The following is a 266,257-nucleotide window of genomic DNA, read 5'->3' as shown; positions in this document are numbered from 1 at the left end:
ATATAAGAAACTCTCATATCTCAATAATTAGAAGACAAAAAACGCATTTGAAAAAATGAAGAAAATATTTGAAAAATATAATCTTACAAATAGTCACCAAAAGCAGATTCATTGTTCCCTGGGGAGGGTATGGATGGAGGGATGGGATATGAGAGTACATAAAGAAATTTTGGAAGATGATAGAAATATTTGTTATCTTGATTGTGGTGACGGATTCACAAATGTATATTTACATCAAAACTTGTCACACTTTCAATATGTACAGTTTACTGTAGCCATATATACCTCAATAAAGCTGTAAACACACACACACACACTAATAAACGATACCAAAAAAGATTCTATGCCCAAACCTCATCCCCAAGAAATTCTGATTTATTTGGTCTGGGGTAGGGCCAGTTGTTGATATTTTAAAAGCTCCCTAGGTGATTCTACTGTGCAGCCAGAGCTGGGAATTACTGGTAGAGAGAAATCAACTCATTATTACTAGTAAACTCAGACTTCCTAGGCGTTTCCAATAGAGGAGGCTATAGGCCAGATCTCATTCCTTCCTTCTTCTCTAAGAGTGGGAAAAAGTATCCCACGAGTTTTCATTTAGCGTTTGTGTTGTTGGGGTTGGATACATGTGTTGGTATCTATCTCTGAGCGCAACTTATATGAGACAATCTTTTTTATTATTTTATTTTATTTTTGGCTGCATTGGGTCTTCGTTGCTGCATGTGGGCTTTCTCTAGTTGTGGTGAGCGTGGGCTACTCTTCATTGAGGTGCACAGGCTTCTCACTGAGGTGACTTCTCTTGTTGTGGAGCATGGGCTCTAGGCGCACGGGCTTCAGTAGTTGTGGCACATGGGCTTCAGTAGTTGTGGCTCGCGGGCTCTAGAGCGCAGGCTCGGTAGTTGTGGCGCACGGGCTTAGTTACTCCGGGGCACGTGGGATCTTCCCCGGCCAGGGCTCGAACCCGTGTCCCCTGCCTTGGCAGGTGGATTCTTAACCACTGTGCTACCAGGAAGGCCAGTCTTATTTTTTCTTAAACAGCTCTTTTGAGGTGTAATTGACATACAAGCATTGTAAATGTTTAAGGTGTACAACTTAGTGGTTTGATACATATACATTGTGAAATGATCACTACAACAAGCTAATTAATATATCTATCACTTCCACATAGTTACCATTTGTGTGTGTGTGTGATGAAAAAACTTCATTTAAGATCTACCCTTTTAGCAAATTTCAAGTATTCAATACAGTGTTGTTAACTGTCATTACCATGCTGTATGTTAAATCTCAAGAATTTATTCATCCTGCATAATTGAAACTTTGTACCCTTTGACCAACTTCACCCCATTTCCCCCTTCCCCCAGTCCCTGGCAACCACCATTGTATTTTCTGCTTCTATGAGTTTGACTAATTGGATTCACATATAAGTGAATTCATGCAGCATTTGTCTTTCTGAGTCTGACTTATTTCACTTAATATAATATCCTCTAGGGCTTCCCTGGTGGCGCAGTGGTTGAGAATCTGCCTGCCAGTGCAGGGGACACGAGTTCGAGCCCTGGTCTGGGAAGATCCCACATGCCGCGGAGCAACTGGGCCTGTGAGCCACAATTACTGAGCCTGCGCGTCTGGAGCCTGTGCTCCGCAACAAGAGAAGCCGCGATAGTGAGAGGCCCGCACACGGCGATGAAGAGTGGCCCCCGCTTGCCACAACTAGAGAAAGCCCTCGCACAGAAACGAAGACCCAACACAGCTATAAATAAATAAATAAATAAATTTTAAAAATAAATAATGTCCTCTAGGTTCATCCATGTTTTTGCAAATGGCAGGATTTCCTTCCTTTTAAAGGCTAAATAATATTCCACTGTGTATCTATTTTATCTATCTATCTACCTATATATCTAAATGTGTATGTGTGTGTGTATCACATTTTAAAATCCATTCATTCATTGAAGGACATCTGAGTTACTTCCATGTCTTGGCTATTGTGAATAGTGCTGCAATGAACGTGGGAATGCAGGTATCTCTGCGAGATCCTGATTTCAATTCTTTTGGAAATATACCCAAAAGTGGGATTGCTGGTACATATAGTAGTCCTAATTTTAATTCTTTTTCAAGAATCTCCGTAGTGTTTTTCATAGTGGCTTCATCATTTTACATTCTCACTAACAGTGTGCAACTCTTCTAGTGTCTCCACACTTGTTATCTTTTGGGGTTTTTTGATAATGGCCATCCTAACAGATATAAAGTGATACATCAATGTGGTTTTATCTTGTATCTCCCTGATGATTAATGATGTTGAGCATCTTTTCATATACTTGTTGGCCATTTGTATGTCTTCTTTGGAGAAATGTCTGTTCAAGTCCTTTGCCCATTTTTAAATTAGCTTTTTAACGATATAGAGTTTTAGAAGTTCTTTATACGTTTTGGAGATTAACCCTTTATCAGATATATAGTTAGCAAATATTTTCTCCCATTCCATAGGTTGCTTTTCATCTTGTTGTTTGTTTCCTTTGCTGTGCAGAAATGTTTTAGTTTGATGTAGTCCCACTTGTTTGTTTTTGTTGCCTGTGCTTTTGGTGTCATTATGAAATCATTACCAAGCCTGAAGTCCTGAAGTTTTTCCCCTATTTTTTCTTCTAAGAGTTTTATAGTTTCAGGTCTTATGTTTAAGTCCTTAACCCATTTTGAGTTTATTTTTGTGCTTACAACTCTTTTGATAGCAATAATCAATGTTGCCACCTCAGCCTCAGTAATTATCCTGTCTGCAGATTAAAAAGCTGCTTAGTTTCCTGGTATTGTTTTTCTGTAGCAACTACGTGGCTTTGGTTAAACACTTTCCTCCTCTAATACCTGTTTCTGAGGTATTTATCCTTGAGCAGAACATGTGATTTGAATGCTTCCTGGGTCATAGGAGGTGACTAGGAGCAGAGACGCAAGCTGACAGCTGTGGTTTCATCACCAGATCTTCTGTTTACCTGTGCAACATATATACTGTTCTTGACGGAGCTGCCTCCCAGTTGGAATTTTGTCAGTAAGTGAAACATAGTAGACACTTCCTACTGAGAGGTGAATTTACATATTAACTTGAATCTCAGGACAGGCAGAAGAGAAATATGCAATGGACGGAAATACTCTGAGAAAAAATTCATGAAGCTCACAGTTGTGGGGGAGCAGGTGACCCAAGGTGACAGGACCAAAATGCAGGCTCTGGTCACCTTCTCTTGGGAAATCTTTGTAAGCTCTTAGCAAGGGAACTTCTTGAAGGCAAAGCAATGCAAAGTTTAATAATAATGTCTTATAAACTACTTTATTATCATTTTAAAGCTCCTATTTACTTCTGGGTTAGATGCTTTGTATACATTATCTAATTTAATTAATTTGAAGCAATTTTATGAGATAAATTATTGCTCCCATTTTGCAGATGAGGAAATTTAGATATCAAATTATGCATATGAACTCTCCCAGCAAGTTATAGAGCAGGAATTGAAACCCAATCAGAGAGGATTCTGGAAAGATAGCAGAGTAGGAAGCACCGGGAATCTGCCAGTTGGATTCCTATGTATATCATTGTAGGTGCTCAATAAATGTTTCCTAAATTAGTAAAATTTGTCAATAATTAAGAAGCATGTATTCTGGTTTTGAATATTTTTGGATTCAACTAAAGCATCATCTCAAGCTTAAAGAAATCTAGTCTTTTGAGGAATAGCCAGATCTAATTTTTCAAACAAAATCAGTTCTTTGAATTCTGATTTGCCTGGAAAATCTGAGTCTCCTCACTGACTGATAACAAGGAGGAAGAAACTTAAGTTGCATATTCAATATTAAGATGAATCATTTTGACAATTAAGACTTATTAAATCCCAGAAATTTTTTTAAAGTTTTGTAACTTTCTGAACAGTTTAAATTTACCAAGTGAGTCCCTAATAATAGCTTTGATTTTTTTCCTTCCAGGACATATTTCCACACTAAAAATGAAAAGATAACCTGATACATACATAAGATAATCTTAAAGATTGTAGAATACCCATATGTGTATATATACTTTTGTACATATTTGTATGAATGAATTTTTTAAAGTAAACTTTCTGAAAGTGATAACCTATTGTTTTGTAAACTAGAGTTATATTGTTTTTGCTGTTGAGGCATAACAAGAGGTGCTATTGTCTGTATAAATCAGTGTGAGGAGCAGTGGTTGATTTTAGATGTTTCTGGGAAAGACACAGCCTAGCTCGTTCTCAAGCTTCCCAGGCAGAGCAGATTGACTCACATGTTGCTAAAATCCCCCTCTGGCTCCAGATGAATGAATGAATCGACGCGGTATTCTTGCCTGGGCATTACAGTATTGTCTATTGACATGTTGAGACTACTCTGGGCTTTTTTTTTTTTTTTTTTTTTTTTTTTTTTTTTTTTGCGATACGCGGGCCTCTCACTGCTGTGGCCTCTCCCGTTGTGGAGCACAGGCTCCGGACGCGCAGGCTCAGCGGCCATGGCCCACGGGCCCAGCCGCTGCCGCGGCATGTGGGATCCTCCCGGACCGGGACACGAACCCATGTCCCCTGCATCGGCAGGCGGACTCCCAACCACTGCGCCACCAGGGAAGCCCTACTCTGGGCTTTTAAAACCAAAGAAGCTTATTTATCGGAGCCTCCAGATTAATAACTTATCACCCTCAGCAAGTAAATGCAACTAGATGCTCTTTGATACACAAGGATGCTTTCAAGCCTCTAAGGTGCCATACATTATACAACAGAGTACTTTCCACATGACTTTTCTGGCTCTATTTTGCTGTGATTCTATGAACTATTACCTGCTCAGAAGAAAACAGACTCAGGACTTTTTGACTAATAGTGCAATTCAACAACAAAACTGTATTCAACCTCTATTATGTGCAAGATGAATAAGGGATATTTTGGGTCATAAACCAGTACCCTCCCCACTGCCAGATAAAGGATGACACAAACTCACAAAAATAAATTAACATTTTAAGTCAATGTTTTATCAACTGTCTGATTTAGTAGGAAGATTATTACATTCATCCCAATGTGTAGGCTGACCTCCATGAGTTATTTGCTGAAAATGCAAAGTATATAATTATATTTTCTAATTAACAAGCCTTGACAGTATTGAGCTTTTCCCCCGCCTTTCCTTGTTTTTCATTAACCTACACCTGCCATTCTGTGTCAGGTGTACATGCCAGAGATCCCGATGATAGGGCCATGTAATATTGACAGCCCAGTCTAGGGATTAGTGTGCAACCCAGTCAGCAACTGCAGCTGGTCATTTCCAGCCACTTGGATCAGCTGAGATGAGAACATCAATTTAAATGAAAGTGTAATTAGGGTGGTGACCCACTGTCACGAGATACAGACTTAAGGCCAGGAGTTTAAAATTCAATAACAAAAGGGTGGAGCACAGGAAATAGGAAAGAATGAGAGAAGTATTTTACAACTTATGAAGATGAAAGAGCTCTCTATACCTTTAAATTAACTTTTTCTTCAAGTACAATACACAGACAGGAAAGCGCACATATTGTAAGGGTTCACCGCAGTTCTACACATCTGTGTATCCAGCACCTAATCAAGAAACTGAACATAACTAACTCCTGAGAAATCCCTGTTGTATTTCCTTCTAGCTAGTATTCGCTCCCAAGAGTAACGGCTTTCTGACTTCTTTATTTCCCCAGTGTTATTGAGATATAATTGACGGACATACAGCATTGTTTACCTTTAAGGTGTACAATATGACGGCTTGGTATTTCTGTATATTGTGAAATAATTACCACAATAAGTTTAATTAACACATACATTTCCTTACATAGTTACCTTGGGGTTTTTTGTTTGTTTGTTTGTTGTTTTGGTGGTGAGAACATTTAAGATCTTCTCTCTTAGCAACTTTCAAGTATACAATACAGTATTGTTAACTATACTTACTAGGCTGAATATTAAATCCCCAGAACGAATTCATTTTATGACTGGAAGTTTGAATCTTTTGACCAACATCTCCACGTTTCTGCCACCCTCCAGCCTCTGGCAACCATCAATCTACTGTTACTATGAGTTCAACTCTTTTAGATTCTACATATAAGTTAAATCATACAGTATTTGTCTTTCTCTGCCTGACTTATTTCACTTAACATAATGCCCTCAAAATTCATGTTATCACAAATGGCAGGATTTCCTTCTTTTTTTATGGTATTGTATCATATTCCATTGTATATATATGCCATATTTTCTTTATTCATTCATGTTTTTCTTTTTTTTTGGCTGCGTTGGGTCTTCACTGTGGCACGCAGGCTTATCTAGTTGTAGTGAGTGGGCTCCAGAGTGTGGGCTTAGTAATTGGGGGGCTCAGGCTCTCTAGCTCTGGCATGCGGGCTACAGAGCACACTGCTAGCGTGGGCTTAGTTGCCCCGAGGCACGTGGGATCTTAGTTCCCCGACCAGGGATTGAACCTGCATCCCCTGCATTGAAAGGCGGATTCTTAACCACTGGACCACCAGGGAAGTCCCTATTCATTCATCTGTTGATGGACACTTAGGTTGTTTCCATGTCTTGGCAATTGTGAATAGTGCTGCAATGGACATAGGAGTACAGATACCTCTTCAAGATCCTGATTTCATTTCCTTCAGATATATACCCGTAAGTGGGATTGCTAGGTCATATGGTAGTTCAATTTTTAATTTTTTGATGACCCTCCATACTATTTTCCATAATGGCTCTATGAATTTATATTCCCACCAGCAGTGCACAAGGGTTCCCTTTTTTCCACATCCTTGCCAACAGTTGTGATCTTTTGGGGTTTTTTGGTAATAACCATGCTAACAAGTGTGAGGTGATACTTCACTGTGGTTTTGATTTGCATTTCCCTGATGATTAGTGATGTTGTACACCTTTTCATGTACCTGTTGGAATTGCTTTCTGATTTCTATCACCCCATATTTAGTTTTGTCTCTTCTTAAACTTCAAATAATCGAAATCATACAATTTTTACTCTTTTGTGTTTTGCTTTTCTCTCAACATTGTGAAATTCATCCACATTGTTGCATATGGTTGTAGTTCAGTCATTTGCACTGCTATATAGTATTCCATTTTATAAATGTACTACAATTTTTTATCCATTCTTTGCTCATGAGTATTTGGGTAGTTCTCTACATTTGGTTAATACAAAAAGGAAAAACACATATCTTAAACAATGAAAAACTTGATTTTACAAGGTCCTGGTGACCTGGCCTGAACTCATTCCTCCAGCCTCAGGTCTTGTTATTTCCCTGGTCTCATTGAAAGTTCCAGTTATACTGAACTTTCTGTTGTAGAATCCATCTCTTGCTCATTTCCTGGCCTTTGAACATTCGGTTCTTTCTTCCTGGAATACGTGTTTCCCACCGCCTATGCCTTAACCTGGATAACACCCACTCCTCCGTTGGGTCTCAGTTTGGATGCCTTTTCCTCTAGAAAACAACCACCTCCCTCTAATCGACTAATTAGGTTATTCTCCTGCATTGCCAGTTTACTCGAATATGTCCCCAGGAGACTGCGGAGAGAGGCTGCCTTATTCTCTGTGTATTCTATCTCTGGTGCTTAGTGTAGAGTGGGCACAGGTTTGGCTGGATACATTTATTTTTTACAATCTAATAAGTAATTAATCCAGTGATACACACTCATCATTTTAAGACCTAGTAAACTTTCATAGAAACAGGACATGATCTGGTTATTTTGTAATTTCTCCTCAGTTTTGATGAATACAGAAATCGAATATGCACATTTTCAAAAGGAAAATATGTTTCTTTTCAAACATCATTCTTGAAACACAGCCTCCTACATATCCTGCTGTTTCAATGGTATTTTATACTTGTTGGTTAGAGAACTGGGACCATTGTGAAGCTAGATTCAAAACATGTCTGCAGTACTCTCAAGTCTCCATGTTCTCTGGAAAAAGAGGTGTGTTGAAGGGTTGTCAGGAGTTTTCTCACCGAGTCTCTGTATTTTTGTTTGGATGATAGGCTGGTTTCTCTGACCAAATTCTCTGACCAAAGGCTAGTTTTCAGCTTTGGAAGGAATAACCTGAGTTGGAAGGTGAATGTGGATTGGGCTACCTTGACGATAAGAAGCACGTAGGGTATTTGTTAAAAATATAAATTCCCAGGACTTCCTTGGTTGCGCAGTGGTTAAGAATCCGCCTGCCAATGCAAGGGACACGAGATCGAGTCCTGGTCCAGGAATATCCCACAAGCCGCAGAGAAACTAAGCCCGTGTGCCACAACTATGGACCCGCGTGCCTAGAGCCTGTGCTCTGCAACAAAGAGAAGCCGCTGCAAGGAGAAGGCCGCGCACCGCAATGAAGAGTAGCCCCCACTTGCCACAACTAGAGAAAGCCTGCGCACAACAACGAAGACCCAATGCAGCTTTCTCTTCATTGCAGTGTGTGGGCTTCTCATTGTGGTGGCTTCTCTTTGTTGCAGAGCATAGGCTCTAGACACGCAGGCTAATTTATTTATCTATCTATCTATTTATTTATTTATTTATGGTTGCATTTTATCTTCATTGCTGTGCAATGAAGCAATATATATATATATAAAACTCCCAATGTAAATTGGTGAAAGCACTATGGAGAACAGTATAGCGGTTCCTTAAAAAACTAAAAATAGAGCTACCATGATCCACTCCTGGGTATATAGCCAGAAAAAAATGAAAACACTTTTTTGAAAAGATACATGTACCCCAGTGTTCATAGCAGCACTGCTTAGAATAGCCAAGATATGGAAGCAACACAAGTGCCCATCAACAGACGGTTGGATTAAGATATACACATATCTGTCTATATATATATATATATATACACAATGGGATATTATACTTAGTGAAATAAGTCAGAGAAAGACAAATACTATATGATATCACTTACATGTGGAATCTAAAAATAAAATAGAAATGAATGTATATGCAAAGCATAAACAGACTCTTAGACATAGAAAACAAATGTGTGATTACCAAAGGGGAGAGGGAAGTGGAGGTGGGACAAATTAGGGGTATAGGATTAACAGATACAAACCACTACATATAAAATAGATAAATAACAAAGATATACAGTTACAGCACAGGAAATTATACCCATGATCTTTTAAAAACCTATAATGGAGTGTAATCTGCAAATATACTGAATATCTATGCTATACACCTGAAACTAACACAACTTTACCTCAATTAATAAAATCAAATTCTCAGTTCCCATCAGAGCCTCTTAATCAGAATCCCCAGGGGAGGGAATTAACTAGGTTTTAGCCTGTTTTAAGAGCCCCGGGTAATTCTTATCAAGAGCAAAGTATAGGAAATGCTGTTTGACAAATTCCAAGTGTTTTAGGAATTGGGGTATAGTTAATGGTGTGCTAGAGCTGGCTTGATTTGCAAGTTGATTGTGCATATCTCTTCCCAGATCCACGTTGGGTAAATTCTTGTTGGTAAACTGAAATTGTTCATAGTAGGAGTACTTACACCACAGAAACTGGCAAATGCTACAAATCAGGGCATTTCTCCCCCAAAGAGCCAGTTTTTAAACATTTATGTGCATACCACTGACTACAGAAGTGAACAAACCAAGGAAAATCCTTGCCCTCGTGGAACTCACATTCCATTCTAATTGGGCAGACGGACAAAATAAGTAAGTGAATTATGTTAGAAGTATGTTAGAAGGAGCTAAACACTAAAGAGACAGAGTTGCAGAAAGAGATAAGGAGTATGTGTGGTGATGGGCATTGCAATTCTAAATAAAGTGGTCAGGAAAGTTTTCACTGAGAACATAATATTTTAGCATTAATTTGAAGGAGAGGAGGGAGTAAGCCATGCATATAGCTAAGAGAACAGTGGTTGAGACAGAAAGAAGCATCAGTGGGAAGGCCCTGAAACAGGAATGCTGCAAGGGGCCCACTAGAGCTGGAGCTAAGTGAGGAAGGGGTAGAGTACTAGGAGCTGAGTTCCTACAGGTAATGGATGAAGAAGCAGGAGAGGGGTGGAAGGCCAGAATATGAAGAGTCTAGAAGGCCATTGTGAAGACTTGAGATAAATTGATAGGAGCAATTGCAGATTTTTACAGAGTTAAAATATATTATCAAATGTTAACTTGTTAGATTCCCTGCTGAATTCAAAGCTGACTTCCAAATTGCTTTCTTTCCGCTGGTTTAACCTCTAGACTTGCCTTGGTAGCATTAGTCACAGATGGCTGTTTAAATTTAAATTAATTTAAACATTAATTACTAATTTAAATCTATTAAGTTAAGTTAAATAAAATTAATTTAAATTATTAAAAATAAAATAAAACTAAGAATTTAGTTCCTTGCTTGCAGTGGCCACATTTCAACTGTTCAACAGCCACAGGTGGTTAATAGCTACCACGTAGGACAGCACAGATGTAGAACGTTCCCATCATTGCAGAAGGTTCAATTGGATGGGGCTGCTCTAGGCAGTAACCTTGGTGAGATTAACTATAGACTGGGCATGAAGAAGAACTACAACCTGTAGCCTATGGAACAAAAACCACATTCACAGAAAGATAGACAAGATGAAAAGGCAGAGGGCTATGTACCAGATGAAGAAACAAGATAAAACCCCAGAAAAACAACTAAATGAAGTGGAGATAGCCAACCTTCCAGGAAAAGAATTCAGAATAATGATAGTGAAGATGATCCAGGCCCTCAGAAAAAGAATGGAGGCAAAGATCGAGAAGATGCAAGAAATGTTTAACAAAGACCTAGAAGAATTAAAAAACAAACAAACAAGATGAACAATACAATAACTGAAATGAAAACTACACTAGAAGGAACCAATAGCAGAATAACTGAGGCAGAAGAACAGATAAGTGACCTGGAAGACAAAATGGTGGAATTCACTGCTGTGGAACAGAATAAAGAAAAAAGAATGAAAAGAAATGAAGACAGCCTAAGAGACCTCTGGGACAACATTAAACACAACAACATTCACATTATAGGGGTCCCAGAAGGAGAAGGGAGAGAGAAAGGACCAGAGAAACTATTTGAAGAGATTATAGTCCAAAACTTCCCTAACATGGGAAAGGAAATAGCCACCCAAGTCCAGGAAGTGCATAGAGTCCCATACAGGATAAACCCAAGGAGAAACACGCCAAGACACATAGCAATCAAATTGGCAAAAATTAAAGAAAAAGAAAAATTATTGAAAGCACCAAGGGAAAAATGACAAATAACATACAAGGGAACTCCCATAAGGTTAACAGCTGATTTCTCAGCAGACACTCTACAAGTCAGAGGGAGTGTCATGATATACTTAAAGTGATGAAAGAGAAGACCCTACAACCAAGATTACTCAACCTGGCAAGGATCTCATTCAGATTCGATGGAGAAATCAAAAGCTTTACAGACAAACAAAAGCTAAGAGAATTCAGCACCACCAAACCAGCTCTACAACAAATGCTAAAGGAACTTCTCTAAGTGGGAAACACAAGAGAAGAAAAGGACCTACAAAAACAAACCCAAAACAATTAAGAAAATGGTCATAGGAACATACATATTGATAATAACCTTAAATGTGAATGGATTAAATGCTCCAAACAAAAGACACAGGCTTGCTGAATGGATACAAAAACAAGACCCATCTATATGCTGTCTACAAGAGACACACTTCAGACCTAGGGACACATACAGACTGAAAGTGGGGGAATGGAAAAAGATATTCCATGCAAATTGAACTCAAAAGAAAGCTGGAGTAGCAATACCCATATCAGATAAAATAGACTTTAAAATAAAGAATGTTACAAGAGACAAGGAAGGACACTACATAATGATCAAGGGATCAATCCAAGAAGAAGATATAACAATTATAAATATATATGCACCCAACATAGGAGCACCTCAATACATAAGGCAACTGCTAACAGTTATAAAATAGGAAATCAACAGTAACACAATAATAGTGGGGGACTTTAACACCTCACTTACACCAATGGACAGATCATCCAAAATGAAAATAAATAAGGAAAGAGAAGCTTTAAATGATACAAGAGACCAGATAGATTTAATTGATATTTATAGGACATTCTATCCAAAAACAGCAGATTACATTTTCTTCTCAAGTGCACACAGAACATTCTTCAGGATAGATCACATCTTGAATCATAAATCAAGTCTCAGTAAATTTAAGAAAATTGAAATCATATCAAGAATCTATTCTGACCACAATGCTATGAGATTAGAAATGAATTACAGGGAAAAAAATGGAAAAAGCACAACCACATGGAGGCTAAACAATACATTACTAAATAACCAAGAGATCACTGAAGAAATCAAAGAGGAAATCAAAAAATACCTAGAGACAAATGACAATGAAAATACGTGAATCCAAAACCTATGGGATGCAGCAAAAGCAGTTCTAAGAGGGAAGTTTATAGCTATACAAGCCTACCTCAAGAAACGAGAAAAATCTCAAACAAAAAATGAAACCTTACACCTAAAGGAACTAGAGAAAGAAGAACAAACAAACCCCAAAGTTAGCAGAAGGAAAGAAATCATAAAGATCAGAGCAGAAATAAATGAAATAGAAACAAAGAAAACAATAGCAAAGCTCAATAAAATTCAAAGCTGGTTCTTTGAGAAAATAAACAAAATTGATAAACTGTTAGCCAGACTCATCAAGAAAAAGAGGGAGAGGACTCAAATCAATGAAATCAGAAATGAAAAAGAAGTTACAACAGACACCGCTGAAATACAAAGCATCCTAAGAGACTACTACAAGCAACAGTATGCCAATAAAATGGATAACCTGGAAGAAATGGACAAATTCTTAGAAAGGTATAACCTTTCAACACTGAACCAGGAAGAAACAGAAAATATGAACAGACCAATTACAAGTAATGAAATTGAAACTGTGATTTAAAATCTTCCAACAAACAAAAGTCCAGGACCAGATGGCTTCACAACTGAATTCCATCAAACATTTAGAGAAGAGCTAACACCCATCCTTCTCAAACTCTTTCAAAAAATTGCAAAGGAAGGAGCACTCCCAAACTCTTTCTATGAGGCCACCATCACCCTGATACCAAAACCAGTCAAAGATACTACAAGAAAAGAAAATTACTGGCCAATATCACTAATGAATACAGATGTAAAACTCCTCAACAAAATACTAGCAAACAGAATCCAACAACACATTAAACGGATCATACACCATGATCAAGTGGGATTTAACCCAGGGATGAAAGGATTCTTCAATATACGCAAATCAATCAATGTGATACACCATATTAACAAATAGAAGAATAAAAACCATATGATCATCTCAAAAGATGCAGAAAAAGATTTGGACAAAATTCAACACCCATTTATGACAAATACTCTCCTGAAAGTGGGCATAGAGGGAACCTACCTCAACATAATAAAGGCCATATATGACAAACCCACAGCCAACATCATACTCAATGTTGAAAAACTGAAAGCATTTCCTCTCAGATCAGGACCAAGACAAGGACGTCCACTCTCACCACTATTATTCAACATAGTTTTGGAAGTCATAGCCACGGCAATCAGAGAAGAAAAAGAAATAAAAGGAATACAAATTGGAAAAGAGGAATGAAAACTGTCACTGCAGATGACATACTATACATAGAGAATCCTAAAGATGCCACCAGAAAACTACTAGAGCCAATCAATGAGTTTGGTAACGTTGCAGGACACAAAATTAATGCACATCAATCTCTTGCATTCCTATACACTAATGATGAAAAATCTGAAAGAGAAATTAAGGAAACACTCCCATTTACCACTGCAACAAACAGAGTAAAATACCTAGGAATAAACCTACCTAGGGAGACAAAAGACCTGGATGCAGAAAACTATAAGACACTGATGAAAGAAGGTAAAGATGATACCAACAGATGCAGAGATATATCATGTTCTTGGATTGGAAGAATCAGTATTGTGAAAATGACTATACTACCCAAAGCAATGTAGAGATTCAATGCAATCCCTATCAAATTACCAATGACATTTTTTTTTTTTTTTTTTTTTTTTTTTTTTGCGGTACGCGGGCCTCTCACTGTTGTGGCCTCTCCCGTTGCGGAGCACAGGCTCTGGATGCGCAGGCTCAGTGGCCATGGCTCACTGGCCTAGCCACTCCGCGGCATGTGGGATCTTCCCGGACTGGGGCATGAACCCATGTCCCCTGCATCGGCAGGTGGACTCTCAACCACTGTGCCACCAGGGAAGCCCTACAATGGCATTTTTTATGGAACTAGAACAAAAAATCTTAAAATTTGAATGGAGACACAAAAGACCCCAAATAGCCAAAGCAGTCTTGAGGGAAAAAAACGGAGCTGGAGGAATCAGACTCCCTGACTTCACACTATACTACAAAGCTACAATAATGAAGACAATATGGTACTGGCACAAAAACAGAAACATAGATCAATGGAACAAGATAGAAAGCCCAGAGACAAACCCATGCACCTATGGTCAACTAATCTATGATAAAGGAGACAAGGATATACAATGGAGAAAAGACAGCCTCTTCAGTAAGTGGTGCTGGGAAAACTGGACAGCTATATGTAAAACAATGAAATCAGAACACTCCCTAATACCATACACAAAAATAAACACAAAATGGATTCGAGACCTAAATGTAAGACCAGACACTATAAAACTCTTAGAGGAAAACATAGGAAGAACACTCTTTGACATAAATCACAGCAAGATCTTTTTTGATCCACCCCCTAGAGTAAATAAAAACAAAAATAAACAAATGGGACCTCTTGAAACTTCAAAGCTTTTGCACAGCAAAGGAAACCATAAACAAGGCAAAAAGACAACCCTCAGAATGGCAGAAAATATTTGCAAACAAATCAACGGACAAAGGGTTAATTTCCAAAATATATAAACAGCTCATGCAGCTCAATATTAAAGAAACGAACAACCCAATCCAAAACTGGGCAGAAGACCTAAATAGACATTGCTCCAAAGAAGACATACAGATGGCCAAGAAGCACATGAAAAGCTGCTCAACATCACTAATTATTAGAGAAATGCAAATCAAAACTACAATGAGGTATCACCTCACACCAGTTAGAATGGCCATTATCAGAAAATCTACAAACAACAAATGCTGGAGAGGGTGTGGAGAAAAGGGAACCCTCTTGCACTGTTGGTGGTAATGTAAATTGATACAGCCACTATGGAGAACAGTATGGAGGTTCCTTAAAAAACTAAAAATAGAATTACCATATGATCCAGCAATCCCACTACTGGGCATATACCCAAAGAAAACCATAATTCAAAAAGACACATGCACCCCGATGTTCACTGCAGCACTATTTACAATAGCCAGGTCATGGAAGCAACCTAAATGCCCATTGACAGACAAATGGATAAAGAAGTTGTGGTACATATATACAATGGAATATTACTCAGTCCTAAAAAAGGGACAAAATTGAGTCATTTGTTGAGACGTGGATGGATCTAGAGACTGTCATACAGAGTGAAGTAAATCAGAAAGAGAAAAACAAATATCGTATATTAACGCATGTATGTGGAACCTAGAAAAATGGTACAGATGAACCGGTTTGCAGGGCAGAAGTTGAGACACAGATGTAGAGAAAAAACGTATGGACACCAAGGGGGGAAAGCCGCAGGGGGGTGGGGATGGTGGTGTGATGAATTGGGCGATTGGGATTGACATGTATATACTGATGTGTATAAAATTGATGACTAATAAGAATCTGCTGTATAAAAAAGTAAATAAAATTTAAAAAACCCCAAAACCCAAAAAAAAGCTATAGGCTGGGCATTTGTTCTTAGCCTTTTCATGGATGGTGCATTTTTTAAAAATTGAAATATAGTTGACATACAATGTTATATTAGTTTCAGGTGTACTACATAATGATTTGACATTTGTATACATTATTAAATGATTACCATGGTAAATCTAGTAACTATCTGTCCCTATACAAAATTATTACAATATTATTGATCATATTCCTTACGTTGTATATTACATCCCTGTGACTTACTTGTTATATAACTAGAGGTTTGTAGCTCTTAATCTCTTTCACCTATTTTGCCTACCCCTCACCCTTTCCTGCTGGCAATTGCCCATTTGTTTTCTGTATCTATAAATCTGTTTTTATTTTGTTTTGTTTGTTTGATAGCCTTTAGATCTAGCCATATTGTCATAAGTAACAAAATTTCTTCTTTTTTATGGCTAATGTTCCTCTGTGTGTGTGTGTGTGTGTGTGTGTGTGTATGTGTATATACATACCACAATTTCTTTGTCCATTCGTACATCAAAGGACACTTAGGTTGCTTTCATATCTTGGCTGTTGTAAATAATACTGCAGTGAACATTGGAAGGCACATATCTTTTTGAAATAGTGTTTCTGGGTAAATACCCAGAAGTGAAATTTCTGGATCATATGGCAGTTCTACTTTTAATTTTTTGAGGAACCTCCATACTGTTGTCCACAGAGGTTGCACCAATTTACAATCCCACTAACAGAGGGTTCCCTTTTCTCCACATTCTCACCAACACTTGTTATTCCTTGTCTTTTTGATGATAATCATTCTAACAGGTGTGAGGTGATATCTCATTGTGGTTTTGATTTGCATTTCCCTGATGATTAGTGGTGCTGAGCATTTTTCCTATGTCTGTTAGCCATCTCTATGTCTTCTTTGGAAAAATGTCTATTCATGTCCTCTGCCCTTTTTTTGTTGTTTTTTTTTTTTGTAAAAGAGAAAATTGGGTTGAACTTTTAATTTTTTTTAATTTTTTTTATTTTTGTCGTGTTGGGTCTTCATTTCTGCTCGAGGGCTTTCTCTAGTGTGGCAAGCGGGGGCCACTCTTCATCGTGGTGCGTGGGCCTCTGACTATCACAGCCTCTCTTGTTGCAGAGCACAGGCTCCAGATGCGCAGGCTCAGTAGTTGTGGCTCACAGGCCTAGTTGCTCCGCGGCATGTGGGATCCTCCCAGACCAGGGCTCGAATCCGTGTCCCCTGCATTAGCAGGCAGATTCTCAACCACTGCGCCACCAGGGAAGCCCCCTCTGCCCATTTTTAATTAATTTATTTTTTTGGCTGCACCGCGTGGCTTGTGAAATCTTAGTTTCCCAAGCAGGGATCAAACCCAGTCCCTTGGCAGTGAAAGTGTGGAGTCCTAACCACTGGACCACCAGGGAATTCCCTCCGCACATTTTTTAATTGAGTTGTTTGTTTTTTTGATGTTGAGTTGTATGAGTTCTTTGTATATTTTGGATATTAACTGCTCATCAGATATATCATTTGCAAATATCTTCTCCCATTCAGTAGGCTGCCTTTTCATTTTGTTGATGGTTTCCTTCATTGTGCAAGAGCTTTTTTAGTTTGATATTGTTCCATTTGTTTATTTTTAGTTTTGTTTCCCTTGACTGAGGTGACATATCCAAAAAAATATTGCTAAAACTGATGAACTGATTACTGTAGCTTTGTACTATAATTTGAAATCACGGTGCATGATACCTCCAGCTTTGTTCTTCTTTCTCAAGATTGTTTTGCCTATTCATGGTCTTTTGTGTTACAAATTTTAGAATTATTTGTTCTGTTTTGTGAAAAACGCCAACAGTATTTTGATAGGAATTGCAATGAAACTATAGATTGCCTTGGGTAGTATGGTTATTTTAAATATATTAATTCTTCTAATCCATGAGCATGGTATATCTTTCCATTTGTTGTATTGTCTTCAATTTCTGTCCTCAATGTTATAGTTTCCCAAGTACATGTCTTATCTTCTTGGTTAGGTTTACTCCCAGGTATTTTATTCTTTTTGGTGCAATTGTACATGGGATTGTTTTCTTAATTTCTCTTTCTGATAGTTTGTTGTTAGTGTATAGGTGTACAACAGATTTCTGTATATTAATTTTGCATCCTAAAACTTTACTGAATTCATTTATTATTTCTAATAGTTTTTTGGTTGCATCTTTAGGATTTTCTATATATAGTGTCATGTCATCTGCAAACAATGACAGTTTTACTTCTTCCTTTCCAATTTGGATTCCTTTTATTTCTTTTTATTGTCTGAATGCTGTGGCTAAGACTTCCAATACTATGTTAAATAAGGTGGCAAGAGTGGGCATCCTTGTCTTGTTCCTGATCTTAGAGGAAATGCTTTCAGCTTTTCACCACTGAGTATGATGTTGGCTGTGGACTTTTTTATGTTGAGGTATGTTGCATATATACTCACTTTGAATTTTTATCATAAATGGATGTTGAATTTTGTCAAAAGCGTTTTCTGCATCTATTGAGATAATCATGTGATTTTTATTCTTTGGTTTGTTAATATCATGTATCACATTAATTGATTTGCAAATACTGAGCCATCCTTAATTCCCTGGAATAGATCCCACTTGATCATGGTGTATGATCCTTTAATATACTGTTGAATTTGGTTTGCTAATATTTTATTGAGGATTTTTGCATCTGTGTTCATCAGTGGAATTGGCCTGTAAATTTTTTGTGGTGTCTTTGCCTAGTTTTGGTATCAGGGTGATGTTGGCCTCGTAGAATGAGTTCAGAACTGTTCCTTCCTCTTCAGGTTTTTGGAATAGTTTGAGAAGGATAGGTGTTAACTCTTCTTTAAATGTTTTATAGAATTCACATTCTAAGCTGTCTGGTCCTGAACTTTTTTTTGTTGGAAGTTTTTAAATTGCTTTGTTAATTTCATTGCTGGTAATCATTCTCTTTGTATTTTCTATTTCTTTCTGATTAAGTGTTGGGAGATTGTACATTTTAAGGAATTTATCCATTTCTTCTAGGCTGTCTATTTTATTGGCATGTAATTGTAGTAATCTCTTATAATCCTTTGTTATTTCTGTGGTGTAGATTGTAACTTCTCCTCTTTCATTTCTGATTTTATTGATTCAGGCCTCTTTCTTTTTTCCTTGATGAGTCTGGCTAAAAGCTTATCAATTTTGTTTATCTCTTCAAAGAACCACCTCGGAGTTTCATTGACCTTTTCTTTTTTTTTAGTCTTTTATTTATTTCTGCTCTGATATTTATTATGTCTTTCCTTCTACTAACTATGGGTTTTGTTTGTTCTTATTTTTCTAGTTCTTTTAGATGTGACATTAGATTTTTTATTTAAAGTTTTTTTGTGTCCTGAGATAGTCTTTTATTGCTATAAACTTCCCTCTTGGAACTGCTTTTGCTGCATCCCATAGATTTTGGATTGTTGTGTTTCTATTTTCGTTTTTCTGCAGGTATTTTTGATATACTCTGATTTCTCCAGTGACTTATGCATGGCGTAGTTGCCCTAGCAGAACTTTTGGCAAGGACAACTTGGTACAGGCATCCTGGAGCCATTTGATTTCTGCTCAGATTGTAAGTTTCTATTTCAGGACCTTATTTCTGAAAGCAGCTTTACATAAAACCTGTAATCTTCTCCAGAGACATCCTCCAGTTCATTTATATATTCATAAAAAGTGAGTGGTCACTGGATATTACCTGGGTGTATAACCTGTTGTTGTGAAAAGCAAGGATGAGGTAGATGCAAATTACTGGTCAAAAATGGCCCAAATTATAGCCTAGAGACTTTAATTTATTCATTTATTTATTTTGTGGTTGTTTTCAATACTAAGGATTCACATTAAATAGTGATTAAATCTAAGATGTATATTGCTCAGAGTCAAGAAATGCAAAACAACTCTTTAAAAGAAAGGATGTTTTGAAGGGTTAGCTCAGGGTTCTTCACCCCCTACTTCTCCAGTGCTTCCTGAATTGGGAATAGAACCATCAAAACTTAGTGGTCTGACCAGAGACTTTTCTCTAGCTGGTTCTGTATGATGAAGGGAACGCAGTCTCTAAACTTCATAAAAATGGCAGTTATCCTGTGAGTGTCTAAGCTGGCTTATTTGGAGCAAGGTGATTCATAAGCAGCTGGGAGCTCATCCTTTATATTCTGCTAGAAATGAGGTCTTTATATTCTGCTAGAGATGTGTCCCCTGGGGCTAGGTGAGCATGGACCCTTTGGGCCAATGAGGCTTGCCCAGCCCTTGTGGTTCCTTGTGGATATTTCTCTGAGTTAAGACTAAGTCTTATGGTCAAGGTCATCCTCAGACTTCTCCAGCTTCCCTCATGCAGTGTTCTTTCCCTTTTCCCTCAGCCAAATACAGTCCAGAATTCAACAGACTGGCTTTTCCTCTCCCTCCAATCTTGCCCTCTGGGAAGAATCTGAAAGGTTTATTCATGTTAAAATATAAATTACTGGACTTCCCTGGTGGGGCAGTAATTAAGAATCTGCCTGCCAACACAGGGGACACGGGTTCAAGCTGTGGTCTGGGAAGATCCCACATTCCATGGAGAAACTAAGCCCATGTGCCACAACTACTGAGCCTGCATGCCACAACTACTGAGGCCCGCACACCCTAGGGCCCGCACACCCTAGGGCCCGCACGCCGCAACCACTGAGCCCATGCATCGCAACTACTGAAGCCTGCAAGCTCTAGGGCCCACATGCTGCAACTACTGAGCACACGTGCTGCAAATACTGAAGCCCACGTGCCTAGAGCTCGTGCTCCTCAACAAGAGAAGCCACTGCAATGAGAAGCCCACACGCAGCAACGAAGACCAAAAACAACCAAAAAAAAAAGACAAAGAAATAAAGCTCTAATTGTGGAATTTCAGACATCAGCTGAGGATCTATCTACTTCCTCAGAAATAACATCATGGTTACAATTAGAGGAATTATATACATCTGATTTGCTTGGGACAGTCCTGATTTATACCTATTACTCTTGTATATTTATTAACCAGTGTTCCCTTTCACTTTCAAAATATCTGGATGATAAATTAGTTACCTTATTTATAACCCTTTCTCTGCCTAAAGCCTGAAGAATAGGTGCAAGGCAGAATCTTCTCAAAGTTACTTCCTTGAGTTGGCTGCCCCTAATAATCTCTAAGCCTTTCCCTCCTTTTTCAAATTTCATTCTCAAATTGGAAAGCACCAGGAAACAAATGACAGCATGTGGAGTATTACTTTTTTTCAGCAAGTGGTTAAATAACGTAATAAGTCTTGATCCTTGAATAAAATCCTAAAGGGGCACATCTTTTCAAGGCTACTCATCAATTTAGTAATCTTGATTTCAAATATTTTCCTTTCTGCTTGTCTACGAAAACATGATTCCTCTGAGAACTCCCTTTTTTGAATTATTTCCTCATATTAGCATTGTGATTGGATTGATTCCACTTTCTATTTTTAGAACTGCAGCGACTTTATTCACAGATTTTTGTCTGAAGTGTGCACAATTAGAATTTGTTATAATCTTGCCTTTGGGCCCCACATCTTATCTGAGATAAGATCCTGGAGTATCTGGCATTTTCAAAATTCATTACCAGCTAGACTAGCCTAGAGGCAAACTGGAACACTAGTCACTAGCATGAGTTACACCTGCATGCATATAAATGGCATTTTAAGAAGAAGAAAGCATAAAGCCACAAAGTCATAATGTTAATTTACAGCTGGACTGTAACTATAAAAATCACACCATGTAGGCACTTACATTTTTAGCTGTTCTGAGTTCTCCACTGGTTTTTATGAAAGTAAATGTGTATTCATTTGGATTTTTATATCAAGGAAATAGTCTGACAGTTCTCTTTGCTCGTGCAGCTATTTTCCTTAAAAATTTCATTATATATCTTACAACTTACCTTTATAAGCCAGGCCCAAAAGGATTTGTCTTGACACTTTCCTTAGCACTTTAGATTATAGAATTTCCAAATGCAAGCATGACCTAAGCATTTTCATAATTTTGCCCCTGTAACCCTTGGATTCCAATTAGTTAGAAATTAACCTATTTAATGTCCTTGGGAGCAAAGGGTTAAATCCTAGCATCAAAGTTAATTTAAAACAAAAGTTGGCCTCTTGTGCAAATAGTCTCTTCCACTTAAGGACACACTCCCCCCCTTTTTTTTTTCCATTCCAAATGCCAGTTTACGATTCAGTGAGCTACTTTTCTATTTATAGTCTCCTCACCTTAAATGTAGTCCCTCAAATAGTATCAGGAGTTATTTCTAAAACACAAGAAAGGGATATCTATCCTCATACCAAAAAGAAAATCTATGTTGGCCAGGAAAATTATCTGTGGTAGTAATAGCAGTGACAATATGAAAACTATTAGTGCAAATGAGAAGATATTAACAGTCTAACTCGTTCCATTAACCGAAGAACTTAGACAATGAAACAGTAACTGAGTAGAAATAAAAATGAACTTTCTATCTGAAGGAAAGGGAGGATGCATTCTAACTAGACAGAAAGGTGATATCCAACTTTAATAATTAGAATCTCCAAGCTTAAGGTTATAGTTAGAGAGATGTGCTGGTTGTGGACTAGGAAGGCGGAATACTCAGGGGAGCTGACTTTGATGTGGGTCTTTAGGCCTTGGCTCAGACTCAGCACAGGCCCTGAGACTCGTTTTTGTCAGGACATCTACAAGAAATCACAAGAAAGGGAATGAGCAAACAAGAATCTTCATTTTTAACTTTTAATAATTTGTATCAATATATGTATATATAGATAACTATGTCTGTGTATGTGCTTGCCTGCAGGTGCTAAATTTATTTGGATCTCAGGTGCAGAAGGTTCAGTTAATGACATTCTTCAATTACTGGCATGTTATCATCGGTACCACTGAGACCACTCTGTCCTATTTATATATCTATCTATCCATCCGTTCATTTTTTTGATCATCATACTCTCCTCCCGTTCCCCATCCCCATAGGTAATTTAATGTATTTAATGTGTATCTTTTTTTTTTTGCGGTACTTGGGCCTCTCACTGCTGTGGCCTCTCCTGTTGCGGAGCACAGGCTCCAGACGCGCAGGCTCAGCGGCCATGGCTCACGGGCCCAGCCGCTCTGCGGCATGTGGGATCCTCCCAGACCGGGGCACGAACTCGTGTCCCCTGCATCAGCAGGCAGACTCTCAACCACTGCGCCACCAGGGAAGCCCTAATGTGTATCTTTTTATTTGAATGTGTTATGCAAACTGTATATTATGTGCTTGTATTTTTAGTTTATATGAATAGTATTGCATTCTATATCTTTTGTCATTAAGTATTAAAGACCTATTCTTGTTGCTATATGGTACCTCTAATCCATTGCATTCAACCTGTTCACTCTCTCAGTGATGGCCACCCAGGTTACCTTCAACTCTCCAGAACCATAATCAAAGCTCTAATGAATGCCCTCCTGTGTGTTCCCTAAGAGACCAGTCTAATTGATGTAAACTTGATGTCTCATTGTCTTTGTGAAATTTTGTTTAAAATTTTTCTCCCAAATGGGGAGCCAGTTTTCCCAACATCTCCTAAACAACTTGTTCCTTTTACAGTGATTTGTGTGTCCACTTTTATTGCATAATAAGTTTCAATTTGGACATGGGTATGTCTCTGAGCTCTTCTCTCTGTCCAAGTGCAAGTGTTTATTTCCAGTGGGAACTCTGTACTCTCAGAGAAACAATAATGCCTGTAGACTCACCAGGGGAGCTCCCTCTCCCTTCCTGGTTTCTGCTTACTTGGCAGATCAAATGAAGAACCAGAAAATTTCCTGGTGAGCATGGAGTCAAGAGAAATCATTTTAAGGGATGTTTTTATGTGTACATCTAATCCAGCTGAACAATCTCTGCCCCATAGAAGAACAGTTCTCTGCTGAGCCGAATCTTTGTGAATTGTGCTTATATGGCTCTTCATCTCTAGGCTCCAAACAAATCCATTCCCTTTTTTTAGATAGCATACTCATTCTTCAGGCTGCCATGATAAAAGTAATCAAAGTTGAGCATGTTTAGAACAATGGCATTCCAGGTTTGCCTTCTAAGATGACTTTGGGTCACCTCAGCTACAGTTAATTCAACAGATGCAAAGTAGTATAGCTTTGGATACAGATGGGTTGAATCTTGGCTATACTATTTCTTAGCTATGGCATACATGTTTAATGCCTTTCCCCACTTCCATTCCCCACTTACCTCCATGTCTTCCTTGCTAGATTTTTTTTTTTAAGCTGGCAATGTGTCCAGTCTCAGGGGGAATGAATTGTGTTTCTAGCCACATACAGATGTGACACTTGGAGCAGAGATGGCCCTCTTGTGATCATGAGGAAATAGCCTAAGATAAAAAACTTATTTATGATGGCACATCAGATAGATGGAAAGAGTCTGTGTCCTGAAGGACACTGTAGAGCTGTTGAATAAATCCTGGAACTGCCTACCTCCAAACCTCTCACTAAGTAAACAATAAGTGTTTTTGTGGTTAAACACTTGCTATTCAGTGTATGGTCTCCAGACCAGCATTGGCATCACTTGGTTGCTTATTGAAAATGTAGAATCTCACCCCCAATTCCCAATCTACTAAACTAGAACCTGCAGTTTAACAAGATCCTAGGTGATTCTTAGTCACATTAAAATCTGAGAGGCACTGGTATTAGCCACTCCTCATAAGTTTTTATTTCTTGCAGCCAAATTCACCCTAATTGACACACTGTGACATTGACCAAGTTCCCTAAAGCATCTAAACCTCTGTTTCTTTATCTGTAAAATAGGAGGGATAGTAATAATAATAGCACCTACCTTGTAAAAATGCTGCAATGAGTAAAGGAGTATGTAAAATGTGCTGCCCAATATCTGGCATATAGTTCACACTCAGTGTTAGCTATCTCACTGGATTCTGCAAACATCCTTAGTGTAGATAATAAAGTTTGAGTGAAAATGCAATTCTCTGTCATTCTAGGATGGAAACTGGGTGTTTCCAGAACATCTGTAGGGCAAGGCTTTTATTGTCATTGTTGCTGCCAGGAGTATAGGACAGACTACTTCTAGTAGCTGCTTTCCTGAGAATTGACTGTTGGCAACTTGTACCTACATGTAGCAGGTTTGATTTTATTTTTTAATTTCCTTAAGCTCAATAATAAAAGTCATTGTTTAGAAATGACTTTGTCTATTTAGCTGGACAGTAAAAATATAGGCCAGCAAACGAAAGCAAGGCACATTAGAAAAGACTGTAGGACAAAAATGAGATTAAAGAAGAAAGGCACTTTAAATGCTTGGGTATTTGGTGACTGTGCAATAGGACGACTGGCTAGGACTTCAGTAAACTTGCATATTAAGTCATTAACTGTTAAGCTGAGGTCCCAATAGACTTGATTTAGTGCAATAAAATAATGTTCGCATGCCAGGCATGCCCTAAATGTAATGTAGTGTATCCATATCTCATAAAAATATAAGGCTCTAAAACCATTAACCTATTTGCTATACTCTAAAATTAAAGTATATTTATCACAATATAAAACATTCACTGAAATACTAAATGCCAATGGAAAAACAAAGGACCTGATGACATCTGAACTGTGCTAATCTCAGAACGTCCCTGTGAGGCTGCACTGCTTACTCTAGGCTGGAGAGGAATGTCAGGAGGATACTTTGCCCCAGACCCACCCATCCCAGGTGGTGAAAGGAAGGTGTGGGCCCAGCTGAATGTAAAGGCTCTGACAGCTCAGCAGGGCAAAGGTGCCTCAGTGAACTGCAGGAGAAATGGACATAGTTTAAGCAAATATTTGGTCTGCAGCTAGGTCATCAGGGCAGAGCGAGGTTTCCCAGCATAAGTTATGAAGGGGGTAGGCAAAACTCAAGACTACAAACAGACAGAAAGCCAACTTACCATGCTCACCATGGTTAATTAACATGTAATGGCCTCTGGATTAGGGGGCATAGCTCTGGTGCAGGACCCAGCAAAAGTGAAGCAAGGTCTCATTCTTAGGAACTCCTGGGATATTAAGCTAAAAAATCCAAAAGCAGGACTAAGCTTTATAAACAGTGTTGGAACCCAGCCTCAGGAAGCAGTGCCCATTACCAGAACAGGGCACCTCGTGGGCATAAAGAACTGCAACTCCTTAGTTCTCCACTGGCAGCACTGACCAAGTCCCATTCTAGATCTCAGTCAGGGAGGAAGTGGCGGAAAACACAGGAGCCAGGGGTCAGCACTGCAAGAGAACCTGCTTCTTTCAAGTACTTACAGATTGCGGGGGGATGACTGGTGTGTGCCAGGCTGCTTAAGTGCTTTTTATCCCAGCCCTGGATGGGTGAATATAAGGCTCTGAAGGTGATAAACAATCCAAAATCCCAATGCCTAACAGAATAATCATTTCTTATTAATCTCATAGTCCAATTTGATTGGTTGGGATGAAGTAAATGAAGTAAGTAGAAGTTTACTCCACACAGTCATTCAGGCACTCAAGCTCCAAGCACTTTTCATCTGGTGGCTCCAGCATCTTCTCAGGTATTGGTATCCTCCATTGGTTTCTCTGCATCCAACAGAAGGGACCAACGGATAGGGAGGATCTCAAGGAAGGTATTTTATGGGCTCAGCTTGAAGGAAGATACATCATTTCTGCTTACTTTCCATTGGTGAGAATTAGTCACAAAGTACTGCCTAGTTGCAAGGGGAATGATAAATGTTTTCCAGAAGTATGTTATGGAAGAGGACACAATTTTAATAAATAGGTAGCCAGTCTGCCATGAGAGAAGAAAGCAGCAGGAATGAGATGAGGCTTATAGGAAGTAGGTTAAAATGGTTCCCCTTTGAAAAAGTCAGTTTACTTATGGGGAAAGGCAAGAGATAGTCATTTATTCATTAATTGATTTATTCATTGCTCTATTCATCCAATCAATAAAAATTTATTAAAGATGGACTGTGCTGACCACATCAAGAAGAGTTTACTTAACAAATATTAGTAGAACACTTCTTATTGCCGAACAGAGTGTTTTAGGTGCTGGGAATAGAACTGCAGACAAAATCAGACAATGCCACTAACTTCTAGTTTTTCATAGGTTAATGGGGAATATAGACATGGATGTAAAAAAATATAATGGAAGACAGTTAATGTTATAATAGAGGCGCTATGGAAACCAAGAGGAAAATGCATCTGAATTGAGCTGGGGTGGTGGAGGCCTGGAAATAATAATACAGCTAGTATTTTTCCTATGTGGTAAACATTGCACTAAGCAATTTATACCCCTGATGTTATTTAATCTCACAAATATCCAATGAAGTTATTTTCCTCACTTTGTAGATAAGGAAACTAGAGCAGAGAAAGGTTTAATAACTTTTCTCACGTTGCCTAGCTTTGAAGAGATGGAACCACATTTGAACCTGAGCCTAGCAAATTCTGAAACCCATACTCTTTCCTCTGTATGTCATTCTGCATTTCATTAGGCACAAGATACTGGGGCTGGATCCTGAAATAAAGAGCTGGCTTGATGGTTGAGGTGCCAGGACCTTTCAGGTATTGTGAACAGCATGTGCAAAAGCATGAGGAGTGAAAGAACAGGTTGCATTTAAGGAAGTATTGTGAATTGGGACAGACTAAATTAAATTATTGTAAAAAACAACCCCCAAAGTTGCAGTGGTTTAAAACAACCAAAATTTATTTCTCTGACACACTGTTCCAGGCTGGTAGGCAGTGGGTTTTACTCCACATTGTCACTCAAGGACCCATGAGGCCACTCGAGTCAGAGTGGAAAGAAGGAAATCTAGAGAATCAAGCACTGGCTTTTTTCTGCCTTGACCTGGAAGTGACACACATCAGTTCCCCTCAAAGCCCATTGACCAGATCTAGTCACATGGCTCCAACTACTTATAAGCTGGGCAGAAGTGGGAGAAAGTATATGAGAGAAAATGAGTATTGTGTGAGTATTACTGTCTGCTGCATCTTGCATTTACTTAAAAAAATATATTTTAGGTAATTTTTAAAAAATAATTAAGGTAGAATGCATCAAAGTGAAAAATTCTCATCCCCGACTTAGACCTTGGTCTGATTTTAACTTGTTTTAGGTAAATTCTCATTGGAGGATTTCTGGAGGGACTAGTTCAATTCTAGGCCAAACCAAGGTTTTGAATCTCTTTGAGCTGGTAGAGAGGTCCAAATTTTCAGATCAAACCTTCCTTAGGTCCAGACCTGAACCACTATGCTCTGTGCAACACAGATTAACCTGGGCTGAAATAAACCTCTTAGCACTTGAACCAGATAAAAGTGTATTAAATTATAACTTCAGTGTATTTTATATAATTTCATTGAAAGCTTTTCTTAGAATATGACTGCATGATAAATCAGTTTTAAAATGAAAATAGCTGTATAAAAAAGAAAATAGAAATGATTTTTCAAATTTTAATGTTTATAAAATCTCTCAATAGGCTTTCTGTTTAACAGTAAACAATTGGAAAAAATGCAAGCAATCCCAAGATTATAGTTCCTTAATAATATGGAACATTAGTATATTTTGATAAAATATTTCATATTCCAAAACTGTGTATATAAACTTTTAGTATTAGAAGGGTGAAGGGGTTAGCGAGAGATTAAGGAGATTAATAAATTGATTATTTGTACTAAAATCTCCTGTTACCAGTCTTGTTTTTGTTTTTGTAAAAATATTTTTCTATTAATTTTTGCTGCATTGGGTCTTTGTTGCTGCGCGTGTGTTTTCTCTAGTTGTGGAGAGCGGGGGCTACTCTTCGTTGTGGTGCGCGGGCTTATTGCAGTGGCTTCTCTTGTTGTGGAGCATGGGCTCTAGGTGCACAGGCTTCAGCAGTTGTGGTGCATGAGCTTAGCAGTTGTGGCACGCAGGCTCTAGAGCGCAGGCTCAGTAGTTGTGGCGCAAGGGCTTAGTTGCTCCGCAGCATGTGGGATCTTCCCAGACCAGGGCTTGAACCCATGTCCCCCACATTGGCAGGCGGATCCTTAACCACTGCGCCACCAGGGAAGTCCCCTGTTAACAGTTTTGTGATTAATCCCTCAGGAGTTGTTAGATTGGTATACTTTATTCCAAATTTGTATCAAAACCTGGTTCTCAATCTTTTAACAACAAAGCACAAAACAGTTCCTAGGTATTCACCATTGGTCAGTGCTATTATGTTCTTATTTTACAGATGAAGAAGGTAATCACCTGAAAAGTTCAATAATCTGGCCAAGGCATAGCTGGAATTTGTATCCAGGCTAACTGATTTCAGAGCCTATAGCTTTTTCCATGTTTACTTGTTCAGTAGACAAGGTGAGAGCAAGCAACAGGATAATTGGCAAAAGGGTGAATGAAAAGTGCTCTTTATCCTATGGCCTATATTTAAACCTGGGCCATCAAGCAAATTTTCAAAAAAATGTTCTTTATTTTCCCAATCTGCTCATGCAAGAAATGTTCTTGCTGCATACCCTTGGGATCCTTTTTTAATTCCCTGAACCATTGTGGGTAGGCTGGACACATTAACAAGTCATAACATGAAATCATCCATGACAGGCCTTTATCTGTCCTGTCATCAGTTTCCCAAGTGTCAGAGAGGTGGCTCAATCTGAGCTTCAGTTTATGTTGTCACCAACTAGAGAAAAAAAAATGTACTGGGAATACTCTGTGCCAATCATTTCAAGGTAAAACTCTAGTAATTTCTTTTTAATAACATAATTATCCCATTAGAGAAAGTATTTATAAGTTCAATTCAGTAATGGTGAATAGAATTTTTAATGGACTTTATTTTTTAGAGCAATTTTATGTTCACAGCAAAATTGAGTGGAAAGTACAGAGAGTTCCCACACGCCCCATGCCTCCACACATGAATAGCCTTTCCTATTATCAACATCGCTCACCAGTGTCATACATTTGTTTTTTTTTTGTTTCGTTTTTTTTGGCCACATTTTGTGGCCTGTGGGATGACCAGGGATTGAACCCCGGGCCCATGGCAGTGAAAGCGTGGAGTCCAAACCACTAGACCACCAGGGAATTCTCACCAGAGTCATACATTTGTGACAACTGATGAAACTACACTGACACATCATTATCACCCAAAGAATAGAATTTTTTAAAATTAATTAATTAATTAATTAATTTTTGGCTGCATTGGGTCTTCGTTTCTGCGCGTGGGCTTTCTTTAGTTGCAGCGAGCGGGGGCTATTCTTTGTTGTGGTGCGCAGCCTTCTCATTGCGGTGGCTTCTCTTGTTGCAGAGCATGGGGTCTAGGTGCATGGGCTTCAGTAGTTGTGGCTCACGGGCTCTAGAGCGCAGGCTCAGTAGTTGTGGCGCACAGGCTTAGTTGCTCCGGGGCATGTGGGATCTTCCCAGACCAGGGCTCGAACCTGTGTCCCCTGCATTGGCAGACGGATTCTTAACCACTGTGCCACCAGGGAAGCCCCGAATTTTTTTACTTGAAAGATTTAGTCGTGTCATTTCAAATGACCCAACCACAGCTGATGAATTCATTGTGAATATTAAGACTAAGCATTATCAAATGTCACCTTTAGTTAGAAATACATATTTCCAGTATGATATTCAGAGATTTTCAGAAGAGTTTGATTTTTTTTTTTTGCAATGGCAATAGCTTTATAAATTTTTTGTTGCTGTTTTTCCTCCCTGGTTTTATTTTATTTTATTAAAAAAAATTTTTTTTGGGCCATGCAGCTTGTGGGATTTCAGTTCCCCTACCAGGAACTGAACCCAGGCCATGGCAGTGATAGCCCGGAATTCTAACCACTAGGCCACCAGGGAACTCCCCTCCTCACTGGTTTTAAGTCCCTAGGGGCAGGGAAGAATGGATTGACAGGACACCCAGAAAACAAGGTCTGTGTGCAGACTGACTCTAACCCTGACTAACCCTGAGCCATTCTCATTCTCATTATCATAAGGTAATCAGAGTGAGAGGAAGCACTGTCTTTTCTCCTCTAACACAAGTTGGAAAAACAGAAATTCAAAGTTTTGTTTGGAACCAGCAGAAAATGTTAGAAATAATAACATGAAAAGTTAATAGTATTTATTGATTAAATAGCATTTATACTATGTGCCAGACACTGTGCTTAGTCCTTTGCGTATGTTGTCTCATTTAATTCTCACAAGCATTCTGTAAGATAGGTATTATTATTATTTCCATCATAAAAATGGGTAAATAAAGGCTAAGTACCACACAGAAAGTCACACTAGACTGGTGGATTATAGTGCTGGATTTTAATCTCAAGTGTATTAGGGTAGGGTAACTGGTTTAGCAATCCCCAAATCATAGTAATGTGACACAATAAAATGTGTTTCTTGCTGGGGCAAAGTGCAGCGTGGATGGTCCTCATCAGGTGGCTCTCTTAGGCAGCTCACCTCTAAGCAGTGACTCATGTACACAGGCCCCTTCCATCTTACGGCTTAAGCATATTGTAGCTTCAAGATCTCCCCATCATCAGTCAGCCTGGAGTGATGGAAAGAGAGCATGGAAGACTGAATAGGATGTTTCAAGGTCAGACCTGGAAGTAGTGACATCACTTCTGCCCACATTCCATCAGCTAGAACTCAGTCTCATGGGAATCTAGGATGCAAGGGAACCTGTGAAATGTGGTTTAGCTCCATGTTCTGGAAGGTGAGGCAACCTGTATATTGGTGAGCCCAAGAAATCTCTCCACAGCAGGTTTGTCTGACTCAGGACCCTTAACCACTAGACTCTGCTGTAAATCTAATCTCCACCCCTACTCTTTGACCAGAGGGAAAGTATCAAGTCTCCCTGAGACTTAACACTACATGAAATAAATCCATTTGGGAGTTTAAACAGCAAGAAGAAATGGCATAGTGCAGCCATTACGAGCCTGGGAACTAATGCTAAATCTGATGACCTGTTTATTAACTAGGTGACCTTGGGCACGTTTCTGAATTTCTGCTTTTCCTTATCTATAAATTGAAAATAATATTTTCCTTTGCATGTCTTACAGATTGCTGTGAGAGTCAAAGGGAATAGTTTGTGTAAAAATACTTAGTAAAAGGTAAAATGATACACAAAACACAAATGTCAGAGGTTGTTGGTGTTATTATTGTTACTTCCTAAGTGTCAATATGATTGATACAGGTAATAATCACTCTGTAATATCGGAGAAGAAATCACTGTGAGTTGGGCTGGTCAGGGAATGCTTTACAGGAGAGTGGAATTTGAATCTGATCTAGAAAGATGAATAAGATTTACATAGTAGAGGAGTAAGGAAAAGGCATTCAAGGCAGGGAGTATTGGACCACCAAAGAAGTAGAAGCCAGAAAGAACACAGTGCTCCTGAAACACTGAAAAAACTGTTTGCTCTTGGAGGCTTCTGAGATTGGGTTGGGCAGGAGCAAGTGAACTTCAGGCTGCTGCCACCTCTGCTTCACTTCAGCCGTCTGTTGAGACATTTCTCCGTGGGTCACTCCCATTTCTGCAAGTCCTGTAAATGAGGCACCAACTGCACTTTGTTCCAGACTACCTTTTCAAGAATGTTTGATGGCAACAGGGTGTCCTTCTGGAGTAAAGGGTAGGCATATTTACTGCCCATTATAAAAGATTCAAGGGAGGTAGCAGCCATCTCCAACCCAGCATCATGACTGTTCTCAGACACCTTATGAAGCCCAAAGTGATCAAAGAAAAGACCAAGAAGTTCATCCGGCACCAGTCAGGCTGATATGTCAAAATTAAGTGTAGCTGGCAGAAACCCAGAGGCATCGATAACAGGGTACAGAGAAGATTCAAGTGCCAGATCTTGATGCCCAATATTGGTCATGGCAGCAACAAGAAAATGAAGCACATGCTGCCTAGTGGCTTCTAGAAGTTTCTGGTCTACAACATCAAAAAGCTGGAAGTGCTGCTGATGTGCAACAAATCTTGCTGAGATGGCTCTCATTTCCTCCAAGAACCTCAAAGGCATTGTGGAAAGAGCAGCCCAGCTGGCCGTGAGTCACTGATCGCAATGCCAGGCTGCACAGTGAAGAAAATGAACAGTTCATGTGCAAGTTTTATTTGTGTTAAATAAAACCATGAAAATTCTGCAAAGTAAAACAAAGATTTTGGCTCCCTAAGCTCAGAGTTCTTCATGTACAGGTGTTAACTGGCCCTATTCCCATTGCCCTATGGAAACTAGGTCTTGGGGAACTGACTTTAAAAAGGCAGATACTCTAGCTACTACTATTGCTATGAGTAATAAACCATTTTTAACTCTGACACAGGAGTCTCATGTCTTCTACCAGCATCCATGAAACTATGACAGGCTAACTTGTTAACTTGCAAGTAGGGTAAAACTTAGACTCTTTACAGTTCTTGACAGAATCTATCTCTAGGAGGGATTTCACTGAACAGTACTACATACCAGGCGGGGTACTAAGTGCTGGGGATACAGAACCAAAAGGCACAGTTCTTGCTTGCAAGGAGCCTCCAGTGTACAAATTAGGAGCTTACTGAGCTTGGTACTAATAGAGTTTCAGAGTAGTTAAATCGCTAAGCTAGTGAATACACACAGAAAAAGGTCAAACTCAGACTAATAAAATTCTAGCCATGATTGTGACTATATCCCAACAACAGGGTGGAGACCATATGGTTTTTCAGTCCTCTGAGAACAGGTGTATTCTCTATAGATGGCAGAAGCTGAGAAACACAGAGGTACATGGAGCCTTACAGAAGGCTTTAAAACAATACCCTTCAGTCCTCAGTGCCAAGAAAGAAGGTTGCTTTTAGATGGACTTGCCCTTTCTACAACTCTTCCCTAAATAAATTGCCCTGAAGGGTGACAGTAGAAGCATCACTTTCTGGCCCAGAGATCAAAGGGTATCTCTCGTGTGGATACCTGGTGGTATTGGTAAGGGAATTTCTAACTTTGGGATTGTATCTAGGATGGGAGAGAAGGCAGGTACTATGTTAAATGTGGGCACAACCAAGGAACAGAACTATACTATGAAGGGCGGAAAAGTTGCATATAGATGGAGAAGGATCTAGAGCCCTAAGGCTGTGGTCTCTGAAACAGAATTGGTTTCACATACAGGGCCAAAGAAACCCTGGATTTATGATAGGGGCTCCATCAGAAAAGTGGGATTAGGACTTAGGAAGGGAGTGAGGAAAACTGGCAGGCGAAGTACTTAGTTGACTGTGCATAACAGACAGTGCTAAAGGTGCTAAAACAATTTAATAAATAAACAGGGTATTCTAGGCTCATCTGACACATTAGATACAAAGATGCATTATATGGCATTTGGCAAAAATGAGTGCCTGACACTGACACCTAATATGTGACAGCACAAAACCAGGAGCTTTACACAATGTGGCAGGTGGGAGTTTGGTCCTTGGCACTGGAAGCAAGAATCCATTCATTCAACAAAGTGTATTGGCACTGTTCTAGGTGCTAGGGATAAAGCAGTGAACAAGATAGAGAAAAATCCATGCCCCTATTTTGTTCTAAATGAAGTTAAATCTGGCTCTGAGCCACCTAGGTCAAGGGAGATGAGAAATTCAGGATTTGTCATGTTTACTTTAGGGGGAAGACAATTTATTAGGGGTTTCTATACCATCCCAGGGTCCTACACATTCCATAATATTCTGAGATGGGCTCTCTGTTCTTCAGACCACATTAGCTACCACTGTTGGTTGTTCATGATCCAAGTCCTTATGGCCCCTTTTCCAGGCCACCCCAAATATTTACAGGGCCTAGGACAAGAATACAAATGGAGGTTCATATACTATATGTTAAATATCTTAAAATTATAAATCCAGCCGAAAAACTGTTAAATAGGTTCTATCATTCTATCTTGACACATACAATTTTGTAACAAGCTGGCCACCATCAGAGGCCCTGGATCCTGCTACTGTGTGGGAGTAGGGCACATGTCCCTGACTCTCTTGAAATCCATAAATGCAGCCCCTCTAAACATGGGGAGGTGTTTCCCAAATAGTTTACTGTCTAGTGTTGGTCCACTTCTTCTCCCAACCCTTAATGTCTCCTGCCATCTGCAACAATCTAGCTGGATCACCTTCAGGACTAGACCAAAGGTTATGCTCTGAGTGTCAGACAACTTTTAATTTTGGCCCTGCAACATTAAAGCCATTAACTACTCCTGGAGGCAGACATGGTTGCTTTCCTTGGATCGGGGACGCAGAAATACTTACAGCAGCCTGAACAAGATATAAATTAACATCTCAAACAGCTGCCCCACCAACTACATATTATCTCATTCATTTCTTTATAACAGTCTTATTAAGGAAATAAAACTGAAGCTCAGGAAGATTAAACAACTTGCTGAATGCCATAAAAGGAAAAGAACAAGAATTCAGTCCCAGAGTTGTCACCATCCACACTTCCATCTACCACACCTAAGAGCTTTGAAGAAATTCAGAAACAAATTTGTGAAACTGCCTGCCAAGGTGTACAAACTTGTATAACTGTTCCATTCACTAGAATAGATCCTGAGATTTGTTTTTGAGACTCCAGAGTACAGCAGTCCCCCTTATCTGTAGGGATATCTTCCAAGACCCACAGTGGATACCTGAAACCTCAGATAGTACCAAACCCTAGGTATGCTGTTTTTTCCTATACTAACCAGTGGGTAGTGTATACTCTATGGATATGCTGGACAAAGGGATGTTTGCATCCCAGGTGGATGGAGCAGGATGGCACAAGATTCATCACGCTACTCAGAATGGTGCCCAATTTAAAAGTTATGAATTGTTTATTTCTGGAATTTTCCATTTAATATTTTCCGACAGTGGTTAACCACAGGTAAAAGAAACCATTGATAAGGAAAGACTACTACGTTATAAGGGATGCAGTGAGAGAGAAATCAGAGCCTATTAGAGGATGCATTTCTGTTATGTGATCTTGCAGCATTTTATCAAAATGTCGATCAGCTCATTTTGCACTACAGTTTTAGTTCCAAAAGGCCACTAAGAAGCTCAGCAAAGAAGCCAGACATTGTCAAAAATAAAATTAGGTAAATATCACTTGTAAATAAAATAAAATCGATTGTGAAATGCTGTTTGGTCAGTTCTTATTGTTTGCTGTTCTTTTGTTCCCTGATTCCTATTATCCTGCTCAGGGCAGAATGTGTCCTCCTAAAGGGCAGGGCAGAAAGACTCTCCAGTCTTGGTTTTGTTGATGGTTTTATATTGCTCATTATGAGTTTCAAGAATATACACCCAGGGTGAAGAATAAACAAACGTTTAAATCTTGGAACACAAAAGTTTTTTTCCCATTATTTTTATGCAAAAACTCAGACACTATCAAATTCAGATCCTAACTGTCTCGAAGACGCCCTTTTTTAAGGGTGTAGAGGGAGTAGGATAGGGATGGGGTAAATGAAGCAAGCACGTTGCCGGTGCCGATTCATGAAGCCCTGGCCTTGGCCCGATCCTGTGAGGAGCTCTGGAGCATAAATTATACCTCAGGGTTTATCCAGCCTTGAGGCAAAGGTGGTGGGCTTTCTATTCAGGCACCAATCAATCAATGGCTATGGTTCCCCCAGGGCAATTCTGAATTTCTGCAAATACTGACAAAGCATCTTCTTTGGAAGCAAAGCAAACATAAGTTAGGATATAGACACCAGAAGTGATCAAAAGTGATCAGAGGGTCTGTGAGTGATACACCAACAGTGTCAGCTATGCTAGTGACCATCTATTCTGCAGTTTGTAATTCTTTCACTGTAGGTTTGACTCTTCTGATCAGCAAAGGGTCCATTAACTATCAGTAAGTGGTGGAGAAAGAAATTCTAAGTGATTTGAGTTGTTAGAGCAGCAAAGGATTTTTTTTTTTAAGTTCTCCAACAATTTATATATTGTATTTTTTTGGCCGTGCCACACTCTTGTGGGATCTTAGTTCCCCAACCAGGGATTGAATCCAGCCCTGGGCAGTGAGAGCACAGAGTCCTAACCACTGGACTTCCAGGGAATTCCCAAAGGAATTTTTTAAAATCCCCTACTCAGAATTCTAGGGGAGTCAGATTGGCAGGAATATGGTCATATATCCTTGTACAGTGTAAAAAAAAAAAAATCCCTTTAGGCAATTGATCACTAAGTATATACCACGTCACCAGCCCTGTAGGGAAGGCAAATTTATCTGACTCAGTCCTTATCTTGAGATGCTTACACTATAGTCGGGTAGATGAGGTTCACATGCATGAAACAAGTATAAGCAACATCAACACTGTATAATTAAAGACTGCTGGATTCTGAGAAAAGAGAAATAGAATTCCCTTGGCTACATTTTTTTTCAGATACTCACAGTAGGAGTGGTGAATAAGGTCAGATCAAGCCCATGCATGCATTGATTCCATCAATCTAAGTGACCTCTTTGTGCCAGATGATAAGCATGTTAGGCCTGGGGAGAGAGATGGTAAGATACTGTGATAAATACAATAATAAAGGGTGTACTTTGGGGGATTATTTGGGTGCTATTAGTATTTTTTAGTAGAAAGCTCAATTACTCTATTTCATTGAATTTAAGATGCCATGAATTTTAAGATTTGCCGTTATTTTATTTAGCATTAAGAAAGAAAAAACCCTGCTAGTTAAGCAGTGTAAGACATATCCCTATTGCAGAGGTGTTATAATGTGAAATAAATGTTCATTTTAGAATTGATGAACTGGGGCTACAAGAGACATGACTTGGCTTAATCCTCTTCTCTGACTATCCTTTGCTTTCAGAGGACAGACAGAAGAGTGCCTGCTTTTCCCTTTCTATAGTTCCTAGTGTTGTCAGTCTCTGCATTTCCTAAGGAAAGAGGGAAAATGATAACAGCAAGGCCTTTGATTTCTTTCTCTTATTTCTAATTAGAAATAGCTCGATAGTGTAATGGAAGCCAATAACAGTATTTGAAATAGTTGCTAATATTGATCAGGTGCTTAATATGGATCCAGGACTGGGCTAATTGCTTTTTACCCATTACTTAATTCTTACTTAATCCATTGGGAAAAGGTATTAATATCTCTATTTTACTGATAGGTAAAGTGAGATTAAAAGATGGTAAGCGGCGCCTTTCCGGCTCTGCACGCGGCGCCTGGGGAGAACCCTGGGGGCGCTGTGCTGCAGCCTCTTGGTCCCTGTTATATCTGTTCGAGCCCTGCACTCAGGGGTCCGTCCCTTGCCACCTTGGTACCCTTACGTCTCTCAGCCTCCAGCTTTTGCTCTGAGAGGCCCTGACCGGGCGCCGAGAGGGGGGCAGTGTTGTGTGCTACCGCCCCTCTCCCCCGAAGGCAGCGTCCTGTGCTTAAGAAAGGACTTGAGAGGAAGAACCACCGTAGGATGGTGAGCTGAAAGTGAGAACCTATAGGCAAAGTGCAAAGGGCAGCTTCCCAAGTTTATTGCTCCCTTGTATCTCCAGAGCAATTAAAACACTGGAGGTGAACTGGAAAGATCTGGAAAGACCTAGATCCCACCACCTCAGATCAGAAGAAATGTCAGCAGCAACCCCTGCTCACCAGAAGGAATCAAGAAAGGATAGCTCTCCTGCTCAAATATTTGTCCTGCTCTTTTTATCATCCCAGTCATCATTGCACAGAGTTTACGTTTAATACCAAATGCTTGTAGGGCTACCAGGTCCAATCTCTCTTTTTTTTTTTTTTTGCGGTATGCGGGCCTCTCACTGTTGTGGCCTCCCCCGTTGCGGAGCACAGGCTCCGGACGCGCAGGCTCAGCGGCCATGGCTCACGGGCCCAGCCGCTCCGCGGCATGTGGGATCTTCCCAGACCGGGGCACGAATCTGTGTTACTGCATCGGCAGGCGGACTCTCAACCACTGCGCCACCAGGGAAGCCCCTCCATCTCTTTTTTAATTGTAATCTATTTGTATCTTTAAAGTGCTTCTCTTATAGACAATACAGGTATGCACTGCTTTTTGAAAGTTTGCTTTACCTCCTTCACTTTGATGAAAGACCTACACTGGTACCTGTTGTCGCTAAATGAAAGAAATCTGAAGAGGATTTTCACTTTTACGAAAAAAGGTGAAAACCGAAAATAGCTTTCAGTGTTAGTTGTGCAGTGAGCTGCTTTAGAGGCGGTGCAAACCCTGAGCATCAAGAGCGGCACCTCCAAGCTCCTTCCCTGGGAACTACACTCAGCATCCCAGCATTAGGCCGCCATAGCTTTGAGCATCTGTGCTTTATCTTGATTTATTTTGTGCATCTATTAACAAGATGTGTCCTAAGTAATTGCTTTTTTGCTTTATGCCATTTTGGCTTACAAAAGTTTTCACAGGAATCCTCCACTTTTGGATAGTGGGGGAGACCTGTATATGGTTGAGTATTACTTTTTCATACAAATTAACAACCTGTGTCTTTTAACTGGAGTCCATTTACACTTAATGTAATTACTGATATGGTTGGATTTAAAGATGTCATCTTGGTATTTGTTTTCTAATTGTTCCATCTGATCTTTAGTTTCTCCTTCCTTTCCTGCCTTCTTTTGGGTGAATAGAATATTTTTAGCTATGCTTCTTTGTGTTATTTCACATAAAAGAACTACTTATCCATAAAAAAATTTTTTTAAGTAAAAAATAAAATAGAATAAAAGATGGTAAGCAATTTGCCTGAGGTCACACAGCTACTAAGTATCTGAGCTGAGATTGGAATGCAGGTTTGCCTACCAGACAAGTTTTTAACCACTATGCCTGTATGTGACTTGATAAGACCTGATTTCCTGCAAAGGAAAAGAATTAAGACAGTTTCAGTCAGCGTTTACCAGAAACATCTTTTCTCAAGGATCTTTTAGAAAGCAAAACATGGTTATACAGACTAAAAGAAGACTGAGTGACCTATCTTAAACTATGACTATATTTCTGATGTCACTATTTTATAACTAGTCTTTATACAGTCTTTGCGAATTATATGCTGGATAATGAATTTTAAATTGTATGTCTAAGTAGAATAAGAACTCTATAATTAGTGGGTTATATTTAAGTGACCACAAAATAGATAAGGTGCACAATTAAAGAGTACATTTCTTCCAACCCCCTAATTTGTGTTAGAATATTCAACTGCCATCCTCTATGTGCAGGCATGAATTTTGATCCAGTAGCAATAAAGTCAGGCCCAGAAGTTTGCAGATTCAGATTTATCAGCTAGTGGTATTACTTAACCCACATTTGACAAAACTGTTTATGTTCACAGACAATTTTGGGTTTTATCTGAATTTAGAAGAGTTTGGAGATTAGCCTGATTAACCTGAGGTAATGGGTAAAATTTTAGGTGAGAAATGTCATTTTGCTAGCATCTTAAGGGGTTTGTCTGATCACCCTATAAACTGGACCAGCAATTCTCAAAATTTTGGGTCTTGGGACAACTTTACACTCTTAACAATATTGAGAACACCAAAGTTTTTGTTAGTGTAGATTTTATCTATCACTATTTTCCATATTAGAAATTAGAGAAAATATTAAATACTTACTAATTCATTTAAAATTATAATAATAATCCTATTACATGTTAATGTAACAGGGAAGAGCCAAATCTTACTACATGTTGGATCTGTTTCTTTTATTTAACCTTTGCTTCTCGTTGCTTTTCTTCACTGAAAGAAGAAAAGCAACGGGAAGCTTGCTTATGTATTATGTGTCGGGGAACCCTGCCCCTCTGCCTGAATGTTAAGCCAAAGTGCCTTTGTTTAGGGAAACATCTGGACCCTGTCCACCTGTGGATGACTGTGAGAAAGAAGAAATTAACACATCCCCTCCCTGAGGCTGGCCATTCCAGGGGATATTTGCAAAACTTATGGCCTTTTTACTTTACTTCCTCATCTCCTCCCCCTCTCTGTGCTATAAAAGAAACTGGCATCCAAACCCCATAAGATGGTTTTTAGGAGACACTAGTCTGCCATCTTGCTGGCTTTCTGAATAAAGTTGTATTCCTTGCCTCAGCACCTCCTCTCTGATTCATTGGCCTGTCATGTGGCGAGCAGAGAGAGCTTGGACTTGGTAACATTAACATAAATAATATATTTTATGAAAATAACTATATTTTTGGAGACAAATTTGTCAGACAAAAATATGTCTGATTTAATAGAAGAGAGTAGAATTCTCCTTGCTGCTTCTGGATTCAGTTTTTTGTGATAACATATGTCATATGACCTTTGCAGGACTCCAATATTTACTCATGAGAGAATGAAGGTAAAAAAAACACAAATAACATCTTCGTATTGCTATGAAAATAATTTTGACTTTATGAGTTTCCTGTAAAGGTATTGGTGACCTCCAAGGGTCCCCAGATCACACTTTAAGAACCACTGAACTGGGAAAATGGGTTATTCAGAGTTCAGAACTACAAAATAAAGAGCTAAAGCAATATCGGATACTTTCTAATGACCCATATTCTTTAAAAATTTTTGTCAACATTTTTTCTTTTTTTATTGTGGTAAAATATATATTACATAAGGTTTATCATTCTAACCATTTCTAAGTATATAGTTCAGTGGTTTTACATACATTAACATTATTGTGAACCATCACCACCATCCATCTCCAGAATTTTCTCATCTTCCCAGACTGAAACTTTGTACTCATTAAACAAAAACGCCTCACTTTCCCTTTTCCCCAGACCCTGGCAACCATGGTTCTACTTTCTGTCTCTAAATTTGACTATTTCTAGGTACCTCTTTTAAGTGGAATCATACATTGTCTTTTTGTGACTAGCTTATTTCACTTTCACTTAGCACTGTGTTTTCAAGGTTGATCCATATTAAAGCATGTGTCAGAATTTCTTTTTTTTTTTTTTTTTTAGTATTTAATTATTTGGCTGCATCGGGTCTTAGCTGCAGCATGTGGAATTTTTAGTTGTGGCATACGGGATTTTTTAGTTATGGCATGTGAACTCTTAGTTGCGGCATGTGGGTTCTAGTTCCCTGACCCAGGGATTGCACCTGGGCCCCCTGCATTGGGAGTGCAGAGTCTTAGCCACTGGACCACCAGGGAAGTCCCAGAATTTCATTTCTTTTTAAAGCTGAATAATATTCCGTTGCATGTATATACCACATTTTAAAAAAATCCATTCATTTGTTGATAGACATTATGGGTTGCTTTCACCTTTTAGCCATTGTGGATAATGCTGTTGTTACAGGGAAGAACAAAATCTGGCTACATGTCAGATCTGTTTCTTTTACTTTAACCTTTGCTTCCCATTGCTTTTGTTCACTAAAAGGATACTGTCTATACATAATGGCCTGCCTCGGGGAACCCTGCCCCTCTGCCTGAATGTTAAATCAAAGTGCCTATATTCAGGGAAACATCTAAACCCTGTCCACCTGTGAATGGCTACAAGAAAGAAGAAATTAACACATCCCCTCCCTGAGGCTGGCCATTCCAGGAGATATTGGCAAGACTTATGGCCTTTTTACTTTACTTCCTCACCTCCTCCACCTCTCTGTTCTATGAAAGAAACTGGCATCCAGACCCCGATAAGATGGTCTTTTTTGTTGTTGTTATAAATTTATTTATTTGTTTTTATTTTTGGCTGTGTTGGGTCTTCATTGCTGCATGCGGGCTTTCTCTAGCTGCAGCAAGCGGGGGCTGCTCTTCGTTGTGGTACGCAGCCTTCTCATTGTGGTGGCTTCTCTTGTTGCAGAGCACGGTCTCTAGGTACGTGGGCTCAGTAGTTGTGGCTCATGGGCTTTAGAGTGCAGGCTCAGTAGTTGTGGTGCACAGGCTTAGTTGCTACGCGACATGTGGGATCTTCCCAGACCAGGGATTGAACCCGTGTGCCCTGCATTGGCAGGTGGATTCTTAACCACTGCTCCACCAGGGAAGCCCAAGATAGTCTTTTTGAGACACTAGTCTGCCATCTTCTCACAGTCTGACAGCTTTCCGAATAAAGTCATTATTCCTTGCCTCAACACCTCGTTTCCCGATTTATTGGCCTATCGTGCAGCAAGCAGAGTGAGATTGGACTCGGTAACACTGCTGTGAACACTGATGTACAAAGATCTGTTCGTGTCTCTGCTTTTAGTTCTGTTGGGTATATACCCAGAAGTGGAATTGCTGGATCGTATGGTTGTTCTATATTTAATTTTTTGAGGAACCACCATATAGTTTTCTCACATCAATATTTTTAACACTACTTATTTCTTGCTAAAACTTTTAAAATACATTATTTGTAGTACAGAAATATTTTTTATTTTCATTGGATTTTGTCCAATAACTAACATTCAATGGATTTTATATACATTGTAAAGAATGATGAATTCTCTGGAAGATAGCTTTCCCATAGCTCTAGCTTTCAAGGAACTCTCAAACTACATTTAGAACATGTAAATTAAATTCCACTAGTAAAAGAATAAATATAAGAGAAGAAATAATATTTATTGGGCACTGAGTATATTCCAAATACAGTTCTAAGTATTGGGGATATAAGCAGTGAACATGATGGAGTCCTTCCCTCAAAGGTGAGCTGTAGTTTATCACAAATGTTCTGGAACAGTGACCCTCAGACCACAAGTGATCAATGTACCTTCAGGTGGTCTGGGAGCTGTCAGAAAAATCAACAGTAAATCATCATGATAGTGTGTATCCTTCACCAGGGGTGCAACACTGGGCAACCTTGAGAAACAATCCCAGTAGCATAAATCCCTGTCCACCAAGAATTCAGGGTGAGATAACCATGAAATGCTAAATATCTATGCTTGCCAATACCCAGAACTCCAAGGGTCAGAGAAGTTTTTAGAAGCTTTTCTAGAAAATGCAGAGGAACAGGAGAGGATAAAGAAAAGAGAAAACTTGTCAGAGGGAAGGAGTGGGCAGTAGTTCTAGATGTGTTTGTGCTCCCTCTACCTTGAAGCTATAAGTCTGGTGGTCCTTAGGTGAGCCTAAGCTGTGACTTCTCTCCAAGATCTGGGCAGCTGGGGAATAGTGTGGGCTCAATTGACTGTCCACCTATCCTATCCTTCAAGGAGTTCGGCTACGGCTAAGTAGCAATGGCGTTCACAGCAGAAATGGTGTCTTTATCTGGTCATTGTGGTAAGAGGAGAAGGTGTTAAAAGTATCCACATATATCTTCCTCTTTCCACCCCATTTTTCTTCTCTTACTAGCTTTCTTGTCCCCTCAAATTATCAGTTGCTAATATGAAATTGCATATTTGAGTGCGATGACTTTTTGTGCATATATTCTGCTATAATTACTCATGTCAAAATATCCTAGTTCAAAAAAAAAAAAAAAATCCTAGTTCAGGACAGATTTGCCACAGAAGAACTTTAGAGTAAAAAATATGAATAAGATTGATTTATATTTGTTTGTTAAGTGCAAAGTCAACAGGATTATGTGAATTCCAGGAAGGTGGAGAAACAGTCAAGTATGAAAACTATGACTTCTGATTTGGTATCCTTCTGAAGAGGTGAGAAGCAGATCCCAGCACTCAATAGATTCTGTACTGTGAAAAGTTATCATTATAAAACAATGAAGCACTGCCTTAACTGTGACAGTTTATATACTCTGATGAAGTTCATTAAGTCTTGAACCTGAACACAAGGAATACATTGCAATGATACAAAAACCTCCCACACTACAAATACACATTAAAAAAATCCATAAAAGAAACCCTTGATTGCTTATTTTTTCTCCTGGAAAATACGCTAATGTTACACAGAATAAGAAGGAGGTACCATTGATAGTAATAAATGATGCAAATCACAAGGCAGGAAAAAAAAAGAGTACTGTATTTTAATACAATTAAGGTAAAGAACACCACAGAAAAAATTTTGAAATACATTCTATAAGATCAATAAGATTCATGGCTGACAATGTAGAATGTGAGCACTTCACAGGTTATTGTCAGAGACTGTGCATTTCATTTTTCTCCACATCTCCCTTAATACAGAGGCCGATGGTTCTAAGTTTCTGGTCTATTTTAGCTATTCATGGTCAGGCTATAACTGATGGCTATTCTGCTGGCCATAATGTCCACCACCATGATAGGAGAAGCGATTCTCAAAAAAAACAGTAGAAAATCAGTTCAAACAATTTAGCGTTAGAATAAATTGTGCCTTAACAAAACCCATGTGAGTTGGGTTATTGGTAGCAGTGAGCATTCATTCATTCATTCTTTCTTTCTTTCAACATTTATTGGGCGCCTGCTATGGGCCAAGCACTGTGGTAAGCACTGGGTATAGAGTGGTGAGCAAAATAAACCTTGACCCTGTCCTTAGATCTGTTTCTTGCTGTTCCAAATTTATTTATTAATTCTGTAATGATATTGTTTTGGCCCTTGTGCCAGTTTATAAATATCATCTCTCACCTCCATACCCACCCTTCATTTCTCCTGGTTTGTGATGCTGGAGCTGGGACCATGCAAACCACATTTCTCCTTTGTCAGTTTCCCTCTGTTAGGTGCTTCTAATAGGAAGTGTCAGAGAGAGACTTAAAAGCTGGAGGAGGGAGGAGGGATTTCCTCATTTCTTGTTTTCCTGCTCTTTTCAGTGGCACCTCAGCCTCACTTCTTCACTAGGACAGTGTTGCTTTGATCCAGGAGAAGCATAGTCAGTTACAAAGTCCAATTTACAGTCACTGTTTGTTTAACACTTGCAGAACCAGCCTCATTGCAGCCCCTCAAAGACCTCAGCACCAGCTGGTCAGCACCTCTTCCTTACAGGTCTGGGTCACAGTTCTACTGAGCTCCTCTTCTAAGAGACCCCAGAACCAGCTAAGCAACACTCCCTTCTCAGAAGCCTGGTACTCAGTTCATTGGGGCCCCTCCTCAAAGTTGCAATATATCTATATCTATATCTGTGTTTATCTATAATCTTATTGTTCCTTTTTTCCCTTTCAATTCTTTAGTACTTAGTTAACAATTCTTCAACTCCCTTGGTTAAAATAGCTAGTATGGTTTCTGGCTCCTGATTGGATCCTGACTAATACAGTCTTAATTTGTTTCCTAAATTTTATGTTCTCTCTTTTACAAATCTCATTTTGTTGTTTTATCATTTTATAAGTTCTTATTTTATCATAAACATGCCAGCAGAAAGAACTCTTACATTTTTTCTATACTTTGTGTTGTTTTCCAGACTGCATTTGGTGTGCCATGTTCCTTTCCTTGTTACTGGGTTGTTTTTTGTTTTGTTTTGTTTTATGAGTATATTTGCATAGTTGCTATGTGTTTTCTTTCATCTTGCCCATGCATAACATGGTCAACTCTTTTCTAGACATGTTTTGCTCTGATACAAGACAGGTAAATCTCTCTTGACAGCCTTTCTTCCTACCTGACAAGTGTTTGTCTTTTCCTATAGCTACGGTTTGAGAATTTGTATCAGGAAGAGATTAAGACCTATGAAATGAGAAATAAATATACCATATTTTCTTATTATAGAATCTCAGTAATTGTTACATAATGAAATCTCTCCCTGCTGGACTATGACCTTTTCTAATTTCAGAAGTCACTCTGCAAATATGAATCATGCTGAACAGAGTATGGTCATGTTTTTATTGTATTTTTAAAATGGACAATTAAGGGCAACTTGTATTAAGTGTATAACTAAGTAATGTTCATTAGGAAACTTTTAATTTTGGCTTTCAGGTTGCAAAAATAATGTAACCTCAAGATTAAAGAAATAAAAGCATATCATACAACCTTCCTATCCTTGCTGCTATTAACTGGACTAGGGCTGTGGACATTGGATCCTGGTCACAGATCTACAGTGTGGTCTTGTATAAGAGCTCTGCTGAAGAAAGACCCCCCCTCACACCCAATATCACATAGCAAATGTCAAAAACAAACAGATACTCTTTTTGAGGGCATTTGAACTTGAGACATAAGAGAAATAGTTTGGTAGTAGTAGGAATAGTAGAAGTAAAGTTAAAGAGTATCCAAATCTCCTTAAAAGCAGAGTACCAGAGTTGGGACTGAGAGGTTAACATTGTTTGATGATGACAATACAACTTAATGTCTTATACTTTAAGACTTTCCAGTTCTGGAACTGTGAAGTTCCTATGAGCCATGCTATTATCTTTCAATAAATCACCATTATTTAACATGGCTTGAAACATAAAAGAGTATAACTTATAATTTGTTTCTAGTTTTTCACTCTTCTATATAAACAGCTTCATGTATATACTTTTAATCTTCGGTTAAATTATTTCCATAATATAAACTCCCAGATGTGGTCTTAATGGTTTCAAGAAATAAAGATTATGGTTTTTGCTACCTATGTTGCCATATTACTTTCCAAAACTATTGTAGGAATTTATCAACAAGATTTGAATAAAGTCTTAGGTATTGATTTTGTATTTATGCTAATTTTATAGGTATACAATTGTACCTCAAAACTTTCTTAGTTTGTATTTCTTTGATTTATATCCAATATTGTTGAGAAAATTTTGATGAACTTTGTGCAGACCCCCTAGTCCACATGCCCTATGGACCAGCAGGCACAACTTCAAAGCTGCAAGTTGATGACATTTGAGTCAGCAATGTGTAGATCTTAGATTGAATTCTAGTATTTGTGCATTTGAAAACAAAGACTTGATTAAATATAGACCACAATGTGAGATCGACAGGCTTCTGCTTGGACTAGACATGATCTCATCATCAGCGCTTCAACAAAAGACCACTATTCATTGCATTAATTTTGATGTGAGGATTGGCTTTTATTCTCTTTCCTTTTGGTCTTAACTAACAGGAATAATCAAAATGAAATGACTGATCTCAAAAATTTGGGGGTCCCCAGATTGATTTTCCACTTGAACTCATGTATAATTGCCAAACCAATGCTTTCATATACTTCTACTATCATATAGCTGTCACTTTTAATAGGATGTCTTCAGATTTCATTGTGGTCCTGAAATTACCTGCTCTGAATAAAGAAAAACTCTTCTGATTTTGTTTTGATGGTTTTGATAACTAAGAACTTCCAGCATGGAAGGGCAAACAGACAGAAAGCACCAGTTAATACCTGCTTTTGGATCCACTCTCTGGTTTCTCAAGATAATCTGTACCAAAGTAAAAGAGGTAATGTGGAGGGATTCAGCCAAGATGGTGTACTGAGTAGAATCGTTTTACCCCATTCAACATACAGAAATGCTAGATTAAAAAATAATTTAAAAAAATTTATACCCAAGTTCAAAATTGGGAAAAAAAATTCTCCAGAAACCTATAGACATAGAGGGGAGAAGGAGTTGACACTTTGCTGCCTGTAGGAGGAACCAAACTGACCTATGCCTTTGGGTTGGACAAATCTAGGCATGGAAGCTGAGGCTGCTGGTCCTGCACCTGCAGGGAGCTGTAAAATTACTGCACTGTTCAAGAATGGGGACCAGGAAAGCCCAAGGCCCAGAGCTCTTGCAAATGTGAGCCAACTAGCCATGGATGAAAACAGGATGACATGCAAGTGATGGAGACCTCAGGGACTACTCAGAGTGAGAGTTACCCTAAATTTGGACTGCCCAAATCAAGAAACAAACATAAAAATATGTGAAAACCATAGTACTCAGGCATAAGTAACAGTGAAACCATCCCATAGGGAGGCTTCCATTACCCTGGTACTCATGGGACACCATGTAATTCTAGCTGAAGAGAAACTCTCAGGCAAAAAATAAAAGTTTGAAAAGAGCACATTGATGTTTGAGCTGGATTTAGAAAACAAATTAATACCCAGATATCTGTTATTGAACAGACTTTTTCATATATACAAATACTAAGAGAGTTTATTATCCATAGACAGCTGATGAAAGAACTACCAAAGAATGTACTTCAGCAAGGAGAACGAATACAGGAGGAGTGGACCTGGAGAAGCACTGAACTTGGGAAAAATCACAACTGAATTTTAAAAAGTGTGTAACTTTCGATTTTGCCTTGGGAAATACATTTCTATTCAATGTCAAATATAATGTTGAAAGAAAAATTCTTGCTTCTGCAAATTTTTCCAGTAGACACTGAAGTTATAGCTGTCATCAGATGGATCAAAAACATTTGGTTTCCTTAACATAATGCCCAGACTTCTACCACAAGTATCACAAACTCTTAAAAATGAAAATTATACATTCAACAGTCATAATTAAGTCTATAGCTAGGGGCTGAGAAAAAAAGAAGGGTCAGCTTTTAATTTGGACTTAACTGTTATAAATTCCAGTAAGTGTTAATGCCTAAAGTGAGATGGAATCCCCAGTATTAATCAAGAATAAATGACATCAATCTTTAAACATCCTAAACTTCGTCTGAGGTGAGTCTATCCTTTGACTTTTTGTAACCTTTCAACTTCTTTCTTGAATTAAAGGGTTTGAAGAAGACTACAATACTTATTACTGTAAACCTGTATTTCTGTGGTTGTAACGGGCATATTAGCAGTTCTGAGGCTAACCTCAACTTTTAAATACCTTTTCATTTGATATCTCATTTTGAACATGTTATTTTCTACTTGCTTCTGCCATTAGTATTTTTCTTTCTGGGAGGTCAGGTGAGTTACTCCAAGGTGAAAAGAGTTGCTCAAATGAATTTTAGCCATTTCATGTGAGGCATGGAGCATTTATTCAAATAGTTTAGTAAATTTTAGTTGACTTTAAGAAACATAGTGTCCTATTTGCCTGGTGCTGCAGTTTTTAATCATGACATTTCCCAGGATGTTGATGAGGAGGTATGAGTGTAAGACATGGTACCTATATATATGGAATATACAATCTGCTGGGGAGATGAGAAGTGGGAAACTGAATGAGGCCAGTTTACAGGTTTCTCTACTGACAGACTTGAGCAGTTGGATTTGATCTGATAGGGAATGGAGACCTGTTGACTTTCCAGAGTAAGCAAGTGATGTGCCAAAAATAATGTTTCAGAATGATATAAGTATAAATCCAAACATTATTTTATGATCTTCACAATTACTGCCAGTTTTTTACCATCCATATCAAGGTCATCTACCTATTGTGAGAATTAACTTCAGTAGATATTTAGACTAAAAACTGGAATCAGCCTGTCATTCAGCATGATTGTGGTCTGCCTTCCCCACCATCTGTTAACATGCCCTTTGGAATGCAAATTTTAACATTTGCCTTTCTAAAACATAATTTGATAGATAACATTGCTGTCAAATTAAAAAACCTAATATAAATTTCCACTATAGTCATCTTTTTTGGCTAAAATCTACATTTTTGGCATCATAAACACTCTCTCTTTATGGCTTCTTCATGACACAACACCATCCTGTTTTTCTTTTTTAATTATAAAAATAATACCAGGAAAATATCATTGTGATCTAGTTGTGGGGAAGGACTTTTTAAACAAGATACACCAAGTGCAATCCACGAGGCAAAAAATCAGGGCTATGTATGGCTGTATATATTATTCACTGCACAACTCCAGGGGGACCATGTACACAGATCTTCATGTGAATTCCCCTCCCAGAGTTGTATAATGTGGTAGTCAGGTGAAAAATGGATGGATTTCTTGAAAGAAACTATAAACAAACTTAAGATGGAGGACAGAGTGAGAGACAATATGTTCAATGTTTAAAACCAAGTAAGAGGGCTTCCCTGACGGCGCAGTGGTTGAGTCCGCCTACTGATGCAGGGGACACGCGTTCGTGCCCCGGTCCGGGAAGATCCCACATGCCACGGAGCGGCTGGGCCGTGAGCCATGGCAGCTGCCTGCGCGTCCGGAGCCTGTGCTCCGCAACGGGAGAGGCCACAACAGTGAGAGGCCCGCATACTGCAAAAAAAGAAAAAAAAAAAAAAACCATGTAACTGCCAGGGTCCCGGGATCCAGGGACAACTCCCCCGGGAGAACGCACGGCGCGCCTCAGGCTGGTGCAACGTCACGCTGGCCTCTGCCGCCGCAGGCTCGCCCCGCACTCCGTGACCCTCCCTACCCCCGGCCTGAGTGAGCCAGAGCCTCCGAATCAGTGGCTCCTTTAACCCCGTCCTGTCTGAGCAAAGAACAGACGCCCTCCAGCGACCTCCATGCACAGGCGGGGCCAAATCCAAAGCTGAGCCCCTGGGAGCTGTGAGAACAAAGAAGACAAAGGGAAATCTCTCCCAGCAGCCTCAGAAGCAGCGGATTAAAGCTCCACAATCAACTTGATGTACCCTGCATCTGTGGAATACATGAATAGACAACGAATCATCCCAAATTAAGGAGCAGTGTGGATGAAAGGCTCTTGGTGCTGCAGCCAGGAGTTAGTGCTGTGCCTCTGAGGTGGGAGAGCCAACTTTAGGACACTGGTCCACAAGAGGCCTCCCAGCTGCACATAATATCAAACGGCGAAAATCTCCCAGAGATCTCCATCTCAACGCCAGCACCCAGCTTCACTCAACGACCAGCAAGCTACAGTGCTGGACGTCCTATGCCAAACAACTAGCAAGACAGGAACACAACCCCACCCATTAGCAGAGAGGCTGCCTAAAATCATAATAAGTCTACAGACACCCCAAAACACACCACCAGACGTGGACCTGCCCACCAGAAAGACAAGATCCAGCCTCTTCCACCAGAACACAGACACTAGTACCCTCCACCAGAAAGCCTACACAACCCACTGAACCAACCTTAGCCACTGGGGACAGACTCTAAAAACAACAGGAACTATGAACCTTCAGCCTGCAAAAAGGAGACCCCAAACACAGTAAGATAAGCAAAATGAAAAGACAGAAAAACACACAGCAGATGAAGGAGCAAGATAAAAACCCACCAGACCTAACAAATGAAGAGGAAATAGGCAGTCTACCTGAAAAAGAATTCAGAATAACGATAGTAAAGATGATCCAAAATCTTGGAAATAGAATAGACAAAATGCAAGAAACAGTTAACAAGGACCTAGAAGAGCTAAAGATGAAACAAACAATGATGAACAACACAATAATGAAATGAAAAATACTCTAGATCGGATCAATAGCAGAATAACTGAGGCAGAAGAATGGATAAGTGACCTGGAAGATAAAATAGTGGAAATAACTAATGCAGAGCAGAATAAAGAAAAAAGAATGAAAAGAACTGAGGACAGTCTCAGACACCTCTGGGACAACATTAAACACACCAACATTCGAATTATAGGGGTTCCAGAAGAAGAAGAGAAAAAGAAAGGGACTGAGAAAATATTTGAAGAGATTATAGTTGAAAACTTCCCTAATATGGGAAAGGAAATAGTTAATCAAGTCCAGGAAGCACAGAGAGTCCCATACAGGAGAAATCCAAGGAGAAATCCAAGGAGAAATACGCCAAGACACATATTAATCAAACTGTCAAAAATTAAATACAAAGAAAGCATATTAAAAGCAGCAAGGGAAAAACAACAAATAACACACAAGGGAATCCCCATAAGGTTAACAGCTGATCTTTCAGCAGAAACTCTGCAAGCCAGAAGGGAGTGGCAGGACATATTGAAAGTGTTGAAGGAGAAAAACGTGCAACCAAGATTACTCTACCCAGCAAGGATCTCATTCAGATTTGATGGAGAAATTAAAACCTTTACAGACAGGCAAAAGCTGAGAGAGTTCAGCACCACCAAACCAGCTCTACAACAACTGCTAAAGGAACTTCTCTAGGCAAGAGACACAAAAGAAGGAAAAGACCTACAATAACGAACCCAAAACAATTAAGAAAATGGGAATGGGAACAAACATATCGATAATTACCTTAAATGTAAATGGACTAAATGCTCCCACCAAAAGACACACATTGGCTGAATGGATACAAAAAGAAGACACATATATTTGCTGTCTACAAGAGACCCACTTCAGACCTAGAGACACATACAGACTGAAAGTAAGGGGATGGAAAAAGGTATTTCGTGCAAATGGAAACCAAAAGAAAGCTGGAGTAGCAATTCTCATATCAGACAAAATAGACTTTAAAATAAAGACTATTAGAAGAGACAAAGAAGGACACTACATAATGATCAAGGGATCGATCCAAGAAGAAGATATAACAATTGTAAATATTTATGCACCCAACATAGGAGCACCTCAATACATAAGGCAAATACTAACAGCCATAAAAGGGGAAATCGACAGCAACACATTCATAGTAGGGGGCTTCAACACCCCACTGTCACCAATGGACAGATCATCCGAAATGAAAATAAATAAGGAAACACAAGCTTTAAATGATACATTAAACAAGATGGACTTAATTGATATTTATAGGACATTCCATCCAAAAACAACAGAATACACATTTTTCTCAAGTACTCATGGAACATTCTCCAGGATAGATCATATCTTGGGTCACAAATCAAGGCTTGGTAAATTTAAGAAACTTGAAATTGTATCAAGTATCTTTTCCAACAACAACGCTATGAGACTAGATATCAATTACAGGACAAGATCTGTAAAATATACAAACACATGGAGGCTAAATAGTACACTACTTAATAACGAAGTGATCACTGAAGAGATCAAAGAGGAAATCAAAAAATACCTAGAAACAAATGACAATGGAGACACGAGGACTCAAAATCTATGGGATGCAAGCAAAAGCAGTTCTAAGAGGGAAGTTTACAGCAATACAATCCTACCTTAAGAAACAGGAAACATCTTGAATAAACAACCTAACCTTGCACCTAAAGAAATTAGAGAAAGAAGAACAAAAAAACCCCAAAGTTAGCAGAAGGAAAGAAATCATAAAAATCAGATCAGAAATAAATGAAAAATGAAATGAAGGAAACGATAGCAAAGATCAATGAAACTAAAAGCTGGTTCTTTGAAAGGATAAACAAAATTGATAAACCATTAGCCAGACTCAACAAGAAAAAAAGGGAGAAGACTGAAATCAATAGAATTAGAAATGAAAAAGGAGAAGTAACAACTGACACTGCAGAAATACAAAAGATCATGAGAAATTACTACAAGCAACTCTATGCCAATAAAATGGACAACCTGGAAGAAATGGACAAATTCTTAGAAAGGCACAACCTGCCAAGACTGAATCAGGAAGAAATAGAAAATATGAACAGACCAATCACAAGCACTGAAATTGAAACTGTGATTAAAAATCTTCCAACAAGCAAAAGCCCAGGACCAGGTGGCTTCACAGGCGAATTCTATCAAACATTTAGAGAAGAGCTATCACCTATCCTTCTCAAACTCTTCCAAAATATAGCAGAGGGAGGAACAGTCCCCAACTCATTCTACAAGGCCACCATCACCCTGATACCAAAACCAGACAAGGATGTCACAAAGAAAGAAAACTACAGGCCAATATCACTGATGAACATAGATTCAGAAATCCTCAACAAAATGCTAGCAAACATAATCCAACAACACATTAAACGGATCATACACCATGATCAAGTGGGGTTTATTCCAGGAATGCAAGGATTCTTCAATATACGCAAATCAATCAACGTGATACACCATCTTAACAAATTGAAGGAGAAAAACCATATGATCATCTCAATAGATGCAGAGAAAGCTTTTGACTAAATTCAACACCCATTTATGATAAAAGCCCTGCAGAAAGTAGGCAGAGAGGGAACTTTCCTCCACACAGTAAAGGCCATATATGACAAACCCACAGCCAACATCATCCTCAATGGTGAAAAACTGAAAAAATTCCCACTAAGATCAGGAACAAGACAAGGTTGCCCACTCTCACCACTCTTATTCAACATAGTTTTGGAAGTTTTAGCCACAGCAATCAGAGAAGAAAAGGAAATAAAAGGAATCCAAATCGGAAAAGAAGAAGTAAAGCTGTCACTGTTTGCAGATGACATGATACTATACATAGAGAATCCTAAAGATGCTACCAGAAAACTACTAGAGCTAATCAATGAATTTGGTAAAGTAGCAGGATACAAAATTAATGCACAGAAATCTCTGGCATTCCTATGCACTAAGGATGAAAAATCTGAAAGTGAAATCAAGAAAACACTCCCATTTACCATTGCAACAAAAAGAATAAAATATCTAGGAATAAACCTACCTAAGGATACGAAAGACCTGTATGCAGAAAATTATACGACACTGATGAAAGAAATTAAAGATGATACAAATAGATGGAGAGATATACCATATTCTTGGATTGGAAGAATCAACATTGTGAAAATGACTCTACTACCCAAAGCAATCTACAGATTCAATGCAATCCCTATCAAACTACCACTGGCATTTTTCACAGAACTAGAACAAAAAATTTCACAATTTGTATGGAAACACAAAGACCCTGAACAGCCAAAGCAATCTTGAGAACGAAAAATGGAGCTGGAGGAATCAGGCTTCCTGACTTCAGACTACAAAGCTACAGTAATCAAGACAGTATGGTACTGGCACAAAAACAGAAATATAGATCAATGGAACAGGATAGAAAGCCCAGAGATAATCCCATGTACATATGGTCACCTTATCTTTGATAAAGGAGGCAGGAATGTACAGTGGAGAAAGGACAGCCTCTTCAATAAGTGGTGCTGGGAAAACTGGACAGCTACGTGTAAAAGTATGAGATTAGATCACTCCTTAACACCATACACAAGAATAAGCTGAAAATGGATTAAAGACCTAAATGTAAGGCCAGAAACTATCAAACTCTTAGAAGAAAACATAGGCAGGACACTCTATGACATAAATCACAGTAAGGTCCTTTTTGACCCACCTCCTAGAGAAATGGAAATAAATACAAAAATAAACAAATGGGACCTAATGAAACTTAAAAGCTTTTGCGCAGCAAAGGAAACCATAAACAAGACCAAAAGACAACCCTCAGAATGGGAGAAAATATTTGCAAATGAAGCAACTGACAAAGGATTAATCTCTAAAATTTATAAGCAGCTCATGCAGCTTAATAACAAAAAAACAAACAACCCCATCCAAAAATGGTCCTAAGACCTAAATAGACATTTCTCCAAAGAAGATATACAGACTGCCAACAAACACATGAAAGAATGCTCAACATCACTAATCATTAGAGAAATGCAAATCAAAACTACAATGAGATATCATCTCACACCAGTCAGAATGGCCATCATCAAAAAATCTAGAAACAATAAATGCTGGAGAGGGTGTGGAGAAAAGGGAACGCTCTTACACTGTTGGTGGGAATGTAAATTGGTTCAGCCACTGTGGAGAACAGTATGGAGGTTCCTTAAAAAACTACAAATAGAACTACCATATGACCCAGCAATCCCACTCCTGGGCATATACCCTGAGAAAACCATAATTCAAAAAGAGTCATGGAGGTCGGCGGGAAGATGGCGGAAGAGTAAGATGTGGAGATCGCCTTCCGCCTCACGGATACACCAGAAATACATCTACACGTGGAACAACTCCTACAGAACACCTACTGAAGGCTGGCAGAAGACCTCAGAGCTCCCAAAAGGCAAGAAACTCCCCACGTACCTGGGTAGGGCAAAAGAAAAAAGAAAAAACAGAGACAAAAGAATAAGGATGGCACCTGCACCAGTGGGAGGGAGCTGTGAAGGAGGAAAAGTTTCCACACACTAGGAAGCCCCTCCGCGGTCGGAGACTGCGGGAGGCGGAGGCGGGAGCTTCGGGACCGCGGAGTGGTGCACAGCGACGGGTGTGGAGGGCAAAGCGGGGAGATTCCTGCACAGACGATCGGTGCCGACCGGCACTCACCACCAACCCGAGAGGCTTGTCTGCTCACCCGCCGGGGCGGGCGGGGCTGCGAGCTGAGGCTCGGGTTTCGGTTTTGGACGGAGCGCAGGGAGAGGACTGGGGTTGGCGGCTTGAGCATAACCTGAAGGGGCTGGTGCGCCACGACTAGCCGGGAGGGAGTTCGGGGAAAAGCCGGCACCGGCCGAAGAGGCAAGAGACTTTTTCTTCCCTCTTTGTTTCCTGGTGCGCGAGGAGAGGCGTTTAAGAGCGCTCCTTAAAGGAACTCCAGAGACGGGCGCGAGCCGCGGCTAAAAGCGCGAACCCCAGAGACGGGCGCGAGCCGCGGCTGAGGGCGCGAGCCCCCGAGACGGGCGCGAGCCGCGGCGGGAAGCGCGAGCCCCAGAGACGGGCGCGAGCCGCGGCTGAAACCGCGGACCCCAGAGACGGGCGGGAGACGCTGGGGCTGCTGCTGCCGCCACCAGGGGGGCTGTGTGCGAGCACAGGTCACTCTCCGCGCCCCTCTTCCGCGGAGCCTGTGCAGGCCGCCACTGCCAGGTTCCCGGGATCCAGGGACAACTTCCCCGGGAGTACGCACGGCGGGTCTCAGGCTGGTGCAGCGTCACGCCGGCCTCTGGTACAGCGTCACGCCGCCTCTGCCGTCGCAGGCCCGCCCCGCACGCAGTGCCCCTCCTTCCCCCATCCCCCAACCCCCGGCCTGAGTGAGCCGGAGCTCCCGAATCAGCGGCTCCTTTAACCCCGTCCTGTCTGAGCAAAAAAACAGACGCCCTCCAGCGATCTGCGCGCAGGGGCAGGGCCGGGTACAAAGCTGAGCTCCTGTGAGCTGTGAGAGCAGGGAGGAGAGGGGGAGGTCTCTCCCGGCAGCCGCGGAGGCGGATTGAAGCTCCACGATCAACTTGATGTGCCCTGCATTGTGGAATACCTGAATAGACAGGGAGTGATCCCAAATTGAAGAGGGGGAATTTAGGAGCGAGATCTGTGATTTTTTTCCCTTTTCCTCTTTTTGTGAATGTGTGCGTGTATGCTTCTGTGTGAGATCTTGTCTGTATACTCTTGCTTCCACCATTTGTCCTAGGGCTCTATCCGTCCATGTTTTTTTTTTTTTAAAAAAAATTTTTTTTTTTAATAATTAATTTTAATTGTAATAACTTTATTGAACTTTACCTTCGTTCTTTCTTTCTTTCTTTCCTTCCCTCCTTCCCTCCTTTAGACAGCGAATCACCCCAGGTTGAGGGGGTGGTCTCTGGGAGCAGGATTTATGATTTTTCCCCCTTTGCCTCTCTTTGTGAACGTGTATGTGTATGCTTCTGTGTAAGATTTTCTCTGTATAGCTTTGCTCCCAACAGTTGTCCTAGGGCTCTATCCGTCCATGGTTTTTTTTAAAAAAAATTTTTTTTTTCTTAATAATTAATTTTAATTGTAATAACGTTATTGTACTTTACCTTCGTTCTTTCTTTCTTTCTTTCCTTCCTTCCTTCCCTCCTTTAGACAACAAATCACCCCAAATTGAGGAGGTGGTCTCTGGGAGCAGGATTTATGATTTTTCCCCCTTTGCCTCTCTTTGTGAACGTGTATGTGTATGCTTCTGTGTAAGATTTTCTCTGTATAGCTTTGTTTCCAACATTTGTCCTAGGGTTCTATCTGTTCTTTTTATTTTCTTTCTTTCTAAATATTTTTTAGTACAATAACTATATTATACTTTATTTTATTTTTACTGTATCTTCTTTCTTTCTGTCTTTTTTCCTTCTTTCCCTCCTTCCTTCCTCCCTTCCTCCCTCCCTCCCTCCCTCCTTTCTTTCCTTCTTTGCTTCTTTCTTCCTTCCTTCCTTTCCTCCTTTCCTCCTTTCCTTCTTTCTTTCCTCAAACTTCTACTAATTCTCTCTACATTTTCTCCTTCTTTCCCTCCTTCCTTCCTTCCTTCTCCCCTCCCTCCCTTTCTTTCCTTCTTTGCTTCTTTCTTCCTTCCTTCCTTTCCTCCTTTCCTTCTTTCTTTCCTCATACTTCTACTAATTCTCTCTACATTTTCTCCTTCTTTCCCTCCTACCTTCCTTCCTTCCTCCCTCCCTCCCTCCTTTCTTTCCTTCTTTGCTTCTTTCTTCCTTCCTTCCTTTCCTCCTTTCCTTCTCTCTTTCCTCAAACTTCTACTAATTCTCTCTACATTTTCTCCTTCTTTCCCTCCTTCTTTCCTTCCTTCCTCCCTCCCTCCCTCCCTCCCTCCTTTCTTTCCTTCTTTGCTTCTTTCTTCCTTCCTTCCTTTCCTCCTTTCCCTCTTTCTTTCCTCATACTTCTACTAATTCTCTCTACATTTTCTCCTTCTTTCCCTCCTTCCTTCCTTCCTTCCTCCCTCCCTCCCTCCTTTCTTTCCTTCTTTGCTTCTTTCTTCCTTCCTTCCTTTCCTCCTTTCCTTCTTTCTTTCCTCATACTTCTAATAATTCTCTCTACTTTTCCTCCCTTTTATTCTGAGCCGTGTGGATGAAAGGCTCTTGGTGCTCCAGCCCAGGAGGCAGGGCTCTGCCTCTGAGGTAGGAGAGCCAACTTCAGGACACTGATCAACAAGAGACCTCCCAGCTCCACATAATATTAAACGGTGGAAATCTCCCAGAGACCTCCATCTTAACACCAGCACCCAGCTTCACTGAACGACCAGCAAGCCACAGTGCTGGAAAACCTATGCGAAACAACTAGCAAAACAGGAACACAACCCCACCCATTAGCAGAGAGGCTGCCTAAAATCATAACAAGGCCACAGACACCCCAAAACACACCACCAGACGTGAACCTGCCCACTAGAGAGACAAGATCCAGCCTCATCCAGCAGAACACAGGCACTAGTCCCCTCCACCAGGAAGCCTACACAACCCGCTGAAACAACCTTAGCCACTGGAGACAAACATCAAAAACAACGGGAACTACGAACGTGCAGCCTGAAAAAGGAGACCCCAAACACAGTAAGATAAGCAAAATGAGAAGACAGAAAAACACACAGCAGATGAAGGAGCAAGATAAAAACCCACCAGACCTAACAAATGAAGAGGAAATAGGCAATCTACCTGAAAAAGAATTCAGAATAATGATAGTAAGGATGATCCGAAATCTTGGAAGTAGAATGGACAAAATGCAAGAAACAGTTAACAAGGACCTACAAGAACTAAAGATGAAACAAGCAACGATGAACAACGCAATAAATGAAATTAAAAGTACTCTAGATAGGATCAATAGCAGAATAACTGAGGCAGAAGAACGGATAAGTGACCTGGAAGATAAAGTAGTGGAAATAACTACTGCAGAGCAGAATAAAGAAAAAAGAATGAAAAGAACTGAGGACAGTCTCAGAGAGCTCTGGGACAACATTAAACGCACCAACATTCGAATTATAGGGGTTCCAGAAGAAGAAGAAAAAAAGAAAGGGACTGAGAAAATATTTGAAGAGATTATAGTTGAAAACTTCCCTAATATGGGAAAGGAAATAGTTAATCAAATCCAGGAAGCACAGAGAGTCCCATACAGGATAAATACAAGGAGAAATACGCCAAGACACATATTAATCAAACTATCAAAAATTAAATACAAAGAAAGCATATTAAAAGCAGCAAGGGAAAAACAACAAATAACACACAAGGGAATCCCCATAAGGTTAACAGCTGATCTCTCAGCAGAAACCCTACAAGCCAGAAGGGAGTGGCAGGACATACTGAAAGTGATGAAGGAGAAAAACCTGCAACCAAGACTACTCTACCCAGCAAGGATCTCATTCAGATTTGATGGAGAAATTAAAATCTTTACAGACAAGCAAAAGCTGAGAGAGTTCAGCACCACCAAACCAGCTTTACAACAAATGCTAAAGGAACTTCTATAGATAAGAAATGCAAAAGAAGGAAACGACCTATAATAACGAACCCAAAACAATGTAGAAAATGGGAATAGGAACATACATATCGATAATTACCTTAAATGTAAATGGACTAAATGCTCCCACCAAAAGACACAGATTGGCTGAATGGATACAAAAACAAGACCCTTATATATGCTGTCTACAAGAGACCCACTTCAGAACTAGAGACACATACAGACTGAAAGTAAGGGGATGGAAAAAGATATTCCATGCAAATGGAAACCAAAAGAAAGCTGGAGTAGCAATTCTCATATCAGACAAAATAGACTTTAAAATAAGGACTATTAAAAGGGACAAAGAAGGACACTACATAATGATCAAGGGATCGATCCAAGAAGAAGATATAACAATTGTAAATATTTATGCACCCAACATAGGAGCACCTCAATACATAAGGCAAATACTAACAACCATAAAAGGGGAGATCAACAGTAACACATTCATAGTAGGGGACTTTAACACCCCACTTTCACCAATGGACAGATCATCCAAAATGAAAATAAATAAGGAAACACAAGCTTTAAATGATACATTAAACAAGATGGACTTAATTGATATTTATAGGACACTCCATCCAAAAACAACAGAATACACATTTTTCTCAAGTGCTCATGGAACATTCTCCAGGATAGATCATATCTTGGGTCACAAATCAAGCCTTGGTAAATTTAAGAAAACTGAAATTGTATCAAGTATCTTTTCCGACCACAACGCCATGAGACTAGATATCAATTACAGGAAAAGATCTTTAAAAAATACAAACACATGGAGGCTAAACAATACACTACTTAATAATGAAGTGATCACTGAAGAAATCAAAGAGGAAATAAAAAAATACCTAGAAACAAATGACAATGGAGACACAACGACCCAAAACCTATGGGATGCAGCAAAAGCAGTTCTAAGGGGGAAGTTTATAGCAATACAAGGCCACCTTAAGAAGCAGGAAACATCTCGAATAAACAACCTAACCTTGCACCTCAAGCAATTAGAGAAAGAAGAACAAAAAAGCCCCAAAGCTAGCAGAAGGAAAGAAATCATAAAAATCAGATCAGAAATAAATGAAAAAGAAATGAAGGAAACAATAGCAAAGATCAATAAAACTAAAAGCTGGTTCTTTGAGAAGATAAACAAAATAGATAAACCACTAGCCAGACTCATCAAGAAAAAAAGGGAGAAGACTCAAATCAATAGAATTAGAAATGAAAAAGGAGAAGTAACAACTGACACTGCAGAAATAAAAAAAATCATGAGAGATTACTACAAGCAACTCCATGCCAATAAAATGGACAATCTGGAAGAAATGGACAAATGCTTAGAAATGAACAACCTGCCAAGACTGAATCAGGAAGAAATAGAAAATATGAACAGACCAATCACAAGCACTGAAATTGAAACTGTGATTAAAAACCTTCCAACAAACAAAAGCCCAGGACCAGATGGCTTCACAGGTGAATTCTATCAAACGTTTAGAGAAGAGCTAACACCTATCCTTCTCAAACTCTTCCAAAATATAGCAGAGGGAGGAACACTCCCAAATTCCTTCTACGAAGCCACCATCACCTTGATACCAAAACCAGACAAGGATGTCACAAAGAAAGAAAACTACAGGCCAATATCACTGATGAACATAGATGCAAAAATCCTCAACAAAATACTAGCAAACAGAATCCAACAGCACATTAAAAGGATCATACACCATGATCCAGTGGGGTTTATTCCAGGAATGCAAGGATTCTTCAATATACGCAAATCTATCAATGTGATAAACCATATTAACAAATTGAAGGAGAAAAACCATATGATCATCTCAATAGATGCAGAGAAAGCTTTCGACAAAATTCAACACCCATTTATGATAAAAACCCTCCAGAAAGTAGGCATAGAGGGAACTTTCCTAAACATAATAAAAGCCATATATGACAAGCCCACAGCAAACATCATCCTCAATGGTGAAAAACTGAAAGCATTTCCACTAAGATCAGGAACAAGACAAGGTTGCCCACTCTCACCACTCTTATTCAACATAGTTTTGGAAGTTTTAGCCACAGCAATCAGAGAAGAAAAGGAAATAAAAGGAATCCAAATCGGAAAAGAAGAAGTAAAGCTGTCACTGTTTGCAGATGACATGATACTATACATAGAGAATCCTAAAGATGCTACCAGAAAACTACTAGAGCTAATCAATGAATTTGGTAAAGTAGCAGGATACAAAATTAATGCACAGAAATCTCTGGCATTCCTATATACTAATGATGAAAAATCTGAAAGTGAAATCAAGAAAACACTCCCATTTACCATTGCAACAAAAAGAATAAAATATCTAGGAATAAACCTACCTAAGGATACGAAAGACCTGTATGCAGAAAATTATAAGACACTGATGAAAGAAATTAAAGATGATACAAATAGATGGAGAGATATACCATGTTCTTGGATGGGAAGAATCAACATTGTGAAAATGACTCTACTACCCAAAGCAATCTACAGATTCAATGCAATCCCTATCAAACTACCACTGGCATTTTTCACAGAACTAGAACAAAAAATTTCGCAATTTGTATGGAAACACAAAAGACCCCGAATAGCCAAAGCAATCTTGAGAACGAAAAAAGGAGCTGGAGGAATAAGGCTCCCTGACTTCAGACTACATTACAAAGCAACAGTAATCAAGACAGTATGGTACTGGCACAAAAACAGAAAGATAGATCAGTGGAACAGGATAGAAAGCCCAGAGATAAACCCACGCACATATGGACACCTTATCTTTGATAAAGGAGGCAGGAATGTACAGTGGAGAAAGGACAGCCTCTTCAATAAATGGTGCTGGGAAAACTGGACAGGTACATGTAAAAGTATGAGATTAGATCACTCCCTAACACCATACACAAAAATAAGCTCAAAATGGATTAAAGACCTAAATGTAAGGCCAGAAACTATCAAACTCTTAGAAGAAAACATAGGAAGAACACTCTATGACATAAATCACAGCAAGATCCTTTCTGACCCACCTCCTAGAGTAATGGAAATAAAAACAAAAATAAACAAATGGGACCTAATGAAACTTCAAAGCTTTTGCACAGCAAAGGAAACCATAACCAAGACCAAAAGACAACCCTCAGAATGGGAGAAAACATTTGCAAATGAAGCAACTGACAAAGGATTAATCTCCAAAATTTACAAGCAGCTCATGCAGCTCAATAACAAAAAAACAAACAACCCCATCCAAAAATGGGCAGAAGACCTAAATAGACATTTCTCCAAAGAAGATATACAGAATGCCAACAAACACATGAAAGAATGCTCAACATCATTAATCATTAGAGAAATGCAAATCAAAACTACAATGAGATATCATCTCACACCAGTCAGAATGGCCATCATCAAAAAATCTAGAAACAATAAATGCTGGAGAGGGTGTGGAGAAAAGGGGACACTCTTGCACTGCTGGTGGGAATGTGAATTGGTTCAGCCACTGTGGAGAACAGTATGGAGGTTCCTTAAAAAACTACAAATAGAATTACCATATGACCCAGCAATCCCACTACTTGGCATATACCCTGAGAAAACCAAAATTCAAAAAGAGTCATGTACCAAAATGTTCATTGCAGCTCTATTTACAATAGCCAGGACATGGAAACAACCTAAGCGCCCATCATCGTATGAATGGATAAAGAAGATGTGGCACATATACACAATGGAATATTACTCAGCCTTAAAAAGAAATGAAATTGAGCTATTTGTAATGAGATGGATAGACCTAGAGTCTGTCATACAGAGTGAAGTAAGTCAGAAAGAAAAAGACAAATACCGTATGCTAACACATATATATGGAATTTAAGGGAAAAATATGTCATGAAGAACCTAGGGGTAAGATAGGAATAAAGACGCAGACCTACTGGAGAACGGACTTGAGGGTATGGGGAGGGGGAGGGGTGAGTTTTGACAGGGCGAGAGAGAGTCATGGACATATACACACTAACAAACGTAGTAAGGTAGATAGCTGGGGGGAAGCAGCCGCAAGGCACAGGGATATTAGCTCGGTGCTTTGTGACAGCCTGGAAGGGTGGGATGGGGAGAGTGGGAGGGAGGGAGACGCAAGAGGGAAGACATATGGGAACATATGTATATGTATGGCTGATTCACTTTGTTATAAAGCAGAAACTAACACACCATTGTAAAGCAATTATACCCCAATAAAGATGTTTAAAAAAAAAAAAAAAAAAAAAAGAAAAAAAAAAAAAAAAAAACGGGAACTACGAACTTGCAGCCTGAAAAAGGAGACCCCAAACACAGTAAGATAAGCAAAATGAGAAGACAGAAAAACACACAGCAGATGAAGGAGCAAGATAAAAACCCGCCAGACCTAACAAATGAAGAGGAAATAGGCAATCTACCTGAAAAAGAATTCAGAATAATGATAGTAAGGATGATCCGAAATCTTGGAAGTAGAATGGACAAAATGCAAGAAACAGTTAACAAGGACCTACAAGAACTAAAGATGAAACAAGCAACGATGAACAACGCAATAAATGAAATTAAAAGTACTCTAGATAGGAACAATAGCAGAATAACTGAGGCAGAAGAACGGATAAGTGACCTGGAAGATAAAGTAGTGGAAATAACTACTGCAGAGCAGAATAAAGAAAAAAGAATGAAAAGAACTGAGGACAGTCTCAGAGAGCTCTGGGACAACATTAAATGCACCAACATTCGAATTATAGGGGTTCCAGAAGAAGAAGAAAAAAAGAAAGGGACTGAGAAAATATTTGAAGAGATTATAGTTGAAAACTTCCCTAATATGGGAAAGGAAATAGTTAATCAAGTCCAGGAAGCACAGAGAGTCCCATACAGGATAAATACAAGGAGAAATACGCCAAGACACATATTAATCAAACTATCAAAAATTAAATACAAAGAAAGCATATTAAAAGCAGCAAGGGAAAAACAACAAATAACACACAAGGGAATCCCCATAAGGTTAACAGCTGATCTCTCAGCAGAAACCCTACAAGCCAGAAGGGAGTGGCAGGACATACTGAAAGTGATGAAGGAGAAAAACCTGCAACCAAGACTACTCTACCCAGCAAGGATCTCATTCAGATTTGATGGAGAAATTAAAATCTTTACAGACAAGCAAAAGCTGAGAGAGTTCAGCACCACCAAACCAGCTTTACAACAAATGCTAAAGGAACTTCTATAGATAAGAAATGCAAAAGAAGGAAACGACCTATAATAACGAACCCAAAACAATGTAGAAAATGGGAATAGGAACATACATATCGATAATTACCTTAAATGTAAATGGACTAAATGCTCCCACCAAAAGACACAGATTGGCTGAATGGATACAAAAACAAGACCCTTATATATGCTGTCTACAAGAGACCCACCTCAGACCTAGAGACACATACAGACTGAAAGTAAGGGGATGGAAAAAGATATTCCATGCAAATGGAAACCAAAAGAAAGCTGGAGTAGCAATTCTCATATCAGACAAAATAGACTTTAAAATAAGGACTATTAAAAGGGATAAAGAAGGACACTACATAATGATCAAGGGATCGATCCAAGAAGAAGATATAACAATTGTAAATATTTATGCACCCAACATAGGAGCACCTCAATACGTAAGGCAAATACTAACAGCCATAAAAGGGGAAATTGACAGTAACACATTCATAGTAGGGGACTTTAACACCCCACTTTCACCCATGGACAGATCATCCAAAATGAAAATAAATAAGGAAACACAAGCTTCAAATGATACATTAAACAAGATGGACTTAATTGATATTTATAGGACACTCCATCCAAAAACAACAGAATATACATTTTTCTCAAGTGCTCATGGAACATTCTCCAGGATAGATCATATCTTGGGTCACAAATCAAGCCTTGGTAAATTTAAGAAAATTGAAATTGTATCAAGTATCTTTTCTGACCACAACGCCATGAGACTAGATATCAATTACAGGAAAAGATCTTTAAAATATACAAACACATGGAGGCTAAACAATACACTACTTAATAATGAAGTGATCACTGAAGAAATCAAAGAGGAAATAAAAAAATACCTAGAAACAAATGACAATGGAGACACAACGACCCAAAACCTATGGGATGCAGCAAAAGCAGTTCTAAGGGGGAAGTTTATAGCAATACAAGGCCACCTTAAGAAGCAGGAAACATCTCGAATAAACAACCTAACCTTGCACCTCAAGCAATTAGAGAAAGAAGAACAAAAAAGCCCCAAAGCTAGCAGAAGGAAAGAAATCATAAAAATCAGATCAGAAATAAATGAAAAATGAAATGAAGGAAACGATAGCAAAGATCAATAAAACTAAAAGCTGGTTCTTTGAGAAGATAAACAAAATAGATAAACCACTAGCCAGACTCATCAAGAAAAAAAGGGAGAAGACTCAAATCAATAGAATTAGAAATGAGAAAGGAGAAGTAACAACTGACACTGCAGAAATAAAAAAAATCATGAGAGATTACTACAAGCAACTCTATGCCAATAAAATGGACAATCTGGAAGAAATGGACAAATGCTTAGAAATGAACAACCTGCCAAGACTGAATCAGGAAGAAATAGAAAATATGAACAGACCAATCACAAGCACTGAAATTGAAACTGTGATTAAAAATCTTCCAACAAACAAAAGCCCAGGACCAGATGGCTTCACAGGTGAATTCTATCAAACGTTTAGAGAAGAGCTAACACCTATCCTTCTCGAACTCTTCCAAAATATAGCAGAGGGAGGAACACTCCCAAATTCCTTCTACGAGGCCACCATCACCTTGATACCAAAACCAGACAAGGATGTCACAAAGAAAGAAAACTACAGGCCAATATCACTGATGAACATAGATGCAAAAATCCTCAACAAAATACTAGCAAACAGAATCCAACAGCACATTAAAAGGATCATACACCATGATCAAGTGGGGTTTATTCCAGGAATGCAAGGATTCTTCAATATACGCAAATCTATCAATGTGATAAACCATATTAACAAATTGAAGGAGAAAAACCATATGATCATCTCAATAGATGCAGAGAAAGCTTTTGACAAAATTCAACACCCATTTATGATAAAAACCCTCCAGAAAGTAGGCATAGAGGGAACTTTCCTCAACATAATAAAGGCCATATATGACAAGCCCACAGCAAACACCATCCTTAATGGTGAAAAACTGAAAGCATTTCCACTAAGATCAGGAACAAGACAAGGTTGCCCACTCTCACCACTCTTATTCAACATAGTTTTGGAAGTTTTAGCCACAGCAATCAGAGAAGAAAAGGAAATAAAAGGAATCCACATCGGAAAAGAAGAAGTAAAGCTGTCACTGTTTGCAGATGACATGATACTATACATAGAGAATCCTAAAGATGCTACCAGAAAACTACTAGAGCTAATCAATGAATTTGGTAAAGTAGCAGGATACAAAATTAATGCACAGAAATCTCTGGCATTCCTATATACTAATGATGAAAAATCTGAAAGTGAAATCAAGAAAACACTCCCATTTACCATTGCAACAAAAAGAATAAAATATCTAGGAATAAACCTACCTAAGGATACGAAAGACCTGTATCCAGAAAATTATAAGACACTGATGAAAGAAATTAAAGATGATACAAATAGATGGAGAGATATACCATGTTCTTGGATGGGAAGAATCAACATTGTGAAAATGACTCTACTACCCAAAGCAATCTACAGATTCAATGCAATCCCTATCAAACTACCACTGGCATTTTTCACAGAACTAGAACAAAAAATTTCGCAATTTGTATGGAAACACAAAAGACCCCGAATAGCCAAAGCAATCTTGAGAACGAAAAAAGGAGCTGGAGGAATCAGGCTCCCTGACTTCAGACTATACTACAAAGCAACAGTAATCAAGACAGTATGGTACTGGCACAAAAACAGAAAGATAGATCAGTGGAACAGGATAGAAAGCCCAGAGATAAACCCACGCACATATGGACACCTTATCTTTGATAAAGGAGGCAGGAATGTACAGTGGAGAAAGGACAGCCTCTTCAATAAATGGTGCTGGGAAAACTGGACAGGTACATGTAAAAGTATGAGATTAGATCACTCCCTAACACCATACACAAAAATAAGCTCAAAATGGATTAAAGACCTAAATGTAAGGCCAGAAACTATCAAACTCTTAGAGGAAAACATAGGCAGAACACTCTATGACATAAATCACAGCAAGATCCTTTCTGACCCACCTCCTAGAGTAATGGAAATAAAAACAAAAATAAACAAATGGGACCTAATGAAACTTCAAAGCTTTTGCACAGCAAAGGAAACCATAATCAAGACCAAAAGACAACCCTCAGAATGGGAGAAAACATTTGCAAATGAAGCAACTGACAAAGGATTAATCTCCAAAATTTACAAGCAGCTCATGCAGCTCAATAACAAAAAAACAAACAACCCCATCCAAAAATGGGCAGAAGACCTAAACAGACATTTCTCCAAAGAAGATATACAGAATGCCAACAAACACATGAAAGAATGCTCAACATCATTAATCATTAGAGAAATGCAAATCAAAACTACAATGAGATATCATCTCACACCAGTCAGAATGGCCATCATCAAAAAATCTAGAAACAATAAATGCTGGAGAGGGTGTGGAGAAAAGGGGACACTCTTGCACTGCTGGTGGGAATGTGAATTGGTTCAGCCACTATGGAGAACAGTATGGAGGTTCCTTAAAAAACTACAAATAGAATTACCATATGACCCAGCAATCCCACTACTGGGCATATACCCTGAGAAAACCAAAATTCAAAAAGAGTCATGTACCAAAATGTTCATTGCAGCTCTATTTACAATAGCCCAGAGATGGAAAGAACCTAAGCGCCCATCATCGGACGAATGGATAAAGAAGATGTGGCACATATACACAATGAAATATTACTCAGCCATAATAAAAAGAAATGAAATTGAGATATTTGTAATGAGATGGATAGACCTAGAGTCTGTCATACAGAGTGAAGTAAGTCAGAAAGACAAAGACAAATACCGTATGCTAACACATATATATGGAATTTAAGGGGAAAAAATGTCATGAAGAACCTAGGGATAAGACAGGAATAGAGGCGCAGACCTACTGGAGAACGGACTTGAGGATATGGGGAGGGGGAAGGGTGAGTTTTGACAGGGCGAGAGAGAGTCATGGACATATACACACTAACAAACGTAGTAAGGTAGATAGCTAGGGGGAAGCAGCCGCAAGGCACAGGGATATAAGCTCGGGGCTTTGGGACAGCCTGGAGGGGTGGGAGGGGGAGAGTGGGAGGGAGGGAGACGCAAGAGGGAAGACACATGGGAGCACATGTATATGTATAGCTGATTCACTTTGTTATAAATCAGAAACTAACACACCATTGTAAAGCAATTATACCCCAATAAAGATGTTAAAAAAAAAAAAAAAAAAAAAAAGAGTCATGTACCAAAATGTTCATTGCAGCTCTATTTACAATAGCCCGGAGATGGAAACAACCTAAGTGTCCATCATCGGATGAATGGATAAAGAAGATGTGGCACATATATACAATGGAATATTACTCAGCCATAAAAAGAAACGAAATTGAGCTATTTGTAATGAGGTAGATAGACCTAGAGTCTGTCATACAGAGTGAAGTAAGTCAGAAAGAGAAAGACAAATACCGTATGCTAACACATATATATGGAATTTAAGAAAAAAAAATGTCATGAAAAACCTAGGGGTGAAACAGGAATAAAGACACAGACTTACTAGAGAATGGACTTGAGACTATGGGGTGGGGGAAGGGTAAACTGTGACAAAGTGAGAGAGAGGCATGGACATATATACACTACCAAACGTAAGGTAGATAGCTAGTAGGAAGCAGCCGCATAGCACAGGGAGATCAGCTCGGTGCTTTGTGACCGCCTGGAGGGGTGGGATAGGGAGGGTGGGAGGGAGGGAGACGCAGGAGGGAAGAGATATGGGAACATATGTATATATATAACTGTTTCATGGTATGAAACTAACATACCATTGTAAAGCAATTATACTCCAATAAAGATGTTAAAATGAAAAAAAAACCCAACAATTAATATCTAGAATAGCACGTCCAATAGTAATATAATATGAGCCATGAATGTGAGCCACTTATGTAATTTTAATTTTTCTAACAGCCATATTATGAAAAGTAAAGATGAATAGGTAAAATTAATTTTAACAATATATTTTGTTTAACACAGTTTATCTAAAATACTTTCATTTCAACATATAATCAATACAAAATTATTAATGAGATATTTTACATTGTTTTTGTATGAGTCTGAAATTTGGTGTGTAGTGTACACTTACCTTACATGTCAATTTTTGTGCTTATAGCAACATAATGTGGTGAGAGAAAAAAATAACCTGATGAGTTCTACAGCACAATACCATTTATTTACATTCAAACACACAATTCCACAAAACCCCACGTATTTTACAGGAATATATACGTATTTAAGGAAATATGATTAGAGTGGATGTCTGGGGTAGAGGGAGAAACTGGGATCAGGAATAAAAATGGAAAAATGAAATACTGTTCACGGTAAAAAGTTCTCGCTCTAAATTCCCAAAACCTCTTCTACTGATTCCTTTTTTGGGAGGTTTCTTTTTTTCTTACAATTTGGAGGAGAGTTTTCACCATTTCTGCTCACCATTTTATTCTCTAAGAGAGCCTGATCTGACTTCAGTTTTCTTCTCTATGCCAAATCCTCCTACATCTATACTTCCAACCAAATCCTCTTGTACTACCTAGTCTTCTCACTTCCTACTGCACATTTTCACCATCAGCTAAACTCAACGCCATGAGCATTAGCTTCACCTCCAACCTAGATACTGCTCTTTCTAAGATTTCTTGCTTCTACCACCATCATTCCTTCAGTCTCTAACAGGAATATTTATAGTCATCTTTGACTCTCTCCTCTCCTTTTCCTTAATATCTAGTCAGTTATCAAGACTTACTGCTTTTACTTGGAACATCATCGCTATCTTATTCTCATTGCCACCCTCTAAACCTGGAGAACTCACCAACGGTCATTAGATTTTTTTAAAGATGATTTTTTAAGAGTAGTTTTAGGTTCACAGCAAAATTGAGAGGAAGATACAGAGATTTCCCATATACCCTCTGCCTCCATATATACATAGCCTCCCCCATTATCAACATCCCCTACCAGAGTGGTATGTTTTTTTATAATTGATAAACCTATAATGACACATCATAATCACTTAAAGCCCATAGTTTATATTAGGATTCACTCAGTGGTGTACATTTTATAGATTTGGGTGAGTGCATGTATTCATTATTATAGTATTATGCAAGGGTATTTTCACTGGCTTAAAAATCCTCTGTGCTCCACCTATTCACCCTCCACCCACCACCTTTAGATTTTCATTCCTCTGGTTCATTTGCAAATTGCCAAATATCCCTGTAGCACTATTTTCATCACATTGTTACCTTGCTCAAAACCTCCAGTGGTGCCAATAATGAGGTTTCATTGTCTTTAGGCTGCTCAGCATTTATTTCTTTTACACCTCAACTCCCTTTGGGGAATTATCTCTTCCCATTGGATATAATTTGGAAAAACTGTTAATCTAGTACTCATCTTCAGCTACGAGAAGGGAATGTGACCCAAGCTAGGGCTTTGGACCAGTCTATCCCTCTATCTGAATCGTTAGCAGTGTGATAAAGAGATCAAACATGGTTGGGTATTCATTCACACTAGCATGGTGCTTGGCCTGCTTTAAGACCACTATTTTGTTTCCTGCATTTTAGCCCTTGGAGGCCATCTTGCTTTCTAATGTTTCCAAACCTGGTTTTCTAGCTTTCCCATTGATTCTGGGAACTCCTGTTATTTTTCCTATAAACTCCTCTCTTGAAGTTTGCCAGAGTTGGTTTCTGATGCTTGCAGGCAGAACCTGACTGATTCCTTCTCTATTATACAAAGTATATAAACTTCTTTCCTGGTTTCATATTCTCCATGATCCCACCTCAGCCTATTTTGTCTTACTCACCAAATCCTTAGCCAGGTCCGTCACTTCCTGATACTGGAAAATGCCATGTTAGTCCTGCTTTCATGCTTTATGACATCCTGAAATGACCTATTCTCTTTCATGCATCTATATCCATTTACTGATTCTTCAAGGTTCTGCTCAGGATTTGTTTTCTCTATGAAAACAAATATTATGCTCTATATTGTTTTCCACTATCTTTGAAATCCAATAATAGTTATTAATTTTCTAGTTAGAATAAAAATAATTTTGCATTTGTAGGGACATTTGATGGACCAATCTCCTACTCTCTCCCAAATTTTTTTGACTGAGAATGTATTGCCTAATTCATCGTTGGGCAACTGTAATTAAGAAGTCTCTCTTACGTGGAACTGAAATTTCTCATCCTATAACCCATTAATTCCTTTGCTCATTTCAGCTTGATATTGCAAACTAAGAATATGTTGAATATAGATTCTGTGCTTTAGCTAGTGGCTAGTCCTTTCCATCTTTGTGTCATCTGAGAACTTGGCAAGGCTGCCTTCAACGTCTATATCTAGGTTGTTGATAAAAATAGTAAAGAGAACAGGGCTAAAGACTAGCACTCTATTGGATACATATGTCCATATATATGAATATGATATTTAACTAACTATGAATCACTTAATAATCTGCATTTCATAAATTTTCCAAAATGATTTTGTGAGAACATCTGTGAAAAGTTTTGCTGAAATCAAAATACACTAAGTCGGGCTTCCCTGGTGGCGCAGTGGTTGAGAGTCCGCCTGCCGATGCAGGGTACGCGGGTTTGTGCCCCGGTCCGGGAAAATCCCACATGCCGCGGAGCGGCTCGGCCCGTGAGCCATGGCTACTGAGCCTGCGCGTCCGGAGCCTGTGCTCCGCAACGGGAGAGGTCACAATAGTGAGAGGCCCGCGTACCGCAAAAAAAAAAAAAAAAAATTAAGTCTGTGATATTCCCCTGAGCTACTAATCTAGTTACCCTACCAAAAAGAAAATAGATGGTTTGTTCTTAGTGAATCCATGTAGGCTGCTGATAATCACCACGTGCCTTTTAAAATGTTCACAAACCAACTGTTTAATAATCCATTCTAGACTTTTACTGATCAGTCTCTAGCTTTGTGGTTTGCAATTTCCAGAAGCTATTCTTTACTCCTTTCTGGAAATCAGAACCCTTGTCCATTTTCAGCCTTCTGCCACCTCTCATCTTCTCTGTGAAATCTTAAGGTTGTTGATAATAGACTGTGAGAACTAAACATTTTTGTTCCTCCCCTTGGTGCATGCTTTGTCTGGGTGCAGGCATCAGAACGACTTTAAGGCAATTACATTTTCTCTGACTCTTTACTAACCTCAGGCTGTAATACCCTGACCACCTCTTTTTCCCCTTGATTTGCACTTTAGTATGTATTTTAACATTATGGAAATGATATATGCTTATCATAAAACTATTCAAATATTATGGAAATTTATAAAGGAAAAATAAAAGTCTCCCCAGTCAATCCTGGTGTTAACTGATTGGAATGTATCCTTCTAGACATCGTTCAGGCACTAACAAACATATTCTTATATAATTTTTAGATGAGATCATACCCTGAATACTGTGCTGCAACTCAGTTTATTCACCTAACAGTATATCATTAACACCATTCTATGTGTGTCATAGAGAGTTATCTTATTTTTGCAATGGGTACATGGTATTCCTTTGTAAACACTGCAAAAACACACCCTTGTATGTGTGTGTATATATATATATATGACTCTCTTTCTTCACCTCTTTTTCTACATGCTTTCCCTTGAGACTAAAGGAAAACTTCATAGGGAGCTACCTAGAGAAAATAAGGGGAGGAAGGGCTCTACTCTGTCCCAGGGGCTCTGAAGTACACAGTCATGCTGTTATCTTGACATGGCAATTTATGATTTACAATCGCTTTGACATTTCATTTGAACTTCATACAAGTCTGTGAAGTAGATAGGCCAGACAGTTAAATCATCCCATTTTATAAAGTCTCAGAAATATTAAGTGTCTTGCTTCATGCCTCACAACTAGTTAGGGGGCAGAGTGAGGTTAGAATCCACGTCTTCTGTCTCCTAAATCCTCTGCTTATTACAACGTAGACAGCTACCCGCATGTGGGAAGAAAATAGGACTAACTGAAAAAACCTGTGTAGTGATTCACAGGGATCTCAGGATATGGTCATCAGGAATGTGCTGCATCAGTCAGCTGGTGTCATGCTGAGCAGTGTTGGTTTGGGTAGTTTTTTTATATGATGAGAAACAAAGAGAATGAAAGTCTCTCCGTGTGTTTCTTAGGTTGATCGATGATTTCTGCTTACGCAGTAGAGACAGTTGTAGTATACATATGAACTTATTCTTATATGTAAGGCTGGGATTATTAACCCTGTCTGCACATTGGAATCACCTGCAGAACTTTAAAAAATAACCACCTTGGGGGCCTCAAACCCTAAGTAGTCTGACTCACTTGCTTGGAAGTGGAAAGCTCCTCAGGTGATTCTAATATGCAATCAGGGTTAAGAACCACGGAGTGGGAGGGCAGCCTGAATTGTGAGTTAAGCTTTACTAAGTCTCTGGGAAGTAATTTCTTCCTCCTTCCCTGCAAGTTTGCCCCATCAGAAGGGTTTCCAACTCCTTGAAGTTTTAGACATCCTTCCAGCGTAGGACCATATACATAGATGTTGGTTGATCAACTGGCCTGATAGGTAGAAGGTTCAGCTGTCAGCAAACAGAAGAGACAGGAAACAAAAAGCCTCTATTTTGGGAATGGGGGAAAATAAAATAAAATAAAAAGGAAGTATCACAGAGTGGAAAATCAAGATTTTCTTCCTAAGGGAAATTCCATAAAGTAGTGTGACTTGATCCTTTGAGTAGACAATAGCCAGTAGTGTCAGGAAGAGTCAGGGAGGTTGTTGGGCAATCCTTCCAGGAAAGGGGGCACTTGTCATTCCCAGGGCCTCCACAAGTCCTTAACCCTATGTTCACCTTCGGGGCTAAAGCAGTAATGCATCCCAGTTCAGCTCCTGCTTATAGTTCTGGAGTCTTAGACCCTGTGGTCAAATCCAGAGCCTCAGAATATGACCTAGAAAACATGGCATCCATTTAGAGGATATTCATCTTTTAACTAGGAGCCAACACCCTGGAGGATATAGGTTGAGAAGGCTGAAGTCACTCTGTACTTATGGTGACCCTTAAAGCAAGTTTGTTATTCTCTTTATCTACACCAGAAATAATCAAGCAACTTTTAGACACTGATCACCCTGGGTGAATGGTCACTCACTGATCCCAAGAAGGGAGGTAGCAAGAAAATGACCTAGATTTTACTTCCATAAACGTTATAGACTTAAGAAAACATCTTAAAATGTTACATGGTTTATATCACCAAACGGTTACTGTGTATGACTTCTTCTCACATTGGAAAAGAGATACCACTCGGGTATGAAGGCACAAACACCAAGGAACAAAGGCACTGAATATAAATAGATGGGAAAAAATCTTACAGAAACCAATAGCTCCCAAGATAAAATCAGGATAGATAGAGAGGAGCAAACATTAAACAGGTAGTTCAATAAAGGAGTGATAATTATCTGTACCCAGGAATTTTAAATACTAGCATGTGGTTAAATATCATATTAAAAGGCAAATGCAAGTAGGGTAATTAACCATCTCAGTTTTATTGGGACTGTCCTGATTTTAGCACTGAAAATCCCTTGTATTGAGAAAGTACTCAATCCTGGGTAAACTGAAAGCGTTGGTCATCCTACATACAGGTCCATCTTCTTGGAGAATTAATGAATATAAGAAAGTCTGTTAGTTAGGGTCCCATTGTACACTCAAGTTATGATAATTGGAGGAGAGTTTAATAAAGGGACTATTTTAAAAGCTGTGGGCATATTGCAGGAAAATTACAAGGGAGAGTGTAGTACCCTATGACTGATAACAGCAGGACTCCCTGTACCACTTGAAGGCTTAAAGTGGTGAGTGAGAGAGGATCTGGAGCTGGATGGATGCTAGAGATAGAGGGATATATGAAGAGGGCCACTTGACTGAGGCTGAGATTTTAGATGGAAGGACATAGCTGATGCATAACAATCCTTCAGGGAGTGTGCCAGGGCATAAATATCCTGATGTCTCTCTCCCTCTTCCCTCTGACCTGTGGGTGCTTCCCATTGGCCAAAACCAACCAGAAATTAGAAGGAAGGAAGCTGTTGATCTGCCTCCTGGGGTTCAGAGCAGGGTGATAAAGAGTGGAGGGTGTATCTGAAGGACAAATAAAACCTATCCAGCACAGAAAGAAAGAATGAATAATTATGTTTATCTCTGAAAAATAAGGTGGATAGTACAATGGTTGCTCTCCAAAGATTCAGCTTTGGGGAGAGAAAGGTGAACAGAAGGAATAACAAAATTGACCTTGACCTTCAAAACGGCTAAGAGTCAAAGGCTCCAAATTGTTTAGATCAATGCTGTCCAAGAAAATTTTTTGTGATGACAGAAATGTTTTATATCTGCCCAATACTATGGCTGTTGAGCAATTGAAATCCTAGCTAAAGTTACTGAGTATGTGAATTTTAATTTTTATTTAATTCTAATTAATTTAAACTTAAAGAGACACTCATGGCTTCTAGAGACTGTAATGGATGGTGCAGGCCTATATGCAGAGGTCAACTATGCCAGTGTACTGTTGCAGCTGGATAGAAGCCAAAATGAATTGGATTTCACCGCACTCTCAACCTTGTCCTAACTGCTTTGAAACATTTTACACTGTTGACTGTTCCTTCTTAAACTATTCTTTGTATTTGGCTTTCATGATACTACACTCTTCTGGTTTTCTCCCTGCTTCTCTGTTCATTCCTTCTCATTCTCTTTCGAAGGCTGGTCTTCTTCACTTTCCCCTTAACTGTTCCTCAGTATGTGAGGACACTTTGGTCTGCAAGCAACAGAAAATCCAACTCAAAGAAATTTGAAAAATAAGGAGTCCCAGAATCCAGTTGATTTAAGGGTTGCTTAATTCAGTGGCTCAATTAAGTAACTGAAGTCCCAGATTCTTTTCATGTATTTCTTCTTTGTCATCCATAGTTTGTCAGCTTTGTCCGTGGACTAACTCCTTTCATGGTTGCAAGACAGCTGCTGCAATTCCAGTCATAATGCTCAAAGGAAGAGGATGTATATTTTCCTATAACTCATTGAAAGCTATCCCAGAAAACCTAGGCAAACTTCTTACATCTTATTGGCCAGAGTTGCACGTATGCCCATGCCTAAATCTATCCCTGGAAAACTAACCATGATTAGCTCAGTTCAGTGGTTATAAAGATTTGCTGCACATTTGGATCACCTAAGAAGTTTTTAAAAAATCCTGATATGCCCCAATCCAATAAAATTGCAATCTCTGGGGATAGACCCAATAATATATATAAATATATGGCAGCTTTATGGAGATATAATTCACCTATTTAAAGTAAACAATTGAGTGGTTCCTAGTAGTATATTTACAGAGTTGTGTGACCATCACCACGGTAAGTTTTAGAGCATTTTTGTCACCTCTGAAAACTCTCACTGTCATTCCCCATTCCCCCTAAGACTCCAGTCCTAGGCAATCACTAATCTTTCTATCTCTATAGATCTGTCTATTCTGGACATTTCATATAAATGGAATCATACAATATGTGGGCTTTTGTAACTGGCTTCCTTCACATAGCATAATGTTTTCAAGGTTCGTCCATGTTGTAGCATACATCAGTACTTAATTCCTTTTTATGGTTGAATAATATTCCATTGTATGGTATGCCACATTTTATTTATCTGTTCATCAGTTAATAGACATTTGGGTTGTTTCTGCTTTGGGGCTATTATGTATAATGATTCTATGAACATTTATGTACAAGTTTTTGTGTGGGCATATTTTTCATTTCTCTTGGGTATATACCTAGGAGTAGAATTTCTGGGTCATGTGACAACTCTAGCCTTAACCTTTTGAAGAACTTCCAGACTGTTTTCCAAACTGTCTGCAGCACTTAGAATTTCCATCAGCAGTATATGAGGGCTCCAATTCCTCTACATCCTTATAAATAATTATCATCTGCCTTTTTTATTGTAGTCATCCTAGTGGCTGTAAAGTGGTTTTGATTTGCATTTCCCTGATGGCTAATGATGCTGAGCACCTTTTCATGCGTTTATTGACCATTTTTATGTCTTCTTTGGAGAAATGTCTGTTTATATCCAATTTTTCTCATTTTAAAAGTGGGTGGTTTTCTGTTTATTGAGTTGTAAGAGTTCTTTATATATATATATATATATATTTTTTTTTTTTTTTTTTTTTTTGGTACGCGGGCCTCCCGCTGTTGTGGCCTCTCCCGTTGCGGAGCAGCAGGCTCAGCGGCCATGGCTCACGGGCGCAGCCGCTCCGCGGCATGTGGGATCTTCCCGAACCAGGGCACGAACCCTTGTCCCCTGCATCGGCAGGCGGACTCTCAACCACTGCGCCACCAGGGAAGCCCAATATATTTTATTTTTTAAATAAATTTACTTATTGTTGGCTGCATTGGGTCTTTGCTGCTGTGCGCCGGCTTTCTCTAGTTGTGGCGAGCGGGGGCTACTCTTGGTTGCGGTGCGCGGACTTCTTATTGTGGTGGCTTCTCTTGTTGGGGAGCACGGCCTCTAGGCGTGCGGGCTTCAGTAGTTGTGGCTCACGGGCTCTAGAGTGCAGGCTCAATAGTTGTGGCACATGGGCTTAGTTGCTCTGAGGCATGTGGGATCTTCCCAGACCGGGGCTCAAACCCGTGTCCCCTGCATTGGCAGGCAGATTCTTAACCACTGCGCCACCAGGGAAGTCCCTTTATATATTTTAGATATAAGTCCCTTATCATATACATGATTTGCAAATATTTTCTCCTATATTGTGGGTTGTCTTTTCTTTCTTTCTTGATGATATCCTTTGAAACACAAAGGTTTTTAATCTCTATGAAGTCCAACTTATCTATTTCTTTTGCCACATGTGCTTTGGTGTCATATCTAAGAAACCTTTGCCAAATATGAGCTCATAAAGATTTATTCCTTTATTTTCTTCTAAGAGTTTTATAATTTTCGCTCTTGTAATCATGTCTATGATCCATCTTCAGTTAATTTTTGCATATGGTGTAAGGAAGAGGTCCAATTTAATTCTTTGCATGTGGATATCCAGTTGTCCTGGCACAATTTGTTGAAGAGGCTATTCTTTCCTCAATGAATTGCCTCGTCATCCTATAGCAGATCATTTGACTATACATAAGAGGGTTTATTTCTGGGCTTTCAAGTCTATTCCATTGATCTATATGTCTATTCTTTTGCCAGTACCACACTGTCTTGATTACTGTAAATTTGTAGTAAGTTTTGAAATCAGGATGTGAGTCCTCCAACTTTGTTCTTTAACAAAGATTGTTTTGGTGATTCTGGATCCTTACATTTCTATATGAAATTTAGGATCAGCTTGTCAATTGCTGTGAAAAAACCCAACTTTGATTTTGATAGGGATTGTGTTGCATCTGTAGATCAGTTTGAGGAGAATTGCTTACTCTTAACAATATTAAGTCTTCTATCCATGAACATAAGATGTTTTTCCATTTAGTTAGATCTTTTAAAATCTATTTTAACAATGTTTTATAGTTTTCAGAGCATAAGAACTAGTGCTAGGATGGTGGAGAGTGGGTTGTTGTTGGTTGTAGGATGCTTAGCTTTCCCTAATGCACGTGAGTTGCATGGGGGAGACTAACAAATAAAAACCTAGATTCTCTTCAGACAGAACAAAAGGACATACAGTGAGAAGTAATTCCTTAGGCTTGATTGGTGCCTTGGGAACCACACTGAGGAAGGGGAGGTGTGGCATAGCTTATTTTTCACTTTTCTTGCTCCTACTCTTTTTCAGTTTCTGACTTCTCCAGGGCAGGGAGGGGTGAATGGATGACAGGTCAATGGGCAAAGGTTGGTGCTATTTGTAGTTTTCTCTTGGCTGAGGAATGCCTTCTGTAATAGCAGGTGTCCAAATATTTGTGGGACACCTTTATGTGTTCTTTGGCAAACCTGTGGTGGATCTCCACATACCTTTCTGTGCCAAAGGTGATCTTCTCTCTGGGTGACCTTTGGTGATCTCCCCTCCCCTTTTCTGTCCTCTTGTTATACATCCCCTCTTTTTGGTGAGGTGGGGGCTGTCACTCAGAGATCAGTTCTCTTAGACAAGGTTCTTTCAGACAGCTCACAGCTGGCTACCTGAAGCCAAGGTGTCCATTTGGCCCAGGGAATTCATGTATTCTTGCCATGCCTAATGGTGGAAGAGCAGTTTGACTAGCTCTGACTCTCTTCCCCTTGTCTTGCTGTCATAGTAGCTCTAGCCAGTCTCCTGCCTTCAGACCTCTCCAGATAGAGAGCAGGCATCAGGCCTAAGACTCCTGGGACACTTATCAGATTCTCCCAGGACTCCCAGGCTCTGCTCTGATAGTAAACAGCTTGGTGCGGCCTAAGAGTTTCTGTAACTCAGCCAGCATTCATTCAGGGGCTGATATATTAGTGTTTCCTGTCACAGGCTATCCCAACTTCTGTGAAGATTCTCTTGGAACTCTACATACTTGGCTTGGGGGAGGGTGTAGAGGAGAAGAAAGAAAAGGAATAGCGCCTTTCCTAGCACATATGACCTTGTGTGAATTAGGAAAAGTACCTTACTCCTCAAGATACTTTACTGCCATCTGCTGGAAATTTGGTATAATACTATACAAATGTACAATGACTGCGGGGTGAATGGTGCCCCCTGTAGTTGTGCAACTTACACTTAGCACAGCTGTAGGGAGTGTTCCCAAGAACAAAAATCTCCACATCTTTTGATTCTATGAATTCCTTTTCTAACAAACTGTATTTTCTTATATTTAGATTATGTGTGCATAAGGGTTTTATCTTTTCGTAAATCCTGCATAGATGTATCTAGCACCTTTCTTCCCAATGTGGGAGTATTTATTACCCTTTGTTTTCAACTTTATGGCCTTAAATGAAATTCTGAGAAAACAGAAGAATCTCATTTTACTTCTTTTTATTGCCAGCTGTTAGTCAGAATGCAAATGTAACTTCTGCAGAATCCAGAAGGTGACAGCTCTTTTGAAGTACAAAAATCACTTTCCTGTTGTCAAGGGCTTTGTAGTTAATAGATATTGTTTAATAATCATCAGGAGTATGTGGCGTCTATGCTCCATTAGTTTCCAAACAATGATGAAGACTTTTGCTGACGTATTCCCGGTGCTCATCAGACTCGTTACTCATTCAGTCATCTTGATTGAGGAACGCACTTCCTGTTTCCAAGCAGGTACCCCCATACCCTAGGTTAACTGTAAAATTGTCCCAGTAGGCCCTTGGCAGAATGCAGCTGCAAATGCTTCAGATCGTTGTCCTTCCAATCCCACTCTACGAGTAAGCTACCCTATCGTAAATTGATCCATTGATTATATGGAGCTGCCTGCCTCCTTTTTTGGTCTCAAGATACCATCTCAGTTTGATGGGTACTTTTCATTCCCTCCATCCTCCAATAATTACATTCACAGGTACCAGGATTAGAACTTGGAAATCTCATTTTGGGGACTATTATCCAACCCACTACACCAGTGAAAATCACTCATACTATGGTCCATACTTGTATTCTGCAATACAAGTGAATGATTTTTTCCACAGACACTTTCCAGCAGACAGTAGGAGTCTATTCGTTCAGTGCAAGTGTGGCTTTGACTTTCCACCAATGTCACCATCAATCATGAGGAACACACCCATCACTGCACCCACACTAATGAGGTCATATTAGGTGTCTGGACCTTGCATGATAACAAGCTAAGGGAATCACAAATAGAAAATCATCTGTCCTTAATACTCTGAGAGGTACAGTCATCAAATAAATTGAGATGTAAAAAATGACACTCTCTTTGAAAATACAGAGAAATAAGAGGCACGCTAGAAGATTCCTTCCTTGTTAGCTCAATGGTTTTTCCTGATACTGAAATTTTTTAGAGTATTCAAATTTCTCAAAAGCCTCTACTACAAAAATGAAGTAAGAAAAATCTTGTTCTTCAGCAGATATGTATAACCATAGCTTCTGAACTAGAATGAACCCACCATAATACATTTTTTTCAGATATAGTATCTTTTGGTGAGCATGGAGGCCTTGTTTCTTCTCACTGAATTGCAGTTGAAAGTGCTTGGCCACCGTGCCGTTCATCATGCTGAATGCGGATCTGTACTGGTCTGAACCAGAATCCTGTTAGTCCTTACAGTCCACTAGGATTCCTCCATGAATAACATTCATTGTTTCTTGCTAAATTCCTTCTTTCTGAAGAATATCCTTTGTGTTCAAATAGACACAAAGAGGGACTTCCCTGGTGGCACAGTGGTCAAGAATCCACCTGCCAATGCAGGGGACACGGGTTCGAGCCCTGGACTGGGAAGATCCCACATGCTGCAGAGCAACTAAGCCCATGCACCACAACTACTGAGCCTGTGCTCTAGAGCCTGCGTGCCACAACTACTGAAGCCCGCGCGCCTAGAGCCCGTGCTCTGCAATGAGAGAAGCCACCGCAATGAGAAGCCCACGCGCGCCTCAACTAGAGAAAGCCCGCACGCAGCAACGAAGACCCAACGCAGCCAATAAATAAAATTAAAAAAAAAATATATATATATATATATACACACACACACAAAGATACAGGGAACTCTTACAAAGCCATCACCAAGACTCTAGAATTATCAATATTTTGTTATACTTATGTAACCTATCATTCTCTCTCTCTCTTTTTCTTTGCTGAGATATTTTAAAGAAAATCCTAGACATCATGCCGTTTTATCCCTACATACTTTGGTATGCATATCTAAAAATCAGAGACATTTTCTTACATACAGTACACAAGACTAGTATCATGGCCAACAATAATTCTTCAGTATCATCTAATACCCAGTGTATATTCAAATTTCCCTGAGTGTCTCAAAAATGTCTTTTTGTGGTTTTGGTTCGTTTAAACCAGGATCCAAATAAGACCCAGACACTAAATTAGATTGTTGTGTCTTTTCAATCTCCTTTAGTACAGGCTTTCTCAACAGTGGCACTATTGACATTTCGGACCAGATATTTATTGTAGGGGTGGGAGTAGGGGCTGTCCTGTGCCTTGTAAGATGTATAGCATTATCCTTGACCTCTACTCCCTAGATTCCAGTACCACTGCTCACACTGTGACAATCAAAAATGTCTCCAGACATTGTTAAATGTCCCCCTGAGGATAAAATCATCTCTAGTTGAGAAAACTGATTTAGTACAGTCCTCCTTCTTTTTTTAAAATATGACATTGACTTACAGAATAAATTAGATGAGTTGTCTTGTACAATGTCCCACATTCTGAATTTGCCTGCTCCCTCATGGGATCATCTAACTTACTCCCCTATCACTTATTCCTGTCACTGGAAACTAGGTTAAGGGAGACAAAGTTAGACTCAATACTTCTGACAAAAATACTTCAGAGTTGGTGCCATATTCTGGACTTCATATTGTATCAAATTAAGAGGCCTAGCATGTCTGATTGTATCATTATTAGTGATGCTAAGATTGATCAGTAGGTTCAGATGGTGACAGTCTGATCCCTTCCTTGTTCTCCATCAACCTTCTATCTAGTGGTTTCATCCACTGATGAGCTTTGCCTGTATCAGCTATTTGATTAGGCTGAAAATTGGAGATTTTCTTATTCTATTTTTGCTTTATATTTATTAACTGAAGTTCTTTTGTGAAGAAAATTATCTTATCAACTATTTGGTTATTCTGAGGCATAGCTCCTTCAGGAAAGGCAGGATAAATCCTTAATTATTTTTAATTGCCAATTTTCAAAATAAGTATTTGTACCCTAGTTTTCAATAATGACCAACGTGTGCAAATCGTGTGTACTTGCTTTCTCTTGTTTGTTTTTTGATTCTGTAAAATTATGAACTTGGGGATTTTCATATATTTAATGTGTCTTAATCTAATAGTCAATTTTCTATTTGATGCTCACTTTTTCTCCTATATTTGGCCAATGGGAGCTTCATGTTTTTAATTTTATTTTTCCCAAATAAGAAAGTTTAGTAGTTCTTTCAATGAGGGTCTGGGCAGTAAATTGCCCTGGTCTTTAAATGTCTTTAAATAAGAAGTCTTTATTTTGACTTCATTATTAATTAAGGTTACATAGATTACGTTACTATTATTTTTCCTCAGTAGTTTGAAGATATTAATCTACTGCTTTCTGAAATCTACTGTTTTGACGAGGAGTCTATTATCTCTCAGGTGACATTCTCTTATAGGTATTTTCTTTTTTTCTCTCTGGTAGTTTTTTAAAAAAATAAATAATACATTTTATTTTTCAAGTATTTTAGATTTATAGTGGAAAGTACAGAGAGTTCCCATATATCCCCTGTCCCCACCCACCCACATCCTCTCCTACTATTGACATCCTACACCATGTGATATATTTGTTACAATCTATGAACCACAACATCATTATCACAGAAAGACCATGGCTTACATTAGGTTTCACTCTCAGTGTTGTACGTTTTATAGGCTTTGGCAAATGTATCCACCATTGTAATATCATACAGAATAGTTTCACTGTCCTGAAATCCTCTGTGCTCTACCTATGCACCCCTCCTTCCTCCCTAACCCCTGTAACCACTGATCTTTTTACTGTCTCCATCTTTTTTTACTGTTTTACCTTTTCAAACCTTATCATACGGTTTGAATTACATAGTATGTAGCCTTTTCAGATTGGTTTCTTCCACTTTGTAATATGTACTTAAGGCTCTCCATGTCTTTCCATAGCCTGATAGCTCATTTCTTTTTAGTGCTGAATAATATGCCATTGTGTAGATGTACTACAGTTTACTTATCCATTCACCTACTGAAGGACATCTTGGTTGATTCCAAATTTTGGCAGCTATGAATAAAGCTGCTATAAAAATCTGTGTGTAGATTTTTGTGGACATGTTTTCAATGTCTCTGAGTAGATACCAAGGAGTGTGACTGCTGTATTGCGTGGTAGGACTGTTTTGTTTTGTAAAAAACTGCCAAACCGTCTTCTAAAATGGCTGTACCCTTTTGCATTCCCAACAGCAGTGACTGAGAATTCCTGTTGCTCCATATCCTTGTCAGAATTTGGTGTTGTCAGTGTTTTGGATTTTGCCCATTCTAATAGGTGTGTAGTACTTTTTCATTGTAGTTTGAATTTGCAATTCCCTAATGACATAACTTGTTTAGCGTGTTTTCATATGCTTACTTGCCATATGTATTTCTTCTTTGGTGAGGTATCTGTTCAGGTCTTTCGCTCATATTTTATTTTGATTGTTCATTTTCCTAATGTTGAGTTTTAAGTGTTTCTTGTATACTTTGGATAACAATTCTTTATCAGATATGTCTTTTGCAAATATTTTTCCCGCATTCTGTGGATTGTCTTCTCATACTCTTGACATTGTCTTCTTTTTTCTTTCTTTAAACTAAATGCCTGGCCTTCATAGTGTTTATTTTTTCCCACATTTATTGAGATATAATTGACATATATCATTGTGTAAGTTTAAGGTGTACAATGTGATAATTTGATACATGTATATATTGTGAAACAATTACCACAGTAAGATTAGTTAACATATTCATCACCTCACATATTTACAATTTTATTTTTTTGTGGTGAGAACTTTTAAGATCTACTATTCTCTTAGCAACTTTCAAGTATTAATACAGTATGGTTAACTATAATTATCCTGCTGAATGTTAGATCCCCAGAACTTACTCACCTTATAATGGAAGTTGTACCCTTTGACCAACATCTCCCCATTTCCCCCATCCTCCAGCCCCTGGCAACCACTATTCTATTCTCTGCTTCTATGGGTTTGGCTTTTTTTTTTTTTGATAGGTAAGAAGTAGATTTATTAATATAGGATGCTTGTGAAGGATACAAGCGGGCAGGCAAGAGGGCTCTGCCCCAAGAACTAAGTGGGCTATATTTTTACAAACAAAGGAAAAGTGGGGAGGGAGAGAAGACTATCCTCCTTCTCTTCCTTTGTAAAGATGTTGCAGGAAAATGGGGCATGAGAGGATGGTCATGTCCCAGGTCTTGGGCAAGTTCCTGGGATGGGCCACCAAGTGAGGGTCCTTGGCTTGGCACAAGAAAGAATTCAAGAGTGAAAAGGTAAAGTAAAAGCAGGTTTATTGAGAGAGATACACATTCCATAGGCAGAATGCGGTCTGTCTCAGAAGGCAAGAGCAACCTGGCTTTTTTTTTTTTTTTAAGGTTCCACATATAAGTGAGATCTACAGTATTTGTCTTTCCCTGTCTGACTTGTTTCACTTAGCATAATGCCCTCATGGTCCACCCATGTTGTTGCAAACAGCAGGATTTCCTCTTTTTGTGGCTTAACAATATTCCAATGTGTGTGTGTGTGTGTGTGTGTGTGTGTGTGTGTATCACAACTTCTTCATTCATCTGTTGATGGACACAGGTTGTTTCTATGTCTTGGCTATTGTGAATAATAATGCAATAAACATGGTAGCACAGATATCATTTGAGATAGTGACATTGTCTATTGCAGAGCAGATGTTTTTAATTTTAATGAAACCTAGCTTATCAATTGTTTCTTTCCTGAATCATGCCTGTGGTATTGTATCTAAAAGGTCATTACCATAGTGCTCCAGCTGTTCATCCCTCCTGCCATGGATCTCTTTTTATATGTATTTTTCTACTTAAGGTTCTTACAACTTGCAGGTAGATCTTACACTCATGAATGGCACAGGTCTGGGTTTCTAATTTCTTTTGATTCATGGCATAGGCTCATAGCAGGATTCCTTGATACTTCCACTGAAGTCCATAGTACTTCAAATTTACTTCATGGGCAGCCCTTTTTGGCTCCTGGCATTATGTAGGGACTTAGGTTACAGCTCCTTTTCTTATATTAATATTATGACCTTATTTTATAAGTTTGTATTTATTTATTTATTTTAAAATAATTTTTTTGTAAAAATTGTGGTAAAAATTTTACTATCTTAACCATTTTTTTAACATTTAAAAATTTATTTATTTTTATTTTTGGCTGCGTTAGGTCTTCATTGCTGCGTGTGGGTTTTCTCTAGTGTGGCGAGCAGGGGCTACTCTTTGTTGTGGTGCGCAGGCTTCTCATCGCGGTGGCTTCTCTTGTTGCGGAGCATGGGCTCTAGGTGCGAGGGCTTCAGTAGCTGTGGCATGCGGTCTCAGCAGTTGTGGCTCGCAGGCTCTAGAGCACAGGCTCAGTAGTTGTGGCACACGGGCTCAGCTGCTCCATGGCAGGTAGGATCTTCCCGGACCAGGGCTCGAACCCGTGTCCCCTGCATTGGCAGGTGGATTCTTAACCACTGCACCACCAGGGAAGACCCGTATTAACCATTTTTAAGTGTACAGTTCAGTGGCATTAACTATGTTCACATTGTTGTGCTACCACCACCACCATCCATCTCTAAAACTTTTATCTTCCCAAAGTGAAATTCCATCCCATTAAACAGTAACTCCCCATTTTCCTCTCCCCTAAGCCACTGGAAGTGACCATTTTCCTTTCTGTCTCCATGAATTTGACTATTTTAAGTACCTCAAATAAGGGATCGTATTGTATTATGTTTTGGTGACTGGTTTATTTCACTTAGCATAATGTCCTCAAGGTTCGTCCATGTTGCAGCATGTGTCAGAATTTCCTTTCTTTTCAAGGCTGAATTACATTCTATGTATGTATATATCACATTTTGTTTATCCATTCATCCCTCAATGGACACTTGGGTTGCTTCCACCTTTTGGCTATTGTGAATAATGCTGCTATGAGCATTGGTTTACAATTAGTTCCCTGATCTCTAAGACTTAAGACTTAGCGTCCTTTCCTCATAGACGAATTTAAACTCTATATCTCAGCCCCAAAGGCCTATTTCCAACTTCAAAACACCTCTAAGTGATGTAGCTTCTGTTCCCACTTGTCAGGGTCACTGGGTACAGTTGTATGGATTATATCCTACACAAGGGCACCTGGGCAAGGTGGTGCATCGGGGTGAAATCAAGCTTGAACTCTACTCACCAAGTCCTGCAGCCATGAGGGCGAATCTACTCAGAGGGTGGTCCATTTTCTCATTTATGAAAAGACACCTAAAGGGTTAGCTGCCTTGGCTCTCACTTGCCTCTTCTTATGGCTTTTAGTTTCTGTGTCCGTTTTAGCATCCAGAGATTTCCCTGTCTTGCTTTTGAACTTATTTATGTATTGCATTTAATTTTTTGTGTTGTTATGTGTGTTTTATTTCTATAGTTTTGGAATGTGAGGAAAGGTCTTTTCATTGACTGGAAGTTATGACCTTTACTGTTATTTTAAAATAATGCATTTCTTCTGTATACTCCTTATTCTTCCAAATTTAAATGGGGAGAGGATTACAATAAAAGAAACAGGAACAGTTAAATTCTAACCTATTAAGAGCTAAAAGATAAAGTGTCAAGTAATGAAGTGTGGATGTAATGCTAGGAACATATTTGTGCTAAGGGGAGATACTGAAAATAAAACCTAGCTGCCTATTTCAAATATAAAGGGAAGTATGATGGGCTGTATTTAGGGCATATTATTGGTAATTGATATGTACACAAAATATTTGTTATTCTTTAATCTTCCCATACAAACAAAAGGATAAACCCCTCTAATCCCCATAACGTAGAGGTTCACTGTATACTAGTTATTCTGAATTTGAGTGTTTATAAGTGTAAGATTGGCTCTCCTTTGTTTGCTTTCCCATCTCAAGAAATCAAACATTCCTGATTTATACATAGTAACTGTCCCTGCCTTCCCTTGTTATAACACCTAGCAGGTAGCAATGGAAGATGTTCTCTGTTCAGTCTCACTGGCTCTATTCATAGTGGAAGTTGAAGGGTTTGCACTCTAGGCAATAATTCTCCCACTGTGCTTTCTTTTACACAATGACCTAGAAAAATGGAGACTTGAATGTTGCTTAACTTGTTTGAATGGGAAGTGAATGTAGAAGCCACAGCTTTAGGATTCTGAACCTGCAAGTGAGGTCAGACCTCAGCTGTCATCAAATCCTAGTTTTGAAGCCAATGGAAGTAGCCTAGAATTTTTTGTGTGTTTTCTCTTCTTGTTGGCCACAGAGCATAAGCAGATAACTTGTGGCTGTGAACACTCCCTAGAGACCTGGTGGCAGAGGTATATACCTGAATCATATGAGAAAAAAAGTCTAGTCTCCCCAGCCAACAAAAGATGGCCTCACTTTTCAATGGCGCCTTATTCAACCTTTAGATAAGGCACCTACATTCAATTTTGCTTAAGGTGGGTAATTTCAGAGCAGCCAAAGCAGGAGTGAAGTTAACTTGATGAATCTTAAAACAACACTCTATGAGAAACCCATATTCGTGCTCACAGTGGGGTAACAGAAGTTCGATTTGCCTGGGATGGATGTAATCAGAAAGAGAAGGACTAATCAAGAAGGAAGAATGGGGGACTTCCCTCGTGGTGCAGTGGTTAAGAATCCGCCTGCCAATGCAGGGGACATGGGTTTGATCCCTGGTCCGGGAAGATCCCACATGCCGTGGAGCAACTAAGCCCGTGCGCCACAACTACTGAGCCTGCGTGCCACAATTACTGAAGCCCGAGCGCCTAGAGCCCATGTTCTGCAACAAGAGAGACCACCACAATGAGAAGCCTGCGCACCACAACAAACAATAGCCCCTGCTTGCCACAACTAGAGAAGGCCCGCACGCAGCAACGAAGACCCAACGCAGCAAAAAAAAAAAAAAAAAGAAGAAGAATGGGATGAGTCGTGGGATACTTTTGGAATGTGAAACAGAAATAGTTTACCTCTGTAGTTTTTTGTTCCCTGGGGAGTTTGAAGATGCAGAATATAATTCTCCCAACCTCCGCTCACTAACCTGTTGCTACCCCTCATGTTAGTTTCTGAAATAGTCTTGTTGGGGATAGGAGACCAGGGCATAATATGGTCTGCTACTGTCTTTCCCCAGGCTCAGAGAAAGACATCTTATATATGTGTCAGAAGAGATCGAGTATTGGGTGGTGATATTTCCATAGGAACCTAGGTCTGCAAATGGGCTTGTGTAGCTCCCTTAAATTATAGGTAGACTAGGTATTAGCAGTTTGCCTGCTCAAGAAATTCCACTAGAAAGAGTCTAGTCCCTAATAGGATTGCTGATCCATCTAGGCCGCTATACTTCTGTGAATCCCAGACCACACCTTAGTCGTGATTCCTCCTCCAATTCCTTCATTCTTCCAACTCCCACACCTGGTGTCCATCAAAAACCTGTCTTCCTGCTTCCAAGTGATTGCAGAGTGCCACTTGATTCTTTAGAGGAGGGAAGCAGGAGGATGGGAATGTGTGTTGCTCCAAGTTCATCTCTCACATTCTCTCTACCATGTGGATAGAGTGTAAAAGCATGAGTCCTAACCACATTTAAAAAATTTTTTTATTGGAGTATAGTTGAGCTACAATGTTGTGTTAGTTTCAGGTGTACAGCAAAGTGACTCAGTTATACATATATTCATTTTTTATATTATTTTTATATAGGTTATCTAAGAATATTGAGTAGAGTTCTCTATACAGTAGGTCCTTGTAATCTATCTTATATAGAGTAGTGTGTGTATGTTCATCCCAAGCTCCTGATTTATCCCCGCCCCCCCCCACCATATTTCCTCTTTGGTAACCATAAGTTTTTTTTTTTTGGAATTTTATTTATTTTTTTAAATACAGCAGGTTCTTATTAGTTATCTATTTTATACATATTAGTGTATATATGTCAATCCCAATCTCCAAATTCACCTCACCACACCCCCGCCCTGCTTTCCCCGCCTTGGTGTCCATACGTTTGTTCTCTACATCTGTGTCTCTATTTCTGCCTTGCAAACTGGTTCATCTGTACCATTTCTCTAGATTCCACATATATGCATTAATATACAATATTTGTTTTTTTCTTTCTGACTTACTTCACTCTGTAAGACAGTCTCTAGGTCCATCCACGCCTCTACAAATGACCCAGTTTCATTATGGCTGAGTAGTATTCCATTGTATATATGTACCACATCTTCTTTATCCATTCATCTGTCGATGGGCCTTTAGGTTGCTTCCATGACCTGGCTATTGTAAATAGTGCTGCAATGAACATTGGGGTGCATATGTCTTTTTGAATCATGGTTTTCTCTGGGTATATGCCCAGTAGTGGGATTGCTGGGTCATATGGTAATATAAGTTTGTTTTTGACATCTGTAACTGTTTCTTGAATAATTTCATTTGTATCATTTTTAAAAATCAGATTCCACATATGAGTGATATCCTATGATATTTGGCTTTCTCTGCCTGACTTACTTCACTTAGTATGATAATCTCCAGGCCCATCCATGTTGCTGCAAATGACATTATTTCATTCTTTTTTATGGCTGAGTAATATTCCATGGTATATACGTACCACATCACCTTTATCCATTCCTCTGTCGATGGACATTTAGGTTGCTTCTATGTATTGGCTATTGTAAACAGTGCTACAATGAACACTGGGGTGCATGTATCTTTTCGAACCATGTTTTTCTCCGGATATATGCCCAGGAGTGGGATTGCTGGATCGTATGGTAGCTCTATTTTTAGTTTTTTTAAGGAATCTCCGTACTGTTCTCCATAGCGGCTGTACCAATTTACATTCCCACCAACAGTGTAGGCGGGTTCCCTTTTCTCCACACCCTCTCCAGCACTTATTGTTTGTAGGCGTTTTGATGATGGCCATTCTGACTGATGTGATGTGATATCTCATTGTAGTTTTGATGTGCTTTTTGACCATTTGTATGTCTTCTTTGGAAAAATGTCTATTTAGATTCTCTGCCCATTTTTTGACTGGGTTGTTTTTTGTTTTTGTTTTTTTTTGACATAGAGCTGCATGAGCTGTTTGCATATTTTGGAGATTAATCCCTTGTTGGTTGCTTCGTTTGCAAATATATGCTCCTATGCTGTGGGTTGTCTTTTTATTTTGTTTATGGTTTCCTTTGCTGTGCAGAAGTCAACCACATTTTAAGCAAATATGTTTTCTATATTCCACTGTATACTTTTACTTGCAATATAAAATATGATAGTGATTTATATTACCTTCCAGTAATTGGTAGGAATCACATACTCTTATTAAACTATTCTCAGCAATTTATACCCTATCATAACTTCAGTTTATCACAGTACCTACCTGCAGTGCTACCTGATACTCTCCTCTCTGAAAAGAATTTCCTTCTCTTGTGCTGACTTTGCTCTTTTCTGTATAAACTCCCTTTTATAGTTTCACAGTTTGTTGGAATAATGCTGTCCTTCTCCCTTCCTTTCCCAGCTGGGTTCAGGGGGTTGGTGGGATGTTGAGTTCTATGCTCCTCCATTTCTAGTGGATTCTTTCCTGCTTCCTTTACTCTTCTTCTCTCCTCTCCTGCTCTCATCACCAGTGTCTCCAGTCTGCTTTTTCCTCTCTTTCCTCCTTTGCCAGTCTTATAGCGCCCTCCAAGAAATGTGATCAGCAGGAAGAAGGTTTCTGTACACTGGTATCAATTTCTTCTTTGACTGAATTTTTAGCTTTTGTGTAGTCTCTGAGATTTCTGGTACAGCAACATTCATGGAGGAGAGCTGGACACTAGGGAAAGGAGAGGGGAAGGCAGGCAAAGAAAGAGAGGAGGGAAGGAGAGGGGCCCTGGGAGGACCCCAAACAAGCTAACATGGAGCATTTGGGAGTAAACCCTAAAAAGAGGCACACTTTTGCAATATTTTTCCAGTTACAAAGTACTTTTTACATTTGTTACCTGATTTATCTGGGGCATAGGTATGCTTCACATTTTGCAGATGATGAAATGGGGCTATAACTTAAGAATAATATAAACTATGATGCAGTTTGTAATAGGAGAGTTGGGGTTTGAGGCTTCTGACTTCAGCTCTATTTCTCTGTCTACCATTCCATAGTTCTAGGAAAGGTAAGGGGGGTGAACTCAGGGAGAATTCAAGTCACCTTACAAAAGGCTATGCTCTTCACAAATTCAAAAAAAACGAAAAGTCAAGACTTAAACCCTAGATTACCATGATTAGCTTTTTCGGGGGTAACAAGATAATTCAAAAATCAGGTGTGTTTGTTATAGCAACAAGGAGTGAATTACCTTCCAAATTGGAAATATCCCTTAATAGTCAATAGAAGAATGAGTAAAAGTGTGGAAGAGTAAATGTGCTTAAAGATAAATATAAGATCAACTTTAAAAAATTCCTGAGCCATTGACAGAGCATGAGACCTAATTTCCAAGTGGGCAGAAAGCTCTCTTTCTGAAACAGCTTTACTTCAGTCCCATGTAGATGTAGAAAGATGGACATGGAGACCATTCAGGGTCCCTTCCAGCAAGGCAGGGATGGTGGACATATTCGTGGGCCTTTTTCACTTTTCATGATTTCAGAATCTTACAAGATTCTATTATTCTCCATCCTTTCTGTGCCTTTGTGAACCACTTGTTCTACCTTAAAGCACCTCTGGAATATCCAGGGTAAACATTCTTAGCAAGGAACTTATTGAGTGTAAGGTCTCTAGAAAACAGACTGCTGTGTCATTGCCTTTGGAAAGCAATCATTTTAAGATAGTTTTCAGGTAGGTGAAAGACCAGTGCAACAAACTGATAAAAGCCCTCTGTCATCTGATCTTCTGCAGCCATTCTGATGAGAAGTGTGTTCCTGTTAGGAATCTGAGCAGAAGCTCTGGCCAGGAGGCCTCTATTTTGCTAGAATCCTACCCCAATTTAAGGGTCAGATTGCAGCTCTCCCAAAAAACTGCTCTGTGCTAGGCTGTATTACTTAGAAAATTCCAATAAAGCACCAGAATGTCTGAGATAAAAGAGCTCTTTGTAAATTAAGGAGAAAAATAAAGGACATCAGCATAATCCTATCTCTAAGCTAAATCTGGATAATGTTAAAGTACTTCCAAATAACACCATTTAACTCCTTCTTTGCCAGAAATACAAGAATCTGCACTGGGAAAAATGTCTCTCAGCAAAGCAACACCTCTTGAGCTTACTATTTAAACTATGGAAAGGAGAAGGAAAAAGTGGGAAAGGGTAAAGTGGGAAGATGTCAAGGAAATGTCCCACTCTTAAAACACCTAACAAAAGGAAAAAGATTTTAATGCCGAGATTTGCTTAAAGAATTTCCTCAAGCCCACTAGGGACCTAGAATCCATTGACCCTGACCTCTTTCATCCCCCCTCCTCCCATTGTGTCCTTACTTCCCTCCTTATCCAACTTCCATTGACAGCCCTTTCATACACCCCCAATTTATTTGTCCCTCTCTCCTTTCACAGCACTTGTCTGGCAAACTCTTAACTCTAATTAATACCAGCTCTGCCTACTTCACACTTAAAAGTGTTGGGGAGACACACACAACCATGCTAACTGGACTCAATTTAAATTTGTGGTCATGGACATCACGTGGCCCCCCCTCCATTCTGCCTGCCTATTCCATCGCATCTCCCACTCCCTTAGACGCCTAGTTCACACCTGCCCACTTTTACTCTGCTCGTCACCTTGCTTACTATTTCCTTATATGCAAAAGTAGATGAAACTTCCATGTAATCCCATTATCCTAATTCCTCCACAACTCATATCTGTTAAACCTTTGGAAGATGGTGCTCAGCATCAAATTCATGCTCTTAGTTGTCATTTACTTAAAGGCAGTTACTGGAGGTTAAAATAATCAGAGAGCATCAAGATAGCACTGTCCTGGGCACACTCTCTGGCAGCAGTGTCCCTTTGCCTTGTACTGCTGTGTCTCTTCTGTTTGAAGTTTCAATAAATGAATGCAAGCCTATGTAAAGTAGGCACTGAGCATATACCCCTTGCCTACATTTCTGCTGAACTGCAGGTCACATGTTTCCCTGGGCCAGCCCCGGGAGGATCTAGGAGTACAGACTACTTTTGTAGTGAACCCTGTCCAACTGCCACACAGAGCCCTGCCTAAGGTTTTCAGGTGCATGTTGCAGGGGTAGGGTGGGACCATTCAGGCCAGCACCTGTATAGTGCTGCCCTGCTTTCTGCCATGTCCCGTGATGTATGCCAGATGAAGAGACCATGGTAGGACTTGGAAAACAATCTTGGGCATTTTCAAAATAGCTACTATTTGTCGAGTATCTGTTATGTGCCAGGAGCCTTACACATATTATTAGCTCACTTAATTCACACAACCACATTCCAAGGTAAGTTTCATTGTCCTCACTTTCTAGATGTAAACACCCTGCCAACCCCAGGGCCTTAGTTTCAGATTTCTGGATAGCACCTTCTCCTACAAGAATACACGTTTCCCCAGGCACAAGCAACAGGGCTGCCCTGATCCATTTGGATTCATATGAAAATAAAAGCAGCACTGTCTCCACCTCAAAAGTGACAAAGCAGGCAGAGAGACAGCATAGGTTTGGAAGCTAAAAGCAATTCTGTTACCAATGAGAATACCTAGCCAGATTCTCCACTGAGAGCATCGGTGTTTAGGTTTCCTCAAAGTGCTTTCCACCACCCAGGGAATTACGAGTTTTACATTTTGTAAAGGGCTTAGTTGGGTCATTTCACCAGGACAAAGGGTGACAACAATGAGTAGTCAAGTTTTTACCTCTTTCTAAGCTGAAAAACTCTCTAGCTTTGAAGCAATAGCTTTTCTGGATTCTTTCAATCGACTGCCAACCCTCCCTCACTTAAAAAAATCTTGTAAGTTCTGGGCATCCTGCTGAAACAACCCCATTTAAAGGATTAGAAAACTAAGATCTAGAGAGGCTTAATATCCTGCTCAAGATCAGGCAAGATGTGCCCAAATTTTAGATATAAATTCCACGTGTTCTCCATTGTAGAACACTGTAAAATTAAATACTATAAACTCACAAAGAACTTGAGAGATACTCCTTAATAAGGTCCCAAGGTTGAACATGCCCCTATGTATTTTTTTCTGTGGAAGAGAAACTAGCCCCAATCTCTACATGACTATAACTGGAAAAATAAATATTGATCCCATTTCTTCCTGTAATTCTAAATTCTAGATCATAGGAATTTAAAGTTGTAAGCAAATTTTAGACATTAAAATCCATCATAAATTTTAAGTATAAGGGAAAACCCAGAATAGCCTTATTTAAAACAAAAAAAGCACCTTTAGATAAAATGCTTTTTCACATACACATTATTGATAAATGAACCTATTGAGACAAAAATATTAGAATAAGCTATCTCTGAGGCCACAATACAGGTCTGGTCCTTTTTATGTTAATGGTAAAATTACAGGTTTAAAATATATACGTTAGGGGCTTCCCTGGTGGCGCAGTGGTTGAAAGTCCGCCTGCCGATGCAGGGGACATGGGTTCGTGCCCCGGTGCGGGAAGATTCCGCATGCTGCGGAGCGGCTGGGCCCGTGAGCCATGGCCGCTGAGCCTGTGCGTCCGGAGCCTGTGCTTCACAACGGAAGAGGCCACAACAGTGAGAGGCCGCGTACCGAAAAAAAAAAACAAAACAAACAAACAAACAAAAAAATATATATATATGTTAGGATGAAGGTGAAAAAAGTTATTTTACAAAGATCAAAGTACAATGAAAGTTTTGGCTTTCATACAAGGTTTGAATTTGTTTTGTAGATTCTTCTTTGTAATTAGATTTAGGGTTTAGATTATCTCACATGACTCTCTTATAAAAACAGAGGTTTTAGCCAAGCACTGACATGCAAAATAAAAACAAAAAATGGTTTCCTTCAAGGACTAGCCTAGCTATAGTTTTAGTTGTAAGTTCAGTAATGCATCTACACATACATGGTAATTAAATCTAGCTTCTAACAAACTTAAAGTTAAATTTTAATGACCTTTTATAGCTGGGCAGTAAATTATATGTAAATGAGTCATGGATATAGACCTTAGTTTATAGAAAATGTCAAAAAACAGTACTGATTGATATACCACAAAGAAAAGAGGCTGTTGGAGATCTGCGTTCTAAATCTAACTCTGCCACCATAGGTCCTTCATCAAATCATTTAGCTTCTCTGGGCCTCAGTTTACTCATTGGTAAAACATGAGGTTATTACATTTGGTTAATTGTAACTAATGTGTGTATAGTGCTTAAGTTTCCAAAGCTCCTTTCTGTGCATGGTCTATCTTAATTCTTTTAACTCTATGAAGTAAGAAGGACAGATACTGTTACCCTCATCATACAGATCAAGAAGCTGAGGCTCATAAAGGCTAAAATATAAGACCAAAGTCATGCAGTTTGTAAATGGTAGAGCTAGGATTCAGATGCAGCCCTTCAGAAACAATTCTGTATAGGAAGACACCATGCCTACCACCTCTAAATGTCCGATATAATAAAGTCGTGTTTAGTCATCACTCAAATATAACCAGACTTTTAAAGTACCTTAAACACCATTCAGCAAGCACAACATGTTCTCTAGCCTGCAGGACTGAATGCTTTTATGATCCACTGTAGGAGGATCCAATTAGGTGCTAAGTTAATAGCCAACTTTATAGCCAAGCTAATAGAAAAGCCACATTACACTGGCTCCTTCTTGTCAGACCAGTCACTTTTAAGATTTTGTGCTGATTTATGTCCCCTGATATTTATTGGAATCTCTAGGTTACTGTAAAATAAAAATGCTCCCTATTTCTCTGTTACTAAAATGTGTTAAGTCACAATTGTAGCCAGACCACTTGTAAGTAAACAATGTAGAGTATTCAACCAGTTTAAGAAATAATGCTAGTTATGTCTCCAAACTCTTTCCTCAGATGTTTGACCCCAGGCATTTGGTAAATCCTAATAAGCCATTTCAGCTGGGTTTCCTCTTCAAGTCAAGCCAAATATTACATGTGCATGGCATGCTTTTGTATTTTTCAAAGGGCTTTCATGTTCATTATTTTGTTCTAGCCTGATATAACACCAATGTGTAGGTTGAAACTGTTCTCTGTGGTCTCCCAAAACAGCTATTTATTTAGTCTCTGATTTTCTGTCTGCTTTTAACCCACTGGGGCATTGCAAACATTAAAGAATGAATAGAACAGGAGGGTCACAGAACTTTTAGGAAGATAATAGAATGAAGAACAGGAGTGTGCGCTAAGTCCACCTTAAGTTAGCAGTGCTTGAGACTAAGGAAGCAACAATAATAAAATAGAGCAACAAATGTTTCAAAAGTTATGAATCAATCTAAAAAATATAAACTAGGTTCAGTCATCAAATTTGTAATTCGAAAGGAAAAGAGAAAGTTGTAGGAATTGGCAAAAATACCTTTGTAGCAGAAATGCCCATAGCACTTAAAGATTCAGAAGGAGGCCAAAATAAATTAATGCTAATTTTTCGAAAGATAAAATAAGAAATAACTGAACACAGCTTTACCAAAACCCATGCATGTTCAAAGTAAGAGAAGAGAATGGAGAGTGAGGTTAACTGTTAGATGTCATGGTTTAATCAATAGTCCTTTTTATAATAAAGTTTTAAAGATTATTTGAAAGTGTTAGTTTTTCTTTTTATAAAGAAGAAAACATGCTGGTATGTACTTAGGAAAGAATATCTGGAGGCATATACATCCCTTTATTAGCAGCAATTGGCAAGAAGAGAATACTTATTTGTATGGATCTTGATCTGATCTGACACAGAAGTTTCCAAATGTTCTCGAAATATGTGTGAGTGTGTTCTCTTTCATAAGACAGTAAGCTCAGTCTCCTTTAAAAATTCCAGCTGGAGAGCTACTGATCTGCCTGTAAACTTACTGTCCCTTGAGACATTTTAAGTCAGTGTGTTTCAATCATGGGCCTATCAAAATCTGGCTTCATGCCTCTCATAAATTGGTTGAGGGAGAAAGAAGAGAGGAGAGAATAAGAACCAGAAGTCACAAGATGGAGGATAAAATATTGTTGTTGTATTTCAATTTATCCAGGAACAGAGTGGGCAGCATTCTAAGTCTATTGCCAGTGATAGCATATTTCAGAATGCTCAGGGCCTTCTAACCATTTAATATATGCAAATTCTCCTAGAAAAATGCTAATTTGGTTGACTGCCACTTTGGGACCATCCTGGCTCTGGGGCTGGAGTTGTTTTCATCTGTTCCCTCTGGGTGCAGTTAAATGGCCACCTATTGACTGAGTTGGGAATTGCAGCTCCCCTACAGCCCCGGAAGCTTTTCAATTGAGCCACTGAAGGAGAGAAATTAGCCTGGCAAACCTCTCCCTAACAGAGACCTCCTTAATGACCCACTTTGCAAGTCTTTTTCCTTGTCCAGAAGAATTTCTCACAGAGCCTTCAAGTCTCACATTTCCTAACAGGGTTACCAAAGGGATAAACTGAAATTATTGATATATAAACTGAAACACATAAAAGTAGTTTAAAAAATTACTGTTGTTTTGTTTGTCAAACCCTTGGAATAGGTCACCAAAGAGCCTTGTGAAATGCAAGACTGTCATAATATCAGGAATGTCAAGCTAGGCAAGATTTAATGAATCAATAGTCTGAACCCTTTATTTCAAGAATGAGGAAACTGAGGCTCAGAGAGGTAAAGAGGAGGAACTTCACGGGGCTGTTATACTTTCATTCATTTATTACCAGATATTGTTCACCGAATTTCTACTTGGAGCTAGGTGCTGGGGAAGCAAAGATGCATAAGATCCAAAGAGCACTCTATCTAGATGGGAGCCAGACTTGAAAGCAAGAAAAAAGAGTGTGGGAGTGCAGTGGTGGAGCTGTGCAAAGGACCTGCTCATGCCAGATCCACTAGGGACCCTGGGTCCCACATAAGTCAACACACTTTAAAAAGCACACAGAATAAAAAAAAACCAAACATGGTGTATCTGTACAATGGAATGTTATTTTGCTTTAAAAAGGGAGGAAATTCTGACACATGCTATAACATGGATGAATCTTGAGGACATTATACTAAGTGAAATAAGCCAATCATAAAAGAACAAATACTATATGATTCCACTTACATGAGGTACCTAAAGAAGGCATATTCAAAGAGACAGAAAGTAGAATCGTGGTTGCCAGGGGCTAGAGGAGGGGCAGGTGGGGAGTTATTGCTTAATAAACACAGAATTTCAGTTTGGGGAGATGAAAAAGTTCTGGAGACAGATGGTGGTGACAGTTGCACAATCTTGTGAATATACTTAATTCCACTGAACTGTACACTTAATTGTTTCGATGGTAAATTTTATATTATACATATTTTACCACAATTTTTTAAGAAGTACACAGAAAGGAATGAATGAGAATGAACTAACTATAGCTCCACACAATATGACATGAAACTCTCACAATGTTGAGCAAATGAAGGCAGGCACAAAAGGATGCAGATTGTGTGCTTCCCTCTATATAATCCATGTATTAAAAGTCAGGGTGTGGGTCACCTCTGGGGGAGGCACAGATGAGATAGCATGGGCTTCTAGGGTTCTGGTAATGCTTCTGTTGCTTGATCAAGGAGTGACTCTGTAAAAATTTCACTGTGTACATATAATCTGTGCACTTTTCTGTACATATATTAAGCTTCAGGTTTTTGTTGTTGATATATGGGACATAGACGAACTGAAGAGGAATCAGTAGGAGAGTGAAGGGATTTTAAACTTTCATGGGAGGAAAGGTTGAATATTTTCAGGATGGTCAAAGTAGTCTGTAGTATTCAAATACCTGAAGGAGTGGCATGCAGAAGAGGAAGACGACTTTGCTATACCGAGGGGTAGAACTTGGAGGTGAAGGTGGGTGGGAGGTAGAGGAAGACAAATTCAGCTCATTATAAAGTATGCTTCAGGGACTTCCCTTGTGGCACAGTGGATAAGACTCTACGCTCCCAATGTAGGGGGCCTGGGTTCGATCCCTGGTCAGGGAACTAGGTCCCACATGCATGCTGCAACTAAGAGTTCGCATGCCACAACTAAGGAGCCAGCGAGCCGCAACTAAGGAGGCTGCAAGCCACAACTAAGACCTGGTGCAACCAAATAAATAAATAAAATATTAAAAAAAATAAAGTATGCTTCCGTTATAGGGTTAGAATGGGATCTCTTAGAAGATCATACAGTCAAGTGGAATGAGCACTGACTTCCAGGCCAACTGCAATGGGTACGAACCCTGGCTTTGCCACTTGGACTAACTAAGTCACCCTATCAAGTCTCAGTCTCATATTTGTAAAATGGGGCTAGTGCTAACTACCTTGCTGGGTTATTTTCAGGATTAGTGACAATATATACAAATGCCTAACTCAGGCCTTGGCCCTTAGGAGGTGCTCAATAAATGACAGAAGTTATTTTCAGTAGAACATTAAATAGAAGGTGGATAAAACCTCTGTAAGGTATTAGACTATGTATTCAAGCACTGAACCCTTTCAACCCCAAGAATCTATGATTCTTTGCATCTTTCTTTGTAACTTTCCCAAGATCACACAGCTACTGATTGGCAGGGCCTTATGTCCCTGAGATCAGTTCACTCTGGTAGCTGCCTCAGGTAAGAGGGTTACCAAGCAATCCCTTACCCAGTGGGAAGTAGATAACCATCATCTGCATTAGGCCCTGAGGGATAGGGCCCTGTTCCTTTAAATTCTGAGTGCGCTCTGGAAAAGTTCAAAGAGGAGAAAACCTGGGAAGGTTGTTCAAGTGGTGGGCTGTGAACAGACAGGTTACAGCTTGAGGAAACCATGGATCTCTGGGGCAGGGGAGGGGGGAAAAGGGAGAAGGAAAGGAGAGATGGAGGGGAATTGTATTTAAAAAGTGAATTAAAGACAAAATTTGAAGACAAGCTTAGCCTGACTCGCCATTTTTTAGGGTCCAGTTATTACTGGCCAAGTTTATAAAGCATAAATAAGAGATGTTACTTTGAAAACCAGTTTCTTCATTTGTAGGAAAAGCAATAGATTCATTCCACAAAGGCAAGAAAAACCTGTGTTAGTTTAGCACTTTGGGCTAAGTTTTCCCAAAGCCTCTTATCCTGATTCCAGGCTTACCAACCTTTACATTTCCAAAGGAAATGACTTGCTGGAGTGGGGCTTCTCAGTTTTACTCAAGGCTACCTTCCTGACCTCTGTTGAATATTTCTGCCTTGGATTTATGCCCTGGAAACAAGGTGACTCCTTGTGACAAGAGACCTGAGGAAACAAACACCTAGAAACAGTCTCCCTTTGTCTTAGGCATTATACATTCTAGTCAGACTGACCGTTTGAACTTGTTTATTCTGTATTGGTGCTCAAATGTTATGTCTTGGTCTATACGACTTTCATATTGGATGAAAAATAAATGGTATGAATTTAGCTTGCTATAGCTTTGACCCAGGCCAAAGGAAAGAAATACCATCAGCTTCCTTTTGCAAGTAGCAACTTATTTTAGCATTTTCCCTCCTCAGACTAAAGCCCTTGGTAAAAACCAACATTACAGCCCAAGCCTACACAAAAACCTCAGATTTTAGTCATATGTCTCACAAGGATATTACATCATTTCTTAGTTTACCAAACAAACATTTCCTGAAACACAGAGATCCACTGCAAGCTTTTGCCTAAAGGATTTTGGGGTGATCTGTAACTAGATCTCCTTACTTGGCTATCCCATCACAGGTTTTTTCTTTCAGCTTGGTCAGTGGGTCTGTCCTTTTCACAGGTAGAGGACAAAGCAGTTAGCTGTCTTATTTTTTGGATCCCAAGAAGCCCCTTGTTGACATTGTTAGGGTCCTGCAGGAAACCATGGCATACTCAAAATGAGTAATTTGAGGAGAGTATAGTAAAAGGACTATTTACAAAGGTAAACAGAGTTTGGGGGAAAACAACAAAGGACTGTACAGTATCGCAGGGTTAGAAGCTGTGAGAGAGAAAAAAAGAGTAGTTAGTTACAGCAGTGGTTGTCAAACTGTGTACGAATTACTTGCAGGGCTTGTTAAACATAGGTTGCTGGGCTTCCCCCTGGAGTTTCTGCCTCAGTAGGTTTGGCATAGGACTGGAGTATTTGTAGTTTTCACAAATTCACAGGTGATGGCAATGTTGCTGGTCTGGGGAGAAAACTGTGTGGAGAAGGCAGTTTGATTCTAGCTGTGCCCTCCATAGAGAGTTGCAGCCAACCGGAGGAGAACCAGCAGGGAGGAGACCAGGGGAGTCTAATCCAAGCAGCTGAATAGCCCCCTCTCCAGTCTCTTCTGTTGCTCCTCATTGATGAAACTCAGCCAGCAGCCAAAAGACAAGGGAACCCATTGATGCAATTCAGAAAGTTCAGCCTCTAGGATACAGATGAGAATGGAGAGTGGATGTGGAAGATCAAATGGAAAATACCAGCACTTCCACCCCAAAATATCTTCAAGTACCTTGTCCTCACTATTTTTTTCATGCTGCCTTGTATTTCTAACATGCTTTCCAGTGTACATGAACATTCACATACACGACATAATGTATTTCTCAAAGTAACCCTACAGGGTAGGTGGGAATGATATTTATGCTCATTACAAATGTGGAAACTGAGGCTCAGAATAGTAAAGGCTGCACATTTGATAAGAGCTGGGACTTCAACACAAGTTTTCTGGGTCCCAATTCATGACTCTTGCCACCACTTCACACCTCAGACATGAGGGGATCGCAGTGACGTCAGTCTCCCCTCTTCTGGCTCCTGAGAAGCTGTCTCTGCCTCCTCACTGTCCCATGTGCAAGTCCCTCATGCTGTATCCTCTTCTGGAAGAGGTGGCTCCCTTCCCGGCTGAGGAGCTCAGCTCTTGCTCAAGGGCATATGGTGAATTTAGTCTCCTGCTAAAGTCATTTCTTTGGGTTATTCGCTGGTTTTTAAACTCTTCAGTGGCAGGGCTCCTTAAAGTCTTAATATGGGGGCTTTGAAGAGGCCAATAAACTGCAGCTCTTACGCCCTCTGCGTTCACAACCTTATGAAAAACAGGCATGGAGATAGAAGCGTTATCTTTGATAGGGTAAGGTCACAGTGCAAGAGCCCCACAGGTCAGGGCTTAAAACCAGACTTCCTGACACTTGCCCCCTAGACCTCCTGGGGAGGCAGGGATGGATACATGTGTGCGGGGACTCAGGGCTGGAAGCACCTGGCTGGCGGGCAGGCTAGTCCCAGGAGAAGATGAAGAAGGGGCCGAGTGTGCTCAGTTCCTTCCCTAGTGGCCCAGTCAGCTGAGTCCCTCCTGCCCTGGGGAGAACTGAGAGGGAACTATCAGGAAGGCAAATGTCTTTCACAATTTTGAAGAAGTGGAGATTCAATTTTATGGACCTGGGAGAGGGAGAGAATGACCTCCCTCCACAATAATGCCCTTTGAGGAATATCTTGCTCTTAGCGGTAGTAACAATTGATGTAATTAATTCTCTCATATGATCTAGGTACTGTATTTTTAAAGATTTGACTCTCATTAGTTTATTAGTATAGCCTCAGGCCTCTTTAGGTGATTAATACCACTTCAGGTGATAGTATATTATCACCTCTTTGGAATGCTACTTTTGTTTCCTTCACCTTGATTCATTTCTGATCTCTTGATCATTTTTTACAGTGCTTTGGATTAGAGCCTCCTTGAAGATTGAAAAAGTTCCCATGGTTTCCTTCTGAGAAGATCCTGCTTATTGAATCTACAGTCTATCTCTTTTTCTTGTCCAGGATCTGGTAGACTATTGGGAAAAGTCCTTACAAGGGTTTCCTGGGAACTGGATTTTTAAAACAAGTTATCTGTGGGAAAATACTCTCCAAGTACGAAGGGGCTCTGTTTTTGCCTCTACTTATTTCTCAAGCTCCTTGGGGAAAAGAAAGTACTACAGGTCAAATCTTTTTACAAGTAAGCTCCATTGGACTGTCCAAATACGTGGTATGGATTAGAATTTTGTTTCATTGACTGTGGCTTGAATTAGGTTACGCATAAGCTGTGCTGTGGAGGACTCTTGGTTAAATAAAGATTTTCATTGCAAATTTATTTGTTTTAGAGGAATTTACCTGGTAAACACAGATCTCTTCCAGCTAATGTTTTCACCAGGCTGATTCAGACTGGGGAACAGGAGTGGGAAAACACTGTGGACACAGTCTGCTGGCTAGCAGTCAAGGCAGAGGAAAGAAAACATAGGCAAAGGTCTCTGTGAAATATGAATCTGAGTCACAGAGGGAGAGGAAGAAAATAGTATGTGTCATTCTGAAAAAGCTCCTCTAAGGGCAGTTTCTTTTGGCTATAACAGTTGCCTCTCTCCTGGAGACAGTCACAGGGCCTCAGCTGGCTCTTCCTGCCCCATTTTTAGATTTAAAAGGAAGCCACCTTCAGGCAAATTCCCCCTTCCTCCCAAGAAAGAAAATAAAAGGAAATTGAGAGTACTGGTCTCTGAAGAACCTGGGTGGGGTTTTGAATGAACCTAAGAGAGTGCCCTCCCTCAGCTGAGAATGTCTGCAGTCACAACTGGGACTTGCTCTTCTGGTGCCCCCTTGGGCATGAGGGTGTTCTCTAAAGTTGCCTAAATCCCGACTATTGCAGTCACCAGAACTCTACCCATCATGTCTCCTTTTCTAGGCCTTGCCTCTCAGTGTGGAGCGTTTCCTGACTAACTTTTGGCCGTTCCCAAGGCTGCTCTCTTGAACTTTTTCTCTGGCCACTCCCTATAGGCCCTCCTCAATATATTCATTTTTCTAACAAATTCTTTCTTTCCATTTGACATGCATCTCTGGTCACTAAGTCCCAGAAAGATCCTGCAGCAAACAGTGAATCAATAATAAAGGAGCATTTCTAAAATTCATTTAAATATTTTACACTTTTATTTACACTTTTATTTTATTGGGATATAACCTATATACCATAAAATTTACCCATTATTCACTTACAATAGTGTACAGTCAATGATTTTTAGTAAATTTATAGTGCTGTGCAACTACTGTTACAACCTAGATTTAGAACATTTCCAAAACCCCATAAAGTTCCCTCATGAGTATTTGCAGTCAATTTCACCTCCAGTTTCAGGCAACTGCTGATCTGATTTCTGTCTCTACAGATTTGCCTTTTCTGATCATATCCTATAAATGGAATCATACAATATATAGTGTTTTGTAACTGGCTTCTTTTACTGAGCACAATGTATTAGAGACTTATCCATACAGCATGTACTTCATTTCTTTTTTCTTTTTAAAATATTATTTATTTATTTTAAAATATTTGTTTATTTATTTATGTATTTATGGCTGCACCAGGTCTTAGTTGCGGCACAAGGGATCTTCGTTGCAGCATGTGGACTTCTTAGTTGCGGTATGTGGGCTTCTTTAGTTGCAGCATGCGAACTCTTGTTTCGGCATGTATGCGGGATCTAATTCTCTGACCAGGGATTGAACCTGGGTCCCCAGCATTGGGAGCGTGGAGTCTTACCCACTGGACCACCAGGGAAGTCCCTTCATTTCTTTTCATGGATGAAAAATAGTCCATTGTATAGATATATTACATTTTGTTTATCTATCATCAGTTTATGGACATTTGGGTTGCTTCCTGCTTTTGGCTATTATGAATAAAGCCTCTATGAACATTTATGTACAAGTCTTTGTGTGAAGATATATTTTCATTTCTCTTGGGTAGATACCTAGTAGTAGAATTTCTGGGAAATTTGTTTAGGTTATTAAAAAAAAACTATCAATCTGTTTTACAATGTGGCTCTTCCATTTTACTTTCCTACCAACAAATACATGAAGATTTTCCCACATCTTGTCTACCACTTAGTATTGTCTGTCCTTTTGATTATAGCTCTAGTGGGTATGTAATGCTACCATATTGTGGTTTTAATTTGCATTTATCGAATGACTAATAGTGTTGAGCATCTTTTTTTTTTTTTTTTTTTGCGGTACATGGGCCTCTCACTGCTGTGGCCTCTCCCGTTGCGGAGCACAGGGTCCGGACGCGCAGGCTCAGCGTCCATGGCTCACGAGCCCAGCCGCTCCGCGGCATGTGAGATCTTCCCGGACCAGGGCACAAACCCGTGTCCCCTGCATCGGCAGGCGGACTCTCAACCACTGTGCCACCAGGGACGCCCTTGAGCATCTTTTTTTAAGTGCCTTTTACCCATTCATATATCCTCTTTGGTGAAATGTGCATTCTAATATTTCCCCTATTTTTAAATTGGATTGTTAGTCTTCTTATAACTAAGTTATGAGTTCTTTGTATATTTTAGATAAAAGTCCTTTATCAGATATACAATTTGTAATATTTTCTCTCAGCCTGTATCTTGTCTTTTCAACTTATTAATATTATCTTTTGAAGCACACAAGTTTTCATTTTGATAAGGTCCAATTTATCAATTTTTCTTTTGTGGATTGTGCTTTTGATGTCATATTTAGGAACTCTGGGACTTCCCTGGTGGCGCAGTGGTTAAGAATCCGCCTGCCAATGCAGGGGACATGGGTTTGAGCCCTGGTCCGGGAAGATCCCACATGCCACAGAGCAACTAAGCCCGTGCGCCACAACTACTGAGCCTGTGCTCTGGAGCCCGTGAGCCACAATTACTGAGCCTGCACCCCTAGAGCCTGCCCTCTGCAACAAGAGAAGCCATTGCAATGAGAAGCCCGTGCACCACAACAAAGAGTAGCCCCCACTTGCCACAACTAGAGAAAGGCCGTGCGCAGCAACGAAGACCCAACACAGCCAAAAATAAACAAACAAACAAACAAACAGACAAAAACTCTGCCTAGCCTAAGTTCATGAAGATTTTATCTTATGTTTTCTTCTAGAACTTTTATAGTTTTACTTTTACATTTAGGTGTAAGATCCATTTTGAATTAATTATTTTGTGTATAGTGTGAGATAAAGGTCTAAGTTAACATTTTTTTTGCATATGGATATCAAATTGTCCCTGCATCATTTGCTGAAAAGATTGTCCTTTCTCTATTGAACTGTTTTGGCTACTTCATTGAAAATCAATTGATGGGGACTTCCTTGGTGCCGCAGTGGTTAAGAAGCCGCCTGTCAATGCAGGGGACACAGCTTCGATCCCTGGTCTGGGAAGATGCCACATGCCGTGCAGCAACTAAGCCTGTGTGCCACAACTACTGAGCCTGCACTCTAGAGCCTGCGAGCCACAACTACTGAACCAGTGTGCTGGAACTACTGAAGCCCGTGCATCTAGAGCCCGTGCTCCGCAACAAGAGAAGCCACTGCAATGAGAAGCCCGTGCACCACAATGAAAAGTAGCCACCGCTTGCTGCAACTAGTGAAAGCCTGAACAGCAACAAAGACCAATGCAGCCAAAAATAAAGAAAGAAAGAAAGAAAGAAAAAAAGAAAATCAATTGACCACAAATGTAAGAATTTATTCCTGACTCTCAATACTGTTCCATTAATATATATGTCTATCTTTATGCCAATACCATACTGTCTTGATTACTGTAGGTTTACAGTAAGTTTTGAAAATGGATATTGTAAGTCATCCAGCTTTGTTCTTCTTTTTCAAAATTGTTTTGGATATTCTATATAAAATTTAGGATCAGCTTGTCTGCTTGTGCCAGAAAGGCTGCTAAGGTTTTGCATACAGTCTATAGATCAATTTGGGCAGAACTGCAATCGTAACAATATTGATTCTTTCCAGTCCATGAACATGGAGTATCTATTCATTCACTTATATCTCCTACCTATCAACAGAAAGAAAAACTGACAAAATTGAAAAGAGAAATACAGTGCTACAATAATAGATGGAGACTTCAATATCCACTTTCAACAGTGCACAAAAAAACCAGACAGAAGATTTATAATGAAATATAGGCCTTGAACAACCCTATATACCAATTAGAACTAACAGACATATATAGAACACTGTACCCAACAACAGCAGAATACACATTCTTCTCAAGTGCAGATGGACTAGTCTCTAGGATAGAGTATATGTTAGGCTACAACACAAATCTTAATACATTTCAAAAGGCTGAAATCATAAATACATGCAAGGTATCTTTTCTAACCACAATGGAATGAAAGTATAAATCAAAAACAGAAGGAAAACTGAAAATGTATGGAAATTAAACAACATACTCTTAACCAATAGGTCAAAGAAGAAAATACAAGGAAATTAAAAAATACCTTGAGATGAACGGAAACAAAAACACAACATACAAAACTTATGGGATGCAGAAAAATAGTGCTAAAAGGGAAACTGTAAACATATACATTAAAAAAGAAAAAGAATTTCAAATCAATAATGTAACTGTACACATTAAGTGACTAAAAAAGAAGAAATATCTAAACCCAAAGCTAACGGAAGGAAACAATAAAGATTTGCGCAGAGATAAATGCAATGGAGAACAGATAAACAACAGAAAAATCAATGAAACCAAATTTAGTCTTTCAAATGATCAACAAAACTGACAAATAACTAAAATCAGAAATGAAAGAGGGGACATTACGACTGATACCACAGAAATGAAAAGGCTTATAAGAGAATACTATGAACTGTTGTGAGCCGACAATTTGGATAACCCAGAAGAAATGAATAAATTCCTAGCAACACACAACCTACAAAGACTGAATCATGAAGAAACAGAAAATCTGAACACTCATAATTAGTAAGGAGACTGAATCAGTAATCAAAAACCTCCCAACAAAGAAAAGCCCAGGACCAGATGGTTTCATTGGTAAATCTACTAAACACTTAAAGAAGAATGAATACCAATCCTCTTCAAATTCCTCCCTGATACCTAAGTCAGAGAAAGACACTACAAGAAAAAAAAAGTATATATCAATATCCCTTATGAATACTGATGTAAACACCTTCAACAAAATACTAGCAAACAAAGTTCAACAGCACATTAAAAAGACTATACACCATGACCAAGTGGGATTTCTTTTTGGAATGTAAGAATGATTCAACATACAAAAATCAGTCAACGTACTATACCACATTAACAGAATGAGGAAGTAGCTCATTCAGATTCAATATAATTATGCATATGGCTGGATTCGTGTCTTCCATTTTGCTATTTGTTCTCTATGTACCACGTGTTTTTTTTCTGTTCCTCTTCTATTGTCTTTTGTTATGTTTAATATTTTTTGTATCCCATTTTAGTTCCTGTGTTAAGTTTTTACTATATTTTTGGTGTTATATCAATGTACCATGAATATCTTTCCATGACGATAGATACAGATTCTGTTCTGGAATTGAGAATAATAAAAACATGCTCTTTATCCCTGAGGGTTCAGTTCTAATAGGGGAGAGACATAAAAATAGATCATTTCAATTCAATTTTAGTAGAGGTTGTATAAGGTACAAACATGGGGCAGGGAAGGCTTCATAGAGGAAGTGATGCCTGAGTTCTGTTTTAAAGGATAAATAGCAATTTTCTAGTTAAGTAAAGAGTAGAAGGATATTCCAAACAGTCAGCATGTGCAAAAACATGAGGAGTTAAAAGTGCGGCATGTTCATGGAACTATCGACAGCTCAATATCCCTAAAACAACAACAAAAAACGCTAACCTAAGCCTTGCAGGAAAAGAGGCCAGAGAGGTGGGCAATGGGAAAGTTATCGAGGTCTAGATCCCCCAATAAGGAGTTTGCAATTTATCCATCAGACTATTTTGAACTGAGAATAATATGATCAGATTCTGAAATAGAACGCTCTCTCTGAAGGATTAGCTGAAAAGAGAAGAAATTGGTGGTGGTGGGTGACTAATTAGAAGATTTTTATAATAATCCAGGACAAAGATGAGATAGTAAAGCAAGATGGCAGGGGAAGTGGAGCAATGGGGATATTTTAAGCATGTTATCTGGGGTAAATGGAGGCAATTTAGCTTGAGTGGGAAATCAGAATTATTGGTGAGAGCTGACAAGGGCTTTGCAAGGAAAACAGTGCCAAATGTTAAATGCAAAGGGCAAGGGGATGAAGAAAGCTAAATGGAGTTTAGAAGTTGAGGGGGTTGGGAATGGGATGGATGACTTAGAGCCTAGGTGAGAGTCTGGCCAAGGATAGAGGGTGAGAACTGGGGCCGTGGGTATGTATGTGTCCTGTAATTCCTCTGTCAGGTGGTTCCCGTGCACATTCCTGGGAAAGCATGGAAACCTTTGAGTAAGAGAGTGTGAACAACTGTTGTCTGTCTTCAACAGTCCCATCAACTGAGGGCAGGAATTTTTGGAAAAATGTTAGATGAAGGAATGATTCCCTAGAGATAAACTCTGAAAATAAGTGGGTTGAATTCTCTGTGGGCACAGGGGTGGAATCTAAGGCTTTCAAAGTGAAAGCTAATGTTTATGTATAAAATATTTCTGAAGAAATAGATCATAGCAGTTGTTTCTACTGAAGGGAAGTGGATGGCTGGGGAATGGGAAGGGAGGAAGACTTTTCTGTGTATAACTTTTTGTACATTTTGAATTTTGAATAAACTGCATTTAACATCTATTCAAAATAAAAGTTTTAAAACAGGAAGCTGAGGAAATGTATTGGAGAAAAATATTTATCACCCCTTCACACATCTGTATGTATTTTCAGGTGAGACATCCCTGCTTAGACAGCCCTGTTTGTTCCTGTAGGGGAATAAACTAGTTTGCCCCCTACTGTCCTAGGACCACTGCACCTTCTTAAAATGTACTGAGTCACTTCTCTGCCCTATTTTCAGCTCAGTGAGAGCCACCTTCCTCCCTGACTGGAAGAAGAGACAGAGGAAATCCAGTTCTTGAGGGTTTAATTTAATAGGTTCAATCCCTGTGACAGTATGTCATTCTGAGTGAAATTACCTGGGACAGAGGTAGAGACAGGAAAAGGAGAAAGAAGAGCCCATATTTACAGGAAAAATATACAGCTAAATTTACAAGCTTAAAAAAGAACATCCATATCCCCTACATTTTGGGGTAGGACTTGGAGCCAGTCTCAGAACAGGAAGCCACAGACAACCTCTTTACTGTCAATACCATGAAAGTACAGGTGAAATATTACAGGCTCAGAATCTAGATTCAGGGCTGTAATTTCAGTTCTACCCCTAAGGTTGTGCGACCTAGGTCAAGTGGCTTCCAAAATCTAAGTATCAGTATCCTTTTCTACAAAATTAGCTGATTGGATGTATAGATGAACTCCAAATATTCTTTCAGTTTCCACATCTTATAATTCTAAATCTTAGCTGGGCCTGCCATATAGTTCTGTAGCTTCTCCTAATAGCCATTTCACTACTGGGCTTTTAACATTTGTTTCTTAGCTCTACTTTCAACTTTTAGTTTTGGGAGGTGAAAGCTAGAGGAGGAATAGTAGGAATTGGTGGGTATTCAATCTTTGTGCCTGGGCCACAGGGGAGGAAGCTCTGGTTGTCGTTTCAGCAATTATTCCTTCATAACCTGGTCAATTGGAGACAATTTTGTCTTTTTCTCCCCCCCAATTTCTTTTTCTGAGAACTCTTTTGTCTTCTTCCCTTGCAAACATCACCCTACCCCTAAACTCCTGCTGTTCACTGGCCTACACTCATATACTGATTGTTGTGACTGAATTATAAATATAATGATTATTTCAACAAATAATTGAGCACCTACTATGTACTAGATAAGCAGTTTTCAAACATTTTGGTTTCAGGACCCTTCTATATGCTTAAAAATTATTGAGGGCCCCCCCCACAAAGCTTTTGTTTACATGGGTTATATCTATAGATATTTACTGAATTAACAAAGTAAAATTGAGAAAAATCTAAGCTATTGATTTTAAAATAGCAACAGTAAACCTATTACATGTTAACAACATAAAAAAATAAAAAACAACTATATATTCAAAATGAAAAAAGTGAGAGAAGTAGCAATGGTTTACAAATCTGCAAATCGCTTTAATGTTAGGCTTAATATAAGACAGCTGGAATCTCGCATGCTTGGTTCTGCATTTAATCTATCACTGTGGGGTTTGCAATAGTTTCCTGGGGCTGCTGTAACAAATTACCTTGGTGGCTCAAAACAACAGAAATGTAATCCCTTATAGTTTTGGAGGCCAGAAGTTCAACATCGGTCTCACTGGTTAGAAATCAAGGTGTGCTCAGGGAAGCACTCCCTCTGGAAGCTCGAGAGGAAAATTCATTCCTGCCTCTTCCAGCTTCTGGTGGCTGCTGGCATTATTTGTGACTACTTGTTCCAATCTCTGCCTCTGTCTTTACATCAATTTCTCCTCTTTTGTGTGTGGCGGCTAATCTCCCTCTCTCTCTTTTTTTTCTTTTTCTATAAATTTATTTATTTATTTATTTTTGGGCTGCGTTGGGTCTTGGTTGCTGCACGCAGGCTTTCTCTAGTTGCGGTGAGTGGGGGCTACTCTTTGTTGTGGTGCAGGGGCTTCTCGTTGTGCTGGCTTCTCTTGTTGCGGAGCACGGACTCTAGGTGCGCAGGCTTCAGTAGTTGTGGCATGTGGGCTCCGTAGTTGTGGCTTGCAGGCTCTAGAGCTCAGGCTCAGCAGCTGTGGTGCATGGGCTTAGTTGCTCTGCGGCATGTGGGATCTTCCCGGGCCAGGGCTTAAACCTGTGTCCCTTACATTGGCAGGCAGACTCTCAACCACTGTGCCACCAGGGAAGCCCTGCCTCTCTCTTATAACAACATTTATGATGGCACTTAGGGCCCACTGGGATAATCCAGGATAACTTCTTTGTTGCAAGATCCTTAATTTAATCACATCTGTGCAAGTTTTACTATATAAGATAACATTCACAAAGTCCAAAGATTAGGATATGACCATATCCTTGGGAGACAGTATCAGCCTACCACAGGTTGGTATGTTGTTTGAAGTTTATGAAGAAAACCTGGTCTCACACAGATATGTAGTTCAGGAAAAAACAGTATTTTAATAGCCTTTTCAAATAATTGTGGATGTTCTTCTTTGATACCATACCAAAACTCAACAAGCAGTAGTTTCTTAAAGGTTTGTTCCAATTTTAAATTATATCAGTGAACTTTTTGTATAGGGTTACATTAAAATCATTGGTCTATATTCATTTTAAATAGATCTTCACTCCATGTATAATTTTATAACATCATGCATTGATCATTTGGAAAATATTGTTTCATTGAGCTATACAGATCTTCTGAATACTGACACTTTTAATTATACACTATCAAAAAATAACATTCATTAATATCACCACTGATCTTGTCAGAACAGTTCTTACATATTAGAGATTACCAGACTCCTGGTAGCAGATACACATTTTTCAAAATTCCAATTTACTCTTGAAAGTTTGAATTTTATTAGTGGTAATGAATACTGTCAGTTATTTCTCTTGAGGCGACAGACTCACTGCTCATTTTCAAGAAAGTCATTGTTTGTTAATCATTATTTCAATTAAAATTGTATTCCATGAAGAAAAGTGGCTGGTTCAGCTTTCAAGTCAAACTGCACCAGTGCTTTTCCTTGAGAAACCTTGATTACATGTCAGAACTGCTTTATGTGTACTCCCCATTTTGTCACACACAGTATTTAAAAGAAATGTACTCAAGGGTTGATATTTAATAAAATTAAAAATTCTTACTGCTTCATTAAAGATATTCTTTTGTGAAACTGGCTTTTTTTAAAAATGTGAGTGTCAGTGGTGAAGAGTACAGTTGGGAGCCTCTGCCTTGATTTGTGCCAAGGTGCCAGCAGTTTTGCCCAGTATTGCTTTTATACAATTAGTGCAAATATCAGCACAGTTGTTCCAGAATAAACTATAAGATTAAAAAAAATTGTACAATGTTTTATTTCAGCATCATTTTAGTTTATTGCCAGGCATTTATATAGATCTTCAAGTATTAGCTGGTGCTGCCACCTGACAGATATAAGCAAAGCAACAAGACTAGCTACATCTATAATTATATAATTTTTGTCCATCTTAAAGACAGTATAATTCTGCAGATAGGATATTCACCCAGTCTTTATGTTTGCAACAGAATTTCTAATTTGGTGAGTTACTGCATCTTTGGAAAACAGCACTGCCATGATTTCTTTGACTGATTTTTCATCTAGCAGACATTCACCCAGTAATGTACAGGCTTTATTAGTCTTTCAGCTATCGTATGCCCTTCTCCAGCCAGTGCAATACAATAATTTAACCTGTAAAATGCTTCAGCTGGTTTTTCATTTGTACTTTGAAAAGTGGTAACAAAATAAGCTTTGGCTTTTAAAGAGGTTATCATTTTAATTTTTTATTGTTTTCTAATTTTTTATTTTTTTTAGGTTATCATATTTTAAATATTCAATTTTCTTTAAACTCTGAATGATTGGTCTCAAAATGATGCCTCAACTACCTGGCACCATAATAGTGCTTGAAAATATTCTGTTGAATAAGACAAAATAAGGTAAATCATTAACATCTCTAACATCAAGGAAAAGAAATAAGCTTTTGTCACATCCTTTCTTATTTACAGTTTCACCCAGATTATTCCCTTTACCTGAGTCAGAATCCTCTGATATTGATGTCAATATCATATTTTTCAGCATCTTTAGATGTGGGAGATTGCGAAAGCAGGTCTTCTAATCTCCCTCTTGTGAATCAATGAAAGAATCTAAAATAAAAAAAATTATAGACAAAATTTTATTTTAGAATAAAAGATTAAATTCTAAAAAGTAAGTTTTAGAAAAAATTTAAATATTTAGAAAAGTTTTCAATAAATTAAAAATATTCTTGCAAAACAAGTAAACAAAATGAACTTTTTTCTTGTGTTTCTACACAGGCACAAGGAGAATTTAGGGATTTCAAAATACCATTTATTAGATGATTAAATGAGGAGAGATAAGTATAAATGAATGTTGACAAAATTCTTTCTTAGGGAGAAATGGAAACTTTTATTCGAGCCAACTGAGGATTACAACCTGGGAGACAGTCTCTCAGAGAGCTCTGAGAACTGTTCTGAAGAGGTAGAGGGGGAGGCCAGTAGTATATGTGACTTTGGCGTAGGGGTATGTGCAATCAAGCATTCATTCACCTTGGTAGAAGGTTACTGCTATTTCCGAGGAACAGATATATTAGTTAATGGTTTCAGTACTTTTCTAAGTATAAGAAGATGCTGGGTTCATAAAATTTTCTCCTAAAAATATCTAACTATCTGAGGGCCATTTCTGTCAGTTTTCCAGAGCACAAAGTGCCTCATGCTGAATTCTTTTCAGGGTATATTGTAGGTCAGCAACTACAGTGGCTGATGACTTGATTTTTGTATAACTGGATGATCTTTATTTTACAATCCCTTCCCTTTTGGTCTTACTTTTGACTAAGGTTTGGGAGTCATTTCATGACCAATTTGTCCCATGGTGCTAGGAATGCTCATTCCCAGGTCAGACAAGGATTTCATTGATATGCCCCTCACTGTGCTATTACTGGACTAGGCCCTGTTAACAGTAATCAAAAGCCTCTGTACTGCCTGTCTTACTAGTCTGTTACGGTCCAGGAAACGGTTCCATCTTGTTGCTTCTTCCCATATTTGGAGTTACACTATTAAGATCATTGATCTTATAGGACTATATATTTGACCAATAGTTTCAAATCACCTAATCATCATTAATTTTATCTGAGGCTCAGCCACACATTTGGTGATGCAAAAAAACAATAATCTTATAAAATACGTGGAATACAAGTAACGTTCTAAGTAAATATTTAAGCTAAGAACTTCCACTAGGTGTGGGCCAGTATCTCCCCCGGTTATCTGACCAGCCTGTTGTGCACCACCCGCTATCTTTAAGGGAAATGATATACTGGCATTGTACATAAAGTCCACCAAAGTTGTCTGCACATACAAGGTGAGTGGTGGAGCATTGTGACCCCTTACAGGATTGAGAAAGGAATGTTATCTTCTAAGAGTTACATGGCTGGAGCCAAAAGAAGGAAAACTGATCTTTACGGCTGAGCAGATACTTCTGCCATTGGGGAAGTCTGGTTAATGCATGATGCACAGGCACAATGAACACTAGAGGGGAGAGAGGAGGCCCAAATGGGCAGAGAAAAATTTTATGTCGAAATTTCTCATCTTGCCTTAAAATATGAATTTTTATTTCATCATAAAGATAGCTTGTAAGAACACACTAGAAGTACTGAGGACAAACTGAGTTAAACTCTGAAAACTTATACCCTAAACCTTAGACGAATCTATAAAATACAAGAGTAGTACTCAAGCACACACTTCATCAGTCAGTTGAGAGGTTCTAAGTCCTCTATCTTGAAAACTTCTCTATATGCTCTGGAGAGGATAAGAGTGAAAACAACAAATAACATTTAAGTAATATTATGAATATAATTTTGACTTCCTGGATCCTTTGTTAGGGTCTCCTTCAGAACTCACCAGACCACATTCTCAAAAGCACTGCACTAGATTCTGTTCTAGATGGAAGCTGAGGTGATAGTAATGAATAAGACAGGGAGATACATATTTATGTAGTCGCAACTGCCATCAGTTCTAGAATGGAAAAGAACAGAGCGTTGTGAGAGGATAGGACTGCGACCTGCTGGGCAGGAGCAGGGGGGTCTGGGGGGCGCGGGGGTGGCCAACCGACCACTTCCCCTTCCTGGCTGCCTCTCCAAACCCCAGGAGAAGGGGGGTCGGAGGGGAAGAGACAGTGGCCAAGAGTCCCCCGTACGCGGTGGGCGCTGAACCCAGTAGGATGAATCCACAGGACTGCCGCGCCGTCATTCAACACCACCAGGGTCCCCGGCACCGCCAGGGCCAGGGCCGCGCGTGGCGCCGGGGCCCAGCATCGATTCCGCCCCTCCGAGTGCGGCCGAGGGAGGTGGGCGGATTGCCGGTGGTCCCCCAGTGAGAGGCCGCCGAGAGAGGGCCAGGAATGGCGACCTCCCCGTGCGGTCTCGGGCAGCGCGGAGGCGGCCAAAGGGAAAGGGAGACTTTTGCGGCCGAAGTATAAAAGGGACAGACGGCAGCGGCTACCTCAGGAGGACCCAGAGAAGCTCGGGACGCAGAGGTTGCCGTCGAAACCGGGAGCGTCCGGCCCTTCTGCTCCTCCACAGGAGGATCACGTCCACAAAGGCTTGGCGCGCTGTCTTTCGCTTGCGGACTCTCGCGCCCTCAAGCGGCGTCTCTCTAGAACGACACTGTGCTTGTCCGCGCAGAACGCGAATAAAGATTTCTTTTTCAGACAAACAGGAAGTGCCTACGGTGGCCGGGGAGGTGGCGGGGCAGGGCCTGGGCATGAGGCCGGGCGGCGAGCGGAGTGCGGGTGGCGGCGGCGGCGATGAGCGACATTGTGGAGAAGACGCTGACGGCGCTGCCGGGACTCTTCTTGCAGAACCAGTCGGCTAGCGGGCCCGCGGCCGCCAAGGCGTCCTTCTCCTCCCGACTGGGCGGCCTGGTCCGCGGCATCACCGCTCTCACCTCCAAGCACGTAGGTGTTTTCCGGGCCGGGAGGTCAGGGGCGCCCCGGGGAGGCCCCCTCGCTGGGAGGCTCCGTTCCGGCGGCGAGCCTCCGGGGCTGGCCATGAGGCGTGTGTGTCTGTCGGTCCTGGCGTCTGTCCGGAAGCGTCACTTTGCTGCCTGGACTGACAGCTGCGAGGCCGGGTTTCCACGGTTGGCCCTGACACTGACTCATTATTATCTGGGGCAGATATCTTTAATCTTTGAGCCTCCGTGTGTTTCTTGAACGTTGACATAACGGAGTACCAATACATATTTCATAGGTTGTTTCGAGAGTTAGATGAGACATCGAGCGTGTGAAACTACCAGGTGCCATGGAAATGTCAGCATTATTCTTCTAAAAAGTTTCTTTCGCACTCGGGTTCTTTCTGGCTCCCGGTTCTTTCAACTGCTAGATGTCATACACTAGAACAGACCCTGCCATTTGAACCTGTTGTTCAGTATATTTGGGGAGCTTGAGGTTCTTAGGTTAGACCCACGGGTTGGGCAAAGAAAAAGCATAATTCTCCCCAAATGCACTATTTGCTGAGTAAGTCTCTGCCTCAGATGGGCTTTGAAAACGAGCAGTTATAATGTAAGTTTTTAAGTTCCCACAGACTTTTCAAAGCTTCAAGGATTTTGTATCTTAAAAAAAGATCATGTGGTAGGTCAAAATCTGTTCAAAAGATATTTGTGGAAGAGACTATGTGTTAGACCCTAAAGAAACAGTGTAAAACACATTTCCTTTTCCCAAGGATTGGTCCTTCATCTTGGGCTTAAGACAGCTGTAAGCAGTATACAATGAAATATGTGTCAGGAGAGAAGAAAAGACAAAGAGAGAAGGTTTTTCTTCAAAGTGCTCTGAGGGTTTAAAAACGGTCTTTTTTAAACTGAAATGATGTACTGGGGAGGATCTGCTTCACATTCAAAAATCACAAAAAAATAATTATTTGTAGACTTGATATTGCTTGTCTTAAAATTTTGTCCTTTGCTAGTTTTTATGAGGTGGCTGAATGAAATAAAATACTTTTGGTTTTTTTTTTTTTTTTTTTTGCGGTACGCGGGCCTCTCACTGCTGTGGCCTCTCCCGTTGCGGAGCACAGGCTCCGGACGCGCAGGCTCAGCGGCCATGGCTCACGGGCCCAGCCGCTCCGCGGCACGTGGGATCTTCCCGGACCGGGGCACGAGCCCGTGTACCCTATATCGGCAGGTGGACTCTCAACCACTGCGCCACCATGGAAGCCCAATAGTTTTGGTTTTAAACTGCAGTTTGAAACTGTACATAAGGTATCTAAATGTAGCTGTACTTCACTAGCATTGTTAATTCTTGGTTAGTAACCTAATGGGCACCTGCTAATTCAATGTGTAATTTAAAGATAGCATGATATTCGTCAAAATTGGGGTCAATTTTCAAGTGCTTAAGGAGGTGAAATACAATGCAGACAGTAGAAGTAACCATATTAGTGTATTTATTCTGTGTGTGTGAGAGAGAGATGGGAAGTGAGGGGAAGGATGCAAAGAATAAGGAAAAAAGGATAGGGAAGAAGAATATAGTTTAAGGGGAAAAGAACAGTTTCTGTTTCTGCCTTCTTACCCTGTTTCTGTATTCCATGAAGAAGGAGAAGGTGTGAGAACCTTATTCTGGGCCACTACATAAAGAATTGCTTTTCTACTTTCTCTCCACTGTTAATTTTTTTAAAAAAAGGTTTTCTGCTAACCTGTCCTTAAGGGGACAGTAACTGAGTGAAGAAAAGAGGAATGGTGAGTTAGCATGAAAATATTTACTCTTTCCAGGAATGATTCTGAGAGTTGTAGAAATGCCTGTAGGTAAATCTTAAGTGCATAATTTTTGTAACTCTCCTTTAAAATAATGTATCTTTTTTACTGAAAATATTATAAGTTATATTTTTCCCTTTAAAAATACTGTTACAGTTTAAAAAGATGGTTATTCATGCATTCAAATATTTTCATTTTTTCAGGAGGAAGAGAAATTAATCCAGCAGGAGCTGAGTAATCTGAAAGCAACTGTTTCTGCTCCTACTACAACTCTGGTAAGTTTGCATAGTCAGTGCCAGCACATTTTGAATTTGAAATCTGGTCCACTGCGGACTCAGTAGTGGCATTAATTGATCAGTTGCTAAAATCTAATTTATCACAGTCAAGATCAGTTATGGATGGTAACAAGTCAAACATTAATTTTAGCCTTTTATTGCTGACTGGCTGCACCAGAGCAAGACTTGCTTGACTGTTGTCAGTTCAGTGCCAACATGATGATAGTTACATAAATGTGGGACTCCTTGGGACCCCAAGGCTGATCCTATTGTTTTAATGTTGTGCACTGGGAGAAGGTTAGGACACATCATTTAAAATAATATTTTCAGGGGACTTCACAGGTGGCTCAGTGGTTGGAAGTCTGCCTGCTAATGCAGGGGACATGGGTTCCATCCCTGGTCCGGGAGGATCCCACATGCCATGGAGCAGCTAAGCCCGTGCACCACAACTACTGAGCCCGTGCGCCACAGCTACTGAGGCCCGCGTGCCTTAGAGCCTGCACACCGCAACTACTGAGCCCACCTGCTCTAGGGCCCACGTGCTGCAACTACTGAGCCTGCGTGCTGCAGCTACTGAAGCTTACGCTCCTAGAGCCTGTGCTCTGCAACAAGAGAAGCCACTGCAATGAGAAGCCTGCGCACCGCATCAAAGAGTAGCCCCCGCTCGCTGCAACTAGAGAAAGCCCGCGCACAGCAATGAAGACCCAACGCAGCCAAAAAAAAAAAAAAAAGTAAAAAATAAAATAGTATTTTCAGACCTGAATTGATATATTGTAAATCTCTCATTTTACTGTTATACCTTGGAATATAGGTTGGCTGACAAGGTAGAAAAGTGATTTTCTTGCTGTAAAACTGAGTATATTGCACAATAGCTAAATCAGGATCTAGTTTTTAAAAAACTTGGTTCCATATAATTTGATTTTCAAACAGCATTCATTCAGCAACTATTTAAGCTGTGACCACCATATGCAGACCACTGTAGGACTGTGGGACTGTCCCTACATAGTTAGATTAAGGCCTACTTTTTTTTTCTTTTAATTTTTATGTGGTTTCAGATAATGAGAGTTTTCCAAGCAACGTTTATTCAGCAAATATTTTGTGAGTGCCTTCTTTGTGTAAGTTACTATGGAATACACTTCTAATAAAAATATTGTGGTGATCATTTTGCATGAATACATGATTATGTATGTGAATAACACTTGTAAAGTCTGAGAGAATGTTTATATTTCCTTTTATGGTCATAATAATATGTGGACAAATGAAACTCAAAACATAGTTAATGTGATCTATGCATGTATGTGTATGTATAGATATGTATATGTTTTTATGTGTATGTATAAAATCACTGTGTTATGATACTTGATAGAAATGTTACAGAAAAATGGCTTCTCTCTTTTCATTTAGTTTGATTTCCATTTTCTATAATTGGCATCAGTAAATACAGTTTTCATGTTACCAGGCATAAACCTGGTGTTTACAGAATTAAGATAAGTAGGTAGAAGTTAGGGAGCCAGAGTTTGAAGGAAGATTTTATAATATTTATGGCCATCCAGCTCTGGGCATACTTTACAGAATAGTCTGTCCCTGAGGTGGTCATGTAGAAGTTGGATTATAATTTGTTAAAGAAATCTTTTTAGAGTGAATTCCTGCATTGGGAAAAGCATTTTCTTCTCCAAAAATAAGAGAATAATAATGTAAATGCAATAGAATTTTACTTAAACAAAGTCCGTAATGACTTTTGAAAAGCTATGAGATAAAATGTTACAAAATCAGGGTTGATACTTAATGGCTTAAATGAACACTTTCACTCATTGATGTAGAAGCCTTTGAAGAGGCTTCCAGTATACTTTAAGCTTGTTTTCTCAGTGTTTAGTAGTTTTAATTAATGTGCTGATGGATTAACTTTTATTAAACACAAGGGACCTAAAAAAAAAAAACAAAAAACACAAGGGACCTAAATTAAATCATTAAACATTATTCCCTTAAGATTTTCCTATGGTTTATTTTTAAACTCTTTCATATTTACATGTACATGTGTGTATGTGTATATATATATATATATATATATATATATAAAATCTACTCTCTGTATATAATATATATGAAATATTAAATGTTATTCTTTAAAACATTTTATTTTACTGTTTCTTCAGCATTTTGTGATTCAGTAATCCTGTAATATATCAACCCTAATTAATTTTTAGATATTAAAATAGTCTGAGCTTTTCTTATTTTGAAACACGTTTATATTTTAAATTGTTGATTAGAATTTGCTATAAATATTGATGCATATATTCTCATACTAAGAAAACAGATTTATAGAATCTCTTAAAACAAGTTATTAGCTCGTGTTGTAAATATTGAAAGATCCAGTTAAGTTAAATATTGGAATGATTATACCATTAATGAAATCATAATAGTTGTGAGAATTGTTGAAAAAGTAATGCTTATACAACAAACTATCGCCTATTATAATATAGCACAGTAATTCTGAAGAAACTCCAGGTGCAATTTAGTCTTTAAATGTGAACAATATTTTCTTTTTTTTTTTTCTTTTTTTTATTTTATTTATTTATTTATTTTTTTTAACATCTTTATTGGGGTATAATTGCTTTACAATGGTGTGTTAGTTTCTGATTTATAACAAAGTGAATCAGCTATACATATACATGTGCTCCCATGTGTCTTCCCTCTTGCGTCTCCCTCCCTCCCACTCTCCCCCTCCCACCCCTCCAGGCTGTCCCAAAGCCCCGAGCTTATATCCCTGTGCCTTGCGGCTGCTTCCCCCTAGCTATCTACCTTACTATGTTTGTTAGTGTGTATATGTCCATGACTCCCTCTCGCTCTGTCAAAACTCACCCTTCCCCCTCCCCATATCCTCAAGTCCGTTCTCCAGTAGGTCTGCGCCTCTATTCCTGTCTTATCCCTAGGTTCTTCATGACATTTTTTCCCCTTAAATTCCATATATATGTGTTAGCATACGGTATTTGTCTTTGTCTTTCTGACTTACTTCACTCTGTATGACAGACTCTAGGTCTATCCATCTCATTACAAATATCTCAATTTCATTTCTTTTTAAGGCTGAGTAATATTCCATTGTGTATATGTGCCACATCTTCTTTATCCATTCGTCCAATGATGGGCGCTTAGGTTCTTTCCATCTCCGGGCTATTGTAAATAGAGCTGCAATGAACATTTTGGTACATGACTCTTTTTGAATTTTGGTTTTCTCAGGGTATATGCCCAGTAGTGGGATTGCTGGGTCATATGGTAATTCTATTTGTAGTTTTTTAAGGAACCTCCATACTGTTCTCCATAGTGGCTGAACCAATTCACATTCCCACCAGCAGTGCAAGAGTGTCCCCTTTTCTCCACACCCTCTCCAGCATTTATTGTTTCTAGATTTTTTGATGATGGCCATTCTGACTGGTGTGAGATGATATCTCATTGTAGTTTTGATTTGCATTTCTCTAATGATTAATGATGTTGAGCATTCTTTCATGTGTTTGTTGGCATTCTGTATATCTTCTTTGGAGAAATGTCTGTTTAGGTCTTCTGCCCATTTTTGGATGGGGTTGTTTGTTTTTTTGTTATTGAGCTGCATGAGCTGCTTGTAAATTTTGGAGATTAATCCTTTGTCAGTTGCTTCATTTGCAAATGTTTTCTCCCATTCTGAGGGTTGTCTTTTGGTCTTGATTATGGTTTCCTTTGCTGTGCAAAAGCTTTGAAGTTTCATTAGGTCCCATTTGTTTATTTTTGTTTTTATTTCCATTACTCTAGGAGGTGGGTCAGAAAGGATCTTGCTGTGATTTATGTCATAGAGTGTTCTGCCTATGTTTTCCGCTAAGAGTTTTATAGTGTCTGGCCTTACATTTAGGTCTTTAATCCATTTTGAGCTTATTTTTGTGTATGGTGTTAGGGAGTGATCTAATCTCATACTTTTACATGTACCTGTCCAGTTTTCCCAGCACCATTTATTGAAGAGAACAATATTTTCATTACAGAAATTATTACCAACTTGTGGGAACTGTATGGATGCTTTCATTTGACAAAGTATGTTAAAATGATGTGCTACATTCTAGAAGCCACGTTAGAGTACCACGAGTGAAATTTTGTCTGAGGACCATGTGTGTCACATTATAACCAAATTTTATGCGAGGGACACCTAATTAGAAATAGCTACGTTTGATTTATTTTGTATTGTTGCCAGTAACAAAATATTGAGATAATTTTACTAAAATGTGTACTGTTGGTAGTTAAATTTGGGAGAAACTCTTTATAAAGTCTGACTTTGGGTGATTAATTTATATATGTTATTTCTTCAGTGCCAGGATTAAAGGACTCTCCTATTAAATGATTACAACATACTAAAAAAAAAGTCAAAGCATTCTATTTATTTATACTGTTGCTGGATATTTTGTTTTTCAGAAAATGATGAAGGAATGTATGGTGAGACTTATATATTGTGAAATGCTTGGATATGATGCTTCCTTTGGTTACATACATGCAATCAAGTTGGCACAACAAGGAAACCTTTTAGAAAAAAGAGTAGGTATGTATGTGTTTAAGACTTTTGCACTTAATGTTGTCCTTAAAGTTCTGGCTGTTATGTAAAGTGAATGGTGGCAGGTGTGTATTATGTTTTTAGAACACTGGCTTGTGATTTCCAAAGCTTTAAAAGATAACACTTCAAAAACTCACAGCCTAAAATGGAATCAATTTTCCCGATTCATAGCATTTTGGAGTTATAGAAAAGATGAAAAATTGCCTGTTCTTGTGATGGTGATTAGATGACTTTGTCAAAGCTCATTGAACTATATACTTAAAAGGGTGAATTTTCTTATATGTAAATTATACCTCAGTAAAGCTGATTTTAAAAAGTCTGTATAACCTCATCAGTTTAATGATAAGGGATGATTTTTTTTAATAGATAAAAACTGAAATTGACTTGAATAATTTTCGGTATCCTGCTCCTAGTTTCACAATTGTTAACTATGAGGATTTGAAGTATCTTTTAAAAAATTTTGTTTCTATAATCAACCTTTAAGTCTATTAGGAAAACAAGGACTTAAATCTTGTATTCATATATGTACAGCTTTATATCAGAAACTTAAGAAGGAAGCACTTTGAATAATACAGGAGTAGAACACGTTCTTTATTCAAAGAAGTTGATAGTGTCATGTTGTCAGGGACCAACATTCTTCTCAAGTTATATTGACCTGTGCTGTCAGATGATGGGTACGGCGTGGGAGATGTCTTGGTAAAGACTCTGAGACTATATGAACACAGTGTTCCACTTGTTGAATCTCACTCCACTGAAAATACTCTTTTGTCTTCTAGATTTGTTACATTCTTCCCTCCAAGTAGAGTGTCCTCTGGCATCCTGTCTCTCCCTTTCTGTATTCCAAATCAAGTTTTAACTCTTCTGTGATCTCTCAGGTGGCTCCTACCATCTGTTGTCTTATGGTGTTTGTCTTTTCATGTCTTTTCCAAACTAATTCTGAGATCCCTAACAACAGGAAATTTAGAAAACAATAGATAATCTATACTTTGTACATCTGTTGCTGTATTTTGCTTTTTAGACTTTCATGTAATTTTTCCATTTTCAATTAAATTTTATTTTTATTTTTATTATTTTATTGGTTTTTTTGGCCACGCCACGCGGCTTGTGGGATCTTAGTTCCCCGACCAGGGGTTGAACCCAGGCCGTGGCAGTGAAAGCACTGAGTCCTAACCACTGGATCGCCAGGGAATTCCCTAAATTTTATTTTTAAAATATGTAAAAATTACATATGTAATTTGTAATTTATACATGGTCCAAAAGTTAAGACCTGATAAAAAGGTATAGTCAGAGAAATTTCATTTTTATCTCTAACCCCTCTACCAGCTTTGCCCCTTACCCCATGGGTAACTATTTTCATTAGTTTCTGATTAATCTTTCCATTGTTTCGTTTTGAAAAAACAAGCAAATTCATGAGTACACGCTCAAATACTGTCTCTTACACAGAAGATAGCATGCTACAGAGATTACTCCGCACCTTGTTTTGACATCTTTATACTTTTATACAATTGCATAGTTTTCAGTGGGCGGACGGACGTACTGTAGTATTTTCATCTAGGTCCCTATTGGTGGATATATGGGTAGTTTTTATTTTTTGCTCTAATAAATAATGTTGCAGTGAAGGACCTTGTATGTGGGTTATTTCATAGTTACAGTGACTAAGGAAACCTCACAGTCATTTTTACTGAGATTCATGATCTTCCTTAGGAAAGTATTTTATTGACACCTAGAAAGACGTGTATGTGGGTATCAGATATTCTTTATGTGTGCTAATGAGTGGAAGTTTTTTTTAAGATAGCATTTAAATTTTTTATGCCTTTACTCCAGTACCATTGCCTCATCTACTCTCCTGAGATTTCTGAGGCTAGCTTTGGTGCTTTCTCTGATGGATAATGCATTCTTATTTTTCACATGAATACTGCTGAGTAAATAAATCTCAGTACCCACTAAGTCAGGAATTATGTTAGGTGCTTTATCTTGTGAGATGTTATTTCGTTTGACAGAGGAGAAAACTGAAGCTTAGAAAGGTCAAGTCAATTTTCCAAGGTCATAGAGCTACTAAATGGTGAAGCCAGAATATAAACCCAAGTTTCTGTGAGTCAAAGCCTGTATTCCTATCCTGTACCTCACTCTTAGTCATATCAAATGTATTCTATAATCATAGTTGTTATTCTTTGTTTTCCTGAAACCTTTAAAATTTTTTGAATCACAGAATATCTTTTTCCCTGTTTCCTGATTATCAAAACAGTTTCCTTGTTTTCCCTGATTGTCAAAACAGGATATTCTTTTTAACAGATAGAATTAAGATTTCATAAGGTTTTGAGGTGGTCTTTGGATTAGTTTGTTGATCTTCTTGTATCTTGATATTGGTGACTTGAGAGGGGGTGATATCTTAGCTGAACAGATGTAATCTGATAAGACCTAATTTCTGCTTTAAATGCTGTCTAGGGTTTTTCTCTTTCCTGGTCCTGGTTTGTTCTTTTTTGTCTCTCCTGATTGTGGGAGTGATAGCTCTGCTCCTCTGACCTTCAGTGAAGATGTTGCTGTGGGTCATGCTGCTACTCCTTGGTTATGAGAACAGGAAATTTTTAACAGTTTTCCCATCTTCCCCAACAGACACATTATGGATGCTGGGTAGCAATAGGGATAGTTAACACTAGAATTCCTAATAAAAAGGCTGGAAGAATTGAGAAGAATGAAAAACAATGGGGATGGGAGTCAGGGAATAAGGTCTTAAAGTAGACTGTGTGAGAGACAGAATAACATAGGGGTTAAAAACATGAACTAACTCCTACTGGCTGGGTTGTAGTCTTGGCTCCACCATGTAGTAGCTGTAGACCTTGGGCAGTTATCCTTTTGGGGCCTCGTTATTATATTGGGGATAATAATAATATCTGCCTCATAGAGTTGTGAGGATTAAATGAGGTGAGGCTTGTAATGTACTTAACCCACAGTAACTGTCTAACAAATGTTATCGAAATTAAGGGTGACAGGAAAATGACATGGGGCATCTAGATTCCATGCACATGGTATTTGTCAGTGTATTAATGTACTTCCTCAATTTTAAGTTGTATTTTTTAATATTTTGATATTATTAAAATAAAAGTACTTAAGTAAATGAGTACATTTAATGTGGTAGACATTGTTTCTTTCCTCAACAACTTTTATTCATTCAATAGTTTATCATCAAATTGAGAAAATAAGGTATTGTTTATGGCTAATAGATGATTTACATCATATGGATTGGTATCAGGTAGCTCATTCAGTAATACAAATAGCTAGTAACTCACTATTTATTAACTGTAGTAGCTATTAGTTTTTAAATAATTATATTTGGCTATAAGACAGAAAATGTATTGATTGATTGTGTAGAGATTTGCACAGAAGATGGAAGGCATATATTCCTAATGTCATTTACAGGACTTTAAGTTGGTGCACATAGCCTCTTTTCCATTTCAGTTATATCCTGTGAAATACCTAATTGTGAAAGACTTCAGGATGAAGAACATCTGAAATCTTCCTTACTGAATTTTTTGAACCTTGTTATTTTACTATTTGTTTTTATATTTACCTGTAACTGGTATCTTTGACACTTAAATTTTGGAATATATTATTGCTTTGTTTAACTTCTTGGGAAATGTTAATTTTTGGCAGGTAATTATGAGACTTTTCCTCTCAAATTTTATAGGTTATTTGGCTGTTTCTTTATTTCTACATGAAAGTCATGAACTGTTGCTTCTCCTTGTGAATACAGTTGTAAAGGTATTGTATTGTATGCTGGTTAATATGAAGTCTTAAATTATTCCTTCAGGCATCTGACATTTCTCATCCATCATATTAAATTAGGTATTTTTCAAAGAAGGTAGGCTTATAGAATGGGCTTAGATTCTGTTTTTTTATATCAGTTTCTGCATCTGTAAAATGAGGATAATAACAGAACTTAACCAAGTTGTTAGGGTTAAATGAAACACTGTAGAGAATAATAGTTGCTACTGCTGCTGTTATTATTGTTTCATTTAAAAAAGCAGAGTTAACGAAAATAAACTCAAAATGGTCTAAAGACCTACGTGTAAGACCTGAAACCATAAAACTCCTAGAAGAGAACATAGGTGGAACACTCTTTGACATAAATTGTAGCAATATTTTCTTGGATCAGTCTCCTAAGGCAGAAGAAAAAGCAAAAATAAACAAATGGGACTTAATTAAGCTTAAAAGCTTTTGCACAGCAAAGGAAATAATGGACAAAACGAAAAGACAACCTATGAAATGGGAGAAAATATTTGCAAATCATGGGACAGACAAGGGGTTAATATTCAAAATATACAAACAGCTTATGCAACTCAATATCAAAAAAAAACCAAACAACCCTATGAAAAAATGGGCAGAAGACCTGAATAGACATTTTTCCAAAGAAGACATGTGATAGCTAACAGGCAATGAAAAGATGCTCAACATCACTAATTAGAGAAATGCAAATCAAAACCACAATGAGGTATCACCTCACTGAGAATGGCTATCATGAAAAAGTCTGTGAACAGCAAATGTTAGTGAGGATGTGGAGAAAAGGGAACCCTTGTACACGGTTGGTGGGAATGTAAATTGGTCAGCTACTGTGGAAAACAGCATGGAGGTTCTTTAAAAAACTAAAAATAGAACTACCACATGATCCAGCAATTTCACTCCTGGGTATATATCTGGAAAAAATGAAGACACTAATTTAAAAAGATATATAACCCCAGTGTTCATAACAGCACTATTTACAGTAGCCAAGACATGGAAGCAACCCAAGTGCCCATCAGCAGACAATTGGATTAAGAAAATGTGGGAAAAAAAAAAAAAAAAAAAAAAAAGAAAATGTGGTATATATACACAATGGAATATTATTCAGCCACAAAAAAGAATGAGATACTGCCATTTGCAGCAATGTGGATGGACCTAGAGAATACTATTGAAATTAAATATTAGTAAATAAGTCAGAGAAGGACAAGTACTGTATGATATCACTTATATATAGAATCTAAAAAATAATACAAATGAATGTATATGCAAAACAGAAACAAACTCACAGACATAGAAAAGACACTTGTGGTTACCAAAGGGGAGAGAGGGAGGGACAAATTAGGAGTATGGGATTAATAGATAACAAACTACTATATTTAAAATAGATAAACAAGGACAGCATAGGGAATTATACCCATTTATCTTGTAATAACCTATAGTGGAGTATAATCTGCAAAAATACTAAATCACTGTGCTGTACACCTGAAACTAATACAATATTATAAATAAGTATACTTCAATAAAAGAATACATTAAAAAAAAAAGCAGAGTTGGAATTATAACTCAGATCTCCAGACTCTTAGTTAGATGCATCTTCCATGCTGTTGTCTTTTTCTCTAGGATCTGTTTTAAAGGGATGTGATATAAACTGAATAATTGAAGTCTTTTAAATTCTGAAAGTCAGTTTAAAGAAGAACAGAGTTTAATTGGGTAACTGAAATGTACAGATAATAAAAACACAATTTAATGCATACACAGTATTGTTTCCTGTTAAACGTTTAAACAAAATTGGTAATGAAGTATAATTGAATTGTTGAGCTTTTTCATGTTTATCTTGTTTCAGTCTTTTGATATGTGAGAGAGAGAGTGTGTGTGTGGGTGTGTAGTATCAATACTTTCTGAATTAAGTTATATACTCTCTTAAGTTTACTAGTAGCTTAAACTTTTGCAAACTTTCAAAAACGTAGTTTTGGGTTCTGTTAGAACGGCTTGTAAACTTTGTGCTTATGTAAGTATATATAAATGCATGCATTTTATCGTATATATTCAAGAATTGCTTCCTTTTAAACTTCCACTCATATTGTTGATTAACAAGAAGAATTCATAAAATTATTCTGTTACTAGTTTAGAAAAGTTTTAAAGGCTGTAATAAGGAAGACTACTTTGGTCATTGTCAGGACAGAAATACAGTCTCCTTTAGTTCAGTTGCCTTTTGGCTATCTTTATCTATTGACTCTATTAAGGCAAATGAAACAGGGATATTCCTATAAAATATGAGGTAAGCCTAAATGTACAAATTAATTTAAAAAGTTAGTAGAAAACTATTAAGTGTGTAGGACCATTGCAATGTTGAGCTCAATGTCCCTAGATTCAGAATTTGCACTGAATGTTTTCTTTGCTTAATAATGTTAGGACTTGCAGAGCACTAACCTAGTAGAAGTATGTATGGCACTTACTATCGTCAGCCAGATTTTCCCTCGAGAAATGATTCCAGCTGTTCTTCCATTAATAGAAGATAAACTTCAACATTCTAAGTAAGTAAATTCTTTTTGGATAGGTGTCTACACTATGTATTTCAAAAGGAAAATTTATACTCAGAAGTTTATTCTAACTTTAACTTAATGCTACCAGGATAGAGAATATTCTTTGACTGCCAGGTATAATGCAAAAATCCCTGATATTTGTCCTTTATTGTCCTTTATCTTTATGTGGGTTTAGAAAAATGTTAGGCAACTTTCTAAAGTTAAACTGAGAGTCAGTGAGGCTTAGCATCAGGAATCCTTGGCTTTCTTCCCACTTCTTCTGCTAACCATCAGGGGTCCTGTTTTTCTCTTGGCTATATGGGGTTGGTTGAAGATCCTTAGTTCTCACAGATTTGTTTTGAGGATAAAGTGAAGTAATGGAAAACATGGAAATGGTTCAAGTGCTATGAACATAGACCTTCAATGTATTGGGGATGCTTTATATCAAAACTGCAACTTTCAAATTCTGTTTTATAGCAGAATATATCCAAATGAGCCTTAACTTGTATTTTGCTAATCTTGTATGATTCCTTAACTCTCTCCTTCTCAACTTGATTACTTTTTCACCACATTTGGAATTATTTTGTTTTTGACCATGCCCCTTAACTTCATAATCTTTAAAGTTAGGGAAAAGTTTACAGTCACTTGCCATTTTTCCTTTGTGATTGCAGTATTTTAGTTATATATACATTTTTGATAAAGATTTCTTTTGTTACTCATATTCATATGCTTAAGTCAGTATTAAGTCAGTATTTTTAGTGTTCTAAGATTTTAAAATGTTGTTTTATGGTTTGTGTTCTTTAAATCTCGGCCCATGAATATTTCAGCTAAAAATGATAGCTTTTTCTAAGAATTATGGAATAACTTCAGAGACTTTTCAGACTTGTAATATTTTGTTTATATCAAATCTGTGTTTAGAACAAATGATGGGTATGGAAAATTAATTACTGGAAATAAAATATTAGCTTTTCTTAGATAATTAGAGGTTGATATGATCACAGCAGAGCATATTTTTATGAAATTTTTCCATACCACCACTGTTTTGTGGTAGCCATACTTATCCTTTGTATGAAATCTTTCAAAGAATTGTTTTGTGGTAGCCATACTTATCCTTTGTATGAAATCTTTCAAAGAATTGAATTTTTTCCTTGTTGCTTCCCATTTACCCTTTCAATTTTTTCCTTATTGCTTTCCATCTACTGTCACTTCAAGTCCTGGCCTTTCCTGTCTTCTACCAGTTAGAGTTTAGACTTTCTGAAACTCTGCTTTTGCAATTATGGCCATACCTAACTCCATGCTATGGAGTAAAGAGCTAAAGACAGAGCTGTGGGACAGAGCTACAGATAAACCAGTAAATATCACAACGAAGCTATGAGACAGGGCTTGGACTCGACTTTTGAATCCCTGGTTATATTTCAGCACGCCAAACTCACAGCCCAAATCCAGGTTTTTTGATATCTTGTGTTATTGCCACCACTTTGGGCCAGACCTAGGGATTCCTGAGCCTGTTCAGAGTTTGTATTCTTTTTCCTCACCTCATTTACTTACTCTCTCCCGGAACTCATATTGGTTAATGCCCAATAGCAATACATTGGGATATAGTTTACAGTTACTGTAGTATTAATACTAATGGCAAATCTTTTGTTAATCTGCTTTTCTTTTTATGTGAAAAGAATTTTCCAGCATGACATAGTTTACCTAGGAAGATAGTAGGTTGCTTGTTAATGCAGAGGCTGGGTGACCATTTGTTAGGAATCTTATAGAAAGTATTCTTGAGTGAAACACAGAGGATTGCATTGAATAATCTCAGTTTTGAGATTCTATGATTTTAGGTAACAGAAATACATATTAAGGAACCCTGAAAATAAATACTTCTGTACTGCTGTTGTGGGCACTGCCAGCATAGTCTGCAAATATGAACTATGTGGAAATAGGCATAAGAGACAAAAACAAAGAATATAATTCCTTGGAAACTACATTATGTTCATAGGATAGCAACTCTTTATTTTTGCTTCTTGTGTGCTAGACATTATCTGTTACAAATGAAGTGCAAGACTTGTGTATACTTTCCTCTTCATTGTAATGAGGTTTTTGAAACATGAGCTGGGCAAGGAGAGGAGTAACATCTTTTAATGTAAGTCCCCCTTATACTCCCCTGCCCCCCCTCAAGTATTTGGAGTATGTTTGCCCATGATGTAAAAAAAGAAATATGAAAAGCTAGAATGTTAAGGAGGCTTTTAATATTGATGAAGAGACTGTTTAATGTTATTGGCAGAAATTACCTCTCATTTAAATTTACTGTTGATTCTTTTCCCAATTTCTACAGATATGGCTTTCAAAGATGGAATTAGGGAATTAAGGAATTTATCTTTCCTGGTTTGTTTTGGTTTCAAAAGTAATATATGCTTGTTACCAAAAAATTTTATAACTAGAGAAATATATAACATGGACAGTTAAAGTCTCTTGAGGTCTTACCTCCTAGAGATAACTACTTTTATAGTTTGGTAGATTAGAATAAAAAATTAATAATAAATGTGTAACTCTTTCTTTTTAGCTTCAGGTAACAGCTGGTATTTTACAATCATCTGGTCCATAATCTTTTCAAACTAATAAATGCCTGATAATTCAGATGGTTTATTTAGATTTTATTTTTTATCTTTAGGGAGATTATACGAAGAAAAGCTGTCCTAGCGTTATATAAATTCTATCTCATCGCTCCTAATCAAGTACAGCATATCCATATTAAGTTTCGGAAAGCACTTTGTGACAGAGATGTTGGGGTCATGGCTGCATCCTTGCACATATACCTTAGGATGATTAAGGTAAGTTGGCATTTTGAGCAGGTACTGAGTAGCTACCATTAGAAAAATGTAATTATGTAATTAAAAGAAAACTCATATTTTTCAGTAAAATGCTTAAGTCACATTTAAATTTGTATTATTGATACTTTAATAGTAATTTTTGCATGTTGTTGATCACGAGTTGTAGACAAATTATAGATTTAGTCTTTTTTTATGCCTAAAATTTTTTCATGTTACGAAAGAAGCATGGAAAAATGGTAGCTCTGGAAAGTGGTTGAAATTTTCAGATTTGTGGTTTTTCAAGCAGTACCTCCCTTTTATACAACTTCATGGGATACATATAACGGTTTATAGAAATGAGGAGAGCTGGTGGAGAACGTGCAAGGCATAGTCTACAGTGTTGACTCCATGCGTTGATACTGTGTTGGAGGAGGAAGGGGGGTTGGATACTATGGTAAAAAATTTTTCTAAATGATGATACGGGTTTATACTAATTCATCCCCAGTGTATTGCCTGAAACCCTTTGTGTCTGAAAGTATATACTTGTGAGAGATTTCATCATACCTCATAATGAAATGGAATATGCTGTTGAAATCAATTAAAAATTACAGAAACTGAAGGTTGTCTTTACTTTTATGCATTGTGTGCTCCAAAATAGTGTGGTATAAATAGATAATTGATGTTAAATCTTATTTTTCCTCTAACATTTATTAAACTCTGAAAGAGCTATTATTTCCCTTCCAAAAATTTGTCCTTGATACACAGTAAAAATTACAATGAAGAGTCTAACATTCATTTTGAGGAATGTGTATTTAATTTCCCCAGTTCAGGCAGATGGTTACTAGACCTATAGTGGTGATCAATTTGTAATATACATAAATGCTGAATCACTATGTTGTACACCTGAAACTAATATAGTATTGTATGTTAACTACACTTCAGTTAAAAAAAATAAGATGAAAAAAAAATTTCCCCAGTCCAAGAGATTAGTCAGATAGATAATCAAGGCATACTCATTCAGAATCACAAATATGTTTAAATACTATAGAGTTAATTAATTTTTGATAAACAGGCTTACTGATTTTGGGGGTTTTAAATGAGTAATTTTGGCTATGCTCTTCCACCTGGAACATATTTAGTTCAATCACATGAAGAAGTCTTGAAAACAAAATTCAGAGATTGGAAACAGACCTTGGTTTTCATCAAAAGTAGAGGTATTACTGCTTTTTTCAGTATGCCAGTTCTTTTCAATTTTTGCTTTAATTGCTGATACTAGCTTTTAAAGGTTCTAAGATGTAATTATAGAACTTTGGAAATGTGATTAAACTGTATAGGAAGTAGGAAGTGGTGGAAGCTTTTTGGGGCATGATTCAGCTCTGGATCTGGTAGCCAGAGGAGTTTCATGGTGGAAGAAATTACACAGTTAGAGGACTGTTTCATTAAATATGAACATGAAACTTCTTAAGTGAGCATGTATTAAGTTAGATTCTATATGGCATTTCAACCAGGTCTATTTTATTTTTAAGACATTATTATTAACAGAAAGTTTTTTGTTTTGTTTTATTTTGTTTTTTGGATGTAGGAGAATTCATCTGCATATAAAGACTTGACTGGGAGTTTTGTAACAATTTTGAAGCAAGTGGTCGGAGGAAAACTCCCCATAGATTTCAGTTACCACAGTGTACCAGCACCATGGTTACAAATTCAGCTGTTGAGAATACTAGGACTTCTAGGAAAAGATGATCAAAGGTAAACTATTCTAGGTAAATTTGATAGGCTTTAGTCATCTAGAGGTTTCACGATAAACCAGCTTCTCCCAATGCTTAATTGACTTAATAGTGATAAATAAGCCACTATAAGAAGTGTAAAAATTCAGGTTGCTGGGATAATCCTGGCTTTCTGCTTATCTCAGTCCTACTCACAGTGCAAGATACCTTTGAAGCTCCATATGTTCCATGAAACTTTCTTAACCATTCTAGTTTGGGGCTTGGGAAACTTTTTTATAAAGGGCCAGATAAATATTTTAGGCTTTATGGGCTATATGTTGTCTATTGCAACCATTTAAATCTGCTGTTGTATACAGCTCAAAAGCAGCCATAGATAATATGTAAATGAATGCGCACAGGTATGTTCCAAAAAAACTCTTTAAGGACATTAAAACTTGAATTTCATATAAACTTTTTGTGTCATGAAATATTATTCTTTTGATTTTTTTTCAACCACTTAAAAATGTAAAAACCATTCTTAGCCTGTAGCCAATACAAAAACAGGCATCTGGGCAGATTAGGCATTCAGACTATAGTTTGCTTACCCTGTTGCTCTAATTGGAACAATTCATTTGTTTGAATTACTCTTTTAGGCAGTAATTTTATTAAACTTTATGGGTGCCTTTCCAGTTACATATATTTTTGTAACTTTTAATTTTGCTGTAGTTTTTCAAGCTTACAGAAAAATTCCAAGAATAGTACAGGGAGCTCTCTCTACCTCTGTTCATCAATTATTTGTATTTGCTTTATCATTCTTTCTCTCTCTGTGTGTGCATGTGTGCACACCTGTTATTTTTATTTAAGAATTTTTTTTAAACTGTTCAAGAGCAACTAGATTTGGTCCCCTTGAGAGCAAGGACCATGGCTTGATCCCCTGATGTGTTTCTGTCTTGAGAAAATACTATTGATCAGGTTCTGACTTTAGAGATGTGGTTTTGTTTAATACAGTAGGGTACATTTATATGCTAATCCTTTTTTAAAAAATTTTGTTTATTTTTGGCTGCATTGGGTCTTCGTTGCTGTGTGTGGGCTTTTCTCTAGCTGCCACAAGCGGGGGCTACTCTTCGTTGCAGTGCATGGGCTTCTCATTGCAGTGGCTTCTCTTGTGGAGCACGGGCTCTAGGGCCCACGGGCTCAGTAGTTGTGGCGGACGGGCTTAGTTGCTCTGCGGGATATGGGATCTTCCCGGACCAGGGCTTCCCTGCATTGGCAGGCGGATTCTTAACCATTGCGCCACCAGGGAACTCCTATATGCTAATTCTTTAGTCTCACTTTACTAAGGGATTGTCCTCTAGGCTATTATTGCTCCTAGTAATGTCTCCTCAGTGTCATGTCAGCATCTGTCTTTGGTGAGCTCCTGATGAGCGCTAACTGGGCTGTATCACTCTTGGTGTTGCTATTTTACTTTTTTCTATGTTTATGAATCTCAACCTTGATTGAAACCTAGGGTGGAAACCTGGAGTTGATGGAGTAGACACACACATTGGAAGTGTTTGTCCTATTGTGGAGCTCTAGTTGGAGTTCACTAGAATTCTGTTTTAAAACCATGAATTTCATAGTAATGCATTCAGATCTCACTGGTCCAAAAGGATTTAATGCCATCATATGTTGTCAGGAAGTAACTTTGGAGACATTTAGTGAATTTACTAAATTCATTAACTCATTATCTTCCTTCTTTCCTTCATGGATGAATTTGAAGAATATGTACAAAGATGAGTGTGTTGAATAGAGTTCAGAGAGCTCAGTTGAATAGAAATTAGGCTTAATTAAATGAATAAAGAGTAGAACTCTCTTATAATGTTATGGAACATTAGAATGTTCGTTCCCTCCTTTGTTGTTTGAACTCTAATAAGATTTTATGTTAACGTATATTTCTTAAGTTAGATTAGCTCAATGTGGCAAAGTAAAAATGTTAAGTTATTTTATAACAGGATTCTAATGTATTTAATTGAAAGAATTAACTTACTGGAAAAATCTCTTATATTTATGGTCTTTTATATCTGTTGTTTGAATATTTTCTTGTGTTTTATAGCATTCTGCTTCTTAGGTTATTAACATTTAGCTCCATCATGTCTGCAAATGTTTCCACATTTCATGTGGTTAATTATGACTCTTATGCCAGACATTGGCTTTTAAAATTGGGCAACTATACCATAATCTAAGTGTAGTATTACCAAATTTGGGGAGGGAAGGATTTGTAATGTCTACTATATGGTTGTTGTCTGTGGAAGCAATGCTTACATAATAAAATGAGGAATTTTAGATATGGTTCTGGATTCTCACTGGATATTTATACTTTAGTTAAGATGCAATAGAAGTACATGCATTTCATATTGAGTTTTACAGCTGTATATTTGGAAAAAAAAGACATTTTCTGAGAAAGTTGTAACATACATGATATGTAATTTGTATAGCCCCAGATTATTTTCATCTTTTTGTTTGTTTTATAGTGTAGTTTCTCTGCAAGAAACAACTGTGTATTCTATGGGTCGGGGTTTTTTCTGTTGTTGTTGTTACTTTTTTTTTTCGCTACGCCACGTGACCTATGGGGTCTTAGTTCCCCGACCAGTGATTGAACCTGTGCCCCCTGCATTGGAAGCGTGGAGTCTTAACCACTGGACTGCCAGGGAAGTCCCTGAGTATTCTGTGTTGATGGTGCTTTTTTCTATTAGTGCTTTTTGAGTTTACAAAACATACAAAAATATCAGCTGAGAAGCCATAGTTTTCACATTGGCCTCTTGGAGAGGACTTTTCCTTGGAGAAAAGGCTTGGTGGCAGAGTGCTAGGGCTCTATAAAACACTGCATTTTTGTATAGTATCTACCTCAACCCAGTAACTGTAACTGTTATCAGTGACCATAAATATATAGGAATAGTTTTAATCTGTTAATTCCACAAAATATAATTTCTTTATATTTAACATAAATGAAAGTTAAAATTTTCTTTCTGATGAACCTGGTACTACTCAAAGAAAGACTAGTATTTGAATATTTTTTAAAAACTAAGTGTTTGAAATACAGATAATATACTGTCTGGAGTAATCTGGTTATGTGAAGTATTAATGTAGTAACTTTAAACAGGTAGAAATATTATATTATGAAGAAAATTATAAAAGATAGCATGTTCAACCAAACAAAAACTTTATTTGTAAAGTAGGTACAGATTGAGGAAAGAGTTGATTGACTTATCTCTTCATTGACTAGTCAGCTTTGATAAAGCAGGAAGTTAAACTCATGAAAAAGAACAAATGGAATCTTTAAGAAGTGAAATTCCCAATTCATAAAATGAATTTCTTTCACTTCTTTTCTGTAGATCCTCAGTTTTAAAGAGAGAGAAGTTTGAAAAACTATGTTTTATTGGGTTATAATACTATAATTCTACTGCAAATAAAATATCTTTTAAACAGGACAAGTGAATTAATGTATGATGTTCTCGATGAATCCTTACGAAGAGCTGAGTTAAATCACAATGTCACATATGGTAGGTAACATATGTAAATGCTGCTCTAATGACTAATAATGTTTTCAGTATTATAGCTAAATCTGTGTTAGAATATACATTTCAATAGAATTTTAAATGTTAATTTTTAAGGTGGTTTTGGGATTATTATTTTTCACTGGAAGCATTGAATAACTAATAAAAAGAATTTGAAATTACACCATTGTTTATATGTTGACCTAAATTGACTATTACAATTGTCTCTCTTTTTAAGTCTTTATTTTTAAAGAGAAATTGTCTCTGTTTTGAAAATGTCCATCAAGCATCTAATTGACTGTGAAGATAACCTAGTAGGTCCATTCCATACTTAAGACAGTTCTTAAATGAAATAATCAGTCAACTAGTCACCAAATATTTCTTAAGTTTTTGTTATTTATCAGACCCTGTGAAAGATGCTTGGAATACAGTCGTGAATAAAATAATATCGTTGAGCTCGCAGCCTAAATAGATGGAAGGGGACAGGTACTAGAAATGTTACAGAGATGAATTTACAAGGTACTCTGGAGAATACAGCAGCTAGTCTTAGATGAAAGGGAGAACAAGGAAGGCTTTTCTGAAAAAGTGATATTTAAGAAGATAACTGAAGGATGAGTACGATATAGATAAGAATATATAGATGTGGAATAATGTACTTTTTAATGAAGAGACAATAGCTATTTATGTTAAATACAATTTTACAAAGTAATTTAGTGATAAGAGACAAGAGTAAAATGGGGGAGGAGGGAGGAGAACTGAGAAAAGTAACCAAAAAAACTTCCAGTCTTAATAGCCAGAGGGAAGAACTCTTAGTTCTTTATTGATCAGCCTGAAAAAGCTCATTGAAGAAATTGGGATATTTGGAGATATTTAAAGGATAGAAGTAAAACAGTTTGAATCTCACTTGGTATGGAGAAGGGCAGTAGAAGAGATATAGAGAGGTATAACTCAAATGAGAAGTCACTTCTTAATCTGGTAAAATACCGTGAAGTAGGGGATGGAAGGCATTACTTGTTCTTTCAGACAATGGTAAACTGTGGATCTTTAAGAACAATGGTTGTAGAAGTGCAGAGTAGACTAGAGGGCAGAAATTGAACTAGTTTAACTGTAATAAAAGTGCTTGACAAAAATGCAGTAGGAATAAAAAGAAAGGATTGCATGCATAAGACTAGTATGGAAAAAATAATGCACGTGGTAGTGAATTGGGATAGTAAATTTTGAAGGATAGATTTATGTTTTGCGTGTATAAATGGTAATTAAGGTAATAAGTGTGGTGTATTCATTTGTTCACCCAGTATTTATTAAATGCCTACAAAACAAAAATTTAATTTGTAAACTAGGTACAGATTGAGGAAAGAGTTGATTGACTTAACGTATTCCTCCATGGTAAGTGTGGGGGCTTAAGGGAAGAATAAGGTAGACACAGACCCTGCCCTTATAAGTGTATAGTATAATGAATAGTTGACATCATCTAGGATCCTGCTATGTAATGAGAAGAATAAGGTGCCAGAGATAAGGATGATCGTTATTGAGGCAGGAGGTTTGGCTAGGAGCTGTCAGTGTATCCAGAGTAGTGTCAGAATCTTTGGAGGCAGCTAAAGTAAATTAAAAAGTTTTGCTTGAGATATAATCATGGTCTAGGATAAGGGTTTGAAAGGCTCTCAAGGAATTCTGTTTAAAATCAATTTTCTGCTTTTTTTCCTTGCAGAAAGTTTTTTTTTTCTTTCTGTAATTGACTTTTCAGCTTTAATTAACAAATTTTTTTGAATAGGTAATATATGCACATGGTTCAAAATTCAAAAGGTACAAAAGGGTATACAGTGAACAGTAAGTGTCCCTTTGACCCTTATGACCCACCACCCAGTTCCCCCTCCTGGAGATAACCACTGTTACTACTTTCGATTTAGAGAATACTGTACACCTGAGGAAATATTTTTTAATGTTCTCTATTAGGATATCCTTCTTTTATTAAGATTGCTGGGACCAGTGCCAACAGTTTATTTCTTTGTAGTCTGTCAGTCCAGTGTTTCACCTTGCCAGAGAAACTTAGTTTCTGTTGTTTCCCTTTTTTCCTTTATTTATCTTCTCTTTGTTCTACATTTCCCCCCGTATTTGTACTGATACAGTTTATAGCTTACAGTGAGTTTATCAATGGTAGAGTGCTCTCTAGTAAACCTAATATAAATATCTTATTACTTAAAAATGTGAATTTTAATTTTAAACTTCATAAGTGCAGGGACTGTGTCTGTCTTATTGGCCAGCATATCCCAGTATCTGGCACTGGATTACTCAGTGAGTAATATGTTTTAATTGAATTGAAAGAAGAGAAAGTTATTTTACTTTTATCAGTTATCTTATTGGGTTTCAGTCTTAATATTTTTTAAACTGTATTTTTATGAAAGTTTCGTTATTATAACTTAGTGTCAAATCAAGAAATAAATCACATCAGAGGCATTTACTGAGTATCTACTATGTGCCAGGCATTGCATAAAGTGATGTAGAGGATATGAAGAAGTATTAAATATAATCTTTGCCTTCAAGGAATTTACAGTATAATGGAGAAGATAACTTATTTATGAAAGCATAATATCAGTATAAGGCAGAATGCAAAGGGGAGATAAAGTCAATAAATATTACAGGAATCCAGAGGCGATAAAGATCACTCTGGGCTTCAGGGCACATAAAGATTTATTGATGTAATAGGACCTTGAAAGATAGGATTAAGATAGCCAGAAGGGAGGTTAAAAGTGGTTCTAAGGCAGAGGGAACATGAGAGAAGGTGCAGAAGCGGGCGTGTTTAAAACAGTTTCAGAGAACAGCGACTTGCCAGCCTGTTTGGACAGTTCATAGTGAAGCAGTGGGAAGCCTATATTGTGGAGGTCCTCCCATGGCAGATAAATGAACTTTATACTGTATAAATCTGGAGGTATGGAATAGTTTTGGGCAGGGTACTGATAAGATGAGAAAGACATTTTTAGTAAACTATTTGGTAAATTGGGAGAATTATATAAAATGGAGTATAAGGGATAGAACCATCAAAAGTAGATAGAAGTACTTTTCCCACTAAGTACACCTAAAAACTCTGGACATTATATGTAAAATAAACATATAAGACTCTGAAAGGTGGATAAATGAAGGGAGACTGGTTAGGGACCTTTGCATTCAAGGAACAACACCAAGGTGAGTACCCTGGGCTTTCTTTTTGCCTCATATACCCCAGACTGGGTACTGAAGAGCCAGCAGTCTGAAAATGCCAACAGGTGCAGACAAAAGTGCCCTGAAGAAAGCCTGCTCTCTAGCCAAAGGACTAAGGGAAAAAGGGCAAACTAGCAAGATAGAAAACTTTTAGACAATAGCTCTTCTATTACAGTCAAGCATCAGACAGAAAAAACTGTGGACCACCCACAGCGGCAGAGGCTGAATGGAGAATCAAGATTTCCACCCTTACCAGATACAATGAAGTGCCCCAACCCTCCCACGGGGCTAGTGGTGAAGACCAAGAGGGGCAGCTGCAGTTTCATCCCTGCCAGACGTTAAGGGGGACCCTCCCTGGCATTGCCAGTGGAGACGATGTGGGAAGCCTGGATTTCACATTATCCAGGAGTAGGGAATAATGAGGTACCCCTCCCATCTTTCCTGAGGTGGCGTTAGAAGAAGTCTAGTGACAAGTTAGGGCTTTTAAACTGGTCACGTATACCAGGGCCACCCCCTTAATCTCAATGCAGGTCGTATAGGGAGCAGTAACGGGGTGCCCCTCCCTCTTCCAGGCAGGGTACTTCCATCCCCCATCCAGAAGGAACCAGCATCCCCTGCCTCTCCAAGTGTTAAAGGAGGCAGAGCGGACTGCCACCCTTATTGCATGGTACCCGCATCTCCCTGCCAGAGTGGTGACAGTAATTTATTTAAAATGAAAGTAAAGTCTAGTCTGAAGGATACAGTGTCAGTAGAACTTCTTCAAATTTTGTGCATAATCCTACCCAAAATATCTATGATAAAATCACAGTGTCACAAATGTTAGAATGTTATTAATTTTTAATTTGTTAATTTTTTACTTGATGGTATTTTGATTAGGACCTGGCTTCCTCTGGAAGAGTAAACAAAGCTCCACGATGCATTTTACCTTTAGAAATCCTTAGAGGCTCTACAGCAAGTCCCCCTACATACAAACAAGTTCCTTTCCGAGAGCATGTTTGTAAGTCCAATTTGTTCGTAAGTCCGACAAAGTTAACCTAGGTACTCAACCAACACAGTTGGCTATATAGTACTGTACTGTAATAGGTTTATAACACTTTTCACACAAATAATACATAAAAAACAAACACAAAAATAAATAAAGCATTTTTAATCTTACAGTACAGTACCTTGAAAAGTACGGTAGTACAGTACAACCGCTGGCATACAGGGGCACATTTGTATCTTCGAAAGTTTGCAACTTGAAGGTTCGTATGTAGGGGGCTTACTGTATTCTTTTAACCACTGCAGTGAGGAGACAGCAGAGTAATTGCTTTTTCATTTATGGACTTAGACTTTTGTAGAGTTGGAGAATAAAGGCTATTAGCCTCTAAATTATTTAAAAATAATTTTAAAAACCTGTTAAGTTCATTTCAGCTCATTTATGCCTAGGTTGACTAATAAGTGCAATTTTTGAACTATTAATCTTACCTAAACTAGCTTTTCAGAAATCTTATGAGCATCTAAATATAAAAGTTTAGGTTTTAGATGGGTAATGAGAAGCTTTTGTTGTCAGTAAAACATCTTGATAGGAGAGCTCTAAATGGTAGAAATCCATAAAGGAAAATATGTCAGTTATGATAGAAAATGGAACATCATCATTTTTAATCTTACTTAGGACAAGCATGTTTGTTCAGGGTTTGGCAAACTTTTTTTGAAAAGAGGGCTAGATAGTAAATATTTTAGGTTTTGTGTCGGTCATATAGGTTTTTGTCATATATTCTCCTTTGTTTATTTTAAACCTTTAAAAATGTAATTGTATACCTAAAAGTAATAATTTTATATGTCAGTTATATCTCAAAAATGTAAAAATCATTCTTAGTTCACAGCTTACAAAGATAGGCTGAGGGCTGTATTTAATGATGTGTTGCCTACTCCTGCCTTAGCTGATTAGTTAAGTTAGTTGACTAAGGCTCTCTCTGTTTACTTCGTGAAGTCATAAAATCAGCTTTTTTCATAGCACAGAGTAACAACTTTTTACAGCATAACATCTGGATATATAAAGAATCTTTTTAGGTTCAGTTGACTTACTTTGTAGGTTTTCCTTTAATTAAAGTCAGTTCCCTTCTTAAAGAGTTGTTTATTTCTTAAAAATCTTTCCTTCTGATTTCTTTTCTCTCTCCTTTAGAAAGTATTTATTTATGTAAAGCTTTTTACCAGAAATTTATATGTGTATCAATTGATAGGCAGCTTAGCAGTGTAAAACATAGTTAGTTGAATATTCAGGATCTATCTTATATCCTGTACACAAATGTTTGATTGTTATGTTTTAAGCTTTTGGAAAAAGAGCAGGAGTGATTCTATCAAAGACACAATATGCTTCAACTATATAGTAGAACTGTTTTTAAGTCTGCTGATTCTGTGTCTTACTTCTCATTCTGTGATTCCACAGGACATGCAGGACTTAATGGTGCCTAAATGATTCTTCTTTACCATGGCAAAGCTCCAGCTCTTTGACTTATGCTCTTTAAGAGAGTTTGAAAAAAATTTTAGTATCCACTTTGATCATCTATTATAGCTATCAGATCTTTGATGAGACCAGAAAATCAAATTTGAACACTATTAAGATGTTCAGTAGATTTTCTATATCCTTGGAGGTTAATTGTTAAAAAGTGGTTTGAAGATTTTTGAGTAGTGGCACTATTTTGAAATAAATGCTAGAGCATCCTGAAATGATTATGTTGAAATAAACTGCACTGAAATAAACTACATATACAGTTTCTATGTAAAAGTGATAGAAAATGCCTAAGAATAAATTATTTTAAGCATTCAAGGAGTGTTGGAAGTATCTATTTATATGGGAACAGTGAATGTATTACTTACGTGTCCATTAGAATGTGATTTCCTTGAGGGCAGGGGTTTTTGTCACCGCTGTATCCATACTAGTAGAACAATGTCTGGCTCATAGGAAGTTTCAGAAAATACTTGTTGCATGACTGAATATATCATTCTTATCTATTAATATATATCATTCTCTTTAAATTGTACTGTGGTAACGTAATCCTAACAACTGTATAAAGCCTGAAAACAGTAAAGTTCTTATCTTTGAAAAATTTTCCATAAGTAAGATTTTTGACTAAAACTGACCTTCCAATTAGTTTGTTTTGTTAGGAGTTCTACACAGATATATTCTTTTATTATGCCTTAATATGATCCCTGACATTATAATATTTTATTTCTGTAGCTATTCTGTTTGAATGTGTACATACAGTCTATTCTATTTATCCTAAATCGGAATTACTTGAGAAGGCTGCCAAGTGCATTGGAAAATTTGTTTTGTCACCTAAAATAAATCTCAAATATTTAGGTAAGATGATTGGTTCTTTTGATGGAAATTACCAAGAGAGTTTTTGAAATTTGCTGGGTATTTGTTTTATGTCACTTTCTATAATGTAATCTTTGCTTCTAGGATTGAAGGCTCTTACCTATGTTATCCAACAGGATCCCACTCTGGCTCTTCAACACCAGATGACAATAATTGAATGCTTAGACCATCCTGATCCCATTATTAAAAGAGAGGTAAACTGGTATTTTGAGTAATGTATGTGAAGTGTTACAATTTTTAAACTTTTTGTTGGTATTATGGAGAGAGATTAAAATGGTGGGCAGTGTGTATTTGCACACGTGTGTATTTTAACTTTTGAGTGCATTTTATTCTTTCTATTGAAGTTTAAGGAACTTTTCTAAAAAGCACTTGAGTCAGTAATTACAAGAATGGTTTATTTATTTATTTTTTAAAACATCTTTATTGGAGTATAATTGCTTTACAATGGTGTGTTAGTTTCTGCTTTATAACAAACTGAATCAGCTATACATATACATATATCCCCATATCTCCTCTATCTTGCGTCTCCCTCCCAACCTCCCTATCCCACTCCTCTAGGTGGTCAGAAAACACTGAGCTGGGTCTCCCTGTGCTATGCAGCTGCTTCCCACTAGCTATCTGTTTTACATTTGGTAGTATATATAAGTCCATGCCACTCTATCACTTTGTCCCAGCTTACCCTTCCCCCTCCTGGTGTCCTCAAGTCCATCCTCTATGTCTGCGACAATAATGGTTTTAAATTATGAGTTGGGGCTTCCCTGGTGGCGCAGTGGTTAAGAATCTGCCTGCCAATGCAAGGGAGCCCTGGTCTGGGAAGATCCCACATGCTGCAGAGCAACTAAGCCCGTGCGTCACAACTACTGAGCCTGTGCTCTAGAGCCCACAAGCCACAACTACTGAGCCCACGTGTTGCAACTACTGAAGCCCATGCACCTAGAGCCCATGGGCTCTCCCCAACAGGAGAAGCCACCACAATGAGAAGTCTGCGCACCACAACAAAGAGTAGCCCCCGCTCAACGCAAGTAGAGAAAGCCCACACGCAGCCATGAAGACCCAACACAGCCAAAAATATAAATAAATAAATAGATAAGAAATAGTTTTAGAAATAAATAAAATAGAAAATGAAACAAATGCTGTCAAGACAAGAGCACTCTTTTTTTTTTTTTTTTTTTTTGCGGTACGCGGGCCTCTCACTGCCGTGGCCTCTCCCGCTGCAGAGCACAGGCTCCAGACGCGCAGGCCCAGCGGCCATGGCTCACGGGCCCAGCCGCTCCGCGGCACGTGGGATCCTCCCGGACCGGGGCACAAACCCGCGTCCCCTGCATCGGCAGGCGGACTCTCTGCCACTGCGCCACCAGGGAAGCCCGACAAGAGCACTCTTAAAAAAAATAATAAAAAAATAAATTATGAGTTGGAGGAGTTAGGTCCAGTTACCTGTATAGGATTCATTAATATCTTTTTGGTCCAAGAATTGTATGAATCGGAGACCTGAACTCTATTCCCAGGTCTTCTATTAGTACAATTTTAAGAAGTTATTTATGATGATTAATTTTTTCCATTATTAACGTCTATAAACTAGGCTAATGCAGTCCCTATTGAATATGTAGGAATGTTGAAAGAATTAATAAAGATATCCCTAAAATGTTTTGAACTTTTTGGAAGGAAAGTTGTATAATTTAATTAATTTTTTTCAACTTTTTCCTTTTATAAAATTGCTTCAGTATCTACTTGGGTGTCCATGTAGATATATCTGTTAATTCTTATGTAGAGAATCACTTTATACCTTCATTTAAAATGGTATATGGGACCTAGGTAAGAAGAGTAGATAGTTTTATTTCTGATTTTAAAAATAATAAAGATAAACAGAATCTACTAAACATCTAAATTACTTAAAAGCAGTGAATTAAAAGTAGTTTATTGAGAGAACACTGTATTACATTAAACAACTATAATTTTTAAAAGATAAGATTATGAATTTTGAATTTTAGTACTATTTTTGAAATAATATTTTCAAGAAATTGCCATCTACATATATATACATATATGTTTTTTGCATTCATAGTTTTAATCTTCTGAAAATTGTTACCTGCCTTGAATGAATCCAGGAAGTTTACAGATGTACTAATTTCTATGTGTGGACATTGTAGAAAAATGAGAAGATGCCAAGGGACAGTAGCAAATAATTATATTGCTCTTCTACTTTGAACAGACATAGAGCATGCATTTTCTTTGTGTGGTTAAGTACTAAATTGAACACGGTTGACTTAGATACAGTTTTCTTATTGCTGTATTTATTTATTGGGATCTCATTTAAAACTGAGAGTCAAAGGGAAACTAGACAACTTTTAAAATTATGAAGTCTGATCTGTAGTGAGAAAAGTAGCTTGAATTTTTGGGGAAGGGTACTGAGTATCAGTGGTGCCCCAAGAAGGTACTGCAGTACTGTCTCCTCGATGCCACTGTCACTTCTAACCTCCATCAGTAACCATATGGCAAGAACTTTGGTCCTGGGGTATGGAGTGACCTGTTGCTTGGGGCTGGGATTCCCTTTTACCTGATTTTATTACTTTTCTTTCATAGCAGGGAGAAAGAAGGCAAGAAGGAGTTAACAGAAAAGACCTCTAGCCATGCAGTTCATAGTACCAGTCCCCATTCAGTCCTGGAAATGCTAAATTTCATGGTCTTAGAGTAGGAAGTAAATTTGGTGTAGATTATCTTAAAATATGTGACGTATAGAGTCTACAGGAAGCATGTCTGAAGTAGCTTCATAGGTTGAAAGTTATAAATACATGGGGAACCTATGTATTTATAGATTTTAAATGGTGTTAAGGATTAACTGGAACAGTTTAAAAAAAATTGAAAATCTGTTGTCCTTTGTACTTGAAGTCCTGGGTATAGGACTGAAAAATTAGAAAGAACCCTAAAGATAGATGAACAAGTTTGATGAGAAGGATATGTGGAAATTCTCCTGCAGCTAATATTGTTGCTCCTGAAATGCCAGTAAACGATGCTTTTTCATTATTGCCCTTTGTCTCCTACTGATTTCTGGGAACTATGATATTTTTACAACCCTGATGTAGAACCTCAGAAAGCCAGCCAAATGGGAGCTTACTCTGGTACTGGTCTTCCTTCATCTTTCTTCAGGCAGCAAGAGGTATATGCCTCATCACTGAGAAAGCTGTAAAATGGTTCTTCCTTGATACCCGAGATTCTGAACGTAGGCCTTGCTGGGGTTTGAAGTGCTTGCACTACCTTATCCATCCATTAGAGACCATTTGCCCTTAGCTGACAAATCCATTCAAGTGTGGTTTTCTGTTGTTCGGGTAGTGTGGAAAAAGCATTTTGCAAGACTGGATTTTTATATGTGTATGCATGTATACACACACACGCACACATGCATAGCACACAGGTATAAGTAATGTAGGTTTAAGAAGCTGTTACATTTTTAGAAAATAGATTATTAACCTTTTAACTTTTTAGTCTTTACATGGCCTGTCATGTAGAGATGTCAGATGATTATTATCTATATCAATAGAAGGCTTTTAGACTTTGGAGTTGATTATAATTCTTTTTTTTTTTTGACAATAGTCTTACCTTTCTTAAGTTCTGTTCAGTTAAAATGTGCATTTCTTGAGCACCTATTAACTGCCCAGTAGAGCTACATAAAAGTGGAAGAATCAACTGTTATAAACCTATATGTTACAGTATTTATTTGTTATCATGCATAGTTTTATAATACTATTTTTATTTTTCTTTCTTAAATAGACTCTGGAACTTCTTTATAGAATTACTAATGCACAGAATATAACAGTGATTGTCCAGAAAATGCTTGAATATTTACATCAGAGCAAAGAAGAATATATTATTGTCAATTTGGTTGGCAAAATAGCTGAGCTGGCTGAGAAATATCCTTTGTTTGGACCATGAGTCATAAAATACCTTTAGTTACACAGTGACTTTAAAATAATTGCTCTAGACATGGTCACTTGCACGTTGAGTTCAGAGGCCCAGCAGTAACTTCCATTCCTGATATTCAAGCCTCTCTTGTTGTCAAAAGCAAGAATTTGTGTAGACTTCCTAGGGGATGACTTTTTTCCTGGTTCTTTTTATTCCATTGGTCAGTATTATCAGCAGGAGGATACAGGAATCTCTGTCTGATTCCTCTTAGAGTCCCTCCTTGTCTTTGACTTTACTTCCTACTCAGTTTCTTTCCTGAGTAAAAGTTCTTGTTGTTTTCAGGGGATTGTTGAGGGGATCAGGATGCTAAAAATTTATCCTTTACACTACTGTTTATACTAGAAATTGTCACAGTGAAGTAGTTGGCAACTCCATTCACATGTTACTTTTCTTCACATTTGTTTCTTAAAAGTCAAAGGAACTTTGCAGGTCACGAGGTTACTCATCATTCTTTTTAAGATGTCTGTTGTTTAAATCTAAGATTGAATGAATGAATAATGCTGATCAAAGTATCTTGGAAATTGCTTAAGTATAGTTTTGTCCTAACCAGTGCTATAGCTCTGGCCAGCAGAATGATAGAATTTTAGAACTGAAGAAGAACAGATTAGAAAAGAGGGTCAACAACTTGTTCAGATAGACATGTCACAACATTTAGTTTCTGAAGTGCATATCATTTTCCATTGTTTTTGTCCATAGTTAGCTGGAACATTTCTTTCAATTATTTCAGAGTTATTTATTGGACACCTGTTATGTGTAATATATGGTGCTAGATAAAGCACCATGAACTGGTTTATTAAGTTTATTCAATAAGCTTTTACTGAGCACCTATTTTACATAAAGCTGGAGTATAGAACAATTTATTGGCAGAAGTTAAAGGTATAAATGCCAAACTAGGATGAACTGAGGGTTATTTTTTTTAAGATTTATACAGAAAGGATAATTTTAATAAGTGGCGTTTGGAAGTGTACTTGTTCTTAACACTGTGGACACATATGCTCCTGATAATGCGTGGTTTATTCAGACAATGAATGCTGTATTTTCAGTGGGAGGAGATGTTATGCATCCTGATATTCCCAATAACTTTCTGAGACTGCTAGCAGAAGGTTAGTAAACTGTTGCATTCTGCAAAGATTTTAAAATTAAATGTTTTTATTACAGAGTCCTTAGAGAATTTAGTAGAAATTAAAATGGCATATTAATTTCTTTGTAGGTTTTGATGATGAAACAGAAAATCAACAATTAAGGCTCTATGCAGTTCAGTCTTATTTCACTTTACTAGATGTGGAAAATGTGTTCTACCCACAGAGATTTCTTCAAGTTATGAGTTGGGTGAGCAAAGTACATTGAATCATAAATGTTTATTTTTTTTTTATAAAGTCAAATACTAATAATATATTTCTTCAGAAATCATTCCGTTCTACTCAGTTAACTCCTTCAGCTGTCAATTTTCTTTCCCAGTGGCTACCTTCTATCACTTAACTATTTACTTATCTATTCATTCTCTCTGCCATCTCACTTGACTAGTCTTTTAAATATGGGTATTTATTTAGATGCCTGTCTGTGTCTACAATGCATTTGTTGTGTTTTCTATGTGAATCTGTTTTTGAATATGTGAATACTCATATATCTGTGCTATGTTAGCTTTCTATTGCTGCATAATAATGTTACTACAAACTTAAAACAACATACATTTGTTATCTCACAGTTTCTGTGGGTTAGGAGTCCAGGCATGGGTTCTCTGCTTAAGGTCTTTCAGGGTTGCAATCATCGTGTCACTTGGGGCTGCTGTTTCATCTGAAGCTTGATTAGTAAAGGATCTGCTTCCAAGCTCACATGTGGTTGTTGGCAGAAATCAGTTTCTTGCAGCTGTAAGACTGAGGGTTTGAGGTTCATACTGTTGACTGTTGCCTGCCCTTAGCTCCAAGAGCTGCCCTCAGTTTCTTGCCAGGTGGGCCTCCCAACATGGCTGCTTGCTTCATCAAAGCCAGCAAGGAGATCACCTCTGCAAAACAAGGTCACAGTTTTACGTTATATAAACCTACATAATCGTATACATCCTGTCACCTTTGTATATTCTTTCTTGTGCATATGAGTGAGCATTTCTTTAGGGGGAGATTTGGAGAAGTGCAGCTCTGGGTCATAGGATATTCACACTTTAATATTTTATGGTTTTGCCAAATGTTAGCGTGTTAACCATAATTTTTACCCAGACTTTTATTAAAGAATTCTTTTCTAATCTACAGGAAAGTTGAAAAAATGGCATAATAAATACCCCTATACTTTTCACCTAGATTCCCAGTTAATATTTTTAACCACCTTTGCTTTACTGTATCTATTTGGTTCCCTAAGATCTTATGGAAAAACCCGAACGAACTTTTTGGCCAACCCAGTACATCTATATCTATAGCTAGGTCTACCTATATACAGTTTGTTTTGTTGAGCCATTTAAAATTGAGTTACAGGGGCTTCCCTGGTGGCGCAGTGGTTGAGAGTCCGCCTGCCGATGCAGGGGACACGGGTTCATGCCCCGGTCCGGGAAGATCCCACGTGCCGCGAAGTGGCTGGGCCTGTGAGCCATGGCCACTGGGCCTATGTGTCCGGAGCCTGTGCTCCGCAACAGGAGAGGCCACAACAGTGAGAGGCCCATGTACCACAAAAAATAAATAAATAAAATAAATAAAAATAAAATTGAGTTGCAGGCCTCATGACACTTACCCTATAAAAAATTCAGTGTGAATCTCCCAAGAGTGATGTTCTAGATAACCATAAAACCATTATTGCACCTAAGAAATGTGACCTTAATTCATTAATATCACCCAATATACAGTCCATATTCAGACTTATCCAGTTGTCCAAAAGATGTCTCTTATGACTATTTTTCTACTCCCAATCCCATATCAGGTTAAGATTCACAAATTGCATTTAGCTATGTCTTTTAATGTCTTTTATTTTACAGTGATGCGCAGTTTCTTCTTGTTTTCATGACATTGATTTTTTTGGATGAATACTGTTGACTTGCAGAATGTCCAGCATTCTGAATTGGACTATTTCTGGTTCAGTTAAACATTTTTAGCAAGAATACTACATTGTCAATATGTATTTCTCACTGCATTGTATCAGGATGCATATAATGTCAGTTCTTCCAATTATTGGTGATAGTAAATTCTTTTGTTTGGTTAAGATGGTGACCTTTGTAAAGGTTCTCGCCATTGTAAACATGCTGTTTCTCCTTACTAATTTAGAACTAATCTGTGAGGTGATTCTGTGAGACTTTGTGAACATCTGTTCTTCAGCTATCTTTCATCAATGGTTTTAGCATTGATAATCCTTGTCTAAATTGATTGTTGTATTTGGTGTCCATTTGTATTTTCCTCCATGAACATGATATGTTCATATATTTAGAGTGTTTCTTTTTCTACAGCATACAAATCCTGTACCTTTTTTGTTAGATTTATACTTAGGTACAGATGGTCCCTGATTTAAGATGGTTAAGCTTATGATTTTTCAACTTTACGATGGTGCAAAGTGATACAAATTCAGGAGAAACTTCAAAATCTTTTTTTTTAATTGGAGTATAGCTGATTTATAATATTATATTAGTTTCAGGTGTATAGCATGGTGATTCATTATTTTTGCTGATTATATTCCATTATTGATTATTACAAGATAATGGGTATAATTTCCTGTACTATACAGTATATCCTTGTTGCTTATCTATTTTATACATAGTAGTTTGTGTCTCTTAATCCCTTACCCGTAACCTGCCCCTTCCCCTTCCCTCTCTCCACTGGTAACCACTAGTTTGTTTTCTGGTTCTTTTCATTTTATTGAAGTATAGTTGATTTACAGCATGTGTTAGTTTCTGGTGTCAGCAGAATGATTCAATTATACATATATGTACATACTCTTTTTCATATTCTTTTCCATTATGGTGTAGTACAGGATTTTGAATATAGTTCCCTGTGCTATACAGTAGGACATTGTTGTTTATCTATTCTATATATAGTAATTTGTATCTGCTAATCCCGAATTCCTAATTTATCCCTCCCCCAACCCCTTTCTCCTTTGGTAACCATAAATTTGTTTTCTATGTCTGTGAGTCTGTTTCTCTTTTGTGGATAAGTTCATTTGTGTCATATTTTAGATTCCACATATAAGTGATATCATATGGTGTTTGTCTTTCTCTTTGACTTCACTTAGTATGACAATCTCTAGGTCCACACATGTTGCTGCAAATGACATTATTTCATTCTTTTTTATGGGTGAGTAGTATTCTATTGTGTATATATACCACATCTTCTTAATCCATTAAATATGTTGATGGGCATTTTAGGTTGTTTCTTTGTCTTGGCTGTTGTAAATAATGCTGCTATGATCACTAGAGGCGTGTATCTTTTCAAATTATAGTTTTCTCCAGGTATATGCTCAGGAGTGAGATTGCTGGATCATATGGCAACTCTACTTTTAATTTTTTTAAGAAACCTCCATACTGTCTTCCATAGTGGCTACACCAATTTAAATTCCCACCAACCATATAGAAAGGTTCCCTTGTCTCCACACCCTCTCCAGCATTTATTATTTGTAGACTTTTTGATCATAGTCATTCTCACAGGTGTGAGGTGGTATCTCATTGTGGTTTTTATTTGCTTTTCTCTAATAACTAGTGATGTTGAGCATCTTTTCATGTGTTAGCCATCTGTACGTCTTCTTTGGAAAAATGTCTGTTCAGGTCTTCTGCCCGTTTTTTCATTGGACTGTTTGTTCTTTTGATATGAGCTGTTTGTATATTTTGGAAATTAAACCAAAATATACAAATTGGTTGCATTATTTACAAATATTTTCTCGCATTATGAGGGTTATCTTTCATTTTGTTGATGGTTTCCTTTACTGTGCAAAAAGCTTTTAAGTTTAATTGCATACCATTTGTTTATTTTTGCCTTAGGAGACAGATCCAAGAAAATATTGCTACGATTTATGTCAAAGAGTGTCCTTTTCTAGGAGTTGTATGTCTCAGGTCTTACATTTAGGTTGTTAATCCATTTTGAGTTTATTTTTGTGTATGTTGTGAGGAAATGTTCTAATCTCATTGTTTTACATGTAGCTGTCCAATTTTCCCAGCACCACTTATTGAAAAGACTGTTTTTTCTCTGTCCTATACTCTTGCTTCCTTTTTTTGTAGATTAGTGGACATTAGTGTATAGGTTTATTTCTGTATTTTGTTCTTATACCCTGCAATCTTGCTGAACTCACTTATTAATCTAGAATTGTTTTTTGTATATTTCTTGAGACCATGTTAATAATTTTTGCATCTCTGTGCATGAGGGATAGTGGTCTGTAGTTTTCTTGTTTTTTTTCTGCTATGTTTGGTTTTGGTATCAAGGTAATACTGGCTTCATAAAATGCTTGAGAGTGTTCTTTCCTCTTCTGTTTCCTGGAAAGATTGTGTGCAAGGGTGTTGTTTAGTTTTTAAGGGTTTTGAAAATTTCTTGTTATCTTTCCTGTTACTGATTTCTAGTTTGATTCCACTGTTGTCAGAGAAAGTACTCTAATTTCAGTTCTTTTAAGTTTGTTGAGATTTATTTTATGGCCTAAGATATGATCTGTCTTATATGTTCTGTGGGTGCTTGAAAAGAGTGGGTATTCTGCTTATTGTTGGGTGGTGTGTTCTATAGATGTGGATTAATTCTTTCGGTGATGGTGTTGAGATGGGGTGTAGATATCTCTAACTATGTGGCCTCCACTGAGCCTGAGTCTCTGCTAGGCTTCCCCTGACACCACTCCAGCAGAGAGGGGGAGGGCTACTTCTTTAAACTTGGGTGGAGGTGAAGTATAGGCTTCCTATGTAGTCTTCACAGACACTGCAGAAGAGTGGGCCTTTCTACAGCTTGGCGGGGATGAAGTTCCTGGTTTTCACTCAGTCTCTCTGTTACCACCCTTGCTGGGGAGTTGAGATGCTTTTTACAACCTGGTAGGGGTTGAAGTCTTGACTCACCACTCCACCTTTGCTGGTATGGGTGGGGCTACAGTTTTTTCTATTTGGTGCTTGGCTGGAGTAGAAGGATTATTATCTGAAAGTTTTCTGTCTTCCTGGCCCTTTGGCTAGAGGGCAGGCTTTTCTTGGGGCTTTTTTGTCCTTTCCCACTGGCATTTCTAGGTTCCTGGCTCTCAAGTCCCCAGTCTGAGGTATATGAGGCAACAGATAACCCACTGTATTGTTCCTTAGGTCCCAAGGTTCTTAGTCATCTGCCTTTTTTTCTCTACTTTCAGTCTTTGTATATGTGTTTTATGTATAACATCAAGGGTTTTTAGGCATACTTAGCAGGAAGAATAGTGGAAAAAATTCACCTACTCTATCTTCCCAGAAGCTTAAGTCCATTGATGTTTTTTTAACTAATTAATTTAATTTATTTATTTTTGGCTGCATTGGGTCTTCGTTGCTGCTTGCGGGCTTTCTCTAGTTGCAGTGAGTGGGGGCTACTCTTTTTTTTCTTTAACATCTTTATTGGAGTATAATTGCTTTACACTGGTGTGTTAGTTTCTGCTTTATAACAAAGTGAATCAGCTATACATATACATATATTCCCATATCTCCTCCATCTTGCGTCTCCCTCCCACCCTCCCTATCCCACTCTTCTAGGTGGTCACAAAGCACCGAGCTGATCTCCCTGTGCTACGTGGATGCTTCCCACTAGCTATCTATTTTACATTTGGTAGTGTATATATGTCCATGCCAGTCTCTCACTTCGTCCCAGCTTACCCTTCCCCCTCCCCGTGTCCTCAAGTCCACTCTCTACGTCTGGCAAGTTGATTCTTAACCACTGTGCAACCAGGGAAGCTCAAGTCCATTGATTTTTGAACTGGGATTTAGGTTACCTGTTCTTCTAGAACTTCCTTCCATCTTTTATTAAACCAGTCAAAAAGTTATCTTACTATTTAAGGATTGAATTTATGTAGTCCTATTTCTTTTTTTTTTCCTCTTCTTGTTACTAGCCATAAATCTTCCCTTGCCTATCACCTCACCTCACTGTTTTTTCTTGCTGGTCCCAGTATTATACATGAATATACTTCATAAATACTACTTAGGAAAAATCTCACACTCCATGAATTATCAGTTTATTAAGGATCCTTAGACCGATAGGATTATATATCACCTGAATAAATTAGATGTAGGAAAGAGTATGTGTAAAATAGATCAGTGTTCGTCAGAGTCTCTTCTGTGGATAATCTACATCAGAATCAGCTGATGCTTTTTCAGAATGTGTATTGTATATCCCCACCACAGACATACTAAATCAGATTATCTGGGAGGAGAGTATAGAAATGTGTATTACTATGAAACACCTCAGGTGGCTCTTATGCATACTAGTATGTGAGAACCACTTGTTTAAATGCTTATTGGAAAAAATAGTAACAGAATGTGAAAGTGCTTTTAAAAACCAACATCCAAACCTGGAAGTTCAGAAGAAAGCTAACTTGTAACGGTATGCTACTTTATATATTGTTAATGATATGGAAAACCTTTTTGTACTCACTTCCAATTCTTGATGTAATTTTGAACCTAAAATATACAATTGTATCTTTAATAATTTCTTCACCATGAGAATACGTTTAGTATAAATTAAATTCATTCCGGCAGTAGGCACTTTGTTTAAATTTCTGAGTATAGTTGTTATATAACTTGATATTTGCATATATACATTTCTTTATTTTAGGTTTTAGGGGAGTATTCCTACCTCTTAGATAAGGAAACGCCAGAGGAAGTTATAACCAAGCTCTACAAGTTACTTAGAAGTGACTCCATTTCTTCAGAAACAAAAGCCTGGATAATTGCTGCTGTGACCAAGTTGACACCTCAAGCACACTCTTCTAATGTAGTTGAGAGATTAATCCAGGAATTTACCACATCTTTGGATACTTGTTTGAGACAGCATGCATTTGAATTAAAACATTTGCATGAGAATGTGAAATTTATGAAGGGCTTGCTTCCAGTTGATAAGAGTTGTGAAGACATGGTGGTAAGATATCTGCATTCCATCTTTTACAAAATTGCATTGTGTTTAAACAGAATAATTCTTGCATTTGTGATATATCTGGAATATGCCAAAATGTAATTTCTGTAGCACTTTAGATGAAGGTTGGCATTTTTCTCACATTAGTGTGAGAGAGCATTTGAGAGCTTCTACTCAGTAGTGATCCTAAATAGTCAGGAAGACTAATCTGTTCTGGAGAACTGCAGTGCAGGGGTTTATAGTCTATGACAATCTCTTTTAACATATAATAATTTGAGAACTTAAAAATTTTATCTCCTTTGAACTTCTCTAATATGTCATTTTATTATTGCTCTCTTTGAGAATGTAAGAAAAAGAGTTCTCCATTTTATTTTGTCCATCTACTATCTAAATCTTTACTACTTTGGAACCTGATCACCCGCCTTTTCTTCTCCCACCGACTTTCAGCCAGTGCTGCCTTTAATCCAAAGCACTTAGTTACTGCTCACCTCTGAGTTCTCTGTCAGATTGGTGTAAATCTGAAAACTTCCAGAAGGAAGTCAGATTTGTTCAGATTTTTATATTAGATGTCATATAGTTGAAGAAGAGGGGAGGATGGGCAGTATTCCCACTAATTATGACTCAGATGTTCATGGCTTGTATTCATTTTGAACCTTTGTTCATTAATTTTTTTCATTAGCTCCTCATGGGTAGAGGCCTTGGTTTAACATTTGGTAGGCATTCCAGAGACTATATGAATAAATATGCTATACATAGTATTAAACTAGTTAGTTACTCTACTTCCCTTTCTTACAATAAAAGATAATGATGATGACATGGCTTCATCTCTTAAGAATCTTATTGAGGGACTTCCCTGGCGGTCCAGTGGTTAGGACTTTGCCTTCTAATGCAGGGGGTGTGGGTTCAATCCCTGGTTGGGGAGCTAAGATCCCACATGTCTTGTGACCAAAAAACTAACGTGAAACAGAAGCAATATTGTAACAAATTCAATAAAGACTTTAGAAGTGGTCCACATGGAAAAAAAAACTCAAAAAAAAATCTTATCAAAACTAAACTTTGCCAAATGCACAGTGTGACATGCCACTTAAATTTTTTGAGAATTACCTGCTGTTCTAAATTATCTGAGCTGTTTGTATACACTTGGCTAAATTAAGAGAGGCAAATCTGTGGTTTCTGAGGTCATTACTGCTATATCCTCTTGTGTATCTCATTTTTATTTCTCTCCTCACTTTTTCTTTTCTCCTTTTCCCCTTACTCTTTCTTCATCTCTTTTCATTTAAGCATTCTCTTGTACCTTTCTATTCTTGTACTTGATTGAAATTAAGTAATTTTCCACAGGCTTGTAACAAAGCATTTTTAGGTAGAATGGAATAGGATAGTTAAATCAAAGGCACTGTGGGAGGCTGGATAATGGGCCTCCCCAAGATATTCACATCTTAATCCCTGTAACCTGTGCATAAGTTACTTTATATGGTAAAAGGGACTTTGTAGGTTTGATTAAGTTAAGGGTTTTGTAATGGGAAGACTATCTTGGATTATCTGAGTAGGCATGATACAATCACAAGGGTCCTTACAAAAGTGAGGCAAGAGGTCAGAGAGGAGAAGGCCAGGTAACAATAGAAGCAAAGATTGGAGTGATATAGCCCCAAGCCAAGGAATGCTGGCAGCCTCTAGGAGCTGGAAGAGACAAGAAACCTATTCTCCACTGGAGCCTCCAGAAGGAACTAGCCTTTGCTGGGGGCTTTGTTTTTAGCCCCCTGCAGGAGGAAACTAATGTAGACACTATAGCTTATAGTGTATGTGTCTTCTCCTCTGGTAGGTTACAAGTCTCATGAAGCAGGACTTGTGTCTTACTTTGTCTCAGTTATAACATCTAACATGATGCCTTAACATGTTGGATGCTCAAAAATGTATTCTGCAGTGCAGTGAAATGAATAATAAGTGCACATGACTTAATATTGTTAGATTCTTAGCTGAGTGTTTTGATTATAGATGTTTCAGAAAGAGTTGAATAGCAATTTTAGAGTTGAAGTTCTGTTTTTCACTTAAAAATTATTTTTAGGAAATATGGGCTGAAATCACTTCTGTGAATATGCAGTCTAATGTTTAGGGTAAGTTTTTTTAATTCCTAATTTTTGCTTTACTTTAATATAGGTAGATGCTTCCTTATCTTTTCTGGATGGTTTTGTGGCTGAAGAACTAAGTCAGGGGGCAGCACCTTACAAACCTCACCACCAACGGCAGGAGGAAAAGCTTTCTCAGGAAAAAGGTAATTTTTCATGGGTTTATAATAAGCTAGATTGTAGGGACATCACTTTTTAATGCAATTGATATTATAGTCATGTAAGTAAATAACTAAGGAGATTCACTATCTCTTGTTAAGTCTGCTTGTGACTTATTCACCCTGACCTTATTTGGGGTAAACAGGAAAAAAAAGTTAGCCTAGAGGTGTTCCCAAAGCCATAGGTTTCATGTACATAAGTACCTAAGATATGGCAGCCATCCTGGAATTTTAAAAGAACTTGAAGGTGGAATTATCATGTTGATCACTGTGCTAAAGGGCTGACAGATATCAGCGTGAGCATATCTGCAGAAGAGTTTCAGAAGAAAACTCTGGTTACTATGAACTAGTGAGTTTCATTTTATTCTGAACAATCTTGTATAGCTTAAGTGTGTTAAAATGCTTCCTCCAGCGAAATGTCTGATAAGTGAATTTAGGAACAGCCTAGAAAGAAAAGAATAACTTTACATTTAAAAAATGTAGGCTGTCAGGAAAAGACTTCTGTCATTATTTTAGTAAAGAGGAGATCACTGAGATATTTGATGGTGGATGGCATATATATATAGATATATATACATATATATATATACACATATGTATGAATAAAGGGAGACCATTGAATATTATTTGTATAGGAATTCAGAATGTTAATACTGAAAAGTTCAATGCTGAAAGGTCTTTTTTTTCTCCTATTCGTTATTTAATGATTTTGTAGAGTACTTATTATTTTTTAGGTTCTGCGCTAGGCATATGAGTACAACTAAATGGTTCATCCTACAATGAAACCAAAAAGTATAAACACTAATAATAGGCTTGATGTTATTATTTTGCAGAAGTATTTGTTCTTTTAAAGTTTTTGACATTATTTAGCACAACGATACCTAAAGGCCTAGAAAATACAATTTTCTTTCAAAGGGTAATCAGTTTCCTTCCCGTTTAACTCCTCATATATTGATAGAATATGTGAGGGGAAATAAAGTTTTGAATTAGAGTTGCCCAACCTCTGACTATAGTGCATATAGAGGCCTTATGACATCCAAGGCATGGAGTGAAAATCTGGAGTTCCAGAGTGGGAGACATGGTCCAGTTGTCATATTTCCTTATTTTCAAATGTCTGGGAGCCATCAGTTGCTCTTTTTTTTTCAGCTGTGCTGTGTGGCATGTGGGATCTTAGTTCCCTGACCAGGGATCAAACCCATGCCCCCTGCAGTGAAAGTGCAGAGCCCTAACCATTGGACCACTGGGGAATTCCCCATCAGTTGCTCTTATTACTGCAATTCAAGGCTAGGGTAGGCAAGAGGGGGTAGGACAAGGACCCTAATTTCTGGCACTGCCTTTCTTCTTTCTTAAAATAAGTTAAGTGGCTGATGCAAATATAATAGACCTGAAACTCCCCAAGCTAGTATATTCATTTGCCAAGTACATTTTTGATCATGGAATCATCATTATAAATGGGGTTAAACTGTCAAATTAGGCTCTTCCCCTCTCCTCCCAAACCTATTTTTCAAAAGTTCTCTAAAGTAAAATAGAAATTTCATGAGCCTAAACTGTCTTTTATATCATGGAAAAGAAAATCAATTACGAGACAGGACATAGCAAGTGCTTATGCTATGTACTTGAAGAATAAGTTATAAAATCATGGATCTTATAATTGTGATTATTACAGAAAGTAAAGAGTGGGGGAAAAATAGGTATTTTCTGCTTAAAAAGTTGTTAATTCTGGAATCCTTCAATTGGCAATCGGTTCTGATACTGATCTTGTTTGAGATTTTTATAAATCATTTGCAGAGTAGTAGTCAAATGTCACTTTTATGAAAGATACAGTACTTAGCTCTCTCGGGTAGAAAAATGCCAAGTTCGTAACAATAAACTTCAGGAAAATATTGTAAGATAATGTGAATTAGCAAACATAGGTGGGATACAGGGAACTAACTTTTATTACCAGTTCCTACCCAAGAAAAGCATTGAGGAATCAGTGTGGATTATTCTGTTAAAATGTTATTTGAATATGTTGTAGCCCCAATGTTAGATAAAACCAGAGATAATAAGGGGAAGTAGCAGGATAATCTCCTGTCTACAGAACTGTGGATTTTTGAAAACCACATCAAGTTTAGACTGTTAGTCTCTCAAAAAATAAAATTAATAACAGCTGGGGATGGTCAGAGAGGTATAGCCAAATGATCAAGGTATAAAAGAACTGCAGAGAACTTCAAGATGGAGGAGTAAGACATGGAGATCACCTTCCTCCCCACAAATACATCAGAAATACATCTACACGTGGAACAACTCCTACAGAACACCTACTGAATGCTGGCAGAAGTCCTCAGACTTCCCAAAAGATATATATATTTTTTTCCTTTTTTTCTTTTTGTGAGTGTGTATGTGTATGCTTCTTTGTGTGATTTTGTCTGTATAGCTTTGCTTTTACCGTTTGTCCTAGGGTTCTGTCTGTCCTTTTTTTTAAGTATAGTTTTTGTTATCATTGGTGTATTTGTTTTTTTGGCTTGGTTGCTCTCTTCTTTCTTTCTGTCTTTTTTTTTTTTAATTTTTAATAATTTTTTTTAGTTTTTATTTTAATAACTTTATTTTATTATTGTTATTTGTTTATTTCTTTCTCTTTTTCTCCCTTTTCTTCTGAGCCATGTGGCTGATAGGGTCTTGATGCTCCAGCCGGGTATCAGGCCTGTGCCTCTGAGGTAGGAGAGCTGAGTTCAGGACATTGGTCCATCAGAGACCTCCTGGCTCCATGCAATATCAAACGGTGAAAGCTCTCCCAGAGATCTCCACCTCAATGCTAAGACCCAGCTCCACTCAATGACAAGCAAGCTGTAGTGCTGGACACCCTATGCCAAACAACTAGCAGGACAGGAACACAACCCCACCCATCAGCAGAGATGCTCCCTAAAATCATAATAAGGTCACACACATCCCAAAACACACCACTGAATGCGGTCCTGCCCACCAGAAAGACAATATCCACCCTCATCCACCACAACATAGGCACCAGTCCCCTCCAACAGGAAGCCTACACAACCCACTGAATCAACCTTAGCCACTGGTGACAGACATCAATAACAACGGGAACTACAAAACTGCAGCCTGTGAAAAGGAGACCCCAAACACAGTAAGTTAAGCAAAATGAGAAGAAAGAAACACATAGCAGATGAAGGAGCAAGGTAAAAACCCACCAGACCAAACAAATGAAGAGGAAATAGGCAGTCTACCTGAAAAGAATTCAAAATAATGATAGTAAATATGATCCAAAATCTTGGAAATAGAATGGAGAAAATGCAAGAAATGTTTAACAAGGACCTAGAAGAACTAAAGAGCAAACAAGCAATGATGAACAACATAATAAATGAAATTAAAAATACCCTAGAAGGGATCAATAGCAGAATAACTAAGGCAGAATAATGGAGAAGTGACCTGGAAGATAAAATAGAGCAGAATAAAGAAAAAAGAATGAAAAGAAATGAGGACAGTCTCAGAGACCTCTGGGACAACGTAAAACACACCAACATTTGAATTATAGGGGTCCCAGAAGAAGAAGAGAAAAAGAAAGGGACTGAGAAAATATTTGAAGAGATTATAGTTGAAAACTTCCCTAATATGGGAAAGGAAATAGTCAAGCCCAGGAAGCGCAGAGAGTCCCATACAGGATAAATCCAAGGACAAACATGCCAAGGCACATATTCAAACTATCAAAAATTAAATACAAAGAAAAACTATTAAAAGCAGCAAGGGAAAAATAACAAATAACATACAATGGAATCCCCATAAGGTTGATAGCTGGTCTTTCAGCAGAAACTCTGCAAGCCAGAAGGGAGTGGCAGGACATATTTAAAGTGATGAAGGAGAAAAACCTACAACCAAGATTACTCTACCTAGCAAGGATCTCATTCAGTTTTGACAGAGAAATTAAAACCTTTATAGACAAGCAGAAGCTAAGAGAATTCAGCACCACCAAACCAGCTTTACAACAAATGCTAAAGGAACTTCTCTAGGCAGGAAACACAAGAGAAGGAAAAGACCTACAATAACAAACCCAAGACAATTAAGAAAATGGTAATAGGAACATACATATCGATAACTGCCTTAAAGGTAAATGGATTAAATGCTCCCACGAAAAGACATAGACTGGCTGGATGGATATAGAAATAAGACCCGTATATATGCTGTCTGCAAGAGACCCACTTCAGACCTAGGGGCACATACAGACTGAAAGTGAGGGGATGGAAAAAGATATTTCATGCAAATGGAAATCAAAAGAAAGCTGGATCAGCAATTCTCATATCAGACAAAATAGACACTAAAATAAAGACTATTACGAGAGACAGAGAAGGACACTACATAATGATCAGGAATCAACCCAAGAAGAAGATATAACAATTGTAAATATTTATGCACCCAACATAGGAGCACCTCAATGCATAGGCAAATGCTAAGAGCCATAAAAGGGGAAATCGACAGTAACACAATCATAGTAGGGAACTTTAACACCCCACTTTCACCAATGGATAGATCATCCAAAATGAAAATAAATAAGGAAACACAAGCTTGAAATGATACATTAAGCAAGATGGACTTAATTGATATTTATAAGACATTCCATCCAAAAACAACAGAATATACTTTCTTCTCAAGTGCTCATGGAACATTCTCCAGGATAGATCATATCTTGGGTCACAATTTAAGCCTTGGTAAATTTAAGAAAATTGAAATCATATCAAGTATCTTTTCCGACCACAACGCTATGAGGTGATACCAATTACAGGAAAAAAAAATCTGTAAAAAATACAAATATGTGAAGGCCAAACAATACACTACTAAATAACCAAGAGATCACTGAAGAAATCAAAGAGGAAATCACAAAATACCTAGAAACAAATGACAATAAAAACACGAACACCCAAAATCTATGGGATGCAGCAAAACAGTTTTAAGAGGGAAGTTTATAGAAATGCAATCTTACCTCAAGAAACAAGAAACATCTCAAATAAACAATCTAACCTTACACCTAAAGCAATTAGAGAAAGAAGAACAAACAAAACCCCAAAGTGAGCAGAAGGGAAGAAATCATAAAGATCAGATCAGAAATAAATGAAAAAAAATGAAGGAAACAATAGCAAAGATCAATAAAACTAAAAGCTGTTTTTTTGAGAAGATAAACAAAATTGATAAAGCATTAGCCAGACTCATCAAGAAAAAAAGGGAGAAGACTCAAATCAATAGAATTAGAAATGAAAAAGGAGAAGTAACAACTGACACTGCAGAAATACAAAGGATCATGAGAGATTACTACAAGCAACTCTATGCCAATAAAATGGACAACCTGGAAGAAATGGACAAATTCTTAGAAAAGCACAACCTTCTGAGACTGAACCAGGAAGAAATAGAAAATATAAACAGACTAATCACAAGCACTGAAATTGAGACTGTGATTAAAAATCTTCCAACAAACAAAAGCCCAGGACCAGATGGCTTCACAGGCGAAATCTATCAAAACGTTTAGAGAAGAGCTAACACCTATCCTTCTCAGACTCTGCCAAAATATAGCAGAGGAAGGAACAGTCCCCAACTCATTCTACAAGGCCACCATCACCCTGATACCAAAACCAGACAAGGATGTCACAAAGAAAGAAAACTACAGGCCAATATCACTGATGAACATAGATGCAAAATCCTCAACAAAATACTGGAAAACAGAATCCAACAGCACATTAAAAGGATCATACACCATGGTCAAGTGGGGTATATCCCAGGAATGCAAAGATTCTTCAATATATGCAAATCAATCAATGTGATAAAACATATTAACAAACTTAAGAATAAAAACCATATGATCATCGCAATAGATGCAGAAAAAGCTTTCGACAAAATTCAACACCAATTTATGATAGAAATCCTCCAGAAAGTAGGCATAGAGGGAACTTACCTCCACATAATAAAGGCCATATATGACAACCCCACAGCCAACATCGTCCTCAATGGTGAAAAACTGAAACCATTTCCACTAAGGTCAGGAGCAAGATAAGGTTGCCCACTCTCACCACTCTTATTCAACATAGTTTGGGAAGTTTTAGCCACAGCAATCAGAGAAGAAAAAGAAATAAAAGGAACCCAAATCGGAAAAGAAGATGTAAAGCTGTCACTGTTTGTAGGTGAAATGCTCCTATACATAGAGGATCCTAAAAATACTACCAGAAAACTACTAGAGCTAATCAATGAATTTGGTAAAGTAGCAGGATACAAAATTAATGCACAGAAATCTCTTGCATTCCTATACACTAATGATGAAAAATCTGAAAGTGAAATTAAGGAAACACTCCCATTCACCATTGCAACAAAAAGAATAAAATAACTAGGAATGAACCTACCTAAGGAGACAAAAGACCTATGTTCAGAAAACTCTAAGACACTGATGAAAGAAATTAAAGATGTTACAAATAGATGGAGAGATATACCATGTTCTTGGATTGGAAGAATCAACATTGTGAAAATGACTTTACTACCCAAAGCAATCTACAGATTCAGTGCAATCTCTATCAAACTACCACTGGCATTTTTCACAGAACTAGAACAAAAGATTTCACAATTTGTATGGAAACACAAAAGACCCCAAATAGCCAAAGCAATCCTCAGAAAGAAAAACGGAGCTGGAAGAATTAGGCTCCTGGACTTCAGACTATACTACAGAGCTATGGTAATCAAGACAGTATGGTACTGGCAGAAAAACAAATATAGATCAGTGGAACAGGAGAGAAAGCCCAGAGGTAAACCCACATACATATGGTCACCTTATTTTTGACAAAGGAGGCAAGAATATACAATGGAGAAAAGACAGCCTCTTCAATAAGTGGTGCTGGGAAAACCAGACAGCTACATGTACAAGAATGAAATTAGAACATTGCCTAACACCGTACACAGAAATAAACTCAAAGTGGATTAAAGACCTAAATGTAAGGCCAGACACTATAAAACTCTTAGAGGAAAACATAGGCAGAACACTCTATGACATAAATCACAGGCAGGATCCTTTTTGACCCATCTCCTAGAGAAATGGAAATAAAAACAAAAATAAACAAATGGGACCTAATGAAACTTAAAAGCTTTTGCACAGCAAAGGAAACCATAAACAAGACAAAAAGACAACACTCAGAATGGGAGAAAATATTTGGAAATGAAGCAACTGACAAAGGATTAACCTCAAAAAGATACAAGCAGCTCATGCAGCTCAATATCAAAAGAACAAACAACCCAATCCAAAAATGGACAGAAGACCTAAACAGACATTTCTCCAAAGAAGATATACAGATTGCCAACAAACACATGAAAGAATTCTCAACATTCAGTGCAGAGGCTGGGTGACTGACACAGCTGCTATTTAAAAGAGGCCTTCTAACCTTGAGATAGAAGGTTAAACCAGATGATTGGAAAGCTTAAAATGAGAGGATATTCTATCTGAAAAGGACCTTAGATTTAGACAATTGGTTTCCAAACATGATTCAGAATCCGAATCACATAGAGAGTTTTAAAAAAAATGATACAGATTTTTGAGACCTACTCCTATACCTTCTGTAAGTATATCTCTGAAAGCCTGGTTGTATGTATAAAAAGATACGTGAGAGATTCTGTGAAGCCAGCTTGTTCCTGGTTATCAAATCAGCACTTGGAAACTGCTGACCTAGTCTGAACCCTTCACCTGTTTATTAATTAGCCCATTATTTTTTTATAGTGCACAGTCATATCATTCATTTAGCTAACACACAAGCTAATTTATTTAGTACTCTTTGGATTAGGTGCTGTTTCCTTTGAAGGAGACAGTGTAATATAATGGTTGAGAGTGCAGTTCTGGAACCAGAGTATCTGATTTCTCATTTGCCTCTTTCATTTCTTGTCTTTGACTCTTCGGTGACTTTTTGGCAAGCTCTTTGCCACAGATTCCTCATTTGTAAGATGAGGATAATAATTACAGAAGTTCACATTTTATTTTCTAAGATACTTTTTATGATTTAAGAAGGTCCTTTGTATTATAATCCAGACAGTCCAAAGAGATAATGTGCCAGTTAGGATTAAGTTTAGCTAAATAGCATATTAGAAAACAGAGAAAGCGGGGCTTTATACAAGGCGGAGGGTTATTGCTCTTTTCCATTAAAGAAATCCAGAAGTAGGCAGCCTAGTATTGATGATGGTTTTTTATGAACATAAAAGAGGAAGGGAGAGAGGAAGTTTTTTCTTCCAGGAGGATTCCTCCCAGAAATTGTACACAAAATGTGTATATAATTTCATTGGTCAGAATTCAGTCACATGGCACAGGAGTCTAGAAATGTCATCTCTTTTCTGGGTGGCCATGTACCTAGCTAAGAATCGAAGGTTCTGTAGCTTAGAAAGAAGAGGAAAGTGGATATCGGTATCTGCTCTACCACAATAACAATATGAATTTTATGGCTCTGACTGAATTCGTTTGGGTGTACAGATGCAAAGGAATCTGAACCTGGGTAAACCTTGTTCTTTGTCAGTAAGGGGGATTTCACATTGAGGGCTCCATCAGTCCAGTTGGTACAGGAATGTGCCTAAGAGCATTTTGTTAAACAGAAACATGGTCAGGTCTTCATTCATAGTTCATTAAACATTTTTGCATGAGAGCAGCAACTTTTCAGTAGACCTGGTTTATCAGTTGTCTTTCCTAATTGAATTCTTTTTTAGCTTTTAAGGGTGGTAAAAAGAAAAATGAACGACTGGCTTTGATTAACTAATTGTATGAAGACTGTAGTAGAAATTTAATAAATCATAGCTGCTTTATTATTATTGCTATAAATATTTGATTAGATCATTTCCAAAGTCCCTTCCAGTTTAAAAATTGTCACTGGATTCTAGTTTTCTATTATTTTATATTTTGCTTTTTTTTCATAATTTTTGCTTTGTTTTAAATATGAACCTCTGTTGTTGTTTTAAAATTCTAGTTCTCAGTTTTGAACCATATGGACTCTCCTTTTCTTCATCTGGCTTCTCTGGACGACAGTCTCCTGCTGGCATTTCTCTTGGTTCAGATATATCTGGGAATAGTACAGAGACCGGGCTAAAAGAGTAAGTTCCTTTCTTAAAATTGAGAACATGGGAGTGTTTAAATGTCTTTACATGTTGAAGGATTCCTGAAAGCTAAATTCTGCATGGGTTGTTGTTTCAGCTGTTTCTATTTATTGCTCTCGAGGTATTCATAGTGTATAGCCTGTCCTTGTACTTTAAGAGAGCTTGCTTACTTCCAAGACAGTATAGAATGTATACAAGCTTTACACATAGTAATGATGTGTGTGTTATTACTACACATCATGCATACACACACACACACACACACACACACACACACATTTTTAAAGAAATGTATCAGAACTCATATACCCAGTGAGGTAACTGTTCATATCATTCTGCATTCCTCATAATATACTTCTTATAACCATCTCATTAAAGATTGACGAATATATAGATGAACATAAAGATGATGGACTTCACTTGAGAAAGCTGTGTACTTTGTTCAGAATACTTTCAGAGCTTCTTTCCAGCCACCTTGAAAATTGGTGATACATTTTTCTAAATGTCTTAACATGGAGTCAAATCTTCATCCTTTTTAGGTAAATTTTGATTTTGGAAATATGAATAAATTACTAGAAATATGATTAAGTTAATAAAATGAGATAATGTATGTAAAATGCCTCATACAACTCAGTACATAATAAATGATTGATAAATGGTAGCTACTAAAATTAATAATTGTCATTGCTATCATTATTGTTATTATCCAAAAGCTGAATTTACTACATAAAATTAGTAGTCAAGCTGGATAACTTTGGTCAGTATACCAATGTGACATAAAGTAATGAAAATGACTTTCTTGTTTGTGAAGGAGCTTCTTCTAAGAGTTCAAAAATGTTTTGAGAAATGGCAACATTGTTAGAATAAATGATAAAATCTCAAAGGTGACAACTTTGAAAGATGACATTTGAACAGACTCAGTAACCTTATTTTATGGTAGTCTTTGCATTTGTCAGTCTTCCAGTGATATGGTTATAAGAAGTATTTATCAGAAAAATGACACATAGATTATGAGGAATGTAGAATGATATACTGATTGAAATGGCATAAGTTCAAAATCTCTTTCTTAGCGTTTTTTTCCTGCTCTGTTGACACCCTTTTCTTTCCCAGACATTTAATTTCAGTATTATAAGCATGGGGAGCAGATACGGTTTGTGAGCATGTGATGGTGGTGGTGATAGCAATTAAGTGCCTCAAACAGGGAATAGAGGGGCAAGGGAAGGAGAGACAGAAACTCTCCAAACCCAGGGAGGAAACGTAGTCCCTTTTGCCTGCACAACAGATGATGGCATCTGCTTTTTTAGTATTGAACTAGGATCTGGGGGACTTGACAGGGCCTTGTAAATCCTGTATGTGTACATGTACTACCCTCAGAGAAATGACATTTGGCAAAGCTGCTCAGGAATTATACATATGCTGGATTACCATGAAGTGCAACATGAGGGATGAATTTAAAATTTCTTTCCAAAGAGGACCACAGCTCACACATTATTTCAGATTAGGAACCTAAGTGGTAATTGGTGAGGTGTATCAGCTTTAGAGAGGAGATGATCATTCTTCTGCAGTCTCTGGCAAGCTGAGAATAAAGTGGGGCAAGCCCAATTTAGCATTTCTTACCTTAAGCCCTATTACGGAGCAGCACCCTACCGCAAATGGGAATTTCTAGAGCTCAAAGTACATTCCTAATCTTTTGAAGATTGCTTGGCCATAATCTACATCTGTGTTTGAATGGTCTGATTAAAAACAACACAAAGGTATACCGTATAAAACCATGAATTATAATATTATTGTTGTCAAAATCCAGGCAAAGTTGACTTATGTTTAAAATTTTTTTACGTTATGTTTCATATCATAAAGAGGCATATTTTGTGTATGAAACAGTTTTATGCTGCTCTCTTATTTATCTACCTCCTTTTTAGACTTTATGTAATGCATGACAGTGAAAATTTATGTTGATAATAGGCATGTATTCAGGCTCCTTTTTCTTCCCCTTCTCATTTTTGCCTGTTATTGTGGGTTGAATTCCCTGGGAAGTGCATTCCAAGATGGAATTTAGCATGCAGAATATTAAGGAGTGCCCTTGGCATCAACAACTGTGGAAGGAAAGGAAAGGAAGAGGGTTTGGGCAGAGGAAGAAGTTAAGCAATGCAGTGCCAACAACAGTGTCTGCTGACCCCATAGGAAGCTCTGAAGCTAGAATGGCCCATCTGAGCTGTCCTGAGTTAGGCTAAAATGGGTGGCCAGTACTCTATACTTCTGTTCATCAATTATTGGATATGGGCTGCCCTGGAAAAGGGCATGATCTGCAAATGAGGTGACTCTCTGCAACTGAGGCAAATCCCTAAGGGTGCTATGCTCCTAACAGCTGCGCCAACAAAGTCCTTCGTTGAAGGGGGATCTGGATGGAACATCCCAGGGTCTACCACACCTACCTTTTTTTAGTTAAACTAATATTTGAATCATTTGGGGCGTTGCTTTTTTTTATTCCCCCCACCCAATAATTAAAGGATATGTTTTGGTAAACAGGGTTACAAAAAACACTGTAATCCTGCTGTTGGGCATTCATGAATCCTTTTGAGTTGTTGCTGTTGAGCATCCTAGAAGTGCTGGGGTCATTTTAGGGGTTCCCCTGATGACTTTTTTGTCTGCTCACACAAGATCAACCAGTTTTCTTCTAAGAGGTTTGATAGATAACTAACAGGTTTTTTTTTAACTTTTTAGAAAACTCTTTTGGTACCTGAAAGAAAGGGATGAATGAAGATATTTGTAAAGGAACATTCAACAGTAAAATTCATTGAGTAGGAATGGACTAATTCCCTATAGGGCGTTCTTTATTAACATTAGACTTTCTTTTAGCCAGTTAGTACTTAATAGCATTAGTTCTTCACTCAGTATGAAGTATAATGATCTGTTTTTGTTTCTGGCATACTACAGAAAATCAAACTGACCATGATTCCAACAAATTAAAATGGAATAATAGTACAGATATTTCTGAATCCTTCTTTTAGATTCATTTCACGATCTGCCTATCTTGTAGTACAAATTTTAAAAATTCAGTTTTGGATCATGAGAGGGATACTTAAATGAGCCAGTGCCAAGGACACATGGTTCTTATATGAAAACAATAGAGGCAGTCTTTGGTTGTTTCAGCCTGCACTTATGATTCACAGCTGTAGCTTTTGGGACAACTGTAGGTGAGACCTAATTCTAATCACAACTTTATTCTTTTTCATCTCAGGTGTAAAAAAACTCCTAACCTTCATGCTTTTTCCAAAAATACTACTGTTTTCTTCTACAGATCAAACTTCATTCATTTTTATAAATGTACATTTATAATAGTTGAAAGTGTAGCTTGTGCTCACATTAAGAAAACCTTGTGGATTAAAGGTAAATTTACACATAGGAGTAGATTTGAATGATTTTTTTTTTTTTGCTCTCAACAGGATTTTATGTAGTGAATTTATGTAGTGTTAATTCCTTCACTGAGTGATTATAGGTATGAAACATATCGTTTCTGATCTTTAACCCATCAGAATTAAAGGTATTTTTGAAAAGTCAATAGGTGAAAGGAACTGATTTACAGTAGTTCTATTTTTGGACATCTTATTCAAGGAATTAAATGAAAATTAATCTGAAATTTTTAACTAAGTCTAGAGTTCTGTTGCCTTAAATCTTTTGGCTGGAGAGTTAGGGGAGGTTGGCTATAACTAAAATAAAATCTAAAGATCTAGGTTTTATTTCTGGCACGTAGAATATAATATGAAAGCTATTTCTAAAAGGTCACGACAATGATGTGTTTTTAAAAACGCCTCAAGAAGGTAACTATTTAGCAGTTATTTAAATTGACTTGATTTCATTATCAATCTCCTTAGGACAAATAGCTTGAAGCTGGAAGGGATAAAGAAATTGTGGGGGAAAGAGGGCTATCTTCCCAAGAGGGAAAGCAAAACTGGTGATGAAACAGAAGCTCTGCCAGTCCCTCAAGAGAATATAATAATGGAGAATGTAGATCAAATTATAACAAAAAACGATCAATCTCAAGCCCTTACCCAATCTAAAGAAGAGAAAGAAAAGCAGCTGCTGGCATCATCATTATTTGTTGGGCTAGGATCAGAAAGTACAATCAGTTTGGTAAGTAGTCAGTTATATTCCTTTGAGAATCTGTGTTCCCTGTTTTGAACAAAAAAACTGGCCCTACAAAAGCTCGTGACTGTTATCTATACACATGGTAGGAATGGCTTCCCCAGCTCCAGAGCCACCAGTGACATACCTTTTATATTCCTAAAAGAGAAAATCTAATTGGCTCAGCTTCAGTCAGGTATTCTCTTTAGTCCAGTCAGCTGGGGCGAGTCCGGGTCCAAATTAAGTTAAAAATATGACCATGTGTATTCTCACCCCCATTGGTAGAGAGGACAGGTCTCAGTGGAAAGGGGACTTGATGGAAATATTACCAATAGTAATAGTTCAACAGTATTGATATGTCTATGGAAAAAGTACTTCTTAAAATGGTATTTTTAATAGTGAAAAAGAGGAATCAATTTTGATATCCTAACAGGAGAATTGGTACATAAATTATATTAGCTCTAATTATTGCTTCGTCATTAAAAATGATAAATGTTGCATTGTAAAATTAATACTTATTAAGCAAAAAAAGCAGAATATGAAGTTTTACTTATACCTTGCTTAAAACTGTTAAGGTAAAAGTATATTGAGGTTGAAAGGAATTATACAAAAATGAAAATTATATTCAGACATTATGATTATTATTTTCAAAACCTTTTTATGCTGATATATTATTCTCTTAGTAAAAAAATATAAAACTGGAGTGAAGGACAAGTACTATTTTTGAGTATCTGAGAATTCCACATGCAATTTCCTGTTTGGTGGGCAGATGATCCCACCTAGTGCAAAACTGTGATTAGAGCTATATTTTCTTCAGTTTTACATCATCACAATTCTTTCATCCTCCATTTCCCTTGGTGGAATTTCCCTTCATCTCTGTCAACACTAGGCCAGTCTCTAGGCTACACTCTTTGCCTGTATCTCTTTCTTTTCCAGACCCCACTTTTTTCACTTGATATTCATTTCTAAGAAAAAGCAAATTCAGCCTAAAAGTATTAATAAGTATCTTAATGCTGTTTTAGTCAGCATTTGTAGTTCAGCAGCAGAGTGACTGATTTTGGTTCTTTAAGCTGTTCCAGCAGGCCGTGCTGAGGGTACCAGAGAATGATCTGGCACTGATAGGGCAAGTTCTCAGTGGTCAGAGTGCATCAAGTTCAGAGTGCATCCAGGCTTATGGAGCCCTGATTTGTGAACCTCATTGCTGGTGTTGAAGGATTCCTGCCTTCTCAACGAAGTGCATAGCTTTCACTTAGAGTATTTCTCTGGACAACATTCAGGGTGATAAATTAATTACCAGACTTTTTTGTGGTGGGCTTGAAATCAGAAATGTAATTAGGATGTTTTTCTATTTAAGTTAGGTTAAATCCTTTTTGGGTTACCCCTTTACATTTTTCTTTTCCCCTCAGCTATCACTAGAATAGTTGAAAAAAAAAAGGTTATTTCCCTGTTTTATGGGGCCATGAATTCTGTGAGGAGCTATAACTCAGATGGCACCTTGCAGGAGGGGAAGCAAATAATTACATTAAATTAGCATGTATTCTCTTACCCCTCATCCCCAACTTTTCCTCTCTCACTCGGGCAAAGCAGACAGGATTGGCACTGGATATGCTTCATCTGTATCATAAGTCCTTCTGCATGGCTGCTTTTCTCTAGCAATCCTATTCTCTTCTGACTTTCCTAGTGTTTAAAGTTCTCAGTTACATAGATCTAGGCTGTATTGAGTATTTCATTTTAACTAGCTTTTAGGTCTGTGGTCCATTTTCAGTTAATTTTTTTACATAGTTCACTGTAGGGGTTAAGGTTTTTTTTTTTCTTCCCATCTTTGCCTTTTATTTCACCGTCATTTAAAACAGTATTTTCTCTGGGCTGTGAACCTGAGGTTGACTGTTTCTTTTTTTTTTTTTTTTTTACATCTTTATTGGAGTATAATTGCTTTACAATGGTGTGTTAGTTTCTGCTTTATAACAAAGTGAATCAGTTATACATATATATATGTTCCCATATCTCTTCCCTCTTGCGTCTCCCACCCTCCCTATCCCACCCCTCTAGGTGGTTACAAAGCACCGAGCTGATCTCCCAGTGCTATGCGGCTGCTTTCCACTAGCTGTCTGTTTTACGTTTGGTACTGTATATATGACCATGCCACTCTCTCGCTTTGTCACAGCTTACCCTTCCCCCTCCCCATATCCTCAAGTCCATCCTCTGGTAGGGTCTGTGTCTGTATTCCCGTCTTACCCTTAGGTTCTTCATGACATTTTTTTTTCTTAGATTCCATATATATGTGTTAGCATATGGTATTTGTCTTTCTCTTTCTGACTTACTTCACTCTGTATAACAGACTCTAGGTCCATCCACCTCACTACAGATAACTCAATTTCGTTTCTTTTTATGGCTAAGTAATATTCCATTGTATATATGTGCCACATCTTCTTTATCCATTCGTCCAATGATGGACACTTAGGTTGCTTCCATCTCCTGGCTATTGTAAATAGAGCTGCAGTGAACATTTTGGTACATGACTCTTTTTGAATTATGGTTTTCTCAGGGTATATGCCCAGTAGTGGGATTGCTTGGTCATCTGGTAATTCTATTTGTAGTTTTTTAAGGAACCTCCAAAATGCTCTCCATAGTGGCTGTACCAATTCACATTCCCACCAGCAATGCAAGAGGGTTCCCTTTTCTCCACACCCTCTCCAGCATTTATTGTTTCTAGATTTTTTGATGTTGGCCATTTTGACTGGTGTGAGATGATATCTCATTGTAGTTTTGATTTGCATTTCTCTAATGATTAATGATGTTCAGCATTGTTTCATGTGTTTGTTGGCAATCTGTATATCTTCTTTGGAGAAATGTCTATTTAGGTCTTTGCCCACTTTTGGATTGGGTTGTTTGTTTTTTTGTTATTGAGCTGCATGAGCTGCTTATAAATTTTGGAGATTAACCCTTTGTCGGTTGCTTCATTTGCAAATATTTTCTCCCATTCTGAGGGTTGTCTTTTGGTCTTGTTTATGGTTTCCTTTGCTGTGCAAAAGCTTTGAAGTTTCATTAGGTCCCATTTGTTTATTTTTGTTTTTATTTCCATTTCTCTAGGAGGTGGGTCAAAAAGGATCTTGCTGTGATTTATGTCATAGAGTGTTCTGCCTATGTTTTCCTCTGAGAGTTTGATAGTTTCTGGCCTTGCATTTAGGTCTTTAATCCATTTTGAACTTATTTTGTGTATGGTGTTAGGGAGTGTTCTAATCTCATACTATTACATGTACCTGTCCAGTTTTCCCAGCACCACTTGAAGAGGCTGTCCTTTCTCCACTGTACATTCCTGCCTCCTTTATCAAAGATAAGGTGACCATGTGTGTGTGGGTTTATCTCTCGGCTTTCTATCCTGTTCCATGATCTGTATTTCTGTTTTTGTGCCAGTACCATACTGTCTTGATTACTGTAGCTTTGTAGTATAGTCTGAAGTCAGGCAGCCTGATTCCTCCAGCTCCGTTTTTCGTTCTCAAGATTGCTTTGGCTATTCAGGGTCTTTTGTGTTTCCATACAACCTGTGAAATTTTTTGTTCTAGTTCTGTGAAAAATGCCAGTGGTAGTTTGATAAGGATTGCATTGAATCTGTAGATTGCTTTGGGTAGTATAGTCATTTTCACAATGTTGATTCTTCTAATCCAAGAACATGATATATCTCTCCATCTATTTGCATCATCTTTAATTTCTTTCATCAGTGTCGTATAATTTTCTGCATACAGGTCTTTTGTCTCCTTAGGTAGGTTTATTCCTAGATATTTTATTCTTTTTGTTGCAATGGTAAATGGGAGTGTTTTCTTAATTTCACTTTCAGATTTTTCATCATTAGTGTATAGGAATGCAAGAGATTTCTGTGCATTAATTTTGTATCCTGCTACTTTACTGCTACAAATTCATTGATTATTTCTAGTAGTTTTCTGGTAGCATCTTCAGGATTCTCTATTATAGTATCATGTCATCTGCATACAGTGACAGCTTTATTTCTTCTTTTCCGATTTGGATTCCTTTTATTTCATTTTCTTCTCTGATTGTTGTGGCTAAAGCTTCCAAAACTATGTTGAATAAGAGTGGTGAGAGTGGGCAACCTTGTCTTGTTCCTGATCTTAGTGGGAATTTTTTCAGTTTTTCACCATTGAGGATGATGTTGGCTGTGGGTTTGTCATATATGGCCTTTATATGTGGAGGAAAGTTCCCTCTCTGCCTACTTTCTGCAGGGTTTTTATCATAAATGGGTGTTGAATTTTGTTGAAAGCTTTCTCTGCATCTATTGAGATGATCATATGGTTTTTCTCCTTCAATTTGTTAATATGGTGTATCACATTGATTGATTTGTGTATATTGAAGAATCCTTGCTTTTCTGAAATAAACCCCACTTGATCATGGTGTATGATCCTTTTAATGTGCTGTTGGATTCTGTTTGCTATTGTTTTGTTGAGCATTTTGGCAACTATGTTCATCAGTGATATTGGCCTGTAGTTTTCTTTCTTTGTGACATCTTTGTCTGGTTTTGGAATCAGGGTGATGGTGACCTCGTAGAATGAGTTTGGGAGTGTTCTTCCCTCTGCTATATTTTGGAAAACTTTGAGAAGGATAGCTGTTAGCTCTTCTCTAAATATTTGATAGAATTCACCTGTGAAGCCATCTGGTCCTGGGCTTTTGTTTGTTGGAAGATTTTTACTCACAGTTTCAATTTCATTACTTGTGATTGGTCTGTTCATATTTTCTATTTCTTCGTGATTCAGTCTTGGCAGGTTGTGCTTTTCTGAGAATTTGTCCATTTCTTCCAGGTTGTCCATTTTATTGGCATAGAGTTGCTTATAGTAATCTCTCATGATCTTTTGTATTTCTGCAGTGTCAGTTGTTGCTTCTCCTTTTTCATTTCTAATTCTATTGATTTGAGTCTTCTTCCTTTTTTTCTTGATGAGTCTGCCTAATGCTTTATCAATTTTGTTTATCTTCTCAAAGAACCAGCTTGTAGTTTTATTGATCTTTGCTATTGTTTCCTTCATTTCTGTTTCATTTATTTTTGATCTGATTGTTATGATTTCCTTCCTTCTGCTAACTTTGGGTTTTTTTTGTTCTTCTTTCTCTGATTGCTTTAGGTGCAAGGTTAGGTTGTTTATTCGAGATGTTTCCTGTTTCTTAAGGTAGGATTGTATTGCTATAAACTTCCCTCTTAGAACTGCTTTTGCTGCATCCCATAGGTTTTGGGTCGTTGTGTCTCCATTGTCATTTGTTTCTAGGTATTTTTTGATTTCCTCCTTGATTTCTTCAGTGATCACTTCGTTATTAAGTAGTGTATTGTTTAGCCTCCATGTGTTTGTAATTTTTACAGATCTTTTCCTGTAATTGATATCTAGTCTCATAGCATTGTGGTCAGAAAAGATACCTGATAGAATTTCAATTTTCTTAAATTTACCAAGGCTTGATTTGTGATCCAGGATATGATCTATCCTGGAGAATGTTCCATGAGCACTTGAGAAAAATGTGTATTCTGTTGATTTTGGATGGAATGTCCTATAAATATCAATTAAGTCCATCTTGTTTAATGTATCATTTAAAGCTTGTGTTTCCTTATTTATTTTCATTTTGGATGATCTGTCCATTGGTGAAAGTGGGGTGTTAAAGTCCCCTACTATGAATGTGTTACTGTCGATTTCCCCTTTAATGGCTGTTAGTATTTGCCTTATGTATTAAGGTGCTCCTATGTTGGGTGCATAAATATTTACAATTGTTATTTCTTCTTCTTGGATTGATCCCTTGATCATTATGTAGTGTCCTTCTTTGTCCCTTGTAATAGTCCTTATTTTAAAGTCTATTTTGTCTGATATGAGAGTTGCTGATCCAGCTTTCTTTTGATTTCCATTTGCATGGAGTATCTTTTTCCATCCCCTCACTTTCAGTCTGTATGTGTCCCTAGGTCTGAAGTGGGTCTCTTGTAGACAGCATATATATGGGTCTTGGTTTTGTATCCATTCAGCCAGTCTGTGTCTTTTGGTGGGCGCTTTTAGTCCATTTACATTTAAGGTAATTATCAATATGTATGTTCCTATTCCCATTTTCTTAATTGTTTTGGGTTCGTTATTGTAGGTCTTTTCCTTCTCGTGTTTCTTGCCTAGAGAAGTTCCTTTAGCATTTGTTGTAAAGCTGGTTTGGTGGTGCTGAACTCTCTCAGCTTTTGATTGTCTGTAAAGGTTTAATTTCTCCATCAAATCTGAATGAGATCCTTGCTGGGTAGAGTAATCTTGGTTGTAGGTTTTTCTCCTTCATCACTTTAAATATGTCCTGCCAGTCCCTTCTGGCTTGCAGGGTTTCTGCTGAAATATCAGCTGTTAACCTTATGGGGATTCCCTTGTGTGTTATGTGTTGTTTTTCCCTTGCTGCTTTTAATATGTTTTCTTTGTATTTAATTTTTGACGGTTTGATAAATATGTGTCTTGGCGTGTTTCTCCTTGGATTTATCCTGTATGGGACTCTCTGTGCTTCCAGGACTTTTATTAACTATTTCCTTTCCCATATTAGGGAAGTTTTCAGCTATAATCTCTTCAAATATTTTCTCAGTCCCTTTCTTTTTCTCTTCTTCTTCTGGGACCCCTATAATTTGAATGTTGGTGCGTTTAATGTTGTACCAGAGGTCTCTGAGACTGTCCTTAGTTCTTTTCATTCTTTTTTCTTTATTCTGCTCTGCATTAGTTATTTCCACTATTTTATCTTCCAGGTCACTTGTCTGTTCTTCTGCCTCAGTTATCTGCTATTGATCCCTTCTAGAGTATTTTTAATTTCATTTATTGTGTTGTTCATTGTTGCTTGTTTCCTCTTTAGTTCTTCTAGGTCCTTGTTAAATGTTTCTTGCATTTTCTCCCTTCTATTTACAAGATTTTGGATCATCTTTACTATCATTATTCTGAATTCTTTTTCAGGTAGACTGCTTATTTCCTCTTCATTTGTTAGGTCTGGTGGGTTTTTACCTTGTTCCTTCATCTGCTGTGTGTTTTTCTGTCTTCTCCTTTTGCTTATCTTACTGTGTTTGGGGTCTCCTTTTTGCAGGCTGCAGGTTCGTAGTTCCTGTTGTTTTTGGTGTCTGTCGCCAGTGGCTTAAAGTTGGTTCAGTGGGTTGTGTAGGCTTCCTGGTGGAGGAGACTAGTGCCTGTGTTGTGGTGGATGAGGCTGGATCTTGTCTTTCTGGTGGGCAGGTCCATGTCTGGTGGTGTGTTTTGGGGTGTCTGTAGACTTATTATGATTTTAGGCAGCCTCTCTGCTAATGGGTGGGGTTGTGTTCCTGTCTTGCTAGTTGTTTGGCATAGGATGTCCAGCACTGTAGCTTGCTGGTCGTTGAGTGAAGCTGGGTGTTGGTGTTGAGATGGAGATCTCTGGGAGATTTTGCCATTTGATATTACGTGGAGCTGGGAGGTCTCTTGTGGATCAGTGTCCTGAAGTTGGCTGTCGCACCTCAGAGGCACAGCACTGACTCCTGGCTGCAGCACCAAGAGCCTTTCATCCACCTGGCCGGCCCGCTGTCCCCACGACTGTTGCGGCTTCGGCCACTGGGGCCCCTCCAGAGCCAGTAGCCTCAGTGAGGCCGCCCTCCCCTCACGCTCCGGGGCAGTTCCGTGATGGCGGAGGGAAGAGACCCCGAGCTGGGAGTTCCAGCTCTGCGGAAACCGACTGTTTCTTTTCTTTAAGTAATTTAACAAAGTTGTCTGTCTGGTGTCTTCTGGCTTGTGTTAATTCTAACTAACAGCAGATTAGACAGTGCAGAAGAAAAGATCGGGGACTTCCCTGGTGGTCCAGTGGTTAAGACTCCACACTCTCAATGCAGGGGGCCCGGGTTTGATCCCTGGTCAGGGAACTAGATCCTACATCCTACAACTAAAGATCCCGTGTGCTGCAACTAAAGATCCTGCATGCTGCAACTAAAAGATCCCACATGCTGCAACGAAGATCCCGTGTGCCACAGCTAAGATGCAGAACGTCCAAATAAATAAATAAATAAATATTTTAAAAAGTAAAGATCATACGCTTGAAGACAAAGTAATAGAAACTATCCAAAATCAAACAGATAGAGAAAGAAAAGACAAAACAAAAAGCAACCCAGAGCATCAGTGACCTGAGGAACAATATTGAGCAGTCTAATGTACATCTAATTCGAGTCCCATGGCTACTGGAAATGGAAGTCCTCCTCCCCCCGAAACTCCCAACTTTTAAAATTAATTAATTAATTAATTTTGGCTGCAATGGGTCTTCTCTAGTTGTGGCGTGCGGGCTGTCTAGTTGCATTATACAGGCTCTAGAGTGCGTGGGCTCAGTAGTTGTGGCACATGGGCTTAGTTGCGGTATGTGGGATCTTAGTTCCCCAACCAGGGATCAAACCTGGAGTGCGTAGTCTTAACCACTGGACCTCCAGGGAAGTCCCCAACTTGTTTTCATTTTTGTGTTAATATAATGTTAGTTCTTGTTTTTTGGCTTGTGAATTGAAAGGTAAGAGACAAACTTAGCTGTTGAGACTTGGAAGAGAGCTAGAATTCTGGTTAACTAGAATCGTGTGAAAGATGGCCACTCAGTGTTCAAGCCTCCAGGAGGATGAACTTAAAGTAGACCCAGTCTGCTGCACTGATTCTACCTAGAACTTTGTGAGGCAAGGGGGCACTTGAGCCATCACTCTTCTTAGATGGATTCGCAGACATTTCCTTGGGAGGCTTAGCGCAAGAATCACAAGTTTGCTGTTCCCATCTCCTGAGTCTGTACCAAACATCCCTAGTTACTTTTAGAATTCTTTCCTGCCGTGTGTTCTAGTAAGCCACACTAGCTGATTCTTGAGGTGAAGTCAGTTTTTCTTCCCTGTTTATCGACTCACAGGTCATGAAAACAGGATTATTATAGATTACTGAACCAAAGTTTGACCCATCCCTGTATTTGAGGGTATCTTAGCTTCTACAGGACAACTCTGGAAACTCAAAAAATGGCTAGCTTTCTCACTGTTTTTAATTTGTGCAGTTCTGTACTCTAGTTTTCTTAAGTCTAACAAGTTTTTAGAATTGTTCATGATTGACTTTTTGATGTTATTTCTTTTTCTGATTTTATGTGTTTCTAGTGAGAAATAGATTTAGCTTACTAGTTCAGAGTTATGTAGCTGTCAGAATTTTAGGGCTTAACATTTTATTCATCTCTGAATTTTTGTTAATCTATGCTTTATAGGTAGAACCGTAGCAAGTTAGTACATTGCTCATTTGAAATTATAAAAAAAAAAGTTTAAAACTCATGACTTAGTAGAATGGTTTCTTTTTCTATTATTATGTTTTATCTTTGCAGCTAGGAAAAGCAGATACCCTTTCTCACAAGTTCAGAAGGAAATCAAAAGTCAAGGAAACCAAAAGCGGGCAAACAACCACTGCTCAAAATATGACCTGTTCTTCCTTTAGTTCTTCATCAAATGTGACTTATGAAGAAGACTATTATTTGGATCATTTGCAGGATAGAGGAGACAAAGAAGTAAAGAAATTTTCTCTTAATTCAGAACTTTTAGATTCTGAGTCACTCACAGAACTGCCCTTGGTTGAGAAAATCTCAAATTGCAGGCTGTCTACACCCTCTTTGTTTGCTGATAACAACATGGAAGTTTTTCACCCTCCCCAGTCCACTGCAGCCTCAGTTGCCAATGAAATATCTTTAGCTGCTTCTTTGTTGGAAGAAACTACTGAACACGTGCATTCAGATCTTACGGAGGTCTGTAATAATGAAACCATATCAGTGTCTTCTTACAAAATTTGGAAAGATGAGTGTTTGTTGATGGTCTGGTCAGTTTTTAATAAGAGTGCTTCAGAACTGAAAAGTGCTAACTTAGAAATTGCTCCTGCAGAAAATTTCAAGGTAAGACAATGAATTACTTAATGTTTCTTAGTGTAAGAAACATTACTTAGTGTTTCTGCTGTTGACTCATCTGATGGCTTGTAAATTTCTCCCACATCCTTCTTTCCTCTTAAGCAAAAACAGTGAAAGGTGTGACAGATTGTTTTATTATTTTAAGTAGGAAAAATTTATTCAAAAGAGACAAGGAAACATAATAAAGATGTATTGGGGAAGACTGAGAAAACTGACCCAATTTATTCTATGAGCTAGAATATATTGAATGGGATACTACCTGGGCCTGACCTGGGCAGAAGTTCCTGACTGTAGATGTGCATTAGAATCACCTGTGGAACTTAAAAACACAAAACCCACTTCAGTTGTCTGAGCTTTACCACCAGAGCTTGAGTAAGGGTGGAGAATGAGAGGGAAAGATTTTTTTTTTTTGCACTCTTCTAGCTTTAAAAATTTGGTGCTAGGGACTTCCCTGGTGGTCAAGTGGTAAAGAATCCACCTTCCAATGTAGGGACACAGGTTTGATCCCTGGTCAGGGAACTAAGATCCCACATGCCCCAGGGCAACTAAACCTGCACACCACAACTACTGAGCTCATGTGACTCAACAAGAGCCCGCGTGCAGCAAACTATAGAGCCCGCACGCCCTGGAGCCTGTGCACCACAGCTAGAGAGAAGCCCATGCACCACAGTGAAGAGCCTGCGTGCCACAGTGGAAGATCCCGCATGCCTCAACGATTCCACATACCTCAATGAAGATCCTGCATGCCACAGCTAAGACCTGATGCAGCCAAAAAAAAAAATAAATTAATTAAAAAAAAAAAACTGGTACTAGCTAGTGTTGAGAGACACATGACTAGAGTTTAATCTGTTTTTTGTTGTTGTTAAACCATACAGACATTTTCATTGTAATACCATTTGTTACATAATTCTGACCTATGTATTATTATTTCTTAATTGTCTGTGCTAGTGAATTTTTCTCAAGTGAAGTTGTCAGTTATCTTCATGGTGTGGCTTGTTATTAACATCTCACAATTGTATGCTTTTGTACCACTTCAATTAAATAGAAAATAGTTATTCATATGATAGCCTGTATTGATCCCTTCTTCAATACTTACATTACTTTTATTTACAGATCACTGAGCAACCTGGATGCTGCTTGCCTGTAATAGAAGCAGAAAGCACCAAAAACTTTCAATACAGTGTGCAGATGGAAAAACCTTTTACAGAAGGGAATCTTTCTGGTTTTATAAATTACCAAGTGATGGATACTCATTCTGTTCAGCTCGAATTTTCAGTAAACTTATCACTATTAGATTTCATTAGGTAAATATTTTTTAGAATATTAATTCAAGTTATTCCTTCATTCAGCAAATATTTATTAGGCCTCTTCTCTGGACAGAGCATTGTACTAGGTGCTAGGGAGTGTAACAACTCAAAACTACACATACCCCTGCGTTTAGGGAGTGTTCAGTCTAGGGAGGAGACATCGAACAATCACATAAATGCATGTATAATTGTGAATTGTGCTATGAACAGGAAGTAAATGATATGATGGGCCATTATGGTGTGGGACCTGATATAGGTTCGAGTTGGCTGGTGATCTTGGAGAACTTCCGAGAGAAAGTAATATTAAAGTAATGTTTAAACTGAAATAATTTCAAAGATTCTGCCTGACTTTTTAAAAAGCTTTTAAAGTCTTTTTCATTTGTGTTTCATTTATTTGATTAATTCTTTAGTAAAGTCTGTTCATTAAAGTTTTAGAGATCTGCAAGAAAATGGCTCAACAAAGTTACTAAACTTTTATTAGACATACAGTATTTAGTATTTTACTAGCATTGTGCAGTTACTCAAATAATTGAAAACAACCTTTTAACCCTTCTGCTCTTATTTAGTATTATGAATATATTATACTGTATTCAAACATTTTTAAAAATGAAGCCTGCCTGAACCAAGAATGCAGAATACCAATGAATATCTGTAAAAAATTTTTTTTAACCTTCACACATCTACCTGTGTTAGACTACTATAATTTTTGCCCATTCTTTAAAGTCTTTTAGTAAGAACATGTTTATAAATCTGTCAGAGTATTTATTTATACCTGTGGTGCTGAAAAGATAGAATCTAGCCTTCAAAAAACTTACATTCTGTGACTATGAAGGTATGTCCCATGGTGAGCATTAGTAACCTGAAGAAGCACAACATATATGACACAGACGGTTCTTCTGTGCTTATTAATAAAATCCTCTGTATCTTAAAAAAATATTTTTCCTAATTATAAATTCAATACATAGTTATAAAGATTTAAATGCTATAGAAAAATATAAGTAGAATATAAAAATTTCCTGTAATTCCTCTCAGAGATACCCCATGGTTAACTATTTGATCTTCAATTACCTGAACCATTTAAAAAATACATTTATTAAAATCCTTTCTGTTGGTCCAGTTTGCTTAAGGTGCTAACTCTTTGTATTCTTACTCTTGTACATGACTTTGATAGAGTATCTCATCCCCAAATCTAAAGTATACATGAAAGAAAAGTTTTATATTTGAATGATTCATGAAATTACTTGGTGAAATTTTACTGTAATGACTAATACTCAGAAAAAGAGAGAACTGGGTGATTTATTGAAAAGACATTTGTTCTTTAATAACATTTGCTTTCAGCATTTTCTTCAGGTTGGAGGATAATGGTAAGTATTCTAATCATATTTGGTTTAAAAAACATAGATTTTGTGGGATTTACATTTACAGTGATTTTTTTTATTCCCATGAGTCATTTGAAATGTATTTGTCTGTTTAGAATTGTTTCATTCTTAATGGACATAAATCTAATTTTAAAAATTATTTTCAGGCCATTAAAAATCTCGACTGAAGACTTTGGTAAACTCTGGTTATCCTTCGCAAATGATGTGAAACAAAATGTGAAGATGTCAGAATCACAAGCTGCTCTGCCTTCTACCTTAAAGGCCCTGCAACAGGAACTAAGACTTCATGTTGTTGACATTATAGGTTTGTAGTGTTCTAAAAAGGCAATCTTGTGTTTATAGGGGCTTTCTTACAATCAGATAGCAAATCAACTCTTAGAAGTGTCAGATTTCTTAGAGCTGTATTTCATGTTATGAGTATCTTTCAGATAAGTGTGTTGTTCAGACTTCATTAAAGAATTTTTTTGTGTGGTAAAATATACATAATGAAATTTACCATTTTTAAATGTACAGATTAGTGGCATTAAATACATTCATGTTGTGCAGCCATTGCCACCATCATCTCCAGAACTTTTTCCTCTTTCCTAACTAAAACTGTACCCATTAAACACTAACTCCCCATTGCCCCTCCCTCTCCAGCCCTTCGCAACCACCATTCTATTTTCTGTCTCTATGAATTTGACGACTATAGTTACCTCATCTAAGTAGAATCATACAATATTTGTCCTTTTGTGACTGGCTTATTTCACTTATCATAATGTCTTCAAGGTTCATCTATATTATGTGTCAAAATTTCCTTCCTTTTTAAGCCTGAATATTGTTCCATTTTACGAATATACCACATTTGTTTATCCATCAATCTTTTGACGGACACTGGGGTTGCTTCCACCTTTTGGCTATTGTGAATAACGCTGCTTTGAACATGGGTGTACAAATAAATCTGTGTTTGAGTCCCTGCTTTCAGTTCTTTTGGTTAGATACCCAGAAGTAGAATTGCTGAGTCATATGGTAATTCTATATTTAATTTTTGGAGAAACTGTTGTGTTGTTTTCCACAGCAACTGCACCATTTACATTCAGCAATGCACAGGGGTTGCAGTTACTTCACATCCTCACCAACACTTATTTATTTATTTATTTATTTTGATAATCACCATCTTAATGGGTATGAACTAGTATCTCACTTTAGTTTTGATTTGCATTTCCTTAATGATCAGTGATGTTGAATATCTTTTCATGTGCTTATTGGCCATTTGTATATCTTCTTTGTAGAAATGTCTGTTGAAGTCTTTTTGTATTAAAGAATTTCTCACTTTGTTTTGCTGTAGGCAATGAAGGGCTGTTGGCCTGTCAGCTGCTCCCATCCATCCCCTGCTTGCTGCATTTCCGAGTTCATGGTGACATGTTAGCCCTGTGGTTCAGATCCTCCTGCTCTACTCTTCCTGATTATTTACTATATCAGTGTCAAAAGGTGATGGAAGGATCCTAGCAGAAGCTCTGCTTATATTTTACTCCCTCAAAATAAATTGTTTACATAGATAAACTAATTTACCAAAGTAAAAAGGACTCATGGTACTTCTAATGAAAATGGGGATTATTATAAGTGTGGTTTTATGTGTTTTCTTTATGATTCCTGATCAAGAAAGATCCCCAAGAAACTGTACCCCTAACCTTTTACTCAGGATTGTACAGTATGTTTGGGTCCTAAAACAGTGACCTAAGCTAATGTTATAAACTGCTAATGATTTATATATTACTTAGTGTAGAGGGACTGAAAATATTTATTTTGTTATAAATAATTTTATAGCAGATTTACTCTAGTGCTGCCTGATGTATAGTAAAGCCAAGTCTCAGTTCTCTGCATTAGTGGAGGGGAGACATGGACTTAATAATCCCAAATCGAATTCAAATTTGGCTTTGGAATGCAATGTATGCTATTTGGTAGGCAAGTCATTACTTTCAGCAATGTTTTGCTTAGATCAGTATTGAACTAAGTTGACACAGCACACACTAATAGTTCAGGAGATCCGTGAGCATGTTGGATACTGGGGGGATCCAATCTGTGGTACAGTTTTTTTCTTTTCTTTTCTTTTCTTTTGTGGTACGCGGGCCTCTCACCGTTGTGGCCTCTCCCGTTGCGGAGCACAGGCTCCGGACATGCAGGCTCAGCGGCCATGGCTCACGGGCCCAGCCGCTCCGCGGCATGTGGGATCCTCCCAGACCGGGGCACGAGCCCGTGTCCCCTGCATTGGCAGGCGGACTCTCAACCACTGCGCCACCAGGGAAGCCCGGTACAGTTTTTATTATAGGTAACTTGTTACACATAATTACAGACAGTTAGGCTATAAAATTTGTTTTCCACTTGCGTTTATTTTTAAAATTCAAAATGAATCACTGTATTCTTGTTTTACAAACTCAGAGCCATTTACAAAATATTGTATAGAAACAAAACCTGTAAGAGCCCACAGTACTAAAGCAAACAGGTATAAAAGGATTTTCAGTTATGGCAAATATCTTAGTTTCCACTTGGGGTTTTTTTTTTTGGCAAATTAAAATTTGTGATTAGAGTATAAATGGCAAAACCATCTTTCCTGGGCTTTGAATCCACTAGTACTCAATGGATACAACCAGAAGAGTGACTGTCTAAGTATACCATACAGGTTCTTCAGTAAAATATATGATTTTTATGTTATAGTTGTGCCTATATATATGGCCTTTGTCAGAAAAGAGGTTAAGCCTAATATGAATGATAGACCAGAATCTTGAGATTATACATTAATGTTAAAAACTGAAATAGTATTTTATAAAACCTTATGGTGCTGTGGAAAATATTTATTATTTCACTTTTTCTGATACTTCACCATGGAAACTATTCAGGTAATATAGTTTTAAGTCATTGCAGTTAATACCCTGGTTAATTGGTACTGTTTATCACCCGGGTGTGGATTTAGGTTATCTCATTATTAATCATAGCTGATAAAGATGCTGAGGAGATTCCCCAAAGCTGATAGAGTTCATTAGTCATTTGTGTTTAGCATATCTCTCCCTAAAAACAAAAGCAGCATTAAAAAAAATTAATTTATAAGTTACTGATAAAAAAAATAACACATTAATTTCATGCTTTTGAAAAACATACAGTGAAACCTTGCTGCAAGAGCAATGAGAAGTGGCTAGAATTTCCTGAGTAGGTTTCTTCCTTTGAATAGAAGATCAGATTCATCCTCAAGCTCCCAGCAGTGTCATGATGAAGGGAATGTGAATGATGGGGGAGTGGTGGACACTGGTGGCTAGACTCATCAGCTTTCTCTTTATTCCTGCATCTGTCAGCAGCACCCTCCCACCCTACCTGGTTCTGCTGATACTCTGACAAAGAGATAGGAAGTGCCCTCTCACTTTGCAAAGGAATGTAGAGTGTGGCAGAAGAGGTGCTTCTGGTTTTTGTGTCCCTGCTTCCATGTGTTTGCATGGTCACCAAGGCTGGGTGTGGAGCAGTGGATGTAAGGTGCCCAGCAAGCAGATGGACAGCTAGCTGGGAGAGATTACAGTGAGCTACTGTACTGCTTTGTTACAGGGTGTTCATGGGTGACAGTAGCAGTTTTCATGAGAGACATGCTTGGTGTACAGCTCTGTCTAATGGTGGGAAATGTGTAATGGTAGGTTAGGGCTGGGAGCATGATTTGGGGTCTGCCAAGGGGAACATGGTGTCACTTTTGTTCTTTCCAAACCCACTACATAGAAAGTAGGGTAACAGTTTCTACTGAAATGTTTAGTAGAATGTTTACATTTTTATATTTTTATGGTTTTTAAAAACAAACAGTAATAGGAAAGAGTAGATTTTAAAGAACTTTAGAGCAGTATATATTCTACCTAAACTAATGTTTTAAGTTCTAGATCAGGCATCACCAACCTTTTTTGCATTGTAGGAGATGTGATTATGAAGTAGGAAGAACAATTTTTGTGGGCAGATCGTCTCTTTACCTTCTAGTCATAATTTAGTCAAGTAAAGGGGCAACATCTGGAGTGAGAGCTATTGTGGGGGAGACTCAGCTGTGTGAGTTCTGTGCTGGGCATCTTTGCTGAGAATGCAGGTGGCAACAAGTGTGAATCTGGGGAGAATGAAGGGAAGACAGGAAAGCCTTAAGAGCAGGTGGAGCAAGAAGGATCAGGCTCCCACCAGAATAGTCCCTGTGGAGTCAGGCAGATTAGTCTCAGGGGAATGTGGACCCCCGAGTAAGGGTCCTTCTGAAAAAACTGCAGGTGGAGGCCGAGCAGTTACCAAGTGCTAATGTGCCAAGCATGCCAAGCGCCACACACGCTCTGCAGAGGAGCATTATTCAAGACAATATTCTGTCATCTACCAAAACAATTGTGGTGAAAATGCAGTATTTTTTTTGTTCCTTTATTTTAGTTCATGTCATGAATATTTTAAAATATCGAGTTTTTTTTTTTTTAATGGATAAATGTGGTCTTTGTCTCATGATTTTGAGTCACTAAAAGTGCACTGAACCGATTCACATGTCTTTTAAGGTGTTTGTTTTCAAAATTTAGGAGGGAAAAATGCAAGTGAATAACAGCTTACCAGGCATTAATTACCTTATTTTGGAGTTGAATTCTGTAATATGAAAAAAATCATTTAAACGTAATAAATATTATGTGATCTATATTGTTCTTTGGTCTATATATATGCTTTATCATCTAAATAGCTGAATAAAAGTAATACTATTCAATAATTAGATAGGCATTAGCTAAAAAGAGCAGAAGCAATTGGAATGGGATGAAAAGAGTAATATACTCATTACAGCCCCAAAGAATGTCATCTAATTGGTTAAAAATAAAGATAACTGCTCTTTCTATATGATGTTCAGAGAAAACTTTATGGGCTTCCGACAGGTTAGAGCATGGATCGATCCTCAGGTGCCTGTCCCTATCCCCTGCTTTCATCCTGGCCTGACCAGAGCATTCAAAGCAGAGTGCTTTGTTTCTGTATTCCTCTCCTCAAGATGCAAGAAACACGGTAAGTCAGGTGGTGACTTAGTGTCCAAAGACTCTGAGTCTCCTGGCCATCTCTGTATTGTGTATCCTAAAACACAAAGCTAGATCAGAGATGGTATTTGGATCTCACTGATGCCTCTTGTTGGCTATACTGTGTAGCAAAAAAAATGTTCTGAGACTTGAAACCCCATCTTTGGGCCACAGAAGGTAAAGGAGGTTTAAATGCCTCACACCCACTGCAGTAACTAAAAAGAAGGGTGGCCTGCAGCCAAATGGACTGGAGTTAATGATTATATGGAAGTTACTCGTTACGTGTGTGCATAATGAGAGACATGAGCTTTTTATGGTTAGGAACCAGGTGTGTATTTTTATGTCCCTTTTGCCTGGTACCTGATAGTCACTCAGTTTATTGAATGAATGACTAAAGAGACCTGTCCCCTCAAAATAAGTAATCTGAGACCACGTAACATCCAGGGATTGATTTTAGCGATACTGTGGCTCTCCCAGAAATAAAGAAAAGTGATCTGATCTGGTTTAAAGATATAAGTCAGCAGAAAAGCGTTCTAGTGAAAATAGCTCGTGCCAGTTTGAACCAGGTAGGAGAGAGAAAATATGACCACTTGATGAGAACCTTACCAGCTTAAGGCTAAGTCCCATGATAATTTGCCATGTCATTTAAGAGATCTCTGCAAATGCAATGTGATTACAGCTAGAAGTTATGACTTGGAGAATGGGGACTTTGATGTCCACGAAGTTTTACTGGTCTAGAAGAACTTGTTCTAGGACAGGAAGCAGTAGACATTTGGTCAGTGAAGTTAAAGATAGGGAGCTAGTGAATATGATAAGGCAGATTTACCAGCTATATTAGTATCACTTCTTTATCAAAGTAAGAACTGATAATGGGAGAGACAACTATATTGACATTAATAATGTCAATAGTGTCAGGAAAGTTGGGAAAGAACTGGCCCTCTGGGATGAAGCACAGGAAAAGGAGTTATTTAAAAGGAAATGTGTCTCATTTGCATCACACGGGAAACTTTATGGATCCAGGATAGGAGGATACCCACAAAAATGAGTCCCAGAAAACTGTGAAAACTTAAAGATTGTGGCTTGGATGCAGAGCAGATGGGCCTACCAGTGGGGAGAGTCAAACATGTTTACCTATAATGCTGAAAAAATAATGGGTCCTTGTAGGTGGTTGCAGCTAGTTTATGGGCTTTTTTCCAAGAGAGGGAATCAATTTCCTCTACTTATTTTAAACTGTTTTCCTTAGTGGATGCATACTTTTCCTTTCTTAAAACGTTAAGTTGCCAATGTGACTAAATGGCTGACTTCAGGAAGTTTTTTCCCTGATGGGGTCTGACAGGACTTATGCCAAATGGTTAGAGACTAGAGTCTAGAGATTATTTGTGCTTCAGTGAGAGAAAAGTAATTAGAATTTGTTTGCACATCTTCTCCACCCTTTATATTATGTGACAAATAGGAACAGAGGCAAGGCTTATATATTCTTAGGGAGAGGCATTTGCTCTGACCTGCTACCACATAATTTAATAAAGGTAAGGGCAATGTCAGTGACTAGAACAAACTGGTCCTCATTGATGATGGATATCAAGATGTAAGAATTTAGTTTTTTTATCTTAGTTGATGGTTGTTGGGGTTAAATAGAAGAGTTTTTGTGAGCTATGGGAAAGGTGAAATGATTTGAACCCAAATATTGGACGAGTCTTCACCTACAGAAGTGATAGGAGTGTCTTTTGTTACTCATAAGGAGCCTTTTTGAGCACACCTGAGTTAATGCTATTGAGGTGACTTTGGAGTGGAGCCCACACACAGCCTCAGAAAGGGGCTGGTCATCAGAGAGACCAAGTGATTAGACAGTTAAAACTTTCAGCCCTACCCACTGACCTCAAGGAAGGGGAAGGTTTGGGGGCTGGAGATTAAGCTCTAAAAAAACTATTGAACAAAGGGATTTGATGAGCTTCTGTGTTGGTGAATGCATCACATCCTGGGAGGGGACACACCCCAGTTCTAATGAGGACAGAAATTCCTGTGCTTGGGACGCTTCTGTTTCTCAGTCTATGTACCTCTTCATCTGGCTGTTCATCTGTATCCTTTATATTAATATCCTTTATAATAAACTGATAAACGTAAGTAAGTGTTTCTCTGAATTCTGTGAGCCACTCTAGCAAATTAATTGAACTGGAGAAGTGGGTTGTGGGACCTTCCAGTTTATAGTCATTGGGTCATTAGCATAGGTGACAACCTGGACTTGTGATTGGTGTCTGAAGTGGGGCAGTCCTGTGAAACAGCCTTTAATTTCTAAGATCTGGTGCCATCTCCAGGTAGATAGTGTCAGAATTGAGTTAATTTGTAGGACAGCCAGTGTGTGTCCACTTAGAATTGGAATTGCTTGGTGGTGTGGGGAAAAAAATGCATCAATTGACCAAAAAAAAAAAAGTACATATTTAGGTTGTGCAGTGTGATTTTTTCAAGTTGTCCAACATGATGATTTAATATATATTGTGAAATGATGACCACAATCAAGTTAATTAACACATCCATCACTTCACATAGTTACTTTTGTGTGTGTGTGGTGAGAACGCTTAAGGTCTTAGCAAATTTCAAATATACAACATGAATACTACTAAGTATAATCACCATGCTATCCACTAGACTGAGGACCTTTTTAAAATCCCATACCCTAGACCATAATCAGATTCTCTGAGGGGTCAGACATAGGCTCCAGTTATTTTTTAACTCCAAAGGTAATTATAACATGCAGCGAAGTTTGAGAAGCCCAGTTTTAGACGCTATCTCACCCCATGCTTCCTCAGTGGGATTTTTATTTTGGTTGTGTTTTCCCCACACTCCTTCCTGCAATGGGGATTGATTAAAAGTAATTAGCTATTGAGTGGGAGGTAAGTAATGGCATTATTTGGAAAGATTGGGTAGGTACAGAGGAGGAATCTTGTGTGAATATATAAAAAGCTGTAGGTCCTATGGCAGTATCAGCTTAGTGTTTGAATTTAGCAGGCTTAGGTTTGCTCTTAAAATGATAGCATGGTAGGATTTGAGAGATGAGGGTCTCTCAAGTCCGAGTGGGAAAGTACAGTGGAAGTCATTAGGTAACTTGCAAATTGAAGTTGGATCGTCAAATTATAATTCTTGGCTTAACTAATTACTAATTTGTGCCTTTGGGAAAATTACTTAAACACTCTGTGCCCTAGTTCTCATCTGTATAATGGGGATAATAATAATACCTACCTTATAGGGTTACTGTGAAATGAGGTAATGCACATAGTGGTTCATGTGATCATAATCTTACCAGTTTCTTATATCAGCTTATTAACATCATTATGGAAAAAAAGAAAAAAGAGGGGACAGTAAAGATGAAGGAAAGAGAGGGTCCAGATAAAAGTGAGGAAATTTAGCAGTCAGAAAACATCAGAAAGCAAGTTGCCATATTTTTTAACATTATTAGAAAAAACAGAAAAAAGAAAGCTTTGTGAAGTTAGAAAAGCTATTTTCAAGTATGTCTCTAAATATTTAGGAAAATAATTTTATAAAAATATAAGCAACAGAAAAATACTATGGTCAACTCCCATATAAATTTATTATGAGAGAGAGAGGGAGAGAGATATTAAGACGTGGGATAATATCTCTACAGAAAATAAAAGCACACTAGTATAACATGCTCACAAAATAGATCAAAACTGTTAACCTACTGTTTCAGAACAAGCTAGATGAAATTTTAAAAATGATTTAAGATGTGAAAGGACAGCATATATTAGTACTGTATAAACTCAGAAATGTGACAGAAATTAGGGAAGAAATAAAAATTAAAAATTTCAGAACTGTAAACTAGAAGAAACACAAACGTGAATAAACACAAAAAATAATGCCATAAAGGAAATAGAGGATGAAAGTGAGGATTTAAAAAAAATTATTTTATTTATTTATTTTTGGCTGCATTGGGTCTTCATTGCTGTGCGCGGGCTTTCTCTAGTTGCAGTGAGCAGGGGCTACTACTCTTCTTTGCAGTGCATGGGCTTCTCATTGCGGTGGCCTCTCTTGTTATAGAGCACGGGCTCTAGGTATGCAGGCTTCAGTGGTTGTAGCATGTGGGCTCAGTAGTTGTGGCTCACAGGCTGTAGAGCACAGGCTGAGCAGTTGTGGCGCCTGGGCTTAGTTGCTCCGCAGCATGTGAGATCTTCCCAGGTCAGGGCTTGAACCTGTGTCCCCTGCATTGGCAGGTGGATTCTCAACCACTGCACCACCAGGGAAGCCTGAGGATATTTTTAAACAAAATGAAATAGAGGTAAATATTCAAGAGAAAGTATCAAATATTGAAGATAGGCAAAGAAAGTCCAACATATGGCTTATAGGAGCTCCTGAAGAAGAAATCCAAAGCACAGGACCAAAACAAATCCTAAACAGGGTAACTCAAGGGGACATTCCTGAAAGTACAATTTAAAAAAAAAAAATTGGGGCTTCCCTGGTGGCTCAGTGGTTGAGAGTCCACCTGCCGATGCAGGGGACATGGGTTCGTGCCCCGGTCCGGGAAGATCCCACATGCCACGGAGTGGCTGGGCCCATGAGCCATGGCCGCTGAGCCTGCGCGTCCGGAGCCTGTGCTCTGCAACGGGAGAGGCCACAACAGTGAGAGGCCCGCGTACCGCAAAAAAAAAAAAAAAAAAAAAATTTGTATCTAGAGGGAGTACACTGTATACCTGAGACTATCAACTGATAAACACCAAGACAAGACATTCTAGTAAGATTACTAAACTCTTTTAAAAATAGAAAAATTCCATAGTCATCTAAGAAAAAATAGCAAGAAACTTATAAAGAAGTCAGATTATTATCAGACTGACACATGCTTATACCAGAAGAAAATAGGATAATATATTTTAGATACTCAAAGGAAGATGTGAACCAACGATTTTACACTCAGTAAAACTGATCTCCAAGTTTAAAGAGAACAAACTGCTATCAACATATAAGTAGTCAGGGAGTATTATTCCTATGAACCCTTCCGGAGGATGAGATTCATAAGGACTGGTTGTGAGCATTGAATGTATGGTTATTTGTAGAACTAGCAATAAAAGAATTAAAAGGGAGAAGGTATAATATATAATGGCTATATGCACTAACAATGCAGATACAGTACCACTGAAAGAAAGGAGGGAAATATAAAAAGCATATGCAAAATCAAAAAATTTTTTTTGTAATTGTAACAGTTGTGGTAGTATTATCTGAGACTCTGTGTAATGTGGGATAAAACAAATGAGTAATTATGGGGTATTTCAATTTTATCATAGTCTGTATCCTTGAGACCAGTATTCTCAGAGTGGAGGAAAGTAAATACAGATACAATATAGAAGATGGTGTATAAATTCTGTAGTTCTCGTTTTGTGTTGAGGACACACACACACACACACACACACACACACACACACACACACCCCTACTGCCCAGATTATGGTCCTGAAGTATAACACTATTTCCCACTAAAAGAAACTAAGGCTTCCCAAAGAAATGATTGATTCCAGGTCTGGGACAGAAAGTATGTGAGATGAGCCTGAAATATCTTTTATACCAGGTAACAAAGAATCTTTCAAAGACCAGTAAAGTCATAACAAAGAGAGGCTTCCAGTGGCCAAAAATGAGATAATTTGAGCTTCAATGTAGGTATGCATTGAAATCCAAATATGCTTAAATTCTTGAGTTCATAATGCTTGCTGCTGGAGGATTGTAGGGAATAAATTCATTGTGTTGAAAACTAGCAAATGAAGAGATTAAACCATTGGATAACCAAATGGTAGATAAAGAGAAGCATCTCTTAATAAACTATTCCTGCTAATAAATGAAAAACAAATGATAGAATATGTATACTTTGCAATCTTCAGTGAATTAATGGATCTAGGTATTGAACACTAAAGACTGTTAATACCACAGAGAAAGGCAACTAGATGTTTTGTGCCTCCCAATGAAAGAATACAAATCACCTATAATCTTAACCAAAGTGGTAGAATAATATGAGTTTGTTAAGTCTCTGGATAAAGTTGCCAGCTTGCAACTCACAATACAGAGGAGACAGGAATAAGTTAAACTGCATCACAAGTTTGTAGTCAGCAAAATTCAGACTGTGGAAAACCCTAGAGACCTTCAACAGATAAGGAAAAGAAAGAGATGGAATGGAATCTTTGGATTAAAAGAGACATACCAAGTTTCTTAAAAATGGGCAAGACTAAACTATAGTGTCTAGGGATGCATAGTTGGTTATTAAAACTAAAAGAAATGCAAGGAAGTGATTGTAATAAATGTTGGGTGATGTTACTTTGGGTCAGGGAGGAGATTGTGGTTGGAATTGGGCCCACTGAGTGGCTTTTTGGGTGGTTGGCAAAGTATTATTTCTTGACCTGGGTGGTATTACAACAGTTTCCCTTTTACTAATCATTTATTAAGTTAAAAGCAAAAATAAACAAATGGGACCTAATCAGACTTACAAGCTTTTGCATAGCAAAGGAAACCATAAAAAAAAATGAAAACCTACGAACTGAGAGAAAATATTTTCAAATGATGCAACCAACAAGGGCTTAATTTCCAAGATACAAGAACAGCTCATACAATTCAGTAACAACAAAAAAACAAACAACCCAAGTGAAAAAATGGGCAGAAGATCTAAATAGGCATTTCTCCAAAGAAGACATACAAATGGCTAATAGACACATGAAAAGTTGTTCATATCACTAATCATTAGAGAAATGCAAATCAAAACTACAATGAGGTATCACCTCACACCAGTGAGAATGGCTGTCATTCAAAAGTCTACTAATAACAAATGCTGGAGAGGGTGTGGAGAAAAGGGAACCCTCTTACACTGTTGGTGGGAATGTAAATTGGTGCAGCCACTATGGAAAACAGTACTGAAGGTTCCTCAAAAAACTAAAAATAGAGTTGCCATATGATCTAGCAATCCCACTCCTGGGCATATACCCAGACAAAACTATAATTTGAAAAGATACATGCACCCCTGTGTTCATAGCAGCACTGTTCACGATAGTCAAGACATGGAAGCAACCTAAATGTCCACCTACAGATGAATGGATAAAGAAGATGTGGTATATATGTACAATGGAATACTACTTAGCTATGAAAAACAATGAAATAATGCCATTTGCAGCAACATGGATACTAAACATGGATACTTACTTCATCATACTAAATGAAGTAAGTCAGAAAGAGAAAGACAAATACCATATGATATCACTTATATGTGGAATCTAAACTATGACACAAATGAACTTATCTATGAAACAGAAACGGACCTACAGACACAGAGAACAGACTTGTGGTTGCCAAGGGGGAGGGGGCTTTGGGAAGGGAAGGATTGGCAGTTTGGGATTAGCAGATGCAAACTGTTACATGTAGGATAGATAAACAGCAAGGTCCTACTGTATAGCACAGGGAAGTATATTCAATATCCTGTGATAAACCATAATGGAAAAGAATATGATAAATATATATATAACTGATTCAGTTTGCTGTACAGGAGAAATTAACACAACATTGTACATCAACTATACTTCAATAAAATTTGAAAAAATAATTTATTAAGTTATCCATTTGTATAGTGTGGTTTTCTGTATCTATGTTTTATTTTACTGTTTAAAAAGGGGTTTCCAAAAAAAGATTGTAGGTCATTAAGATGCCCCAGTAATGAAGTTTGAGCCACTTTCTATAATGATCAGTTTTTTCATATCATATTTTTGCTTATTATTAATCTATGCTCTGTCTTTCTTGGAGAATATGGGAGCAGCAAGGCTACCACTACCAGTGGAGAAGGAAACACACCAGTTGCTCAGCTTTAATTTCTCCTTTTCCAGAGACTTTTCAAATTGAACTGTCCATGATGCGACGGTTCTTTGTTCAGCATATTTCATTCCCCTTCTCCTTTCTCCTTCCATTCTTGTTGGTATGGCCAATGGAATGTTAGTGAATGTAATACAAGCAGAGGTCTTAAGTGCGTATGTGGTTTGGCTGGGCTCTTGTATGATGGTGATTTGCTATGAAGAGAGTTTGTGCCCGTAGCTGATGCTCCTTCAGTGGCATGCCCTACTCTTTGCTCATTAGGTGGCTGGATAAAGAGAATCTGGTGAAAGTCTCCAGAAAGGAGACAACGGAGCTGCTGCCTAAAAGAAGCTTGAGTCCCTGAATGAGGCAGAGTTCTTTTCCCAATCAACCTCCTTGGACTGTAACCCGAATTTACAATAAGTCTTGGGTTGTGTTAAGCCACTGTGACTTTTGGGTTTGTTGCAACACCTAGTATTACCCTGACTAATGCAACTGCATAGACTTATGCTGTCCAATATGTTAGCCACTAGACACATGTGGTAACTGTGCCCTTGAAATGTGACTAGTCAGGACTGAGATGTATTTTCAGTATAAAATAAGCATTGGATTTTAAAGACTTAGTACAAAAATGTAAAATATTAAAATTTTATAGTAACAATATTGAAATTATAATATTCAAATATATTAGACTGAATAAAATATATTACTAAAATTTTACCTATTTTTATTTTTAATGTGGCTACTAGAAAATTTAAATTTAAATATGTGACTACATTATATTTCTATGGAAGAGTGTTATCTTGGAACTAACATTCAATCAAGATCTCAATTTATAGACCTAAAAAGATCAAATCTAGAAAAAACAATCAGTGATTATTCCTTCCTTGCTGCTAATCCTAACATTAAATCCATTCTCCTTAAACTTTAATGGCAATTCCAAGAGAATTATGTCTTCTTAAAAGGAAGAATTTCAGGGACTTGCCTGGCAGTCCAGTGGTTAAGACTCCACGGTTCCAATGCAGGGAGCGTGGGATCGATCCCTGGTCAGGGAATTAAGATCCACATGCTGAGTGGCATGGCCAGAACATAAGTAGTAGTAATAATAATAATAAAAGGAAGAATTTCCCTCAGCTTCTGGAAGAATTTGATATCTATTTGTTCTTGTCTTTGTCTCCTTCCTATGTCTAATTTACCTTTGTCTAAACTGCTGTTAATGTGTTTTTCAATTCAGACATAATATTCTTCATCTCTAGAGGTTCCATTTGGGTCCTTTTTATACCTTCATGTTCTCTCTTGATCACGCTCAGGTTTTCTCCTAGTTTCTTAAACATATGGAGTGTAATTTTATTTATTTTTTATTTTTTTAAAGATTTTTATTTTATTTTTGGCTGCGTTGGGTCTTAGTTGCAGCACACAGCTGAGTCATGTGGAATCTTTTGTAGTGGCATGCGGGCTTCTCTCTAGTTGTGGCATGTGGGTTTTCTCTTCTGTAGTTGTGGCGTGCAGGCTCCAGGATGCGTGGGCTCTGTAGTTGTGGCGCGTGGGTTCCAGAGCACGTGGGCTCTCTAGTTGAGGCACGTGAGCTCAGTAGTTGTGGTGCATGGGCTTAGTTGCCCCGCGGCATGTGGGATCTTAGTTCCCTGACCAGGGATCGAACCTGCATCCCCTGCATTGGAAGGTGGATTCTTTACCACTGGACCACCAGGGAAGTCCCTGGAGTGTATTTTTTTTTTTTTTTTTTTTTTTTCGGTACGCGGGCCTCTCACTGCTGCGGCCTCTCCCGCCGCGGAGCACAGGCTCCGGACGCACAGGCCCAGCGGCCATGGCTCACGGGTCCAGCCGCTCCGCGGCACGTGGGATCCTCCCGGACCGGGGCACGAACCTGCGCCCCCTGCATCGGCAGGCGGACTCCCAACCACTGCGCCACCAGGGAAGCCCTGGAGTGTATTTTTGATAGCTGTTGTAATGTCTTTTTTGAATAATTCCAGCATCTCTTGGCATTTCTGTGTCTGTTTCAGGGTCCAGAGTGCTAACCATTATACATGGGGACTGTGTCTGTTTCTATTGATTGTATTTTCTCCTGTTATTGGTCATATTTTTCTGCCTTTTTGCATGCCCGGTATTTTTTTTTTTTTTTTTTTTTACATGCCAGACATTGTGAATTTTAGCTTGTTGGGTGCTAGATTTTACTATATTCTTTTACATGGTGTTTGGGTTTGTTCTGGTGCTTGATTAAGGTACTTGGAATCGGATTGATCTTTTCAAGACCTGCCTTTAAGGTTTATTAAGCTTGGTCCAGAACAATCTTTAGTCTAGGGTTAGTTTATCCCCCCTAAGGCAACACCTTTCTGAGGATTCTTCCTCTGTGTCACGAGGGCACTTTGGCTGGTGAAACATCAACTATTTCTATCCCCAAATATAACCATCCTGGCCTCCCTGAACTCTTAGAACTTTCCTCCCTATCCTGTGCTCTGGAAACTGCTTCCAGGTAGTAAGGTGGGACAATCACAGGGCTTGATAGCTGTTGTTGTTGCTTTTGTTCCCCTTCTTTTAGGGAAATTAGAATCTTTTGCTGGTTGTTTCTCAAAGTCTAAACAAATCACGATTTCATATAATTTCTCCAGCTTCCTAGTTATTTAAGGCAAGAGGGTAAATTCAGTTCTTGTTACTCTTGGCCGAAGGAGGTAGTGCCCTAACCAGGTTTTGACTTCATGAAGGACACATTCCTACCCTGTTCTAGGGATTCCTGAGGCACTTGATCAAATTCTGTATAAAATTTGGAAAGGAGAGGCATGTGTCACTCTTTGTAGACACAGAACCCTCCTCTGTATGTTTTAGGTTTGGCCAGGTTATTAAAGATAATGAACCTATAATTAGGGAGTGCAGTTAGCATCAAAAGGGAGAGCCCCTTATTGTGGCAGCTAAGTGTTGATTAAGAAAACAGTGGAGTAGAAGAGGACTTCTTAAATCTTCCCATCAGAGTGAAGCCTCTGAAGACTTGCATCAACAGACATTGCCAGGCAGGCCAGAAAGGCACAAGCAGAGGCCTTTGCTGGAACAACTGCAGGCTAAAAACTCCAGTATTGGCAGTGGTATTTGGCAATGTTCTTTGTGGGAGAATACCGTGGACTTTGAACTACTGATTTGTCTGTGAATAGTAGGTATTTTGGGGAGTGAGGGAGCGGGGGAGAGGGTTGTTGTTTCTCAAAGTTTCCTTCCAAGGACATGGAACTTATAAATGTTGAAAGTGTTGTCAGCTCCTGGGCTGTCCAAAAGAGTATACATTCCCGACCTCTCCCTCAAGTTTCAAGGGCAGAAGTCAGAAAAGTAGGATATTCATGAGGAGTTGTCCCTGTAGTGTCATAGATCTTACCAGTATTGGCACTTCTGTTAGTTTTTTTTTAAATAAATTGTTTCTCAACTAAAATCTTGGTTTAAGAAGTATTATTACTTGTCTGAGTTTCTCTTGTCAAGTTGGCTACCACAGTCATTGCAGGTTTGTCCTTTGTGCATAGAAGATAAGGAATGGCATGTGCCTTCACTTCCTCTTCTGAGGTCGGGGTGGACATCGCAATCTATCACATCCCTCCTGCCCCTGGATTCAGGACTCAGCTTCAGAATCCTTTCTGCCATAGCACTTCAGGCATCCACTACTAGTTAGTCTGAGTTGCCACTCAGAATGAAACTTATTTGTCCTCTCTGTTTTAAAGAGTACAAAGCTGGTTTAAAATATCAGCCTCCGGGACTTCCCTGGTGGTCCACTGCCTAAGACTCCACGCTTCCACTGCAGGGGGCATGGGTTCAGTCCCTGGTCAGGGAACTAAGATCCTGCATGCTGCGTGGCATAGCTAAAATAAAATAAAATAAAAACGTCAACTTCCCTTACATTAGGGGGTTCCCAAATTGTATTCTGCAATCTCCTCTATATAATTTATCTACTATCTATAATGACTTTCTACCCCTAATTAAATCCAAAAGGGTTCCAATGAAAAGTAATTTGTTATCAAAACAACCAGAAAACATTTATTGAGTGCCACTGGGTCAGAAGTTTGTTCCAAACACTATCATGGGCTTAATCTCCCTAAAGCCCTGAAGACAGATATTATTTTCCTATTTTATTGATGAGGAAACTGAGGCTCAGAGAGTTTAAGTGACTTGCCTAAGGTCACACAGATATCTAGCAGTAGAGTTAGGATTTAGATTGGGATTTTATGATCGTCTTTGAATACCATCTGCCTATTTTCTTATTTCCTTTTTTTCTTTCACACCTCTTGGCTTTGGTGAGGAGCAGCTGGCCCTTTAGGTGTTCTGCCAATAAGAAGGTGCCATAACTTCCGTGAGCAGATTGACAAGCCTGTCACTGGGAGGGTTTTTCTTTTTCTACTGGAGAGAGACACATTTTGCTTTTTCTTTTCTTGGTTACTTCCAGATTTGGAGCCATTCAGAATGATAAAAGTCCAGCTAGTCTAAAGAAAATTGAGAAATTACAGTAATTTCTTTTTACTTTAGATTAATTTGGCAGGAAATTATATAATGCTGTGATTATTTTATTTAATTGAAACAGGTAATTGTGAAGCCAGAGGAAAACTATGTTTAACAAATTAATCATTGGTAATTGATTATTCACTGGTATTTTTTTTTGGTTTTGTTTTTTATTAGAATAATCACCACCAAAAATGAGTGATAAGCAGATTAATCCAGCATACATCCACAGATACACACACAGGTACATATATAATTATTCAATGAAATAATTATTTCAGCCACATCAACTTGAGATCCTCTTAGTACTAAGTTTCTTGGCCATTGTGCCCTGACTGCTCTCAACAGGGCATAGTAAAGAATTATCAGACCACCCAGGGCCTCAGGACCAGAGGTCAGGGGATGCGTATCTCTCTCTGGGGCAGGGCAGTCTGTCTGAGGCTGGATGTGAGGCTTTACTGTGGGTCTGGGGAGGTGCTGTTGCCAGTCCAGAAGCCCAGAGAGGAGAGGGAGCAAGTGCCAGTTCTCACACCAGGCTTCTCATGCTTCTTCCCAGACCTCATACTAGAGAACAGAGGGGGGCACGACCTCTGGAGGATTGGGGCTGCAGGAATAGAGCAAGTGGGGGTAATACTCCCTCCTTCTCTTCCTCCTCCCCTTATTTCTTCCCTTTCATCATTCGAGCACCTTTTATAGGTCAGTTACCTGCTAGTTCCTGGAGAATGAGACCGGGTCCTTGCCCTTAGGGAGTTCTCGGTTTGGGAGAACTATCCAATGGCAGAGAGCAGTGACGGTAGGGACACAGGTAACTGCAGGAGCCCCACAGTGTGTTCAGAGGGGACCTTCTCCTCTGTAAGGGTGTGCAGTGTCCTGGTTCCTCAGGGTACAGAGGAGCTATTACCTGTTACTCTGGATTATTTCTTTCTAAGTAGGGTGATCATATAATCTGTGGTGGAAACTAAGACACTTAAAAGTGAATGATGGCTTAAATATAATTTGAATTATATAATTTTTGAAATATTCATTGATGAAAAAATTGCTTTTGTTATATTGGTAGATTAATAAAATAAAAAACTATTTTCAACAAATTTGGGGGAAAAAACAACACAAATCTATGTATATCAAAGCAAAAGTTTATATCTTTACACTGATTATCTGATCATTAAAAAAAAATAACGTAAGTAGAATTATTTTTCTTGGAACATATTCACATTTCCTAGCCATTTCTGTCCCAAGATATGTCACTGGTGTTTTTCTGAAGAATGCATTGAAAGATATGTTATTAACTTTTTCCTCAAAGTTGCCTGTAATCTTCTTCAAAGTTATATTTTATAGTTAATAAGTTTGAAATTGTTGATAATATTCTCTGAAGACTATGTTTGTTAAATTTTAGCATTTTTTGTTGAGATGTAATTCATATAACATAATATCCATCATTTTAAAGTGTACAGTTCAGTGTTTTTTTAGTATATTAACTATGTTGAACAATCATCCCCACTATCTAATTTGCATCAACCCCAAAAGAAACCCCGTGCCAATTAGCAGTTAGTACCAATTTTGCCGTCTCCCCAGCCTTTGACAACCACTAATGTTATTTCATACTTATGGATTTGCCTATCCTGGACATTTTATAAAAATGGAATCATACCATATGTGGTCTTTTGTGTCTGTCTACTTTCACTTAGCATAAGGTTCATCCATGTTGTAGCATTTAACAATACTTATTGTTAATATTCCGTTGTATGGATATACCACATTTAGTTTATCCACTCCAGTTGATGGGCATTTGGATTGTTTCTGCATTTTGGCTATTATGAATAATGCTACTGTGAACATTTGTGTATAAATTTTTACATGAATATATGTTTGCAGTTCTCCTAGGTATACACCTAGGAGTATAATTGCTGGGTCATATGGTAACTCTATATTGAACTTTTTGAGGAACTGCCACATGGTTTCCCACAGTGGCTGCACCACTTTACATCCCCACCAACAATGCATGAGGCTTCAGATTTCTCCACATCCTCATCAGCACTTGTTATTGTCTGTTATTTTTGTTATATCTAGTGTGTGAAGTGGGTAAAGTGATATATCATTGTGATTTTGATTTGCATTTCTCTAATTCTAATGATGTTGAGCATCTTTTCATGTGCTCAACATCACGTCTTTTCTGGAGGAATGTCTGTTAACCTTTCGCCAATTTTGAAACTGGGTTATTTGTTGTTTTATTGTTTAGTCATGAGTCCTTTATATATTATGGATGCAAGACCCTTATCAGATGATTTGCAAATACTATCCACATTCTGTGGGTTGTCTTTTCACTTTCTTAATAGTGTCTTTTGAAAGTACAAAGGTTTTTAATTTTGATGAATCCAGTTTATCTATTTTTTTGTTTGATTGCTTGTGCATTTGGTGTCATATCTAAGAAATCATTGCCTAATCTAAGGTCATGCAGATTTTTCACCTATATTTCCTTCTAAGAGTTTTATAGTTTTACCTCTTAATAATACTTTATTAAAAGGTGAAAATTCCAGGACATATGCTAAAAAGATGTGATACCAGGACAAGCATATATTGAGGTTGTCCTTGGCAAACCAAGGATATATGGTCACCCTACCTCTGATGGACTGGGGGAGAGAGGCAGCTGGGGCAAGGGTTGATCAAATCCATTCCTGTCCTTTACGTTTATTCAAAGACCTGAAAAGACTCAACATTTCTTTGATGCCAAATGGGATCTAGACTGAGTTCCATGGGGGTACAGTGGCTTTCTTTAATCTTTTATGTAATCTACAAAGAGATCTTCACCCCCAGGCTGGGAATCCTGAAAAAAGGGGTTACATGGAAATGGAAGCGAGAACGTGCCTAAAATCTACTTCAAATTTTTATTCAAAAATGGATACCCTTGGGCTTCCCTGGTGGCACAGTGGTTGAGAGTCCGCCTGCCGATGCAGGGGACACGGGTTTGCACCCCTGGTCCGGGAAGATCCCACATGCTGCAGAGCGGCTGGGCCCATGAGCCATGGCCGCTGGGCCTGCGCGTCTGGAGCCTGTGCTCCGCCACGGGAGAGGCCACAACAGTGAGAGTCCCGCGTACCACAAAAAAAAAAAAAAAAAAAAAGATACCCTAGCTCTTGAGAGTAACATTCCCTCTTTTTATGGTCCCTTCAGCCCTAAGGATTGGTGGCAGCTTGGGTTCATGTCATTGCCAATCTATGGGGTGCATTAATGTACCCTGTTAGGCTTCTCAGCCTTCATCAACTTGATAATCAATTCCCTGTACCAAATTCTCTCATTTAAAATGTCTGGAGTGCTTTCTGTTTTCTTGACTGAACCTTGATTGATTCAGAGCTCTTCTCTATTTTCTTTTTGTCATGATCTTTAGGTGCTTAATGTTGCCCACATCATTCCATTATGAGAATCTACTTAGGGTTACTGCGCTATGCCTTCCTGGGTTTTCTGTATTTTATATACCCTGTCCTCTATCTTCTATCAAAACTTGCCACATCAATATTCCATTACATTGTTTTCCAAGAAAACAGCTAGCTATTTGACCTACAGCTGTGCCAAGGTGTTAGACATGATAATGGATTACTGTGTATCCTTCTCAGGAATATTTAAACTTTGCACAGAAATGTATGGCAATATGATGCTTTACTCAAAAGAAGGAGTCCCAATGTTAGAATTTTAGGCTTTTCCCTAGGAACTCCTAAAATTTCTCCAAGTGTGTGGTGCTTACATTAAGTCAGTCCTTTCTGCTGAGAGACTGTCGTTTTCTCCAACGGACCAGAATTTGGGAAGCCAGAAGTGAAACAAGATGGGCTCAGAGAGACCATAGATTGAAAACAGCAGGAAATTTTCTGTTATTTGTTTTTCTGAAGTGGGCTTCCAAGCAAGGTCTGCTGATCAACGGAATAGCTAAGTCCTGTTCTCTAGGGGTAAAGTTGTAGCATAGAGGAGGAATTTGGGTTAATGACTCAGGAGAGGGCAGGGATGGTGAGATGGAGAAATGACAGGGCAGGCAATTGTGTTTGAGCTCCAAAGCAATCAGGTTCTAGTTCTTGTAGGGAACAAGGATAGAAACAGGGGAAGCAGAGGGGAAGCAGAAGCAAAAGCGCAGCTTTGTGAATCCTCAACTGCCTCAAGACAGCCTGAGATAGGACTTGCTACAACCTGAGAACAACAGAAACCACTGTTTACCTGGGCAGGTGACAATGACCACACCCCTTTATATGAAGCCTTGGCTGCCTCCCTCCAGGATCAGCCTGCCCTTAAACAGTCATCCAGAAATTCCCCAGGGAAAGGAGTAATGTCAAATAAAATGACCTACAGTGAGGGATTCTTCCAAAACCCGAAAAGCCATTACCCAAAATAGGCATCCAACATAGTCATTTATGACTTGCCATAAATACCAGCTCTTGCAATATTATTTTCATATGAGGAGTTGACCTCATAGTGCTTTAGAAAGTTACAACATTATAAATATCTACGAATATGTTATTTCATCTGCTTCATAATTTGTCTGCTCCAACAAAGTTCTGACCAATTTTAGAAGTTTCCATGTAAATATTTCAATATAGTGGTAACAAGATAATGAAAACAGAACAAAATGAGGTCAAGTATCACATTTCATCCACAAACATTATGATAGAATGAAATTGTTTAATGGGTGACTAAAGTAAATTGTGTGTGTGTGTGTGGTGGAAGTGGGGTGGGGGGAAATGATGTGTGTTGTGTATAGCCACCAGGCTAAAAGAGAGAAAGGATGCCTAAATTGGGAATGCGAGGAGCAGACATCTTTAGAACCTCTTTTCTCCCCGCTCTGGTTAATGGTGTTCATCTTTAGAAATGATTTGGTGGTGACCTAACAGACTAGACTCAGCACATTTATGTACATATATAAATTTAAACTGGCACTTTAACAGTAACAAAAAATGTTACTTTATAATACTCAGTGCCCTGTGACACGTCGGGAAGTGTGCCATTAAAGGAAATTAATTCTGAAATGGAGTTGGTTCCCATCTATTGTCACTAAAAGTCATTTAGGTGGAAATGAACAGTTTGGGGTTGACTCTGTGAAGGTGTTAATTAAGGGAGCAAATACAGAAATGGATTAACAATTATTGCTCATGCCAGTTTTCTGAAAAAACATGCCTGGGGTCTGATCTGTGATTCTCTCTTCTCTCTGAGTTTGGAATCCTCTCCTCCCAGTTACTTTTCCAGCTATTTGAGATTTTCTGGGGAAACTTATTGACGGCTTTGGGTTCCCAGGTATGCTACAGGTTTGGAGCTGGCAGATTTCAGGTTGAGGAGGTTCAAGTTCAATACCCAGGAGACACATCGAGGGTTCAGCTGCTGTTTGAATGTCCATGTTGTATAGGTAAATTGGTGACAGGGTAGATTAAAAAACCATTGCTTAGTGGTTTGCTGGCAACTGATTTCCTCCAGACTTCCTCTCAAAGGCTCAAAGTGAACTCAATAATATTATTTCTAGGAAGAAGTGGCAGTAAAGGTGGTAAGAGTATTGATTTGAGACTAGGAGAGATGTCTAGGTCTGGAAAACTTGGTTCTTCCTCCTCCTGAGACTTCTGTTTATAAGGGCAGGAGATGTGGCTTTAGAGAGCAGGTATCTGCCATATAATCTGCTTTGGAAGTAAGCGGCAACAAAGGGGGAATGAAAAAAAATCTAATTTACCATTTAGTCTAAAAGAAAACAAAACTATACCTTATATCTCACCAATTCTTTAAGTTTATTTTTTATTTTTTGTAATGTGGTAGCTTCAGGACCACTTTGGATAGTGAATACCAGTGACCAACACCTTTTAAGTGCCTCCTGCTTGAGTGTTTGTTCTCTCTTGTCCTGGTTTCAGTGGAAACTCAGCAACCTCTGGGCCCTTTTACAAAGCAAAATTGGGGGCTTACAAAGAAAGAAGATGGAGTTAAGAGCACTCACAAGTAAATTCACCCAACAACTGCTATAAGGGGTGTAGGTAAGCACACACCTGATATTCAGGAAGGTTTGAAGGCTGAAATGAGATGCAGTGAGCTTATTTTAGAACCTGGTAGAGCTCAAGGAACCATTTCTGAGATAAACATCCTTATTCAAATGCCACAGACACACTGTTTCCCTCAACAGAGAGACTTGAGGCCCAGCAGTTTTTATGCTAGAGCAGATTTGGGTCAGAATCAAAGTTTTAAAGACTTTTTATTGAAGAAGTTAAAAGATTCATTGGCCAGCAGCCAAGCGTAGTCTGATTTGTTTGCATTTCCTCTGGGAACTCACAGGCAAGCAAGGAATTGGCCAGCCACGACTGTGAGGGTTACTCACTCCCCTGTGGGCCTTTTCTCCCTGGGCATTTACAAGGTGGGGGAGGAGAGCCGGGGGGAACTCTTTCCTCACAAAGGCCCAGTTCAGCAGCCCAGTCAAGCTGCAGTTCTCTTCAGGGTAAAGAAGCCTGCAGTCTCCCCTCCCATCAACCCAGTGTTTATTAGTCCACAAGTGAGACCAACATCACTCAGAGGGTGAGAGGCAGTGAGGGGAGAGATGGGAGGCGACATGTTACCACTTCTCTCTACCCGTCATGGTCAGAGGACCTGCTCCAGGCTCAGAGGCATCAAGCATGCATGCTCATGGGCTAGTTTTCCTTGTTCAAGTTCTTGCAGATGTTAAGTTTTGCCAAGAATCCTTCAAACAACCCTACTGTCCGTAGTTAGAGAGCTTGGGGGAAATTTGTTGACAGAATTTAACTTTAAAAAAATTAAAAAAGGGCTTCCCCGGTGGCGCACTGGTTGAGAGTCCGCCTGCCGATGCAGGGGACAGGGGTTCGTGCCCCGGTCTGGGAAGATCCCACATGCCGCGGAGCGGCTAGGCCCGTGAGCCATGGCTGCTGAGCCTGTGCGTCCGGAGCCTGTGCTCCGCAACGGGAGAGGCCACAACAGTGAGAGGCCTGCGTACCACAAAAAAAAAAAAAAAAAGAAAACCAAACCCAAGACTTGGTATGGTTTTGTGCTTTAGAAGAAGGTGCTGGTATATCCACACGTGTGTACACACACACACACACACACACACACACAGCATGAAGATCCCTCTCTTTTTCTCAGGAATTTGATCACATTGGCAGAAAATTAGGCAAAAATGTAACAGGATATATGACTGCAAGAAAATGAGGAGGAGTTGAGAGATTTAAAGAGGTGGGTCCTTGGTTCTCTGGGACCAATAAATCCTGACATGTGGCTGTGATGCCCCTTGCTGAGGAATTCATGACCTCTTCAATAGTCTGAATACCCAGGTAGGGGGTGGAACAGGAAAACTGGAGGTCCTGCATATATAGATGTGCTAGGGCATGGGGTGAACAGACAGGGGACCCAAGGGTGAATGTGCCAAGGAGGATTCTGGGAAGGTGGTGGAGTAAGAAGCAACAGGAAATGTGTTTCCCCACCTAGAATAACAATTGCACTGACAGAATTTGTCTTACATAACTATTTTGGAACTCCGGAGTTTATTGAATAAGGCTTGTCACTTGCAGAGGAAGACCTGGAAGGTTAATTTTGGTCAATTTCAGCTCTTAGCACAGTAGTAGCTACCCATTCCCTATCCCCAGCCACGTGGCAGGCAGCTGTGCGCATATCCCTGTAGCATCTTATGCACAGCTTGCAGGAACCAAGGTGGGCAAAAAGGACCCTGTCTTCCAAATATCGGGGATCTGTGCTCTGATCACTGATTGCTCCTTCTGATCACAGAGGTGCAGGTGATCATTGTCATACCTCCCACAATTGCTGTAAGTCCCTCATCTTCCAGCTGATGTGACTTCTAGGGGATTTAGAGAACTGGCACCTTCCCCTTGTCATATTTCTCTTTTTTTCCTTTTTGGGAGCCAGGTATCAAAGACAAGGACATTCAAAATCACCTTAATATATGGGGAAAATTAGAAAGTGACTATGCATGCCCAGGGAAAAGTGCAAGCTCAGAAAGGAGCTGAGAAGACCTTAGGTTTATACCTCAGGCTTGGCACAGAGACAGCCTGTGACAATAAAACAACAACAGAAACAACAAAATCTAGCAAGCTCTGGGAAAGGGGAGAACCTGATTTCCAAAGTTAACACATTATTAGATTCAAATGTCCAGTTTTCAACAAAAAATCATCATCCAAGAATCCTATATCTGGCTAAACTGTCCTTCAGAAGTGAGGGAGAAATTAAGACGTTCCCAGAAAAACAAAAGCTAAGGGAGTTTGTTACCACTAGCCCCACCCTGGAAGAAATGCTCAAGGGAGTCCTGCAGGGTGAAATTAAAAGACACTAGGCAGGGCTTCCCTGGTGGCACAGTGGTTAAGAATATGCCTGCCAATGCAGGGGACATGGGTTCGAGCCCTGGACTGGGAAGATCCCACTTGCCACGGAGCAACTAAGCCCGTGCTGCACAACTACTGAGCCTGCGCTCTAGAGCCCACGAGCCACAACTACTGAAGCCCATGTGCCTAGAGCCTGTGCTCCGCAACAAGAGAAGCCACCGCAATGAGAAGCCCGCGCACCGCAATGAAGAGTAGCCCCCGCTCACTGCAACTAAAGAAAGCCTACACACAGCAACGAAGACCCAAGGCAGCCAAAAAAAAAAAAAAAATACACTAGGCAGTAACTTGAAGCTTATGAAGTAAAGATCTCAATAGCAGTAAATACATAGGCAATTATAAAAGCTAATATTAATGTAACAATAATTTGTAACTCCACTTTTTGTTTTCTACATGATTTAAGGACTAGTACATTTAAAAGAATTATTTGTTTATGTTTTGAGGGACACAATGCATAAAGATGTCATTTTGTGATATCAACAACTGAAAGGGGTGGGGTCAGAGCTATAAAGGAGCAGAGTTTTTGTATGTTATTGAAGTTAAACTGGTATAAATTCAAATTAGAGTATTATAACTTTAGGATGTCAAATGTAATCCCCAGGGTAACCACAAAGAAAATAGTTATACGCAAAAGGAAATGAGAAAGAATTTTAACATTTCTCTACAAAATATCAACTAAACACAAAAGAAGAAAGAAATGCAGGAAATGAGGGACAAAAAGCTATAAGGCATATAGAAAATAAATAGCAAAAGGACAGAAGTAAGTCCCTCCTTATCAGTAACTACTTTAAATGTAAATAGATTAAACTCTCCAATCAAAAGACAGAGATTGGCAGAATGGATAAAAACACATGATCCAACTATATGCTGTTTACAAAAGACTCACTTCAGATCCAAAGACACAAATACGTTGAAAGCGAAAGGATAGAAAAAGATACTTCATGCAAATAGAAACCAAAACAGAGCAGGAGTGGCTATACTAATATCAGACAAAATAGATTTTAAATCCAAAGATGTTACAAGAGACAAAGAAGGACATTGTGTATTGATAAAAGGTTCAATACAGCAAGAAGATATGACAATTATAAACATTTATGCACTTAATAGCAGACCATCAAAAGCCATGAAGCAAGACGTGATAGAATCAAAGAGAGAAGTAGATGGTTCTACAATACTAGTTCGAGACTTCAGTACCCACTCTTCCTTACACTTAGCTGAATCCGCCCCCCTTCCCCCCCATGCAGAGGCTGATGAGGCTTGTCTTCAACAGAGGATGCTTGAGGCTCAACCTGGTTCAGCATAATGAGTCTTAGTCATGGGTGTCATCAGGATTTGTTTGCTCTGAATCTACAATCATAGGGCAATTCCAATATTGATAAATTACTGTTTATGATATTTTGTGGGGGAGGGGCGAGCCACTTTTATATTGCTAGTAAGGTGAGGTGGGTTTGGGAGGTGATAGCTAAAGGGTACCAGGTTCCTTTTTGAGGTGATGAAAGTGTTGTAAAATTGACTGTGGTTGTGGTTGCACAAAACTCTGAATATACCCAAAGCCACTGAATTCTACACTTTAAATAGGCGAATTGTATGTTACGTGAATTATATTTCAATAAAGCTATTTTTAAAAAGGTGAGTTCACAGACTTAGAGAACAAACTTATGGTTACCAGTGGGGAAGGGTGGGAGGGAGGGATAGACTGGGAATTTGGGATTGACATTTACACACTGCTATATTTAAAATAAAATGCCTAAAAATAAAAAAATAAAAAGGTGAGTTCGCAACACCATGGTGCATGGAATATACTGTGTAAAGATATGTATTAAAGATGATTCAAACAATGCAGGGGAAGGTTTTGAGAATTCCATAAAATGTCCCATTTGTTGGGGGAATGGCTTTATTAATATATTTTAAAGTAATTCTGATAGTTTCCCATGATATTTGACTCAAATCGGTAGTGACTTATTCATGACTTTGCATATTACCCTGTTATCTCTACAGAGATACATTACTGGAGTTGGACACGTTTCAGCTTAAAATGTATGTCTCAGTAAAAGATCAGTCCTAACATTGAATAGCAGTGAGCTCCTGCTAAGCTGGTGACTGGCTGACTACCTGGGCCCACATTGTGCAGTTCACTGGTCTTTGTGGTTTTTACCTTGCATTTTCTGGCTTAAAGCTTTTCCCTTCTGAAATCACGAATTTAGATCTACAGTCAAAAATCTTTTTTTAAATTGAAGTATAGTTGATTTACAGTATTGTGTTAGTTTCAGGTGTACAGCATAGTGATTCAGTTTCGTTTGTTTTCCAGGTTATATTCCATTATAGGTTATTACAGGATATTGAATATAATTCCCTGTGGTATACAGTAAGTCCTTGTTGCTTATCTATGTTATGTATAGTAGTTTATATCTGTTAAACCCATACCCCTAATTTGTCCCTCCTGCCCTCCCTCTCTACCCTTTGGTAACCATAAATTTGTTTTCTATGTCTGTGAGTCTGTTTCTGTTTTGTATATACATTCATTTGTATTATTTTTAATTTTTTTAAATTGTATTTATTTTTATTTTTGGCTGCATTGGGTCTTTGTTGCTGTGTGTGGGCTTTCTTTAGTTGCAGAGAGTGGGGGCTACCGTTCCTTGTGGTGTTGCACGGGCTTCTCATTGTGGTGGCTTCTCTTGTTGCGGAGCACGGGCTCTAGGTGTGCAGGCTTCAGTAGTTGTAGCTTGCAGGCTCTAGAGCGCTGGCTCAGTAGTTGTGGTGCATGGGCTTAGTTGCTCCGCGGCATGTGGGCTCTTCCCGGACCAGGGCTTGAACCCATGTCCCCTGCATTGGCAGGTGGATCCTTAACCACTGCGCCACCAGGGAAGCCCTGTATTATTTTTTAGATTCCACATTTGAGTGGTATCATATAGTATTTGTCTTTCTCTGTCTGACTTATTTCACTAAGCATAATATTCTCTAGGTCCATTAACCCCTAGTTGGCCTCATCATTTCAGATATTTTCTCCTATTCTGTAGGTTGTCTTTTCATTTTGTTGAAGGTTTCCTTTGCTGTGCAAAAGCTTGTAAGTTTAATTATGTCCCACTTGTTTATTTTTGCTTTTATTTCTTTTGCCTTGGGAGACTGATCTAAGAAAATATTGCTACAATTTATGTCAGAGAATGTTTTGCTTATGTTCTCTTCTAGGAGTTTTATGGTGTCATGTCTTATAGTTAGGTCTTTAAACCATTTTGAGTTTATTTTTGTATATAGCTTTAGGGAGTGTTCTAATTTCATTGTTTTACACGTAGCTGTCCAGTTTTCCCAACACCACTTGTTGAAGAGACTGTCTTTTCTCCATTGTATATTCTTCTCTCCTTTGTCATAGATTAATTGACCGTATGTATGTGGGTTTATTTCTGGGTTCTCTATTTTATTCCACTGAACTATATGTCTGTTCTTATGCCAGTACCACACTGTTTTGATTACTGTAGCTTTGTAGTATAGTCTGATGTCTGGAAGGGGTAGGCCTCCAGCTTTGTTCTTTTTCCTCAGGATTGCTTTGGCAATTCTGGGCCTTTGTGGTTCTATATAAATTTCAGGATTATTTATTCTAGTTCTGTGAAAAATGTTATGGGTATTTTGATAGGAATTGCATTAACTCTGTAGATTGCTTTTGGTAGTATAGCCATTTAAACAATATTAATTCTTCCAATCCAAGAGCATGGAATATCTTTCCATTTCTTTGAATTGTCTTCAATTTTCTTTCTTTTTTTTAAATTAATTTTTTTATTTCTTGGTTTTCTTTTTTTTAATAAATTTATTTTATTTGTTTTTGGCTGTGTTGGGTCTTCATTGCTGCACACGGGCTCTCCCTAGTTGTGGCGAGTGGGGACTACTCTTCATTGCGGTGCGTGGGCTTCTCATTGCAGTGGCTTCTCTTGTTGTGGAGCATGGACTCTAGGCACGTGGCCTTCAGTAGTTGCAGCACACGGGCTCGGTAGTTGTGGCTCACGGGCTCTAGAGCACACGCTCAGTAGTTGTGGCTCACGGGCTTAGTTGCTCCGTGGCATGTGGGACCTTCCCGGACCAGGGATGGAACCCATGTCCGCTGAATTGGCAGGCGGATTCTCATCCACTGCGGCACCAGGGAAGACCCCCTTTCTTTTTCAAATTTTTATTGGAGTATAATTGATTTACAATATTGTGTTAGTTGTCTTGAATTTTCTTTATCAGTGTTTTATAGTTTTCAGCATATAGGTCTTTTGCCTCCTTGGTTAGGTTTATTCCTAGGTTTTTTGTTTATCTGTTTTCATTTTTGTTTTTACTTTCTATGCTGAAAGATCTTGAAGGGAATCATTGAGGTGTCATTTCTCAGTCCATTTGGAAGTATTGCTTCATTTAAATAATGAACAGCTTCACTTCTAAGAAACATACAATATAGAAATGCGCAGAGCTTCTTCCCTCTTATGATACTCAGAATGTGAAATTTTGGGACTGGAGGGATTCTTAGAGACCTTGTGCAACTCTCTGTTTTTACGGTTGAGGAAACTGAGGCCCAGAGAAGTGAAGTATTGATATAAGGAAATCACCAGGTATTGGGCAAGCTGAGACTAAACCTCCTGACTCATGGCTTGTTTCATAGTCTATACCTTCTGCTGCTTATGAAAGCTGAAAAGAAAATAAAACCCAAAATACTCATCTCCCTGGTCTCCCCAAACCCAAACTCAACAACCTGTTTCTAAAATCAAGTTGTAACTGTTTCTGAATCACAGAGCAGGGGTAGCCCCATCCTATCACTGAGGAAGTATGACCCTCTCAGCAGGGAAGCTGCTGCTCTGACAGGTGGAAGGACCCCAATTACCCGCCAGGGACCAGCCCACAAGCTCTTCTTTCACAAGTGAGAGAGGCTGGAAGAGTGCTCTCTTCCTCCATAAAGTAGGCTAATTGCGGCTTCCTTGCTAGCCTCCGCACTCGCTCTGTGCCAAGCTCTGGCTCCCACCCAGCTCCTCCTTAAGGCGGAGCCAAACCCCAGACTCCCTTGTCCCAGGAGCTGGTCCAGAAAGGCCTTAGAGTCAGCAAGAGGAGCTCTATACCACAGCCTGGGGGACCCTGGCTGCCCAAGCTCCAGCTTCCTGGGTGAGTGGCCAGACCTCTCCTCTGTAGAGACCTGCCCCAGCTCAGCATAGAAATGACAAGGTAGGGAAAGGACAGGTTAGTAGTGTCACTGAGGAATATATAAATATACCACTATACCAGTATAATGAGAATATACCAGTGCTGGAGTTAAGGTGTGAAAGAGAGCTTGCTCTGGCTGACCACTCCTTCTTCTGACACTGGGAGGAATTCTGAGTGTCACGTGCCTTAAGTTCAGATAAGAAATAAGCTCCTAGGATCCTGGGACCACACAACTGATACCTGGGCCTCTGCACTCCAACAGGTGCTGCTGGATTGGGAGAGTATGAGCAGGTGCAGGTGACTTTTCTTCACAAGGAGGTTTTGCAAGGTTTCTCCACTCTTCCCTTCCTTGGGAGGAGCAGTGTCTGGTGTGTCCAGCAATGGCCTTTTTTGTGCTTTGAGATTTATTATCAGAATTGCCAGGATGGATTGGTCAATTCTTATGATTACTTATGGTAGCTTTTTCTGGCCAGTTTTCAAAGGGAAGGCAGGACATGTAAGATCCCACCTCTTTCTGTAGAAGGCCTGTGTGTCCCCCAGACACAGGTTCACCCCTCAACATTTGAGCCCCCAAAAACGAGTCACCGTCAAGGGCAGGGTAACATTCATTCTCTGCAAGCCTATACTTTCATATGTTGTAGCAACGTTTCTCAAAATGAAGAACTCATGGATGCCCAAGCTATGCCTGCAGACCCCTAGGGGATGCCCAGGTAGTTAGAGAAATGCATTAAGTTAAATTCTTTTCTTTCACTTGATCAATCAGCATGAACAACACTGTAAACACAAAGAGAAACTCGGACCCTGAAGACGGATGGCACCACGTGGCTATAAGGTAGTCATCCCTATGTGACTCAGAAAGTACTGAGGCTGATTTTGATTTTTTTAAAAAAATATTTATTTATTTATTTGGTTGCGCCGGGTCTTAGTTGCGGCACGTGGGAATCTCTTTGCTGCATGCAGGATCTTTGTTGCAGTGTGTGGGATCTTTAGTAGCGGCATGCGGGGTCTAGTTCCCTGACCAGGGATCAAACCCGGGCCCCCTGCATTGGGAGCGCAGAGTCTTAACTGCTGGACTACCAGGGAAGTCTCTGATTTTGATTTTTTTTTTAAGTTGTCAGAATGAAACAAAAATTTAAAAACTCCATTTAGAACTCATGGACTTTAACCCACTCACCCCTGCTCCCCCAGAACTTTCAGGGATTTCCAGATGCCATTTTGAGGAACAGGATTGTAGAAGAGTCTTTCCCCTATCAAGCAAGGCCTCCCTCTAAGGAAAGAGCAAGAGGTGGCCTGGTTTGAGCTATGGCCCTATAGCAGGATCACACTAAACAAAGGAAACCCACTGACCACACAGTTCTGAGTTGGGAGGGCCCTGGAAACCCTTTCTTCAAAGGCCATCTGATTCATGACTCTATTGTCAATATCCCATTCCATCCCTGGACAGTTCCTTATAATGCAATGTCTTTGCAGCCAGAGTTGGCTGATCTAGAATTTTCACTGATTGATTTTGCTCTTGACATCTGGGACCATCTGGGCTTTTTTAAAGCCCCCAAAATATTGGGGCAGAGGGTGCGTAGGCCTGATTTGAGCTCCTTTCTTTTTTTATATAAATGGATACAAGAAGTTCATTGGAGCAGCCAATGAATGTACTGATTTGCTGCTGAAAAATGTACAGATGGGTGAGATGGGAGTTTGGAGGAGAAGTACAGATGATGAAGTCTTTTCATTTGGATTTGTCACTGAGCAGAGACCTGGAGTTGCTGAGGGTGTCAAGACTCACAAATGCAAACACAGGGAAGAAGAGTGATAACAGACACATGGCAGGCACAGCCAGCAGGGAATGTGTTTCTGTAGGGTTCAGACACACAAAGAAGGACACAACCAGGGGTGGTGTCCTCCCCTGGGGACAGAGCTGAGTGCTCAGGGATGGTGGAAGACTCAGTGATGTTTCCAGATGAAACTGCTCCTGCCACCCCCACAACCCTTAAAGAATGGGTCCTGTCTCTGCCCTTGGGTTGCTGAGCCAGGCATTGCTCTCTGAAGTTTGCGTGGGGCTTGAGCAAGTGAGTGTTTCAGTACTGTTGCTTCTTTTGAAATCGGTTTTCTTTAAGGTGCCACCTACATGTAGATATTGTAACTTTGCTTTTGTGGGTTTTCACTATCGAAAATTTAGTACAGAGTTCTAAGCACAAATGTATGTCTACAGAGTCTTATTTTTATAAGCATCTGCTGGCCTCTGTCACATTGTTTTCAACCAAAACAGCTTTTTAGGGGCACTAAGTGACGTGGTTAGAGTCTTCAGGATAAACCAATAATGAGATTCCTTGGCCACTAGATTGTTATGTAAAATATTTGAAATTTGTAAGCTTTTCTGTTGGCCCATGAAACTCAATCATCACATGAATTTACATGCCAGCGGTATATTTGAAAGGCATACACGGGATAGGTGTTGACTTTTTAGAGGCGTGGTGGGTTACTTGTGCCTGGGTAACCCAGGTTCCCTTGGCTACTGTTGATAAGATGGAGACATACCTGGCTGGCCTCGTGGTAGAGCGCCCTTTGGCTGCCTCAGTGGGGAAGCCTAAGGTGGTAGAACGTTTTGGTCCACACCGTCATTGCACCCCATTCCTTCAGTGGCTTGAGGCTCAGAACCTCCCACTGTGCTGTGACCTGTGGAGAGGGGAGAACCCGCAGTCCTCTTTGGCTGGGGATCCTGCCTTCTTCCCTGCTGTGTCTCAGATGGACAGGAGACAGTTCCACCCATTCCTTTGGCAGGGCTGAGTTCTCTGGGTAGGTCCACCTACTTAGTGAAAAAAGAACCTGCTTCTAGAACCATCCATCATACTAGAAAGCGGTCCTTCATCAGACAAGTACACCAACACAGGCATCGAGGAGGACTCTGTATGTGAAAATTCGGCTGTGGCTGGGCTGCTTGCTGCCTGGTGGCAGGTGGGCAGGGAGGAGCCTCTCACCCGTACCTTCCACGGGCACTGCCTAAATGACCAGTGACCTCCCCAGCCCAGATGTGCACAGGGCATCACTGTTCTGTCCTCGGGACTGTGAGAAGGGGCTGGGCCATGTTTGTCAAACATGGAGACAGGGGCTGACTTAACTATTCCCTATTCCCCACTGGACATCCTTCCTGTGAAGTAATTTTGAATACTGGTAGCTGAAGAACTTAACAGGATACTTTATACTGATGTTGACATGGGAGCCAGTTGGGGCTGAATGGCCACAGCAGGTTCAGTGACCATCTTTTCACACCCTCGCACCAACCATCTCTGCTAGAGTGAGGCCATGGGGTGGGATGAACCATGGGGCTGAGCTAATATAGTATTTTTGCATTATCATCAGATACAGGAGAAGCATAACAGGACAGGAGGTGATGATGGAAGGGCAAATCTCTTAAGGTGGTGTCCTCCAGACAACGTTATAAGGCATTAAATATTTTGTGTGAAAGCAAGGATTTGAGACATTCAGAAAAGGCGGTCACAGTGTCTATGAACTAGCTCCCCACTAACCAGGGGAACAGGCTCCACCCTATACGTGCTACCCCAGGGGCTACTTTCCCTTAGGGTCTGAGTGCAAAGCTCTTACTCTTCATTGTCTTCTTCCTTTCAATCCCATTATTCCTAACACTGTATCTAACTCCAAGGAATTTGATTTTTGAATCACAACTCCAAAACCTCTTATTTGAAGGGTAATTTCAGTTTATTAACAAACCAGAGAAAACAGCACAGAATGACTGTGAAAGACCAAGAAAGATGGATAGGGCTTCATTCTGCCCAACTCTCCTGTGCGTGCCAGCATAAACCTTCCCTGTGCCTCCCGGATGGTGCCCCTCAGATGGGGAGAGGCCAGTCCTGCAGGGGCAGGGGGAGCACAGTTCTTCTCTGCTTCTGCATGATGGGTGGGAAACTCTCTCTCCATTCTCCCCCTCCCCACCCCAGAAAGTTTCCCTCTGCAGGACCATAAACCTGCACATCTAAGACCTAAAAAACATAGCTCTTGAAAAATATTTTTCCAATTTGCAGCTATACTTTTTCACACCTTTGGATTCATTTTTATTTTGTTTGAAACAGCACATCTAGAGACAAATTGCAAACCCAGCCCATTAGAAACTATTGTTCTTTTCTCTGCTGCTTAATAGTCTAGATCCAGGTTGATCCCTGCCACATGCCAAAGAGAAACTAGTTAGACCTTTTATTAGTTTTTAAAAGCATGAACATAATCTCATTTGATCCTCACAGCAGCCCTGGGAGGTAGGCAGGTGGGCATGATGGTTCCAGGATCCAGAGGACAAGATTGTAACCGATGGAGCTGGGAACCAAACCAATGTCCTCTGACCCCTGGTCCAGGGCTCCTTCCATTCCACAAGATGAACTGGGCCCACCTAGATGAGTAGGGCAGCTTTTCTGCTTAGAATAGATGAGATGTCCTTTGGGCTTGCAAACAAAGGAGATTTTAAGTACAGACCTCAGCAGAGAGCTTAGGTGATAAACACACCTGAGCTCAATCTAGCATCAACATCAGAGGGATGAACAGGACAGAACATGGGCATCTTTGACAAGGGTTTCTTCTTGTTTTCCTGATTCTCACCTGGAACACGCTGGGTGCTGTAACACGAATGCAGCCAAGTCCAGGAGGAGGGAAGACATTCAGAGGACTTTCTCATCTAGCAATTTATTGATTCCTTCACAAATCCTCTTGAGGTTGGGCCTACAGTCTCCATCCAGGCTATAAAGGGTGGAGAGGAACTCCATATCAGCAAAGTGGTTGAAGACATGGTTGATGCGCCCGTGGCTCCTGGGTGTCAGGTGTCTCTGTACCAGTTCATGCACCAGGTCCTTGCACTCATGTAGGAGCTTGGAGAGCACATTTCTATCGAAGGTGTATTCTACCTCATAGAAGCTGACGATTGTCATGGCTGTCTGGTTCAGTTTCTTCCTGAGCTTCTCCACGGTAACAACCTCCTCCTGGCTGAACTGGCTGTTCCGGTAGAGGATCCCAATTTTGATCGCCACCTTGATTAAGTCTTTCATGATCTTGTGGGCTTCCTTCTTGTTGTGTGTGTGCTCTTTGGTGACTTTGTAGAGCTCATCAAAGATCTCGCTGCTGGTGTCATCAATCAGCATGTTGGCCACAGTTTTACTGGCTATTTTGCTCAGAATCTTCTTCTGGGCTTGAAGGGCAAGGTTCTTTGAACTAAAAACATCAGGACCTATGGTAAGAAAAGAAATAAAAGTTATAGAAATACTGGAACTGTTTATTATGTTTCTACAAGTGAAACATACTAACTTGAGCTTACGTTCTTACAGCAAAAATTCATGCCTTCATACCCCACGACTCTTTTATGGAACCCCACCCCAGCCCGGTTACTCCACTGTGCTTGCCACATGACATGCTTGTCTACCCTCTTGAACCTTTTAAATTGTGCTCTTTCCTCTCTAGACGTGGTCTCCTCATGTCCGGGCCAAATCTCACGCTTTTGACTTACTTCATGCAAAAAGCCTCCTTGACTCTATTTCACAAAGAACTCCCTACAATGATTACTGCCCAGGAAACTATTCAGTTTTGCAAATTTACAGAAGGAAATTATTGCTTAATGATTAGAACGTAGCACCAATGCCAACCCCATTCTTAGGACAGACCTGGGTGGTTGATCATGGTAGTATTTTTTCTTTTCTTTTTTTTTTTTGCGATACGCGGGCCTCTCACTGTTGTGGCCTCTCCCGTTGTGGAGCACAGGCTCTGGACGCGCAGGCTCAGCGGCCATGGCTCGCGGGTCCAGCCACTCCGCGGCATGTGGGATCTTCCTGGACCGGGGCACGAACCCGTGTCCCATGCATCGGCAGGCGGACTCTCAACCACTGTGCCACCAGGGAAGCCCCGTGGTATTGTTTTTTGACTGACTCTCAGAATTCATATTTCATTGAGTCTAAGATGTATTTTTTTTCATGTTTGATATCTTGGAAATTGGGATGTGTCTTATAGTCACTGTTGCGAGGTGGTACTTGTGCTGTGGTTGCATTACCTGTGTGTGCATCAGTTTACACAATAGGAGACAGATTTGGAATAAGTCATGAGTACTCTTGTAAGAAATGTTGCTCACCAATGTTCTCGATGGCACACAGAACCACATTTTGTGGGAAACACAGACATCAACAGTTCTAAGCAAAGATGCTTCAGCTGAGTACAGAAGTACCCTGAATGTGAGGAAGCTTAGAAAAACCAAAGCCACTTTATTTCCCCGTTACTTTCCACTTTATGAACGAATGAGAACAATATATGTTAAAAGAAATAACACTATGTACAAGTAAGTCTAAAAGGGATCTTTCAATAAGTATAAAATAAAAATTCTAAGCAATAAGAATGCAACCATTTGCAGTTTAATTGGCAGCATTTTCTTCTTTCTTAAGAGCATAAAAGGCATCTTATAATCGATGGTGTCTTAGATTGGATCGAATACTCCATGAAGTCACCAGTTAGCTGGAACTGATATTTGACAGTCAGCAGTACGTGTGTGCATCGTTCTTATCTTCCCAAGGACATTCAAGTCACTGGAGGACAGAGACAACATCTCCTACAGCACCTAGCTCAGTTCTGGGCACAGGGATGGAATGGTGTTTGTTAAGTTAAATGCCAGAATAATACTGCAGAAGAATAAATTTTCCTTTGAGAACTGACGGCTCTAGGATCTCTAGAGTTTTTGTCCAGTGCTCTGTGGCAACATGGAAGTGACAGGCAGCATGGACAGACAGGTGGCCACACATACTAGCTTTTGCAATCCTGTCTGGCCCCTCCCCAACTCATATCCCACCCCCTCTGCCCACCTCAGACCCATCCCCTCAGTGGAATGCTATTAATCCCTGGTGCTTAGGTCTTGCAGACACGGACTCAGTTAACACTTAAACACAATTCAGACATATGCCGCAGCACTTCCTCCACCCGCATATCCCCTCATGGACTGACTCCCTCCCTCCCAGCCCAGCCTTGCTCCCTCAGCCCTGGGTCTTTCCAGGACAGGTACTTCTGCTAACGGACCTCTTCCAGATGTAAGCTGCAGGGTCATGGCCTTGAGTGGGGTCACTAAAGTGGGATCAGCAGAACTAAAGCAGCAGGCACCACGGGTCTCCCACAGCCCCAGGAAGCTCTCTCCTAAAAGTCTGAGACCATAGACTCTTTAAGCAACTTTGGAGCAAGTGACCCTGATACAGCCAGGATTTTCCCTTCAGCTTCAGTGTGAAGGGAATAAACAGTAATTCTTGACTTTTCCTTACGGTGAGATTTATGCCCTTCCAGAGTTTGAGACAAATAATATTTCTGCCCGGTCTGATCATCTACCATGGTCACCCAGACCTTTGTGTAAATAACCTTTGTTCCAAAAACATCAAATTCCTCCTCCCCAAACAAATATTTACCAGCATTAAGGATGTTTAAAAGATTGTGCTGTATGCTTTGAAATCAGTTCCACAGGAGAAACTTAAAGACTTTGAGCTTTGGCCCTGTCACCGAAATAAGTATATGCCTCCTTTGGTGATTATTTTGATGGGAACAATGGAATCTAGATGGATCTGTTCTGGAATATCAAAAAATGAGTCATTTCTTTGTAGACACAACTCCTAAAAACTGCTTGAGAAGAAGGTATTTGAAGAGGTTCTCTGGAAATGCAGCACACACGCATTTACACAGACGCAACAGACCAACTGTGTGTCCACTGGAATGTAAGCTCTGTGGGAGCAGGGATTTGTGTCCAAGCCCCACTGGACGTCCCAAGCCCAGGGCATTGGTGGCCCACGGCAGCTGTTGTTGAATGAGGAAGCACTGGCTCTGTGCCAGGCACTTCATGGCTTTAACCCTAAGAGCTGGGTGAAGCTGGTGTTTTTAACCAAGGCTTCCCTGCTAGCTGGATTCCAAACCCTGCTCTTTTCACCACCAGCATTCCCAGAAGTTTTATCCAGAGCAGTGGTCATCACACCTTTTGCTGTTACAGCCCCATAAGAATTTTGAAAAGATAGTGCCTCCTTGCATATTTTTTAACTTGACAGCAAGTATTTTTCACCTTATGGTTAAATAGTTAGAATTTCTAAGTAGATTAAATGTCTAGATATTATAAATATTGATACTTTAAAATCAATGTGTTAAATTATTCTTTTAAAAGTGTCCAGTGTACATACCACATACCACAGTGATACAACATCCATTATTGTCCGTTTTAAAATGACAGGAGCAAGCTCTCCTTTAAAAATTAGAGCTGCTGCCATAAACAAGACAAAAAGACAACCCTCAGAATGGGAGAAAATATTTGCAAACGAAGCAACTGACAAAGGATTAATCTCCAAAATTTACAAGTAGCTCATGCAGCTCAATGTCAAAAAAACAAACAACCCAATCCAAAAATGGGCAGAAAACCTAAATAGACATTTCTCCAAAGAAGATATACAGATTGCCAGCAAACACATGAAAGGATCTCAACATCACTAATCATTAGAGACATGCAAATCAAAACTACAATGAGGTATCACCTCACACCGGTCAGAATGGCCATCATCAAAAAATCTACAAACAATAAATGCTGAAGAGGGTGTGGAGAAAAGGAACCCTCTTGCACTGTTGGTGGGAATGTAAATTGATACAGCCACTATGGAGAACAGTATGGAGGTTCCTTAAAAAACTAAAAATAGAACTACCATACGACCCAGCAATCCCACTATTGGGCATATACCCTGAGAAAACCATAATTCAAGAAGAGTCATGTACCACAAGGTTCACTGCAGCTCTATTTACAATAGCCAGGACATGGAAGCAACCTACGTGTCCATCATCGGATGAATGGATAAAGAGGATGTGGCAGATATATACAATGGAATATTACTCAGCCATGAAAGGAAACAAAATTGAGTTATTTGTGGTGAGGTGGATGGACCTAGAGACTCATACAGAGTGAAATTAAGTCAGAAAGAGAAAAACAAATACCGTATGCTAACACATATATATGTCATCTAAAAAAAAAAAAGGTTCTCCAGAACCTAGGGGCAGGACAGGAATAAAGATGCAGACGTAGAGAACGGACTTGAGGACATGGGAACGGGTAACGGTAAGCTGGGACGAAGTGAGAGAGTGGTATGGACATATATACACTACGAAATGTAAGTAGATAGCTAGTGGGAAGCAGCTGCATAGCACAGGGAGAGCAGCTCAGCGCTTTGTGTCCATCTAGAGGGGTGGGATAGGGAGGGTGGGAGGGAGACGCAAGAGGGAGGGGATATGGGGATATATGTATATGTATAGCTGATTCACTTTGTTATAAAGCAGAAACTAACACACCACTGTAAAGCAATTATACTCCAATAAAGATGTTAAAAAAAATTAGAGTTGCTACATTATTCTTTTTTCTCCTTGAAATTGTATCTCTATTCTATGACATTCAGAAACTTTAACTTGATATCTGTTTTTATGCTTGAAAATGTTTTATTTGATCAATCTGTCATAATTCTCTATAACCAAAGGATCCATACATATTGAAATTTAAATTAAAAGACGATTCCAGTGATCAAAATCTCCAGTCCTTAAAAAAATTCCTTCTGGAGTGAGTTATCATTCTAATTATTTTGGGTACAAGTATTAAACTTTTGATAAATACTAAACATAAAAAATAAAGTTTTAATGGAAATGCACCTCCAAATGAGATGGGGTAGGGGCAGGTTATAGTGCTTTGATTAAGAGAGGCATCACCAACACCAAAGCTTCACATCATCCCTTTGTTTGACCAGGTTTTCCAACCCAGGAAAATGTATTTGTTGCAATAAGATTCCTTATGGGTGGGAACCCCATGACTGAAACAGTGGAAAGAAGGAAAGTTCACCACCCTGTGACCTCAGATTGTTGCTCTCACAGATGAATTTCGAAGAGTATTGCGGCTTCCTTGGTGGCGCAGTGGTTAAGAATCCGCCTGCCAACACAGGGGACACAGCTTCAAGTCCTTGTCTGGGAAGATCCCACATGCCATGGAGCAACTAAGCCCGTTTGCCACAACTACTGAAGCCTACACGCCTAGAGCATGTGCCCCACAACAAGAGAAGCCACCGCAATGAGAAGCCCTCGCACCGCAACGAAGAGTAGCCCCTGCTCGCTGCAACTAGAGAAAGCCCACACGCAGCAACGAAGACCCAACGCAGCCAAAAAAAAAAAAATTAAATACATTTATATAAGAAAAGAGTATTGAAGTGAGAAAGAGGAATTGGATTTATAAATCAGTTCCCCCAAAACTCTCCTCATCTGCTCATCGCATGGAAAGTCTCTGGTCTCTCCGTGGTGCGCACACCAGTTTGAGTCCTGCTCTTTTGTAAGAGCAGCGGCATTCCATGAGATGTTAAGTGGTGTTCTTTGGGGGATGGGGGTGGGAGAGGGGAGTAAAGAGGTTTTTTTTTTTTTTTAAAGGTTATACTCCATTTATAATTATAAAATATTGGCTATATTCCCCATGTTGTACAATATATCCTTGTAGCTTATTCTTTGCATAATAGTTTGTACCTCTGAATTCTCTACCCCTATCTTGCCCCTCCCCTCTTCCCTCTCCCCACTGGTAACCATTAGTCTGTTTTCTGTATCTGTGAGTCTGCTTCTTTTTTGTTATAGTCACTAGTTTGTTGCTGTATGTTTTAGATCCCACATGAGTGATATCATACAGTATTTGCCTTTCCCTGACCGACTCATTTCACTTCTCATAGTACTCTCTGAATAAAGTTTCTTGATCAAATAAGTTTGGAAAACACTGGGTTAAGCAACATTAAACAGAATCTTGTAAGACTTTTAAAATATTTCTTTAATTGATTAGGGTGTTTTATCAACTGTCAGAGAGGCGTGGGTATGGTAGGCAGAATCATGACCCCCAAAGATGTCCACATCCTAGTCCTGGAACCTGTGCGTGTGTTACCTCATCTGGTAAAAGAGACTTTGCAGACATGACTAAAGTTAAGGATTTGGGGATGGAGAAATCACCCTGGATTAGCCAGTGAGCCTGATGCAATCACAGGGGCCTTTATCAGTGAAAGAGGGAGAGAGAGTCAGAAAAGGAGATGTGGTGATGGGAGGAGAGGATCGAAGGGATGTAAAATGGCTGGCTTCAAAGATGGAGGAGGGAACCGCCAGCCAAGGAACATAGGCAGCCTCTAGAAGCTGAAAAAGGCAAGGGAACAGATTACCCCTAGAGCCTCCAGAAAAAATGCAGCCCTGCTGACACAATGATTTTCAGACCTGTATAACTCATTTAGGATGTCTGACCTCCAAAGCTGTGAGATGATAAATTTATGTTGTTTTAAATCACTGAGTTTGTGGTAATTTGTTACAGTAGCTCTAGGAAACTACTTCAGGTGAGTAGAGTGTGGTAAAGCATTTCTCAGTTTTATCTGGTCAGGAAACTCTGGTTTATTCATTGTTGTTTTTTTGTTTTTTGGCGCACTGCAAGGCGTGCGGGATCTTAGTTCCCCGACCAGCAATTGAACCTGTGCCCCCTGCAGTGGAAGCACTGGACGGTCAGGGAAGTCCCAGAAAACTGTGTTTTTTGAGTAGAGTTACCAACTGCCCTGATTTGCCAGGATTGAGGGGGGTTTCCTGCATGGTAGACTTTCAGGGCTAAAATTGGAAAAGTCCAGACAACTTGAGACAAGTTGGTCACCCTATTCCTGAGCCACTAGTGATACATATTATCATTGACCTAAAAAATGAAGAACAGGGAAGTAACAAAGGAAAAATTCCAGAGGGAGGAAGATGATACATACCTAATATTGAAGATCCTATCATCTCAGCAGGGTAAGCTGTATACTCTTGTTGCCACACTTTTTTGCGGTACACGGGCCTCTCACCGTTGTGGCCTCTCCTGTTGCAGAGCACAGGCTCCGGACGCGCAGGCTCAGTGGCCGTGGCTCACAGGCCTAGCCGCTCCGCGGCATGTGGGATCCTCCCGGATCAGGGCACAAACCTGCATCCCCTGCATCGGCAGGCGGACTCTCAACCACTGCGCCACCAGGGAAGCCCCCTTCTCTACTTTTAAATTCTAGAGTCAATCTCAACCTTTTTTTTGGGGGGGGGGTCTCTTTTGGGCCAAGGTTTCTTTTGTCCCTTGGTTGCTCTGCAATTATTGAGCATTTACTATTTGTTCAACTCTGTAAGAAGTGCTATGGGGGACGTCCTCCCACCCCCCAATATTTAATTGGGTCCTACTCTGAATATTGTCCTGCAGGAAGGAGAGATATAGACAAATGAAACGAAATACTTAAATATGTGAAACAGCCCAAATTGGCATGAGTGAGAACAGCTGGGGGAAGCTCTATGGGCTCTGAAGGTAGACTTGAATGTGGATACATGGGGATGGCTACAATATCAGGGAGTGGTTTCTAAAGTTATCCAAACAGGCCAGCAATTTTCCCCCAATCACAAAGGCCTTGGGTGGTTTCCCTCATATGTTCTCAGCTATTTCTCTTGTAAAAGAACATGTTATTTACCTACAAAGGGACTTGAGGTACAAGCTTCTATGGTGTGGGCTCAGGAGGGTCACAGGTATCAAATCTCTGAAGCCCAACAATCAAGAGGCTAGAGCAGAGGAATTACAGATCATCAAATTATAAGGGAAGCTTTAACAACAAGCAAGTAGATTCCCACACTTAACTCCAGACTGTCAGTATTAAAATCTTTAGGAGTAGGGCCAGTAATCACAAGCTCTCTAACATTCAGCATGATTCTGACATGCTGAAGGTAGGGCCCACTGATCACGGCATGCCCCAATGTGTATCTTACAGAATACTAGTCCCATCAGATGTTCCAGGGGAGAAAGTTTTGTGGTGAGCTAAATGAGTTTGTAGATGACTACACATTGTGGCTGGCTTTTCATGGTGTGCCATACCAGGTAGCTTATTAAAGGCTCTGAGAAGTCCTGTAGTAAAGATACCTGTGTAGTTTTGTTATTTATTTGATGAAATAACATCATGACACCAATCTGGTCAACTCTGACAACTCCCAGGGGGAGGGCTGGAGAGCCAGTACTGTTTCCAACACGCACACACGATTTAAGGGAGAGTGTGTGCACTGAGGGAGAGCTGGGTGGGGCAGACTTTTTGTAGATGGAAATCTTGGGCTTGTTTCCTTCCATCCATCCTTCTGTCTCCACCTTTTACAGAGGGACCATGTTGGTGACCCATCAGGGAGGAACACTATGGGCTGAGAGGAAGAGTGTGAGCTTTGGAAGCCAAAGTCAGGAGTGCAGTTGGGATACCTGGGGAAACAGGCCTAACTGGCATGCACACGTTTGTTTGTGGGAAACACAGGGAAGATCTAGGATAGGTCGTGGCAAAAACTATTCTTTTTTTCTTGCGTACAAGCCTTAAGAAGGCTCTTTTAGCCAGCAATGATTCTCTGAACCATTTTTGAACAAAAGTTCCCATTTCCCAGCCATGAAAAGTAAGGGATTGTTTACAGTAGCTTAGAATCTCTGAGAATGGAAATAAAAATGTGATTATGCAGCTATTATTATGCAGCTCACCTAACTAGCACAAGGAGAGGAGACTGAGGAAGCTGCAAAGTTCATCCTTGTAGGAAAAAACGGGCTTCCTTAAACCAAATCTGATGGAGAAGCTCAGATAAAAGGATTATGGAGTCAGTGCTCTGAGAATAAGCACCCTTGGAACATTACAAGGAAAGAAAAAGTACCAGAACTATGTTGGGAAAATGGTGTGACAATGGGAGTGAACTAGTTTGAAGAGAGAAGGCAAAAGATAATTTAAGTGGGCCCTTCACTGCATGGAAAAATGCTGGGGCTAGTCTGAGCTGATGCTTCTATAAATGATGTTCAGCTGTAGCACAGGTGATGTTTCCACGTTTCTAGAAAACACTAAGCTCTCCCGGATGGTGAAATGCCAAGCTGGTGGTGATAAACAGCAGGAAGATCTTACCAAGTCAAGGGTGAGTGGGCAGAAAAGAGGCAGATGAACTTCAGCATGGTAAGGGCAAAGTAATACATTCCGGGAAATATAAATGATAGTTATGAAAGATGACAGGCTCTCAGCTGTCAGTTACAGCCCAGAGAGGAGCTTTGAGCATCAAGCCAGGATGGATTGTGGCAGAGAGGGGCTAGGGGACAGACTCAGCTCTTCTCTCCTTACTCTCAGGACTTGGTAACTTCTCTACCTCTGGTTAAGGAGTGTGTGGAAAACTTGCATATGAGGATGGATAGCTGTTTCAAAATTATAAAGTTATCTGTAATAGCACTCACACAATATCACTTCACTTCTGTAAACAGCTTAGGATAATGGCAAGGAAGAGAGTTAGCTAAAAATGTTAAGTAGAAGTTAGGGGTGGAGACGGTACCCTGAGAAAAACAATCTGTGGTGCTTAATAAGCACCATCTGTCAAAGTCCAAGGTCCAGAGTACAAGGAAGGTGGGAGGGGAGTCTCTGGGGCATGGGGAGGGGAAGGCCTGGGCAAAGGGTGATTTGAGGTAGTCCAAGTTTCTGGCACTCAATCACTTACATTTAACTGTTGGAAATAAAGTTCAAGCAAGCTTCCTTGAGACGGAGCAGCCTTACAAACTACTTTGAATGTGAACTTTCACAATGAGCACCTGTCCTGCTCACCTGCACAGGCACCCAGAAAAGCTGATTGGGCCAGTCATGTCCCTTAAGCTCCATCCTTCACAGCCAATAAGGGGCCAGGAGCCGGGGGAGAGTAATACCCTCCCCCCTCCCTTCCTGCTTCCTGGTCGGTTCTCTGGATGAATGATAAGGAAGGGGTTGGCTCTGGGGGTGAGGTGGTCTGCAGGATGGGATATCCATGACAAGGATACAACACCTTCTAGAGAAGACATTGCCTCTGCTTAAGTTCTAGGTCCCTATGTAGCTATGGGGACAAAACTATTAAGGAACCTTAAGTAGTTTTTTGAAATGCAAACCTAACACTGTTACAGTTTCCAGAAAGACTAACTGAGGTGTTGCATCTCCAGTGGAGTCAAACTGGAGAACATTTTCCTTCCCTTGTATAGTAAGACTGTGGTTTGTATACTGCCGGAGTATTAAAGAAAAAAGACGGCACTGGAGGAGGTACAATGAAGTGAAATGGTCAAGGGATGGTAGGATCTTTGAGTTAGAGACAAGCAAAATCTTGATCCTTCCCTCCCCCCACAGAAAATGATCAATGCTTGGCAGCTCATGAAAAATGCCTTTTAGGTCTAATCCCTGTCATACTTGAATGAGATGGCCTTTTCTAGGCTTAAGAAAGGTACTTTGGGATAATTTAAAAGGCATCACAGTAAAACTTAGATGACCTAGGAGGGATAGGAAATAGACTTTTCTGACTGGGGGTTAATCCAGCACACCCTTGAGCCTTTCTTAGGTTTGGTCTCTTCCCCACCCTCCAAGAGAGCCTTGAGGACATGTCCCCTGGGCTCACCTCTGATGCTGAGAAGACCTGAGGTCCCCAGATTTCCACTGACTGCAATAAGAAGCAAGCAGCTTGTGGGTCCTGTCAGTGGGTCACCGTGACTTGAAGGGCTGCAGCTTCCACTAGGCACTCTGAGGGCGTGTGCAAAATGAAAACATTAGAACCTTTATTTCTGTTTCCTTGTTTTCTAATGAGATGGGTTAAGCTTTACTAATATTTAACATTTAGGCTAACTTTGGGACCCACTGGTGTGTGGCATTCTAAGGAAAGGGGAAGATCCCCCTGTTTCCCGGGGAGTATTTTAGTGTGTCTCTCTCATTTGTTTGTTGCCTTTCAGCAGTTTTGATTTTTTTTGGCATATGTTTGCGTGTGCTTGGTTAAACAGACTCACTGATTATATTATTTAGTTCTAACTAAACTAACCCTTATGAAATGGACCAATGATTTCAAAAGATTCCTGCAAGAAACAAAACTGAGGCCTGAAGACAATACACTAATCATGCCAGCACAAGTAAATGGCAAGAACATGGCAGAGCTGACGATTATCCTCCTCATTGTAAGAGCTTTTCTGCAGCCAAATTATAAGGTAACAGTACTGATCTAGTCAGATCAAACAAGAAATGGGCTATAAAAATTTCAAAAATTCTAATAAGATGATTTGAAATATGGATTTTACACACTTTTACTTGCCTCGAGATATTCCCCAAGGCAGTAGGAAGCCACAGCAATTAGCAAGACAGACATATTGTGATTTTGATCTTAGCTTGTCCTGTGGGTGACGGGGAGAGGCAATAAGGAACAGACTATGTGACTTTGGGGGAGAGGGATGCGTCAGGGATGATGCTGAGTGCTGCTTCTAGCTTGGGAGATGTGGGGTGGGGAACATTAGGCAGCACCAACTGAAACAGGCATCTGGGAGCATGTGTGGGGAAGGTGACTTCAGTCCTGAGCACGCTGAGTTCGAGGGGTTCCGGGTGGGCATCTAGGTAGAGATGGTCACATGAGCCTGTACAGTAGGCACCTCCAACTCAACATGTTCTACCCTGAGCTCCCCATTTCCCCATTCAAACCATGTCCCTATCCATCAAGCAATTGATGGTGAAAAGACCTAGTTTCCCTAAATAATTAGCCAATTAAAGACGCAGACGTAGAGGATGGACTTGAGGACACAGGGAGGGGGAAGGGTAAGCTGGGATGAAGTGAGAGAGTGGCATGGACATATATACACTACCAAATGTAAAATAGCTAGCTAGAGGGAAGCAGCTGCATAGCACAGGGAGATCAGCTTGGTGATTTGTGACCACTTAGAGGGATGGGATAGGTAGGGTGGGAGGGAGGTGCAAGAGGGAGGAGATATGGGGACATATGTATATGTATAGCTGATTCACTTTGTTATACAGCAGAAACAAACATACCATTGTAAAGCAATTATACTCCAATAAAGATGTTAAAAAATAAAAAGATCCCGAGGGATAAACAGGTTATTCCTTTAAAATGCAAATTCCTACTTCAGTGGTTAAAATGTACTCTGTGTTCAAAGCTTGCTGGAGATCAAGTTAGTCAGAACCACACGATAGCCTCCTAGGGCTACTCTCTCCCCTTCGTGGCCCACCACCAAATCGCCCCTCCTTCCCCACCAAGAAAATGGATTATTTTAAAATGAGGATAGGAAGTGAGAGGCAGGCTTGGGTACAGTAGGATTGGGGTGGAGAGTGGAAGGAGGAAGGATTGAATTGCTAGAGACAGCCAAATGCAGGGGAGGGGTGTTGCATTAGCCAGTCTTCACCACTTTGCATTACCCTTCATGTGGCCAGTCGTCCTGCCTCTAGCTCGGGCTTGGGTGCCCCTGAAATCTTGCCTTTGGGTCAGGCCTGGGAACAGGCACAGAGTTTTGCTTTGCCCTGGGTGGCTGCTCAGTCCTAGACATTCATTCATCCAGCAGTCAGGAGTGAGGATTTGAGTGTTTTGGGGGGACCAGATATGATGAAATTTCCTAGTTAATACTGGATGTTTTAGGGTGCTGAGAAAGGACATGCAATAGTAGACAAAACAGGGTGTTTCTTATAGGAAAGCAGATTCAGATCATTGTGACACCTTACACTGAGTAATTACACTTTAAAACCAGCATTTGATGACATTCAAGATGAAGACTTTTTTTTCATTTCAAAAAAATTTCCTGGGCCTTGAAATAACATCGTTTCAGGTGAAGTGAAGCAATTTTGGCAGGGTCAGCTGTAAGACCTTCCAGCTCATTATCTCATTTTATCGTAGATGCCCCCAATCCACTCATTCATTCGCACTGAGGGATTCATAGTTCAATTAATAATCATGTCAGAGATAATGTTAACTACATGTACCTGAGGTAGTATATACTATGTATTTGATCCTCACAAGAGGTCTGCAAAAGAAAGACTGTAATAAGTCCCATTTTATAGATAAGGAAACTGAGGAACAGCAGATTTAAGTAATTCATTCAAAGCTCCGAGGCTAGTAAGAGAGCTGCAGTTGAGTCAAATCAAATCTAGACAAAGCCTGCAATCCTTGCCTTCCTGCATCTGCTTTTAGAAGATTTTCCCAGGCTCCCTAATGACTGTGATTTCTCACTTATTTGAGACATTAATCATGCCTCAATTAAAATTCCTATCTAGCAACAAGATTTACATTTCATAATTTTTTTCTTAAATACAAAAAAAGCCAGTCTTATGATGTGATAGAACAATACTACCTATTCATCAAAACTTGAAGGTAGATGTAGCTCTCATTAGAGGGCATTCTATATATTTGAACAGAGTTGCGTGGTGGTTTTGTTTTTCATATTGATTTTACAGCTAGCTCTGAAAAGTGAATGAGTGATCATTTTACTTACCAGAGCTAACTGAAGCAGATACTTGAGAAGTCACTGGGGTGGGGGTGGGGGGGGCAGGGTGAATCATCTCCAACTCAACAGGTTAATTTTGGAGATCTGAGAGATATTTTTTGTCTCACTGCAGTAGAAGAGCAATCATCACTAAAAACAACATCTACTTACATGATTTCTTTAAACAAAGCTTATTCATCCCCTCCCCCACTCTCTTTTGCATCTAAAAAAAAAACTAGTGTCTCTCTGAATAGTAGGTCATACTCAGGCATAATAAAATAAAAATAGAGTCTATGTATATAGTGCATTATGCACAGTAACTCATTGTATCCTTGCAACAACTTAACATGCATGTACTAATATCACTACCACCACCACCATCATCATCATCATCATCATCAATTTACATCCAAGGAAACCACGCAAAGGGAGATTAAGCAGCTTGTTTAAAACTACCATTTAGGAAGTGGCAGAGCTCAATTCAGACCCAGGCAGACTGCCCCAGAGTCCTGTGCTTCAAGCCGCCACACTAAACTGCCATTCCTGAGGTGATAAACATCAATTAGTTTAAAAGTGTTTTTGAATTATTGCCCATTTTAAGATGGAGATTGAGCTGTTTTTTTGCTCCGAAGAATTAATGTTTTAAAAAACCATGGGGCTTCCCTTGTGGCACAGTGGTTGGGAGTCCGCCTGCCGATGCAGGGAACGCGGGTTCATGCCCCGGTCCGGGAAGATCCCACATGCCGCAGAGTGGCTGGGCCCGTGAGCCATGGCTGCTGAGCCTGCGCGTCCGGAGCCTGTGCTCCGCAACGGGAGAGGCCACAACAGTGAAAGGCCCACGTACCGCAAAAAAAAAAAAAAATAAATAATAATAAATAAATAAAATAAAAAACCATGAAGCATTTCAAATATATAGACAAAACAGAAGATAATATAACAAACTCTACTTGTATGGCCACCACCCAGATGGAACAAATCTTAATATTCTGCCCTCAAAGACAGAGGCGGGGGTGAAGCCCTCTTTGTTTTCAACTCCCTTTCTTTTGTTTTCAACTCCCTTTCTTTCCCTTCTATCTCCTCAGATCAAATTGCACTTCAGAAGTCGAGGTGTCTTTTTGTCTCATCCATGTTTTTATACGTTTGCCTCATGAGTATGCATGCATCAGCATTATATTGTTCAGAGTGTTTGTAAACTTCAGTTAAAGGTGTCACATTGCACAGATCCTTCTGCATCTCTTCATTCAACATCTTTCTTGCAAGATTTATCTAATTAGTCATTTCATTGCTTATATGAATATATTCTTTATCCATGTTTCCTATTGATGGACATTTACATTATTTCCACTTTCTGCAAGCAAATAAGTCCACAGTCGTGTCTCCTTGTGCACACACACAATAGCCTCCCAGGTTCTATACCTAGAACACAACTTCCAAGTCCTGTAGCACAGCTGCCAATTGCTTCCAGCGAGATTGCACTAATTTTCACTCCCAGCAGCAGTGTGTGAGTTCCTGTGGATCTACTTCCTCATCAACACTTCAGATAGTCCACCTTTAAAATTTTTGCCAATTTGCTAAGTACAAAATGGTATCTTGTTTCAATATGCCTTTTCCTGATTGTTACTGAGATTCAATATATTTTTGTATGTATTGAGCAGTCAGGTCTTTCTCATCTGTGAATTGCTTATTCATGTAGTCATTTCCCCCCTAATTGGATTGTATGTCTTTTTCTTGTTAATTTGTAGGAGGTTTTATGTATTATGGATTCTAATTCTTTGCTGATCACATGACTTGTAAAAATCTCCTCCCAGTCTGTAGCATTACCTTTTAACTTTATTTATCGTGTCTTTAACTGTATAGAAATTAAAATTTTTACTCTAGTTAAATTTAACTAATTTATCAGTCTTTCCCTTTATGGTTAGTGGTTTTTATATTTTGTGTTAAAAGAATCCTTTCCTGCCATGAGTTGATAAATGAGTCTTATATATTTTCCAAAAGTTTTAAGGTTTTGCTTTTCACATTTAGGTCTTTAATCTATCTGGAAATTATTTGGGGATGTTGTAGGAGGTACATTTTTCTCCTCATAATTTATTCAATGTATTGAATAGTTCATCCTTCTGCTACTGATCTGTTAGGCCACCTTCTTCTTAACAAGTTCCCTTATTGCATGGGTCTGAGTTTTTTACTTTATTCTATTGGTCAGTTTGTCTATTTCAGTACCAAAACCACACTCTCCTAATAACTGTAACTCATAATAAGTCTTGATTGGCCATAGAGAAGTTCCCCCCATTTTATTCTTCTTAGAAATTATTTTGATTATTCTTTTTTTTTTTTTTTTTTGCAGTACACGGGCCTCTCACTGTTGTGGCCTCTCCCGTTGCGGAGCACAGGCTCCGGACGCGCAGGCTCAGCAGCCATGGCTCACGGGCCCAGCTGCTCTGCGGCATGTGGGATCTTCCCAGACCGGGGCACGAACCCATGTCCCCCGTGTCCCCTGCATCGGCAGGCGGACTCTCAACCACTGCGCCACCAGGGAAGCCCTGTTTTGATTATTCTTGCCTTTACTCCTTCAACTGAATTTTTGGGTCATTTGACCAAATGCCATGAACACCTTGTATTAATCTGAGGTAAGCTGGTATCTTTATGATCGTAAGCTTCCCATCCATTAACATGATATATCTCTCCATTTAGTCAGAACATCTTCTCTGTTCTTCAATAATGTTTTATAGTCATCCCCATAAAGCTCTTGCATATCTTTCATTATTGTTACTTCTAGGTACCAAATAGTTTTGGTTGCTACTCTAAGTGTAATTTTTTTCTCTTATAGTTTCTAAATGGTTATTAATGATGTATAGGAACCCAACTGATTCCTGTATATTTATCTCCAATTGAAAAATTTTGCTAAGTTCTGTTATTAGTCCTAACTTGCTTGGGTTTTTTAATGTGGACAACTACACTGCCTGCACAAAATGATTGTTTCCTTCTACCTCCCATTTCTTTTTCTTCCCTTATTGCACTGGTGGGAAACTCTAGTACAATGCTGAATAGTAAGGGTGCTATTTGGGATCCCTGTCTTGTTCTTGACTTAAACAGGGTTGCTTCTAAAATTTCCCCACCATGTATAATGTCTGCTGTAGATTTTTGATGGATACTACTTATTAAGAAATCTTCCTTATGTTCCTAGTTTGCTAAGGCTTTTGTTTGTTTTAAGGTAAAAATGTATATCTAATTTTATCAAATACTTTCTTTGTACCTACTGAGATGATTATATGGTTTATCTCTCTTAATATGTGAATTTAACCAGTTATTAAGAGACTTTTCATTTAAATCATCATTGCATTCCAAGGATAAGCCCTACTTGATCATGTATTTAATATACTGAAGAATTCTATATTCATAAATATCATATTCAGCATTTTGCAACTATGCTCAAAGGTGAGATTGGTCTATAAGTTTCTCCTAGTATAGTCCTTGTCTGATTTTGATGTCAGAGTAAACTAGCTTCATAAAATGGATTGGGTTGCTTTTTCTTTTTCTATTCTCTGAGACTGTATGTGTTAGACAAGGATTAACGGCTTTCTGAAAGTTTAGTAAAATGCGTCCACAAAGCCACTTGTGACACCAAGTAGCCACTCTTTAGAGTTTAAAATCTAAAATCTTTAGATTTTTATTTCTTTCCCTAGAGCATCTACAAAGTAGGTAGTCACTCTGAATGGTATATCACTCTCAGGAATAGATAATTCCTGAGAATTATCTCAGGAATTGAGATAATTCTGAGAATCTATGCCAGTAGATGCATATCTAGTAGATATGCATCTACTGGCATAATTTTTTAAAAAATTATTTATTTTTGGCTGCGTTGGGTCTTCGTTGCTGTGCGCGGCCTTTCTCTAGTTGTGGCAAGCAGGGGCTACTCTTCATTGCGGTGCGCGGGCTTCTCATTGTGGTTGCTTCTCTTGTTGTGGAGCACAGGCTCTAGGCGCACAGGCTTCAGTAGTTGTGGAACGTGGGCTCAGCAGTTGTGGCTTGCAGGCTCTAGAGCGCAGGCTCAGTAGTTGTGGTGCACAGGCTTAGTTGCTCTGCGGCATGTGGGATCTTCCCAGACCAGGGCTCAAACCCATGTCCCCTGCACTGGCAGGCAGATTCTTAACCACTGTGCCACCAGGGAAGCCCTACTGGCATAATTTTAAATACCATTCTCCTTGTTTTATTTTAAGAGGGGAAACTGAGGAGCTATTTCTCAAAATATTTTCTTTCTTTAATAAGTTTATTATAAAAACTGATACATGAGCACTGAGAACAGTCAGAAAACACAGATAAGCTAAAGGAAAAAAATGAATATGCCATGATCCCACCATGCACCATGGTTAGCATGTATATATTCTTCCAAATACTCTCCCAGGCATATGCACTTTAATATTCACAAACATGGGATCAATGAACACTATTTTTTAATCTGCATTTTCAGTCAACACTCTGTGGATATCTTTCTTTGTCAATAAATGGATTATATCATCATCTTGATGATATAATTTCCTCTCCCAATTCTCCCATTTCCTCTCCCAATCCTCTCCTGATAGACTTTAATTTGTTCCCAGGTTTTGCTATAAAGGGTCTGGGGACAGTAACGAATAACCCAGCACCAGTCTGCATGTAGGGAGAAAGGGTGTCCAAAGGTTTCTCTTGGCATATGGCAGTATTCCCTCCTAATGCTCCTTCCTGAGCCAGGAGGTGGCAGGTGATGCTGAGAGGGAGCCCCACAGACAGACCCCTTGTTTCCACCTACCCCCATCCCAGCCCTCCCACCAGAGGCCTGCTTGTCCATGTCAGTCAGAAGTCATATTGAAATCAGAAGCCAAAGGGCGGCTCACCCCTTCACAAGGATGGCTGTGCCCTAGCCCAACTCGCTAAAGATAGTCAGACAGATGAGATCCAAATAGTACCAGCAGGGCCTCTCATGCCCACAGGTGAATCCAATGGACCCTTGCCTAGGTAGAAGGGGCATAGCCACAGCTTGTCTGTTCCAGCTGAAGGCCTCCTCCCACTGTGAGCCCATGGCCATCCCTCACATCCTTCTTCCTGGGGATGGTGGCCCTCGCACCCGACTCCAGCACAGTCCTTTCCCCATGCTGCTGCACTGTGACTGGTGCTGAGTTCTCACAGGACCAATGCTCGGGGGACTTGTGACCCCTCACAACTAGGGCAGTGTCCACCCAGTAGAAGTAGTCCAATAAATGTCTGTTAAATGAATGACTGAATGAATGATTTTCTCAGGCTTTGAGGCCCAGTCTGTCTGTTCAGGATACATACTGGAATGAGGTGTGTATTCACAAAACGTAGACCGAACCGAACACACTAAAAAAAAAATGTACTGAACTCAGCATGAGGTCCGTCCCTTGCCTTTCACACAGAGCTGACTGTCTGTGCCCCACAAGCAGCAGCATCACCTGGGGGCTGAGATGCGTCACCCCACCCCACCCTCAGTGCTCAATTCCATCAGGAATGCTCTGTCCATGGCAGCAGCATCCATCCCTCCTGCCACTCCCAGAGCCTCCCCATTCACGTCCCTTCATGCTTACAAGCTATTTTAAAACTCAGGGGCTGTTGGGGATCAGAATAGCACAGGCCATGTCTGTCTCTCTGGGTGATCCTCTCTCTCTGTTGGCAGATCTCAAACTGTTCACTATGGCAGGTGCTCAAAAACTCAGGCTCAGGCCACCAGACTGCTAACAAGGATGCCAGCAGGATGCTGAATTCAGAGCCGTGGGAGGATGCCAACTTGGTAATATGTGAAATTAGTAAATAGACTGATGCAATAAAAATGTCAGTCTTTGGAATTCTCCAATTTTTAGATAGATATAAAGCCTAAAAAGTTTTTTAAAAATAGCAGGCAATAAAATGGAACAAACTCTAATCTATATTTGCAAAAAATATAGCCTGAGACAGTGGGTATTTAAGCCTAAAGAACTGAGGCTCCTGGAAGGTACTGTAATTAGATTAATACAGTAATATGTTAACCCTCAGTTTAGCTTAAAAAAAAAGATAAACAGTTAGCTGTACTAGGGAGGTTGAAACACATGAGGGAGAGGAAACCAGAAGGTACTTCTGGATGGGAGATGATTTGGCAGCCAGCAGTATGCCTTGCTCAATGTTCTACTTAATTTCTTTTTAGTGAAGTAAGAATTTTGTACAATGACATTTTTGGATTTCAGTCAGTATGAGAGTGAAACAACAAGAAAGGGGCATATGTAATATATCACTTATAACACCCCTTACCTGTATTCTGTAGTAACTGTTTTTTGTTGTTCTTGTTGTTCATGCATCTGAGATCTGAGACGTGAGTAAGACACAGTTTGGATATCCACTGGTGCCACGGTCGTATCTGGCCCAGTTTGCAAATGGGAGGTGGGGTGGCGGATAGCTTGCTCTCCTGCAAGGTACCCTGAGGTTGGGCTCCTTAGTTCTGCTGGTAGCCTTCCTCTGATGGAACTACTCTGAACAGGGGAGTAGCTGTGGAAACTTGCCTCTCTGGAAGTTGCCCATAAATGTGTCTTTCTCTGAGGCTTCCTTTCTAAATTAAACTTTCCTCATACTTGTCTCAAAGGTAGTAAAAGCTTCCAAATAAAATTCTTTATACTTCATGGTAATATAAGACAATACCACCCAAAACTTTCACCGTTTCAAATCAAGTCACTGGGTGCAGTCACTCTAAGATGCTGATAATGGCTGTCCTGGGGAGTCAGGATGCCAGGGCTGTGGCCATGGAGTTGATCCCCAAGTATGGGGAAAAACCCCAATACAGGGAAAACCGGAGAGCCAACCCCTGGTCCTGACTCTCACCACTGAGCCCACAGCAGGGGGTGAAGGAGCCCAGCACCCAGGCCTGCCCCTGCTGCCCCCCAGGGCACTCACTGTGTGTGCTGGGCCCAAGTCTTCACCTTCCTGGTATCTTCGTCTATTAGGGAGTTGGACTAGATGATTCCACTAATTTGTTTTATATTCTCAATTTAATAATAACCTCTTCTGAATCAGAAACTGAGTTTTTAAGTCCATTAAAAAAAAAAACAAAAAAAAAAAACCCCACACTGGGTATTCATGAGATGAGAGCCCATGTCAGTGGGAGGGATTCTCAGCTTTCCTTCTCTCACACTGATTTCCCTCCAGCCACCAAGCTCTCTCCCAGCTCTGCAAATGCCAGTGCTTCAGCAATGGAATGCCTCCTGCTTTTCCCTCCTTCTGAAAGCCTGGGGCATTGACCTTGGAGCCTCCAGCTTTCCTTTCCTTTGGCTTTCCTCCAAAATGCATCCCCCCCACCCCCTGGCTTCCTGGGGCCCTTGACTCCTCTGTCAGCCGTCAGCCTGTGCTTGCCACAGAGCAGCGGTCAGCAGGCTCTCCCCAAGGCTTCTCCCTGTGCTGACCTCAGCACCCAAAGACCAAGCTGCAGATGGCCAGCCCCAGCAGACTGCCCTGTGCTGACGCAGCTGCATACAGGAGTTGTATCCAAAACCCTAGGACCAGTTCTTCTCATCAGGACTCACATCCCTGTTGTCCCACTTCTCTGCCCCCAAGAGAAAGTAGCTCATCCTTTTCCTGGTCTCACCCATTGCTTGGTGCATGTTCTCTCCAGATCCAAGCACCCCTTGCTGTCCTCTTTCCCACCCCTCCCCTGAGCCCTCCCTCTATCCAGAACAAACTCTCTACTTGGGGCCTGTTCAAGGACCTCCCACCTGGTGTCACCTGTTTGTTCACTGCAAGTTCCAGGAGAGGGGAACCTGGACTGCTGTGTCCACCATGGTGTCCCTGGCACATAGAAGGAGCTCAATAATATTTAGATTTAAACCTCAAAACCCAACACTGACTGGTCAACCCAGGAAGTGATGTCATGGGGAAAAGAATGGGGATTGAGGAGAGGAGAGCCTGGGGGCCCAGGAAGAGGCCTGAGGAGGGACGGCCACAGTAGGACAGAGGAACTGTGGTCTTGTCCTTCCCTGGCTTTCACCCCAAACTCAATGGCAATGGCTCTCACAAGGTGCCTTCTAATTGTCCATGAGGAGTGTTTGGAAACATGGGAAGACATTTTTGTTGTCACAGCACGTGAGTGGAGGGTTCTACAGGCATTGGTGGGCGGAGCCAGATATGCTAACTATCCTGTAATTTCTGGGACAGGGAATGCCAGCAGCACCCCGAGGCACACACCTGGGTCCTTGGCTCACCTGACCTCTAGTGGCACTCGAACCTCCCTCGTTCTCTGCTTTCCTGATCTCCCCTCTTGGTCCTTCTCAGCCTTTGCCAGGACTCCTTTTCCTCTGTCCATGCCTGAAGTCTAGGTGTTCTGAGTTTACTCAAGGCCCTCTTCTCTCTTGCCACGCACTGTCCCTGAGTGTGAGATGTCACCGCTTGCCCACCCCCACAGGTTACTGCTTGCCAGACCTTTCCACCTAGATTGCCACAGACCTCTCACCCTCCACATGCTCAAAACTTCCCTCATCCCCTTTCTCCCACTCCCCCTGCACCCTCCTCCTTGTATTATATGTGGCCCTGCCCCCTGCCCAGTGTCTGGACAAGAACTTGGGGGCCATCCTTGCCTTCTTTCTCTCCCACCTCCCACATCTAATGGGGCATCAGACTGTCAATTCAGCCTCCTTCACATTTTCAATTGTATCCGCCTTTCTGTCTCACTGATACCACCTTGGTACTGACCCTCATCATTTCTCACCTGAATGATTGTCCATCTCCTCACTTACCTCTCTACCTCAGCTTCCATTCTAATTTCCACACTGGGATGAACACTGGCTTTGATGATGCTACTCCACCAGTGAGAACACTAACTGGCTTCCCATGGCCTTGAAGACAAAGTCCAGACTCTTGAGCATGGCATGCTGGTTGCTGAGCTGATAATCTATCTTCTGTTCATCTCTCCAGCTTCATCCTGTACAAACTCTAAGCTTCTGACTTCAGGCCACACACAGGTGTCACCTGTCCTGCTCTGTTATGCCTGGGTCCCCTCTGCACCTGTGCATATTCTGTTCCCCTGTGCTTGGACATCGGCTCCCCCCTCACCCTCCAGGGCTCCCTTGAAGGACTTCTGACCTCTGAGGGACTTTTCTCTGCAACCACCTTTCCCTCTGGTATATTCTTATCACCATGGAGAGCAATCATCCATTGGCTGGATGAGTGACTTTATATCTCACCAGTCTGTGAACTCCTTGAGGGCAGGAATCATGATTTATTCATTGCTGCGACTTTAGCCAGGGATTGAAACATAGAGACTGTTTGTTGCATGAACGAATGGCTAACAGTCTTGACATTTTATTGAAATGCACTCACACTCATGTCAGGAAAAATAATGATAACTGGAGCTGGCGGGGCCTCGGGACACTGACGCCTACTTCCTCCACTCAGGGGCCTGAGGTTGCCCCACTGTGCCCCTTCCCCACCTGGGCATGGTTGCCCTGGGCTGACCAGTCACTTTTCTTTTTCATTTTATTTTTAAAAACTTATTTTCAAAGTAATATTACATTATTTAAAAAGGTACATTATTTAAAAAGTCAAACCATTCTATAAGGCTTATAACGAAACGCAGCATCCTCTGGCCCACTTCTGATGCTGGCTCTTTGGAGGCAAAACACTTTAAATTATTTTAGCTGTTGCAACTAATAATTACCTCTACATATTTAAATTACATGCTTATACTGTTAGTTCTTGATTTTATTTGCTTTTAACTTCCTATTAAGGAAGGTGAGAATTTAGCTCTCTTCTCCATTCATTTCTCCTTCCACCTTCCGATTTTATTCTATTTCAATATTTGGTTAAATCAAACTTCAGTGATTACATTACTGGGATTGAGATGCCATTCATAGCTGAGTCATATATGTTCTATAACTTCCATGACTGCATTTCCTTTCTTATTCATATTGTTCTCCCAGGCGTTAAACGCTGCCTTGTTTTTCTTTTGATTAGTTTTCTATCTAATTCACTCTCAAAATTCTTAGCAGAATATAAGGTTCTTCTCAAAAGGTTCAAACACATCAACTAATCTACCACTTCAGTTTTCTTTTTTGCAGACTCTTCTGGGAGCGCTCTGTGCTCTGGCGCAAATCTGGGTGCATTTCCCTCTAAGCCTGCTCCAGGCTCTCAGCCCGGTTCTCCCTTCCTCCTTCATCCCTTCTCTCCTGTGTCCATCTCCTGCTTCTTGGGTCTTATGGCTTCCTCTTTCTTAACTTGCTCTCCATTTCAGTGGAACACTTTGTCCAGCACAGGCATCAGCAAACTACCTTAAAGAGCTAGAGAATAAAGGGCCCAAAGTATCAAAAGGTACCTATAAAACCATTTATAATGTAACCATTAAAAAAAGTAAAAATGCTTTTAGCTTGTTGGACATACAAAAGCAGGAAACAGGCTTGACTGGGCCTGGGAGCCTCAGTTGGCTGACTCCTGACCTGGCAGCTCCCTGAGGAAGGGAACACGGTAAGGTAATTTTTTTGAGATTTAACTTATCATACAATGACTTTAGTCCAGGGGTCCCTAATCCCCTGGTACCAGTCCATGGTCTGTTAGGAACCAGGCCGCACACCAGGAGGTGAGCGGCAGGTGAGTGAGCGAAGCTTCATCTGTATTTACAGGCCCTCCCCATCGCTCGCATTATCACCTGAGCTCCGCCTTCTGTCAGATCAGCGGCGGCATTAGATTCTCACAGGACCGCGAACCCTACTGTGAACTGTGCGTGTGAAGGATCTAGGTTGCGTGCTCCTTAGGAGAATCTAATGCCTGATGGTCTGAGGTGGAGCTGAGGCGGTGATGCTAGGGCTGGGGAGCGGCTGCAAATATAGATTATCATTAGCAGAGAGGTCTGACTGCACAGAGACCATAATAAATCAATTGCTTGCAGGCTCACAGCAAAACCCTATCAGTGAGCTACTGGGAAGTAGCTGCATGGCACAGGGAGATCAGCTCAGTGCTCTGAGACCACCTAGAGGGGTGGGATAAGGAGGGTGGGAGGGAGATGCAAGGGGGAGGCGATATGGGGATGTACGTATGCATATAGCTGATTCATTTTGTTATACAGCAGAAACTAACACAACATTGTAAAGCAATTATACTCCAATAAAGATGTTTAAAAAAACCCCAAAACCCTATCAGTGAGTGGCAAGTGAAAACAAGCTCAGGGCTCCCACTGATCCTGCATTATGGTGAGTTGTATAATTATTACATTATATATTACAAGGTAATAATAATAGAAATAAAGTGCACAATAAATGTAATGCCTTGGATCATCCCGAAACCATCCTCCCCCTGACCCCCACCAGGTCCGTGGAAAAATTGTCTTCCACAAAACCGGTCCCTGATGCCAAAATGTTGGGGACTGCTGCTGTAGTCTAGCTGCACACTTGACTGATGGTTTGACTGGGTTCAGAACTCTACATCACCAGTCATTCGCCTTGAGAATTCAAAGACACTGCACCATTGTTGTTTAGCCCTCGGTGTTGCTATTTGGAAAACTAGTGCGTTAAGGGCCTGGTTTTTCTCTCTGGAAGCTTAAAGATCTTCGCTTCATGACAAGTCTCCACTCACAAGCCATACTTCTCCAAGTTTCCACTGCCTTAGTCCCTCTAGCACCCAGGAGGGCTCGTGTGATGGGTGGGGGGACCAAGGCAGAGGAAATGGAGAGGAGCACCTGGGTGCGAGGGGCTGCAGGGAAGGGAGGCACCAAGGATGAGGCAGGGAGATCTGGGGCCAGGGAGACGGGCTGGAAGGGAAGTCAGGAGAAGGACTTGCTCCTGGGGTGGAGGTCAGAGGTCAGAGGGCCCCTGCTGGAAGCCAGCTTTTCTCAAAGTTTTGGACTCTTTAATATTAAAAGGGGCTACTATCCGGGTGGAGAGGCCCAAGAAGGCTGGGGCAGCTGTGACTGGCAGACCTGCTGCAGGCCAAGTGACCCTCAAGAGCATGGGCCTGGCCTACAGCCCCTTGCCCCTCTGGCTTCCCTGCCACATGACCCAACCCCCTGACCAGCTGCATTTAGTCCTTGCCTGGCCTGCATCCTGCCTGTATGACAGTCTCAGCCCCTAATGATCACCAACCTTCACCCCTCTTCAGACTTGGCTCAGACCTCAGCCACTCTCTTGGGTTACAACAATATGGCAGAGCTATATTTATGTGGAGAGGTTTTTTTTTTTTAATAACAAAAATGAAACAAAGAAAACCAAGGATGGTTGGAACTAGACTTCTTCACGCATCAGCATCAGCCCATCACTGACTTGCCTCCTGGGGTGAAGGGAAAGCTGGGTGACAACTCTCTAGAGATAATGCCTGGGTGCTTACTACACCTGCTGGTCTTAGGATGTACCATCCATCATTCTCGACATAAACACCTGCTTTCTGTAAGAATTTACTCCTATCTCAATTATTCTGTCTCTCATATCCTCTTATCTCTCCCTTAAAAATCACAGTGGTCATATTCACCCACTTGCCATTAATAAGACAATATGGCTGCTTAATAAGGAAACTCATACTGCTTTCCTCTTGAAGATTAAGAAAGTGATTTTTTTTTTTTTCAATGGAAGGAAGAACTTTTCTGGAAGGGTTGAAAATGCATAGTTAATATATATTATGTTTTTAAATCTGAAAAGGGGTAAAATAATTATATTTTATAATATAAATCAAGAAAGTAAAGATAGGGCTTCCCTGGTGGCACAGTGGTTGAGAGTCCTCCTGCCGATGCAGGGGACACGGGTTCGTGCCCCAGTCCGGGAAGATCCCACATGCCTTGGATTGGCTGGGCCCGTGAGCCATGGCCGCTGAGCCTGCGCGTCCGGAGCCTGTGCTCCGCAACGGGAGAGGCCACAGCAGTGAGAGGCCCATGTACCGCAAAAAAAAAAAAAAAGTAAAGATAGACAAAATCCTGGTTGATGGGGAATATCAATCATTAAGGGTGGTTGGGGCTAATTTAAAACTAGGTTAGAAACTCTGATAAATGTGAGTCTAAAGGGTGAGCACTTCTGTTTTCTACAAGCTTCCTGACTGGGCTACCCCTATTTGATGGACTAGAGTAAAATAAGGTGGAGACAGGAAGGCAGTGAAGAATACCAGGACCATGATATCTCTTATCTTCAGCTCCAAGATGCACAAGAAATCCTCAATACATTTTCTTTTTTTAAAATTGAAGTATAGTTAATTTACCATGTTGTGTTAGTTTCAGGTGTACAGCAAAGTGATTCAGTTACAGATATTCTTTTTCAGATTCTTTTCCATTATAGGTTATTACAAGACCTCAATACATTTCTGTCTAATTCCTTCAGAAATAGATACATATAATATTATCATATAGCTTTTCTTTTTTTTAAAGGAATTTTATTTATTTATTTATGGCTGCATCAGGTCTTAGTTGTGTCACGCAGCATCTTCACTGAGGCCCGCAGGATCTTTCGTTGCGATGTGCGGGCTCTTTGTTATGGTGTGCGGGTTCTTCGTTAACGTGCGCGGGCTTCTCTCTGGTTGTGGCGTGTGGGTTTTTTCTTTTCTCTAGTTGTAGCACATGGGCTCTGTAGTTGTGGCACATGGGCTCCAGAGCGCATGGGCTCTGTAGTTTGCAGCATGTGGGCTCTCTAGTTGAGGGGTGTGAGCTCAGTAGTTGTGGCATGTGGGCATAGGTGCCCCACGGCATGTGGGATCTTAGTTCCCTGACCAGGGATTGAAACCCCATCCCCTGCATTGGAAGGCGATTCTTTACCACTGGACCACCAGGGAAGTCCCTCATATAACTTTTCAATAATGAGTTTTTTGGGAAAGACCAAACTTGGGGGTGGCAGACCAATACCTACTAAAAGCAAATAATCCTGTTATAACAGAATTTTAAATGCCCCCCTCTTTTTTTTTTAATTGTAAAAGTAATAAAGACACAAAATCAATGTGTAGATGAACAAGTGGAAAGTGAAAGTCATTCATGTTTGGGATGGGGGTCAGGGAGGGAGTGAGCGTCAGGGATGCCAGCTACACACACTGCTGGTCAGTGAGCAACAGTAAGGCCACAGTCTAGAGCCAAAATGGCGGAGTCAGCAAGCTCACCCAGCAGGTCTGTTTGGCCGGTGAGGCTCTGGTGCCCTTGGCCTCAAACCTATGAGCTCATCATCCACCTTGACTATTTATACTTCCTCTACCTGGCGTGAGGGCCCAGGCCAGGTGGGCTCAGAGGGGAGGGTGTGATGAGGGGGAGAGAGGCTGCAGAGCCGAAGCCAGGGAAATGGGTGAGTAGGAAGAAGGCTGAAGAGAGAAGCCTGGAATCACACCCCCACCAGTGGGCGGGCAGGAAGGACCCACTGAGGCCTGGCCTGATGGGAAAGTGGACCACAGAGGACGGAGGGAAGAAAGAGTTTCAAGAAAGAAAATAGAGGGACTTGGGACAAAACTGCAAGAAAGTCAGAAGGACAGCCAGTGGATAAGTCCACTGAATCTCATTTGGTGGTTGTTTTTAAAATAATAACCTGCTGAAAGTTATACATACGCATTGAGAAAAAATCTGGAAGGAAAGCACAAAGAAGGAAATTAAAATTGCCTATAAACTCATCATATAGAATGGTTAATTCTGTTCCAGCATTAAAAAAAAAATGCATGTATGTGAATGTGAGGGAGAGATTTTCCTCCCCTTCTCTCTATAAAAAAGGGGTGTCTGATCTACGAAACAAAAACAGACTCACAGACATAGAGAACAGACATGTGGTTGCCGGGGGAGAGGGGAGAGGGATGGATTGGGAGTTTGGGATTAGCAGATGTAAACTATTATATATAGGATGGATAAACAACAAGGTCCTACTGTATAGCACACGGAACTATGTTCAATATCCTGTGATAAACCATAATGGAAAAGGATGAAAAAGAATATATATATGTTTAACTGAGTCACTTAGCTGTACAGCAGAAATTAAACACAACACTGTAAATCAATTATACCTCAATAAAATCTTTAAAAAAGGGGTGTATGTATATATAGGTATGTGGTTGTATATGCATGAATAAATAAATATACATGTATATATATTTTATCAAGCTTTCTTCATACATTATAATGCAAACACCTATAACATGTTTTTCAAATTAAGTTTTCTTAGCAGCTGAGTAATATTCCTCTGTGTGGAAATGTCATTATGTATTTAGTAATTCAATAACTATTTAATTGAATATTTACTTATATGTTTAGGTTGGATATTTAGATTTGTTTCTGCTCCCCCTTTGTGGGGAGCAGCTTTAAATAATGAAAATCTACCACTTACTTTGTGATTTGGGGTAATCTCTGTGAATCTGTTTCTTTATCTGTAAACTGTAAATAATACCTGCTTTCTCCATGTCCCGGTTTTGCTATGAAATCATGTGTGTAGGATATTTCATTGTTCTTATGACTTCACAATTTAACTCTGAATGACTTGGCAGCTGGTGAGGCCACCAGAGTTGTTGAGATAAAGTGATGGAAAGTTAACAGTCCGGGTGTAGCTGTGCTGAGCTGACGTGTCTCTTGGACAGTGAGAAGATGAGGTCCAGACGACTTTGAAAGGCAGGATTCTTGCTCTGGAGAGAGGAACGGGTTAGACCACAGCTTTGGGAATCTTTAGCTTCACGGTGGAAAAATGGGTGGTCTTTTCCAAATGAAAGTGTGTTGTTAGAAAAGAACAAGGCCGAGAGCTCAGCCTTAGGAGACACAGGTAGGAAAAAGATATTAATGAGGGATGCAGAAGGAGCAATTGAGGAGGCATGCAGGGAAACCAGGATTATACAAAGTCAGAGAAAAAAGGAAAAAAAAAGTCAAGAAAATTCAGGTTTAATTCCCATCAGATACTGCTCTGGGCTCGCTAAAAGTTGACTCTGTATTAACTTAGCTCTGCCTGCTTCATGTGACTGAGATTGAATCACTGAATTAAACATTAAGGGTGAGAGAGGCTAACACAGGTGAACAAATTTTCCTCTTTCCTTACAAAATGAAAAATCAATTTAAACAAAGATTTAAAAACATAATTGGAGAACTAGAGGCCAATAAATCTATTTCTGAAGCTGGAAGCTATTAAAGTAAACTAACCTTTGCAATTGTCACTGTCCATCTGTAAAACCTACCAAATTCCTCTCGGGTATTAAAAAAATGTAAGAATCTTCTGAGGGCTCCATGTAGGGCTCTCCTGACCTGGAAAGTGGGCTGGGTACACGGGAAGGGCCTGGTGTGGGCCTGTAGTGTCTGACCTCTGGGCAGCTGTGCTGGGTGGGAGAAAGCTCAGGAGAGGAAAAGGGGAGAGGGGTGTCAAGAACACAGTGGAAGGTGTCAGAAGGAAACATAGCAGGGGTCCCTTAGATATCCCAACACCCAGAATAACTCTGATCCTTTTAAAAAATTATATATGTTTTGGGGGAATGATAGAGGAGCCAGAGTGTGTGGGCTCCAATTCTGGTTCTGATGCTGCCTGGCAGTGTAGCCAATGTTCTTAGTGTCCCCAAGTAAATATTTCAGAAGGGGGACTCTTGTTTTCTTACAAAACCCCTTCTTCCCCAAATAAAGGTCTCTTGCATCTTTTCAGGAATGCTTTTGGACGACATTCTTCTGGAAAAGCACATCTATTCTTAGGGCTCAATCTGATTTTCCTCTTTGTACTGTTTTCACATATTCTACCATGAGCTTGCATTCCTTTGGTGGAAAATAAATGTTACTAAAAAACAATATGTAAGAGACACCACTAAAAACTCAAACCCCAGTTGTCCAGCTCAGAATCTCAAGTTCTCTTCATTGCACTACAGTCTCATCTTCGAGTTTTCTCTTGCCCTTGAGTCCAACTGGTCACCTTGTCCTAGGGATTCTGTATCTGGAATGATTCTAAATGCTGGAGTGGAAAAAGTACTTTAGGACCCAACCCAAGTACACTCTGATAGAGGGAACATTTGTTTGTCTTTGCACCTCTCTTGACTCTGCTTCTCAACCCTTCTCTCCTCTTGGGGTTTGCCACATTCACCACCCACCAGGTTCCCAGGACCCTAGACATGAACGTGGCTGCAGGGTCCTCCCAGGACCTTCTCGCTCTGACAGCTGCTTTGTGCTGCTCCCCTCATCTTCCCTCCCAAACCACCCCTCACCAGCCCCTGTTCTGGAGCCTGTGACAGCCCATCCTTGCCCATGTGTTATTGGGCCACTGCAGGTAATGTCTGCAGCTTAAAGCAGGGCTTTCTGGAGATATAATGTCCTAACCTACCAGAAGGAGCCTAATGAAGGAACTTAATGGTCTGAGGGCCCTGTGTGGGAGCTGGTGGGGGACGTAAAGGAACCTGGTGGCATCCATCGATCTAACTACATAGTCTACCTGGTAAAGAGCACTGTTTTTGGAGTTAGTTAGACTGGCTTCATATCCACTGAGAAGCTGCACATCCCTGAGCAAATTACTTAATCTCTCTGTGCCTCAGTTTCCTGGTCTATAAAATGAGGTTATTTATAGTACCTAGCCCAGAAGGCCTATAGAAGGCTTAAATACCATATAAACAGTTAACCCAGTCTGAAATACATTGTATGTGCTTAATTAATAGAAAATTAAATAAAAATTCAAAACATCATTATTATTTTACATTCAGTACTAGCCCTCTGGGGCTGGACTCTGGCTGGCAAAGACTATACTCACAATTTCTCATCTTGTTTGATATATGCACAACTTCTTAAACCTAGTTTCTCTACCTTGTAACCTGAACCCCAGCCTTCTCTCCCTGACTTTCTTAACGTTACTCCAAGGAACCAGACTCAAACGTGGTAGGAAAGCTGCTGCAGAGGCCAGCTGACAGCCCCCATCACTTCCCTCCCATATTACTCACTGAAAATCTGTTTACCTTCCCAGCATAACTCCCAGGCCCCAAATCAGGGATGCAGGACATGTGTGCTCACCAGAACAACCTTTTACAGAATTTCCTCCTGCACATGAAACTGGATGCCTCTACCATACAGATATCAACTGGGAGTCTCCATGAAGCTACGCATCACCAAAATGCTTCCTTTTGGGGCTAGAATAGTTTCCCGGAAAGCATATTTTACTTTCCAGAAGACAACCTAGAAGCTAGTGGCTGCTGCTGTGGTTTTTCAACTGTTTAAACCAGTATTTGGATACTACCAAAGTGTCTCCATTTTTTTTCCTGGAGAACTGAATTACAAAATACTGGTTTCTATTAGGGTGTGTCTAGCACTTTCTGTGCTGCCAAGCCTTCCATGTTTATAGTCTGCACACTAGATCTTCCATGAACAGGCTCAAATTTATTCCCAGGCAATGATGTTTAGGAAACCCAATATGAACGTGAAGATTGTTCTAAAGCAGTTTCAGAATTTGTGTTATGCAGTTGCCTAAAAAGAGCATGTGTGATGTATAAAAAAATAATATATTTTGGGGGCATGTCTTAATATATGTTGGGGAAAAGGTACTCACTCTCATATGTTTTCTTGGATTGAGGTATCACAGGAAACTTACTTTTTATATTCTTCTTCTCTATCCTTTATTTCTATACTTGTATAGAATGCAGCCCAAACACCCACCTACACAGGCATTTTACAGAAAGAGTTGGAAGCCAAGTGACTGAAAAACAAAACAAAATTATGTATATCGTGTCTTTAAAGAGATTTACATGTGAATTCAAATGGGAGCCAATGGTAACTCTGTAGGACAATGAACCAGTTAGAGAAAAGTACTAATGGGAAGTGTGACTATGATTTGGTTTTGATGAGAAATAAAACAGCAGGGGCCGTGTTTTTAGAGAAAAATAAAGTAGGAAATAGAGCTTTACATTTACACACACATTCTGTCTCCAGCTCCCAGAAACTTACATGCTGGCCACAATCAACACAACATCCAGTGTTATGTTTTGAGCAGGTCCGCCCTCTCCTCCCTTTTAGCCCTCTAAGGGGGCCCCACTGCTCCAGGCCATGCTTCTCACAGGCTCCTGTCCTTGCCACCTCCTCTGTTTCCCCTGACTTGCTCTTCTCCCCCATCTAAATCCTTCACTCCTTCCAGGCTATCCTCAAGGCCCATCTCCTCCATGAAGCCTCCCCACCAGAACCCCAAGCCACGATGCCCCGTGCTCCAAAACCGACACTGTTTATTGCCGATGCCGCCCAGTCTTGCAGATTCCTTTTGGGTGGGTGTTTTCTCTCCCTCTGGCTGCAAGCCTCTTGAGGGCGGGGCCACATCTAATTCCATTTCGGTGTACTACCATAGCACCTCCACACACTGAACACAAAACAGAGGATCAGCCAATATCTACTGGATCTGTGAGGTCTAAAATGGCTAATTCCATCTGGCTATCTAAATTGCCCTAATGAGGTCTAGATAATGTTTATAGCTCAACAACTATCCCCTGAACTCTGCCCGTATGCAGGGCTGCCATCCATCATGAAACATCCCTGAGGAACTTTGGAAGCCATCTGTGGTGAATGCACGATGTACGATGTACGTATGGCCCAGGTTCCCTTCCGGAATGAAGGACTAAGCACTTCACAAGCTGCTGGTAGTGATGTCTGCAGACAGCCCTCAGCTGAAGGGAACAGCTTCGCCCAAGATGCAGGGATGGCATGAATCTAATGACTAATCATTATGTCAGGGGATATAAAGGCCTGGCCCCTCACCCCAATTCAGTTCTTTTTTCTTTTTTTTTAACATTTATTTATCGGGCTGCACTGGGTCTTAGTTTCGGCACATGGGATCTTTAGTTGCAGCATGTGGGATCTAGTTCCCTGACCAGGGATCAAACCTGGGCCCCCGGTATTAGGAGTGTGGAGTGTTAACCACTGTACCACCAGGGAAGTCCCCCAACTCAGTTCTGAAGGGTTTTCCAGCTCCAGAGCTCGAGGCTATTGTTGGGTCTGCATTGCAGCTCAGCTTCTCACTCTCTCCAGTCTGGCATCCCTCCCTTCCCTTTCTCTTTCCCAGGTATTGATCCCAAGAGCATCCCCAAATAAACACACTGCATGCTAACCTCCATCTCAGAGTCTGCTTCCTGGGGAACCAACCTACAACATCATCTATACATCTGTCCATCTATCTAGCCAGCCAGCCAGCCAGCAACCTATCACTGTGTTTAGGGCATGCAGGTGGTGTTTGTGGGTGCTGATACAGGTGAAAAAGACCCAGTCTTTACCCAGTCTTTACCTCCTTAGGGAGCGAAGGCCAGTACAAGAGATGAGACATGTACAGGAATAACTGTGAAGCACACAGTGGAAAGTGGATGGTGTCAAGAGAGAACATATAAACAGAGACACAGCCTGGGTATAATCCCAGGGCAAGGGGGTGAGAGTCTTCTGGCACTGGCTTAAGATGTGGCCATCGGTATATGCTTCCTATCTCCCTATCTGATCCCAAGCCCTGGAGACAGGATGGACTATGTCCTTATCTCTCTTTGCACTTCCCATACTTCCCAACACAGAGTCCCAGACAGTGCAAGAAATGTTAAAACACGGAAGCAAAACACTGAAGGACAGCGTTGGCAGTTCTACTTTATAGGACAGGTTTCTGGCTGCCTGTCTGGACTTTCGGTGCAGAGTTCTCAGGAGGCTCCTCAAGATGCTCATTCATTTATTATGTCCATAAAACCTTGGGAACATGAAAGCACAAGACAAGGCCCTGACCCTCAAAGCAGCCCACTATGTGGATGAGGCAGAGGCCCCTGAAAATTTCCACAGATAAGAACAAGACCTGGGACTATGACTAATAGCCAAGTAGTACGTCATCCCCAGGTGGTCCCTGCCCTTGGTCAGCCAGTCCATCAATCGTCAAAGGTTACTCTGTCAGTTGACAAAGGTTACTGAATAGCCTCCGTGAATAACCCAACAATGAGAATCAACAAACTCCAGAACCTCATGAGCCTCCAAAACCAATGCCCCAGCATAATTTACTGTCTACAGGGGAAAAGCACCTTTAAGAAAATTTAAGTAACCACTATTAAGTGTCTGATGGAAAGAAAAGAAGCACTGGCAGGGTAGGGAAGCCAGTCTCCTGCATTTCTCTGCTTCAGCCCAACTCAACATGCCAGTCCCCTTCCACTCTCCCTCTCCTTTTACTGCTTTTGTACAATCTGTCACCAACTTCTGTTGTTTGTTTCTCTGAAATGGCATTTGCATCCTTCCTCTTCTGCCTCGCTTAGTGCTACCATCCCCTCTGATTGTGTGGCCACGAGGCTCCAAGCCTAGGCCATCCCTGCGCTTCATGTCTGTCTGATGTGGCTTCTGAAAACCCAGATCTCAGTCGGTCATGTCTCTGCTCTACTATCAGCTCAACGGGGGCTCCTTCGGCACCATCAGGTACTAGTTATTAAGACCCCCTGTTGTCAGTGGCTCTCCCTACACTCACCTAACTTTACTTCCCAGTACCCCTTAGTATATGTCCTCCACTCCAGTCACCTCCCTCTTTATCTGTGCCTTTGTTCAATGGTGTCTGACTTCTGAAACGCCTTGTCTCCTCTTGGCCAACTATTGAATCCTACCCACTCCTTGCCACTTTGTTCACAAGGACCAAGCTTAGGACCGAGGCGATGGGAAAGACAGGAAGGACAAAGTCAGCGGCCTGCTGTTTTCCTACTTCTTTTATTATTTTGAAGTTTCCCTACCACATCCTGATTCCATCACACAGAAATGCTTTTCTGTAGCACCTACCCAGCCACAGGGATGCTCCATCAGCTTGACTGCCCCAGACCACCTAGCTCTGGGTGGAAGGAGCTTGTCGTCTTGAGCCGGGTAGACTATCTCTGTCTTATAAGTCAGAAAGGGAAAAAGCTGACACTGCTAATGTTTACTCGCTTGTTATTTCCTAGGAAAGACTCAAATCATTGCCGAGTTAATACACCAAGCTCTAGGGTTTCTGAGAGATGGATGGTGGGCTTGTCAAAGGAGAGACTGCCAAGTTGGGTCTCTGGAAAGAATCCAGTGTTCCATAAACCCTGTCTCCTTCCTTATCATAGAAAGAACCATAAAATGACAGAAAGGCAGAGGAGAGCTGCAGGCAGCAGAATGACTTAGAAGCACCATCCTGTGCTTCCTGAAAAACAGAAAATGCAGATTAAGGCAAATCTCATCCATACACACCCCCTTTACTTCCTATGCAGGGTATTGCTTGATGAGAGAGCTGCACAGCAGATACTGGGGAGCTCTTTGGAAAAGTCTCTTGAAAGGGGTACAGTAAAGAGTAGGTGGTGCTCAGAGATTTCCTCACTCTGCCAATTTTTGACTGGGAAGGCTACGACATGGGCAAAAATGGAGAGGAGAATGGTGAGTACCTCCTGTTTCTCCTGTTACCTTGAAGGGAAAAGGTGCACCAGTGTGTGGGGGGCAGTTAACGCCTCTTCTTCTATTGGAAGTGGCACGAAAGTGGCTAATCTCCAGGTTATCAGGTGGACTGGGTAAGGCCACCTTCTCTACTTTGTGCAAGTTTCTCTAGAGCTGAAAGAAAAGGATGGTGAAAGCAGTAGTTTTGAATGTTCCCATCTTTGTGACTTCAGCTGGAAGATGATGTGCATGAGAAGACAAAGCTCTGGGGTACATTATTTAGCAGTATTCTTACAACATAATCCAATCAGATGATAAAAATAGCAGCTGCCATTTACTGAATGATTACCAGGAGGAACACTTTTCATGTGTTATTTAATCCTCACATCCCCCCCCTCAGCTTGTACTATTGTTTCCCCATTTTACAGAGGGGGAAACTGAGGTTTAGAGATGTTAAGTAACTTGCCCATCAGGTAGAGATTGAGACCTGAGTCTTTCTGATTCCAGAGTCCAGGCTCAGGACCTTAATAAGGTCTGTCTTATGGCAGGGCTTTTTCATAAGTTCAGGAAGGGGAGGGCACTGAGGAGGAAGCAGCCCTTCATCTTATCTCCCTGTGAGGTAGGTACACACAGACACACACATTAATACTCCGAGAGATCCCACTTCCTCTACTGTGCTTCTCAGTTATAAACCCATCCAGCTTGCACAGATACAGGTCCACAGATGAATGTCATGTTACTTACAGGGACGATGGTCAACTCCTATGGATAATTTAACCAGTATCTGAAGCTGCAACAGGAGTTTCCATTTGATAGGATGCAGCCATAGCAAGGCGATGAATTAGCAACTAGTTTTGAAGCTTTGTCACGAAGAATACTTTAAGACAAAATAATGAGGGAGACTGAATGCCATTTAGCAGAATGGCTTGTGACATTCAAATAAATGTTCAACTTGAGATTCAAGCACAGAGAGGAAGAAGAAATGACTGTAGAAAACGGTAAGGCACAAACAAATGGTGACAGCTCAGAGAGCTGGCTGCCCTATTCTTCATCAGACCCATCTGACCTCAGTAGTCACAACTGCTGTTAGTTGTGCAGAGGTCTTCTGACACAAACACACATGAACACCCTGGGATACTCCTTGCTGGGCAGTCTGTGGGGAGAAGCAACTGGACCCTTAAGAACTCCTTCCCTCCCCTTTCATCCAAGTACCAACTCTTCTGAGTGTCTCCTGCCTCCCCCTTCCCCTCCCCTCCTCTTTCTCAAAGCCTCCTTATCCTCCTCCCCTTCTCCATCAACTGGCATGAAAGATCTGAGGGTGAGAGTAGGGAGAGCATGTTAGTTCCTCCGATTTTGAGAGAGTAAAGTGTCAGTGTCAAGGTACTCACTCCCCCTCCTTTTGAGCTCTAGAGACACAAAGCTCTAGAGACACAAAACACCCACTGGAACTTTTAAATGATGTGAAGAGATCCACAAGCCACCTGTGAAACAAAATCTTGGTGCTTCACAGTCACAGGAACATACAGGTTCGAGAAGGGCTCATGTTTATTACTTATGTCCACACATACCTACACAAAGCAGGTGGCCGTTGCACACACACAGGCATCCTCACACACAGGCATCTTGACGATGCCATCTTTCTTTTCCTCCATCCTCATCTCTTCCCACCCAGCTGTAGGTGTTGACCACAGCCGCCCTGTGAGAGGCTGAGGGGTATGATGCAGTAAAAAGGGAGTCACTCCGCCCTTGGCTACTCCCTGGCTCTGATTTGTGGGTAAGCCACTTAGCCTTTCTGAACCTTTGTAAAATGGAGATAACAACCACCTGGCTAGGTGCTGTGAAGATAAAGGAGAAAAGTATACGTAGGGCCCTTGGTACAGCTCCTGGCGCTGTCCCGCCTGGTTCCTGAGCCTGCCTTCCTACACCCACACCTGGGCTGATGGTGCCTCCGGTCTCCCCGTCCCCACCCTCAGGACACTGGCCTGACACTGGGAAGACTGGGGACTAGTCCGGGCCCTCAGGCCTGTACCAGGAGGGTTCCAGCTCTCAGGCCACAGGTCTGCTGGCCAGGGCTAGCCTGCAGGGCCACGAGGGCGTGGGGAGCCACGGTCACGTGGGAGGGCCATAGGTCTCCCGCCCGTGGACCTGCAGGAGGCGGGCAGAGCGGGCTGGTGGAGGGGGGCAGAGCCCGCGGTTAAGTCGACCCAAGGCTGTGGGTGGCTTCCTCCTGTTGCTCAGTATCAGGGAGAGGCGGGGGAGGACATTCATTATTTCCTAAGTAAGCGTCCACCCGTCGCTTCGATAACTATCGATTGTGAAAAGCTGGCGGCGCCCCTTAAAGGCGAAGCCGGGACCCCGCGCGCCGCCGCCGCGTCTGTCTTCCCGGACCCTTCGTGGGGACCTCCTCCGCGCATGCAGGGCAGCGATGGGCCAAAGCTTCTGCATCGGCTCATCTAGCAGCTTCGGGAACCGCAACCACGAGCTGTGGTTTGACTCCTGCCCGCCCACCCGCGGGGGCCTTTCCTTCCCAGAGCGTCGTGTCACGCCCTCGGAGCGGGTCACCTGTTCCGCAGCGTCCCTGGCGCCCGGGGTTCGAGGAGCCGGCCGGCGCTCGGAAAGTTATTTCCAAAAGCAGATATGCAGCAACCCTCGCTGCAGCAAACTACAGGACGCGGAATACCCGAACCCTGCCCCACCGCCACCAGCCCGGCGACCGGAGCCCGCTGCCGGAGTCCCGCAGCGCCGAGAGCCACCCGCAAATGCACCTACTCTCCCTCCAGCGCCCGAGTGCAATGGGGAGAAAGCCCCAAAGCAAACTCACAGCGCAGAGCCATCCCAGTCCCGGCCCGGAAGGGATCGGGCTGCTGGGGATCGGCCTCCCGCCTGGCCGCTCCGAGAAATACTCGCGATTTCCCGCCCCGGCCTCCCCTCCTGTCTGCCCCAGCCTTCCCGGCTGGGCTGCTGCGACCCCTCGTACCTGCGGCGGTCCCGGGCTCGCCCTCGCTCTGCTCGCCGGAATCCGAATCCATGCTGCCGGCCGGGCGTCCACAGACCCCCGCCCGTCCGCGGGGCGCACGGGACCGGCCGGCGTCCGGACTCGGGCTGCCGCGTCGCACTCCGGCCAGGCAGTGCGCTGCGGCCGCGGCCAGGGGGCCGCTCGGCAGAGGCTAGCGCCGCCCGCGCCCCGTTCCCCGCTCCCCGAGCCCGCCGGCCGGTGCCTGCTTGCCAGGCGAGCGCGGGGCGGAGGGTGGGGTGCGCCGGGAGAGCGCGGGGAGGAGGGTGGGGAGGCGCTAGTGGGGAGGAGCAGGAGCGTCCGGCGCCCCGCGCGCTCCAGCCTGGGGTTAAATACCCGGGGGGCGGTGCCGCTCCTCCACCCGCGCCCCCATCGGGCGCCCGGAGTCCTGAACTTGTGGAGCCGGGCGAGGTCGTGCGAGCCGGCGAGGCTGAGCCCCTTCCCTTGGAGGTGGCCAAGTTTGGAGAAGTTTTAGGTGAAAAAGCGCCTCTACCCAAGTAGGAAAAGGGGAGGTTCAGAGTGGGCGTGCTGGGGCTGCCCGGGTTCGAGTCTAACTCCACAGTTCGGAGACCTTGGCCGAGTGACTTAACTTCTCTGTGCCCGTTTCCTCATCTGGAAAATGGAGACAATCAGAGTTCCCTTTTGTCCGGGAGGTTGTGAGGGGAGTATATAAATTATGCGTGTGAGGGGCCGAGAGCAGGGCCTGGCACTTAGCGAGGAAGTAAACGACGCGCGGAGGCAACGCTGACGCTGGTGGTTCTTCTCCCGGCGCGGGCGGGGGCGGGCAGGTTGGGCAAGCCGCTGTGGGGCGGGTTCCAGGACGGGGAGCTCTCGCGGGCGTCCCAGGCAGGACCTCCCTGCTGCTAGTCAAGAAGCCAGGCCACTTCCAGGCCCCGACTCAGGGGCAAGAACGGATTTTAAAACCTTTAGTTTGTCTTTAACACAGAGTGCTAATCTTTCTCAATATCCCCTCCTTCCACTTTCCAAAAAAGAAAAGAGAGAGGGAGAGGGAGGGGGAGGGGGAGGGGGAGGGGAGGGGGAGGGGGAGGGGGAGGGGGAGGGGGGGAGAGGGAGAGGGAGAGGGAGAGGGGGAGGGAGAGAGAGAGAAGCGGCTGTATATTTATTTAGTAATTAAGAAACTAAACTAGGGGGGGAAATGCATGGAGCAGTAAGGCCTGAGGGGATCCTTTGTTGTTAATTCGTGAATATCCACGCAGTCTTATTTTCTCCCTGAATTATCAGCTGCAACACTTACATAACCTTAGCCTGGCTTCTCAACATACAAATTGTGGGCAGAGAATACAAACACACTTTATTGACCTGCGCAAAATGAAATTGGGAAGAGAAAAGTCTACCAAAAATCGCCGTTTATTGTTTCCTGTGTGCACCCATTTAATCTCTACAACGACCTAGTGAGGAATTTACATCGAATGATTTGAAAATGCTTTTTTGGAGGTCAAAAATGGTTGAAAGTTGGCAGTTTCGTAGAATTTAACCTATATTGTTATCTCCATTTTGAGATGTGGAAGCTGAGTCTCAGAGTAGATAACTTTCCTGTGGTCTCAGGTCCAGTATGTGGGTGAGTTGGGCCTTGAAATCTGGTCTGATGTGCGGACCTGCTACTGACCGCTACAGTATAGTGTCACAAGTGTGTTTGGCCTCTTGGCTCCCTGAAGTCTACCTCCTTTGGTGAAGGTATGGGTTTCTCAGAGTGCACATACAGCTCTCCTTTGTGTTCTCAGAAAACGGTTTTTGGATGGCCAAACTCATGGACTTTAGCTGGTAAAAGTTGGATGGATTGGAAGGGTCAGAAGAACCCCACGCTAGAAGTGTGATCTTGGGCAAATGGCTTGACCTCCCTCAGTTTCCTCAGGTGATGGCATTTCCTTCATAGGGTGGTTGTAAGGAAGTGAATGAAATAATGAGTGTGGAATTTAGTACCCAATGCCTGGCACACAGTTGATGTTTGATAAATGGAAAGAATGTTCTTAGATCTAATGGGTCCCATTTAGAAAAACAAAATATTTTAAAAGCACATATTTAAGTGAAAAGAAAAAAGTAGCAGCAACATTTGGATAAAAGTTGACACTCAAAAAACAAATAGCTGAGATCATTTTAAAAGTTTGGCATCATAGCTTTGTAGTCTTGAGGAAAAACAACGATGATAGCGTCAGAGAACAGAGCGTATTGGATTGAAAAGTCATCCAGCTTGCTCTAAGAAGTTGTTGCCTAGGTTCAACAACAGGAAATGTGAAACTTTCTCTGTTCGCTTAGACTTCCTTTCCTGGCACTTGATGGAAGCGTTTTTGTTTTTGTTTGTTTGTGTGTTTGTTTTAATGGACAAGTCGTCTGGGTTGAAGACAGAAATACCACTGAGACATCTGTGTATCAGAGAAAACAGGGAAGCTCACTACTGGAACTTGATCAACAGTAAACAAAGTACTGGGAGTGCAGTTTCACAATACAGATATGTCCATCAGTCATCAGATATTTACTGAGTACGAAGTACACTTTAGACCAGAGATAAAACTCTGCGGGCAGAGGGAAGGGGAGGGCTAGTCACAGTGCTCCTGAAAAGTCTATGAGGTGAGTCTTTAATAAACAACACCTATTCATTTATTTGTCCCTGTGTTCAGTCATAGAATATTTCTGTAAAAGGAGGCAGATGTAGAATGAAAAATTGAATGTGGAATTAAACAATGGAGAAGAGAGATCCAAACTAAATAAGATCTCCATTCCAATTTCCTATGATATTCAATCTGTTGTCATGGGATAGCAAGACAAAGGGAAATGACTGCTGGCACGCATGTGTGTTTAATGAAGAACATTAGTGGAACATACCTTATCTGTCCTCCCAGTGTGGAAAAATCTGTATAAGAGAAGGAAATCCTTAAAATAGTATCCCACGGCCGTCACCCCCATGAAAACAGTGAAATCTGAGGTGGTGAATCTCCTTTACAAACCAATCGTAGTATATTTCTTTAAAAGAAAGAAAGAAAGAAAGAGAAAGCTCTTAGAAAAGAGGAAAGGACTTCAGTAGTTCCTCTGTGTATTTTTAGAAGAATGGCATCGCTTTGCAGACTTGAATCTAGACTCTGAGGGTTATAAACTGCTTTCCTCAGTGTTTCCACTACATCTTTTCAGCTTGGCTACTCTTCAGACACAAAAATTTCTAACTCTTATTGGTCATTTCTTAGCTTCAGCTAATGAAATCGGTAGCTTTTTAAGGAACTTGTCTGTCTGGTGGGAAAAGCATGTTTATTTGTAAGGCGTCAAGAAACAGATCATAAAATAGATCCATTTCTGCTAACACAATAATACTCCTTTGATCCAAGCCAGTGCTATGACTCATCTGCCTGTCTTCTCTTGTGGGATGGAAAGGGAGCTGTCTGCAACCTTCGGCAGACAGCCGGGAGAAGGGAGGGAGGGAGGTTCCTCTCACAAACCAGGGCTGTGGTTCTACTTCGAAAACCCACAGGGTCCTGGAACTGCTGTTTTTCTGGGCTGAAGTGGCCCTTGGTACTTTGGAATGAGATCTTGGCCAGGATAGCCCCATTTTAAATAACTTGTCTCAAGGTGGATATTGGCACCAAGGAAGCTTCTGCCCAGAGCCAGGGTGACCTCCATGGGGCTCTAGGCAAGCTGGACAGCGGGGTCTGAGCTGGCTTTGTATCCATCTGGCAGAACAAGATGCTGGGAGACAGCCTTGAAAGAGGGGGATTTTCCTATTTTTTTTCTCCTGGCTAGCAAAAATAAGTTTTATTGCCCCCCCCCACCTTATTTCAAAAGCAATGCACATCACTGTAGAAAAAAATGGAAAAAACTTATAAGCAAAGAAAGAAGAAAATTTAAAAATCCATTCATAATTCTACCAGTTGCAATAGCTATTAACATCTTTTGAAAAATTTCCTTGTGTGTACAGTATTCTGCTTTTGTAAATTGTTTTTCCTTTTAACGATGGTGAACATCATTCCATCTACTCTCTGACAATAGGATTTTTAATAGGTGCACAGTATTCTGTTGTATGGGTGGGTGTACCATAAGGTATTTCAGCAATCCTCTATTGTTGGGCATACCGGTTGTTTCCAATTTTCTGCTAAAATAGGTAGCATCAGTGAACATCCTCATGTCCAAATCTTTGCACACATTTTAAAATTTTATTTATTTATTTTATTTATTTATTTTTGGCTGCGTTGGGTCTTCACTGCTGTGGGCTCTCTCTAATTGTGGTGAGTGGGGGGGCTACTCTTCATTGTGGTGCACGGGCTTCTAATTGCAGTGGCTTCTCTTGTCCTGGAGCACAGGCTCTAGAGCGCAGGCTCAGTAGTTGTGGCACACGGGCTCAGTAGTTGTGCACGGGCTCAGTAGTTGTGGCGCATGGGCCTAGTTGCTCCATGGCATGTAGGATCTTCCTGGACCAGGGCTTGAACCTGTGTCCCTTGCATTGGCAGGCAGATTCTTAACCAATGTGCCACCAGGGAAGCCCTGCACACATCTTTAATCAATGTCTGTGAACCTTCAGCAGTCTCCTTCATTCTTGGGAGAAAGAAACAAGACAGAAGATTATAGCTAACAAAATAATTGCTATATCTATGCTGAGATATTAAGGTTATCAAGAATTTTAATGAGCATGATCCCTCTCGGCAGAGGGTGGGTTAGTTGAATTCATGCTTGAATTTATCAAGCATTGCTTGAGCCCAGGGGGCGTTCGTATAGGTTGAGGAGAGAAATGGAAAACATCCTTCTGCATTTCTTTGTGGGCAGTATGTCCTCTACAGAGGCCCATCCATATCTAGACACCTGTGGGAGGTAGGGGTGGGAGAGGCTGGCAATCTGGGCATCAGGCTGTTCTCCCAAGCTTTTAGCTTCTGCCCTCATGGGCTGCCTACAGGACAGCTTCCTGGGCAGTGAATGCAGTGATAGTGACTGTAAAGCACTGATTCAGAGGGAGAGGGAAATTGAGAAAGAAGGAAGAGGAAGAGAAAGAGGGAGAAAGAGGAAAACTCTATGGGCCCAATCTCTGTTGTGCTTTGGCTCAGATTCCTATGGGGTTGTTTGTAAGCCTTTCAAATTGTCTTACAAACAGGATGAGGATCATAGGTTCAGCACTGCTGGGAGTCTCTCCGATTGCCACATATGGTGTCTTGGGCCCCCTGTGGCATTCACTCTTGGGGCTGCAGGACGTGACTGTGCTGTATTGGAGCTGTTCTTACAACCATCCACTGGGCTCATACATGGGCACCCTAAGTGACTGTTTTAGCTGTGCTCTATGTCTTCCCTCCCATCTTCCTGGATCCTTACACAGCTCTGTGGCGTGGAAACCGTCTATTTATTCCTACTGGGGAGAAGAGGGACTCAAGACCCATGAGGCTCAAGCAGCAACTAGAGTCCTGACAGTTTAGGAAGATGAGGGCATACTCAAAGGCTGGATAGGGGCAATTATTGTTCCAGTTTTCAAAAGTAAGAAAGGAGGGGATTTCAGGAATAACAGATTGATGGCCTTTTTGCCACTCTCTAGCAAAAGTCTGGAACAAGCACGTTTATAGACGTTTAAAGAAGAAAGCGGTGATCACTAGCAGCCAACATGGGTTCATTATCATGTCCCATTAAAATGACCATGTTAACTTTCTTTAAACAGGGTCATTAGGTGTATAAATCAAGATAATTTTATTCAACTTCGAGGCAGCAAGTATTAGTTAAGCACCCTTTGTGCTTCAGGTGCAAAGTGAAGGGAACTGACTGCCACAGATATTACATGTTGTGATTTAAGTAAAGAATTTAATGAAGTCTTATGTAGAGAATGGACTTGAGGACA

General features: G+C 39.6%; 2 protein-coding genes, 1 long non-coding RNA gene and 1 pseudogene across 5 annotated transcripts; 2 read left to right on the top strand and 2 right to left on the bottom strand.

Moving 5' to 3' along the window:
• Window positions 1-32,364: 32,364 nt before the first annotated feature.
• Window positions 32,365-32,789, top strand: LOC116748569 (annotated as a pseudogene).
• Window positions 32,790-37,020: 4,231 nt separating this feature from the next.
• Window positions 37,021-118,140, bottom strand: LOC116749795. Its single transcript, XR_004348696.1, has 3 exons — window positions 118,052-118,140; window positions 115,571-115,684; window positions 37,021-37,116 (listed from the first exon to the last, which is right to left on the bottom strand). It is a non-coding gene; the product is annotated as an uncharacterized LOC116749795 (long non-coding RNA).
• Window positions 118,141-118,292: 152 nt separating this feature from the next.
• On the top strand, window positions 118,293-190,728 carry AP4E1 (adaptor related protein complex 4 subunit epsilon 1). Of its 3 annotated transcripts, XM_032623334.1 has the most exons (21): window positions 118,293-118,505; window positions 120,493-120,564; window positions 124,993-125,116; window positions 128,814-128,887; window positions 131,318-131,439; window positions 134,090-134,249; window positions 135,811-135,977; window positions 139,400-139,473; window positions 145,883-146,005; window positions 146,108-146,217; window positions 149,789-149,928; window positions 150,971-151,083; window positions 151,191-151,309; window positions 157,693-157,995; window positions 160,144-160,258; window positions 169,234-169,357; window positions 173,233-173,491; window positions 182,813-183,370; window positions 184,496-184,686; window positions 186,215-186,372; window positions 187,396-190,728. In XM_032623334.1, exons 1-21 carry the CDS (start codon window positions 118,356-118,358, stop codon window positions 187,554-187,556), a joined length of 3,417 nt encoding a protein of 1,138 aa, XP_032479225.1. In that variant the 5' UTR covers window positions 118,293-118,355; the 3' UTR covers window positions 187,557-190,728. The 3 variants fall into 3 exon arrangements, with proteins under 3 accessions (XP_032479225.1, XP_032479227.1, XP_032479226.1); XM_032623336.1 differs by lacking the exons at window positions 118,293-118,505; window positions 120,493-120,564; window positions 128,814-128,887; window positions 131,318-131,439 and having other exon boundaries at window positions 125,005-125,116; window positions 187,396-190,555; XM_032623335.1 differs by lacking the exons at window positions 118,293-118,505; window positions 120,493-120,564; window positions 124,993-125,116; window positions 128,814-128,887; window positions 131,318-131,439 and adding an exon at window positions 133,491-133,561 and having other exon boundaries at window positions 187,396-190,555.
• Window positions 190,729-220,602: 29,874 nt separating this feature from the next.
• TNFAIP8L3 (TNF alpha induced protein 8 like 3) lies at window positions 220,603-260,656 on the bottom strand. Its single transcript, XM_032623175.1, has 2 exons — window positions 260,407-260,656; window positions 220,603-222,118 (listed from the first exon to the last, which is right to left on the bottom strand). Exons 1-2 carry the CDS (start codon window positions 260,456-260,458, stop codon window positions 221,556-221,558), a joined length of 615 nt encoding a protein of 204 aa, XP_032479066.1. The 5' UTR covers window positions 260,459-260,656; the 3' UTR covers window positions 220,603-221,555.
• Between the last annotated feature and the right edge of the window lie 5,601 nt (window positions 260,657-266,257).

This window comes from Phocoena sinus, chromosome 2, assembly GCF_008692025.1.
Source record: "Phocoena sinus isolate mPhoSin1 chromosome 2, mPhoSin1.pri, whole genome shotgun sequence".
Classification (NCBI taxonomy): domain Eukaryota; kingdom Metazoa; phylum Chordata; class Mammalia; order Artiodactyla; family Phocoenidae; genus Phocoena; species Phocoena sinus.
The sequence above is the reverse complement of the archived record's forward strand: the minus strand, read 5'-3'. Positions and strand labels throughout refer to the sequence as shown.

What these genes read in the sequence shown, in the direction of transcription:
- TNFAIP8L3 (XM_032623175.1), bottom strand. Translation starts at nt 260,458, where the DNA reads ATGGATTCGGATTCCGGCGAGCAGAGCGAGGGCGAGCCCGGGACCGCC. An exon ending in CGAGCCCGGGACCGCCGCAG is followed by an intron (nt 222,119 to 260,406) that starts GTACGAGGGGTC and finishes TTCTTACCATAG; the next exon opens with GTCCTGATGTTTTTAGTTCA.
- AP4E1 (XM_032623334.1), top strand. Translation starts at nt 118,356, where the DNA reads ATGAGCGACATTGTGGAGAAGACGCTGACGGCGCTGCCGGGACTCTTC. An exon ending in ATAGCTGAGCTGGCTGAGAA is followed by an intron (nt 149,929 to 150,970) that starts ATATCCTTTGTT and finishes CACTGTGGACAC; the next exon opens with ATATGCTCCTGATAATGCGT. An exon ending in CTCCTGCAGAAAATTTCAAG is followed by an intron (nt 183,371 to 184,495) that starts GTAAGACAATGA and finishes TTTTATTTACAG; the next exon opens with ATCACTGAGCAACCTGGATG.